Below are 288,358 nucleotides of genomic sequence, written 5' to 3'. Positions count from 1 at the left end.
TTTTTTCATTGCCAGTACTATGTAGACATATGAGCCAGGTTTATCCTGCCTATCCTGCACAAATTCCCAGGACGTACAGAACAACTCAACATTTCCCTACTACTACAGGATGAAAACCCAGATGTTACATACTCAGTTGCAAGATTTTGCACTGCCATGATGGATATTCGCAGAAGGATGGTTTGTGCTACAAACCGGTCCTAAACAGAAGGCCCATATTGCAAGACCGTCATTCCCCTAAGCTCCACCCCTTATAGTTGTTTTAACTGTGTGTTTTCTAGTTCTTATCTGTTTTCATTATCAGTTCTTATTCATCAGTTATCTGTCTTTAATCTCATACTCTAATCTCATTTTATCCTGTGCTTGTTTCTTTGTTCTTATTTGCCTTAACAATTACCTGTTTAAATCCTAACTGCTATTTTATTCATTTGTTTCTCTTATGCTGGTCTATTACTGTAATTCTTATTCTTCTAAAAAAAGATTGGTAAAAAGTGCTAAAGGCATTAGGAATTCAAGCCAATGTCCACCTGACAATACTCTTTTATTAATACAGTGGTACCTCAGGTTACATACTGTCAGGGGCTCAGGAGCAGAGGCACAGGGAAGAGGGGAAATGGAGAGCGAAGGGGAAGAATCCGAGGGGAGCGTAGGAGAAGAGGACAGTGGTCCGAGGGATTCCATGAGCCTCTCCAGCGAATCGGAAGGTTCACAGAGGGGGGCGCCAGTGGCCAGGGGCAGGGGGTTCCCAGGGGGAACGCCCCAGGAGCAAGGGGGCAGCAGGGATTCTCAGAGCAGTAGTTGGAAATCAGGACCAGCTTCCCCACCAGAGCAGAGTGGGGGGGAAGGGTCCCAAGTATCGGGGTCAGTGCATTCCCCAACAGGAAGAGAAGACGAGGCAGGGCTGACCACGCCTCCATCGGAGAGTCGGGCAACGGAGGGGAGGTCAGATCCGGCCAGTGTCCCGGAAGAGGGAAGCAGTGACAGAAGTAGTGTAACGGTTAGGAGAAAGGTCACTGGGTTGGCACGAGAGGCAAGTTCAAATGTAAAGGAGCGCGGGACAGCAGAGAATGAGGATTAGGAACCGGGTCCTAAAGCCCGCTGGAGGCAGGGGGAGGAGCTAAGCGACTCAGCGTCGGAAGAGTCCAGAAAGGGCAATGCCCCAGCGGGCAGGAGGACCCAGAGGAGGAGAGAGCAGCGGAAAAGGTGGAGCAGGGCTAGGATCTTAAACTGGTGTCAGAGGGTAGGAGACTCAGACGGGACTACGCCGATCTAGGGGTTAAGACGTAGGGCTGCACGCTGTGGCTTTGAAATGGAAACTGAACTTCAATAAAGACTTTTATACATTACCACAGCCTAGCGTTGGTCCTCTGTGAGCTGGGACCTAGAGGCAGCACTGACACATACGCTTCAGGTTACATATGCTTCAGGTTACCGCTAACCCAGAAATAGTACCTCGGGTTAAGAACTTGCTTCAGGATAAGAACAGAAATCGTGCTCCGGCGGCACGGTGGAAGCAGGAGGCCCCATTAGCTAAAGTGGTGCTTCAGGTTAAGAACAGTTTCAGGTTAAGAACGGACCTCTGGAACAAATTAAGTACTTAACCCGAGGTACCACTGTAATAGTACAGTGACAGGACCTAAATAACATAAGAGTTTTAATAAACACAATTGGGGATGCAAATACGATGGATTCTTTATCCTTCAAAAAGCACAGGCATAAACTCACTATGATTGCAGTCCATTTAAATCAGCTATGTCTGACCACCGGTATGAAGTTTACGGCATGTAATGCCTTAAGAGAGAATATTATGAAAATGATTTACAGGTGGTACATGACCCCAGTCAAGCTTGCTAAAATTTATCACCTGCCGGATAATAAATGTTGGAAATGTAAAGAAACTGAGGGTACATTCTTTCACCTTTGGTGGACGTGCCCGAAGATTAAGGCTTTCTGGGAGACGATATATAATGAACTTAAAAAGGTATTTAAATATACCTTCCCTAAGAAACCAGAGGCCTTTCTCTTGGGCATAGTCGGCCAATTAGTGTTAAAGAAAGATAGAATGTTTTTTATGTATGCGACAACAGCAGCAAGAATACTCATCGCAAAATATTGGAAGACACAAGATTTGCCCACCCTGGAAGAATGGCAGATGCAAGTGATAGACTACATGGAGATGGCAGAAATGACTGGCAGGATCCGAGACCTGGGAGAAGAGTCGGTGGAAGAGGACTGGAAGAAGTTTAAAGATTATCTACAGAAGCACTGTAAATTGTTTGAATGTTAAAATGATGCTGGATACAAAAATAATATGGCATTAGGGATACAGTGTTAAGAAGTATGCTAAAACGTAATAGAAAAAGGGTGAAAAATTAAAGTTATATTATGTCAAAGTAAATAATATGTTAAAGGTGTTTAAACATAAGGAGGAAAGATTGGAGACATAATAGAAGCGATTTTAACAATTGAAAACTAGTTTTGAAAGAGGGCAAGGATTTGCTGTATTTGATTGGACAAAGAGGAACACAAAAAAGGGAGGTGTGAGGAGGCCAAGAAAGAAAGTTATGTAAATATGAATTTAAAAAATGGAGTTTTTATGTTTAACTTTTTTTTCTTTTTTGATCTATGTCTGTGATGGTTTTTGCTGTTTTGTACTTTTCTGATGTTTTTCTTTTCTTTTCTGTTAAAAAATAAATAAATATCTTTTAAAAAAAATCAGCTATGTCTGTTGTTGATTGTAGTCATTGTCTTTCATAAAAGGCATCTATTTAAATGGACTTTTTCATTGAACCAAGGAGTTGCCAGGTTCATTTCAGTATAAGCAATCGGTAGATTAGATGTGTAACTAAGGCCATTCAGATTGTGCATTCAACAGTCTACTGTGCACATTTTCTGTTTTTATTGTACTGATTTTTATGGAGATTGTCACAAATCACTCTGGAATTTCCAATGAAGGGCAATATGCAGATGAATACATGAATAAGCCAATTTGTTTTATATACAGTACTTAATTTAGGCAAAGAGAGCGAGAGAACCATGAAGATGGAATGTATGGATACTTTCTTGGGCTGTAGAAGAAAGATACATGCTTAAAAGGTTGAAAAACGGGACAATCAAATATTGCAGCCAGCCAGTACCACCAGTTTGTGAGTGTACGCTAGTAGTTGCCATTACTGGTGCAATGGGATGGAGTAAGAACACTGAATTCTTAAGCCTAAGAAAGTACTTGGACAGAAATTCATAGATGGGAGATAGGACAGTGTATGTGAGTGGGTAGGTCCGGAGAATCTTGAATCTGCAATCAAAGTCAAGCTTTGAAGTCCATGCATGACCCACTCTTCAAGCTGCCACAAACATATTCCTAAAAATTGATGGTTTCTGCCAGCAGGCATGCTTGGGCTTGAGAATGTAAAGGAGCCCTTCCCATCAGAAGAGTGCACCCAGAAACCTAGGTATGACCAAGTGTCTAGGCATTAGGTGGATCTAAACTAGACATGACTAAGTCTGCCTCCCACGTATCTTCTGTGGGCCATGGAAAAGGTTGAACAGCAAAAGATCGTCAGTAATTCTCTGCTGAGCAGAGAGGTTGTCGCTGCTGATCCATGAATTGCTTTGCACAAATAGTCCATCAGATCTTTAAATATTAAACAAGCAAACAAATATTAAAGAAGGAGAAACCAACTAACCAACTTTACTTCTTTTCTTTTTCTTTTTTTACAAGGTGTAAGCACATATTCCCTTCAAAGATTTGTCTCCTAGAAGCAGCAATTTGCAGGCTGCTTCCTGTCCACCTATGCACATCAGGATTCAAGTCAGAGGGGTAACCTTTTGTGCCTCTTTGCCCAGGTGTGGATGACAGTAAGCATGTGGGAGGCGTTTTCTTTACTGTTCGAATTCAGGTATACCAGTGAAGTACTTTGCTTCTAGGAACACAGGTTTTTGCTTTTTCTTTTTTTGCTTTGTTCTGTTGGTTTTTTTGTCCATGGAGAAATGGAGCTGTCAGAAGCTAATATGCTTTCTGTTTGTGAAAATCTACGCAATGGGGGCAATTCTTGCTGGGCATCTTTTATTTACTTCTTACCTGGGAAAGACCAATTACTGAGAAACACCATGACTGATTCTGCTGGGCATCCCAGGTGACAGCTGGCTTGGTGGAAGAAAATCAGAGGCTTTGCCGGCCTTCATGGAAGGATCCATTATATCCTCTAGCACTCGGCAGAGAGAAAAAGGAAAACCCTCTGTCTTGAGAGGAAGGGCATTTGGGAAAGCTTGTTTGCATACATTTCATTAACCGTATTGCTTCAAGCAACATTTCATTAAGCTAATCATTCCACTCTGAATGCATTGTGTTTAGATCCAACACTTCTCTAGTTTAGAGTTATGCTCCCATTTTTCCCCAGCAGAAGCAATTTTTCTTTCTGTGTTCTGGGCATTCAAGGTGGAATATTTTTTCCTTATCTGTAATGAATGTATATTTGGTGCTCCACTAACATTTCCAGGGGATTCAGTTGTCTTTCCTCAAAGCATATTCTAGAGTTTCTGATGTGGGAATATTACTTTTTTCCCAGATCCCAGAGCAATATTTTGTTTTGGGGGAAATGCACTCTTCCTTCCTACATATTTGTTGCTCTACCACCGAGACTCTGGAGATTGATGTGGAATGTGGTTTTGCAAGAGTTTAAGGCTGCTACTGGACAACATCCATGACATCATCACTGTAGTAGTACATACCCTCCAACATGTTGAGTCCCAAAACCAGGACTTCGCATCCGTGCTCCCACGTGATTTATGTGACCTGCACAAGATCGCAACCCTGAAATCATGCGTGATCACAATGCCCCAAATAGCTGCTGTGCTCTTGCAGCAGAAAACAAGATGTTCTGTTTTTTCTGGGACACTTGCAGGACATGGTAGTATGTCATAAATCTCCTCCTCCTTGGACCTATACTATTTTGTGAAAATTAAGTTTTATACTAGGAGACATATTTGGGATTCCTCACATAGCTCTTTGGAAGACAGGTTTGGGATTCCTCACATAGCTCTTTAAAAAGAATGAAGGTTTTCCCTTTCTCCTTTATATTAATTTCTCATCATCTTACTTATTTTTTAAAATATCACTTTTTCTTAGCTCTTTGAATACATGGAATTCTTCACCCACCCATTCCTCCTGTACTAGCTGCATAATTCTCAGTTTCTAAAATGGGCTAATTAGAGTATAGGTATATCTCTGCAGCAGAAGTCCCCTGCCTTTTGTTAAGATTATGCTGCTCTCCTTTAAACAGGGATGGGTTTTGTGTGGTCTTTGATCATGATCCAAAGAGGTCACACAACTACATGTTTGCACTTGGGGATTTGTCTATAGTCTCCCTCAACAAATGCTTACAATCCCACCATCCCAACTGTAAAAAGGCTTTTTGATATACCAAGAAAGTATGCATGATAAAACAGAGAAGGAAGCCTGTTTGGACAGTTAGATCAAAATAATTTACATACGCTATTGTTTATATATTCAGTGGTACCTCAAGTTAAGTACTTAATTCATTCCGGAGGTCCGTACTTAACCTGAAACTGTTCTTAACCTGAAGCACCACTTTAGCTAATGGGGCCTCCTGCTGCCGCTGCGCCACCGAAGCACGATTTCTGTTCTCATCCTGAAGCAAAGTTCTTAACCCAAGGTACTATTTCTGGCTTAGCGGAGTCTGTAACCTGAAGCGTATGTAACCTGAGGTACCACTGTAGTTGACATAGCCCATTTGGTTGGGTTTTCTCAAGTCTTTTGTGTCTGTTTTGCTGCTTGGGCTGTATCAATACAAATCCAGAACATGAAGTACTGCTCACACGTACCTGAACAGTGAGCCTTAAAGAGCTGTTTTTTAAAGGCTTACAGGAGCTGTAACTTAATCCATAAGGAAAACCTCACAGAATCTCTCCAACCCAACTGAACAAATGCTTAGGTACCCTACCCGACTAAGTCCTCATCAGGCTTTTGACCAGGACAGAGGATAGGGCTAACAGTAGTCATGTGGGATTGGAGGATTCACTTTAAACATACAGTATTTACTGTGTGTCACACAATCCAACCCCATGCTACAACTTTTCTCTCCCCACAGTAATGGCAAAGGAAAGAAATGCTGCTTGAATTTTTCTGCACATCCACTTCCCTGATGGCCACCTTGCCACCTCACTGAATGACTGACTGGCTGATTTGGAAGAATAAACGCAAGCAACATCTGCTCTGTTTTCTAAGTGCCCTCACTTCAGGATATGGAGACAGCTGTTTATGAGAAGACAATGCGCGCTTCATTCCCAGATGCAGGTTTTTCATCCCCATTTTACTGTTTTAAACAGCATCAAAGAAGCTACACGCTAACAAAACTTGACATAACAGATAGACAAGGAAAGGGAAACATTCGTGAAAGAACAGGCATATTGAACTCTGAGATGAATTGAAATAAACTATGGTTGAACTTGTCCTTAGTTTCCAGGAGCAAGAAACCTGTATGTACTAATCTCTTTTATTTGTCCATTAGCTTCTTATCACATCTAGAACTATTATTTTTTTGGTTCACTGTTCTTCTTCATATGTTTTCTCATAATAGCTATGCCATCCATTTGTGTGCTCTCTAGACGATATGAACATATCTAGTTTCTTCCTTCTTCCATTTTCATTTCCATCTCTTCTGCCATGGTGTTCTCCATGCCTGGAAAAACTTTCCCTTTGTTATTTAAGGCACTTACTTCTCCTCTATTTAGTGATAATGTATCGTGCACATTCAGATAGAAACACTTGTTATAGTTCATTTAGGAATCTACCACCAGAACAAATGTGGAGGATCACATGAGTTAATCCTTACAAACTTCAAAAAATCCCTACCCCTGCCTAGTATGCTGGAATAATTCTAGTCTAGCCATTCTGAATTGGTACAGTCCAAAGATGTTTATTTCACATACTTTTTTTCTGAGGGTGCAGATCAGGTCCAGAGTTCACTTAAGGAAATACTCTCTTGAAAACTTGTGCACCTTAAATACAAGGCAAAATATTACGAAAAAATAGAATAGTGTTTTTCACTTGAATGTATGTTGGTCAAGGCTATGTCTTTTTAAAAAAAGAAAAAGAAAAAAAAAGAAAAAGTAACCGTTTAATGATAGGCACCATTTCAGACTCAAGATAACATTTTCACACTCTCTTTCTCTCTCACACACACAGAGCCAAAGCTAACAGATCTGTTAGAATAGGTGTAATTAGTTAGCACCCAAAACAAATAAATGGCATCAATCAAAGTCAGTAGCCAAAATTAGAAAGAAAGCTGGCTCAGATAGGAACCATTCTCTAAAATAGAGAAGTCCAAAATGAATGTGTTTCCACCAAATAGAAGAGCCGAATATCTGATCTGCTTGACTGAGAGGATAACAGACACTGTCATGTCCCTGAGCTAAAGAAGAAAAAAATAGCCTAATTATTGTCTTAACACAACAGTTTCGTTTTAAATCAATATCTTGAGGAAAGAGCAACAACTTCAATCAAAAATAAGGAAAAGTCTGTAATGGAACAGATTCCTAAAACTTTTCCTTGTTAAAAAGCAAGGTAAAGAAAAGATTGTCTTCGAAACTAAGTTTATATCAGTGAGGGTTACTTCTGAAACCTTTGATTAAAGCACATTGTTAAGAACCTCAAGATTGCAGTGAATTTATTTGGTATCATTTAAGAGCAAGCTTAATGTGGTCTGTCTGTTTCTCAGCATTACATACATCACCAGTCAAAATAAGATTCTGCTTTCATTAGAATCTTGAATGTGAATCTGACAGAATTTTTGTAATTGCATATTAGTATTCAAATACGATACTCATTTGCCAGAATTTATTTTAGGTATTTTTTTACCATCCATCATTTTCTGAAGGTGCAACCTGGTTGTTACCCTAAAAAACTAAAAGCATTGTAGAAAGAGGTCAGACTTCATTGAATTTCCTCTGTCTAACTCCTGTGTCAAGCTAGCCATATGTAGAGATCATTTACATAAGAAGAGCCCTCTTGGATCAGACCAAAAGCCTCTCTAGTCCAGCATTTTGGGGCCTATGAAGAGAGACTGAATATGAATAGCATGGAGGTGCTGTTGGGTAAGCACTTCCCATTTCTGAGAATGGGAATTTCGGAGAACTGCACTCCCTCTGATGGAAAAGAGTCATATAGGAAGAAGAAAGAACCATTGAATTCAAAGAAGTGCTGCATTACTTCTTTATGCTGCATAGGAGAAAATAGAAGAGGCAACAGGCACTGAGCTCAACCTTGTCTTCTGGGAAAATGAAATCTAGTGTGGAATTTACCCTTTTCTTTATCCAGATATGCATCCTAGCAGACAATCACCAGTATCATAGTGCTGCTATTTGGGGGCAGGGGAGGTAACACCTGAAGTGAACTTAAGCACCTCTGTATGATACCTGTATATTTTGCCCCACAGAGCAAATAGCAGTTTTGGGGAAGGTTTTCAGCCAGGAAAACAAGGATAGGAAAGGGTTGTTGTTGTTGTTGTTGTTGTTGTTGTTGTTGTTAAAAAGATATACCACAGAGTCATGGTTCTGATCTGAATCACACACATCCGTGCAATTATATCTGCCATTTTTAATATTATAATAGACCCAATCATAATTTTCTGCTATCTCTTCTTAGTTCACTATATCCTCATATTATATCAGGGGAACCCCAGCCAATCAATGTTTTATTATTTCCTCCTGCGTTTCTGTTCTGTGCTACTGTTTTGCAATTTTGCTGTTTTATTTTATTATGTTAATGTAAATTGTACTTGTTTTAATTCAAACATTTAGTAAAAGACAGGTTATAAATACAAATAATAAATGAATCAAATCAAGGTTTTTGAACACCAGCCTCCTAAGCCTAATATTCTATCCTCAAGCTCAGAGGGGCTCCTGAGTAAACAGTTCTATGAAAGTTTCAGCAAAAAGTTGGCTGTTAAACATAGTATAATGTGGCCTATTCTTTCATTAATTGCTTAATCCCTAAATGATTAACCTCTAATTATGCTTTTATTACATTAGCAACATATCCTCTGTTCTTTCCATTCAGAAAAATGGCACTGGTGGGTGGGAATTTACCTCAGAGACAAGGAAGGAAGACATTTGGTTTTTAGAGTTAGTATTCTCCAGAGGATTCTTTACTCAAAAAATGGACCCGGATATGTGGTAGTAAATGAAAGCACAATGTGCAATTAAGATTTAAAATGCAACTTCATATTGTTTGTGGGGGTGAGCAACAAGTTCAGCATTTATTCTCCAGTTTGTTTGGATGGAAGGGGTAAAACCTGTAATTTAAACAGACCTTTCTGCATGTCAGTTAGATTGATTACGGTTTCCTGGGAACAATACTCTTTAAACAGATCTTTATAAGGTTTATATTACTCTCAACATCTTTTCCCCAATATATGAAAAACCCCTTGCTAACAAATGCAATCACATTTCTATTCAGTGCCTTTCAAAAATCTCCATCCTTCATTGTCTGTGGCCACCTGTTAGCACTTCCTTTTCTGTTTTTAGCTCCATTTGCTTTGCACTGTAACCTTTCCCTTCTGGTCTCCTGCCGTTGTTAGCCTAATTTTGTTCTCACTACAATAAAACTATGGACTGGTTTATCCTTCATCCAGTCAGAGAAACATTGTTTAAAAGTGTCCCTTCCTTTTATCAAATTGGTTTCCCTCAAGCCTTAAATGGCAGCCTGCCCTCTGCAAAGAACTCACAGGCTAACTAGAGACACACTTTTATCCTTCTTTATTTTGAGCTCTTGTCCAGCCTATGCTTATAGGCTACATTTCTAAGATCTTGAAACAACCGCTGTATCTTTTAAGATCACATCTTCTCTGTCCATAGTGCTTTATAACACTCGTTGCTGTGGTGCCCCTATCACTCACAAGTGTCTCTTCTTTTCTTTAAAACTCTCCTGTAAGGCCTGAAAGGTGAGAAAATAAGAGTACCACCATTGTTTGCTTGTTACATTTTATCCTGCTATGTTACATTTTATTTCTTCAAGAAGCTCAAAGCGCTTTATGTTGATTGGGAAAGAAAAATAGGTATATAAAAAGAGAATTCCTGGGTGCCTAGATCCAAGTTTGGGGCAAGTACTCTTTGGGGAGAGAGCCCAAGCAGAGATTTAAAATCACAAAATATGCAGCAAAGTAAAACATAAAAAATATAAACCGTTAGACCTTTACAATATCCCCTTCTAAGTAGCTTCCAAAGTCCTCCTCTTCCCTCAGCATAGAAAGAGACCACACATTTCTTAAGTTAAAAATGGTTTCCTTACAAACTCTTCAAAGCTCATGTTCATGTGCTTTTTCCACACAACAGTCAGAGAAACACAGGCAATAAAACTTAGGTTCCAAAGTGGTGAGTGTTTCTAAATTATTTGTATAGAATTATTTGGTCTGAGCTTGGAGCAACCAGTTCAGACCTATTTACTGGTAGAGTTCACAAGGTGGAATGGAAGAAGAAAAGCATGGTAACCCTTCTTCCCAAGGTGAGGGGGAGTGACCTAGCTAAGTTTGGCAGGATAGCTTCCTCTATGGGCTCAATGCCTTCATGCATTACTTAGGCTTAAGCATGTTAGTTATATGAGGCTGATTATCCCACACTGTACCCATTTTATACTCACAACTACTCTGTGAGGTAGGTGAACCTAGAGTTGGTAACTGGTCCAAGTGAACTTCAAGGCTGAGTGGGGATTTGAACCTTGGTCTCCCCAGGCTGACACTCTACATCACAGCTTTCTCCTGTGAAATCATTCCTACTGGGGAGAAAACAAGGCACTGAAAGATTTCACATTCCCAGTGCCCTTGCTATTTGTATTTCTTACTTCAGTGAGGACAGGCAGGCCTGCATATCATTGTGTGTAACATAACAGACTGGGGAGGGAATGCATGTGTGACAAACACTATATTCTGAGCAGAGCAACAGTACCTCCTAAAGCATCTGTGATCAGACCACTTCTCTGGAAACCCTCCACAGACAAATCTCTTGCTTTTTGTTTCTGAAGGCACACTTTTAGCTTAATCCCTTTTCCGCACTGCCTCAGCTAGCTGAAAACTGTCCAGTTATTTATATGAGTGCAGAATTGTTACAGTGGTGGACCTAGCCTCTAAATAAATTCTCATGACAGTGAGAGACAGTCACGCCAGATGGTTGAGAACTGCAAAAATCCAGCAAATTTAATTAGTAAGTTCAGTGCTTGAGAACCAGTAATGGCAGCACTTGATGGGACAACATTATCAGTCTAAAAGAGTGATGAGAATTGACTCCTGATTTCTGGCTCTTCTGGAAAGTTGCATGTCTGGAATTACTTTCATTGCCTGTTTTCACCCAGAATAATGTCATGGTAAGTTGGATAGTCACTTAAAATAAGGCACTTTTTAGTCCAAGAGATGACTAAACAGAAAGGTGAAAGGTTCATCCATTTTTACATCATTTTTAAAATGAAATATGAGCTGTTACCAAATCTAATTGAATGGAGGTGACATAAAATTCAACTGCTGTTATTGAGCTAAGACTAGATTATTAATTTTTTTATCTCTTTGGAATGAAATCTGAACAATTTATTTATCAGTCTTACATACCTCCTGTAAGATAAGGTGATGTATATCAATAAAAATATTAATATGATATAAACAATTCTGTAACTCAAATATACAATAGGAAAAGGCAGCATTACACTAATCTATCACTTCCGTATGAATCTAACTGTTGGCAACCAAGAAACAATCCATCTTATCCTTCCTTCAAAAGCCTGCCAAAAATGATTCACCCCAAGCTGCTTCTTGAAAGAATGTAATGAAGGTGGCAGATACATGTCAGAGGGGATGGACTTCTACAGACACAGGGCCAACACCAAAAAGGCATTGCCTAGCCCTCCCTCGCAGTATGCTATATGCTTCATCTCTAAACACACCATAACATGTCCACAGGAGCTTAGGAAGCACATCAATTGATGAGAAGGTAAGATTCTCAGGCTAAAATCATTTTTCAACATGTTCCTTGGAGCATAACATGGTTATTATTTGTTTGTTTGTTTTGCCATTCTGTTGAAGCTGAAAGAGCACTAGAGCCCCAGCTCAGTTCTTGGCCATAGTGATTTATTGGAGCATTTATAGTTATCAAGATCAGTGGTTGGATGGATGCTCTACTAGTTGCCTGCATCTCTCTAGGGTTGGATGGCCAGTTAGCAGATCTAAACAGCTGATCAGATATTCAATGTATTGTTCAGGGGGAAAGAAAGAAAAGTGTATGCAGAATGAATAAGGCCCTGAGCAGTTCTGACTTTAGGACAGAGCCATTCTAATAGGAGAATTTTGTCAGCTGCCATTTCTCATCAAGGATAATAAATGGTGGAGCGTATTTATGCCACTGAATGATGAATATGTTGCTCTAAATCATTTTACTTTGTTTGTCAACGTCTCCATTCCTTGTGGCATCTTCATCTAAGTTAACGGTATGAAATGGAACTTTTGTCTTCAAGGCTTAGAAAACCCAATTTCAAAGATGGTGAGGTTATTTATTTATTATTAGTCATTTCATTTCTATATCACTTTATATTTTTAAGGGGGGGAAATATCTTAAAGTGGTTTACATTACAACAAATAGAAGATGTACCGAAAATGTATCACGTGTCCTTGTGTCTTCATTTCACATTGCGGGGGTCGGGTCCTCGAACCACAACTAGGTTTTTAAGAGACATTCAAAGCATCCAACCAATGGGACATTTCTGGATGGCACTGGGAATTTTTTTCCCCAAACCCTTAATATTAATTGCTATGTTAGACAAAAGTTGGATTTCAAAAGGATCAGAAGTGACCTTTATGTAGTTATGAGATTTCTGAGAAATTGAGAATGAGAGGCAATATGATAGGTGCGATACTGAAGTCCTAGATTAATGTCTTTTTGTAAATAGTTGGGGTGGGTTACCATGTATGAGTATTATGGGTGATATCCAATGGTAATTGTGCACAAGCAGAACAGAATTCCACTCACACAGCAGAACATCACCTCTCTCTCCTCCCATTGCAAGCCCCTCACATTATACAAAATTTGCTCCATAGGGTTGGAGGATCCTCCAGAGCAGATTTGCGAATGGGGGAAGGAGGGGAAGTGGATGTACTGTTGAGCAAGCAGGAGTTCACTCTCACAACACTGATTTCACCCCAATTATAATGTGACTATAAAAAAGGAGGGAATATCTAGTTTCTAAAAGTGGACACTCATTTACTGTGTAGAATGTTCCCCTATAGTTATTGGTTCTGCTGTTGTGATAAGGGAGCATTCATGGAAAATACTTTTAAGGCATGGGAAGAGAAGTGCCACAAAAGCGTTGAAACTGTCCAGGATTGCTAACCCACTGGCCAAATTAGCCAGTATCAATTATATACCACTGCCATGACATTGTCAATTTTCATTCTTCCCCCCACCCTGCAGCTGTCAAAGTGGGGACACAGAACCTTACCGTATAATGGTGTCAACTATCTGTATTGGAGGTCATTCCAAATGCTAAGAGACAGGGTACGAATAGCTCACCACTTCCCAAACAATGAGAGTAAAAACAAAATAAAAAAATTCCTTCCAGTAGCACCTTAAAGACCAACTGAGTTAGTTCTAGGTATGAGCTTTCGTGTGCACGCACACTTCTTCAGATACGTGCGTGCACACGAAAGCTCATACCTAGAACTAACTCAGTTGGTCTTTAAGGTGCTACTGGAAGGAATTTTTTTATTTTGTTTTGACCATGGCAGACCAACACGGCTACCTATCTGTAAATGAGAGTAAAGTGAGCAGCGACTCTTTGCAGGTTGGACTGAAGCAGGTCATGGCACTGTGTGTATGTGTCTAACACGAAGAGCCATGCTCTTTGGGTTCTATGCCTGCCTTTAACAACAACAAAAACAAAAACCCTTCTGATTCCTTTATCGTTCACAGTCCGATTGATATTTTCCATGAGAAATGAATACAGATTATTCAGATCATCCAAACAGCCTATGCGCTATGCTGACTTCTATTCTGTGGAGTGAGTGACAGAAAATGTGTTTCCCCCCTCTTCTCCCTCCACCCCTTCTATTAAACAGTTTCTAAGGTGAGTCCTTTGTAAAGGTCTTTGCCTTGGCAAAATGCTGTTTGTTAATTCCAAGTGCATTCAGGCACATTCTGTAGTTTGACGTGACCCTATGTCACCAAGCGTGACACGGAGCAGCAACTTGGGCAACAGGGAAGGATAATCAAGATCCAGCCCTACATGGAAGGAATTTTATTAGTAGCAATCTGGATCATTTCAAGACTAGTTAATGTGTACACTTGAGATAACATCACTGTGCTCACACAAGGAAAGATAACATCACTGTGCTCACACAACTGCCAAATTCTTTTTGCATGTCATTTTTGCTGTCTTACTAATCTAAAACACATTTGGCCAACTTTTAACTGTTATACAACAATTATAAACCTTCCTGGAAAGTACAGAGCTTTGTTGAAAATCTAAGTATGGGTCAAATTCCAATCCCTGACAAGTGGTAGCAAGATTCCAGGAGATGCCCATACTGTTTCTTCGTTCCCCAACACAAAAGTATTTCCCATGTAAAACCTGAATATTGTCATCCTATGTAGAGCTGATGATACTGATGATAAATGGTAGCGTTTTCTGTAAATCTGATGTGTTGCCAGGCTATGCCCAAGGTCTTGATACTGGAATGGAATGCCCTGAACAAGTTAGGACAAGGTTACCTGTAATTCATGGTTGGCATCCATCTGTCTCGAGAGGCAATGGAAGCGCACCTTCGGGGGTGAAGTCAAACCATTAGAGGGTTACAGAGCCTGCTGTGGCTGTAAAGACCAATATGGAAAAGACATGCTTTGTTGCAGGTGTGGCAGCTGAAGGTGTCCATTGTACTGATGCAGGTGTACCATGAATTTATTCTTTCTGCAGTCCTGTCTACAGATTTTTAAAATATTAAGTGGTTTAGAAATGCTTTTAAATAAATAATAATAATAATCCCTGTATTAACTGTTTTATACAGGCAGAAATAATTAAGACCTGGAAACTACAGTGCATGGCATGAAAGGCCACTTCTTTATCACACTTGTCTATTATTATTATTATTATTATTATTATTATTATTATTATTATTATTAAAGTGTGCAAATCAGCCCTGCCAGTTGCACCTTCAGTTTTCTGCTCTAACTTCAGAGGGAGGAAGAATACTTCTATTCAAAGAAGTCCCTCCAATTCACTCACTTCTGCAGCAGGTACAAGTAGAGAAGGCATTTTTATTGCACCCAGACTACCTGGCATGACAGCACACGTTGGTTTAATTTCCTTCTTGTTTCTGCTCGAAGCCAAAATGAGTCATCTTCCCCATGAAATACAAATTTGTACACAATGCTGGCTGTTAATTACATTCCCTGTCTCCATTAAAGAGTGAAGTGACAATTTCAACCTGTCCCTGGGTGGCCATTGTGTGTATGCTTGCTCACTTTCTCTCTCCTACCATGAAAGCTGCTGTTGTAACTCAAGTGCCACTTGGAATAATCAAACTAGCATTTCAGAAGGCACATCACAGCCAGCAAGCTGACAACGCGAAGGCATTGCTGGGTAAGCACAAACCATTTATCCTTCCAGCATGAAACAAATGTCGAGGCAATCTAGATAGATCTTTCTGCCCCTCCCTGCTTTCCCCTAGGAGCTAACCACTTCCCCTGGTCTACATGGAGCTCATCAGCCATGCACCATAGCATTTTAGGAGAAGGTAGCTGCTGTGAGCACTTGAAAACGCAGAGATAATGAACTGCAAGCTCTTGAAGAGACCTGAGGGAGGGAGGTAGTATAGTCCTTCCACCATAAGCTACATAAAAAACCCACATGTCCTAAAAGTTGTGATGGTGTTTGATGGATGTTTGGAGATTGCAAGTTGGCTCTAATGGGAACAGGAGAAGTTGTAGCATATAGTGTTTATAGCCTATATTTTTCTCCAAGGAGCTCAGTATGATGTACCCCTCCTCATTTAATCCCCTGTGAGGTAGGTTGGATTGAGAGGCAGTGACTGGCCTAAGGTCATCCACTGTGAGCTTTGTGCCTTAGTCGAGATTTGAACCCTGGTCTCCCAGGTCATGGTCCACCATTTGCTCTGTTTGCTCAAGTGGCATTGCAAAAAGAAATGTTTTAAGACTCGAGCGGGGAGAAAGAGTGGCAGCTCTCATGCAAAGGTTCTTTTGTGCAGAAAATACATTGCTCTCCTACAATCAACTGGACTATTACAATCAGCTAAGTCTATTACTGCAGTTCCATGTGGCACATAATACAGCACTGTAGTGTTTACAGACCCACAAAAGCAAAGAAGGAGCTAGATCAGTTTCCCAAACTTTTCATGTTGGCACTTCTTAGACTTGCATCATTTCGCGACACAGTATTTCCGCTTTACTAGCAAACCAGAGGTTAAACTAACCCCTTTCCAGCCCCAGGAGGAGTGCAGGGAGTGTTCTCACGATACACCTACACACTGTAGCCGACACCCTAATGTGTCATGACACACAGTTTGGAAAGCTATGAGCTAGATTATTGCACCAATCATAGCAATCCCAAGCAGATCAGCTCCATATATTTTAACTTTTACATCCACACATTTCCATTCTGAATGTATATGAAAAAAATCAATAAAGGGGAAATGCCAGTTTTTGGGGAGGAAGGCAGTGTGCCTATAGTTTGCCTATAGGGCATGCTATTCGAGTGGCTTTGCAGCATAAGACATTCAAAGAAGAAACTAAAAGGCAAAATATGTATTAAAAACACTACCATGAGTAAACAAAAAGGGCAGCTACAGTACAACCATCAGCTAACTATAGTACAACCATCAGCAGCCTTCAAAAGCCAGTCAAAAAAGAAACATTTTCAGCTTGAAGCAATGACAACAAGCAAGGATGGGGGAGACTGAAGAGGAATCCTGGTGGATCTCAACAGGAAAGAGAGGGAAGGAATGTGCCCTCCAGGTATTTTTTAGACTCCAGTTCCCATCAACCCCAGCCAACGTAGCCAATGGTCAGGGATGGTGGTAGTTTTGGTCAAACAACATCTCAGAGCCACAGGTTCCTCACACCTGAGATGGAGTAAGAGGACTGGTGCTACAGGGTGTGTAGTGACAGAAGTGCAAGCTTATTGTTTTGCTCGAGGAGTTGTGTCTTCAAATGTTTGCAGCAAAAATAAAAAGAGCACCACCACCCCCTGGACAGTAAAATAATTGATTAATAAAATAAAATGCACAAATGATAGCAGATGATGGTGGTGGAGTGGGGGCTATATACATGCATACATACAGACATATACTGTACATATACATATATATTCGATGGTATATATATATGCTTGGTAATACCCCATAGACAATAACAGAAGTAAACATATACATCAGCTGTGGTACACAAAGATTTGAGCTGCAGCTATATTAACATTGCCTACTGCATTGGAGGCATTTGGAGAAGTCATGTTAGGGTAGAAGAGAGCAGGTGGGCTATGAGCTGGCTTTCCCCACAGTGAAGGGAAAGGTATAAGCCTGGAAGGAGGAAGATGTCTGGTGAGAAGGGTCGAGGTCCAGAAATGGGCTGGAGAGGTTTTGGTAATATTTTGCAACATTATGGATGGTTGCAGGGTTTGATTGCAGCATTTATATGGGGCCAGAAATGGGAGCTAAAATACATGAGTACGTGTTCCGTTGGTATGCTGCCTCACCATATGACCGAAGGAGTTCACAACATCTAAAATCATTTTAAAACCACACCTGAAACATTAAAATAGTCTTGGATTCCCTATCTTCCAGCTTGGCAGGGGAGCTGTCCAGCACAGCGAGGAGCTGGTGTCAGAACCAGGCTGCAGAAAACAGCTGAGGAGCTGTCCAGGAAGGTAACTTAAGAGCTGGAGTCTCATGACAAGAAGCTGGTTAGAAAAGATGTTGCCTTGTTTTCTGCATGAGCTAACTATGATTAGCCGTATATCTGTGCCAGGTTGAATGCTTACAAGAATGAACTTTAAAGCACCATTTGAGAGCCATTTGAAACTATGGTCTGAAGCTATGGTTTGAAATGGTTTTTTAAAGCTAACTCTCATTGTGGGTGTGATGCTAAGCAATAAAACACACATTGCATGAAATTGGAAGGTTTTGTGCCTACTCCTGCTCACACACCTACCTATGCATACACAATGTTGTACAGAAATGCGCATTGATGCATATGCATAGATGTTGGGGCCCAGCAAATTCAGAGGCAAATGGTGTGATCAAGTTCTGAAACAGGCAAACAATGATCCAGAGGACCAGAGGCAGATGTTGTTGCCAAAGAAGGATTGTGGGTCTAGTTCCATGGCAGGCCAGGCAAGGTATGGCATGGCAAATCTGTTTAGCACATTATCTCATCAACATATTTATCAGACTGAGGAATCAGGTCAGGTGCAATAGTTATACAGGGACAACAAAATATTTATTTAGAATATGTCTGGGCTGACAAAACCATGGTACTGTCTCTGGCCATTAGAGGAGAGACACTGAAGTGAGGTCCTCTAGAGCTACCTAGGTGACACAAAGTGTAAGGCAAGGAGTAAGGAATTCAGGGTCCTCCACTTGAGACCTAGTGCCTTACAACAGACTCTTTCACAGATCATGCTGAATGTGTATATGTGAGGGAACCCCTGTGTGTGTTCAGCATAATGTGTAAAGAGTCCTAAGGTTAGTGCTGAAAAGGGAAGCAAGATAAAGCTCAACATTGAGAGGAAAAGAGAGGGATAGCAATATGTATCACTTCCTTTCATGCTGATAGTCCCTTCTTTCTTCACAAAATACAGTTACAAACCCAGCATAAGGTTCTACTACTGTATGGAACAAGGCTGAGGTGTCCTAATGGCTGTGCATTTAGAGTAAAAGGAGCAGCTGTCTTTGGTGTCTCCAGATGACTTAAAACCTGGTCCAAGCGAGATGCTCCAAATTCACAACCCTCCATCTTATTAGCTGGCCAAGTTGAGCTTTCCAACTTCTCTAAAACAGCATCAATAATGCATCAGGACTGTTGGCTGGATGTGCTCATGAGCCAAGGCTTCCAAACCAAACAGATGCTTTGTCATAAGCTGCATTAGGAATTGCTTAATCACCATGTGCAATAACTCTGCTGTGAGCTTTGAGCAATGCATTTGTCACTGGATGTTCTCCATTGCGTCCGTGCGAGTTGCAGAGGCAGTATGTTATGCACCAACTGTGACCTATTTAAAATGGCTATTGTTAAACTGACCACTCAGCCTGAGTGAAGGGAAATTCAAGCATATCTCTCTGCACACCCAGATGTAGGTTGCATTAAGTCAGGCTGTCCATGAGGCAAAATGTGTAAGCCAAATGGATCCTGCAAAACTTGAATGCTGTGAGTCAGGAGAGAGAACACCCCCAAACTGTCTCAGAAAGCTCAAATAAGCAAAAGTCAAAGAGGTGAAAGTCATATCTGTTCGAGCCAGTATCAAGATATTCAGAAAATTGGATGGGTTTTTAAAACTCTGTGCTGTGGGCAAAGGAAGTGATTGGCTCAAAACAGGCTGGGTGATAGCAGCCTCAGGTGCTCTGTATTGTAACTCTGCTAGAATAATTACTTTTAAGGTCTCTGACCTTCAATAGTTTGCACCACAAAAGCAGTAGCAGAGGATATACAAGTGGTTAGTGCATTTTTGTCCTACACTTCTGGTGTCTCCTGTGAAAAAGAAACTTTCCACTCGCAAGGTAAGCCATGCAGTTTCTCCATGTGGCCTAAGGGAGTCAAGATATCTTGATTTCCCACCAGGTTTCAGTCAGAAATATTATAGCAGTTCTTTGTTCACTGCCAATGTGCAATAAAATTATTATTATGTACAGAACACCTAAGAATTAGCTAGGGGGTCGACATGATTTAAAAAGTTAAGACAGTTCCCTGCATTGTAAAGGAAGAAAAGGAGAGGAAGGAAGGAAGGAAGGAAAGAAAGAAGGGAAAGCAATGAGGATTATTATTTCAAAAAAGTTGGAGAGAGAGAAAAGGGATTCTTAAGAAGAGGCAAAGCAGAGATCTGGTGACAGAGAATTATAATGACAGTGAGAAGCTAGAGAAAAGGGACAGAGATGAGAGATGGCAAAAATAATTCTGGATTTCACAATGAAATTGGTACCAGTGGATTGAAAGGTACTTAAAGAACAAGGGGAAAAGAAGCAGAGTGAATGGAGACATTCGTGTGTCTTGAAGAAGAGAAAAGAAGAAGTCAGGGGAGAAAGAGCATAAAAGAGAAATAATGCAATTAGTCTGACAAATGGTAAAAATTAAGCAGAGTTAAGAAGTAAAGAAAGCGTGGGGAAACAGGGGCCAAATAGCAGGCAGCCACAAAAGTCAAGACCATGCACAATGGCAAAGTAAATTACACTCTGGTGATATAAAAAGGAATGGAATTCTGGGAATACTGAGAAGTGTTGGGATTTAGTTAGCAACAGACTGAGTGTTAATGGGAAAGTAGAAATATGGGAGCAGGGCTACAGCTTTTTCTTTAACACATGGTAGGAAGGGAGAGGAACAGACAAGTTCTCCTTCTCAGAAGCCACTCACAAAGGATTGCTGCACTGGAAAATGGGAGGATTTAATCCTGCAAAATGCTGTCGTTCTGCAGGTTGAAGCAGCAACCAGCACTATAGAGGATCAAATATTCCCACTTACGAGAGGATTAGATCCTGTACAATCCTGCTTCAGTGAACAGTAAGGAGAGGTCAAGTAAGGAAAGATACTAATCCTTACTGTCAGAGCCGCCCCTAGGTCCCAGCTCACAAAGGACCAACGCCCGGCTGTAGTTATGTACAAAAGTCTTTATTGAAGTTCAGTTTCCATTTCAAAGCCGCAGCGTGCCGCTCTACGTCTTAAAGTCTAGACCGGCGAAGTTCCATCTGACTCTCCTCCCCTTCCACACCAGTTTAATACTCTAGCCTTGCTCCACCTCTTCCTTAGCTCCTTCCTCCTCTGGGCCCTCCTGCCCGCTGGGGTTTCATCCTTTCTGGACTCTTCTGACACTGACCCCCCTGATTCTTGCCCCTCCTTCCGGCGGGCTTTAGGACCTGGTTCCCTATCCGGACTACCTGCTGTGCCGCTCGCCTGTACATTTGAACTTGGCGCGCGCGCCCAGCCGGCAACCTTCCTCTTGACCGTTCCCTCGCTCTCCGATGGAGGCGTGGCCAACCCTGACTCATCTTCTCTCGCTGGTGGTGAATACACTGGCCCTGATACCTGGGACTCCTCCCCCCCACTACGCTCTGGTGGGGAAGTTGGTCCTGATTTCCAACTGCTGCTCTGGGAGTCCCCGCTGGCCCCTTGCTTCTGGGGTGTCCCCCTTGGGACCCCCCTTGCCCTGGCCATCGGCGCCCCCTTCTGTGAATCTTCCGATTCACTGGAGAGGCTCATGGAATCTCTCGGGCTACTGTCATCTTCTCCTACGCTACCCTCGGATTGCTCCCCCTCGCTCTCCATCTCCTCCCCTCCCTGCGCTCTCGCTGCGTCCCTGACACTTACCTTCTCCCATGAGGCTGCAGCTGCCCAGTAGGTCCATCTTTTTTGCAGTTTCTCCTTCTTCCTGCTTATGCCCACATCTCCTTCCTGTCTGACATCCTGCCCACTTGCAGCCCCAGTGCACTCTGGGCCACCCAACCTGACCTGTAGAAAACTGGTGTCTCAACCTGACTTGACTGATGCTCAGATCCCTCCAGAGAGGCCTCATTTGGTTTACTACTCAGCAGAATCTGGTACACAGCCCTGCTAGAAAGCATATTACGAAGCCACTGCCTGTGAATGTAGTGATAGCCATATTAAGGAGAAATAGATTGCTCAAATAGAATCCTGCCAAGATGCATTCTGCCTAATAACTAATGACTACTGCCCTTGTGTGTATTCTGTGATGCAGAGCAAGTCAGGAGACAACTGAGCTTGGTAAAGCAGGCTTGTAGTGATCTCTACAGCAGAAACCCACTTATTAGTCAATGATTCATAGCTTACTTTGCACTTGAGATGTTCTCAGGAGCTCTAATGCTTGAGGGCAGGACTGAGAGAATGCCTTGTAACTGTCACGTTTGGCTCTAGTGGCACCATCCGGTTGATGTGCCCTCTTGTAAGTGTCACATTCACTTTGAGAACCTGCCATTTTCACCATCATTTAATTCTGGATGAAGCGAGCAAGGCTTTTGCTTCCAGCTTGGTGTGACAGAAACAGTGATCTTATTCCTATATAGTAGAAGTAAGCAGCAGAGGCCGTTCTGCAAAAGAGATTCAGGAAGGAGGAAGGGGAAAGTGTATCCATGTAACACTAATTAGCAATGTTTTTTATTTAATATTGTTGCTCCCGATTTCTAGTTTTCTGGAAAGAAAAAGATACAGAGGCACAGCTGCTCCATGTTCTCATGTAGATGAACATTGATTTCCACAGCAAGGAAGAACACACATACTGCATGAGCATTTCGTGAAACTGAAGTCTACTGAAAAATACTGTTGCCCTGCTCTCACCGCAGTGGGAAGGAGGAAGCGGAATTGTGAAGCTCTACAAAGTCAGTAAAAGGTCTGAACAGAGCCCGTGTGTGTGCATATTGTACACGTTCTCTCTCAAAGGGGAGAGTCTCTGATTAGTGTGCAGGACTTATGCTCATGCATAGGCTCTGTTCAGACCTTTGGCTGCATGCCTGGGGGTTGGGAGTGGTGACAGTGATCCCTCACCCTCCATGCGTTCAGTGGTAGAACTGACAACAGGTGGGGAGCATTGGTTTGGTTTCTTTATGTTACGTATTTTTGTGTTTTTATACTGTAAACTGCCCTGATATCCTTGGATACAGAGTGGCATATGAATTTAGTAATAAATAAATAGCTAGAATGGCTGGCAGTGGAGTCAGCTCTTAGGCTATTGTATCCACTGCTACAATCCATTTCTCTCTTGCCTATTGAATCCAGTCCATGGGCCAACACATACCTGTGCGCATATGCTACATTTTCTCTCACACACAACAATGGAAATAGCTGCATTTGAGGGTACCTGGGTCAGTGGCGTAGCGTGGGTTGTCAGCACCCGGGGCAAGGCAAGTAGTTTGTGCCCCCTAACCCGTGGATTTGCGCCCCCTAACCCTAACCCCCAGATGTTACGCCCGGTGCAGCTGGCTCCCCCTGCACCCCCCACGCTACACCACTGACCTGGGTTATACCCTTTATCTTTACCCTGTCTTTTGACACCTGAGATATTTATTTTTAGGAAAGTAGTGAATGGCATGGTGGACCTATGCCAGTCACTTCTGACTGGCACCTGCTACACACTGGAATGGAGAGCCAGAGGAGTGAGGTGTTGAGGCCAGTGCAGTGAAAATGCATGGGCGAGAGGGCTGAATTGGCTCTTCCAATGCATTTGCAGCATGCTTACCTCACCACCACCTTGCACCTCTGCCTTCCAGGATGTATCAGTAACTCAACTGGAAGGTTATATGAGAGGCACAGCCCCACTACACTACCCACCCCTATTTTAAGACCCACCTCATTCTCCTGACTGCAATTTGTTTTGATATTGCATTTTTAAATTGTTGTAATCCATCCAGGTACCTCACCCTGGGAATGGGTAGATAAAGGCCTGTGTTTCTTTCTCGGCCTACATGCCTTCCTTGCAGATAAATGCATGCATTGATCTTCCAACATAATGTTTAAATAAGATTATAGATACAGGAGTAACGGTCAAACAACACAATATGCGAAACGGCTCTTAGGACAAGAGGCTTCATATTGAAACAAAAAAATGGCATCCCACCCCCCACCCCCCACCTTTGCCCCTGATAATCACCTACTGGCATGTCATCAAGTGACAACAATGTGGCACTAACAGCCCACATAAGACTTGTTCAGCTGACACTTCTGCCAATAAATGAGAGTGACACCGCAACCTGGCAAGTCACTTAGAGAATTAAATCATGGCCGGGACAAGCAGGACCGCTGCCGAAGCCATCGTGTGTCCGTATTACCTTGTTTGACAAGAAGCAGGTTTCCGTGGCTGTTGCATCTTTAATGTAGCAAGAATGCTGTTAACACTTTCTCCTGAAACATTTGCTCTCCAAGAAACACACAACACCGGAGATCCCATTACCAGGGGTAATGGAGTAAAGACATGTGGGAGGGGAGTTTTGTTGTTTTTGTTTTAACTATTCACTTGGTTTTTACTTTGTATTTTTACCCTGTGAACTGCCTTGAGATCATGAGATGAAGGGTGGTATATTAATCTAATAGATGATGATGATGATGATGATGATGATGATGATGATGGAGTTTTCCCTGTGAATTGCTGCTTCTGCCCTGTTGTCCATCTATACATATTATGAAGAGGAGCTTCTCCTAGAACAACTTTCAGTCAAAGTTGTTGTTAATATTATCACCACTCTATCATCATCTATCATCTTCGTTACCCGTGGCTTGGGTGCCCTTCTGCAAGGAGAAAGACTCTTATGCTCATTGAAAATGTTGTTTGTGGCAGAGAGAGTGACATGGGAAAAAATGCATTTTTATACAACACGTAGTCCTTATTAAAATATTATGCAATTCAGAAATGCCTTTGATTAAAATTAGAATCAGGATAAAGATTCTAATGCGCTCAGGCCACCTGCACTCATTTTACACCACGAAGCATGGTGGCCACATTTTCCTCTCTGGTGGCCAAGGCTCCGCTGTGAATGGTTGCCTCCTCATTTCCAGCATCTTCCTCCTGCAAATCACACCCCAGAGCAATGCTTAAGAGGAGACACCTAAATCACAAAATAAAACAGGTCAAAGTTGCAATTATGATCAGCGAAGCAGGCACCAGTATGTTGTGCATAATTAAAATGACTGTAGGTCTTCTCCATAAATTTCAGCCAGAAAAAAGTGCCTCTTCATACATTGGAATAATAACAAGATGTGGAGGGAAGTGTCTTACTCCACTTCATGACTTTGGAAGAACTTTGTTGCCTCTGTGGCAGACTAAGCTCCCATTTGTTAACATCTTAGAGGACATTCCTCTTCTGACCAGGTTGAAAGGAGGCTCAGAACAGTAACTATTGCATAACTCTGAACCTGGGAAGAAGGATCTGGAAGGTGTTCCCATTTTTGAAGAGCTATTCATCTAAAGTGACATGCTTAGGAGCTAAGATGCCGTACTGGCCCTTCATAACTCCCAAGCTAGATCTGATAGGGAAACCTGTCAGAATGAGAAATTAGACTCCAAGTAAACTCTCATCTTACTGCTAAATATGTTTGAAACTAGTTTACTGAGTACTGGTGCACAACTTAGGCTCATAGTATTTACTCATTGTCAGAATACCTGAATATTAGCCTTTTGCTCCCGCACAAATATCTCAGCCCTTAATTGTATTAAATATAAATATATTGCAGCTTTAAGTTCCAGGTTAAAGTGAGGAATAACCCCAGAATTCAAGAAAAAGTCTCAAGTTATAAAAAGGAAGGAAATTACCAAGCATGCACAAAACCATTATGTCACAGAAGAGTCCAAAGTGAAGGAAAGAATTTCCAGAGGAGGGTTAATTGAATTTGCATTCTGCCCTTCAGTCCTAAGGCTCCCAGAATGGTACATAACAATATATTAAGATATACAAACAAATAAATAAAAGCAACACTGTAAACAAATATAAGAACACAAAATATGCACACACAAAAATAACACCAGAGTTTGGGCTTTGGGCATTTCACAAGCAGCACTTAAGGTTGAAAAATTATGATCCCTATGATAAAGTTATCTGACTTTTAACTGAAAAGCAGCTTTGAAATTGCATTTCAAAATTTTAAAGAGGGAGGGAGAGAAAACTCTCTGACATTTGCATTGTTGGGGTGCAGGATTTTTTAAATACACGCTTATCTTACATTTGAGGCAGATGGTGGGTATTTCATGCCTCCCACGCTAAGAAAGAAAGCTCTCCAGACTCTGGAAGACAGGTTTTGGCATAGCACTAGTTCAAAGGATCTGAATACTAGGTCCTGGGGACAAATAACAGAGGGTAGCTGTTACTTCAATGACCTCCTCATCACCTCCCCAGAGGCACCCAGCTCTTCACTATTGGAAACAGAATACTGTATTTGACTGGCTGGCTATTGGTATCACCCAGCAAAGCAATTCTTATATTCTCATGATTTATTAGGTTACTTAACATATATTTGATGAGATGCTAAACTGCATAAAGAAAAAATGTGTTAAAGACCTTTCAAAAGTGGTTGGGTTCATTTTACACAACTCAACAGTAAGATTACAAGGTTTATATCTTTACAGGACATAAAGAATAGTGGTGCACCTAACACAACTATCCACTGAAAGCAGATGTAGTGGGCATTAAATTCTACAAGCATATATAACACATGATTTATTAGTGCTGCATGTGTAGGTCAACATCTCTTTTTTAGGTGTTACATTGCTAAAGCTTCTGCTGGGAATCCTTCCCAATAAATTCAGTTTTATGTTCCTTTTTCAATCCTAGCACAAAGCGAATTTATGATAACAGAGTTTGGAAAATTCATGTAATGGAGCTGTAATCTCTATCAGAAGATACAGTTGGCGGGTCAAGGCTGTGAGAGACCACCTCCTACCTTGAAGAGTTGCACAAGAAAGGAAATTTCCACCAAGTACAGGTTCTTCCAACAGTATAGTAATACGATGAGAAAAATCACAACTGCCAAAAAATTCCCTTCCATTTCTTGTTAAGAAATGAACCTTGAAACTCAAAAGGAAAAAGAAGTCAACAGGATTATCCAAGTGTAGCAGGGATGCCATTGTGTAATTGGCCTCCGTTTAGACTTCAGCCCTTGATTCCTGATCTGAAAAAGCCCCATAAGTGGAGAGCTCCATGTGGGATTCTGTATGGTCCCCCAATCAGTGATCTGATGTGAGGTCATGGTGCTATCAGGATTCTGATTCAGGTGTTGTAGAAGGTGTCTTGGAGTCGGTATGGACTGACTGTAGGCTAAAAATCTGAAACTCGGTGCAGGGAAAATGGAGGTGGTGATGGTGTTCAAGCATTACTTTAATAGGTCTGTACTTGACCTTAAGTTTCAGGTTTTACTGTCGAGAGATGCTGTTAGACCCAGCTGTTCCCAAGTGATGCCATATCCAAAAGTGCCTGGTCTGGCTGGTAGCAATGGTGGCATCTGGGCAAAAAAAGAGTAATTTGGCTACAATAATTCATGCCCAGATAACTGTAGAAGGTAAAAGACTTTAATGTGTTTTGTATTGGGCTGCCTCCGAAAAGCAATTTCAGCTGCTTCGGAATGTGGTGACTAGAAGTCCACAGGTCTTCTCATGACAATTCCTTTCCCTTGGGATGCATATGAAAGAGGTGTCCATCTTATGGAAGCTGATGCTTAGGGTGGGTATGTGTCCTGCTCTTCCAGACTAGGGTTTGGGTTGCATTCCATTCCTGAGTCTATAGATTCACATTATGTTCTAAGTGTAACCAGGCCAGCATGTCTCTTAGCTCCAGATTACGGATATAAATCAGTCCTACCTACAAATGGTTTCTTGTGTCCTACATTATCAACTTCTCTGCTGCACCCTATATCTCTTGTGTTCCCTGACTTGTGGAAAACTTAATTCAAGTCAAGTAATAGACACACACACACACAAAAGAACTTTCAAACCCTAATTTCCTTTTAAACTTATTTACAAGTTTTACCATTAAACATTATGCAAGCACTTTGCAATCTTCCCTTAATTCCCCAACTTTAATTATATAATTGAACAACTCCCCCCCTCAAAAAACTAATTTTTTCCAGGAAACATTAAACATTACCATCTTAATGAAATTCTTAATGAAATGGTCCACTTTGAATGCAAATGAGTGGTTGTGGATCCGCCATTTGCTCATCATGCTGTGACGCAGAAGGACAAATGCCCTTTCTTTTGTCAGTCACCAGGAGTGACAGCCATTTTGTAAATTTATTTTTTTTGTCAGCAGTTCCTTGGGCGGGAAGAGCAGAGAGAACAGTGGGGTTGGACAAAAAAAAAGGTGCAAATGAAAGTTTACCAAAAGCTAAGAAAATAAGAACTGACCAACTTAAACCAAACCACTCCTTTCCCTAAAATTTATATGCTTACTGTTTTTCAGCTCTAAAGTTTTACCCTAAGTTGCCTTGCAACTACTGCTCAGGCCAATAACTAGGCAGAGATATATTGTGGCACTGTAGGTTAAACCACAGAGCCTAGGACTCGCTGATGAGAAGGTCGGTGGTTCGAATCCCCACGACAGGGTGAGCTCCTGTTGCTCGGTCCCCGCTCCAGCCAACCTAGCAGTTCGAATGCACATCAAAGTGCAAGTAGATAAATAGGTACCGCTCCGTCGGGAAGGTAAATGGTGTTTCCGTGCGCTGCTCTGGTTCGTCAGAAGCAGCTTAATCATGCTGGCTACATGTACGCCGGCTCCCTTGGGCAATAAAGCGAGATGAGCGCCGCAACCCCAGAGTCGGTCACAACTGGACCTAATGGTCAGGGGTCCCTTTACCTTTACCTAATGCAACTCCACCTGCTTCCATGATTACAAAAAACTAGTGTGGACTTCCTGAAAAATTCTTACCCCATTCTATCTTTCAGGGAAATGATGACAAGGAAATAGCTTCCAGTCACGTTCCATTGGCCTAAGATCTCAGTTAGAAGTGGAAGAGCACATCCTTTGTATACATAAAGTCCTAGGTTCAACCCTGGGCAGCCACTGTCTTGGTATAAGGCATCTTCCTATGTTCTGACTCTGAATAAGCTGAGCAATTCCAGATTCTGCATCTTTCTTTCTTTCTTTCTTTCTTTCTTTCTTTCTTTCTTTCTTTCTTTCTTTCTTCAAGCTCTAATCCACTAAGACTGCACAGAAAGCACATTGTGCATTAATACCAATTAAAGAGGTAATTAAAATGCCTCTAACCTGCAGTATCTGCAAAATGCACATTAACACCTGTTGTGGATTGAGGAGGATGTAAATGCTATGGTGAAACCAAATGTGCTATTCACCTTTGTGAGATGATATGGCATGTCTCAGTGCTTCCTCCCTGCAATGCTCCTGTCACCATTTCCTTAGTACAAAGAGTGATATTCACACCTTTGTGAGCCCACTTTGCATTTGATTAATGGAGCTTTCCACTCTTGCTATAGTTTGTTTCATGATAGTATGCCCATGCAAATTTACCATATGACTTACTAAAGACGTTTGAAGGTTGTTGTGATAGTGCTGTCCCTCTATATGCACCACTGAACTGTTTTCAACACACATTGGAGAGGAAACAAAAGGAACCAATTGCATTCTAGGTGATATCCACCATAAGCCAATAATATTCAAACAAAGGATTTTTTAAAATGGAATGCACACCAAACACGGCAAGCAGCAGACTATGAAAGGCAAATAGGCCATGACTGATGTACGTTCAAACTGCATAAAATTGACTCTAGAAATGTTGCAGTACAGAAAAAGCTGGTGGCGGCTCACAATTGCTGTAGATGTTTCCCGCAGAAAGGAAGTAACATATAAATGATACGTGTGTGTCTTTAAACACCTGTTTGCATATACAAGACAGCCCTGGTAGGGTTAGGGTTGCTCAGCACAGAAGCACGGCTGTTGAAAAAGATGCAGATATATCATCCACTCTGTATGTGTTTGCTGCAGAATACCCACACCAATCATGTATGCCACATCAAGTGGGGAACTGCCCTGGAGCATCCCCCATTGATTTCTTGTCTTGAATTAAATTGCCGGCATTGAAATACTTGGCTTCCCATATTCCAGGGCTTTCCAGCGCTATACCCTTGTAGGCATGTCTTCCATGAGTCTATTTGCTGTTAATCTCCTTCTTGCATTGTATTGAGCACTCCCAAGGTGAAGAAATTCTGCCATGAACCCTGCAAGGCAAAACAATGTCTTACATTTAGTTCATGCCTTCTAGTCCTTGTGTTTGATAGAAACTTAAAGGGCCTGGGAAATGCCTTTAATTTCAAATCCAGTCACAAATGTGCCTTTCTGAAGGAGGTCACCTTGGCGTATCTGTAGTTTCCAAAGTTTCAAACATAGCGTACCCTTTTGCACTGCTTTCAGGTTCAGAGCCTGGAAACCGAAGGTGTGAAGGTTATTCCTCTTCTCAGTGAAGCTGCCCTTTATTGTAAGATGTTTGAGAAACCTGGATGTACACTCTGTTGTTTACTCGTATCAAAAAGGCTGCATAGCTGTCTTACAGGCCCTTCCAGCTCACTAATTGCTACCAGCTACACCATATGGTACCCCTGCCTATAATAGTGAACACCAAGACTTCAGCTTGCCAAATACAGACACTCACAAACTAAAGTTTGGTCTACATCTGATATGAAATATCTATGTCCAGGTGCACTTTGGAAAGTACTGCCTTTAGTTCCAGATATGTACTAAAGGAGCCTTTGTAGAATGAAATGTCATACGGACATGGAAGATAATCTCTCTGCTAGATGCCACAACTGATAAATGCAATGGAATGCCTCCCAAGTCAGAATACATAAACGACAGTTTTCAGATGCTGACATGGATCTGTTACGTGTTAATCTCTCATTGTTGAATATGCCTGCATGCACTCCTTAGAGTAGGGACCAAAATAGTTCACCCTGTAAATCCCACTTACCCATGCTCTGTAATCCATAAAGGTTCTAGCAGCCTTCCTTAATTAAATATAGTTGTAAGTTCTGGAGTTTGTCTTCTGGATTTTTAAATTTTACTTCGTATTTGGTACTCTATCCACTGAAGGACACATACCCTTCTCATGTTTGCAAGATTCTTTTGTTGGCATAGTGAAAACAATATCCCACATATAAATGTGAGATTTGACCAGATCCGGCCCATCTGGAGCTGATACAGGCTCGTCTTATCTTGAGCCCAAGCAGAGCATAGTCCCGCAACAAAAGGATAAGCTGGTAATGTGCTACATGCTGGAGTTTATTTACAAGCTATGCTGAGAGCATACAAACATACATCTTGCCTCTGTGAGAGCAGAGAAGCAACTACCCTCTCCAACAAAGAAACGACAGAACACTGAAAAACAGGAAAGCAGTGTACGTCACATCCAGTCTCCCATTCCCGTGGGAATCCAACAGTAACTTGAACTGTGGAATGTAAACATTGTCTTGTGACAAGCATTTTGCTGCTCAGTGAGGAAACAGAAACCAAAAATAAATACAGCTGCCTCCATTTTTCTTTTTTTAAAGAAACCTCATTGTAAACATGGACAACAATGGTTAGGTTTAATATCAAACTAATGCTCCTATTTTTAATCTTTTGTGCTTTATCCACAGTTGCTCTTTGGGGCAAAATGATTAATTCTTTATGTTTTCAAGATGTACTCACTTCTGTTCTGTAATTTTGTGGTTTTGGTTTGTTGTAATACCTATTATTAAGATAAAATTCAACAAAAATATTTTATAAAAACACTATGCCACTCTCCCCTTCCCCTGGATTTATTTTCTTTATCAGTTGGCTTGCCCCATGACATTGAAAAGGAGAATAAGCAATAAAAACTATGGAACCGCAAACCATAGGGTTGATGCTGCAGTGCAATTCCATGTTCATGGCATGGGTAAGCCTAGCATTTGCCAAGGAGAGTGAACTGTGGGCCACCAGTGTCTGCGGACACTGACCATATAAAAGCCTAAACAAAATAAAAAAATTCCTTCCAGTAGCACCTTAAAGACCAACTAAGTTAGTTCTAGGTATGAGCTTTCGTGTGCATGCACACTTCTTCAGATACGAAAAGCCTGCAATAGTTATTGTTATCTCTGCAGGACTACTTCCAGATGACCTGTCTATTGAGCATTCATCCCGATTTGTTTACGGCAACGTTAGATGGCATTAGTTATTAAACACGTTGTAAACTTTGTGTGAGAAATCGGGTTGGCAAAAATGTAACTCCACAGCGCCATCTGGAGTCACAGTGTTATAATGCACACACAACGCATATAAAACGCTTTCTCTTTACCAATCTAGCTGAGTCCCTGGTTTGTCTGTGGAGAGGTTATATGACATTGCATCAAAGCAAGTGTTGTCCCACACTTTCCTCTTCTTCCTCTCCCTCCTATCATTTGAAAGGTTTTGCTGCCATTAATATGGCAGCACCTTGTCAGTCTGACTCTGACTCTTCCTTCTTTCTGCCTCACGCAGAGTGAGGCATTCTAGGTGAGGTGACCTAAAAGATTCCCTGTGCCACCAACACTTTTCTGCAGCAGCTAGAAAATCTCTTTTAGATTTTCTTAAAATTGATTCTGGAAATGGCCTGGCTTTCAATGGTTTTTGCCTAAAGTGACCCACAATGGGAGTTAGTGATGTGACACAAAAAGGACCTTTATGCTCTTTAATGATTGGAAATGTTATTGTTTTTTAATGGACAATGTATGTGAAACATAGCAGCAGGTTGGCTGGGGGACTGATACAAGGGCTCAGCAGAAAGGGGGAGAGATGTGTTAAGGCTGAAGCTAAAACAACTCAGGGTACAGAATATGTCTTCCCATGAAGGCGTCTGGGAGATCTGCTTCCAATATAAGAGAGTTCCACTTGAATATTTGTAAATGATGCAAATATCATTATGGAGAGCTCCATCAATTCTAGGAGTGCTCTCAACTGAAGGAAATTAAACCCTGCACAGCTGCCCCTGGAAGGCTTAGGGAAGTGATAAGTGTGCGAACAGAATATTTAACACATCTTGCTCATGCTGGGATCCATTTCAGTTCCCAACACTAGGCACAACTATCAGTTCTGCTACGCTAGTGCTATAGCTCACCTTCTGTCTAGCTCAACTGAGCCACAAAAAACGTGGGTTGTGGTCGTGTTGTCCCCCCCCCCCCTTATTTCAGGGAGAGAAAGGAAGCATTTCATTCTTGATGAGGCTGCAGTTTGGCTGTGGTCCAGATCCTTTTCCATTACATACTCCTTAACTCTGTTGCCACTGAGCAACGCTAGTGAAATAAAGTTAGGAGTTGAAAGATTGTTCAGCAGTGTTGATCAAGGAATCATTCAGACTGGGGTAGGGTTGAGGGAATGCCTCATAACTAACATTTGTGCAGTAATTGGATCGGATCCAACGCAGACAAGAGTCTTAAAATATATCTCACAGTAGTCAGGGAGGAGACCGTTATTGACTACAATGGAATTTAGATTAGCACTATCCAGAAGGGCTTTTTTATGCAGAACGTAAAAAATATGAATGAAACTAAAAAGGTGTATAGTGTCCTCTATAACCCAAGAGCCTTATGTGGCTCAGAGTTACATTTTACACAACATGATACATGCCGTACTTCCTTGCAGTATCACCTTCATCATTCTTGTCCTTGGCACTATTCCGTTTCAACGAATGACAAGAGTTTCCCCACCCTCTGCACACACTGCTCTTTATGAGTCATTCTGCGGTGGAATGCTCTGAGCTATTTATTAAAGTGTCTATTATAGTAGTATTTGTCCTCAGGATTTCAGTTCTCTGCATCTTTCTTGCCCAGAGGACTCAGGCCAAACTAGACCAAGTGGCTTAGCAAACAGTCCAGCTAATTTTAAGAACTTCTAATAGAAACTTTTCTGACCAGGCTAGGGGGTGTGCCTCAGAGCGTTGTTGGGTTTTTGATTTTGTTTTGTTTTGTTTTTGCCTGTCAAAGGCAAAGTGGAGTCTTTACAAAGCAGCACAAGTCAAAGTGAAAATCCCTGAAGTGTTTCATCATGCCTCAGCAATGCATAATTTTTGAGATGTGGTGAGGTAAAGTGGGGGGGGGGGTGTCTAAGTTTGCCATAGCACCCAGATGGGCTGATGAGGGAATACAGAGCAAACACTAGAGAGGAGAGAACAATGGCTCTGTGTGTGACTGACAGGCCTAGTTTATAATCACATTTTACAGAGAAAGCAAATCCATTTAATTCTTCCCACCCCAAAAGCAAACTGGAATCCATTTATATAAAAAGTTTATTTTTGCATTTATATATTTCATTTTTATCCAAGAAGCTCAAGGTGCTATGTATAGCTCTCTACCTCTTCATTTTATCCTCACAAGAACACTGTGAGGCAAGTTAGGCTGAGAGATGGTAACCAAGGTCACCCAATGAGTTTCTTGACTTTCGTGGGGATTTGAACTAGGAGTAGCTCCAAGATTTGGAGCAAATCCAAGATTTGCTTGGATTCAGTGCTTTGGGGAATAGCTCACCTCAGCCCAAAGCACTTTGTAGACTGACAAATTTGGCTCAGGATTCATTTGAATCTGCCCTAGGCCCAAGGGTTTTGGTGCTAGGCCCTAAAGTTGCACTAAAGTTTAAAGTTGTCTATGGTCCTAAACATGCTTTCTTAGGGGCTATTCTGGATGAGGAAAAACATGTATTTCTCCTAATGTAATGTATATTTCTCCTAATAGACACTTTTGCATGCACTTTTGCCTAAAATACACATTTTTAAAAGCAATTTTCCCTACTATAATGTATTTCTGCATGCTATTTTCACCAATACTTGAATTTTTAGTATACACATATTTCTGCACCTAACTTGGCTGGAGAACTGCACTGCAAAATTTGGAGAAGTGAAAATTTCAAAAGATAACTCGCACAAATTTGGTAGGTTCACCTTTAAATACAAGCCAAATTGCATTTCTCCCCCATCTCTAGCCGTGAGTCAGGAGGGAACTGTACAGCCTCAAGCAGCAGTCAGGTTATAAATGATAACACAGCAAACAATTTTATTAAAAAAAGAAATATGCAGGGGGGAAATTCCTCCATCCCATATAAGTTTCTCAAAATGCACCAATCAGCTGCCTGGCCACGGCTTTTACTTTTCTTTTGGGTAAATGTTTTCCAGTTAAATAATCTAAATTACAGTGACAGCTGCTGCAAATGTTCTGTAGCATCCCCTTCCTTCCTCATACAGCATGTCAAATTTATATTCACATTGGCTGACTCTGCTGCCAACTGTACCTTTTGTTGTCCGTTACCAACATTAAAAAAAATAAAATTGGCTTACATCTTTACTTTCCAAACTGGGGCCCAGATCCTCACAGCTGGTGCAAGCACTGAAAATTACACCGAATGGATATGTGGACATTTTGTTCTTGGGCTACAATCAAATGATCATGGCCAGGTCATTACAAGTTTGGGAGTTTGCCAGAAATTACCTAAGTGATGCTTTTGCTGGTGCTCTTCCCTCTGAATTGGCGATGAGACAGATGAATTCTCAGCTTAGCACTAAGACAAAATGGTGTGCATGACTTTGTGTCCAGAATAATTCATATGGAACTGGTCCAGTTAAAAAAAACCTCCCTCTTAACTCTTATTTGCAAAACCCTTTGCATACAGGGACCCACTTTCCTGTCAAAGCAGGATTCTGTGGTGCCCTTGCAAAGAGATTGTACAAGCACTGTGACACAACAAAAACTGTGTTACAGTGCACCACTACAATCAATTATAAAGTTGGTTGAGCAAGGGCATGTGTAATTATCATTTGCACTTGCGGGACAGTGGGTTGGGTCCAAATTCCCCATGGATGAAGTTCCATTCACATAAAGAGTGCCCTTGGTTGGCACATTCTAACAGGAGGATGAAAATCATTTATGTTGTTGATGATTTCTCCTCCTTCGAGGTTCTGTGCCACCTCCCATGGAGTTGTGACGGTCTGGACAGGATTGGGAGGGGGAGGGAAGCACAGGAGGCTGCAGAGTGTCAGGTGGCTGTCAGGGAGAGCAGGTTCCTCAACAGGTCAGAAGGGAGACTTGAAGTAAAGTTAGTGGTTTTATTTAGGAAATTAGTACAGTGGTACCTCTGGTTAAGAACTTAATTCGTTCTGGAGGTCCGTTCTTAACCTGAAACTGTTCTTAACCTGAGGTACCACTTTAGCTGATGGGGCCTCCCACTGCCGCACAATTTCTGTTCTCATCTTGAAGTAAAGTTCTTACCCGAGGTACTACTTCTGGGTTAGCGGAGTCTGTAACCTGAAGCGTTTGTAACCTGAAGTGTTTGTAACCCGAGGTACCACTGTATACAACAGAGATCACACAGACATGGCTGCCTCCATGAAGATGTTGCCATGACTGGCTCTTGGCACCTCCTCTTCCTGCTACCCCTCCTCTTCTGGACATCTTCCAAGCAGACACCAACTCCAGCAAATAGGAGGGCTCCCTCCCTTGGGCTTTTCTAGCTTTCTGTTCACCTACATGTAACACTCTGCGAGACCTCAGAGTCAAAGGGAACTCAAGGCAAAAGGATCAGGCAGCTGCTGTGAAGCTGCTGCAGTGTCTTCCCCCTCTCTGTCCTCTCCTTCATATTCTGAGCTCGAAGTGTTTCTCTCCTGCATCCTGTCCTTGCAGAGCATCCTGCCTCTGGCCCTTCTTGTTCACACAAGCCTCTTGTGTCTTCCACCCCCCAGCTTCCTTGTCTGATCTGTCTTCTGTGTCCCACCACCACTGCCCTGGGTCTGAGTCTTCTTCCTCTGTGACTTCCCTAGGGGGTTCCTCAGCTGGCACCTCCCACCATTCTTGGTCATCTAGCCAGCCCCCGACACAGAGGGGAATCTACAAAAACCTTTTATTTGTTTCAATTTATGTCCATCTAATAAAACTATTCTCTAGGCAACATGCATAGCAAAACAGACAAAATTAAAACAGGCCACACAACCTCATTATAACCATAAATCAATAAAAATCACCACACTACCCCCACTTTCTATGAGCAGAAGCCTACCTCAGCTGGAGCAAAGGTATTTGCGACTGCAGCATGAGTCCTTCCATGGAAACTTGGGATCCAGCTTCTAACAACTCCTTCGCACACTTGAATCTGAGCTTTCAGCCCTTATATAAAATAAACAGACCACCAGACACATACGAATTATTATTAACTGGTCCTTAGTTCACAGGGATGGCTTTAAACTATGCTAATAGCCTATTTTGTGCAGTGCCATTTAAGTTTCAAGTCACTCCCATGCCTAAAATTGTAAGCAACAAGAAATAAAAGGGACTAGCCCAAATGTGATATTAAAATGTCATTAATGAATTCATCCACAAGTAGGGATGTCAGAGAATTTTGACAAAAATGGAAATGGGAGTGGAAATTGCCTTTGTTCACTTATTTGTCCTGTGTCTGGAATGGAAATCAATCCAGCGATTGCAAATGGTATTCACTCTTGTTTTTCGTCTGCAAATGATACATAGGTAATTTGCACTGTTTTTTGCTGGCACTCAAATTAATGGCGTGGAATAATGTAATGACAATGAAATTAATTATGTCAGATTTCACCTATAGCAGACAGTGAGTTGAATGGCATAGGGATTTTTGGAAGCTGAATTGCAGTGGAACAGAAACAGGCTGCATGTGACCAATACCGGGCAGAATGGAAATTGAAGCCAAGAAAGAAGATATCACTCACACCAAGTAAATGTTACCAGGTATAGAGTAGAAAGATAATGAGCAGCAACAGCTCTGTGCCTCTTGGGACATCTTATTCTGCCCTCAGTTGCCTAGTTCATTGTGAGTCACTTTACCAAACTGTTCTACAAGTTGTGCCTGGTTCTGTTCCATAAAACTGGCATTTCCCAACCTTTTGAAAGCTTGGGTACAGTGTTTTTGAGGAATCAGACCAGATGCACACTTCACTCTTATCATATTTTCTTAATCATATCCCAGAACAAAGGAAATATATCCTCCTTACAACTATGGGATAGCCCCATTAATATTGCCTCCCAGCACCCTAGCCGCCTCTTTGTGCATTAGGTCAGGGCTCAGGGGCTGGGTTCATACTTCCTGGGGCAAAAATGATGCCTCTGAGATTTCACCACAGCTTTCAAGTGTAGACTGCAAGCCATGCCTAGGAATCTTTGTGCATTCTTACTTACTTCCCCTGATGTGGTGTGATGTGTGGGCAAGGCTGGAATCACTGCTGTTCAGGGACTTGGCACTCTGAAGGGCACAGAAGAGGGCCTGGTCCAGAAGGCACACAATGCACTGGATTTGGTCAGTCCTTGGATAAAAGACAGCTGGGGAACTTTTTGTGTCCTACCTTGAATCCTATCATGGATAAAAGGGGGGATATAATGGTAATAAACAATCAAACAGTGTCACTGAATTTCCTGAGGCATTGCATCTTCTCTTGTGGCATACAATTAGAGAATTATAGGCATAGATGGAAATGGACTTTTATACATTTGCTTGCTTCCTTGCTTTAAAAACAACACCCATAAGGAGATTTTAAAAAGAGTTGGAGCCGTTATGTAGTAGTCTTTAGAACAATGGGATGAGGCATGTTTAAGGCATCACAACTGGTTCCACTTCAATGGGTGCCAAGCCTAATGGGTACCATAGGATGTTGCAACTGTGATGTAGTGAATGGAAAGTGAGAGGTGGGGGGGTCCCAAATTTGGGGCTCACAAAGGGTGTCACTGAAATTTGAAATACCAAAGTCTGCCCCTGCCATAGGGGCAGGGTATTCTTGGAACAGCCATTCTGTAAATATTGTTTAGTTTGCATGGGATACTGTTAATTACAGTAATTTATCATACTGGCACAAGGTAGGATTCACAGGCATAGAACGTTTGTTCCTCCCTGCTGTTGGAATCCTATGGTTGTCATTTTTTTAATATGAGACGGGATAGTGCTAATTGAATTTTCATTTGGATAGATAAAATCTTTAACAACTCTGGAATAACTAGATGCTCTTTGTTTAGTGAAGTGGATCAGAATGATTTACAACACCTTTCACGTAATCATGCTAATTTTGCTTTCATATGATTAATTAAAACAATATGTTATTCCTTTGTAAAATGGAATTAGCACACCCAAGGAGACAGGTTTTATTGCAAACTTCTCTTTCTTGTAATAAAGCAATTTTCATGCATCGTATTGTGTTGTTGTTTTTTAACAAAAGTAAGTAAACATGCTTAACTGGGCAAGAAAATAACTCTGGGGGCCAAATTAATCCATCATGAAATAATGCTAAATTTAGTAGTTATCGTGCCAAAAATAATTTAGACCACAATGTGTATGATAGCAAAACACAAAGGCCATGATCCATAAGCTGGGAAATAACTGCCTCTGGAAGCCTACCGACTCTCTTCCCAAAATGTTCATGCATTGGTAATAAGTTGAGAGAGATATAGAGAAGTACCAATTTGTTTCCTCCAGCAGAGCAAACAGCAGCTTTGGAGTAGACATTGGAGTAGACATATGAAAAATGAGGTAAGGGGAAGTGTTAATTCGCCACTCCTGTTCAGTGGTCATAATCCAGTTACCCCCACTCTACAACTGCTCTGGTTTTATTTATTTTTTAAAGTAAATATAGAGAGATTCAATCATGAATCTCATAGCTTTCATATAGCGTGGCCCTCAAACCATCTTGAGCCTGTGATCAAACAACTTCAGAAACCTCTCTACTACAATGAGGTACTTTCAATGAAACTGAATAGCATGCAAAGTAAAATAGAACACTTGTGTGCATCCTCATTGTCCATGCACTTTTACTGCTAAGCATGGATAAATCTCTCAGATTTAGCAAAGACTAAACTGAATTTTGTGCCTGGTCCTATTTCCTTCCTACCTTGTGAGACCCCACTCTCAGAACAATTATGCAGAGGTCGTATTTCAGTAGGGTGGCTTGGCTGGAAAACCTCCTTCCTTGCTTTTGCTTCAGGGATTTTCTGTAACTCAGGCAGTGTAGCAACATTTATGTATTTCTCAAGTTCACTTAGAATGCAATAACCATTCCAATTTGCCCATCTGGTTATAGTGACGAGGGGAATGACGTGACAATTCACTCACTTTGAAACTAAATCTAGACATTCACTGGATGCTGCATGATAATGACAACTTGATACGAAAGAGCAGCAAAGCATATTCTGTGGTGAGGCAAATGATCGCCACAATGTCAGAAGAGCCAAGAGGGAGTCTCAGAAGCACCCCTCACTGCCCCAAGAGGATCTTTTTACAGCTTGGTGCACAAGGAGACAACGAACCCACTGTCATTAGTAATAAAAGCGTTCAGGTTGGGCAGCTAATGACACCTCACACCATACAGAATATTTGTCTTCTAAGCACTCCTTTGTGTCTCATTTGGCTTCAAGCATGGGTGGAGGTGGCAGTCATAAAAAGTTACCTGTTCAAGGTGTACTTGAAGCAAATACGGTGACCTAATCATGTGTATGTCAGTAAAGCTTGCCCTATTCCATTAACTAACTAATGCGGGGAATATCGATAATGTTTGTTCATTGCTTGGGTTTTACAATAGAAAAAGTGCCTATAAACTTTGTTTGTCCAGTGGATTACAGTCAGGTTTCTGCTGTTCCTCCATTTTTAGGTGTAGGTCACAGTAGGTCTCCAGAAGATGTCAATAACACAGTAGAATCCCTGAATAAAGTGGACTCCCATCCATCAGGTACGGTAGGTTGACAAGCTTAAGCCTCTGTAATGCCTTGAGGACAAGGATTTTAACTATGGTGATAGCAAGCAAAATAGAGAAAAGAGCAACCAAAAATCACCAAGGGGGCGAAGCAACTCTCCTAGGAAGAAAGGATGCAGCATTTGGGGGGTTTTCGTTCAGAGAAAAGGTGACTAAGACACGATAGAAGAAAAAATGGCATAGAGAAAGTGGATGCAGAAAAGTTTTTCTCCATCTCCAATAATGTTAGAACTCGTGGACATCCACAAGCTGAATGTTGGGAGATGCAGGACAGATAAAAGAAAGTACTTATTCATGCAATGCTGTATTTTAATATTTTGTTGGAAGCTGCCCAGAGTGGCTGGGGAAGCCCTGTCAGATGGGCAGGGTATAAAAAATAAATTATTATTATTATTATTATTATTATTATTATTATTATTATTATTATTATGCATAGGTAAACTATGGAACTTGCTCCCACTGGAGGCAGTGATGGCCACCAACATGGATGGCTTTAAAAGAGGATTAGATAAATTCATGGAGGACAAGACTATCAATGGCTGCTAGCCATGATGGCTATGCCCTGCCTCTACGGTTGGAGGCAGGAATGCTTCTGAATACCATTTGCTGGAAACCACAAGAGGGGAGAGTGCTTGGAGGTTCCCCACAGGGACCTGGTTGGCCACTGTAAGGTGGTGAGACTAGATCATCATCATCATCATCAAACCTTTATTGGCATCACTTACAAACATACAGAATAAATAAGCCAGTGCGATCTCGTCACCATTTCAACAGTACAGTCATTTGCCAAAGGGAAGAAGAGGCAAGCAATCTATTTCATCTCTGTGGGTCTCCAGCAAGGGCAGGATCCTGTAATGTACTTTGGCAACAAAAAATCAAATAGAGGAACTTAGCTACTGTCTTGGTGAACTCCTGGTCTCTCCCCTATAATAAGAAGTGTATAACCTCTGTCTCTGGTTTCCATGTTGGAATACATAGATGGTCTAAAAATTGTTGGTGGAGATCATCATACATTTTACATTTAAGGGCCTGTGAGCTAGAGTTTCCACCAGGTGGGCATCACATGGGCAGATCCTATATCCTTCTGCCATACCCGCAAACCTACCCCAAAGGAGGTTAGAAGGATTAGAATTGAACCTGGCCAGCGAAAAAGCCCTTCTTTCTTGCAGGTTAAACAAAAATTGTAAATAGTTAAGGTTAATTTCCTGCGCCCAAGAGAGTCGAAAATAAAGAGGGGAACATGTTTTTTCCACAGCTGAGATTAGTTCCTGACGATCTATGGGTGGGTCTAGATAGCCCATTGGACTTATCCAGCAGGCTCTTCCTGTGTTCTGATATACTAACCTAAAAAACAAAACAATTCTCCATCTTGTAGCAGATTTGGTTAGGATATTCATTAGAAAAAACCGATCTGTAGTTAGTTGTGAAAAGCTGAACAATTGTTTAGGCTAGCACGGAAAGAGTAATAATAATAGTCTTCATATCTTCTGTCCATCATGAGATCTGATAGGTAGAGTCAGTTCCCAGAGTGTTGCCTTCAGAAGAACATAAGGCACCTGACCATCCCTGCTCTGGAAGATTGTCAGCATATGCTTCTGTTATTGTGGTATAACCTCATGCTGGGCACTACTGAGCATTCCGTTGATCTAGCCTGAAGCAGATTTTTATCACTGACTATCCTGAAGGGTGATAAAACATGGGAAATGAAAGCTCAAAATATATCTGTTAGTAGCTTTGGTCTAAGAACTGCTTCATATGACTCTTTTTTATATAATTAGTTAGGGAAAGGGTGTACCATTCATACCATAAGATATGAATGAATATATGATATGGACTATTTTTTGTTTGCTTGCTTTAAAAAAAGAGGGGATAGACCTTCTGCTTGGAACCTAAAGGCAAACAAAGTATGCCGTGGTCTGTCTTGGCAATCTCCACTGAGCTCCAGTCCAATTAATTTAAAGCATTTCACAGGCCATACACCATGTCAGTGCTGTCTTCCTCTAATGCTTGGCATTTTTCTGCTTCTGCAAAATTAATTTGATGACTATGTTAAACTAATAATTGCCTAATTTCCACAAATGGTCTCCTGGTACACTCCACTCAGAACTTGTTTCTCCTGGGAGATGCACTGGGATCCAAGTGTATTATTTATGGAATTGCAGCTAATTTAATTAATTTTAGATGGAAAGTATTCAGTTTCACATACTATTGCTGCCTGCTGGACTTCCTAACAGGGGCCACATGCAGACATTATTGACTTCTCTTTGTCTTTTACTGTGAGTAGGCGGTAAAACCCAGATTAACAAAGTCACCTTGAGAAGGAACCTGCCTTTGGTTTTTAAGAGATTCTAGTGATTTACAGTTCACTAGAATTCTGAATTCCTTACATTTGATACAGCAAATTGCATTTCTAATACAGTGAAACACTCAAATGATGTTCATTTCAATGCTGTCTCTTTAATGTGGAGAAATGGTGCCAAAGAAGTAGGAAAAACACCACATCTCTCCACTGAAGATTTATTGCCCCTCAATCACAGCATGCATCCAGTTTCCTCCATTTAAAAGTACCATCAACATCTTCTCATTCAAGAGACAAAACCAATTCACTGGGTACAGCATCACTTTGGGAAATAAATTGCTATTGTAGAGGCAGATCTATATGAACGTGCAAAGCTGCCTCTGCCTCTAGTTACCTACCTTCGCTGAGGTTTTTGATTTTGTGGACCTGATCCAATCTCAGTTTAGTACTACTAAGCCTTGTTGGTTTCAATGGGAGAATAAGCCTGTGCTTAAATCTTTTCAGTAGAAATCAATGGGGCTTAGAATCACTTAACTTTGGCCAGATGATGCTTAGCATTACTATTAACAGCGTAGAGAAGAGCAGCTTTGCAAGTGCTGCACTACTAGAGAAAGAGAGAGCTCCTTTCAAGAATCAGTTGCATGGAAGGATAACAAGAAGAGTAACTGAAGCATTGCAGATGTCTTTATTTTATCTAGCATACTATTACATTTATACGATCCTTATTTCCATGGAAAATAGGAGACTGCCTTATGCCAGGTTCGACTGTTTGCCCATCTAACATAATCAACATGACACTCTTCTGGTCATTCCAGCACAAACATTTCAGCTTGCTCCACAGAATGATCTCCCCTCTCCTCACTATATGTACTGTTCTGGGAATTCTCCAGACTCCCCAGAGCCAATTTTGAGGTTGAGGGCATGTCAGTAACATGATGTAACTAGGTCTAATGACAGCAGGTTATCTATGGTAAATGGGTTCTCAAAATGCTAAGCCATGGACCATTGCTATTAAGATATAATGAAACCAAAGAAAACAAGGTTTCGATATGTTGCAAAAGGCAAAATAACTCTTTGGGAAATGCATCTCCCCATACTTCCTATGGAGTGGGTGTGTATGGCAAAACAGAGATGAACAATTCTGCTAGGATGATTACGCAGTGTGCCCAAACCAATATTAATTAAGAGCTTAGGACCACACTCTGCCATAATTTTATATGTACAACTGCACTTAATAAAGAAACCTTTCAAAAGAGGCAGACTACCATAGCAAATAATTAATTTTGTGTAGGTGTCATGGATCATACTCTAACAAGAGCTGCCACAGTGCTGTGAAAGTATGGGAAATTAGCCGTTGGAGAGCAAGAAATACAAGAAAAGACAGGGGAAATATTGACCTGCCAGTGAATTGTTGTGGGGCACTTCTACCACACCCCGCCATGTCACTTAAAGATTGCTCAGTGGCTTGAGCCCTCCATCATGTTCAAATGCAATACAATACGTAAGTTGAGGAAAAAGTTTCATCTGGCAGAGAAGTGGAAATAAATCCAACGGTAGATAACACTGTGGCAGCCTGCCTCCAAACTTTCCAAAAGGCGTTAAGGTAAAGGACCCCTGGACGGTTAAGTCCAGTCATACTTGACTATGGAGTGCAGCGCTCATCTCGCTTCAGGCCAAGGGAGCCGGTGTTTGTCCACAGACAGCTTTCCGGGTCATGTGGCCAGCATGATTAAACCGCTTCTGGCACAACAGGAAACCGTGATGAGTGCCAGTGTGGTTTAACAAACAATTTCTCTTCCCAGGGAACTCTGAGAACTGTAGCTCTGTGAAGAGAATCTCCTAGCAACCCTCAACACTCTTAACAAACTAACCTTCCAGGATTTTTGAGGGGTAGCCAGGGCTGTTTCAAGGGGAGGGTTCCTCTCAATGCAAATTGCTTCTGAAGAGCAATTTTCCAGATAATAACACTATAGTAGGGAAGGAAAGGGTTAAATTCCCCTGCCTCACCTGCAGAGATCCTCATCCTTATCAGCTTCCCACTTTCACCCCACAGAAGCTATTTGCATTTTTTAAAAATCCATGTTGAAGGCAAATAAGCACTTAACATCACAACTAGTTTTGCCCTCAAGCAAATCAATATGTGCCTCCTTAAAATATGGAGTGTTCTACTTCTGTTTCAAAAAATACACCTTTCACTAAACTGGCTGAAGTTGAGTTTAACAGAGGAGATATGAAATTAGGGATTTTGTCAGTCAGCAAAAAGGGGGTAATCAATCTCACTCTTCTTGTATTACAGACAGAGAGGAATCGCCATGCAGGACAGCTTAGCACTGTAGTTTCCTGCCAGTATGTACATGTCTCAAAAACATCACTTAAGTCAAAAACACTTGGGTATGAAATTCATCCATGCAAAGAGGGTCAGTGCACTGCTCATATATTAATGTTGCCATTTGTCTGTCTTGAAAGACAATGGAAGAGTGTGGCATCTGGGATAAAGTCAAAACATTGGAGTGTTATAGTGCCTGCTGTGTCTGTATTTTGAATTATGGTGCTGGAGGAGACTCTTGAGAGTCCCATGGACTGCAAGAAGATCGAACCTATCCATTCTTAAGGAAATCAGCCCTGAGTGCTCACTGGAAGGACAGAACGTGAAGCTGAGGCTCCAATACTTTGGCCACCTCATGAGAAGAGAAGACTCCCTGGAAAAGACCCTGATGTTGAGAAAGATTGAGGGCACAAGGAGAAGGGGACGACAGAGGACAAGATGGCTGGACAGTGTTCTCGAAGCTACGAACATGAGACTGACCAAACTGCGGGAGGTAGTGGAAGACAGGAGTGCCTGCCGTGCTCTGGTCCATGGGATCACAAAGAGTCCGACACGACTAAACGACTAAACAACAACACGTGTCTGTATAGACCGATACAGGAGAGGCATGTTTTATTGCAGCTGGGGCAGATGAAGGTATCTATTTTGCTGTTACAGGTGCACCATGAATTTTCTTCTCTTTGTGCTCCTCTCAGATGTCATTTCTGGTCACAGCTGTGGATGTGCAGCCTGTCTTCAGGCACTGTGGTCATCTACAAGGGATTCCCACATGGCAGGGGTAATGTTGCCAGCCTTCATATCACGTTTGCAGCCATCTTTGTGACACAGAGTTGGTAAACCAACAGGCCTGGTACCTGAAGCCAGCTCCCTATAAAGAACATCCTTGGGGATCCTACCATCTTCCATTCTGTGGACTTGACCAAGTTAGCGTAGACATCCCTGAGACAGGAATGCGAAACTGCTGGGAATGTGGGCTTGGGAGAGTCCATGTTTGTTTGAGACCCTGTCCTACCATGGGTTGCCCCAAATTTTCCTGACAGAGCGCATAAGGAAGGCATTGAGGTGTCGCTCCTGACAGGTGTAACTTGCCCACACCTCACTTCCATAAACTGGCATGCTCAACACACAAGCCTTGTAGACCATTTTGGTATTGGATGTGAGCATCACATTCTCCCATACCCTTTCAGAGATATGAGCTATTGGCATAGCTGCCTTGCCAGTACGCTTGTCCAGCTCAGTCTCAATGGAAAGCTTGCTGGTTATGGTGCAGCCCATGTAAATAAAATTGTTTATTGTCTCAAGCGTGCAGTCACCAAAGCTGATGCATGGAGTGCTGGTGATGTTCTGACCCAAGATGTTGGTCTTTGTAAGATGATGGTGAGGCCAAACTCCATGCAGTCTTGGGCAAAACAATTGTTGAGTCATTGTAGAGTTTCTTCAGAATGCACTGTCAATGCTGCATCATCTTATTGCAGACAAGAACCTGCCACACTTTTGTCTTGGCTTGGAGATGTGCCAGGTAAAACAAATCCCTGTCACTCCTTGAATGAAACTGCACCCTGTATTCAGTTAAGCTGAATGCATATGAGAGCAACAGGGAGAAGAATATGTCAGAGAGAGTTGAGGTAAAAACACAGCTCTGTTTCACACTGCTCTTTTTGGAGAAGGTAAAAGTAAAGCGACCCCTGACCATTAGGTCCAGTCGGTGACGACTCTAGGGTTGCGGCGCTCATCTCACTTTATTGGCCGAGGGAGCCGGTGTACAGCTTCCAGGTCATGTGGCCAGCATGACTAAGCCGCTTCTGGCGAACCAGAGCAGCGCACGGAAACACCGTTTATCTTCCCGCTGCAGTGGTACCTATTTATCTACTTGCACTTACGCTTTCAAACTGCTAGATTGGCAGGAGCTGGGTCCGAGCAACAGGAGCTCATCCTGTCGCGGAGATTTGAACCGCCGACCTTCTGATCAGCAAGCCCTAGGCACTGTGGTTTAACCCACAGCACCACCCACGTCCCTTTAGAGAAGGTACCTGAGGGTAAACCATCATACTGGATGGTACCATGTATGTTCTCATGAAAGGACAGGATCATCTTGTGAAGCTTAGGTGGGCATCCTCTCTTGCTGAGCAGAGTGAATAGTCCTTTTCAGCGGACGAGGTTAAAATGTCTTCACCAAGTGTATGAAGGTAATGTGCAAGGAGCATCTCTGTTCTCAACATTTCTCTTGCTGCTAACTAGGTTTTGGGAAGGAGCCTTCATGCCTCCTTCTCAATGCTGTCTTCTGGCCAGAATAAATCAGGGCACCACGGCAGCAAGGCAGAAACCATGATGACTTAAGGAGAATCGTGGCCATCCAGACTGTTGAGGGGTATGGGTAGGTCTAGCAGAGACCCCCATGTGTAATTCTGGGGAGCGGCTGACAGTCAGTGTAGACAGTACTGAACTAGATGGACCAATGGCCAGACTTGGTCTAAGGTAGCTTCCTAAATAATTCTATGGAGAGCTCTCCATTATGTGTGGGCTTCCTGTGCTCCCTAACAGGCCTAGCAATAGAAATAAAGCCTAGCACTGATATCTGTATTTCATACTGTCTCCCAACCTGAACTCAGTTGCAACCTGTCACCTGAAGACCAGGTAGCTTCTCCACTTCCATTGACACATCTCAAAGTAGCTTTTCAATCCGGAAATGTTCCATCCAGACACTGTTACATACTCTTGCCTGTATATAATCCACACATTTAAACCCTTACACTGTGTGTCCACTTGGAAGTAAGCCTCGTTGACACTCAGTGGGACTTGCTGCCAGGTCAGTGAGTGTAGGGTTGAAGCCTAAATTCTATACCTAGGACACAGCTGGAGTAAACCACTGGTTTTTCCTAGGCTGAAGATGGTACACTAGCTTCAGGGGATCTTCTAATAATCCTCTGTTCTTTCTCCGTGTTAAATAGTATATTTGGACTGGTGTGATTTTGAAGGATCCCCACACCGCCCCCACCTTTTAGGTTTTTGGAAAAGATCAAGAGGCTGGAAAGGGAATGAAGCCAGAGGCAGAATCTGCTCCAAACATCAGCACTGCAAAATAGCTGTTAATTTATAGAGAAGAAGTCTGGAGCTTCTTCTTCCAGAGCAATACATCACAGCGTCTGCTCACTGATACCTATTGTTATTTGGCCTTCGCGGTATAGGCCAAATGGGATTTCTTCCGTTCCTGAGCTCCTGGGTAAGCACGAGACAGTATATGATTTATTGCTTTGAGCATTCAAAATGCTACACACACCAAAAATTTATTGTGACCTTATTACTTATTTTTTAAAACAACAGCAGCAGCAGCAGCAGCAAAGTAAATAAGTGCATCGGCTAAAGGTTAATGTACCAAATAAAGCAGATACAAAACAGAAAGGATGAAACTTCCTTGCTTCTTAACTTAGATAGGAACAAGGTTGTTCAGCGCTGCTTATTGCAAGGGAGAAAAGAACCTGAGTTGCAGGGGGAATCTGACGAGGGAAAGAGATGAGATGGAGAGGGGCAGATTCTTCAGTGATGAAGAAAAAGCCCTTGTATACAATAACTATCTCTCCAGGAATACAAATAGGTTATAGTTACAGATAGGTAGCCGTGTTGGTCTGCCATAGTCAAAACAAAACAAATTCCTTCCAGTAGCACCTTAAAGACCAACTAAGTCAGTTCTTGGTATGAGCTTTCGTGTGCATGCACACTTCTTCAGATACACAGCACCTTAAAGACCAACTAAGTCAGTTCTTGGTATGAGCTTTCGTGTGCATGCACACTTCTTCAGATACACTGAATACTACATAGATACTACATAGGTTATAGTTCATCTTTTCTTTTCCCTTCTCCTTTTCACAAGCTGAATGCTGGAGGGAAAACAGAACTCCTTTGTCAGTTGATTTCTGACCAATTCATCTTTTATGAGCAAACCAATATAATAGACAATCTGCATCAACATAGAACCGAAGAATTGTAGAATTGGAAGAGACCCTGAGAGTCATCCAGTCCAACCCCTTACAATGCAGGAATCTCAACTAAAGCATCCTACTCAATCTCTACTGAAAAACCTCCAAGGAAGGAGAATTTTCAAGGTCCTTCCACAGCTCTTCCCATCAGAAAGTTCTTCCTGACAGTTAGTCATCCAAGTAATTTATAAGGACGTTGAACAACAATAGGCCCAGGACAGAACCGTGTGGCTCCCCACATGTCACATTAGTGAGAGTACTATTTATGTCCATGTGCTCAGAATGAGACAATATGGACAAAATTGGGCCACAGCTTTATTAACATTGCAAATTGTTAGCTGTGCAAGAGCTGGCTTAGAAAGTGTCATGGGCACCACACACACACATAGAAAGTGTCATGGGCACCACACACACACACACACATGTATTTGTTACACACATAGCAAACTTAATTGGAGGGAGGGTGTGATCTTCCTTGAGAATGCAGCTGGGGAGGCAAGTATTAACCTCCCTTCCCCAGCTGCAGTCCCTGGGATTACAATACATACATACATACATACATACATACATACATACATAAACATGCACCCCTTCATGTTGGGTTTTAGCTGGGGAGATCTGGGTTCACGGCCCTACTCCACCATGAAGTTCACTGTGGGAGCTTGAGCCAATCCCTGTCTGAACCTGACCTAACAAAGGGATCACATGCCAGGCCCAGCTGCAGAGCAAGCCGATCGGCATGTGCCCTGTGCCCAGGGGCGGGGCCAGCCAGGGCAGGATGCTCTGCAGGGCCTCCGAGGAGTCTGCCTGCCTCCCCCCACTCAGCCGCCCTACAGCTGAGGGGGAGACGGCGGGCGGACCATTTGGGACAGGAGAGGCGTGTGGCTCGGGCATGTTGCAGGCCCCGCGGTGAGTGCCAACCAGCATTTTGTCACACACACCCCTCCAGTGGTGACACCCGGGGTGGTCCACCTCCACCGCACCCCTCTTTCTCTGCTCCTGCCCAGGCCCAGTGGCAGAACTTTCAATGGTGCCCTGTGCAATGCCAAAATCCAGCGCCGCTGCCCCCTTCTTGCCTTGCATTTGATGTCATAGTTGCAACGTCTGCTGTGGTGCCCCAGAAGCTCTGTGCATGCTCTCTTAGATCCACCTTTGCCAAGCTATTCCTGGTGCAGGCTTTATGCACAAACTAAGTAAACTCCAGTTTAGGGCCTCAGTTTATGAGGGGCCTCTAAAATACAGGAAAAAATTACTAACTTTCAAGTTTTATAAAACTGGTTAAAAAAATTAAGGAAACTGGGAAAACAGACTCCAAAACAGATGACATCATTCTGATAATGACAAAAATAGGCTTAATGACTACAGAACTCTTTGTCATATTGTGTTCACAAAGCTGTGCAAGAGTAACTATACATTCATACACATTACTATATCATAAGGTATCTTGGTTTAAAGGTATTTCATATGCAGTTAGGCTTGTTGCAAGATATACATTTTAGTTAGCTGGTTAGCTTTTAGCTGCATCCTCGCATATGCACATATAAAAGTTTATATTATCTATATTAGGGCTGATAATCTTTTTTTCAGATGTAACAAGAAATAACATTTGTTTGTATGGAGTGGTCTCATGGCTGCTCCGCCCCTCAAAAAATTGGATCACCTTCCCAAAGGGTGTCTTTTTAGAAGAAGATACCTAGGATCCTGTAAAGCAGAAACTTGTCAATAAATATTTCAAAAGAGACTAGATGCTGCGAAACACTGAACAATATCCTCTGTTGTTTCAAGGCAGGCAACTGTGTATTTGGAGTGGGTGTCAATCAAAAGTAACCTTGTCTCAATTTTTTCCAAGAAGTGTCTGGCAGGTTATTCTGCCTCTCAGTATAATGGCCTTTTGTTTGTCCACTAAGCTAAAAAAAGAAAAAAAGGCTTTATGCCATCACAAGATCTGTATGGCATCACCTAAGAAGGAATAATTAATGAAATCCCATTTTCTCCTTTGCTTTTGAAAAGACAAATTGTCATTTCCTTCTGAAGCGCTCTAAATTATAAATGTTAAGAATCTGGTACTTGGAAAGGAAATCAGTCATAATAATGGACTGACATTTCTATGCCAAAATGTGTTTTTCCACCAAGAGGTCGCCATTAGGAAATCACATGTGCCAAATGACAAAGTCTTGCTAAATCTCCTGTATTTTTATTCACTTTATAATAGTGGTGTGTCAGACTTGATCTAACATTTTGGACAGTAAACAAATCGTCGTCATATGCCAGTATCAGTCAGTACAAGTCCATAGCCTAGCATTTTATTTTCGACCTCACAAAATAACAGCATTTTAAGATATGGCGTGTAGACTGAAATATTGGTGGCATTGTTTAGGGAGGTTTGTTGCTATTGATTATATTATTTTTTGTATCTTTATTTTTAGATCTTCTTATTTATGTGGAAAATGTTTTCTTCGCTCCCCCTACCCTGATTAAATAAGATTGTCATTACCTATTGTATCTTTAATCTTCTTTTTAAAAAAAGTCTCCTGAATAAATCAGTGTTGAAGAACAAGTCGAAAACATCTGTAGCACAAATCACTATGGAAGTTGTAAATATGTTTTAAGTGAGTTGCCATCATTCAAATGGAAGTGAAACTGGATTTCATGTTAAACTATGCAATTTGCTTCCACAAGATGTAGCTTGGGTATATTTTAAAGAGGTTACATTAATTCATGGCGGATAAGGCTATCAATGGCCACTAGTCACAGTGGCTATGTCTTACGTTCTGTAGCATATGTCTCTGAATATTAGCTGCCGAGGAAATTAGTTGGCCGGTGTGGGAAAACAGTTTGTTGGAAATTATTGAGGGAAAGGTTCATGGAAAGAGATTCATGAAAATGGGGGCGGGGATGGGGGTGACAATGACAACAGACTACACAAAGAATAGTACACAGTTCTCCCTCTTGATTACAGCCAATATGTAGAGTTGTTTCTGCAAAGATGGATGCTTGAACTGAGGGGAAGTGAATTCCAAAGTGTATGTGTGGAAAGGTCAGGAGAGGGACATCACACCAGTTGGGCTGATAAAGGTTGTGAGCTGTTTGAATTACGAGGCTTGTATCTGAAGCCTGGAGTGATGCAGCAGAAAAGGAGAGGAAGAGAGAATGAAGGAAGGCTAGGTTACAGAACAGGTGGCAGAACATAGCGATACTGACAGGGGAATAACAACCTCTCTGCACAGATGGGAAACCCAAATTAGGGAGAATATGTTAGCAGAAGAGTAGTAGATATTGAGAAGGGTGGAAAGAAGTATAAGGAGAGTCCTGTTGCATCAGGCTTTTAAAAGCCCATCTAACCCACCAACATTTCTGACAGTGGCTAACCAGATCCCAATGGGAAGTTTTCAGGCAGAGTGCCACAGCACTCTCCCCATTTGTGAACCCCAGCAGCCTGCATGCTCCTCAAAAATCCTGCTCTAATAATCAAAATGTATAAAACGTATGAGCAGTATAGATAGATCATAAGAAGAGCCTGGCTGGATCAGATCTCATCCAGAATCCTGCTTTTAAAAACTGGGCAGTGGGCTGAAATTTCACAGCAGTTTGGGTGTTCAGAGGAGAAGGATTCTCAGAAGGAACCTCTCCTTAAAAAATGGTGGTGGTGATAATAATAATAATAATAATAATAATAATAATAATATGTGGAAGACATGTAGATGGTGCACTGTATACATGCCTCTTCTGTATTTTGGCCTGACTTTTTTTCAATTAGCTCTTGCTACTCTATGGTTGGGACGCAGGTGGCGCTGTGGGTTAAACCACAGAGCCTAGGACTTGCCGATCAGAAGGTTGGCGGTTCGAATCCCCGCAACAGGGTGAGCTCCCGTTGCTCAGTCCCTGCTCCTGCCAACCTAGCAGTTCGAAAGCACGTCAAAGTGCAAGTAGATAAATAGGTACCGCTCAGGTGGGAAGGTAAATGGCGTTTCCGTGCACTGCTCTGGTTCACCAGAAGCGGCCACATGACCCGGAAGCTGTACGACGGCTCCCTTGGCCAATATAGCGAGATGAGCGCCTCAACCCCAGAGTCAGCCACGACTGTACCTAATGGTCAGGGGTCCCTTTACCTTTTTTACTCTATGGTTAATTTCAGAGGGTCACACTACTCGCCCAGTAGCCTGTCTCAGTTTTGGGCCTGGACATGTTGGAGGGTATGCCTTCCTAGTCTTGTTACTGCCAAGCTTTTAAGTGGAGAAGCCAGGCATTGAACCTGGGACCTCTGGTCTCATACATGCCAAGTATCTGACCTATTGCCCCTGTTTTACCACTGACCTATGGCCCTTAACCCTCAGCATGACTGCCTTCCTGCTTTCAGTGCAAGGACACCCTACGATGAGAGAGTGTGCCTCTATTTTTAGAGATACCGTATTTAGCCTGCAGGAGCTGCGCAGCCTTTAAAGAGTGCTCCACTCTTGGGGGCTTTTCCCCAAGGAGGGGGAAGGGACTGACTGGCCGAGTCAGTCCCTTCTCCCTCCTGTGGGCTTTTGCGGGAGATGGGGGGGGTGATCATATATTTTTCCTTGATTTCCTCCTCTGAAAACTAGGTGCGCCCTATGGCTAGCCTCCAAACCAGTTGCACAAAGGCGTCACGCGCCTTCCCACTGCCCCCCGAGCCTGTGGGGCTGGCGGTGGGGGGAAGCATTGCTTTCCTCCCCCACCAGCCTCAAAGATCAGACTCTCTTGGCTTCAGCGAAAGCAATGCGAAGCCTCCGGAGTGCAGGCTTCAGAGGCTTCGCGTTGCTATCGCTGAAGCCAGCATTCGCTCCATAGGACGCACACACATTTCCCCTTAATTTTTGGAGGGGGAAAAGTGTGTCCTATAGGGCGAAAAATACGGTAAGCCGCACCTTTAAAATTGGGGGGGGGGGGAGAGAAAAAGAAAAAATACCCGAATATAAGCCTCACTGCTCCTAGCTGCATACTGGGGGGGGGGGCTGTGCTGCGTTGCTTGTGGCCGTTCCCCTTCCTTGCTCTCTCTCTTCCCTGGCTTGGGGGAGAGGAAAGGCCACTATGCATGGGGCAAGCGCCGCTTTGCCATGCTCCTGGCACTGTTTGCCCCAAGCTCCTGGCTGCATACCGTAAGGTCGTGAATACAAGCTGCACTTTAACTTTCCATGGTCGGAATTTGGGGGGAATGTGCGGCTTATATTTAGGCCAATACGGCACTCTCCATTTTACTGGTTACCAGTGACTGGATTGGTAGACAAAATTTATTCTGTCATACCATCTTTCAAATTCTGCGGCTACCTCCTGTGCTTCTCTTTGTCTCAAAGCCATGCACTGCAGCCTTCCTCATGGTGTCACCTTTCATTTATATTGGCCTCAAACTGAACACAACACACAGCTCCTCTTGCAAATTAAAACAAAAAACAAAAACCCACACACTCCAAACCAGTAACTGTATGTTTAATCAACAATATCTTTATACACAATAATTTCCTCTAAGCGCTGAGGGGTTCTTTGCTGTGAAATTGCTGTAATTACCATCAAAAGTATGCATGAATAATATTAGACACTCCCTTTGCTTTTTAATTTGGCCGATTTGCATGAAAATATTTCCTGCTTTCCCACTGTACTTGCTTTATCTGAATGTGTGCAGTTTGGCTAATGCCTTACGTGCCATGTTTTCCTAAAGAACAAAAGGGTACGAGCTGCCTTGTAATCTATGGCAAAACATTCCAATCTGGCATCTATTTAAAATTTCTAAAGAGGAGCAGATTGTCCCAAAAGCTATATTCCACTTACTGGGAAATAGATTTATTGCTTCTCTAGGCAGGTTCTCACCGAGGTGATCAAGGGCCTGCTGTAGACGTCTGTGACAACATCCAAACCAGCTGCACATACCTATCATTCATAAAGTAGACCCATGTGAGTTCCCAAGTTAATTTCATCCCTGAATGAAGAGTCGTTCTGCACCAGTAGACTGCAACAGGCTACATGAAATAGATTTTATTTACAATACAGCAAGGCCACAATAACTGCCACTTCAATAGCTCCAGTTGGGCAAACCTTCCAGGGGACGCTCTGCAAAATTCACCTGAAGTTCACTTTAGTAATAAACAGAGAGTCAAGAATGCAATTGTTCTTACAAAAGAAAAACAGTTCAATATAAACGCCAAACTTATTCAACACATTGGGGAAATGGGAGAAGCAGAAGAGATGGGGGAGTCTCAGAGGCAAAGAACCAGCACAGCCTTTACTTCTGGTCCTTGGCATTTTCTTGCGTACTTCAGTACAAAATACACACTATGGCATGTCCATTATGAATGGCACATTGAATGGCACATTCAGTGAATGTCATGACCCACAACCCAGAGACCATGCACTCAGTGGAAGATGAAGCTACAACTTTGTCTCTGGGGAAAGAGCAGCCAGGATGGTCCTCAAGACCCTCCCAAGCAGAGGATAGAGCTTTGTTGTCCTTCTCTGATTCTGTTTCCCTTCATACCCCTGCAGAATCAAAGACTGAGAGCCCTGAAATAGCCAGCCAGCCCGCAACCCTTGGGAGGCAGGTCTTACTGCACTACAAGTCCAGACAATGTCAACAAGGCTTTAGTTCTAGCTAGATGTTTACACAAATAACACTTGCACCCTGGGAGCTCTTCAAGGTCCTGCAGGTTGCCTTGAACTCCTGACAGGACAGCACTTAGGACAGGACATGGTTTAGGACAGGATACCATGACTAGGAATAAAACCCCAGACACCAACCCTTTGGTGCCCTATATCAGCTGAATCCAAATGAGCTTCCTCCAGAGGAAGTCTTCATTTTTTGAGGAAGAAACACCTGCCTCCAAACAAATGATGTCCCTCTAGATCAGGCTTCCTCAACCTCAGCCCTCCAGATGTTTTGAGACTACAATTCCCAGCATCCCTGACCACTGGTCCTGCTAGCTAGGGATCATGGGAGTTGTAGGCCAAAAACATCTGGAGGGCCGAGGTTGAGGAAGCCTGCTGTAGATCCAGCCCTGTGACCAGCAACTTAGACCAGCAATGGCCAGAAGACCAGAAGTTGCAACCAGGCCGCACCATGATTCTTGCAGGGGCTGACTTGAACAGTGCAACCTTCTTCAACAACTTTGTTCCCCAAAAAAAGTGCTGACCAAGTCAAGCTAGTGGCAGCCTTCCTAGCACAAAATGAGTGGGAGAGCTATAGCCCAGCTTTGCATGCAAAAGATACCTGGCATCTCAGGTAGAGCTAGGAAAGCTTTGCATGCAAAAGATACCTGGCATCTCAGGTAGAGCTAGGAAAGACCCCAGTGTGAAACCCAGGAGAGCCATTACTAGTTGGTGCAGACAATAGTGAGTGAGATGGTCTAATGTTTGTCTGACTCAGCGTGACAAGTTCACTTGTTGTCAGAATAGATCCTGGAAAGGCATTGTCAGATAATGACCGCTCCCTGCTTAAAACGGGGGGCGCCCTTTGTGTGGACGCGCGCAGCCCCTAGATCTGGAGTGGCTCCATCAGCATAGGCTTGGCTTTGCCTTCCCTCAGGTGGGATACCTGGAGGTCTCCGCCTACCTCAGTCAGTTGTCCAATCCCAACTGGGGGAAGCGTTGCCAAGGAGACCAGGCCAGGTAGGGGAGGGATTACCTACCCACACAATAGAGGGAGGATCTTACCTGGGAATCCTCACTTGGCTCCAGAGCTTCTCCCACCCTACCCACCCTCAGTTAATGTCTTATTTTGCAGGTTAACTTTTCTTCACAGGTTTTGCAGGTTAACTTTTCTTCACAGGTATGCGGGCGCTGCTACGTCAAGGTCGCTGTTAAAGGGCCGGAAAGGAATTTCCCTCCATTGGCAGTTTCACCTTTCCCGTAGCAAAACGTCACAACTTTGGCGGTATCAGGCCTTGGGCGGAATCCTTTAGTCCATCTTCCTCTTTGCGGTGGCAATACCAGGGTTCCCGGTTAAAGGGGTTTCTGAAGGGAGGCTTTGACCGTACGCCGAAAGGTCGTCATTGCTCTCCTGTGGCGGCGGCGTAACGGGGGCGGCTATCTCTGCTTGAACATATGTTCTCCAGAGCCGGCCCATCCCCCACACAAACACTGGATAACCCTGATGCTCCCTAGGTCCCCGGCTGGGGGCTGGGGAGGGAGAACGCCCAATGCCTGAGCCAAGGTCTACCCACATTTGAAATTTAATAAAGTTGTGGCCAATTTAATCCCATAGCACGTTGTCTTGAGTCGTTATTCCACAAGACGGGGGGGACCGCTTGGGATCTGGGGACTCCGCCTGTCCACGCAATGTAGATTATACTGAGCTAAATAAACCAGAGGTCAGACACATTATAAGGTGGGTTCCTGCATATTGCTGGAAATGGACACCAAAAGGCCTTCTATACGCTCACAGAGGTCTCTGGGACATCCTCTCTTTAGTACACGAAAGGTTTGTCATCCTGAGGCATCATCGGGGTATATATGTGACATGTGAGATTTTGGTCAGGAAGGAATCTGGTCCCCAGACAGGTTGGCTGGGGGGTATCAGTTGTAAAAAACCCAGCATCACCTTAGATAGTGCTAGTTCATTCATCTGGAATAAATACATTTCAAAAAGGAACTTTCATGCCACACTCCTGAATCCAATTGCCTGGAAGTCTAATTCCATTTTGAAAGGGTCTATTTTTTACTTGAAGCATAACATTTTTCAGGGGGGAAAATTATTATTATTAAACACCTTTTTATTCTAAAAAAGACAAATTTGTATCCATTGTCTCTGATGTGCAGAGTGCACTTGAAATTGGGTCTTAGAAAATTAATCTCGAGGTACTAGACCTTAGTCTTTTTAAAAGAACAGATTGATTGTGCCATTGGATCATAAAGTCTCATTCACGCTATATTGACAGATGTCCTATTTATCTTCTTGCAGCACAGCTTCCCATGAACTATGCTCTACGGAGGCGGCAAAGAGCAAATTCATTTCTGCGATCAACGCACCACTTTGTTTTTGTTTTCTACGCACAACACCAGACTAAATGTAGCATTACAGATGGACTGGCTGGTTGCCAGCTTCCCACCTTACCATTGTGTGGGCCATGCTAGAGGAAGAAATGAGTGCTATTTACAACTATGTCATCATTTTGGATAGTGAGGGCTTTTTTTTAAAAAAAAAAGTGATTTGTTACCGACTAGGGCTGACCTAAATATACCAAGTGCTTTAGCCAGCAAAATTGAGCTGGAAATCTCCCCAGAATCGACTTCTGATTTTCTGTCTCACCAGCATCAGCCAGAAGCACCGTGAAATCAACTTTAGAGATGTATCCTTAATAATGAATAGGTGGATGATGTGGTGATGATATGAAGAGGAGGAGGAGGAAGAAGAAGATTGTGCAAACATTTCAGCTTTCTGGAATATATTCAATAAGAGAGGAGATTGGTTCTAAATCTGGAGAGTTCTATACCTTATTGTGCCCAGTCTGCACTGCCAAATTAAGGAGGATGGGGTCAAACCAATTGGCTTGAGTTTGACAAAGGAGACAACTTTCTCTACTTCTGTAGGGGTCCATTATTCATCTAAATAAACCCCTTGGAGAAGTAGCATTTTGATTAGTACATCCCATCTTGTATCCCTCACATACATTGAAAGAAAACCCTAATGCAGAAAGTGAAACTGCTTTGTGGTAACTGCAGACCATGTCTTGAGGGTCCTTTACTGAAATAGAGTTGCTCTGGTCTGATTTGTGTTTCATTTTTTAATTTAGAGGCCAGAGGGGCAATGCCGTTGCTTTTGCTATTTCCCAGGGGAGAGTGGCTTGAGGTACGCAGTATGAAATAAATCAAAATAGGGAAGGTGGAAGATATTTTCTGCTGTCTTAGCAAAGTAAACACACACACACACATTTTAAAGTCATTAGGTAGCACAGGGAATGACTGAATTATTAAGGACTCGGGGACAAACCCAATCCACACCTGTTATCAAAAATGTCCTTGTTTCCAAACCACCCTTCCTTGCATAGGAAGATGCCTTATACAGTCCATCTAGCTCAGGTTTGTCTGATGGGCAGCTGCTCTCCAGGGATTCAAGCAAGTGTCTTTTCCAGCTGCCCCTGGAGTTGCCAGGGATTGAACCAGGGACCAGCAAAGCTAATGTTCCACCAAACAAGCTATGCCCTCTCCTCATCCTTGATATCACATAGGTGTGGTATCACAATGTTTTGCATTTCCCTCTACCCCATTTCAGCAGTTCTCAGTGCTTTGTATCGCTGAGTATCAAAGGGTTTTGATCAGTACCAATAAAGGGTTTTGAACAAGATACACCTGTTTGGGCAAGAATTCCCCTCAGCTGAAATTGTGATTGGATTATTTCAACTGTTCCAATTGTTATCATAGAATTCTAGAACTGAGCGGGATCCCAAGGGTCATCTTGAAATGTAGGAATCCCAACTAAAGCATCCATGGCAGATGGCTACCCAACGTCTGCTTTATAAACTAAAATGAAGGAGAATCCACCACCTTTCGAGGGAGTCCGTTCCACTGTTTTTAAACTGCTTGTTTTAATGTATAGTTTAATTAAATGGTGTTTTAATATTATTCTGTATTTCAACTGTAGATTGACATAAGTGGTAAATAATAATAATAATAATAATATGCTCAAAACCTTTTTTTATTATTCAAAATTATAACAAGACATATTATCCAAAAACATATCACCCTTGTTCCCCCCCCCCCACATTTTTTCTCCCTCCGAACGTCTGACATGACTTCCGCAGGTTCCGATTGGCTGCAGGAGCTTGGTTTCCGAACATTTCAGAAGTTGAATGGACTTCCAGAATGGATTCCATTCGACTTTCAAGGTACCACTGTACTAGTAAACCCAAATGGGGGTGTAGTTAACTATGCATTTGGCAGCATTTCATATTTTAGTGGGAGGAAGGAAGGCAAGGTGAAATATCCTTTTTCTTATAAAGAACGCCTTTGGAGCATGCATCTAGCCCAGTTTATAAAATATTCCATGTCCACAACCATGGAGTTGGCTATTAAAATAACAGGTCCAGGATGGAGCTATTATGAGTCCTCTGCTTCATGGACTGGAGTGTAAATATGCAGTGTACCAAGTCACCATGGTTCATGCATATATCTGGATGTTCATTCAGTCCCCCACCCTCCATCTGTTTGCAGGGTTGGGGGAACCGGCAGCAGAACTAATGTGGGATTGTCCACATAATCCAAGATACAGTGCCCGCTTTGGTTTCTGGAAGCAGGAGAAGCTCCCATTCAGGTACCCTGTAGCTTTCATCCTAACTTAAAAGCAACAGATTCTAAAGACTTGCCGCCCAGAATGATGGTGTGAGAATGTGGAAGAGGCAAAGACTTCCATAATAATAATAATAATAATAATAATAATAATAATAAATTTTATTTATATCCCGCCCTCCCCAGCTGAAGCTGGGCTCAGGGCGGCTAACAACAATCAAAATAATCCAACGATTCTAAAAACATTTCATTATAAAAATTACTTAAAATCAAATTGATGGCAACCAATAAGCAAAATTCTGTGCAGATTGCCAGAAGAGGGGGGTCAGGCTGCGCCCTGACCAAAGGCCTGGTGGAACAGCTGGGTGAGGGGGCGCATGAAGATGTTAAAAAGCATCGGGGAGAGAATTGCACCCTGAGGCACTCCACACACCAAGGAGTGGCGCGACAATTCCCCCCCAAGCGCCACCCTCTGTCCCCGACCAGAGAGAAACGAGCACAGCCATTGAAGGACTGTGCCCTGAATCCCCACGTCGGCAAGGCGGTGGTCCAGGAGTTCGTGATCGACCATGTCGAAGGCTGCTGACAGGTCTAGAAGAATCAGCAGCCCCGACCCGCCTCGATCCAGCTGCCTGCGGAGATCATCTGTTAGGGCGACCAGAGCCGTCTCGGTCCCATGACCAGCGCGGAAGCCGGACTGGAATGGATCCAGAGCCGATGTTTCATCCAGAAACCTACCAAGCTGTTCAGCAACCGCTCTCTCAATCACCTTACCCAGGAATGGAAGATTCGAAACTGGGCGGTAATTGGATAGATCTAATGGATCTAATGGATCTAAAGGATCTAATGATGTTTTCATGGCCAAGCATAAAAGGTAGCTGTATGCTGATTTAAAGAAAAAGGTTACCAAATGCTCTAGGATTTTTGACTTCTTCATGTAATTCTGCCTGGTTTGGTTCCAAGGAATGTTGAGACCTAAACATAAGAGTGAAAAGGGGCCTGAATGGTTTCTATTGCATTTAATAACCACTTCATCTCTGTCACAGGAAGGAAGTAGTACATCAGGCTGTTTTGCTGCTGACAGCACTGGGGAGCTGGAGGACAGTCTTCAATTAGGAAGATAATGCCATTTCCTTTCCCGGCTGAGGAAGGATGGATTATGCGAGTCAAACGGGAACAGAGCTAGGCAGTTCTCAAGGACCTCTCAGTTATGTGCTTGTCAGTTCCAAGAGGGGCAGGGATGGGGAACCTCTCCCTGCGGTCCTCCAGATATATAGATATATATATTCATCCATTCATTTATTCATTCATATCTTGCTTTTTAGCCCCCAAGCGGTTAACAAATTAATATGAAAGAAAATGCAATGAAAACACAGCTACTACAAGTAGAAAAGTCCAGTAAATAAATACAACAGATCAATAAAAATATGGCATAGCAAAAAACAAACAAACCCAGATTTACCATTAATCACATACATTTGTGAACTAAATTTGTGCTGTCCCGCAAACACACCTCTAGCACTGACTTGGAAAACAGATTGAATCAAATTTGCCTTCACCCACCCCGACTTCTCCCATTTCTTGTCTAGGAGCAAGCCGACCCACAAACAATTGTCTAAGGGGGGTGCCCTCACTCTCGTTACACACAGCCTCCAAGTAAATAGGCTTCTCCCTGGAAACAGCTGCAACCATGGCGAAGTTCTTCCATTTGCTTTCCATGGGCGAGATTGTTTCCATTTGCTTTCCATGGGCTGCTGTCATTTACGTCTACTCAGAGAAAGGTCTTTAATGATGAATTAATCTTGCTGGCCCTCAACACACTGAAGCCTCTTACTTTTGCAATAAGGAAAGTGATGGGGGAAAGTGCTGGATAAGACTTGCTCTTGAAGCAGTGTTGTCTAGTCTCCCTGCAAACAAATCAGAAGGAATCCTCCTCAAATAGCCACCATCATCTAATCTGGGTGAATGCTCAATAAACAGGCTGCCTGAAAGAGTCCCAAGAATGTTTTCACAGAAAACATTAAATAGGAATGATTTTCCATCTATTTCCCGTTACTCGAGCCATGCAATTATATAGAACACCGGTTCCCAGTCTTTTTGGTATGGTGATCCAGAAGTCTAAATTCACTTGGTATGATGGCTTAACATTTTATTGTCCCATGAATTTGGATTTAAGTCTTCAGCAGCTATTGGTTTTGTGCATTTTAACTTCAAGATTGCCTATTTTATAGCCGCTACATGAGGCGGAAAAACTGTCTGCAGACAAATGTCGGCTCCCTCAGCCAGTAAAGCGAGATGAGCGTCGCAACCCCAGAGTCATTCGTGACTGGACTTAACTGTCAGGGGTCCTTTACCTTTAACATGAGGCATCCAAGCAAATAATGTCCTTAACACCCCTATTAAAAATGAAATTTGTTGAAATAGTTATAGTACTTACAAAGTTATTCATTGTTCTGTTAATTATAATATGCCAGTTTGTAAAAGGGATTCGTCACACCAGTTAAAGATTGCAAGCCATTATTTTGGGTTACCCACTTGCAGAGGCTCTGAGATTCTCTTGTAGGTTGCAGCCCACAGATTGGGAAATGCTGGCATAGAAGGTAGGAAAGAGAAAGGGGATGTATGTTGTTGCCAGCGCTTTGTGTTTGTACAGTATTACACAGGTGGATTTAAGTCCTACTTGTGAAAACGCCCCAACCATAGCAAAGAGAAGCAACAGATAGCATCACAATCTGTTAAGACACTTCCTCCAAGAATGATGAAGTGACAATCCTACAAATGCTATGCGCCTAATTTGAAATCATTTGCACAGTGACCCACCATGGGCACTCAGAGCCACATCACACTGATCTCTGCTAACAATCTGATTAAAACCCTCCACCGAAAGAAGGATGAAAATCCCTGTGCTCTCCATCAAGACAAGATGCAAAAGCTGGCTAAGTTGCGGGGAGATTACAGCTATCAAATGAATAAGTCTAGCATGTGATAGATAAAACAAATACTCATTAAAATATAAATCTCTCCACACTGAAAAGAGGGGGGAAATATCCCCAGTCTATGCGCAGAAGGCCCCTAAGACGCAAATATCTGGCAGAAGAACAGATGGGGAGAGACAAGCAAAGTAATCTGTTCAAATCCAACTACCCCCACAGAATAAAGAAATATGGGACCTGATGTGACACTGATATGCTCCAAAAAACGGTACAGAGAAAAAATAGCTCATCTCGTTGCTGCTGGAAACAGGCAGCAATTTCCAATTTTCAGTGTAATTCATTGAAAAGTAAACCAGACTGGTGAAGTCAAGCTCCCTTTCTCCCCTTTTTATTCATTTCTTCTTTTCCTTTTCTTTTTTCTCTCTGCATGCTTAGACCATAATTTAGATCCACATGACCAGCCAAGTTTAAAACTATGGACGAGAGGCTACAAATCCATTCAAGGTGCAGACTGGAGGGAGGCAGAGGGTTGCAATAGCCAGAGAAAACCCAGGATAAAACCCAGGTCATCCTTTAGGCATAAGTAAATGGGATCACCAGATTTTGGTCTGTTGGCCGTTTTCTTTCTCAGAGAGGAAAGGAACATGACAGAAATGTGATTGGACATGATGTATATACTCCAGGCCCCTCTCCTCTCACTATTGTCTCTGGAACTACATGGTGGAAATAAGCATGGGCAAATCATAGACGTTATTGATGTCTCCCATCACAGTAGTTTTCAAACTGTGTTCCCAGGAACCTCTGGAGCTTGTCAGAGGTCTTATATAAAGGGGTTGGTGATGGTAAACAAGCAGCCTTAAACATCTTCCTCTGCAATGCACAGCTGCCAGACCCCAAAGCCTCCTCATGATTTGGCTCCCAAATCCTCTCTAACATACTTCCATGTCAGATCTTCAGGAGTTTCTTCTTTGAAAGACGTTCCTTCTTTGATGTGAAAAGGTTTCCATTAGGATAGAAAGTTAGAAAGCCAGGTGCCTTAAATGTATGGTGATGATTTTCCTGTTACAAGGCAAGGTAGGAAGGATGTTTGAATAAGTACGCTACCCCTAGGGCCCTTCCCCTTTTTATGAAGATTACCCGCTCTGGGATCCCACAGCTAATTCTCCCCTGGTCTCCTCGCTGGCCCAAATAGGACTAATTTAGCCAGCTATCCCTGGTGATCATCTAATGTTTCTTGGATGGATTTTCCCCCTAAACTGATTTTTGAATTCTGAATTTATTGTTATTCACATTTTATGCTGTATTTTAAGCTGTTTTTTGTTGCATCAATGAAGTGTTTTAAATTTGTTGTTAGCCGCCCTGAGCCCAGTTTTCTGAACAGGGAAGGGCGGGGTATAAATAACAAATTATTTATTTATTATTTAGAGCAGGGGTCAGCAACCTTTTTCAGCCATGGGCTGGTCCACCGTCCCTCAGACTATGTGGTTGGCCGGACTATATTGGGGGGGGGATGAACGAATTCCTATGCCCCACAACTAACCCAGAGATGCATTTTAAATAAAAGTGCACATTCTACTCATGTAAAAACACGCTGATTCCTGGACCGTCCTCAGGCCGGATTGAGAAGGCGACTGGGCAGCATCCGGCCCCCGGGCCTTAGGTTGCCTACCCCTGGCCAAGAGGCAAGGAGGGAACATGATCGGCATAATACAAAAGTTACTAATTTCTGTTCAGAGAATCAAGGCATGCTAATATAAAAACAGCACTGATTTTCTGCCCCCAGTTGTCCATTGGTAAACCAAGATGAAAGGTTCTAGACCTCACACGATGTTAAGCTGCAAACGCTGCATTTCACAATACATTACAATTAGAAAAATCAGAGCATTGGAGCTGGGCTTGTTAATGCCTCCTCTGTTTTGAGAAATCTAGCTCAGCATGAAGCGCTATGGCTCATGCTCTCAAGCTGTTCTATTATGCTTGATTTATGGCATGACAGCCCTTGTCCTAACCCATAACCTTGAGCTTGTAAAATGCACAGGGGGGAATTTACTAACTACAGCATTCATCTTAATGCCCTATTGGGAATTACTGTAGAGAAGAAGAAAAAGCAGAGAGAGGCACAAGGTGTGTGGACACCTTAACCAGTAAATTATGAAGAGCAGTCCTCTAACAGCCAGTGTCATAGATCATGCAGTCCATTCTATTTTTCATTTAATTCAATCTTTATTTATGCAGGCAGTTTACTGAAAGAAGGGATTGCATTTGCCATCTTCTGAAGCAAATAATTAATGAGAAAATGTTACACTCGGGGACTAATCACGCAGGTACAGAAATACTTTCAATGCTTTTTATCTCGTTTTTAGCAGTGTCGTTGAAATATGTGTGTGCATGCATATTTATACGCATAGCCACTTATGAGTTGGCTTTCTAAAAATAATAATATTCAAAATGGATAAAATATGAACTAATTTAAGTTAAAGCATTCAAAAATATATAGAATGAAACAAGATATGTGCTGCAAGATGCGCAGTGTATACTTAAACGTAAGTCCCGCTCTGTTCAGTCTCAGGCAACCATGTATCGAAATCACTGAAATAGCCAAATAGCTAAAATGAAAGCACAAAATAAACAGATGTAAAAGCATGCTTAGCAACATGCCATCAGATATTTAACAGATAACCAGCTGAAACGCAACCCGAAATAAAAATGCTTTAAACTGGTTAGCAATAAAGATCAAGGGAAGAGAATGAGTGGACTTCTCTAGGGCTCCTGAGTCTAGAAATCGGATAAATGGTTGGTTCTGGGTGAAGGTTCCCATGAAGAAACAGGTATGAAGTTTGGGAGTCCACCTCAATTCAAAGCGGTCAGAAAGTAGCGGGGGGGGGGGGGAATGGAGGCGCTTACCTAACCTCCCAGCAAGTGAATAACTACTGCTTACTGGGAAGGGCAAGGTGAGAATGAGGTTGGTGTGGTGTGAACACACAAGTGGAGACAATGCAGCATTCCTGCTTGCACTGACCTCTGTACCACCTCATTCCTTTCCCTTGTGGTTAGCAGCAAAGGCTCCTCTGCTAGGAGGTCTCTCCCCCCCCCCCCCCCGGCATCTGCTACCAGCTGCCACTGAAGGTGCAGGTGTGCACTGCCCATTTCCTCGCGAGACAAGACCAGGGCTTCAGCAAGACCATCAGCTTTCTGGAAAATCTCCCAGAGCGTTCAGCAATCCACCAGTCTCTGGGGGCAGCCCATCTGAACAGGTCTACTGCCCTTGCAGAGCGGAATTGCCGCCGCCAATCCAAACTTCAACAGAAGTTGGTCAGAGCACGACAACAGGATGCACTACACGCACACGCCAACCTTCAGGCCACCCCTCATCTCACTTGGGGCAAAGACTACATGAATTGTATGCCCTACTTGGGCTGGTGACCATTTGAGATAGACCCATGGTTATCATACAGGCCATTAAGTCCCAACCCAGCTACAGTCCAAGTTACGGAACTCTCTCTCTTTAGAAATTCATATTTCTCCCACACTACATGCCTTTCAATGGTTTGTAAAGACCGTTTTAGTTCATGGTGCTTTTGGTTTGGAATCATTTATCCCCTAGTTCTTTATCGTCTTCTTCTTTTTTAACATTCTATCTTGTGCTGTATGCTTCAATTTTACTTCCTCGGCCCCCCCCCCCCGCCACTGCCCCCCCCACCATGTATTCTATTTTGTTTCAAGTTGATTTTAAATTGTTTACTTTGTAAGCCACTTGGCAGGCCCTCAGGTTGAAAAGCAGCCTAGAAATATTAATATAAACCAACACAGACTTTTTGTGTAGTGTACAAATGTGGCGACAAACAGAAACTCAAGCTGGTGGCACCATTTCCAGTCCCACTGACTGATGCATCAGGTCTGGGGTAAATCAGCAAAGATGCTTAGACAGAGATTATTTTCCTCAGTGAGAGTCTCTGAGGTGGATGGCAGACCATCGAGGAGAAAGCACAGCTGTCCAGTGCCTGCTCCAGTCAATGGCAGCCTGCCCTTTGTATCTGGGCTTGAATTCTTGAAACAAGAAGAGATTGTTGATGTTGTCCACAGAATATAAAATCAGTCCTGTTGATGCAGCTCATGCCCTTGAGATATTCCGGTTCTTATTTGAGTGTTAATGTTCAACAAATCAGTCTCTGGCACCAGCTCCAAAGATTTACATTTTGTTGTTGTTGTTGTTCCCTTTCTTTTAAATTATTTTCCCCAGGAAAGTCTCCAAGCAGTGACTTGGGTAATGACCAAAAGCTGCACTGATTATTATTGTTGTTATTATAGGCTCACTTTTATTTCTGTTTAATTACTAATTATTTTAAATTACATGTAGTTGAAGTGCAGCTGGATTAATGTGGCTCAGCCATCAGGATTTTGTTCTTGCGCGAGCCAACATTACAGGAGGATATATTTCTGAGGCTCAGAGAGTGTGTGGTTACAGTTGCCATGCTTGATTTCTGTTGTTCATTGTGGATATTTGAATTGTATTAACCTTAGTTCTCTAATATGAGGAGAGAAGCAAATGTTGCCGGCCCATGAGGGGCTGAAAGAGTAGAAGTATTATAGTAATTATAATAAATATATGTAGTATTTATAAATAAATAAACCAGCTATGCTGGTTGCCAATTGCTTTGCAGGACCAATTCAAGGTGCTTATTTTGATGTTTAAAGCCCTAAATGGTTTGGGACCCAAATATATCATAGCCTAAATAACTGACTTTGCGTACATGTGTAAATAAACACACTACCGCATGATTTGCGTAAGGCCTCTTTTCTGTAGATGTACTAGCTCCCATTACTAGGAACACAGGGAGCTGCTTTTTATCATGTCAAACCATTGATCGCTGTAGCTTGGTAGAATCTGGCAGTGCCTCCCCAGATTTTTGAATCAAGATCTTTCCCAACCCTACCTGGAGGTGCCAGATGGAACAAGTGACCTTCTGCATGCAAAGCATGTGATCTACCACAATTTGGCCCTTCACAAAATTGTGCTCAACAAGCCAGTGATTATTACATTCTATGTACGTGAACGGCTGTGTATTAATACCTAGTGGGGGAAAGAATTTACACTTGATCTACAATAATCAGTGCTGAAACTGTTGAACATCTGGTAACCACCCACTAGAGTAGTTGTGGAGATATGACCTCTTTCTCTCTCTATGGCTGAACTTTTGCTTTTCCTTTCCAGACACTAATGCTTTATATCCTTGGATCTTACTACTGTCAGTCACAGATACGAGCTGTAATCAAGGAAGCCAAAGACAACTCTTAAGGCCAGTGCATTTAATAAAAAAACCAGCCCTGGCTGCTGAGAGAATTCACTGTGCATTACAGCTTGCTGCACAGCCAAGTAGTTATCTGATTGCTCTTTTGTGGGGCCAAATTGATTTTCAGCCCATGACGAAGTGTGTGGGAAATACAATCAGTATCATTAGCAACTGAAAATAAATCTGGCCATGTGTTGTACTATAATGTGCATTAGGCTCTCTCTGTAGCCAAGCCCAGTTTTCAGCTACTCTGCACGTTGGCCCTTAATTAGACAGGCTCACTAAACTTGAACAAGAGTCAATCCCAGCGTGCCACTCATATCTAGCTAATTTGAGTTGCGATGATGAGAAGCAATGGAACCACCAGGAAAGCAAACTAAAATGCCAGTATGTTGTGGCCCATCAGTACCTTCTAGGGCACCCATGGAAGGTCACAGAAGCTCACCAATGGAAGGCCAGTGTAAGAACAGGAAGCTGGACTTGATGGGCCATTGGCCTGGTTCAGCAGGCTCTTGTTATATGTTCTTAATATGCCCTCAAAAATCCACAGTACATGAGAGACTGTTTTTTCTTCCTCCTTGGTTCCTGTTTGCATGGAGTCATACACCCCATAAACACAGCTGTCAACTTGTCAACTTACAGATTTGAAAATAAGGGACCAGCAGCCTCGGAAATAAGGGATCAGCAGCCAAAATAAGGGATTTTCCAAGCACAGGTATGTTTGACTTCTGAGCCCCTCCAAGCCAAAGGCAGAAAGCCCAGCCAGCAGCCAAACGAAGCCTCAAGTGGTGGTTCCCACAGCGCAGCAACCCGGCAAAGGGGCTGCAGCAAGGAAAACCACCATCACCTCTCCGCTGGGAAGTGCTGAGCAAAGGCGAGTCCCCAGGCAACGCAGCCGATTTGATCGGCACAAGGCATGCAAGCTCCACCCCCCCAGTCGTTCTTAGACTCCTTATTGGGTGAGCAACGCAGCCAAGCAACACAGTTGGAGCCTCCCTCCTCCCTGGCTGGCAGGGAGTGAGGGAGAGGAGCTGCTTCCTTTGAAACCCGGGAAATTTAAGGGACATCAATAAGGGACAGCAGCGGGACACGGCGCTGGGATAAGGGACTTTCCCGCCAAATAAGGGACGGTTGACAGCTATGCCCATAAACATGACCACATTTCACTGGATGCATGGCTGAATGCCCACCTTCCCATCTAGTCTGAACAGAGGAAAGGTGCAAAGAGCACTTTGGGTGTGAGCATGGTGGTGGCTTATGCAAGTGCCTTTTTCCTACTGATGGGCTACATGCTCACTCCATTTTATTCTCCTCTTTTTCTGCTATTTTAGACGTGCCACCTGTTGGAGAAAAGTAAATACATTTCCTTCTCCTGAGTCTATGCATATGTTACTTTAACCCACAAGAGGGCACTGTTGGTCTAGTGATCTAGTCACCCCGTTTGTAGCTTTTCTGTCTGTTAACTTCATCCCTAAATGTTGAGCCACTTTGTTATTCTCTCCAGACAAGATGTCTGCTGTTCCTCTCTCTTGTCTCTACCCATCCTATAAACAGCTTCTGCATGAGTAAAGCCTTTGAACCCCAGAAACTCTAAGAGATCTTTTCAATCCAATTTACCCAAGCTGCAAAGTCTGCTAAAACCACCTCTTTGTGGCAGCCAATTTGTTTTATACCATGCCTCACAGCAGCCATTTTGTAATATGCTATGCCCCTGTGGCAACCAAGTTATGACTGGCAACCACAGCACTTTTTCAAATTTTCAGATGTGTCCACTGACCCAAAAGGTTTTGTGCCCAAGCTACCTCACTGGGCTGTTCTGAGGATAAAATGTATATTAAGGTGATAAGTCTACACTGAGTTGTTTCAACGTCTTAGTCATCTTCGACTCTCCGTGACCCCATGAACCAGAGCATGCCTTGGAAACTCTCACTTTCTTCGCAAAGCTTCTCCTTTTTTATGTCCATGAAGTTATTTTGGCATAATACTGGAGTGGTTTGCCAGTTCCTTCTCCAGGTGGATCACGTTTAGTCTAAACTCTCGGCTATGACCTGTCTGTCTTGGGAGGCCCTGCATGGCATAGATCATAGCTTCTAGGGGCCTACACTGAGTAGACCCGCTGAAATGAATGGATTTATGTTTTTTGTTGGTAAGTGGTTAACAGTGTAATCTTGTTATAGCTATGCAGAAGTAACCACTATTTAGTTCGTTGGAAGAAGAAGAAGAAGAAGAAGAAGAAATTATTTATACCCCGCCCATCTGGCTGGGTTTCCCCAGCCACTCTGGGCGGCTTCCAAGAAAATATTAAAATACAATACTCTATTAAACATTAAAAGCTTCCCTAAACATGGCTGCCTTCAGATGTCTTCTAAAAATCTAAAAGTTGTTTTTCTCTTTGGCATCTGGTGGGAGGACATCTCACAGGGTGGGTACCACTACCGAGAAGGCCCTCTGCCTGGTTCCCTGTAACTTGGCTTCTCACAGCGAGGGAACTTCCATATAGTTGTGCACACTACAATTCTGTATCAGTTTACTTGGGATTATCCTTCTGAAATCAGTGGGACTTCTAAACAGACTTGCATAACATTGCATTGTAAAGGACTCTGATTTGTTTTACTGGAGCATTTAAGAATGTCAGAGTTGGAATCAGACTCGAAAGGAAGTTTCATTGAAGTTTCGCTTTTCCTTCCATTAAACTTCATTATACCAAGCACAGTTTACAGCTTTAATCTGTCTCTTCTCAAAGCCTAGTCTGCCTTCATGCATGCTTGCTCTTCAATTTTTGTATGATCAGCAGATATACATAATGCTGAATCTACGTTGTTCTCTGCATCTGATTAATACAATTAGTAGGCAGTAGAGACCCAAAACACTGACCCCAGTAGGATCCTTCTTAAAATAACTCCTTTATTGGAGGTCACACTATTAATGATCACCCTCTGTTAAAGGTCTGCTACCATTCTTAGCAGAGGATTTTCTTCCATAATTAGGACTCAGATACTCAACTCAAATACAGGCATGTTAATGACGGAGAAATTAGAACATCAGGAAACCTATCTCTGTGTTATCAGCTAAAGTATATCACAAGGGAATAAAATATCTACAACAAGATTCAAGATAGCTTGTTCCCTTGTCAGTTTAAAGTCTTCCCCACCGACCCTCCTGCTTAACAAGCTATGCTTTGCCATTGTAGGTTAAGAGCCATATGTTCTGTAGTTCAGGTTTGAACATGATACACAGGAGCGTATTCATTCATCGGTCATGTATACAAGACGTTGATTATGACTATACAAGACGTTGATTATGATTTCCCTAAATGCAGCTGCAAGGCTTTGGACCAAGACCAATAGGTGGGAATACATCTCACAGATGCACTTGGGGTGTGATCTTAAAACCTCATAATCACGTTTATGTTTGCACCACTGAGAATCCAAGCTTTGCATTTTTCAACATTTCAACTCAAGGCAAGATGGCAAACTTGCTTTTATACCACTTGGTTATTTTAAGCTTTTTATCCCATCCATGATCTATTTGCATTGGCTTTGAGATTGGAATACATTTCACAGGTTCTTAAACTTTAGCCACTGGTGCACTTTTGTGCACAATTTATCATCCTCATCATTTCATTTTGTATGCTGCCTTTCCATAGTTAAAACCATGCTCCATAGTTCCGTTGCTTAGAGTGTGAGGCTAAGAACGCCAAGCTGTATAGGAACAGCTGTATATTCTTTTGTTGAACTAGATGGTCCTCAGGGTCCCTTCCAACTCTACAATTCTCTGATTCCATGATTCTATAACAATGGATTGGGAACAGGGTATCTGAAGGAATGCCTGCCTCCACATCAGCCTGCTCATATGCTGAGATAATAAACTGAGGCTTCCGCTGTTAGAAGTGAGTTAGGGTGGCAGTCATAGAGAGGACTTTCTCCATGATGAAATAATAATAATAATAATAATAATAATAATAATAATAATAATAATTTATTTATACCCCACCCATCTGGCTGAGTCTCCCCAGCCACTCTGGGTGGCTCCCAATCAAACGTTAAAACAGTACAGCAGTACAGAATAATCTACCCAGGAAGGCTTACCTACTAGCAACTTTGGTATTCCATTTATCTGAACCTCATCCTCATTCGCAGGTTGCTTTTTGTATTACCATTATGAATACCCTTTTCACATAATGTATATGCAGGCAAACACATATTCTGGAAAGGCATGGGCATAGCCACAGGGAGGAGGGGGCAGCTGCTCCCTATCAATAAATGAAAATAACTAACTGAACAATTGTGTCACAGATAACTCAGTTCTGTCCCCCTCTCCCCCAACATAAAGCCTGCCCTCCCTCACAAAAAATAAATCCTGGCTACACCCATGTGGCAAGCTCATATAATTTAGAAAACAATCACATTGTGTGATATAAACAGCTTTTCAATGTTGAATTGAACTACGAGCAATAAACTACAGTACTGGTTAATCAAAGCTTATCTGCCTGACCAGTGACTAAAACTGTGCTTTTTAGTTGCATAAGAAGCACTTTAGACAACTTTCTTCCCTTGACTAGAGGATGCTAATAAACGCCTTAGGCTAAATGGGCTGGGTAATTTGATGGAATGTGATCCTCTTCCTCTGAAGTCTCATCATGCCGAAATCTCTCTGAGGTATGGCAATGCAAAATGACACAAGGAAGGTTGGCACTTCACATTTTTCCATTTTTAAAAATGTAAGTAGGAATAGAATTTGGGGCAGAGATGTGCTTGTTAAATATAAACTAATCACATTCGGAGGAAAGATATTGCATGCTTAAGCATCTCTCAGATGGAATCAGCAGCCCTGACGATGAAAAAGTGAAATATACATGCCTCATCCAGATAGAACCTCCCCATGTGGCAAGAACATTATAAAAAATATTGACCACTATTGAAGATAAGCTCAATGTATGTCAATATCAAAGAAAAATAGCTGAACCTTCTGAAAATGACTTTGAAAAACTGGATGATCAAAGAAAATTATGGATATTGATTGACAAGCAATTCCTTGCCGGAGCTGTACTCATTAGGGAGTTTTTGCCACACGTGCACAGAAAATACGAACAAATTGCCTTTGCTTTCTGGCAAAATTGCTTTAAATAAAACATAGCCTAGTTTATGGGTGATTATTAGAATAAGAATGCAGGAAGGAAGGGATCTGTGAGAATCCATGGGTGGTACTTTCCACCACGATTAGCCTTGGGCAGGAAAGGAGAAATTGCTTCTTCGGGAGAGGAAGGATTTGGGCTCTAAGGATGCAGCCAATCATTCCCATCTTCGCTTTACTGCTCAGAAGGCTCTTTGACACCAAAGTGATATTTTGGTGGAGGCGATGGGAGGCTTTGGATTCTTAAGGATATGCATCAGAGGGCACAAATCCTCAAACACCAAACTCCTCAATCCTGCCCAATCCTTTTTGTATGAAAAAGGGCAGGTCCCCAAAGCAGCAGTGGTTAATCTGCGGCCCTCCAGAGGTTGTTGGCCTCCAACTCCCATCAGCCCTAGCCAGCATGGCCAATGGTTGGGGATGATGGGAACTGGGAGTTCAACATCTAGAAGGCAGCAGGCTAGCCTCCCTCCCGCACCCCACTGCATAGAATCCTTTTGCAGGAAAACAGGTGAGAGAATGCAGAGTCCTAGTGGCTGGTTGTATTGGCAGAGTGCAAAATCAGCACCAGACAGCACACTTCTCCTCTCACTGTAGTCTTGAAGGTTTTTGAAAAGTATTTGTTTTCCCAGTAACAACGCAAGCAAGCAACATGATGCCTTATGTGCACTTACTGCCTTCTGCTGCTGGGGATATTTTGAAGAGGTGGAGAGCTTGTTTTTACCTATTTTTCTGCAAGGATAACAGGTCTCAGCTGAACCAGGTGAGTCACTGGAATGTAGATCAGGTCCCGGCAGCCTGTAACTGACTAGATGATAGCTAATAAGCTCAGCCCAGTCAAGATGAATGTACCGTTGATGATGGCCTTTGGAGATTGTCTTCAATCTGCTCTTGAGCAACGAACTCTCCCTAGAATCAAGTATGCCGTTTGCAGATGCTGTGAGATCCAGTGCTTCACTTATATTACCAAATAATATCCATGGCACAAATTGCCTCATGGACAGAAGTCTTGCTACGGGTATCCATGATCTAGTAAAGATTTTAACTAGGTTGCTTCAGTATATTGGAACAGAGGGGAGGAGTGGACCTTAAAAGCTATTTAGAAACTTAGGTTGGTTCAAAACACAACAGCCAGGTTGCTAACCACCACTGGCTATTTTGAACTGAGCTTGCCAGTACTAAAAAATCTTGACAAATTCTAAATTTCTTTCCACATTCAAAATGTTGGTATTAACTTTTAAAGCCCTACGCATCCATATAATCACCTAGCCCATATAAGCCCACCAGTTTGTCAAGATCTACATCAGAAGCCCTATTTCAGAGATGGGACCTTTTCAGTAATGGTACCTCAGTTGTAGATTGTTCTCCAGAGACACTTGGCTGGCAATGATTTTGCTTTCTGGCACTGTGTAAAGAGATACCTACCTTTCCATGGATAAATTTTACTTCCACCATTTGTGTTTTATTGCTTGTGTTTTGCCATTTTAAAATTATTACACTGTCTTGTCAGCTTCCTTGGAAGCCATCAGCTGAAATCAGCCTACCAACGATTAGCAAATCAAAAAACTAACAAAGATTCTATTTTTTCTGCCTCATGTTTAGGCAGCAGCAAAACTCCTACAGACACCCCACTTTAATAATAAAGGAGAGCTATTTACAAAAGGGAGGAATTTTTTCAGTAGTCTAGCAGGCACTTGGAGAGGAGCGAAGGAATAACTTCTTTCCCCTCAGACTTTGAGAAGCTGGGTTGTTAACGAAAAATGAAGGCAACATAGAGCAATCTACAACTTTGTTGGAAACCAGTATTTAGCTTATGGTAGCTGGAAGGAAGGAGGTGGGGAGAAGAGTGTGGTTCTAGCACTGGATATAAAGGCTTTCTGTGGAGGATTCTAGCTAAAGGTCCGGAAGGTTCCATGGGAACACAGTGAAACTATCTTTGCTTACTCTCCCTGAAGCCCCTTCCACATGTTGCCTTTGGTGGACCTTGACATCTCAAATTTCAGGGGCGCCTGGTGAAATGCCAAAATCCGGAGGCCGCCCCCCTCTGAGCCATCAATTGGAGTAATAGTGGTGGCGCCTGCTCCAGTGCCCCAGAAGCTCTGTACCTGGTGTGACTCCCCTAGAACTGTCTCTGTTTGAAGGAGGAAGTTTTAAATCCTCAAAAATCAAGTTACCTGAGCCAACTTTTGAGGATTTCAAGCTTGCTCTAGACTAATAAAGGTCACTCAATAATATATAGGTCACACAAATTTCAGCTCATACAGCTATACATTTTCTTTAAGCCAGCTGGTTACAATTAAACAAAAAGCTAAAAGTAGATCAGATTACCTCACCATCTAAAACAGGAGTGGGAAAACTTTTTCAGACTGAAACCCACATTCTCGTCAGCGTGGTTGGAGCCCATGGCAGTGGTGGGTGAAGCCAGAGGCAAAAGTAGGAAGAGCAACAATTATAACTTTTGTGTATTAGGTTAGTTTTACACCTGCCCTGCTCTATCTTCCATCCAGATAAGCAAGAGGAGTTGTCAGAGTTCCAGGATAGATTCCAGCCAGGCAAACACTCAAAAATAGGGCTGGTAGGAAGTGGGACCTAGACAGACAGGTGCGGCTGAGGAAGTGTAGCCTAGGGAGAGTCACAGGGGCCCGATAGGCAGGCTTGGTGGGTTGCATTCGGTCCCTAAGCCTCCTCACCCCTGACCTGAAACAAAATGCATCGTTATCCTACTTTGGAGCTGGAAGAGAAGGCTGCTCTGTAATACACAGCTAAGAGCACAAAATGCATACAGAGTAAGTTGCTTCCCATCAAAAATAAAGAACTGTATAATCACTGACAATTTCCTTTTGTAATCTAGGTGCACATGCTCTATTACTGCTAAGCATGTCATTTCCTCAGAGATTAACTGGCTTCTGCACATATCAGGGACTTCTTAGTGCAACTGAGTGCCAAGAGGCAACTAAGAAGGGCTGCAAGTTTTCCATATTTCTTTATGTACCCCCAGAAAATGAACAGTAGCATTATCTGCAGTTACATTGTACTAAACTGAAATTTCTCCTCATTACTTGTTTACTGTGCAGCTGCTCAGAAACATTCCCCCCCCCTTCTGCGATGCATGAGAAGATATCAAAAGCAATCATCAAACCAAATGCATATTCTCTGCCAATTCTTGTCAGTGAACAAAACTGACTGCCCATTCCATATTCTTTAATGAATTATTATGCAAAAGAAAAGAATGAAGAAAAGGCAGTTGCACTCACAGAGCTTTGCCTGCTAGTTGAACATGAATAGTTGGTGTTTTTGTTTTTTCCCCTGCATTTCCTGATGGAATTCAAATCGTGTGTACATACAGTTCCTAGGCAAGTCTCTCATCCAGGTGCTGACAATAACCAAAGCTCCTTGACTACAGCATGGTAGCTGAATCATGTGCCTTCAGAATATATTGTAATTTGAGACATTCACCCCTCACAAATTTGTAACTAGCGTTAAGCATATGCCCCATGTTCAGGTTGGGACACTTTAATGAAGTAGATCTATAATGCTTTAACAGTGTTTCAACTACAGGGCGGAAATCTAAAATAGCTACAAACCCAAAACACCATTAATTGAACTAGGGCAGAATCCATTTACTATCATTCCAGTAGCTAAAAGCACTTCTGTCAATGCAAGCCCCCTTTAGATTGGATATCCCATTAAATCTTTTTTGCATTCTCAGCATGTGCTAAAGCATACTTGCAGACTAAAAGATCAAGAAAGGCAATACTCCCAGTGAAAGTGCTACTGGGAAAGATCCAAACTGAAAAATCAGATTGTAGCTTCCTCATTTGGGACCACTCCCTACCACTTTTCTCAAGTATCATCCAGATCTAAGGCACTGTACTTGCCTAGTGCTTGGTATTCTTTCCTAGTCACCGTACACATTTTTGTGTCTATAGGAGACACCTGAGCCTAATTAGAAACTGATTTTTTAAATGTACTTTATTTACATGGTTATCACAAAAAAGGGAACAACGCAGTGGGGAATATTACAATGTGTTAGTAATAGTTCTGTTACGAAGCTGCTGCACATACTCCTTTGCGTGATCTAAAGCAGTCTTTGGTTTCTCTGGAGGTGGAGGTGGGCCTTCGACTAATTTCACAAAGTAATGGCACTTGACTTTGTCCATAATGCCAAAAAAGCCTTTGCCATGGTAACGGATCCTTTTCAGGTAGTGCCCTTTTCCAGAGAAGGATTCAGCTAGAAGACATAAAATAGACGTTAAAAGAAAGGGAGAATGCAGGCCATAACATAAATTCTATTAAAAAAAAAAATCTGGCTCACTCAACGCCTTGACAGACCTGGATTTCTCTTTTTAATGTGCCACGTCAAAAATTACAAAACAAACCATAGAAAAATGTACCGGTCCTGTTTATTTATCTGGGCCTACAATAAAGCTATATGCAAATCCTTTACCTTCAGAATGCCCCAACCTCCATTTAGGCAGGCCACTAACTTTATTAAAGAAGTGTGGTAACAACATGGCATAGAAGAAATTAGTACACAAGAAAATATATATTTTTAAAAAATGGGTGAAAAAACAGGAGCTGTGTCAACCAGCAGCAAAAACATTAAACAAATTAATGAAAACTACTACTGTTACTCATTTTTCACTAAGTATTTCACTAAGTATTTCATCTATAACTGTGAGTTTCATCTATCAAAGGTTTTTGTGCAGCCAAAACCCACCCCACCCATTTTAAGCCTTCCCCTAGGAAAGCATAATTCACTAAGCTGGTCAGTCACTTTGCCCTAGAACGTCCACTCGAGGCGTTATGAATCATGACGAAGTGACATTTTATTTCCCCCTTTGCTAGAAGCCATTTCTATACTGCTTTTTGTCATCATATGTTTAAAAGAGAAATGAGCTTCCTATGGCAGCAGCATTATAAAGGTAAGTTAAAAGGGTCCATTTGATATGGAGAACTCAGAGGGCTATACCTAAATGCCAGATCTAAATGCACTTAATTTAGAACCTTTTTACCTCAATTAAAGGTTGAAAGATGACCAGTTGCTGGGAAGTGAAGTGTGAACTGCTGGCTAACCTGCCACAGCAAAATGAATTACAAACCAACAGAAATGGGCTGATGATGAAAAATGGATTATTGTGTTTAAGACCTATATGGAATAATGCACTTTTCATGTATACAAATGCTAGGGCAAGTAATGTCAAACAACCACAGCTGCAAGAACTGAAGTTATACTTAATCCACATGCAGGTTGAATAACTTTTCAAAGGTCTACACTACTTTTTATGCAGCTGATTGTAAAAGTATGCTGATTGTAAAATTGCTGCTATCCCCAACAGTGCTAGGAAATTAGAAGCCTATCTTTAATCTATTGGAAGATGTCATCAGGCAAGTCTACTCCTTGCCAGAATTTGAGAAATGAAATATATTTGCTCCAAGGAATCTGTACTCTACAAAAAATGGCTAGTAGGCCAAGAACTCCCATTGAAGTTGAAAGTACTCAGTATAGCTTGTGAAGTCTTGTGTATACAGGTAATCAGTAGGCTTTACATGTTATGTTGATTAAACCTTCCCCCTATCTAAGCACACAGATACTCAAAATCAACACAATGAATCTGACATCCTCCTCTTAGACATATCCCACTGATTTTTATGTAATAGCTCTCATGACATTTCAGTACTTAATAAACCAAGAAACTGCAGGACAATGAGAGACATACAAAACCCTCCATTTTGAAGCTTTCATCGAATTTTTGTGGGATTTTTCTTTGTGAGGGGGGCAGGAATAAAAGATCACAACATTTTCTGATGCCCTTAATCACCTGCGATCAGTTAGGTTGTGTTTGGTAAGCAAAATTGGGGGTGGGTATGCCATGTGTATTTTACTTGCTGTATAAATGGAAGTTTTTCCAATTAAACAATAATATTTGAACCAAAATATTTGATTGGAGTGGGAATCAATCAATCATCCTTAGCATGGATTACATTTTTTAAAACCCAACATTTAATTCAACATTTTTTAATGTGACCTTCCAGTAGAAAATTTTTCTCATGCCAAGGCTATTATTTATTATTATTATTACTACTCAGAGATGCCAAACTATGGAACACACTGGATACACAAAGCTCTGGTTGGGCCCTGTTGAGCAAAGTTAGATGGACACAGGAAGTGCCGGAGGGGACGGACTTTCCTTACCTTATCAAGTTCACTTTCAGGACTCTGAGCTTTCACCAACCTCCAAACCTTATGTAACCCATCCCTAATTGTTCAGAATGGCCTGCCAACCTTCCAGAGAGGCTTTTCTAGGGGCAAAGGTGGTTGAAGGGCAGAGAAAGGGATGGCCCTTTAGAATATGTCTTCTATAAAAATAAACTATTTACCAATGTGTAAGTTGGATCTAAATTCTACATTATGCTTCCTCACCGCCATTTCTTGGGCTTCTAGAAGGACCTATTGTAAAAAAGGAAAAATTACAAGTTAAGATTATGTAAATTTTTAATCCTGGAGTTTTCATATGCACAGTGAGTAATACCTACTCACCTTTAAATTTAAAAAAGGAAACAATGCATTTCTTCAACTTCCTTGCCTTAGGGTACTTTGCTTCTTAGCTTCCCTACCTCATGACAACATGTCCTGGGGCAGATTTAAACCCCAGCCAAACTGAAAACTTTCTTTTCCCACACAGAAGTAGGACTGCAAACAGTCTAGTTCCCCAAATCTCTCTACATTCTGTACCACTGCATCCGGAGTCAGAGGCTTCCCTGCCACAGGTGCCAAACAATATAATTACACTTTTGCCAGCACAAAAGTGGAAATGCCGTTTCAGGCATAAAAATCCTGCCAGAAAAATTAGATATACCCACATCAACTAGCACAACACTGAGTGAGGATGAGAGACTTCTGCAAGATACTATGCAAGCTCTCAGTCACACACATCCGTGTGTGTGTGTGTGTGTGTGTGTGTTGCATTTAACAAAGTTCTCTAAGCAGTTCACCAACTTGTTCAAAAATACAGCATACAATCCAAGGCTTATAAAAGAATAAACCAGTTATAAACAATATGAACTAGCCCAGAAATATCATCTAAAAGATAGAAATATATGGATTTAATAGAGAATGGTAAATTAAATTCTGAAGAAACTTGTAACATACCTCTTTTATCACTTTTGCTCCCTTTTTGTCATTGAATTCCAACTGAGCTATTGCCTGATCTATGGACATGCCTCGTATCTGAAATGAAAAGCAACACAGAGATGGGGGGAAATCTCAATACAGTATATAATTCATATATAGTGAAACAAACCGCATTATAAGCATCAGTTTCAGTGTAGAAGAACTATGCAACACTGAGTTGCTTTACAGTTTTATATAAGTGCTATGGTACAAAAAACTAAAACACACAAAAACTCTGACAAAGACTCTGACAAAGAGCATTAAGGAATACCAAATCGATACCAAGAAGAAAAAATCCTAATCTCAAATGCACTGCAAAATAAATAAATAGAAAGCTTCTGATGAATAAGGCTTTCAAATCTATCGTGCACATATGGCTAAACTGTGGCGTGCCAAGTGCTGAAGGACTGCAACTCCTATTATCCCTGACCGTTGGCCATGCTGGCTGGGGTTTTGCAGAAAGGAAAAGGCTATTTAAAACTATTTTCATGTGCAGCTGCTTGACACAGCAACCTATGCAATTGCTGTATGATCAGCCCCCACTATGTGGCTTGCCTTCACCTGGCATAAGCTGTCACTAAGAATGTTTTCCACACATAAATCATGGAGAGAGTTTCAAAAGGTTTCCACATGGAAACTGTAACATGGGAAAGCCATAGTCAACAGATACAGGTGACCTGACTTGACCTCTGCAAATGATCCTGCAATGCTTTTTGCTTTTCCAGAGGAAATTTAAGCAATTCTTCATTTTTCAGTATTTGCTACACTCCATGCATCCCACCAAAAGTTTATATTATCTAAATCTCCTCCTGGTATATTCCCCGCCCACCCCCAACAAAATGGCAGAGCAGGATCTTCTTGCACAGTAGTGCAAAGCATCCTCTGCTTCTTTAAGTAAACTTACGTAACATTTTATCCAGGGATTTTACAAGGAAAGAGGGTTTTTAAAAAAATCAAATGCAACCATGTGTAAAGAGGGCACGAAAATACAGCCATCACCAAGAAAAGAAATCTCATAATCCTAACAAGATTAAGCCTACAAAAATCAATCCTCTTACCAGTTTTGCCAGGTACCACATCTTGTCCTTACTGTATTTAATGTGTCTTCGACAGTGGTATATTTCCTATATAAAAGAGATGTTTATGTTCTGGGGACAACAATGTCTTTTGTTTTCTCCCCACCACTCCCAGTTCCTCTACTACTTTGAAAACAGAAAACATTTCCTCCTCCACCTGCCAAAAATTATGTCAGACAGACTTTACATGGCAACAGGCAAGAATGGAAGCAGCAAAAACTAATTCCAACTATGTTGTGTCATTTGTCTCTTGCTACATAATAAATAATGCTTAGTATTTCACGTGGGCAGCTTTATGGTCACCAACTATAGTCTGGCTGACTTGTTCCTACCTTTAAACAGTGCTATGCAATGACATGGTGCAGATTAAAAAGGTATCAGAAATGGTGCATCATATTGCTGTCTCACCTACCCTACTTGGCAACATCTCTCCAGGTTCTCAGGAAGATATATTTTCTAAGCTTGCTAGAAAATATCTTTTATTTTTAACTGGAGGTTGCCAGGAATTGAATTTGGGACCTTTTGCATGCAAAATATGCACTCTACCTCTAAGCTATAGTCCCTTCTCAGGTGGGCACACATTAGTACAGTGGTACCTTGATTTGCGAACAGCCTAGTTTACGACCATTTTGGATTATGACAAATTCAAACCCGGAAGTGAACGTCCCAGTTCACTTTTTTTTTTTATTACGGCCCGCTTTTTTTTTGGATTACAAACAATGTTTTTGGTTTACAAACAAAAAAAATTGGATTGCAACCTGGTTGGGTTTTTTTGGAGTCCTCATTGGCGAAAGCGCGCCTTGGGTTACAACCTGTTTTGGTTTACGAATGGACCTCCGGAACGGATTATGGTTGTAAACCAAGGTACCACTGTATACTGAAGCAGGTGTATGGCAACCCATGCTCAAGAAGCTCAATAATTCCCCCCCAAAAAAAGCTCAACAATTTATTGTTGTATGGCAACCCTAACAAAATAGGTCAGTGCAGGTTAAGTTTTCAATATACAACTGATTAAAAAGCTGCTTATAATAATCCCTTCACAACTATTATTTTGCTAACACACGTAAGGTCCAGTACCAGCTACAGAATGGGAATGCATTTATATATATATATTTTAAAAAGATTTGTAAAAGAGAAGCAAAATTCACCCAGATACATTAATCATTTGAGAAGTGAAATTTCATGTGTGCTTTGTTGCTCAAAAATATAGTGTGTATACTTCAAATCATATTGCTCGCAGAGCCGATAAATGCGCACAGAAGACAAAAATGAGGAACTTAAAAATAAATACTGCATTTGTCTGCAGTGAAACCATTTTTCATTTTAGCTGTGCTCAGCAGCAAGCCAAACCATCTGACAGTAAATTCATTATTTAAAGGTAAAGAAAAGCTGTAAAAAATGCAAGACCAAGATTACTATACCTGATGGGAAAACTTGAAAGAGTTTTCATACAAGTCTCCCAAGTGCCCCATATATCATGCTACCAGCTAGTGATTTCAAGCTTTTTTAAAAATAGCATCTCTTTCCTGCAGTGACCAGCCTTTTAATATTTAGTTTATCTAGTTCCGCACACAATGGAAGCTGACAAGGGTACCACTATGGCTACAGTTTCCTAAGTACAACCCAAGGCAGGAGAAATAAGGATGCGATCACAGTGAAATTCAGGCCAGAATAAACCCATTAGCTGTACACAGCAGACAGAATGAGACTCAATTTCTACAGAATTAGGGATACATATGCCTTATCCTATGATGTCTATTCAGGATCTAGCATCTATTTTGTTTACCAGAGGGGAGAATAAAATAAATGATACTTTAAAAACTTAGCATGATGTGCTTGGCCATCTAGCCAAGCACACATATCCTAGATACTAACAGCAAACTCAATTTCCTGAGACTGGATCCTTATGTAGCCAACATGGAAGGAGGTTTCACCATGTTCAGGAAAACCACAAGGTCTGCAGAAGTGCCGTACATCTTTAGTGAAACAAAACAACAACAACAACAACAACAACAACAACAACACACACACACACAAAATAACAGCCACTGAGCTTTTTGTTAATATAAATTCTAAAGTACAAACAAACCAGAAAAACATAACCACAGTTACTAGGCAAAGTTACATCGTTTGTACTTTTGACCTTACATTTTTTTAAAAAAAAAACTTGAAAAAAATCTTTTTTAAAAACCAGCCAGTGAGGACTGACATGCTAAATAGCAAGAAAATGCTGACTGGCTATTACGGAGGACAAAATCAAAATCGGAAGGCTGGAATTAATAATAATAATAATAATAATAATAATAATAATAATAATACCCTGTCTTTTTCCCTGACAGAACTCAAAGAGGCTTGTGGATGAAAACTGAGTAAGGATCCTGAACAAATCATGTTTTATTTCAGTCATTAATTGTGCCAAAGAGCTGCTGGGATATGGTAAGTCTGGGAGTCACTGCTTCCTTTTTTTGTGATTTTTTTTTTCCAAAAAAAAAACAACATTTTTTTTTTTTAATGGGGGTCATTGCTTCCAACATTTAAGCCTGTGTGTTTGATAGAAATGCGGTGCTAGCCTTGTTCTCGGAAATTACAGCCTTGCAAAAATAGACAAAATGAACTCCTGTTCATTGCTCTACAATTCTGTAATATATAGATGTAAGTCTTACTGCAGGTCTTCGAGGTTCTCCTGGTTGCTGTGGTGGATAAACCATCCTATTCTTCTTTTCCCATCTTCCAATATCCCCAAGAGATGCACTTGTATGGATATTTGACAGAAGAGGAACACTGCAAGGTGCTAGTAACCTGTGAGACAAGAATTTGTCATTCCACCAAGATTATAATAATCACTTAAGAGGTTGATTGCTAGATGCTTTTCATCCCAACTTATCAGAATGTGCTCTTTCATTGTCTCTCCTAACCAACGAGCAACATACTCCAAGATGGCTCAATTGCCCTGCTGGTTTGAGGGGCAGTAGGCCTAATGCAAGGAAAGGGGGCAAAGATAGCCCAATAGGCAGCATCCATAATGCTATCCTATTTATACATTATGGGCATATGCTCCTAATAATATATTCAATATCAATTACTAAATGAAGTGGTATTGATTCAGTTAGATACACTATATGGGAAAAGCTGAGCTTGAAGTAACTAACAGAAACCACACACTAAACGTTTTAATTTGGGCATATGTCTCCCAGTACTTCTCTTATAATTCCAACTAAATGATTTAACTTCTGGACTGGGATTGGAGACAGGAAAATAAGAAAGCTGGGTCTTTCTGGGGGGAAAGGAAAGAATTTCAGTGATTAGCAGTTTTTATAATTCAGCTTTGCTTACTTCCTTGAAAAAGATTATACACTGGTTAGTTGTGGGAGGGACACTAAAGCTGCCAGGCATGCATAGCATGAAAGGTATTATGAGAAGGCAAATTTCCAATGCATATGGAGTTTACCTTATTTGGCACGTACAGGTGCCATGTAGAATATGTGCAAGTTATTTATAATTTTGTTCAGATAATGACACAGACCTAGAATTTGTTAATGATACAAAGCGTGCATGGCATCTTCTTAAGACTAAGGCCCTTTAAGTTTCCCTCTGGAACACTGTAAGAACTTATTGATGCCCAGAAATGACTATGCAAGAATTCAGGCCCAGTTGTTCTTTGCAGGGCTACATCAGTTCTTGCCACTTGCAGAAAGAGGGAAAGGTCCCTAGGCTGAATAAAATGCTCACATGGGGCCATATCCAACACTGCTGCTCCACTAGTGTGGTAGAATTCCACTTGCACAATTGAACATTTCCCTCCTTTCCCCCCCCCCACACACCCTTAAAATCTGCTCCAGAGGGTTGGAAGACCCCCCAAAGCCAATTTTAAGGGTGCCCGGGGAGAGCAGCAGAAAGGGAAGTCCTGTTGTGTGAGCAGAACTCCCCACATGCAGTGTAGGATGCAATTCACAGGCTGTGAGATGCCACCAGTAGTTCCATGTGATCCATTCGCACAGCTGTGACCCATAGAAATAACTATGGCTTCTGCAGTATCAATGGTATTTAAAACAAGCAAAACAAATCCACTCGTTTCTGAAGCACAGAAGCTTCTGGAATATTGCAAAATTCTTTTTATAGCCTCCTCAATTTCAGAAGCAAGGTGCCATATAGCATAGGAGAATTTCTGTCTGAGAAACACAACTTGGGCACTGGAATATTTCTTTTTTCTTTAGTTTCTGTCCACTGTCTCCATATCCAGTCACATTTCAGCAGAAACAAATTCCCCATGTGCAAGAAACTGTTAGGTGATGGCACCCTCTAGTGCTCAAGACACCCCTATAGAGAGAACACAGGAAATACCTATTGCTATTCGTATTTAAGCATTTATCCACCTTGGGTCTCAGCTAGTACTATCAAATCATGTTAATGTCCGTAAATATATATATATATATATATATATATATATATATATATATATGCAGGTTTTGGTGTCCTCGGGTGTCTTCCCGTGTAAAAGTTGGACACCCGAGGACACCAAAACCTGCATTCCTGTACCCGTGAAAATCTACGAAAGCATATATATATATATATATATATATATATATATATATATATATAAAATATACATATCAAGTTTCCTGAAATGTTCAGTTTTTCCATCTGTAAAAATATGCACATGCACATTTGTATTTTGTGTCTTCACAATGGTATTCAAATACCAAGAGTCAGGCTGTAAAATTAAAAGCAGGCACAAGCTGTCTCCCAGCACAGCCCAAGTTTGTTAGATCCTATTGGTTGGACCAGTAGCAGAATTATTCCAGAAGAATTTCAACTCTATAATTAACTTCTCCAAAGAAAACAAATGGAAACTATTGCTTATTTTTGCCATTAGGATGCAAAATACTGGCTTTGGATTATACTCATTAAAGCCATCTTATATAAAGGTGTGATTCATTAACCATGCAGATAAGTGTAATCCCACTGAAATAAAATAAAATAAAAACTGTGCATGTGTTTTTATTCTTCCCAAATCTTTCCCCTGTGATTCTTCATTAACGAAGATCAGAGCCCTACTGTTCCTCTGTAATACCCTACTGAATGAGAATGGCTTCTCATTGTGCGGTAGAAGTGTGCTCCCTCCTGGTCACCTAATAAAATGCTGGCCTTCACTTTTCTTTCCTAGTAACTCTGCAGCTGAGGGACAAGGAGTGAAGTTTCATAAACATTTTTGTACCCTATCAAAGGCTCCTGTGTTCAGTGATAATGGGGGGGGGAGCTTTCCAGAGTAATCACCTGCTGCACGTCAACTTGAAGAAAAACCTCTAATGCATATCTTAACCACACATGGGGAGACACAATCCTTTAGATATTCTGGTCCAAAATTGTGAAGGGATTTAAACTGAGCCCAGAAAGTGATCAGGAAGCAGAGCAGTTGACTTATAGTGCCTGGTCCTTTCTGGCAATTTGGCAGCTGTACTGTGAACTAAATGAAATTGTTGGACCCTCTTCAAAGCAGTCCATTCTAGAGGTTACCAAGACATGACGCCCAAGGCATGATAACCTGAGAGCGAAGACGTTCTACGCATACCTTCATTCACTTAAATATTATCTGTACTCAAGCACAATCTGAGGGTGTTTCATTTCACCATCAGGTGGATACTCTCTATTGATTTATTGCATTTATATACTGTCACTTCAAGGCTGCAAATTCCTCAGCCAGGCAGCATAGTAGCTGCTGATGGAAGATGTTTTCTGTTCCTGCACTGATTTAAGAAAGCAGACACACAGAGGTTGGATGGTCACCTGCCATGGATGATTTAGTTGATATACAGTGGTACCTCTGGTTATGTACTTAATTCGTTCCGGAGGTCCATTTTTAACCTGAAACTGTTCTTAACCTGAGACACTACTTTAGCTAATGGGGCCTTGCACTGCCGGCGCCACACGATTTCTGTTCTCATCCTGAAGCAAAGTTCTTAACCTGAGGTGCTATTTCTGAGTTAGCAGAGTCTGTAACCTGAAGCGTATGTAACCCGAGGTACCACTGTTTCTGCATTGCTGAGGATTGGACTAGTTGACCCTCGGGGTTCCTTCCATCTCTACAATTCTGATTCCATGATTCTAGAGGCAGGTTGGGCCTTGGAGGCACAAACAGCCTAACCCTTTCTTCTCCAGCTGACGGCAACAGCAGGGCCTAACCCACAATCCCTATACAAGGCTGTTAAGCATCGGAGTACAGAAACCTTTGGAAGATTTGTTTGTTAAGTCTCAGTGGTTACTGCTGCTGGTCATGCCCTCGAACTCCTGGATACTGACTACGACCAAAGTGCTGCAGTGGGCGCCATAATTCCACAACACCAAATGCACAAAAAGTGCCTTTAAAAGAAGACGACGACAGCTTTGCATTAGCCGTTTTCGTGCGTCAGAGGCCTCTTCATCACCCTGAGAGAGAGAGAGATACAGCTGTCTCCTCCGCAGCCACAATACCGACCGGCTCCCAGATCCTTTCGCAGGGCAGACTCACCTCCCGGTCCGGGCGGAGTTGAAGTAGCTCCACAATCGGGCGGCCCCTGAAAACGAGAAACGAACCATTAAGGGCAGGAAGCTGGAGGTTTTGTTTTGTGGGGTGGTGGAGAAATGCTCGGCCCCCCTGGGCACATTCCACCGTCTTTTTCCTCTTCCTCCCTCCCCACCGCCAAACTCACCCCCGAGCATTGCGGGCGCCGCCATCTTCGCAGCCACAACCCGTCTGCCTATTTTACGACAGCAGAGAAGGGCGCTTCCCCCCTCCCTCCCCTCCGGAATGTCCTCAAACAGCCGCCGTAGCTCGGCGCGAAATGCTTTGCTGCACACGCGGGGAAGGAGCCGCAGCTGGGCGGCGCTTTGCGGCGGCGCGGGGCGACGGCCGCTGCGAGCAGCGAAAAAGAAAACGTGAGGGGGAAGCCGCCTGGGAAGGAGGAGACAGGATGGCGGCGGCGTGGCGCCCTGGGGCAGCCGAGCGGGTGCTGACGGCCTCGCCCAACTGGTACTGCAGCCGCTGCAGCGACACCTCGGAGGACGGGCGCCTCTTCGGCTTCGCGGCTCGCAACAGCGTGTGCCTCCTGGAGATCCGCCCCTCCGCGCCCTCCTTCCACGGTACGGAGCCGGCACCTCCGCTGCCTGCATCCTGCGCGGGGCTCCCTTCAAACTTCGGGCGTTTCCTTCCGCGCCCGAGTTCTCAGGGCGGGCTTTCAATTCTGGGGGAGCGGCTGAAGTAGAGCCTCCTTGTCCAGAGGCAGTATACCAGATACTTGGGATCCCTCGCCAGCGGGTGTCTCTCTACAGTGCAGCAGCCCTAAGCACACTTAGGACCGCATGCGCCTTCCTTTGCAAGTGTGGAAGGTCTCTGGTTCAGCCTCTGGGGGAAAGATCCTGCCTGAAACTCCAAAGCCGTGGTTCCCAACTGGGGGGGGGGGCGGCAATTTGATTTTTAAGGGGGGGGCAATTCAAGAATAAGATTAACAGTGAATGGAATATAGAATTAGTCAAACCGATGTGAGGAAGGGTAAGACGCACTGTATGAGAAGACTCGTTGAATAGCAAGGGTTTTTAAGTTGCGGTCCATGAACTCTCTAGGAATCCAAAACCAAAAGGTTAAGAATAATCGTACTAGAGCAATTGCATAATTGTGCCTCCCTTAGCAGGAGATAGGTTGTAACTTTTCACAAATAATTTTTAAATAAAAATTAAGGGAGAAGAAAGAGTGCAGAAGCTTTAAACATAATTTGGAAGTTATGCTAAAAGTGTGTAGACAATAGGCCTGTGTTAATAATAAGCTTTGTTCCCCCCCCCCAAAAAAAATGCTTGAAACCAAACATTGCTTTATTTTACAGCCATAATGTTTTCTCGTCACAGGGGAGCTAGTCGGCCACACCGAAAGAGTTTCGGGTTTCTCGTTTTGTTCCTATCCTGGTCAGAACAGCTTCTGCGCCAGCAGCTCTGATGATGGAACCGTGAAAATCTGGGATACACAAACATTGACTGTCATGACTGAACATACGTTGCATCAGGTAAAGCAGTTGACTGCGGTGCCACTGTCATTTGACAAATGGAGAATCAGGCGGCATTCTCCAGGGAAACTGCTGCTGATGTCTACTCTACAGAACAGTGTATACAATATAGCTTTCCAAAAAGCATCCATGTTAATCTTCTTTCTCAATTCTCTCCCCCGTCCCCAAGAATACAATTTCTGCAGTGCATTGGTCACCGAAAATGAAAGACTTGGTTGTGTCTGGTGATGAGAAGGGAATAGTAATTTGCTACTGGCATAATCGAAATGACAGCCAGCAGTTCTTCCCAGAGCCCAGAACTATATTCTGTCTCACCTGTTCTCTGCACCATGAGAATTTAGTAGCCATTGGGTAAGTATACTAAGGCTGCATACATGATTTACTGTGCAGCTCTATATTAAAAAATCTCATTTTATCCGGGAGCAACTCATTGGCACTTACTTCTTAGTAGACATACAGAATTGTGCTGTTGGATTATTTACTTGGCCCTGCAGAAAGAGGAATACAGAATAAATGAAATTCTCACTGACTTGAGTGATTACATGTTTCACTCAGTTTTCACCAGGGGAACGTAGATGAAACTACTGTAGTTTGATCATCAGTGCCTGAACTTAAGGACTCAACTCTGTTCTTGGCATTCCCTAATTCATGAATCTGTGGTTGCCTTTTTTTGCAATGACTTTTGCTTTTAGAAGATGCCTATAACACATGTGGGGGGGCATTGGTAGAGAAAGAAAAAATGATTTGAGAGAAAATAATTTTCACATGTCACGTTCTAGATATCCTTATATATTTTGCACCTGTTTTTGTATTCTGTAAACTACAATGAAACTTTTCAGAGTTAATACATCCTGCCAGTTTACTAAGTGGTAACTATAGGGTGGTACAGTTCTCACCTCATTTTCCTCAATATAGATGAAAAGCAAAAACATGGCAGAAAACTATACCACTTTGCAAGTTGGTCATCTGTATTATGGCAGGGTTTGTTCAGATTTTGTGTCACATAACACTTCTAGAGATTTTTATTCACTCCATCATAAGGCAAGCATCCTCTTCTGGGCCAGGATAGTAAGCATTGCTCCAAATAACTCAAAGTAATTTTCTTGTAAACCACTTGGAGTTTTTACTGCAGGCAAGCAGTGCTGTATATAAATTTTGTTAAATTAATGGTTGATTTTAGCATTCTGACAGACCAGGGAAACTTAAGGTAGCAACCCCATTCACACTTCACTTTGTAGCAAATCCAGTTAATCACAATGGGACTTAAGTTACAAGTACTGCAAACATTCATGAATTGGGTAGCAATGTGTGTTTGTAGTTCTTCATGAACTGTTCCCGAGCTGTTCTTCATGTTCTATAATTTTTTATATTTGCATCCTCCCTTATTGGGAACCAATGGTTCCAAAGTCTTTGCACCAGTCTCTGGGAGGAGGTTTGGATTGGGTGGTGATGCCCCTTTGCCAGGCTAAAGAGGTCACCACCAACAGAGTGTCTGTATCCTCTGAGTGGACTTCGAAGGGTAATGGCTGATCAGCTGATCTTTGGGTACATCAAGCCCCTTTGAAGGCAGTTGCTGGTTACAGTGATCTCCTTTGAATGTTGACAACTGTCATTTGCCTGGCATCATTATTATGTTGGGTGGTTGGCAGTATTTTGTCCATGAACAGTGGGAAAATCAAGTATTCATTCCACTGCCTGTATCCAGTTCCCCACCCCTGTTCTAGACATATGTTTCTCTTTCTTTCCTTGTATAATGGGAGAGGAGGAATGTGTGTGTGGAGGAGGGACAGTAGACTGCACAAAATATTTATGGGTTGCCTCTTGTACTGACCTAACTCGGAAAAACATTATTGATAGCTTGAGAATTCAGGCATCCCTCCCCTAACATATGCCCTTTCTTTTAAGCTATAAAGATGGAATAGTGGTTGTGATCGACATCAGCAGAAAGGGAGAGGTTGTTCATCGACTGAGAGGTCATGATGATGAAATACACTCTCTGGCTTGGTGCCCTGAGCTTGGGGAGGAAGGTATATGTGGTCGACAAGATGACTTCCAAGGTATGTTCCTGTACATGGGGCAAAGGGGTAGTGTTTGTTCTTGTGATCATCACCCTGTATGTATTGGGTGCTCTAAGGGCGCCTGAAGACTATGTAGAAGATCTTTCATTCAAAAATAAAGTAGTACTGTTTAACTTGATTTCATGGTACTCTTGGAAGAAGACACTCCTGCTGGAGGTGTGACAGAAGAGGCAGCTGTAACAAAAGGCTATTACTTGGCATCAGGAAGCAAAGATCAGACTATCCGTGTGTGGAGCTGCACCAGAAGCAGAGGTAAGCTTATAAAAATTTGATTTGTTTTTCTTTGGCAAGGCATGCTTTGTGCATGTTTCTCAGTTTGCTTGCTTTGTGCATCACCATTTTGACAGTTCACAACATAGTACTGACATGTTGTAACTGCATTTAGCATCCCTGACATGCAATATTTTGCTTCCCTAAGCAAGTATGACAAAACCTCTTCGGATGTCATGTAATTTCTGGCACTGTTGTCATGCAAGACTGAGTAAAACATGAAGACAGAGCAGTGCCTTGGTTGAAGTGAAGGAGACTCTTAAATCGAAAATGCAATCCTTTGCATGTTCAGTCAGAGATAAGCATTCTATGGATTTTCTTCCTTCTAAGTGTGCAAGAAATTGAAACCTATGAAGTCTGGCCTAGCTAGTCATAAGTTTTGGTGCCTTGTACTCCAGATAATCAAGGGCCAGGAGTTAGGTTGGATTCTAAGAACTGAGGCAAGAACATTTCATAAAGTTCCTGGTTATTCATAAGGTCACTTCAAATACATGTGAAGAGTCACCTTTTCATTTTGGAAGACAGTTGTTTCGTGCTGTTCTCTCCCTTGTCCTGATATCAGTGGAGCCTGGCAGCACTTGTGGATAAGCATGCTGTAACCATTCCTTCTGTTTCTGCAGTGGTAATGACTCTGAAATTGCCTTTTTTGAAAAGAAGAGGTGGAGGTGTTGAAACACCTGTGAAAGAACGCCTCTGGTTAACACTACATTGGCCCCCAAGTCAGCCCACACACATATTATCCAGCTGCTTTGGGTGAGTACTAAATGCAATGCAACAGTAATAGAAAACTCAATGCAGGCATGGGATTTGGGAATAATTCCTTGGCATTCTGTAGCCTCCCCATTTCTGGAGACTTCCTCCTTTCTCGGCAGCCTGAGTCATATATAGAATGTGATGTGTGAAACTTGGTATGATGCAGTCTTTCCCATTCTTAATGGAAGGATTTCATGTATATTACCATTACCATGTCTAGTTTTTTTTTTGCATGTCTTGCTATTATTTTCTTCACAGAGGTGAGCTGCTGCAGTGGGATTTGACTCAACATGGGAAGCGGAAATGGGAACTTCTGGGAGCTTCATCCGAAGGACAAAACCACTCCAGAATAGCGTTCAATTTGTGTTCCTTGCAAGTAGAGGCTAGGCAGCTACTTCTCTCCATATCAATGGACAGGGATGTAAGAACCACAAGTCTTTTAAAATACTCCAGAGTTTTATTGTTTTGGTGGGTTACCCTGCTAAGTTGCTGTCAGTAGCCATGAATCTGTTCCTAGCAGGCACCTATTCTAGCATTATGTAAAAGCACACAACATCTCTCCAAAATAATTACAGTGGTACCTCTGGTTATGTGCTTAATTCATTCCGGAGGTCCATTCTTATCCTGAAACTGTTCTTAACCTGAAGCACCACGTTAGCTAATAGGGCCTCCCGCTGTTGCTGTGCCGCCGCTGCCGCACGATTTCTGTTCTCATCCTGAAGCAAAGTTCTTAACCCAAGGTACTATTTCTGAGTTAGCAGAGTCTGTAACCTGAAGCGTATATAACCTGAGGTACCACTGTATCCACGTATTGCAAATAACTCCGGAAGGGGAGGGTGCTGAATGAATTAATATGGTGTCTGTCAAGGGCATTTGAGGGTTAACTGTTCAATAATTCACCTTGACTCACTTTCCAGCTTTATTGTCTCATTATCATCGTCTCTGGACCTTCCATGATTTGCTCTGGTCTTTGCCTTCTTCAGCCTTCAGTTGTTAACAGCTCAGCTATCAGTGCAAACAGCTATCTGACTTTTGTGTTACCTGTGGTTTTGGAGATTGTTTTCTGTCTTCTAAGAATTAGTTTCCTTGATAATGTCAATTTTATAGAAGCGAAAAGTGATTGAAAGTCCTGTAATCTTTTAAGTTTTCAGCCGGGAAATAATCAGACCCAGCCTGGCCTTTTTTTTCTTTTCTTTCTTGTATTTTGTGGAGACAGGGAAATGATTTTGGTCTGCAAGTTCTTAAAATTCCATATAGGGCCACTTAGTCATCTTTGGAGCAGATATCTGCTCATCAGCACTGCTCCCCTTTTGTAAACGGCATGCTTCTGGAGAAATGTTTTGTTAATTCATCCCCAAAACCTTTAACTCCCCCCCCCCCCCAATCTCTCTCTTTAGGTGAAGTGCTGGGACCTGGCAACTTTAAATTGCTGCTGGACGTTGCCTTCTCTTGGGGGTTTTGTGTACTGTTTGGCCGTTTCCCCCGTGGATACAGGCTGCCTTGCTGTAGGAGTTGGGGATGGCATGCTTCGGGTGTGGAACACCACGTCTATCAACAATCACTATGATGTGAAAACCTTTTGGCAGGGCATTAAATCCAAGGTCACAGCTGTAAGTGTGTGCTTTGATGCTTCTCTGTTTTTTAAAAAAGTTCTTCTGATTCCGAGATTGATATTGGTAGCAACCTAAATGGGGTACGACTAATGCTTGCTGTACCAGGAATGTATGGAAGCACCTAGAGTAGCAGAGTCCAATACCTGGCAGATTTGTAATAGTAAAAATAAATACATTTTCTAAAATGGCAAATCTGATTTAAAATGATTGGTTTTCCAATTAAAATTTTCGCCTTTTGATAACCTGACGAATGTGGAAAGCAGCACCTTGTATGGATAGAAATGAATCCCAGACATCCACAAAATGTTGAAAGCCTTGTGGCTCTTTCTGTTTGCAGTTGGCCTGGCACCCAAAGAAAGAAGGCTGTTTAGCTTTTGGAACAGATGATGGGAAAGTCGGCATCTATGACACCTACTCCAACAAGTAAGAAATGACTTGGCTTTTGTTGGTCTGTGTGAGTCGGCAGATTATAACCAAACTAAAAAAAAAATGAAGAAATGTTATAAGGGGGGGGGGAGTATTTTTTAAGGAGATTATAGAAGGTGGATAGGATAGAAGTCTACAAAATTCACATTCTAATGCAAGAAAAGGAACTGTGTGCTCCTGAAATGTCATGTCGAAAATATTTACAGATATTCCAGTAAACATAATTTTCTGAATAAAGCTTTGAATTTGTTTTGAATATAAAATGTAAACCTTTTTTGTTAAGCTGATTTACTTCATTTAAAGTCATTCATAAGGTAAAAATCTGAGCAAAACTGACATTGGAAAGCTCACAGTGATTTACTATTCTCTGAATTGAGACTCGGCATAAAAAATTGCATATGCAAAACAGAGCACCAACAGTCTCCTAAAATTTGCCGTGGAGGAATGCAAAAGTATCTTGAAAAGTTCTGCCGTTCTAACTTTTGCTTCCTAACTTGCTTAGCCATTTTCACACTTTGATTTCTGTTTGCAATCTTTTTCGATTATGCTTTGCATTTTACACTAGATAATGCATGCTCGGTGAGCTTTCTGTTAAATATGACATCCAAATTCTCCTTTAGGCCCCCACAGATCTCCAGCACCTTCCACAAGAAAACGGTGTACACGTTAGCCTGGGGACCTCCTGTCCTTCCGTTGTCCTTTGGTGAGTCTGGGGAATCCATCTAGGATCGCTGAAATAGCCTTTAAGAAGCTAACTAGCAGACAGTGGGGTGTCTATAGTCTCCAGTGTTAAGAATCAAAGCATAGTACAATACTTGTTTCCTCCTGCTCTGGAGGGTAGGACTTGAGGCAATGGATTCAAATTACAAGAAAGGAAATTACGACTAAGCATTCGGGGGGGGGGGACTTTTTGACACGAAGAACTGTTAGACAGTGGAACAGACTCCCACGAGAGGCAGCGGACTCTCCTTCCTTGGAGGTGTTTAAGCAAAGGTTGGATGGCCATGTGCCGTGGATGCTTTAGCTGAGATTCCTGCATGGTGGGGTTGGACTAGATGACCCTTGAGTCCCTTGTTTTATTACTTCTGATACATTCTATGTACTGTATGCCTGTCCCTGCATTCTCCAACATTACTGTGTACAAAGAAAAACAATTGATGTTTAAGGGTGGGGCAGTAGTGCATCTGGCTTAATTCTTCAGTGATTTTGTTGTCATGGGGAGAAGAGCCCTGTTGCATTAATGTAAATCATTGCATGGGGTTTTGCTAGCAGGATTGAGTTAGTTGAATCCCGTCCAATATGTTTTGCTAAGCTGGTTAGCATACTTCTTTCTGCCAGTTGTATTCAAGGTGTCTGCTTTTAAAAAGACTAACGGGTTTAATTTCTTTGTTTCTCTCTTGCAGGAGGGGATGGTGACAGACCTTCAGCAACTTTGTATAGTTGTGCAGGAGAGGGGATTGTCTTTCAGCACAATCCTTGGAAACTTGGTGATGAAGCCCATGACATCAACAAACTAATCAGAGAAACTAATTCAGTCAAAGTGAGTAAGAATTTACGGGCCATAGGTGAAATTCACCTGTTAAGTCTTCTCCATCTGTTCTGTGTTGTGCTCGTGGCAGTGCAGCCTTTGATACTGATGGGCTGAGTTACCGGTAGGTGTGCTGCTGCTCAGGGAACCGAACAATTTGCAGTACAGTTTCTGAAGGAAAAGAGAGTTGTCAGTTCAGCTGGAATTAAAACTGTGGGCCAGGAAGAGCCTCCAGGGGGTTGGGAAGCTGAGGGAGTCCAGAGGCAAAGAGGCTGAAGGAAGGACAAGGGAATGGCAGGGCCTCTGAAGACCCAGTACGCTCAAGTTCAGGAGGTGGAACAATGTGATCTGAAAAGCAAAGACCTAAGAAAAGGATTGGGGTTTGAAACATGGAACTGAAGAAAAGTGAAACCATGATTAAATTAGAACAGCAGGGAAATAGCGTAGGCATGAGGGGGAATGGGAATTGTGTACTATTGGAGGAAGGCAGTGGGAAGGAAAGGGAGTAAAAGGATCAAAGGACTGCTAGGAATCTGGAATGGGAGTTTGATGGAGGAGAGAGTGTGCACACAGTGTCATCGCCATGAGTGTGTATGGGGCTCTGAGGAAAGAGAACCATCTTTTCCTTCCTTGTTGAGCAATGAAGAATGAAATCAAAGAAGAGGTGCTGGGAGGGAGGCAGCCACAATTGAAGTCAAAACTGTCTAGGTTAATTGTAGGGACACCTTCTGGAAGACATCTTTTTGGTCTTCTGTACTACTTTTTTTTTTGTCAGGGTTTATTCTAAATTTTAAGCTATGGAATTTATTCCCACAAGAGCTAGTGATGACCATGAACTTGGATGACTTTAAAAGAGAATTAAACAAATTCATGGCTATTGATGGCTGCTGCCCTTGATGACTATGTATGTCTCTGAGGCAGTATGTCTCTGAATACCAGTAGCTGGGAAACTGCTGGAGACGAGAGCCCTGTTAAGCTCAGGTCCTGTTTGCAGGCTTCCCATAGGCATCTGGTTGGCCACTGTGAGAAGAAGATGCTGGACTAAATGGGCAACTGGACTGATCCAGCAGGCTCTTTTTGTGTTGTTTTTCTCTTTCCTTTCCAGCTTTCAGCTATTCAATTTATTATTAGTTTATTTGTATTTTATATAGCATTGGATGGATCAGTTGTTTTGTTGTAAGCCGCTTTGAGCATGGTTTTTGTGCGTGTGGAAAACCAGCATACAAATAAGATGTATGACTGATAAACAAAACTTTGAGGTGTTGTTTTTCACTATATATAGGGTTTTTTTTAAAAAAAATGTTTTTGCCATTTATTTGATACATTGCGGACCATTTGGGGCACAATCTGGTGGAAGAAAGCTACATACAAATAGACAGATGAGTGAATGAGAGGAGAATGCCATCAGCTGGCACTACAGTGCTATGACTTAGTAACCCTGAGAGGATTACTGCAAGAGCAAAGTAAGAGGCTGCTGGCGAAGGGGCTGAATTTCACACTTCCAGTTCTTAAGCTGCAGGCTGCTACTCTGATTTCCATCCATCCCACAATTGCAAATCTGTTGTAGATTTAGCACACTTGAAATTCCAAACCTTCAATTATGAACTTGAGCAGATGTTTTAAAGACCTCCCCAAACCTCAGCACATCTGTCCCTTGTTGGGGCTCTCTTTCTGCATGTTGGGGCATTGCATCGTCTCTTGTGGTGAGGCTGCCATTCATTGTTCTTACTCTTCTGTAACCTATTTGCACAGGAAAGCCTGGATGAACAATTGACATGCCTTTGGCTTCTGGGCCAGCCATGTGTTGGCTGGTGCTGGCCTGAAGCTTTTCATAGTCTATAAACACTCATAATTTAGTTTCAAAGCTATAGTGTGCGCCTCCTTCTTGGCGTGAGCAAATGTCCTTAACGCCATTCTGCCGAATTAAGGAAGTAAGGCAAGGAGATGAGAGGCCACAGAACAGGGGTAGAACAGAGAGGTTTTGAATTTTCTCCCCTTTTGGCTTGTCAGACAATGGCGTGTCTCCTGAATTTTCCTGTTTACTTTTGTCATAGCATTCTACATTCAGGGAGAAGTTGCAGTTGCTTTATAGTTTCCACACGTATGCAGCAAGATGTATGGCTTGGAACTCCTTAATTGCTCAGAGGGGTTGTTTGTGGTTCTAGTTCCCTTATGGGAAGAACAGTCCAGATCAGTTAAATCCAACTACAAATGGAAAAACATAATCAAATGGTTTCAGGAGATTGTAGGAAGGCAGTAGTTATATGGCCACAAATGGCTTTTCTGCTCTGGTGTATCTTGTGGCAGGCCATGTTGGCTGACTGAAATTGTTCACTTGTGAAAATTTGTGCAGGAATTTTATGGATTCCCATCTCCTCTCTGCCCCCTCTCTTAACCCAGGCAATTTTGGAAGAAACTGATTTTCTGGATCCATTTCAGTTGGGGTTTAGGCCTGATTTTGGTACAGAAACAGCTTTGGTCGCCCTGTCGAGAGAGATGAGGGAATCATGTCCCTGTTCTCCTCAACCTCTTAGCAGCTTTCGATACCATCGACCCATGGTATCCTTCTGGAGCAACTGTCCAAACTAGGAGTGGGTGGCACTGCTTTGTGGTGGTTCCATTCCTACTTGGATGGCCATTCCCAGAGGGTGTTGCTTGGGGAACGCTTTTCAGCCCCATGGAACCTCCAATGTGGGGTTCTGCAGGGCTCAATCCTATCCCCTACATTGTTTAACATCTACATGAAACCGCTGGGTGGGGTTATCTGGAGGTTTAGAGTACGTTGTCAGCAGTATGCTGATGACACTTGGCTCTATTTCTCCTTTACATCTGCAGGTGAGGCAGTGGAAGTGCTGGACCTAGTGTCTTGTCTCAGTAATGGACTGGATGAGACCCAACAAACTGACACTCAATCCAGATCAAGCTGAGGCACTGTTAGTGGGTGGTTCTCTAGACCAGATAGGTGGGAGATCACCTGCTCTTGTTGGGGTTACATTTCCTCTGAAGGAGCAGGTTCGTAGTTTGGGGGTCCTCCTGGATTCTTTGCTGTCGCTCAAGGCTCAGGTGGTCTTAGTGGCCTGGAGTGCCTTCCATCAGCTTTGGTTGGTGGCCCAGCTGTTAGGACAGGGATAGCCTAACTACTGTTGCCTATGCTCTGGTAACTTCAAGGTTAGATTACTGCAGTGTTTTATAGTAGGACTGCCTCTGAAGACAGTTTGGAAACTTCAGCTAGTGCAGAATTCAGCACCAGGTTGCTCACCAGAGCCAGATGGTTTGAGCATATTACGCCGATCCTGGTCCGATTGCACTGGCTACCAGTTAGTTTCCAGGCCCAATTAAAAGTGCTGGCTTTGACCAATTAAGCCTTAAATGGCTCAGGGCCGCAGTACCTCATGGACCGCCTCTTTAGATATGAACTTACCTGGTCCCTGAGATCATCTTCTTCTGAGGCCACTTCTTTGTGTGCCTCCTCCTCGAGAGGTCAGGAGGGTGGCAACACAAGAACACAAGGCCTTCTCTGCAGTGGCTCCCCGTCTGTGGAATGCTGTCCCCAGGGAAGTTCACCTGGCACCTTCATTATCCACCTTTAGATGCCAGGCAAAAATGTTCCCTTTTAACCAGACCTTTGATTGATTTGATTGACATCCTATGCCCTTTCAAAATGTGGGGTATGGTTTTTGTTTGGGGGGTTATTGGGTTGTTTTCATTTTGATTGTGTATTTTGTGGTTTCATACATTGCTTTTATTGTTTGAACCGCCCTGAGACTTCTGCGTTTAGGGCGGTATATTCTAATAATCATCATCATCATCAGTTCTCATGTATTTTATTTTTTGCTGGTTATATAAAAAGAATGTCGGGACTATTGATGTGGCTCTCTACTTCTTTGTCTATTTTATTTTAGCACAAACTACCAGCACACACAGAGATCAGCTGGAAACCAGATGGCAGCATCTTGGCTATTGGTAATGAAGATGGGTATGTACTGACATTTAAGTTCATGCTAACTTTATATATGCAGTAGGCATTGTGGGTTTAAGGTCAGCACAGGGTGTACTTAACAACCTTCCAAATCTAGCTTAATTTTAAACATGACAAAAATAGAAGTGGCTTACTTGGACATACTAAGCTGTTTAATTTTTATTTATTTTTTTGCTAGCCTGAGGAGTTGCATATATTTTTTTGGGAAGGCAGGTGGCAAACATTTTTTTTGCCACATTATTCAACTTGTTAATTGATCATCTCTTCCTTTCTCCGCCTCCTTTATTTTTAATATTGCAGTTCTATTGAAATACTTCGGGCTCCTGACTTGAAACTCTTGTGCACCATCCAGCAGCACCACAAGCTCATCAATGCTATTCGCTGGCATCACGATCATGGGGCACAGCCAGAACTGAGTTACATGATAGCTTCTGGCTCAAACAATGCTGTCATTTATGTACACAATATCAAGAGTGTCATAGGTAACTCTTGCTCATGCTTTTAGAACCTGCCATCAGTCACTCTGTTCAGACAGCAAACTGGCAGTGCTGCTATTTCTCCTCTTCCTGGGCAATGTTGGTTCCTTCGTGGCTTCAAATACTAAAGGATTCTTCCTTCTCCGTTTGTTTGAGCAATGCTCTGTGTGTATGTGCATCATTGCACAGATCTGCTTTTATGGAAGTGTCAAGAGATAACAGCAGCTAAGTCTGGAAACCTCGTTTTTTTGTGTGGTACAGCAAAAACCTGTGTTCCTGTGAAACTATTTTCTCAGTGAAGTTTGGCATTCATGGGAGATTTCTGAAAAAACTGTAAACTATATGATAAAATTAGCCTTAATGTTAGCATGTTGTCTTGGGTTTGGGGGGGCACTGGAACTAATGGGGTAACGGAGAACTGAAATGATGACAGTAACACAGAACTAGCATGTTCAGGAGCTGATTGTGCAGTCAGAGATTTGACAGAAATTATGGTATGCCCAACCAAAATTGTGATCCTGGACTGGTAATACCTGCTCAGATGAAACCATTAATCTTGGTAGATTCAAATTTGCTGAGCAAATAGGATGCAAGGAGTATATTGTTATTGAGTCACCATTAGCTTTGACCAGGAATAGGCAAACTTGGCCCTCCAGATGTTTTGAGACTACAACTCCCATCATCCCTGACCTCTGGTCCTGTTAGCTAGGGATGCTGGAAGTTGTAGTCCCAAAACATCTGGAGGGCCGAGTTTGCCTATGCCTGGCTTTGACAGTACGCTTTGCTTCCCTTACGTTGTGATGGTTGCATCCCCCCCCCCCTGTATTGTTGTGTTAAATCCACTGAAGTCAGACTCTTCAGAAATTCAAGCATTAATATTGTTGCTGTCTTGAGAGAACTGTGCAAGAAATCCATCCTTGGGAACACATTACTTAACAGCACATTGGTGTGTATGGCATTAGCCATTGTGACAGAAGATTTCTAGAGTGTGGACATGGGCTACTGTTCCCTTGTGCTTGCGCTGCCGAGGGTCTCTGACCAAATAACATTGGCACCTTTAGAAGCAATTTTAATTCTCTGACATGCGTTTAGGAACATTTGTCCAGCTGCTTCCAACACCATGTATTTTGTCTTTAGAAAACTCTCCAGAGAGACCTGTGACAATAACTGAACCTTTCCGTACTTTGGCGGGGCACACAGCTAAGATTACTAGCTTGTCTTGGAGCCCACATCATGACGGGCGGCTCGTATCTGCTTGCTATGATGGCACTGCCCAGGTATGATTGTGAAAGGTTGTGATTTTTGTACAGTTCTTCCCTCTGCCGCCGCTAATTAAATAGATAAGGGATTTAGGGATGCCTATTTTGCTCTTCTTTTTAATCAGGGAGAGTTGTATCTTGAATAGTGGCTTCTTTTGCTACATTTTGTACAGAGTACGCAATATGTGTGCTTTTTTAGGTGTTAAGGAGGCACTTGTGTAAATAAATGGAGGCAGCTGCCATGAAAGGGTCCTGCTTTAGGATATTTTGTAGGTGAAATCAGCACTTTTATAGACGGGTGCATTCTTGTATTTTGCCTTTCTTGCAAAACTTAAGTAATAAGAAAAAACAACATAAGTTTCTTCCTTTGGTGTGTGTGTCTATAGAATTCAGGAAGTGTACATTGGGTGTGTGTACACACACAGAGAGAGGAAACTGATCTTGTACAAATATGCCATGAGCAAAAAATGGCAAATTAAGAAAAATGGGATGTGGGTGAAGAGAATGCCTATACAGATAGTAGGCATTCTTTGCACAGACTCTGTTGGAAGTGCTGCCTGCTGTACTCCAAAGTGGAGGGGTCTGGAGACTCAGATGCTCCTCCTTTGAGATGACCCAGTTGCATTAGCCTTCTTACTGAAAACAGGAAAAGTTTTGACTGCTTTTCTTAATGAGAGGTTATGCTTACAGGTTTGGAATGTTCTGAAGGAAGAGCCTTTGCACAACTACAGGGGACATCGGGGCCGGCTGCTTTGTGTGCAGTGGTCACCTGTGGAAGCGGACTCCATTTATACTGGAGCAGATGACTTCTGTGTTCATAAATGGGTAGCTACAAAGCAAGAGCACAGCCGCCCTCCCCAAGGTCAGTAGATTGCTGATGTGTTGACACCAGGGGGACTAGGAAGGGGGTGAGGGGAAGTAGATGCATTTGCTTCATTTAGTTCAGTGTTTCTCAAACGTAGCCCTAGGGAGTGTTCCTAAGTCAGCAGGAATTGAGGCCTCATGAAGTGTGATGAAGATGAGAGCTCACCTGGCAGCATAGACAGAGCTCCAAAGAATGATGGTGAGCACAACTCATCAGTGCAATTCGTCTGGTTCACCCTCCTTGGGTGAGGGTGTGTGGCTATTCTCCCAAGCGCATTTTGAACGCACACAGCTTTTATTTTCAGGACATTTCTGTTATTTTGTAGGTAAGAAGAACATTGAATTGGAGAAAAAGAGAAACACTCAGCTCAAACCAAAAGCCAAGAAGAAGAAGAAGCCCTTGGGAAAGGTGCCTTCAATACCGGATGTAAGTGACTGGGTGAATGGTGGTGAGAACGCGAAAGAGTCTTTCTTAGAGGAGAATGGCCTGTCAGACCAAGAGGGAGAAAAGGAGCAACAGGAGCAGGATACAGTTGAGAGGATTTCCATGGAAGGTATCTACTTCGTTTGTATGTTTTCTTACACCATCTGTCCAAAGATTCCCCAGATCTTGTTTAAAGAGCAGAAGGTCCCTCTCTGGTCTGCAAATGGAACTGTGGATATAATCATTTTCATACTAGTTCAAAGAGCGGAGATTAACTTTTAAGTGGTTATGAGAATGGCTGTCATCTTTATTCATTTTATTTGAAATTTGAATACCGAAAACAAAGTAGGATGAACCCTTGACATCTGGCACAAGTAAGATCTCTGGGCTCTTAGTTTATGTAGCTCTGAAATCAGACTGTGTTATCTTTGAGGTAAACTAAACTGAACTGGAAGTTGGCCTACACTTCTCAGCTCTTACACTTTACCTGTTTTTCTTTTTTTAAAAAATGATTTTTATTAACAAACCAATCAAATCACATTAGTTCCAAATTACAAAACCAAATTTTAAATTTTTGTTGGGGGTACCCATGCTTCGAGCTCAGAAAGGGTCCAATCATCTCTTATTTTCTGCTGCTTTGATGTTCACAGTTCTGTCCATTCATCTCTTTGTTATTTTCCTTTACAAATCATCTTTCAATTTTCTTGTTGTTATCGTATTTTTTTCCTTTCTTTATAACCTCTGAAAGTCTCCACAAGCAAGTTGAAATGAACATTGTTATAGTCCTGTGTGGATTTTCACATTAATCCAAAAGTCATATTCAGACGGCAGACGCCATTTCGACATTTCCATAAAATACAGTCTCAGCATCTGCTCATTAGCTTTCTCAGACCTGTTGTTCTGACATCAATCTTTTCAGGGGGTTCTGCCAGATCAAACGCAGAGTCAAATATGATAACAAAACCGTGGCTTCCTCCCCCTCTTGACCGTCAATCCTGCAACAGAGCCTGTCTTGTCATGGCAGTTCTCTTTTAGAACTGTGTCATCCCAAAAGCCTTCCATTTCCTTTCCAGATCTTCCACAAAGCAAAGCCTTTGGTTAATAATTCATTTCCACACCGGTCATTATTCAATCTCACTTGTTATCGGTAATTGCAACGGTTCTTCTTAGGGGGGGTTGTTAGGCAATCACATAGAGAAAAAAAGAAAAGTTCCCCCCCCTTTCCGCCACGTTCCAACATACCGACATCTTTGATGTAGTCTTCTTTGATATATTTTCCTGTTCAGTCCAACCCGTCGCTCAGCTTCACAGAGGTCAGTTCAGTTAGCAATCAATACTCCCTTTCTTCACTCGAAACATGTGCATTTGCTCTTCCTAATTGTTTATCTTGAGCTCCTGCAACCAGGTCATGATCAGAAGTAGCGTCCGGGAGAGCAAAAAAAACTCACACAAGGGCTTTCCATCTAGTGCCCTTACCCCTTCCTTCTTTCGAACTCGGGGGTGATTTATAGACAACCACAGGATGAGGCAGGGTTTTCCCAATCCCCCTAGGAAAACCTGGGAGGCTACCGTATTTTTCCCTCTATAACACGCAGATTTTTTCTCCTAAAAAGTAAGGGGAAATGTCTGTGCGTGTTATTGAGCGAATGTGTTGTCCCTGGACTGGCGTGAGTGAAGGCAAAAATCAGGCAAATATCAATTCGTCTGGAGAAGGGAAGCCTTGAAAAGAGGAAGCTGCTGCTTTCCTGCATTCTGCCTCAGGGTCTTACTGCCCACCTACTTCTGTTTCGTTACTGTGTTTGCTCAAACGGAACAAAGAGCAGAGAAAACCCCTCCCCTCCAGGCAAGCAGAGGGGAAAGCAGAGCGTCCTTCCTTCTAATTCCTCTCCGTGCTCCGGTGCTGCTGCTGCTGCGTCTAGGGACTCGCAGGCAACATGCGGGGGGGGGGGAGAGAGAGAGAGAGAGAGCTGGCTGGCTGGCTGGCTGGGTGAACTTTTGCCTTCCTTTCCTTCCTCCGGTAAAACCCCTCTCCTGCATTCTTAGCCAGCTGCTTCTCCGCACACCCCTCTCGGTGCTCCTTGTCCCTTCTGTGTTTTTCCTTCCCTCCCCACTTAAAACGTGGTTACAAAGCACGGATCCACATGGATCCTCAGGATCTTTGCATTGGGTCACCCCAAATTCACCATCAGATCACATAGCATGTCCATGGCTACAGCCTGCACCAAAAAAATCACGCACCCACTGTTGCCTGGGGCTGCAACGGTGCAAAAACGTGGTTACAAAGCACAGATCCACATGGATTCTCAGGATTTTTGCATTGGGCTACCCCAAACTCACCGTCCGATCACATGTCTGTGGCCACAGCATGAAGCACAAAAATGATACATCCACTGTTTCATTCTGAATTATTTTTTCTTGTTTTCCTCCTCTAAAAACTATGTGCGTGTTATGGTCAGGTGCGTGTTATCGAGCGAAAAATACGGTAATTACTCCCATATTAGCCTCTTAATTACCTCATGTGAGCCGGAGAGATGGTATTGTCGGTCATCTTCCAATGCGCCCCTAGCGGCCCCCTACACTTTACCTGTTTTTCAACCAGGGTTGAAAGCCAGAGGCCATTAAATATTTCATAGGAAATAAGAAGCATGTGAACATCAGTTCTATTTTGCCCAGCTTTTATTTATTTTTTCAAGTTTCTGTTTCCATAGCATGTATAAAGTTGGCCATTTTTATGCTAGACATTATGCAAATGTAGCTTTGTTCACTGTAGTTCATAAGGATTCTCCAGTGTGTTCACCGCTTGCCTGTGTGACCGATATTCCAAAACCACCTGTGATCCACAAGACCCCGCTTGTGAGGAAGGATCAGTTTAAACCAGGTAGGTATGCATCCGATAGGAGAAATCTAGGGAGGCTACATAGGATGGGGACATGTTAAGCCTTCTTTGCTTTAAAAAGGAAATACATTTGCTTGTATTACTAATTGTGGTTTAGCGCACCTGACCGTCAGCCATGCTGCTTGGGGCTTATAGGAGTCCAAAATACCTGGCGAGCACTAGGTTGGGGAGGGCTACTTTAGCTCTTAAATAATGATACAAGCCTGTGGCTAGAGATTCCCACTTGTAGCCTAGAACGATATGGCAACTCTCTTCTCAGGATCAGATTCTTCTATGAAGAGGAAAAAGCCTCGCTCCATCCTACCTCTCAGCACATCTATGGACCATAGGTCAAAAGAAGACCTGCACCAGGACTGTATGAGACTAGCAGCTTTCTTGCACTCCAAAGGTATGGGCAGCAAATTCAGTAATGATGGCTACACTTGACTGTGCTCAGCTGAAATGTGTGTACTGTTAAATAACATGGGTTGAAAATATGCAAAGTAGGCCAGGGTGTCTTTAATAGATGAATACATATGAAACAGTAAATTGCGATTCCAGAGATTAAGCAGAAAATCTACTTGCGAACAAAAGGACATCAAACTGAACATAAGAAGAATGTGTGTATGGGAGAGCCTCAATCTGAGTGGTCATCTGGAATCTGTTCTTGGGCGGGGGGTGGGAGTTCTTAAAGTAATTATGGTTTTAGGCCGGGCCGCAAACTTCACTAAGTTCTTTGTATATTAATAGTGCTTTATAAGTAATCGAGAACTGTAAAACTACTCAAAATATTTTACCCTGTCATGAGGAACATAAACGTATATGTGAAACAGAAGGTGATTTTGTTTTCTTTCTTATAGCTCAGAATGAAGATATATCCTCTTGTTCAAAGGATCCTATCCATTTGGGGCTATTCACAGACAGACCTGCCCTGTACAGAATGATAGAAGCAGAAGGTTAGTCCTTGAATCCTAACTCAGGTTTTCCCACCTTCTTTTTTTTGGGGGGGGGGGTTGATATTTGTGTGGCTGTTTAGTACCTAGTGAATCCATCAAGCTTTAACCTTGAAATAAGTGGCTCCTCTACATTCTCTTGTACGCTTGTATGACAAATTGCCTAATATTCATTCCAACTACAGAAAATAAGGATGGTGTGGGTAGGGTGGGTGTTTAAGGGGCTGAGGTGGCAGCATGGTCTCAAAATTTCACCATTAAACTGAAGAGCTCATAGTAGAAAGCTGGTATAGACATTGTGTTCCAGTGGTGACTTGAATATTTTATCGTTGTTTTGCTTTACGCATTTTTCCGTTCTCCTTCTGTGGTGCTAACCAGGGAACATGTTTTGTTTCCCACAGGAAAAAGCCACTTGGAGAATGGACACCCGGAATTATTTCAGCAGCTCATGCTGTGGAAAGGAGATCTGAAAAGTGCTCTTCAGTCCGCTGCAGAAAGGGGAGAGCTGACAGACCAGCTGGTGGCCATTTCGCCAATGGGTATGTTTTGATATCCCTCACCCCGAAAGAAGCACCTGCTACTTTGCTACCAAGCAGGCTTAATCCAGACACAGCAAAACCAGGCTACTCTGAGGGCTTAGTGGCTGGACTCCGGAGAACAGAATAATTCTAAAGTGGTTTCCTCCCCCACAGTTAAGAATCCTGCGTTATCTTTACACTACAAGACAAGAATGTTTTTCCGTTCTTGTAGGAAGTCCTTTCTTGTATGTGTTCACTTCATTGTTGTATTATAATTTTGCTGTCACTGTTTCAGCTGGCTATCAGACCTGGGCATGGACTGTAGAAGCCTTCGCAAAGCAGCTCTCTTTTCAAGAGCAGTACGTTAAAGCCGCATCCCATCTCCTCTCCATTCATAAAGTGTATGAGGCTGTGGAGCTGCTGAAATCACACAACCTTTTCAGGTTACTATACTCCTGTTGTTTTGATGGGTTACAATGTAGAACCCCCCCCCCCCCCGGCACTTAAAAACTAAAATACATTAAATCCTAGTTATTAAAAGTCCTGGGAATAGTGAACACTCAGATCCATTCCTTCAGTTGCATTTCTGGATATGTAACGAAGGAAAATGTATTGCCAGATAATTCCATAGCTGGCAGCCTTTTAAGTGGCAGTGGGCAAAGATGGATATCAAGTTTAGTGCAAGGGTGTAATAAACGGTTGTGTTAGAGCTGCGTAAGGAGCTGATGTAGTTACTTTTCTCATTTTAAATACCACTGTATTCTATCCCACCTGGTAAAGAACCTGGCCCAATTCACACATGTGTTCAAGCCCCAAAAGATCAAGTGAGTACTCGCTTGTACATGAACCATTCAAGATGAATGGTCATAGATAGGTCATATATGCCTGTTACTACGCAGATAAAATCCTTCCAGTGACAGTAATTCACACATACATGAAAGACTTGCCAACTTTTGAGCAATCGTGTGATTTCTCTACTGCTGTGCATGTGTATGTGAGCCTGTAAAGTTCACAGATAATGCAACAGTACTACAAGTCATTCAAGTTAGACTGTTGCTGGTTTACTGAATGCCTTGGCATCTGAATGAAGTAGAATCAATTCATGATCATTGTTAGGATCAACTTCCTTTTGAAGTAAACGGAAGCGTGCTCGTTTTTCCTGTGCATTAGTGTGGTGTATCTAAATGGTTTTCTCATTTCCTCCAGGGAAGCCACTGCAGTTGCCAAGGCTAGGTTGCGTCCTGAAGATCCCGTTCTGAAGGATTTGTACACCAGCTGGGCAGCAGTGCTGGAGAAGGACGGCCATTATTCCATGGCAGCCAAATGGTATTGGTGCAAGCAACACTTTTCTTACTTTAAATGAGAGCTGTTTTGAACCTAAGAGCCAGGATCTCCTAAATAATTTGGTTGTTTTGGAGAGCCTTCCAACATGAGATGTTGGAGGGCACAATCATTTAATTGGTGCAGAGTACTGTAGAACTGTGATCCACAGATTTTGGAATGTGACAGCCAGCTCAATGCTGTTCACTTCAACCTGATCTTTGCCATCCTCAGTGTGATGTGCAGTAATGGCCATGGTGAATATTGAACCGCTTCCCTTCAGCTGCTTCTTAGGCAGGGGTGAGGAACCTGCAGGTTGCCTGACGTACTGGGCCCACAAGGTCATTTTTCCAAAATTCCAGCCACCTGCACCTGACATCATATGCAAGGTAGAAATGCCAGCTGCAGACAGCAGGATGGATCTGATGCATAAGGAGTTGAATCCTGCTCCGTTCCCTCTAGGAATGTGTGGATTGCCCCAAAGTTTCAGCAAAGAGCACTAAAACACATACCTCTATTCTGATTGCTTCTTTTGTGCAGGGACATCAGTCCTGTTCAGTTGGGTCATGCAAGCCAGTTCCCACCAGGAAATGCTGCATAAAACAGGAATGAATTCCCCATGTATCAGTGATGGGCTTGAGGAGTATCTCCCCCCACCCTGGGTGGGCCAACTTTTGATAGGTGTGTAGTCCTGCTCACCTGTCAATAGTTGGCCCATCAAGGTCAAGGGAGATAAAGATTTCCCCTTTATGCCATAAACGAACCTGGGTCTTAGCAGGATGTTGCACTGGTGGTGCCAGACATTGTTTGTTTGTTCAACCAGCTTGATTCACATATGTATCTTAAATCTAATTTTGACCATCAGAATTGGACAAGCGTAAGCAATCATTTTAGTGATCTCATTTTGAGTCACCCAGTACTCCCTGAACCAGCCTTGATATAAAATCAGGTACTTCAAGAAAGTGAAAATGATTTTTTTTCATTTGTGAATTGCTTCCCATATGTTTTAAAAATAAAAACAATTTCAGATTTGGTACAGATGTAGACTGGGATAAGAATCTCCAGTTATAAACCTTTCTGGAAGAGGAAGGTCTTCATCAAGTGCTGTAAAGATAATAAGAGAGGGCACCTGCTGGGTGTTGCAGAGGGTGGGTGCTGCCACATTGGGTCCAGTTCACTGCCGCGTACAGAGATTGGTTGGGTGTCTAAAGGGAGAGACATTCATTTAGGCATTCTAAAGCTGCTGTAGCACTTTGCAACCAGAACCAGCATGCTGAACTTAGCTTGGTAGCAAGTCCAATTCTTTCAGCAGTGTTTTAACATGGTATTGATATTCTACTCCAGTCAGCAGTTGAACCACAGCGCTTTTGCACTTGTTGTTTAGTCATGTCCGACTCTTCGTGACCCCATGAACCAAAGCATGCCAGGCCCTCCTGTCTTCCACTGCCTCCCGCAGTGTGGTCAAACTCATGTTTGTAGCTTTGAGAACACTGTCCAACCATCTCATCGTCTGTCGTCCCCTTCTCCTTTTGCCCTCAATCTTTCCCAACATCAGGGTCTTTTCCAAGGACTCTTCTCTTCTCATGAGGTGGCCAAAGTACTGGAGCCTCAGCTTCACGATCTGTTCTTCCAGTGAGCTCTCAGGGCTGATTTCCTTAAGAATGGAGAGGTTTGATCTTCTTGCAGTCCATGGGACTCTCAAGAGTCTCCTCCAGCACCATAATTCGAAAACATCAATTATTTGCACTAGATTAGACTTAACTTTTGACTTGGGTGGTTAAATTGTCTTGAAACAAAGTGTCTGCTGGTGAAATAAGAGTTTCTTTTGTTGATGGTTCCCTTTCAGTTACCTGGGAGCTGCCTCTCCCTATGATGCAGCCAAAGTGCTGGCTAAAAAGGCCGATACCACCTCCCTTAAAGCTGCTGCTGAGCTGGCTCTGATAGCTGGAGAGAAAGATCTGTCAACGATGTTCTCCTTCAAATGCGCCCAAGAACTTCTGTCTTCCAAGAATTGGGTTGGGGCACAGGATGTCCTCCAGCAGCATGAGAGTTTGTTGGTCAGTGTGTGTTACTCCTTTTACTGTTGCAGCATGGATGACTCTGGAGTTGTATCACCTGTTCAGTCCTGTGCATTTTTGTTCAGAGGGAGATACTGGTTAGCTTTGCAAGCCCAAATGATCATTCCTACTCAGGGTAAATGTGAAAAAGTGATTTCTTTTTCTAAAAATCTGAATTTTAAAAGTGCTCTTTTTAATGTATATTGTGTCATTTAAAATAATTGGTTTAAATAGTATATCTCTTTGTAATTCAAATAACTTATTAAAGTCTACCATCTTAATTGCTTGAAAACAGAATCCATGACTACAAATAGAGTTAAAGCCTGCTTTTTCATGGAAAAGTTATCAATAACACAACTTATGAGATGAAGTATCTCAAATGTGACAAGTTATACAATACAGTCAACCATTCAGCATGGTAATCTACTTCTTGTTTCAAGTAGAAACACTGTTTTCACAGCTATTAGCACTTGCCTCTGAAGTGTTTATTAGTTTTAGACACTTCATGCAGGTCTGCTTAGTTGTTGTACGTGTATATATACAACTAGAGCCAAACAGAAATCCTTAAGCTACAGTCCAAATACATACTTACTAAGAAGTACTCTTCATTCAATACAGTGGTCTTATTTTTTCCTTATTATTGTAAAATCAGAATTTCAGTTCCTGCCATAGGAAAATTCTGCTAATAGGAAATACCTTCATTATTTAAGCTTCCGATAAAATATTCCTAACTCTCCCAAGAGACATTTGTATTTGTGATGTGACATCTACCTTTCAGCCATATAACCCCATTGAATACATTGCATCAAGTTTTACGAGAAACTTTCTGGATTGCTTTTCCTTTTCTGTTTAAATGAATCGGTCCCTGGGTGCCTTGTTCCTCCTGACTATGGTTTTAATCTACAGGGACAAAGGCTGGTGTTCAGCGTCAACGAATTGCTACAAAAGTGCCTTGCTGAAAAGAATCTGGTGGAAAACCGAAGCCCATCCCTACCTTGCTACCACAGCTGGACAGTGAAGCAAGGCTGCTCTTTCACAGAAATGGTGGCCGATGTGTGGCAGAGCATATTTGGTGTCGATACTGCTGAGCAGTCCAAGAACCTGCTTGAACAGCTGAGAACTATTGAGTATCCTCCCGCTACTAGCCATAGTCATCCCAGGCAGGTAATTTGCATGTGGGCTCTGCCTGTATGATCTCTCTGAATTGGAGAGAAGGGTGAGGAAAGGTAATCTCACTGCCATGAGTACAGTGCAGGATTAATCATAGTTCTTAGCCGTGCTTTTCCAAAATGGGTCAAGAAGTTAGTGCTGTAAATCCCCATTTCAATCAATCCATTTTGTTCCTTCTGTATTTAGGAAAAGTACTGGTAGGGCGACTTTATGCTTCATGATATATGCATTGTGTGCTTTGAGAGAGAGCTTGCATCAGTTTTCTTGACTTGCGTGTTTTCCATCATTTGGCGTTGTTTGCTAGACTTGAAGGAGTGAGCCAAGTGAAGAGACTCTCATCTCCCAAGGACTAGATGTCCCACTGGACATTCAGTATCCTGTTGAATTAAGTGGGACTTGCTTCTGAGTAGGCAGGCATGGATGTTGCTGAATATCAGGCTGGTTCTTTGGTTGCCAGCCCCTTAAGTTAATGGTGTAAGCCTTCACATACTGTCTCCTGTGGACAGGCTTGCGTGATAGTTCATGGGGTGGAGAGACAGCTAGACAGAGAGAGCTTCATTTCCTGCTTCAAAACCGTATTTTTTTGGTAAAAACGGCGCTTTTTAAAAAAGCCCCTGTGATCACCACAGCTAAAAGCATCAAGCCACTTTCTACAGCAGGGGTGGTTACCCTTTTTTGGTCCACATTGACTGACCCACGGTCAACCACAGTGTCAAAGTCCACACTCTGGAGCTCCCAGGTTGCCACCAAATGCAAACTTCACTGCTAAGGAGCAACTGGGAGCATATTTTAAGGCTCCTTGTTGTCCCTTTGGAGCCTGTTCCACGCCTGACATCACATGACACTGGGTCTGGGGCAGATGCGTATCACTCAGGGGGAGGAACCAACTTGCGGAAACCAGATTAAGACCTCTGATGGGCCTGATTTGGCCCATAGGCCAGAGGTTCCCCATGTCAGATCTTCAGAAACCTTTTGTGTTTTCACGGTCCCTCCCACCCCACCCCCCTCTCTCTCTAGGTTTTGTTCCATATTTCCCACGATCTCACACTGGCAATTCTGAGCCATCAGACTGCTTCCTGGGAGGAGACAGTGAAAGCCACTCTTGCAGCTGTGACCCGTAGCTACGATGCTGGAAACTTCAGACTTATGCAAGAAATCTGCAACCTCCTCCTCCCTACAGGTATAAAAACTCATCCCACATTTAGGTCAGTTTTTATATAAATCCATTGGAACAGATCAAGACTTCGAGCCCCCCAACTTACAAAGTTCCTATCCAAGGATGGTATTCTGGTAACTTTCCTATAAGAATTTTGCTTTCTTGGATCCCATCATTGGCACCTCTGGCTTCCCTTTTATTCATTAAAAGGGCATAGTTCAATTTGTCACTTAAGCAATACTGAGCAGAGGCTGCATTTGCATGTAATGGGATGCCAAGGTTCTTGGGTTAAGAAACCGTACTCTGCATGCAACCATGTTCCTCCAGCTTGGATGCACGTTGATAAGCAAACCAGGAAAGGGATAGCTGTGTTGCACCAAAAGCTAGGACCATGAGTTTGTATCCATCTACTGTTGGGGCATCGGAACTTCCCCTGTGAGGGCACATGAAGGAGGAGAGGGAAGGAAATTTTCATCATGCTCACGTAATGATTTAGTTGGATACAACCCATGACTTTTTGCCCTGGTACACCACAATCTGTAAGTTTAGCAGAGAATTAAATATAATTAATAGATTAACAAAGCAGTTGTACTGAACTGTTGAAAGGGAGAGGACTACTTATGTCCTCCTTGTTCTATACAGTATGCAGATTATGGATAATCAGCGCAGTATTCTAGAGAAGTTCTGTTGTGTAAACCAAGGCATTGTTTTAAAAAATAACTAACATTCCACTCTGTATCTGACCCTGATTAGGCTGGCATAGTGAGGCATCTGCAAGGCCACTTCCAATGACACTTCTTGTATTTCATTTCCACCAGTCAAAAGGAAACTGGCCTCTGCTTAGTGACGGGGATGTCTTCTGTGTTTTACTTCTTTTGGATACTACTAAGTTGTAGCTTTGTCACAGATGAAAAACTGGAGGGTATCTAGGGGGAGGAAGTTCTACATTAAATCACCTGTCATGTAGTCCCTCCTGAGTGAATCAGGGCAAGCAGCCCATCACATGAATGCCTTCCTCACTGTGCCAGCCTAGAAGGTATGGTAAATGAACCCATGTTCCTTTCCAACTGTGCATATATTATGTTTTGACAGGCTGCGCTCATCTAAGAGAGAAGCTGGACAGCACAGATTTGCAAAGTATGGCAGCCTGCAAAAGCCTGGAGGCATTTGTAGCTTATGGGCAACTATACGATCTCTGGTGGAACCCGGAACGTGTGGATTTGCGTGTCGTGGAACAACCAGGGCTGACCTCTGAGGCTTGCACTTTTGAGCTGTCCACTCCTGGCCAGAGTAACATCGAAAGAGTCTCTTTGCCTGAAGAAACTGAAGTTGAAGATCCGCTTTCAAGAGGACATAACAATTGCACACACTCAGAGACTGATTCAGTAGCCAGCTCAAGCCTTTTAGTGGAAAGACAAGCAAAACTGAGGGGCTGTAGAGTGCTCCTTTCAGAAGAATATGCTGCAATCCAAAGTACAAAGAGAGACATCTCTAGAATTCAGCAGACTTTGGCAGACATGATCAACCAACATCAGAAAAACAACCTCCACCAAAGTGCCACCAACAGCCAGGATTTAGCTGAATCCCCAGCAAGCCAGAGTCAGAAGTAAGTGGTGCATTTTAGTGATGATGGTAGTGCTCAAAGCTGGCTGTGGAATCCCATTGAACTAGGCCCCAATTCATAAATTTCTGTTGTGTGATAGTTGTAAAAAAAACACACCAAGCAAACCCTCAGACCTTCTGACGGTGTGGTTGGGATTACCAGATGAGAGAAGTTCTGTTGTACTTGCAGAAGTTGTTCCTTATTTGCATTGATTTAGTTGGATATGACACATGGAAAAGGTGTTAATAGTCTCTCCACTCAGTGTGAGCTTTTCAGGGAGACCTTGGCTGTGAATATTTGATACACTAACCCTGAGAGAAACCTTTGACACACTTCTCAAAAAACTGATCTGATTTTTTTGCTTCAGACAAGTTGCTGCATTCCTTCTATAGTGGTATTTATTATACGGAAGTCAGTTTCATAATGTTTAATGACACAAAGTTATCAAGCCTTATAATCACACTTTAATTTCTAAGTTAAAGTGAGTGGCAGGTTGGGAATATTTAACTTTTTTGTATTTTTGAAATTGTGATCTCTTAAAACTTCTTTACAGTAAGGAACAAGTGAATGAACCAGTTTCTCTGCTAGATTTGACAAAACAACTAACAGAAGCAAATCAGAAACTGGCAGAGTTCCCAGATAGTATAAAGGTAAGTCTGACTTTAACATGGAGCAAAATCTTTGTTTCCCTACTTTACTTAACAGCACAAGCTTGTGGGAAACTCAGCCAGATGGGCGGGGTATAAATAATAAATTATTATTGTTATAACTTCACAGAAGGAAATCAAGAGATTTGGGTCTCCTCGAAGATATGTTTGAAGATGCTTGTTTTGTTGTAGCAGTAGGTGGCTAACCTGTGGCCCTACAGATGTTAAGATGGGAGTTGTAGTCCAGCAACAGCTGGAGGGCAAAATCCTGTTTTTTACAAGATCAGTTGGTTTAAAAATCTGCATAGGACTCATTTCAAGCTACCCTTTCAATGATGTCAATGACTGGTTGGCAAAACAGCTGACTTGTACAGTTTCAAGTTGGAAAAGTGAATGAATTCTAAAATATGCGACCCCAGAATATACATGTGTGATAACCTATGAGCAAGCGAGTTATGTTCACCTGAAATATGCAGCAGTCATCACTGAAGATACCCATGCAGCTGAAAAGCTGCTTACTGCAGCAGCATAGTGTAGCTTTAAAATATTGTGCTCTTTGGAATAGCACTAAATCTGGCAATGTCGTTATATTGATCGTATAATGCAGCTGGGAAATGTGGTAAGATATATCACCTCAGCTTGGAGTTATACATAGGAGTTTCCAGTGTGTAAAAATACAATTTTTTTTCTTTTTTCCAGGTTTCTCCCTTCCCCGACGTACTTGAGTGCTGTCTTGTTGTGCTTCACATGAGTGTCCAGCACCATGAAGTAGTTCCAGAATTACAGGAGAAGTCATTAGAACTACTTAGAAAATACAAAGGAACTCACATTTGTAAGGACGAAATATGTTTCATTCTAGAATGGATGAACAAGATACTTCTACATAGTCATGCCGGTCCGTGAGAGCTTTCTGAAATAATGTGCAGAAAGAAAACCCAACCTACCAGAAGTATCCATTTTCTTTTCTAGTGCTGTCAACTTATTTTCTATTTTGAGGCAATACTCTGTGGACGGATTCTCTAATGTACATTCTCTAACGTACATAGTTTCTATGAACTTTCTGTGCACGACAATTGACCAATAAATAGTATATGTTCTAAAAATGAAATTTATTTTTTCATCACTGCTTTCATAAGCAAATTTTGCAAAGATTTGAGGATGGATGCTGCCTACTGCACGAAGGGACCTGCAAGGGCACCTTTAAAAAATGCTAGTATGGATGATACAAAGCAGTTGACCGCTCATCATTGCAACCTTGTGAAGATATCTTACACCAAAAGTAGGATGGGGAATAAAGACAAAAAACATGCATGGATGGTGCTAATTGTAGTATGCATATCAATTAATCTTGCTGTCAGGGGTTCAGGAGCAGAGACACAGGAGGAGGAGGAATCCGAGGGGGGTGTAGGCAGTGACAGTGGTCAGAGAGATTCCACGAGTCTCTCCAGCGAATCAGAAGATTCACAGAGAGGAGCGCCAATGGCCAGGGCAAGGGGGGTGCCAAGGGGGAAACCCCAGAAGGAAGGGGCCAGCGGGGACTCCCTGAGCAGCAGTTGGAAATCAGGACCAGCGTCCCCACCAGAGCGTAGTGGGGGGGAGGAGTCCCAGGCATCAGGACCAGTCTTCTCACCACCAGAGGGAGGAGATGAGTCAGGACTGGCCACGCCTCCATCGGAGAGCGGGGAAACGGTCAGGAGGAAAGTTACCGGCTGGGCGCGCGCGCCAAGTTCAAATGTACAGGCGAGTGGCACAGCAGGTAGCCCGGATAGGGAGCCAGGTCCTAAAGCCTGCCGGAAGGAAGGGCAAGACTCAGGGGGGTCAGCGTCAGAAGAGTCCAGGAGGGAGGAAACCCCAGGGGGCAGAAGGACCCAGAGGAGGAAGGAACAGCGCAGGAGGTGGAGCCGGGCTAGGATCTTAAACTGGTGCGGAAGGGGTAGTGACTCAGAGGGAACTTCGCCGGTCTAGGGCCAAGACGTAGGGCTGCACGCTCTGGGGTTTGAAATGGAAACTAAACTTCAATAAAGACTCTTGTACATTACATCAACCGGGCGTTGGTCCTCTGTGAGCTGGGACCTAGAGGCAGCTCTGACACTTGCGTATAAGGTAAGGCAAGATATTCTTGACCTCCCCTCAGTATACCATTTTCTGTAAGTACAGTGGTACCTTGGTTCTCAAACTCAATCCGTTATGGAAGTCTCTTCGACTTCCAAAACATTCACAAACCAAGGCGCGGCTGATTGGCCCCAGAAACAATGCCGACAGCTGAAATGGAGGTTTGGCTTCCAAAAAAATGTTTGCAAACTGGAACACTTCTGGGTTTGTGGCATTCAGGTACCACTGTACATTATATTTGCCACAAGTCTTAGGAGATCTAAGGAGACAGAAGCCACTAGCTGAGGGTGGGGTGGAAAACAGCAGCCTTTTAAGACCCCCAAAGATCCCAAAAACTCGCTTGATATCACTCATTGGCTAAAACTACTGAAAGGGGGGGGTAACTTATCTCACAGAAATCAGTTGGCAGATTAAGGCATGCTGCCAGCTTTGCTTTGAAGCGTTTGATCTTGGAGACCTTTTTAAAACACAATTTCAAAAGAAGTGTGGAAAAAGTCAAAAAGTCTCATGCCTTAAGAAAATTCTTTATTTTACAAAATTAAGAACCAATCATATATACATGAGCATTTAACTGCAACCAGTGAATACTTTTACATAATGGGGAGTTATTAAGCTTGTTAAAAATACCACACTATCAGGATTTTGTCTCTCCCTCAAACAGATTTTGGTTTTCAAGATTGTATGGAAATTGCTATTAAATGCACTTTTAGTCTGTAACCATTTAACAATTTTGGGTTGCTCTTTAAAGTACTATAAAAGGGACATCTAAAAGCTGAACTAGCCTTCATTGGTAGGTACGTGTGATTTTATCCATTTATTCAACAACTTGGTAGAAGGGTAACTTGGAATTAATTTTCGGTCCACATTGTTATTGTAGTCTCAATCATGCAGGCAGTTTTGATTCTATGGTAGTTAAGATGAAGCATACTGCTATATGACACATGGCCCGGCAATCTAAAAGGAGAAGCTAGCTATAATACAAGCCAGCACAACCCTTACGGCTGCTACTAAGATGTAAGCATCTCATGCATTATGTCTCCACCACCAGGGCTGAATGGATCACTTTCACAGAATTACTTACACAAAAGATAAAAGCTAGCAGAGGGCTTAGGAACACATCACCCTCACAGAGAGCAAAAAAAGGTTTAAAATAAGCTTTCAAAAGCTAAATCTGCAAGTGCATGAGAGAACTGCAGCACTGCTGAAAGTTCTGAAATGACCTGCGCCTTGCAAATTCAGCAAGTTTTAAAAGAAAACAGAGGTATATACACTGTAGTTTGTATCTGTTTTTACTTATGAGCATGACACTCTACCAGCCATTATGAAACTGCTGATTAGAATCAGCCAAGATTCATAGCAAAGATGCCTTTTGCCCTCTGTAAAAACGCTAGTTCTTCTGCCATGTGTTTGAGATGTAACACTTTAAAGGAGGAAGCTTGCCCCCATGGACCCATGTTCTGTTGAACAGCATTCTGTTGTCACTGCTGCAAATTGTTGATAATAGCCAGAATACTCATTTTCTCTTGAGCTGCTTCTACATCTTCACTCTGTTTCTGAGCCACTCCCGTACCAAGGCCATAGAGTCTCCCACAGTACTTTGCATCATCAATTGTGTCCTCAAAGAACAACTGCAAAACAGAAAAAAATACACGTCACAAGTTGTTTCGTATGACTAACCAACTGCAGAAACCATGGAAAGGGAAACTCTGTCTAGTCAAAGGAAAGCTGGAGATACCAAGGTGGTTAGAATTTGCTGGCAAGCTACTGCACACTCTCACTATTTGGTAGGAGACAAGACACGCCTACCTCTTTCATTCTGAAGAATGCCATCCCAGTGAGTAGCGAGTCTGATCCAGCTTGGTGCTGCCGTCCAATCCGCTGTAAATCCAGCTGGTCAGCAACTTCCTGAAGGCCTCCCTGCAAGAGAGAAGAAATAAGACCTAATCCACCTCACTTCTTGTCTTCTCTGCCTATGACAATCATAGAATCATAGAGTTGGAAGAGACCACAAGGGCCATCGAGTCCAACCCCCTGCCAAGCAGGAAACACCATCAGAGCACTCCTGACATATGGTTGTCAAGCCTCTGCTTAAAGACCTCACAGCATTTTACAAGAATTTCAAATCGAAGGCCAAGGGTTAGGCTTGTATTTATTAATAAGGTTAACCTTGGACAAGAATTTATAGTTACTATACCAGCAAGCTTTAGAAACTACAATACAAACACAGAGCTATCAAACAAGTTCAATTTTGCTATCGGCATATCTTAGTCAGGATTGGCATTTGGACATTTGCCTCCAAACTCAATTTGATCAACCCATGAGCCATAAATTTAAGTGAACAGTAATAAAAGTGCAGTTCACAAAATGTAAAACAAAACAAAAAAATTCTAGGTCGCCAGAGACCAGTCGCAAACTTCTTTCAGAGTACCACATCAGATCACAGGAAGACTCCCTATAACACTGGTGTGAAAACAGCTTGGTGAATGAGGCATATGTGCACGATTACTCACACAGAGCAAGGATCGAGTGCACACTTCTGCCATTTGTATTGAATGACACCATGGTACAGTAGGTTGCCACTCACACAATGGTTGTTTATTGCAAGGAGCATGTGACACTGATCATCAAATAGTAGGCCAGTAGCAGGGAACCATTTTTCTGTGGGCCATATTAACAGTGGCTGAGGTTGGGTCAGTGTCAGCTCTTTTTCTCCATCATTGTTTTCCACACCCTATACCCATCTCTAAGAAAGCATAAAGGCAGCTTGGTTTTATCTGCTTTCAGCTGTCCTCAACCCCCGTCTCTCTTTCTGTCCCTTCTTCAGCTCTATTCAACCCTCCATTGCAGTTACCAGCCCACACTCCCTCTCAATGCAAGGAAGATTCCCACACACATCCCTCATCTTGGCAAAGCTCATCTGCTCTGCTATCAGGGAGATTTGGTAGTCTGGTTAATAGGAAGGAAGTGATGGAACACTGTGAAGATGCTGGTCATGTACCCAGCCCAGCAGTAAGAGAGAGTTGCAATTCAAACCAATTCTACTATTGTTATACTATTTATTATTTTAAAAGCCATAAACCTACCAAATAATCCATATTTCAGTTCACTTTGTTTACATCTATACAAAGCAGCAACCAATGTATCTCAAATTTTGCAATTACAGTAAAATCAAGTACTGTACCTTTAGGTTTTTGCAGCTCTTCATGAGGTACTTAACGTCATATATAGATGGAAAGAAAAGGTTCAAGATATGAAAGAATTCATGTTCTTCTTCTGGAAGCCTTGAATCTGTCAGAAGTTTTACCATATAACCGAAGTCATAGCCACTGAGGAAGGAATTATGCAAAGACAGATCAACCAGTGGTTTAAATGCATTATTTTCAAACCTGGCTGGTACTACTAAAATGCTGTTACTAGGAGATATCCTAGAAGCAGTTACTAGAAGGTACCTTGAAGCCAAGGTTATCATTATTATCAACATTAATTAACAGTACATGCTCAACGCTCAACTACTGCAGATTTCTGGCAGGGAAAGAACATTTCCCAAATAGGGTCTTTTTGGAATTCATAGTGAATCATGTACTTAATTTAATCAACCTGCAAGCACTTGAGTGCTGGTAGTTCTGAAAACTAAAAACAAGACAATGCTTCACAGAATTGTAGGATTGGAAGGACTCCGAGGGTCATCTAGTCAACCCCCTACAATGCAGGCTTTGTTCTGCAGGGGGCCGACTAATAAGCTTATATTTATTTGCAAAGGGCACAGAACAGTGATGCAGAATCCTACACTGTGGAGTCTTACTTTAGCACAAAGAATTTCATCACCTTTCCCATCTCTCATAATTACCTCACTCAATAACCCGTTCAAGTTAAGGGGACTTAAGCAGAAGGGGAGGGCGGAAAGCACTTGCTCCCAGCTTCTCTGTGAAAGGCCCCCAACGTAAGTTTTATGGGATATGCAAAACTCTACAATCAAGCATAAATTTTTCACAACATAACATAAAAGTGGCTAAATGTTAGAAGTGAAATGCTATTTGACAAACCTGTGAAATGAAAGCCACTTGACATTGTCACAGAGCACCACACCAGAGGTCATAAGTAGTTCAGCAAAATGCAAGGTATCAATCCCTTCCTCTTCATGCTTCTGAAACTGCAATCCAGAGCTTGCAAGAAGGTCTATTGAATCTTGAGAATACATATCTTCCCTAGTGAGAAGGGCAAATAAATGTTATATATCAGGTCTTCACTGTGCCTAAATGAATCAATGGAACTTTTATAATATTTATTTATAACCCTCCTTTTCTCCCAATGAGGCTCAAGACAGATTACAGATAAAAACATGAACCACTAAAAACACAGGAGGAAAACAATCATCTAAAAGCAATTAAATATTGATAGAATTAAAACTATATACATATATAAAATCAGTGTGAAACATGGAAATAATTACAACAGAAACAGCACGACAGTAGCCCTTTCATTAAAAGAAGTCAATTCCCAAAAGCGTCTTGGAGCAAGAAAGTCTTAAACCCACCCCCACCCTGCTTCAGAAAGACAGCAAGAAGGGAGTCAGTCTTGCTTCTCTAGGGAAGGTGTTCCCAAGTCTGGGAGGAGCCACCAAGAAGGCCCTCTCCCATGGCTCCACACAGCATGCCTGTGAAGGTGATGGGCCTCCCCCTAAGATATCAAAACCCAGGCAGGCTTGTATGAGGAACAGCTGCTATCCCTGTGCAAAGTGAGAGCACACTTCCAGACTCTCTAGCATAAACTCCTCACTGGGGAATGAGAGAGGAAAGTCCACAAAGAAATAGGAGATTGGGAGTGTGTAAGTACAAAGGCCCCAGAACATTTGAGTAAATGCAGGGCCACTATGTCTACATTTACCATAAAGAATGCCAGCTTCTTGCCATATACTTGGGGTAAAAAAAAATGGAAGACATTTATGTTTTGACAATATTTTCCAGCTGGATAAAAAAGTATCTCCTTTGGCGGACTTCCGGGTCGGCGCCATCGCCGAATGGCGGACTCCCTCCGAGCTCCGGAGGGAGCCTGCACGGCAGGGGCTGGGTCCTACCGCACCGGCGATGCGGGGACCCTTAAAAACCACGGCCACGGGGGCCGTGGACATGGAGACTCGGCTGACACCGTTAGCGCCCTCCCGACTCGTGAAGGAGCCTTTTTAAAGGCTACGGATCGGGTGCCGGGGAGAAGCGTGGTGTTTTGAGTCCTCTGCTATCCCTGCCGTGCGAAGCCGCATGCCATTCGGCGGAGAGCGCTGGCTTCTTCCTTTGAAAATTCGGACCTAAAAGAACAACCTGTAAGTAATTGGAACTTGGATTAAAAAGAGGGACAAAAATTTTAAAAATTTCGGAGCGAGCGGGGGAGGCGCAAAAAAGGAAGTCAGCCACCCCCTCCATTGTAGAAGGGTCAAAGCAAAGGATCTGATAACTAAGATCGGAGTAACATCATTTTGGCAAGTTTTTAACCTCACGAGTGAAGAACATGAGATTGAGCTGGAGGAGGAAAGTAGAATTCGGACTTAAAAACAACCCCCCCTGGAACCCCGGGAGCGATCGACGACGGAGTTTGGAGAGGAGAAAGGCAAGTTTTGACAGCTGTCAAAGAGCTGTCAAAGCGGAAAATAAGATAGAGACTATGTTACAAGGACTTTGCTGGTTATATTTGTTATAAATTGGATACAAATTGTTTTAAATAAGGATTACAAAGTTACTAGGGCTAATGGATGTGATCTGGAAGAGAACTCAGCTTTTGCAATCCACCTAGAGGAGCCGAGGGACATTACAAGTTTTAGCTGGAAATTGGAACTGAACTGTTTATCTCCTGGGAAACTGCAGAAATGGAACATTATTATGACTACAGAGGCCACTACACCGAAGAAGACAATGGAATCATCTGTTGTGGAATGAAAGGAACTTGACGTAATGTTTTGTTTCTGAATAACAAGCCTCTGTAAAGGAACTAACTTTTGGAATTAGGACATTTGTGCAGGAAAACAGGGACAGAAAGAAATAGAAAGAGGAGTGTGATCAATAAGAACAACAAAATAACAAGAATTGGACCAAGTTAAAAGTGGGGACATTTGGGACATCCAGATTTGACAAGCTTAAGGATTATAATTTGGAGTTTTTCACTCCTGGATATAAAAATCTGGATGGAAAAAATGGGCCTCTCTTTGAGACAGAATCCTTCCATGATTGGACATTCGAAACTAAAGAGGACTGGCAAAGGACTATGATTTAGAGAGACGTGGAAATATCGGACATTGAGGAACATTGGGAACGCAACCGGGAAAAGGGGGGGTGGGAAATGTGGAATCCTTAAAGGCGTAAACTACGTTTTATTTAGGCTATATACATCTACATGGTATTCTAAAGGGGGGAACTCGTGGTGGGAATAAGCCGATTTTAGGGGAATGGAAAATAATGTTTTTTTAAAAAAAAAAAAAATTGGGTTAAGGATAACAAGTTTGAATTGAGGAGAAGAACTTGTTGAGATCATTTGAGAGATTGGGAATACAAGGGGGGGAGGGAAGGGGAAGTCCTGAAGGGATGTAATTGGAAAAAGATTTGAAATTGGATGTTTTATTAATTTGTAATTAATTGGAAAACTTTAATAAATATTATTAAAAAAAAAAAAAAAAAAAAGTATCTCCTTTAGGTTTAAAAATAATAAACATTTGCCTTGAATTGTTTTTTGTGCTGCTTGTATGGCATATTTGCAAACTACCATGAGAAGCATGTAAAAGGCAATTCGTAAATTAAAAAGTTATAATGATACTTACAAGAAATACTTTTTCCTGATTAGGGTGAAGGGCCTGCTAAAGACTTAAAGCCCGAACAATTTGGCAATAATCCTAGGTTTAAAAGTGATTTTTAATAACATTTTGACAAAAAACCCGTCATTCTGTGCTGGCACATTGATTTAAAACATAATCCCTTCATATTGAGATGGGATTTTTTCCTAGCTGGCAAGCAGCTCTTCCTCCTATGTGGGAACAACCTTTCAGAGAAAAACTGATTCACACATCCCCCAACTTGGAAGACTTACGTAAGATTGAACTTGAAGTTAAACTGCCATGTGTTGATACCAGCAGGGTATTCGCCTTTCTCATTTGTGAAGGTCAGACCTAGCTGGATGATTTTCAGCAGATCAACATTGCATCGGAGCAACTGATACTGATAGTCTATAGAGCTGCGAAATTCACCTATTGGTCGAACAACCACCCCAGGAAACTCTGTGTCCTAGAAAAACAAAGAGAAGTCCAACCCAAACCTTGTAAGTTCTATTCACAGATATAACACACACCAATGCAATAAACACCACAGACTATCTCCTGAATTCTGCAGTTGCCGGCTTCCTGGCATCAGCGTCACAAAAAGTTAATTAAGCATGCATAAAATAATGCTTATAGCCAACTGCAGTTTCTCTTTTTGTGGCCCTTTTCCATCTTTGGTGAAACATCTGGGCCCCCCCCAGCCATTCTAAAATGGGAGATAAAGTGAGAGAATGCCTGCAGCACTACAACTGCATAGCCACTCCTCCCCCTGGATACAGAGGCACATGGTGATTCAGATGCCCTTGGCAGCTCTTTTTCCAGCCTGTTGCAGGCACTATCTGTGCACTATCTGCAAAGTGAATCCTTCATGTGCCATTGCCCCTGAATTCAACGGAAGGAGTAGAGATACAAGGTGACTGGGAGGGACAAGGGAATGAAGGACAACAGGAATGCAACAACAACAAAAAAAGGTTTTCTTCGCCTACAATTTAAACTGTAGTAGTCTAATTAGCTTAATAAAAGTAAAAAAGCAAACCTCAGACTGATTAGAGTCCTGCTCCCCCAACTCTAAGCCATGTTCCGGAACATGTGAACTGTTCCTGACTGAAATAAAATTTTTCAGTTTCACATAGGATTTGCATAAGCTAAAGAGGAAGGGACATGGCTCTTTCGCACATAAACACTACATATTTTCAGATTCTGGAACAGAAGAACCCGTTATCTTAGGTTGTGGTCACTCAGTGAACTAGAGACTATTTAATCTACATAAGCTCTACAATCTTTTAATAACTAGGCTATGGCGCAGGCTAAAGGCATCTTCACATACCATGTCTTTTATCAATCTAGGCTGCCATATGAGTTGGCTGGGAAGGAGCTTCTCTTAGGTTTAACCTCATTGCAAAAGGAACTTTGTACTTGCTTATAACTTCATCCCCTACAGCCCAAACCAATGAAGCTAGGCATTTGCTCATCTGATATCTCAATCTGCATTAAGGACACTGAAAATCCTCCTAAATTTCATCAGGTGTTATATCACATCTACCAATTAGCTGAACACACTAATTTAAGCTATAATAACTCATTTGTCTACATATAAATCCTATATTTAGAAAGCTGAATACTGGAAGACATATTTACCATTGCGATGTAGCTGTAACTAAGAACTATTTCCCGAATTTTTCTCATTTCCTCTTCTAGATTATTTGCCCATACTTCGCAGATCACCTGACTGTTTTCTGCAAGTGCCGCTGGCATCCTGAGGGATTTGCACCACAATCACAAGAGCAGGGTGGGAGCGCCAAGATGTCAAGATAAACCACCCTAAATATGTAGGAAAAATGACAAGTGCTTATTCCAGCAAGATATTCATTTCAGAGAAAAACAGGGAGAAAAACATCAGGGACAGGGAGTCCAATCATTGTTACTTAGAAATAAGTCACAGATGGCAGAGTTCCACTCAAGAATTCCCCTTTCTCTCCCTGCATACCCTCAAAATCAGCTCTAGGGGCTCCCCCAACCCCCAGATCAGATTCTGAGGGGAAACAATAGCAAAGCTGTAGCCACTGTCTGGTGAGCAAGGTTATCAGTGGTTTATTACAGTATTTTGTATCTTCTTTAAGGGTATAAACACTAAAACTATTGCATTTTCTACATTTGTGTTTTGCTGTTTCGAAACAGGCATTTATGTAATTCTTATACTGACTGGAAGACAGATCCGCTTTCTCCAGCAACACCCCAGAGACTATGCATAAGGCTTGTGCCCTGGATCCTTGTAGACTGCAGCAACTAGAGACAGAAACAGGACATATTCCTTCAAGGCTCCATATATTGGCCACAGGATGTTCTTTTTGAGCAGGCATTGTACACAATTCTGCCACAGCATACACATTTTCCAATGCATCTTGGATATTACAATTTAAATAGATCCATTCCACACAATGCAGGAATTGGGCCTTAAGTGTTGTGGCACTTACCCTTTGGAATTTCCTCCTCTTGAATATTAAACAAGTCTTCAGTAGCCTTTTCAGTGACTACTAAAGACCTTCTTTCAACAGCCTTTTTAAGTTGAGATCTTTTCCAGTCTGATTTTGTGCATATCAGAACTGTTGTAAATATATTTTTGAAGATATTTTTGCTGCTTTGCCTCTTGTTGTTTGCTGCCCAGGTTCCTCTGGAATGAAGGATAGGATATAAAATTAGTAAATAAATATGCATCTTGACCAGAGAATGTACAAAAAGACTGTTAAGACATGCACATTCCTAAAAGACTGGTGTTTTAAAAAAAGAAATTCAAAATGCACAAGGCATGCATTGCTGCTTCTGCCTCCTGAAAAAGTCCATTGAAAATCACTCTTATTTCTTCCCATGCAAAGGCAAAAGGCAAAGAACTTGGGAGAAGAATATTTATGCTGGATTCACAGAACAGGGTTATTCAATGTGGCCAAGTTTGTGGGTGGCACCAATTTCTTTTACAGTAGTGAACACCAAAACAGATCACAAAGCATTTCAAAAGGATCTTTCTGAATGGAGTGAAACAACAACATAAGAATTGGCCTCCACAGTCACTTATGGACTCACTATTAAGACCATATTCATGGAAGACAATCTTCCTCAGCTACAAGTGATCGCCAAAGAAGAAGGAGGCAAATGAAGTTGTTAAGAGTAGTATGATGAACTTTGGTGCAAAAAATATCCATTTCATATATATACCAATGGAGGCTGAACTGGCAATAACTAACCAGGAAAAAAAATATTTCCATTTAGAAAAAGAAAGATGAAACATAATACAGGTTTATAAAAACTAAACACGGTATAGAGAAATCAGAAATAAAAAGACATTTTCCCCCTCTTGTAATACAGTAACAGAATGTTAAACTATGGAATTCACTACCACAAGATTGGTGACAATATTTACCGTATTTTTCGCCCTATAGGACGCACTTTTTCCCCTCCTAAAACGAAGGGGAACTCTGTGTGCGTCCTATGAGGCGAATATAGGCTTTCACTGAAGCTTGGAGAGCAAGAGGGGTCGGTGCGCACCGACCCCTCTCACTCTCCAGGCTTCAGGAAGCTATCTGCAAGCCTGGGGAGCCCTCGGGAGTTCCCGCAGGGCTCCCCACACTGCGGATAGCAGCCTGATGCCCAGCGCACAAAGCACCCTGAAGCAGAGCGCCCCTCGCGCCGGGCAGACATCCGCAGCGTAGGGAGCACTGTGGGAGTTCCCGCAGGGCTCCCCACGCTGCGAATAGCAGCCTGCTGCACAGAGCGCGGGGCGCGCTGAAGCAGAGCACCCCACGCTTCAGGCAGACATCGGCCAGCCCCACAAGCTCGGGGGACAGTGGGGAGGCGCAGCGCCGCCATCCCGCTGTTCCCCGACCTGGTTTTGGGGGGGAAATAAACGAGAAAAAAAATTCCTTTATTTCCCCCCCAAAAAACTAGGTGTGTCCTAAGGGACGGAGCGTCCTATAGGACGAAAAATACGGTACTTCCAGTCTCAAGGTCTAGTAGTAACTTGGCTTCCTCTCTTATGGTGCTATATTTCACACTACTTTGTCTAACCTTTTGACTATGAAAACTTTAGGCTTCTCAGAATTGGTTGTTGTGAAACAAGGATTTTGTTTTAAGCCTGCTGCTCTGAGTGCCCCTAAACACAACCAAGTGAACATTCTTTTCACTATTTTATATGAATCTGCCAGCATCTTTTTCTAAACCCAAGTAACCTTCAGTAAAATTATCTGCCCTAAAAACCATGCCATTATTCTGAACATTCTTCTTGCATTTCCTTATTTATATTTGCTTTTCAGAGTAGCAGTAACAGTACTAAAAATGCATAAAAATCAACAGGATCATTTTTGCCTCACAAGTTTGAGAAGAACTATCTTTGCCTTCCTACAGATGCTTCAAACTGTGCTGTTTCCAAAATATTCTATGAAACCAAGTTATATCTTAGATATTAAGAACTTTCATTATGTATAATCATTTTTAACCCAACAGTCTTTAAAGAAAACCTCATGTAACAATTTCAAAATTCTTAAACTATGTCCACTAGTTCCAAGTATATTAGTATATTTGTTAATTACTCTTCACCACAACACTCCAGTGCTGCATCTAAAATAGGCAATACAATACTGTACAGTACATCATTTTAATCAGACTGTTCCGCCTCACCCAAACAGCAGAAAATACTGTTTACTGATCATTCTACTTCACATTCTGCTTTCAGTGAGTTATACAAATCCAAAAAAGCAGGATTTCCAAATTATGCTCTGAATCATCCCTCAAACCCCTTTAACAAGGCAATCCACCCAGACATTTCTTTGCCAGAATTAGCTTCCTATGCTCCACCCCAGAAGTTAAGAAATATCTGTATTTTCTTGCAGCCTCTGCTCTCCCTCTTTGGTTCTCTCCTTGCCCTGGAAGCTTCCACCCCTCCAAGCATCACCCGCATCCAACACCCTCCTCCATTCGTTCACCAGTACTTTTCGGCTACTGCCTCAACTCCCCCGAGCGGGAATACAGACTGGAGTAAAAAAAATACCAATTTTCTGCTTAAATGCGAGGCCTCCTTCGATCTCCGTAACAGGGAAGGAGGCCGGGGTTAGAAATGTAAGGAAACAAGGACGAAGAAACAAATCGGCTTAATAAAGAGCACAATATTCTTACACGCTAGAAAATCTTTTGTCGCGACGAAATCTAGACCGACGTGGACTATGTGACTTCGCAGCAGAAGCCTCTCTCGTCCCTGATCCCTTCCAACAGAGAGGGAATCTTCTCTCTCACGAAAGAAGCATTTGCAGGACAACTTGCGTGCGCGCGTGTTTCTTCGCCCGCCCCCTGCGACGCAAGAAAAACCTCTCCGCGCGGAACTTTAGGCCCTCGCTTCGACGTGCCTTGCGCGGAAGGAGGAGGAGGAGGAGGAGGAGGAGGAAACGACGGCGCCACAAACCTCTGAGGTGCTGGAGCCCCTGCTCTGCCTTCCCCACCTTGGGAGCTACGCAAGCGAGAACCGAGGGTTTAAAAAAAAAACACCACCACCCACAACCAGGAAATCCGGTCAGCAAACAAAGGAGCTTTCCCGCCCGAGACCCTCCAGAGGCTCCTCCCCCTCCCCGCCCTCTCGGCCCCCAACCTCCCCCCGCCTGGCCTAAGGCCTAAATGCGAGCCCAACGCCTCACCAGGAGCGCGGGGAAACCGAGCGCCGGGCCGTTGCTCCTTTCCGCCGCCTTGGTCTTCCTCTGGTGGGGTCCCTTCTAGGCTACCGATTTTCCATCGCTCGATGGTTTGCTGAGCTGGGCGTCTTTTTCTCTCTATCGCTCTGTTTTTCTCCCTACACGCATGCGCTCTAAGCGAGCCTTTCTGGGGCAGGAAGCATCCGGCTTTCCGTAAGAGACGCCGGAAAGAGGAAAGAGAGCGCCCTTTTGCACGTGAACACTGCCTGCAGCGGCTCCTCCTCCCCGCTGTGTTCCAACTGCGCCTGCGCCTGGGAGGCGTTGGGTAAACCCAATGAGCAACGCGTGTCCTGTCGAAAGGGGTGGCTGAGTTTTTTGTTTTATGCGTTATGGAGCAGGATTCAACGGCGGCAGAGGCCGCCCAGAAAGGAGGAGAGGCAGCTATGAAAGCGATCGAGCTGTTTTGTTTTGATTCTGGCAAGCTCTGCTTCAGCAATTGAGGCAGCAATCCGAAAAGCAGCCTGGTTTGGGAATAATAATAAGCCTCCTTGAACCCCGTGGGATTCATTCCCATAAGATTTATTCCCGAGTGAGAATGCATGCTAATACGCCATGACAGTAATGTTAAGCACACTTGAGACCTGGTTCTGGACTTTGAAGTAAATCCATTTCAGGTCACTGGGAGTCATTCCCAAGTAATTGCATTACAGTCTTTAACCACAAGGCATTTTGAAACCGTAAGGACTTTGCTTCCAAGTGTTGTAAATAAAAATATGCCCTTTTCCCTTAGGGGGAACCAAGAGCCCATATAGAGTCCTTACATAGGTTCCCTATTGGTAGGAGAAAATAACAGAGGCCAACCAGAGAATATTGAGAAGCAAAGCAGCTAGTAAGCTTGATCTTTATTGATCTGTTGCAACAGGGTGCTCCCCTCACTCGCAGGAAAGGAGGAGGACCCACAAAAATGCTGTGCAATGGCTTATAAAGACTTTTGAAATTCCCATCCTGTAGACCAAGACCACCCCCAGAAACATGATACATACATCACAGAAGGGGTGTAACCTAAGACCACCCCTCAGATACATCACAGAAAAGGTGGTCTTAAAACAGAAATTTCAATATTGTTTTTCTCTTATCTTTGTTTGTTTTCCTGTCTGACAGGTTACTTGATTGGATTGCCTGAGGAGCCTGGATATTCTTTTGTAGTGATAAATAGTGATAAATACTTAGTTCCTGGGCCGTGTCACAGGCTCACACCTTATTCAAACACATCAACATACCCCTAAGACAGGATTTGTGAAGGAAAAGACAATGGGGAGATTTTTCCACTTTGACCATGCAGAGAAACATTTGCTCAGTTTAGGAATCAAAAATGGCTTCAGGTCAGTCTTCCTGTGCTTGATCTATGTACGTGCAGTTATGAACATTACCATATATCTAGAGCTCAAAATTCCTGTCACACAAGGTAAAGTGGGATCATTCTTCGAAATAGAGCCTGCAAGTTGAAAGTTTCCCTCACTACGATTTGTTGTTGTGACCCCATGGACCAGAGCACGCCAGGTTTTCTGCTGTAGATCGCCTCTTCTATGATGTATATATGATGTATTGGGGGGTGGTCTTGAGCTACAGGGTGGGCAATTTCAAAAGTCTATATAATGGCTTGCACACCATTGTTCTGGGTTCCTCCTCCCTCCTGCATGGGGGTTGAGCACCCTGTTGCAACAGTTTATTAAAGATCATGCTTTGCTGCTTTACTTCTCAATATTCTCTGGTTGGCCTCTGTTATTTTATCCTACCTATAGAGAACCTACATAAGGGCTCTGTATGGGCTCTTGGGTACCCCATAACGAAAAAGGAGCAGCTTTTTCTTAGAATCTCTTTATTTAGCACTCTACGTGGGGCTACCTTTGAAGGTGACCTGGAAACTACAACTAATCCAGAACACGGCAGCTAGACTGGTGACTGGGAGCGGCCTCCGAGACCACATAACACCGGTCTTAAAAGACCTACATTGGCTCCCAGTACGTTTCCGAGCACAATTCAAAGTATTGGTGCTGACCTTTAAAGCCCTAAACGGCCTCGGCCCAGTATACCTGAAGGAGCGTCTCCACCCCCATCGTTCTGCCCGTACACTGAGGTCCAGCGCTGAGGGCCTTCTGGTGGTTCCCTCATTGCAAGAAGCAAAGCTACAGGGAACCAGGCAGAGGGCCTTCTCGGTAGTAGCGCCCACCCTGTGGAACGCCCTCCCATCAGATGTCAAAGCGCTCAACAATTACCTGACATTCAGAAGACATCTTAAGGCAGCCCTGTTCAGGGAAGTTTTTAATGTGTGATTTTAGTGTATTTTTGGTTTCTGTGGAAGCCGCCCAGAGTGGCTGGGGAAACCCAGCCAGATGGGCGGGGTACAAATAATAAATTATTATTATTATTATTATTAGTTTGATCAACTATCTAGTCCACTCTAGGCAAACAAGGAATGTTGTATTTGACTGCTCCAATGGATTACATCCCACACATATCTCCACCTTTGATACTGCCCTGAGCACTTACTTGATCTGATCTCCTGTCTCTTCCTCTGGTATGGAATTTCTCTGTGTGGTCATTACCTCCTCTTCAACAATGCTCATTTGCCTACCCTTCCCACATTTTGCCTCTTGCTCCTGTTACCTCAGTCCATTGACCCAGGAGCTTTCTCTGAAGCACCATCCTCTCCCTTCTTGCCTGTAGTTTATGACCCATTATTCCCAGTTTTCCTTCACCCTTTATCTCCAAGAAATGGAGTATTTTGCTTACTCCAGTTTTCTGGAGTTTTTCTTCTCCAACTAACTTCTGCCCTCAGCATTCTATTCCAAAACCAAAATAATTGATAATTTCCTTGTTCTGTAGGTGAGTTCAGCACACCCCATGGCTTTCAGTGCCACCTTTATGCTGATACCTCACTTCACTCCTTTCTTCCTTTATCTGTTCTCAAATCTCTAAATGCCCCTCTCATGTAAGTATTTTTCTAAATGATGTTTCATTGCTCCCTTGTGCTCAAAGAAAAAGGTCTTAACCATTCTTTCCACTCAATTTACTATAGCCACACACAGATAGATGACACTGGTGTATGTTTCAATGGAATTAAACTGGCTTAAATCCAAGGATTATTGACCTATGTACCAGATGATGGTGTAGATTATCATTTCATATCAACAAACAATCACACACTGACATCCCCTCCATCAGCAAAATTTCAATGTCTTCTTTACATAGAATAGGAGATGTGCTATTCATGTTCATGTGCTATTCTTGGTCAGTGAAAGAGTGAAGCATATGGGAAAGTGTCCATGATCTTAGTTCTAGTGACATCCATATCACATCATCTAATCACTGCAGATAAACTTATTGATGTTAGTTAAGTCAAAGTCTTAGCAAGAGATCATCCAGTTGGACTTAGCATGAGGTGTCCCCCGCCCTTGAGAGCGATCAAAACAGAACTTTTTCTGTTGGGTGTGCCTCTGCCCTGATTGGCATCTGCACTATGATCTGCAATAATTGCAGCATACCTCCACTTACAACAAAGGGACACGGGTGGCACTGTAGTCTAAACCACTGAGCCTCTTGGGCTTGCTGATCAGAAGGTTGGCAGTTCGAATCCATGCAACAAGCTGAGCTCCCATTGCTCTGTTCCACCTTCTGCCAACCTAGCAGTTCAAAAGCATGCCAGTACAAGTAGATAAATAGGTAGTGCTGTGGTGGGAAGATAAACGGCATTTCCTGAGCCTGAGAGAACTCCACACCATAATGGTGAGTGTTGGACATCATCTGGAGGGGCTATTCCATAGAGTTCAAGAGCACCCTGAGGGACAAATGGTGGGCTGCTCTGCCATCATGGGACCCATAAAAGCTCCAGAGAACCTGAAAGCTAATTTACACCTCCTTGAGAGAGGCACCATAGAAGCAGTTCCACAGCATCAGTGTTCCTCCAGAGTCTTCTAATGGTTCTCAAGAAAAAGAATGATTTCTGCACCATTCTGATCTGCTTTCTTGAACTGTTCCATATAGGTCTGATCCATTTCAGAGGCTCTTCAGCATGGAGATTACCTCGTCTTAATAGGCTTCATGGAAGTATATCGCCATATGCCCGTTTTACAACAGCCTAATCACTTCCTGCACTTTGCCCATGGCCAGGAGAAACTCTCCCATTTGACCTCTCCGCAGTACCCCAGGTTTTCACCAAATTCATGATAGCCCACCTATGCACCTGGTTGCCCACCAATGCACCTGATATGTTCACATCTGGACAACCTTATGGTTACCAAACCTTCTCAGTCATGGGAGCACAGAAGGATTGGGGAACAACCATCCACAGCCTAAAGGAACATGGCTCCATCATCAACAGAGGCAAGACCCTACTGATCCCCAACCAATGTCTCCAACATATAGGAGTGGTGATAGACATTCCAGGATGAGACCAATCTATTCAAATGTGCTGAGTGACATTTGACATCCACCTCAGCCATTCATGCGAAGAAGGGGATACTCAGCAACATGGCCAACTGGCTGAGGCTCCAACAGATTTAGCAGGATAAGTGGACTCTGCACAGGGAGGAGTCCCTCCAGATCTCCCAGAAGTGGGGCCTCCTGTGCATAGCCCTGTTCATTTCAGCAACAAATATGCAAGTGGACAGGTACGTATTCCAAGTCCATTATCAGAGGGCAGAGGACATGGATGCCTTCACTGCCCTAATGGCCACAGGGGTTGTTGTGACCCCTCCACTTCTGCCCAGGTTCCTAAGCAGAGTCCAGGTTCTTCACACACAAGTGGTTCCAAGTTTCTTGGACTTGGGATGGACCTCAGCTCCATCCTACCCTGGCATCTCCCTTTGAGGTTACATCTCCTCTCTCAGAGGTCCATTCTTCATCTGGATCTGGAGTGTCCACAGCTTCATGCATGGAAACTAAACACCAGAGCCTGAAAGAGGGACTGTCTGACAGAGTCATCACCACTATCCTTGCCTCCCTCTGGGACTCCACCTAGTAGATCTATGAGGCTGTATGCCTCCTCTGCTTTTCCAATAATGCTTCCTAGGGAGTTGATGTCCTGCATTCCTATCTCTTTCCTCATTCCATCTCCTTTCACCCAGTGTCCTAGATTAGCACAGTGAATCTGAACGTATTGTTTGTCAAGCCCTCTGTAAGATAGCAACCCAAAGCCAATAGTGAAACCCACAATGAAAGTTCTACCTCACCAGCCCCAAAGAGCAGTGCCCTGCCTGAACAATGCCTTGATGATATGATGAATAATACAAAACAGCACCCACATAGAAACACCAACCCATTCCATTTTACCACACCCACATTCAGCTGCATCAAGCTTCAGAAGGAGGAATTGTATTTGAATGCTGAAGCTTTTCAAGCTGCGTCCCACATACTTTCCAGAATGTCAGGAAACCACACCAACAACACAGAAACCAATAAATTGCACTGCAAACTTCTAACAATCACTGCATTGTTACTATCATCAATATAATTATTTTTATTTCATTTATGTGGTGCTCTTCATTTACAACATCACAAAGTAGTAAACAGAATAAAACCATAAAATGATGTATAAACAGGCACATAGACATCTAAATAAGTCAACCCATAATCGCAAACAGCAAGTAAAATACATACTAGACTTCTTTCGTAGCCGAGTAAGATTATGGAAGACATTATGGAAGATTAAGTAAGATTATGGAAGAACACAGTTTTAACAATGAGCTTGTAAGTGACCGTGGAGGCCAGTTCTGGATCCACACGTCCTTCCACAGTGGGGAAATTGGTTTCCAGGCGGGAGTTGTTCACAGTGTGGATTTGCCAAGCATGCCTTCCTCTTAGCATGTTTCTCCCTTGCGTCCTGAGTTTGAGTGTCTTCAAAGCCCATGACACCTTTGGTAAATTGGAGGGGTCGCAAGCAAGTGTTTCCCAATTGTTAGTGTTTATGCTACATTTTTTTTAAAGATTTGCCTTAAGACAGTCTTTAAACCTCTTTTGTTGACCACCAGCATTACGCTTTTCATTTTTAAGAATAGAGTAGATGCTTTGGAAGATGATCATCAGGCATCCACACAACATGACCAGTCCAACAAAGTTGATGTTGAAGAATCATTGCTTCAACACTGGCGTTCTTTGCTTCTTCCAGTACACTGGTATTTGTTCGCCTGTCTTCCCAAGTGATGTGTAAAAAATTTTGGGGACACTGTTGATGGAATCTTTCAAGGAGTTGGAGATGGTGTTTATAAGTGGTCCATGTTTCACAAGCATACAGGAAGGTTGGTAGTACAATAGCTTTGTAACAAGAATTTTGGTTTCCCTGTGAATGTCCCGGTCCTCAAACACTCTGGACTTCAATATCGGGAGAAAGCTGCAGACATACTAGATTAATCCTACACCAACAGTGTAGGATTAATACTACATTAATCCTACATTTCCCATCAGCTGCAGCAAGTGTGGCTGGTGATGATGGGAGTGTAGTTTAACAGCTTCTGTAGGACTAAAGCAGGAGCAGGCAACCTAAGGCCCGTGGGCCAGATGTGGCCCAGTCACCTTCTAAATCCGTTCCGCGGACAGTCTAGGAATAAGCGTGTTTTTACATGAGTAGAATGTGTCCTTTTATTTAAAATGCATCTCTGGGTTATTTTGGGGACCTGCCTGGTGTTTTTACATGAGTAGAACATGTGCTTTTATTTAAAATGCATCCCTGGGTTATTTGTGGGGCATAGGAATTCATTTATTTCCCCACCCCCACCCCCCAAAAACATAGTCCGGCCCACCACATGGTCTGAGGGACAGTGGACAGCCCATGGCTGAAAAAGGTTGCTGACCCCTGGACTAAGGTTCCCCATACCTGTGAAACAGCCTACTCTGTTCTGAATGCATCAAGAGGTCCCAAACGCCCTATTGAATAGGTGTGTCTTAATGGTGAAAGTACTGGCAAACGTCTCAAGACAGGGAGTTCCATAAATAAGGCAGCACCACTCAGATCACTGTTCATTACGTAATTATCCTATGGCAGTAAAAAGTACCACAAGAAGACTCCCCACAGCACATCTTAGTGGCCAATGGGTAAATATGGGGAACAGAGGGACAAAACTCCATCAGATATTTGGGTCCCAATCCCTTTTTAGGCTTTATAAATAAACTTGGATTTCAAAACAAATAGCCACCCAATGCAGATGAGGATCTATAGAAGGCATGCAGGAGAGATAGGAAAAGGAGGATTGAATGCAGGAGCCTTAGTGAAATTCATGAGGCTCCCTAAGTAAAGCTGGAGCAATGTTGGTTGTTTGTTTGATGCCATTGTCCCCCCCCCCCCCAATATAAACAGTTCTAAGGTATGTAGATATATGTTTGCACATAGCTGAAGAGGAGGGACAATTTGGCTGATTTGAATGTGCTAATTTTATCAGGAAAAGAGTCAGTTTTCATCAAACAAAATTCTAAAAAGCATTCTAATTTAGCATGCTTTTTAAAGTTTTGTTTATTAAATACGAATAAAACAGAGTACCCCTTGTTAATTCCCCCCCCCCCAATATGCGATTGGTATTTGACCTGAAATATTTGAGGGGGATTTAAAACACACACTAAGATTTAAAGTGTGTGTGTGTGTGTGTGTGTGTGTGTGTGAATATATATATATATATATATGAATACTTGTAAAAAGGCAAAAGCATGCACTTCCGTTACATTTTTTACTAAACTTAAGGGGGGGGGGAGGTACTGAAAACTGCGGACACGCTAATACATGGATGACATGTTGCTATAACCTCTTACATAAGCAGCCATTCATGTTTGCCAGCACTAATAATGGACGTATCTGTTACTTTATGTGTAATTACTCCATGCATGATGTTTAAGGAAAGAGGCCAATTATCTGCTTGCTTGCAGGCTCGCTCCTCCTCCTTTTCCTTCAGCTCGCTGAATGCAGCTACCGGCAACAACAACAGACGAGACAGAAGGCAGAAATACTTGCCGGAGCAGTTGGCGAGCGCAGGTTGGTCAGGTAAATAGCTAGGGAAGCAAGAAATTGGAACGGAGAAAGCACAATTAAAACAGTTGTTTTCACTCTGGAGTACCTAAATTTATTTTAAGAATAGTAGCTGCGTTGCTCTGAGAGAGAGAAAAACTGGGATAATTCAACTTTTGCAGATTTGTAACTAGTGATAGGTGTTACGACTGCAGTCCTATAATTATTTCCTTGGAAGTAAGTAACACTGAACTCAGTGGGGGTTGGTTTTGAGTAAACCCGCAGTTTTCCAGTACAAACTGCCTACTTAGATCTCTCATTCATTTCACTGAGGCTTGTATTAGGGAATGACTATTATCCCCGTGGCAGTTTCCTGTAAAGCAGTAAGTTCTCAGAGTTTCTGTCAACTGAGCTGGGACAGTGGGGGGGGGGGAGGAGACAGAGTATATTTTTAATGACAGTTTGGAAAATTTCTTTGCAGCTTGAAAGTCAGAATACTTACTCCACCTTAAACTAACAGTATTATAACAAAACAAATTCCTTCCAGTAGCACCTTAAAGACCAACTAAGTCAGTTCTTGGTATGAGCTTTCGTGTGCATGCACACTTCTTCAGATACACTGAAACAGAAGTTTCCAGACCCTTCTATATAGTAAGAAGGTGGGGAGGGGTATTACTCAGAAGGGTGGTGGGAATGGGTGATTGGCAGATAGCTGTGATGAGCCTGTTGACGACTCTTAACGACTGCAATAGGTCTTACAGGAAAAAGCAAGGGGTGAAAAGGTGAAAAATGGCTTTGTCATGTATAATGAGATAAGAATCCAAGGTCTTTGTTCAGACCAGGTTTCTCCATGGTTTTAAGTTTGGTGATAAGTTGTAATTCAGCAGCTTCTCTTTCCAGTCTATTTCTGAAATTCCTTTGTAGTAAAACAGCTACTTTGAGATCTTGTATAGAATGTCCTGGGAGATTGAAGTGTTCTCCTACTGGTTTCTCTGTCTTGTGATTCCTGTCTTGTGATTCATTGCCTACAGACAGCCACCCAGTCTTAAACAACTCCTAACCCACAATAATACTACAACCAGACCTAACACGGACACTGGCACCAGAGCCTGCAATAAACCCAGATGCCAACTTTGCTGCCACATACACCCGGACAACACCATTACTGGCCCCAACAACATCACACATACCATCTCGGGACTATTTAATTGCTCATCGTCTAACACTGTGTATGCCATAAAATGCCAACAGTGTCCTTCAGCTCTCTATATTGGACAAACAGGCCAGACCTTACGCCAAAGAATAAACGGACATAAATCGGACATCAGGAATCACAAGACAGAGAAACCAGTAGGAGAATAATAATAATAATAATAATAATAATTTATTATTTATACCCCGCCCATCTGGCTGGGCCTCCCCAGCCACTCTGGGCGGCTTCCAAAAGAATATTAAAATACTATGATACATCAAACATTAAAAGCATCCCTAAACAGGGCTGCCTTCAGATGTCTTCTAAAAGTCTGGTAGTTGTTGTTCTCTTTGACATCTGGTGGGAGGGCATTCCACAGGGAGGGCGCCACTACCGAGAAGGCCCTCTGCCTGGTTCCCTGTAACTTAACTTCTCGCAGTGAGGGAACCGCCAGAAGGCCCTCGGTGCTGGACCTCAGTGTCCGGGTAGAACGATGGGGGTGGAGACGCTCCTTCAGGTATACTGGACCGAGGCCGTTTAGGGCTTTAAAGGTCAGCACCAACACTTTGAATTGTGCTCGGAAACGTACTGGGAGCCAATGTAGGTCTTTCAAGACCGGTGTTATATGGTCTCGGCGGCCGCTCCCTGTCACCAGTCTGGCTGCTGCGTTCTGGATTAGTTGTAGTTTCCGGGTCACCTTCAAAGGTAGCCCCACGTAGAGTGCATTGCAGTAGTCCAAGCGGGAGATAACCAGAGCATGCACCACTCTGGCGAGGCAGTCCACAGGCAGATAGGGTCTCAGCCTGCGTACCAGATGGAGCTGGTACACAGCTGCCCTGGACACGGATTTAACTTGTGCCTCCATGGACAGCTGTGAGTCCAAAATGACTCCCAGGCTGCACACCTGGTCCTTCAGGGGCACAGGTACCGCATTCAGGACCAGGGAGTCCTCCACACCTGCCCGCCTCCTGTCCCCCAGAAACAGTACTTCTGTCTTGTCAGGATTCAATCTCAATCTGTTAGCCGCCATCCATCCTCCAACCGCCTCCAGACACTCACACAGGACTGTCACCGCCTTCACTGGTTCTGATTTGAAAGAGAGGTAGAGCTGGGTATCATCCGCATACTGATGAACACCCAGCCCAAACCCCCTGATGATCTCTCCCAGCGGCTGCATGTAGATGTTGAAAAGCATGGGGGAGAGGACAGAACCCTGAGGCACCCCACAAGTGAGAGCCCAGGGGTCTGAACACTCATCCCCCACCACCACTTTCTGAACACGGCCCAGGAGGAAGGAGCGGAACCACTGTATGACAGTGCCCCCAGCTCCCAGCCCCTCAAGACGGTCCAGAAGGATGTTATGGTCGATGGTATCAAACGCCGCTGAGAGATCCAGCAGAACCAGGAAACAGCTCTCACCTTTGTCCCTGGCCCGCCGGAGATCATCAACCAGTGCGACCAAGGCAGTTTCAGTCCCATGATGAGGCCTGAATCCCGACTGGAAGGGATCCAAATGGTCCGCTTCTTCCAGGCGTGCCTGGAGTTGTTCAGCAACCACTCGCTCAATCACCTTGCCCAAGAATGGAAGATTTGAGACTGGGCGATAGTTGGCCACTTCAATCTCCCAGGACATTCTATACAAGATCTCAAAGTAGCTGTTTTACTACAAAGGAATTTCAGAAATAGACTGGAAAGAGAAGCTGCTGAATTACAACTTATCACCAAACTTAAAACCATGGAGAAACCTGGTCTGAACAAAGACCTTGGATTCTTATCTCATTATACATGACAAAGCCATTTTTCACCTTTTCACCCCTTGCTTTTTCCTGTAAGACCTATTGCAGTCGTTAAGAGTCGTCAACAGGCTCATCACAGCTATCTGCCAATCACCCATTCCCACCACCCTTCTGAGTAATACCCCTCCCCACCTTCTCACTATATAGAAGGGTCTGGAAACTTCTGTTTCAGTGTATCTGAAGAAGTGTGCATGCACACGAAAGCTCATACCAAGAACTGACTTAGTTGGTCTTTAAGGTGCTACTGGAAGGAATTTGTTTCGTTTTGACTATGGCAGACCAACACGGCTACCTATCTGTAACTGGAATAACAGTATTATAGTGACTCTAGTTCTTTCTCGAACGATGGAGCTAGCTAGGAGGAGATTTTATCTTGTCCCTTATGCTTTCCAACACCTACCTGACATCCTTGGGGGAGGTCATTAGGAGGCTTAGGCTGCAGTGACACCAGTATGCAAATGATACATTTGCTAGTCCCAGGGAGGCTGTTGGAAATCACCACATCGTCCGGAGGCACTTTTGAGATGGATAAGGGGAGCAAGCTGAATCTTAATCCAGATAAAAAGGGTGTGCTGTTGGTTAGGAAAGCTGACAGACTGGGTGGTTAAACTGTGACTTAAAAGATTTGAAAGGTGATTACTGTAGATTAAATTGTGCAGAACATTGCAGTTACTAGTTGTGATGGTTTTCAATAGCCTCCAGCTACAGAGGCAGCATGCCAAAGATGCTCGTGGGGACCAAGCATTTTGATCTTGTTGTTGTTGTTTAGTTGTTTAGTCGTGTCCGACTCTTCGTGACCTCATGGACCAGAGCACACCAGGCACTCCTGTCTTCCACTGCCTCCTGCAGTTTGGTCAGGCTCATGTTCATAGCTTCAAGAATGCTGTCCAACCGTCTCGTCCTCTGTTGTCCCCTTCTCCTTGTGCGCTCAATCTTTCCCAACATCAGGGTCTTTTCCAGGGAGTCTTCTCTTCTCATGAGGTGGCCAAAGTAGTGGAGCCTCAGCTTCAGGATCTGTCCTTCCAGTGAGCATTTTGATCTTACCATACCTAATAACATGCCAGCTTCTTTGGCTGCCTATGTGTTTCTGGGATCAATTTCAAGTCCTCATTTGGACCTCTAAAGTCTCAAATGGTTTTGACCAAGGTTACATGAAAGACCACCTGTCTTCTTATGAACCTGCCTAGCCCCTGGGAAATGGCATCAGAAGCCCTGCTCTCTAGCCCACCAACCAGGGTTCATCAGACTGAAGTGTATGAGAAACTGTCTCTTCATTGGTGCTCCCAAATTTCTAGAATCCTATCCCTATATGGCTTTGTCTGTATTTGCTTGTCTTTTTTTTTTCTTTTAACCCTGTTCATTCAGTGTTTTTGTGATGGTTTCACTGGTCATTAGCTATTGTTTTTAATCTGAGTTTTGGACTGTTTTAACATTGTATTTTATTGAGTTCTTTATGTCTCTGTAAGCCACCTCAGGGCGGTTCCCTCCAGCCTACCTGAAATGCAGTGTATAATTTAAAAATTACTGTGATCATGGGGACAATAAATCATGGCAAAATTAAGATAATAGTTCTCATATGTTTTGTGATAATTAAGCATGCTTACATTTCCTTGTGACAGCAGGGTAGTGTTAAGTGTCTTATTTTTTCATTTTATTAATTGTGCCTCATAAAAATCCCAAAGCAATTATTAGGAAAGTATCCTGCATTTTAGAGACTGTCCCTGAAGACGTCTTCTTCTAGCACATGATATTTCGCTTGAAAGGGACATACAGTGATCATGTGAGACCCTTAATTTTATCTATTAAAGCATAGGAGCAGTTTTAAAAAATGAACTGACTCTATGCCTGGTGTGGAGCAACAGGATTGGTTGTAATCCTGACAACTGATGTCTCAGTGTGTTAAACAATAGGAGGACTAAATTGGCATTGCAGGGGGTTGGACTAGATGACATTTGGGAACCCTTCCAGCTCTATAATTCTATGGCTTCTGGATTACTCAGAACTCTTTGACTGATGTACTGATTAAGGCTTTTGTAGAATGAACATTGTTGCACAGTCAACAAAAGTTGACAAGCAAAACAGCTGGTTCGGTATGTATGTGCCTTATTTCCTTATAATACTAATGGCCTAAAATAATTCAGCTGCTTTGTCCTCTCTCTGTAATCTTTTGATTGTGTTAGCATTTTTATTTAGAAATTGCCTTGTGTAGCTTTGCAGAAACCAAACAGACTCCACATCAGCAACTGATGCTTATACTAGCAACACCTGGGGGAGAGAAGCAGGCTGGTGGGTATGTGGAATAGAGAGTGGGGCTCATACAGAAATGTTAAAACATATTCCCGATTTCCCACATGGGGAGAGGAGAGGACATATTCTCCCTTTCCCTTGTAAAAGAAATGCCTTGGCCCCTCCAGATGTCCTGTTTATTGCCCATTCCTGGTGCTTTGTGCTGCTGCTAGCTCAGTCGTATGCAATCCCACTTCCAGTACTGTTCACACCTGCAAAGGTTTGGGGGCTGTTACACTGACTGGTTTCCAGTCATTGCATATCTTGCAACTTCTGGCTGAAATCCCATAACTTTTTACTACCACAAAATGTTCTAGTTTATTTGTGCCTCGCTTTTGTTTTCCTATAGCCCCTCTGGGCAACAGCCTTGGCGAAACATCACAAAACTAATAAAGCAGATTAAATCCACCACTAATGCTCTCGTATAGTGACAAAAAGAGCAGAATAAACACCAGTCTGGAGGGGGCGCATGGCTGAATGGACCAGTGGGAAAATAAACCTTTAAATAGTTCATAAAACAGCACTGGAAAGGCAGGAGAGGCATTGCCACAAGTCGCAAATGATGTGAAAGGCATTATTCCATGAGTGTTTTTGACTCTGCAGCATGGAATGGAGGTGTTGGGTGGAGGTGTCAAGCTGTGGTTGAAACTGTATTAAGATACAATGTTATCATAACATATATCAGCGCTGTTTGAATACTTGAGGAAATGTGATAGCCCAGAAATACTGCCTTAATGAAAGTTGCATGGATTTTCTGTAAGAAATGGGTGTTGTTGTTTAGTCGTTTAGTCGTGTCTGACTCTTCGTGACCCCATGGACCAGAGCACGCCAGGCACTTCTGTCTTCCACTGCCTCCCGCAGTTTGGTCAGACTCATGTTTGTAGCTTCGAAGACACTATCCAAGCATCTCGTCGTCTGTCATCCCCTTCTCCTTGTGCCCTCCATCTTTCCCAACATCAGGGTCTTTTCCAGGGAGTCTTCTCTTCTCATGAGGCGGCCAAAGTATTGGAGCCTCAGCTTCACGATCTGTCCTTCCAGTGAGCACTCAGGGCTGATTTGCTTAAGAATGGATACGTTTGATATTCTTGCAGTCCATGGGACTCTCAAGAGTCTCCTCCAGCACCATAATTCAAAAGCATCAATTCTTCATCGATCTGCCTTCTTTATGGTCCAGCTCTCACTTCCATACATCACTACTGGGAAAACCATAGCTTTTACTGTACGGATCTTTGTTGGCAAGGTGATGTCTCTACTTTTTAAGATGCTGTCTAGGTTTGTCATTGCTTTCCTCCCAAGAAGCAGGCGTCTCTTAATTTCGTGGCTGCTGTCACCATCTGCAGTGATCATGGAGCCCAAGAAAGTAAAATCTCTCACTGCCTCCATTTCTTCTCCTTCTATTTGCCAGGAGGTGATAGGACCAGTGGCCATGATCTTCGGTTTTTTGATGTTGAGCTTCAGACCATATTTTGCGCTCTCCTCTTTCACCCTCAATAAAAGGTTCTTTAATTCCTCCTCATTTTCTGCCATCAAGGTTGTGTCATCTGCATATCTGAGGTTGTTGATATTTCTTCCAGCAATCTTAATTCCGGCTAGGGATTCATCCAGCCCAGCCTTTCGCATGATGAATTCTGCATATAAGTTAAATAAGCAGGGAGACAAAATACAGCCTTGTCGTACTCCTTTCCCAATTTTGAACCAATCAGTTGTTCCATATCCAGTTCTAACTGTAGCTTCTTGTCCCACATAGAGATTTTTCAGGAGACAGATGAGGTGATCAGGCACTCCCATTTCTTTAAGAACTTGCCATAGTTTGCTGTGGTTGACACAGTCAAAGGCTTTTGCATAGTCAATGAAGCAGAAGTAGATGTCTTTCTGGAACTCTCTAGCTTTCTCCATAATCCAGCGCATGTTTGCAATTTGGTCTCTGGTTCCTCTGCCTCTTCTAAATCCAGCTTGCACTTCTGGGAGTTCTCAGTCCACATACTGCTTGAGCCTTCCTTGTAGAATTTTAAGCATAACCTTTGCTAGCGTGTGAAATGAGTGCAATTGTGCGGTAGTTGGAGCATTCTTTAGCACTGCCCTTCTTTGGGATTGGGATGTAGACTGATCTTCTCCAATCCTCTGGCCACTGCCGAGTTTTCCAAACTTGCTGGCATATTGAGTGTAGCACCTTAACAGCATCATCTTTTAAAATTTTAAATAGTTCAGCTGGAATACCATCACTTCCACTGGCCTTGTTATTTGCAGTGCTTTCTAAGGCCCATTTGACTTCACTCTCCAGGATGTCTGGCTCAAGGTCAGCAACCACACTACCTGGGGTGTACGAGACATCCATATCTTTCTGGTATAATTCCTCTGTGTATTCTTGCCACCTCTTCTTGATGTCTTCTGCTTCTGTTAGGTCCTTACCACTTTTGTCCTTTATTATGGTAATCTTTAAATGAAATGTTCCTTTCATATCTCCAGTTTTCTTGAACAGATCTTTGGTTTTTCGCATTCTGTTGTTTTCCTCTATTTCTGTACATTGCTCGTTTAAGAAGGCCTTCTTATCTCTCCTTGCTATTTTTTGGAAATCTGCATTCAATTTCCTGTATCTTTCTCTATCTCTCTCACATTTTGCTTGCCTTCTCTCCCCCGCTATTTGTAAGGCCTCATTGGACAGCCACTTTGCTTTCTTGCATTTCCTTTTCATTGGGATGGTTTTCGTTGCTGCCTCCTGTATAATGTTGCGAGCCTCCATCCATAGTTCTTCAGGCACTCTGTCCAGCAAATCTAAATCCTTAAACCTGTTCCTCACTTCCACTGTGTATTCATAAGGGATTTGATTTAGATTGTATCTTACCGGCCCAGTGGTTTTTCCTACTTTCTTCAGTTTAAGCTTGAATTTTGCTATAAGAAGCTGATGATCTGAGCCACAGTCAGCTCCAGGTCTTGTTTTTGCTGACTGTATTGAGCTTCTCCATCTTTGGCTGCAGAGAATATAATCAATCTGATTTCGATGCTGCCCATCTGGTGATGTCCACGTGTAGAGTCATCTCTTGTCTTGTTGGAAAAGCGTGTTTGTGATGACCAGCTTGTTCTCTTGACAGAACTCTATTAGCCTTTGCCCTGCTTCATTTTGCTCTCCAAGGCCAAACTTGCCAGTTGTTCCTTTTATCTCTTGATTCCCTACTTTAGCATTCCAATCCCCTCTAATGAGAAGAACATCCTTCTTTGGTCTCACTTCTATAAGGTGTTGTAAGTCTTCATAGAATTGGTCAATTTCAGTTTCTTCCGCACCAGTAGTTGGTGCATAAACTTGGATTACTGTGATGTTAAAAGGTCTGCCTTGGATTCGTATCGAGATCATTCTATCATTTTTGAGATTGCATCCCAGTACTGCTTTCGCCACTCTTTTGTTGACTATGAGGGCCACTCCATTTCTTTTGCGGGTTTCTTGCCCACAGTAGTAGATATGATGGTCATCCGAACTGAATTCGCCCATTCCCGTCCATTTTAGTTCACTGATGCCCAGGATGTCAATATTTATTCTTGCCATCTCATTTTTGACCACATCCAACTTACCCAGGTTCATAGTTCTTACATTCACTGGTTCCTATGCAATATTTTTCTTTACAGCATTGGACTTTCCTTTCGCTTCCAGGCATATCCGCAACTGAACGTCTTTTCAGCTTTATCCCAGCTGCTTCATCAGCTCTGGATCTACTTGTACTTGTCCTCCGCTCTTCCCCAGTAGCATGTTGGACGCCTTCCGACCTGAGGGGCTCATCTTCCAGCGTCATAACTTTTATATGCCTGTTGTCTTTGTCCATGGAGTTTTCTGGGCAGGGATACTGGAGTAGCTTGCCGGTTCCTCCTCCAGGTGGATCACGTTTGGTCAAAACTCTCCACTATGACCTGTTCATCTTGGGTGCCCTGCTCGGCATAGTTCATAGCTTCTCTGAGTTCTTCAAGCCCCTTCGCCACGGCAAGGCAGTGATCCATGAAGGGGAAGAAATGGGTAACAACAAGAATTGTTCAAGTACAGGGACAAACGGAAATATATTTAAAATGTTGGCTAGCAGTTTGGGAAAGGACGCAGCTAATGATGCTAGGCACAATACTACCTGCATATAGAGATAATTACCAGCCAAAATTAGACAGACCCCTGGTATCATGATGCCTGGGTACCAAAAACAGATGCCTATTTTTGCTTTAGGAAGCCTTTCCCTGAGGTGTCTCCAGAAATGGGTTTATTATTTAGAATATAATGATGGAATTATTGTTTTTAGAGCATGTGTTTGGTCTCCTTCTGTTTCTATCTTGTCCACCACTTTGAAGGCTTCATGTCATGAAATGGTCTATAAATTTGTTAAATGACAAATGTATCAGACAGAGGAATAAGCAAAGACATATTTGCACTTATTTCCATTCTGTTACTGTCTGCTAGCATGGAATAGAGTTTTTTTTTATCCCTCTTATAAACGGAAAGTAGCTCCTGACTTGAATGAGGCCCAAACAGGAATTTATCCTTGACTCTTAGATAAATTAATGAAGGGATCAGGTAGAAAACACAAACTCCCAGGTTTATTTTATTTTTTGCTAAGTATGCACATTCTTAAAGCAAACATCTTAGCTTATCTTATTTCAGAGATAACATATCTATATTTACAGAGAGCACATTAATACAATCTGCATTGATAAAGGCAGTATAATGGGCAAAGGAACTTATGGAAAATGAGGTAAAAGGTCTTTTTTAATCAAGAAAAAAAGCCTTACTTCAGCAGGAAGATTAGGCCTATTCTATGTAACTGAGTATGTTTTAGCAGATGTGTCCATACCAGAGCAGTTTCTCCTTTCCCTTTTTAAAGTTTTCTTTCTAGTGAAAAGCCTTTTGGCTCAGAAGATATGAGTCAGCAAACAGAGCACAAAGTTCAGAAGAAAACAAGTCAATTGTCACTTTATGGGCCTTCGGGGTTCTCTCGGACAGTTTTTGGTCCAGCACAGAAACCAGGCAGGTTGCACTTTTCCCTGACCTTGTATTTCTGTCAGGATTGCCAACACCTGGCTGTCACCTGATCCAGGGGCATGTCAGATGAGGTCCTTTGAAAATCTGTGTTCTGTATTCTGAAAGTGTACTAAAGATCAGACCAGACATCTATGCCTTCTAGGCCAACCACTTATTCTCCAGGGTGATCTTATAATGGTATAAATTTTAATGGGTCTACTCTGAGGAAAACTTAGTTGAACAACATCCAGATCGTTTGTGTTATGAAATAATATATTCTGGAAATAATATATTCTCTTTGGTCCTTTGAAAATGCACCTGATTTTGCTCTTTGCTTTGTCCTTGAAATTCCATTGACACAGAGGGGACTGCAGAAGGTTCAGGATTCAGAGAGAATATAAAGCACGTTCACAAAATAAACTACCCCCATATCTTCAAAATGACATCACTGGCGTCCACCATTCATGCTCAAATGTTCATGTTGTCTAACCCACGTTCTTAAGTACAGGTGTACCTTGGACCTTGGATTCCTGCAGCCAATCAGAAGCCACAATTTAGTTTTCGAACGTTTTGGAAGATAAATGGACTTCCGGAACGGATTTCGTTCGACTTCCAAGGTACGGCTGTATATAGGAAGAGTCATAGGAGAACCTTGGGTGTGCATGTGTTTATGAATCAATAATGGGCATCTGAGACAATAGCAGAAGTGGGGAAATATGCATATGAATTTGTTCTTTGTGAAAACTGCTATAGTTTTGCCTAGAAGGCTGTTGTGTAATGCTAAGGGATGGTCGAGAGCCAGTGTGGTGTAGTGGTTAAGAGCGGTAGATTCGTAATCTTGGGAAGCGGGTTCACGTCTCTGCTCCTCCAGATGCAGCTGCTGGGTGACCTTGGGCTAGTCACACTTCTCTGAAGTCTCTCAGCCCCACTCACCTCACAGAGTGTTTGTTGTAGGGGAGGAAGGGAAAGGAGAATGTTAGCCACTTTGAGACTCCTTCAGGTAGTGATAAAGTGGGATATCAAATCCAAACTCCTCCTCCTCCTCCTCCTCCTCCTCCTCTTCTTCTTCTTCCTCTTCCTCCTCCTCCTCCTCTTCTTCTTCTTCTTCTTCTTCTTCTTCTTCTTCTTCTATGTTGAGAGATTTCCAATGTTTTTTCTCTCCCCAATGGCACTGACACAGAATAGGTGAGAACAGTGTTAGAAACTCAGATATATAAGCTAATCACCAAATGGCAACCTACACCTAGGTTACAGTCGCCACAACAGAATATCTAGGCACCTGTTTAGCAGTAGTGGTGGTGGTGGTGGTGGTGATCATCATCATCATCTATACCACTTTGTTTATTTATTGATCTAAAAAAAAAATCTCAAAGTGGTTTACAACACAATAAAACATCAATGCAGAATAAAAACTAATTCAAGCTTCAAGGGGAATAGTTCAGATCCTTCTCTAAGGGACATTTTCCTTTCCCCATATTTATTTACCTACTTAATTTATATAGCTGCCCTATAATAAAATAATAATAATTTTTATTTGTATCTGAGGCCAGGCTCAGAGCGGCTAACATCATAAAAACAACACAATATGCATAAAAACAGACATCAATTAATTAAAATACATCTTAAAATTAATTCAGACAAGTTAAAATCTGGGCAGGTGGCAATTGTCAGGTTGGAGTTGAGAGTGGTTAATACTTTGCCAGGACCAACTGTTTTCACTGATCATACAAGGACCTGTGAGCTGGTTAGGGGCCTCCTTCGGGCTTGTTTTATACAAAGAAAAGCACGCCAAACTGCATCCTGCCCAAAGGCCTGGCGGAACAGTAGAAGTACTCTGGGAAGCCCATATGGTGCAGTGATTAGAATGTTGGACTAGGACTTGGGCGGGGAATCAGGTTTCAAATCCCCACTCAGTCATAAAGTTCACCGGGTGTCCTTGGCCAGCCACAGCCTCTTAACCTACCTCACAGGGGTTGTTGTAGGTATTAACTGAGGAGGGGGGTGAACCATGTACACCTTAGAGAAAAAAGTGGGCTATATATGCAATAAATAAATGCTTCTGCTTACCTGCTGACTGGAGGGGCCAGCCAGATAGAGATGTCAGTCACCAACCTGGTATCCAGAGATCTCCATGTGGTCACAATTCATAGAATCACAGAATCATAGAGTTGGAAGAGACCACAAGGGCCATCGAGTCCAACCCCCTGCCAAGCAGGAAACACCATCAGAGCACTCCTGACATACGGCTGTCAAGCCTCTGCTTAAAGACCTCCAAAGAAGGAGACTCCACCACACTCCTTGGCAGCAAATTCCACTGTCGAACAGCTCTTACTGTCAGGAAGTTCTTCCTAATGTTTAGGTGGAATCTTCTTTCTTGTAGTTTGGAACCATTGCTCCGTGTCCGCTTCTCTGGAGCAGCACTTGCCAGTCGCAAAACACTTGCCAGTCGCAAAACACGCCTGGCTAATTTCTAACACTGGTTGCTGGGGATCGTGAGCAGCAGAGGGCTATAGTACTCGTATCCTGCTTACTGGCTTCCCACAGGCACCTAGTAGGCAAAACTGGCGTGAATGCCAGTAACAGAACAGGAATGGCTTTCCTTCAAAACTCTTGTGGAGCGTTGTGTAAGAAATTGCTTTAAGCAATTAGGCAACTCCCATAATCTGGCAATGGATTTTGAAAGAGAATTTTCTCAAGACATGTGACATGTTCTGTTTATGAGGACAAGAATGGGGTTGTGTACTCATTGAAGATTGGCATCGTTTCAATAATTACAGAGACGTAGTGTGGGAGAGGCATTGGGGCCATGGCCCCGAGCCAACATTTTTGAAGGGGTGCAATCAGGTGTCCCCATGACAGGCAAGGAACCCTGGCAGTTCGCACCCCAACCCCAGCTGCCCAGTCTACCGGGGGGCGGGGGGTGAGACCGCCCCAGGTGTCAGCAATCCACGAGGCCGCTAGATGAGTACAGTGGTATCTCTGATTATGAACTTAATTCGTTCCGGAGGTCCATTCTTAACCTGAAACTGTTCTTAACCTGAAGCACCACTTTAGCTAATGGGGCCTCCTGCTGCTGCCACGCCGCCGGAGCACGATTTCTGTTCTCATCCTGAAGCAAAGTTCTTAACCCGAGGTACTATTTCTGGGTTAGCGGAGTCTATAACCCGCAGTGTTTGTAACCCGAGGTACCACTGTATAGGCTTTTCCCATGGCCTTGACTGGCACAATCAGATTATAAATCATGAACCTTCATCTTCAATCCCAGTTTCAGTTTAATTTTGTGTATTGATTTGCATTTCAGATGATGAAGGAAGGTGCTACATGCTGGGAACCTAGCTCTCGAGGACATCAGAGACAGGTAAAAGGTACCACTCCCACAGCTTTCAGTGGTACAGTTTTAAAGTTGATAGGGAAAGGTGCCGAATTCCAAAAGCAGAGAATTCATTTTTTTAAAAATAAATATTTATTAAAGTTTTTGAATACAAATACACAAATAATAAACAATCTTACTTCCAACACAACGTGGTTTCATCAATTCTTTGGACTCCCTCACATCTCCCGCTCCCATTTTCATCGTAAAACGTTTTTCCAAGCAAATTATCAACTTGTTTACGGTCTTGTATCCACTCATTTAAATATAATCTAGCAATTCTCCAAAAAATTTATGTTTTCTTTAATCTCACTTATCATCGAATTCAAATCTAGTTTAGTGGTGGCCAATTTTTTATAATCTAGCATCCTTCTTAACTTTCAACCAAGTTACAATGTTTTTGTAAATACATCTTAAATTTCTTCCAATCTTCTTCAATCCTCTCTTCTCCCAGGTCTCGGATTCTGCCAGTCATCTCGGCCAGTTGCATATAGTCCATCAGCTGCATCTGCCACTCTTCCAGTGTGGGTAGACCTTGAGTTTTCCAGTTTTTAGCAATGAGTATCCTTGCTGCCGTTGTTGCATACATAAAAAATGTTCGATCCTTCTTTAACACCTTCTGGCCGACAATACCCAGGAGGAAGGCCTCTGGTTTCTTAGTGAAGGTATACTTAAATACCTTTTTCAGTTCATTATATATCATTTCCCAGAAGGCCTTCACCTTAGGGCATGTCCACCAGAGGTGAAAGAATGTTCCTTCATTTTCTTTACATTTCCAACATTTATTATCAGACGAATGGTATATTTTGGCAAGTTTAACTGGGGTCATGTACCATCTATATATCATTTTCATTACATTTTCCTTCAGAGCATTACAAGCGGTGAAGTTCAACCCAGTGGTCCATAACCTTTCCCAGTCCTCAAACATGATGTTATGCCCAATGTCCTGTGCCCACTTTATCATAGCCGATTTAACCATTTCGTCTTGTGTATTCCATTTTAACAGCAAGTTATACATTCTAGATAGTACCTTAGTCTTTGGTTCTAACAATTCTGTTTCTAACTTCGATTTCTCCACCTGGAACCCTAACTTTTTGTCATTTTTAAAGACTTCTTTAATCTGAGCGTAATGTAACCAGTCTCGCACTTTATCCTTCATTTTCTCCAAACTCTGCAATTTCCAATTGTCTCCATCTTTTTCTAATATTTCCCAATATTTTGGCCATTTGGCCTCCATATTGGGTCTTTTTCGGGCCTTAGCTTCCAGAGGCGAAAGCCACCTCGGAGTCTTGTTTTCCAATAAGTCTTTGTATTTTGTCCAGACATTAAATACTGCTTTCCTAACAATATGGTTCTTAAAGGCCTTATTGATCTTAACTTTGTCGTACCATAAGTATGCATGCCAACCAAAAGCATTGTTGAAACCTTCCAAATCCAGTACGTCAGTGTCCTCGAGAAGTAGCCAATCTTTTAGCCAGCAGAAAGCTGCGGCTTCATAGTACAGCTTTAAGTCTGGCAGGGCAAAGCCCCCTCTTTCTTTCGCATCAGTTAATATCTTAAACTTAATTCTGGGCTTTTTGCCCTGCCAGACAAATTTAGAAATATCTTTCTGCCACTTCCGGAAGCACTCCGTCTTGTCCACAATCTGTAGTGTTTGAAACAAAAACAACATTTTTGGCAATACATTCATCTTAATAGCAGCAATTCGGCCTAACAAAGAAAGCTTCAGTTTTGTCCAACTGTCCAAGTCTCTCTTAATTTCAGACCAACATTTTTCATAGTTATCCTTAAATAGACTCAGATTTTTTGCTGTTATATTTACCCCTAGGTACTTTACTTTTTTAACCACAGTTAGTTCTGTTTCTCTCTGAAACCGTTCTGACTCTGTATCTGTCAATTTTTTTCCCAACACCTTAGTTTTCTGTTTATTTAATTTAAATCCCGCCACCCGACCAAAGTCCTGAATCAGTTGTAATACTCTTTTCGTACTAGATTCTGGCTCCTGCAGGGTCAAAACTAGGTCATCTGCAAAAGCTTTAAGTTTGTATTGTTTCGCTCCGACCTGAATCCCTTCCACCAACCGGTCCCCTCTGATCATGTTCAAGAGCACCTCCAGAACCGAAATAAATAACAGAGGGGAAATCGGGCAGCCTTGTCGTGTTCCTTTTTCAATTTTGAACTCTTCTGTAACCACATTGTTAACTATCAATTTGGCCTTTTGTTCTGAATATATTGCGTCAATCCCGTTCTCAAACCCCCGTCCCACTCCCATTTCTTTTAAATTTCCCTTCATAAATTTCCAAGAAATATTATCAAAGGCCTTCTCCGCATCTATAAAAATTAGCACTGCTTTTGTGTTTATGTCTGTTTGCAAAAGTTCCAAAATGTCAATAATGTTCCTTGTATTAGCAAACATGTGTCTACCTGGAAGAAAGCCTGCTTGGTCTTTATGGATTACCTCATTTAAAACTCTTTTAAATCTGCTTGCCAAAACATCTGCAAATATTTTGTAATCCACATTTAAAAGGGAGATGGGACGGTAGTTCTTAAGTTGTGTCTTTTCAGTTTCCAGTTTTGGTATCAATGTGATAAAAGCTTCCTTCCACGATTCCGGCGCCCTCTTCCCCTCCATAATTTCGTTGCAGACCTCCATCATTGGTTGGATCAAGTAGTCTTTTAATGTCTTGTAATACTTGGAGGTCAAACCGTCTGGCCCTGGAGATTTGCCCAATTGCATGTTCTGAATGGCTTGTTCAATCTCTTGTCGTGTTATTTTATTATTCAGGATTGTTCTGTTTTTTTGTGACAACTTTGTTAATCCATTTCTTTCCAAAAATTGTTTAATTTCAACCTCGTCTTGCGGCCCTTGAGTATATAATTTTTTGAAATATCTCTGGAAGCACTTTCTAATCTCCGCGGGGTTCTGAATGTTTCTTCCTTCAATTTCTAGATTTGTGACTGTGTTTAGTTTTTGTCTCTTCTTCAACTGCCAAGCTAGCAGTTTCCCACATTTATTTGCCGATTCAAAAGTTTTTTGTTTCATTAGTTTGATCTTCCACTCTATCTCCTGGTTTATCAATTTAGAATATTGTGCTTGGTGAAGTTTAATTTCTCTCAGAATCGGCTGTGACTTCGGGTTAGATCTTAACTTCTTCTCCAGTTCTTTGATTTTCTGTAGGATCTTGTCTTTCCTTCCATTTTGTGTTCTTTTCTTTACAGCGTTCTGTTGTATCAAGAACCCCCTCATCACAGCTTTGCTTGCGTCCCAGATAGTTCTTTTTTCCACCGTAGTGTTCATATTTATCTCAAAGTAATCCTTCAAAGCTTTTTGGGCCTTCTTAATAATCTCCTGATCTCTGAACAAATTGTCATTCATCTTCCATCTAAAGGAACCGGTTGGCAGTAGTGTCATGTCCATCTTCAATGCATTATGGTTGGAGCAGGTCTTTGGGCAGATTTCCACTTTTCTAACCTTGGGTGCCAGACCTCTAGTTATCCATATTTGGTCGATTCTTGTCCAAGTCAGTTGGGCTTCAGAGAAGAATGTTCCCTCTCTTCCCAGGGGGTTCTTGGTCCTCCAAATGTCAATCCAGTCCATATTGTCTGTCATTTCAAAAAAGGTCTTTGGTAGTCTGCCGTCTTTTGTAACATTTTGGTTTTGTGACTTATCCATGTTAGTCGATACGACCCCATTCATATCTCCCATCATAATGATGTTGTTATAGTCCAGATAATCCAGCATAATCTCATGCAACTTCTTGTAAAATTCCGATTTTCCGTCATTTGGTGCATAGATTCCTAATATTAAAATCTTTTCTCCTTGATGTTGTATCTCAATTGCTAGAATTCTTCCATGTTCATCTTTAAATAAAAATTTAGGTGACAGGCTCTCTTTTGCATATATCACCACCAAAAGCAGAGAATTCAATCCATAGCTACAAAGGAATTTTGGAATGCACTCAGAGTGCACTCCTGATGCTTCCTTTTGAATTCGCTGCATTATTTTTCTTTATTCATTTTTATATACCACTTATATCCCAAAATATAACTGGTGTAGAACTACAAAATCAATACAGAATTAAAATACACAGTAACAGTTCCTTTGGGGCGTGCAGGCCTGGATTTGGGCAGGGAGAGCAAGATAGCTTTCCATTATTTTCATTTACAGGTATTTCATAAAATGTATCTAATGCTTGATTGTATATATATTTAAAAACCTCAAAGAGATTTACAAACAGAATAAAACAATAACATGCACTAAATGGAGATGCCAGGGAATCCCCACATACAACACATTACAGTAATCCAGTCTTGAACTATCCAGTTCATAAACTACTGTGGCCAAGTTCCCCAGTTCAGGAATGGTCATGGCTGTTGTACCATTTTCAGTTGGTAAAAGGCACTTCTAGCCACTGAGGCTACCTCCAATGATCCAACTACCTTCTGGAGTTGGATCCAGAAGCTCCCCCCCCCCCCAACTGTGAATCTGCTCTTTCAGGGGCAACGATTACCCACAGTGGAAACGATTACCCACAGTGCCTTTGTCTTTCCAGGATTCAAGCTCAGCTTGTTTTTCTCAGGCTGTATATTCTGTTCAGATTAAGATGCTGTGGAGAGATAGAGCAGCTTGTCATTTGCATTCTGAGGGCACCTCCCTGCAAGATTCCTAATAACCATTCCCAGTGTCTTCTTATAGATAATGAATAACAGTGGAGATTAGTTCAAGCCCTGTAGTTACCCATTTAATTATGGTGTGTGGGGTGTGTGTGTGATTGACGAAATGGAAGCTAAACTAAACTAGGGTGTCACTTTCAGCGGTCAATAGAATTGGTGTTAAAGTCCACTGCTTATTCCAGCAGATCAATGCTAATAATTTCTCATCAACATTTCAGAACAATCCTGTGACACACCACCCCAATCTCTACAGCAGTGTGAGATTCCAGGGGTCCAGGCACATAACCCAGGGCCTGAGTTTCCTTAGGAACTGTGGCACCATGGGGATTGTGGTGTCTTTATAATATATGGTATATTTGCACATATATACATACCTGAGCCTACATTGGGAGGTAAAAAACATTACCCTCCAAGCGGGTTCCGTTTCTTCCATGGCTGCTGCTTGGATTCAAACTGTCATCCCACATTACTCTGATTCCCCTTTCTACAGCTTGGAAACTCCCTGCAAAGCACAACCATTTTTCCTTTAGCTTACCGTATTTTTTGCTCCACAAGACACACTTTTTTCCTCCTAAAAAGTAAGGGGAAATGTCTGTGCGTCTTATGGAGCGAGTGTGTGGTCCCTGTAGCTGAATTGCCCGGGGGTGAAAAGCAGATCGTGCCTTTTTTTTTTTTTTAGAAAGAGGGAAGGGGGTGTTGAAACGAAGCCGCTGAGCAGCTGATCGGCAGGGAGATAAGGGACTCTAGCGAGAAAGGAGGCTGCCTGGGAGTGGGGAGGTAAAGACAGCAAACTTGCAAGGAGAGGAGACAGGAATACAGTGGTACCTCTGATTACGTATTTAATTCATTCCGGAGGTCTGTTCTTAACCTGAAACTGTTCTTAACCTGCAGCACCACTTTAGCTAATGGGGCCTCCTGCTGCTGCCGTGCCGCCAGAGCATGATTTCTGTTCTCATTCTGTAGCAAAGTTCTTAACCTAAGGTACTATTTCTGGGTTAGCGGAGTCTGTAACCTGAAGCGTATGTAACCTGAAGCGTATGTAACCTGAGGTACCACTGTACTAAAACAAGCAATGAGGAAAGAAATTAGAAGAAAAGGAGAAGGATAAAACTGTTCCAGCTAAGGAAAAGATGCTAGGGCAAACAAGAGGGAAGGGGGTGTTGAAACGAAGCCAGTGAGCAGCTGATCAGCAAGCGATCAGGAGAGAGATAAGGAACGCTAGCGATAAAGGAGGCTGCCTGGAAGTGGGGAGGTAAAAGCACATGGATCCTCAGGATTTTTGCATTCGGTCACCTCAAATTAACCATCAAATCACATGGCATGTCCATGGCTACAGCCTGTGTGAGGAGAACATGAGCTTACAGGGTTAAACAGCTCAGAGTGTACGCACTGCCCACTGTTGGGAGGAGGGAGACCCTGCGTCATTTCCGAGTGTCTCCAGTCTTTGTTCTTTTTCTCTACTTTCGCTTTTGAGGAGAGAGGACGTGTTTTTCACGATGCTGTTCGCTGTGATAGATAATGGATAGTCTGCTGTAAATAAACTGCTTCTAGCTGCTAATATCCTGAGTGGACTTTATTTTAGCACACTGAAGAAAGCTCTGAAGAAGCTTTGCAGCTTTCTCTTGCTGCTGCGTAAACTCTGCGTTTTTTGCTCAGAGCCTTTGGAATGTGGCCTTTGAAGTCCAGCAGAGCTGCGTAGCCGAAGTGGGCTGGACGCCAGGACTTATCTGAGCAATAAATCTACTATCTGACAGCCTGCACCCAAAAAAACATGCATCCACTGTTTCGTGGGGTCGCAATGGCGCAAAAACGTGGTTACAAAGCATGGATCCACATGGATTCTCAGGATTTTTGCATTGGGCTACCCCAAACTCAGCGTCAAATCACATATCATGTCTGTGGCCACAGCATGAACCACAAAAATCGTACATCCACTGTTTCGTTCAGATTTTTTTTTCTTGTTTTGCTCCTCTAAAAACTAGGTGCGTCTTATGGTCAGGTGTGTCTTATGGAGTGAAAAATACGGTACATTGTTGCCCACAGCAATCGTGAACCTACCCCCTCCCCACTCTGGCACTGTCTTTCTGGCTAACCCAGGGCTCAGGAAGGGGCTCTAGCCATTGCCTTGCACTTTATGGGCCTGGATTAATGATTCAACTTCCAGGTTATCACCAGGCTTTGCTTAATCAACATGAGCAGCATCCAATCCACAGACTGACTCTCCAACCCTTCATTAATTCTAATTAGGGTGCCTCACATCCTACAAACTCACAACAGTACTCTGCCTACTGATATAAAACTTGTTGTTCATGGAAGGAGGTTGAGAGCAAGCACCTACAGAGCTTCCAGTCTGTCTTTCCCCAAGGCAAGGAGCAGTAGCTTTTTGGAGAGTGGATGAGCGGGGTGTAAGTTCTGTCAACTTTTCCAAGGTTTTATAACTCCTTTGAAGTACATTCATACTTGCTAGATTCCCATATTCTGTGCCTCTCATTGCCTCCATTTTTTGGCTAATTGACATTGAATATGTCCTTGTGTTTTCTTGTATTCTCAGGTGTGGAAGTTCTGGGATTCAATGAAGATCGCTGCCTTTATACTGGGTCCTGCCCTGCTCATGTTTGTTGCTTTCAGGAACTCAGTCACATGGTAAGTCCACCAGGTCCCTGGAGCTCAATAATGGTTTGGCCAAAAGGAAAGCAGCAACTACTACTGTCACAGGATCTCTTTTGTGTTTCAGGCACCTGGAGAAATTCTGGGGAGCCTCTGGCTTGTTCTGGCAGACTCAGTGGGAGAACTTGTACCACCTCCTAGGGAGAAATGAATGGGCGATTTTCATAGTTTGTGAGTCACTTTGAACTGAAGTCAGTTATTGTCTGTGTTTTTAATGGCTCTTTCAATTCTGTTAGTATTTAATTCCATTTTAATAATGGTCTTTTCTATGTTTTTAACTTGTTCTATTTTATCTGTGTAAGCTGCCTGAGTCTCAAATTGGGGGAAAAGGCAGAAATAGTAATACTTATAATAGTAATAATAAGCTCATTTCTTATCTATGTAAAAGGGTGGTTTTGAATATAAAAGCATTCCTGTAATATAATACCTTGTCATATCTGTTCACCATTGGGCGTGTGCCCCATTGAACCCAAGCTTGCTGATACATGTTAGGCAAAACGTCCTGATTGACCAATAATACATACTGTCTCTATTCCTCCTTTCCTTCACAACATGCAGAGTTATGTGAAGTGACTTAATTTAAAAGTTTGGGGTTGTGGCCAGGGCACAGATTGACTCTCCAACCCTTCATTAATTCGAATTTTATTGGAACATTATGGTGCCTCACACCCTACAAACTCACAACAGTACTCTGCCTACTTATATAACACTCGTTGTTCATGGAAGGAAGTTGGGAGTCATTTTGGACTCACAGCTGTCCATGGAGGCACAGATCAATTCTGTGTCCAGGACAGCTGTCTACCAGCTCCACCTGGTATGCAGGCTGAGATCCTGCCTCCCCACAGACTGTCTCATCAGAGTGGTATGTGCTCTAGTTATCTCCCGCTTGGACTACTGCAACATGCTCTATGTGGGGCTACCTTTGAAGATGACATGGAAACTACAACTAATCCAGAATGCGGCAGCTAGACTGTTGACTGGGAGTGGCCGCCGAGACCATGTAACACCAATTCTGAAAGACTTACATTGGCTCCCAGTACGTTTCTGAACACAATTCAAAGAGTTGGTGCTCACCTTTAAAGCCCTAAACAGCCTCGGCCCAGCATACCTGAAGGAGCATCTCCACCCCCATCGTTCAGCCCAGACACTGAGGTCCAGCACCGAGGGCCTTCTGGTGGTTCCCTCACTGCGAGAAGTAAGGTTACCGGGAACCAGGCAGAGGGCCTTCTTGGTAGTGGTGCCCACCCTGTGGAATGCCCTCCCATCAGATGTCAAGGAAATAAACAACTATGACTTTTAGAAAACATCTAAAGGCAGCCCTTTTTAAGGAAGTTTTTAATTTTTGATGTTTTGTTGCTGTATTATTATTATGGGTGGGGTATAAATAATAAGGTTGTTGTTTTTGTTGTTGTTATTGTTATGGTGCTGCATCTCACCAAGGAACCTTTTGCATCTCTTCCTATGTAGCCCACTGGTATAATGCAAATAGCAGGGGAACTTGTGGCCTTCCAGAGCAGGGGTCAGCTAGGTTTACCTTGCCTGAGCTGGTTCACTTCAGTAGATCCCTCCATGGGCTGGATCACGCACAATTTCCAACATCTGCGTTATGTGCAGATGCAATTTTCGGCGCTGCGCCGGTTTAGCGCAGCATGCGGGGACTCACCAAGCGGGTGGCTCGTGGGCCAGTTTAAACGACCCCTGTGGGCCGCTTGTGGGCCTTAGGTTGCTGACCCCTGCTCCAGAGGATGTTGGACCAGAACTCCTATCAGCCCCAGCCAGCATGGCCAATGCTCAGGGAGTTGTACTCCAAGAATATCTGTAGGGCCACAAGTTCCCTACTCCTACTATGAAGCATCAGGCGTGAACGTAAGAGTCTCTAGCAACGTAAGCTCTAGCAATTGCTCAAGTGAAAGCCACAATGAAATTCAGTCGACAAAAATAGAATTAGTCTCTCCCTTCCGCTTGTCCATTTGAACAACATCTATGACTGTGGTCTCTTCCCATGCCGCTCATTTCCTGCTCTTATCCTTTTCTTATTGAGCTGCTGCCCTCTGGTTAGGAAGTTTAGGTTCCATCTCTTGTCTCTGAGCCCAAAATAAGCCCTCCTGTCCCCATTCACTATTTCCCTCTTGTACTACAGGCACTGGAATAATTCCTGCCCTGGTTTTCTGGAGCGTCAATGGAATCTTGATGGTAGCAGATGTGACTGGGAAGCCAAGTTTCATCACCCAATACCGCATTCAGTCGGGAAAGAATGATCCTGTGGGTATTTTTTTGCACAAATATGGCAGCCCTGTGTTTGTTTGTTCTGAATGGGAGCTGTTGATTCCTCCCCATCACAGATAGCCTTTCTAGCCTTTGTCAGGGGGTACATCCAGCAGTTAAAAATATGTTGATTTGGGTAGATATCATTTTGTTATTTTTATCTGTTTCTCCAGGAAGTGTCTTCTTCCCTTCGTTAGCTCTGTGCAATAGCGTAGACTGAGGATAGAAAGTGATTGGCCCAAGGTCACATTCAGAGTGAGCTTCAATTCCCTGCATAGGCCCTACGGAATAAAAATGTTTTCAGCAGGCATTTAAAAATTGGAACGGAAGGCGGCGGCATTTTTAGTGACTGCTAGTTATTCTAACATTTTCTTTATAGTGGTGGGTAAATTTATCGTCCCAATTGTCCTAACAGAAGATGCACCTTCAATAAAATAAGAGAACTGTTTCCCAGTCCCACAAAAAAAGCATCAGTGTTGTTCCTGTGCCTTTATCCTAATTGCTCCACAAGGACCATGAAGCCTGAATATGCAGTGACTGAAGATTTAGAACTTACTGTATTTTTTGCTCTATAACACGCAGCCGACTATAACACGCACATAGTTTTTAGAGGAGAAAAATAAGAAAAAAAATATTCTAAACGAAACAGTGGATGTATGATTTTTGTGCTTCATGCTGTGGCCACAGACATGTGATCTGACAGTGAGTTTGGGGTAGCCCAATGCAAAAATCCTGAGGATCCATGTGGATCTGTGCTTTGTAACCACGTTTTTGCACCACTGCGGCCCCAGGCAACAGTGGGTGCATGATTTTTTTGGTGCAAGCTGTAGCCATGGACATTCTATGTGATCTGATGGTGAATTTGGGGTGACCCAGTGCAAAAATCCTGAGGATCCATGTGGATCTGTGCTTTGTAACCACGTTTTAAGTGGGGAGGGAAGGAAAAGCACTCAAGGGACAAGGAACACGCGTGGGGTGGGTGGAGAAGGATGCTGTTAATAATGCGGAAGAGGGGTATAAGAGGAGAAGGCTCTTATAGGAGGAGTGGGGAGGAGAGAGGGACAGAGAGCCTGCTTGCGAAAAACTTTGCTGCTATTTAGCGAGTGGGGAGGAGAGAGGGACAGAGAGCCTGCTTGCGAAAAACTTTGCTGCTATTTAGCGAGTGGGGAGGAGAGAGGGACAGAGAGCCTGCTTGCTTTAAAGGAGCCAACCGGACAGGAGCCGCTTACACTCGTGTAAGCGGCTCCTCTCCTCTCCTCTCCCGCTTTGCTCCTTTATAGCAAGCAGGCTCTCTGTCCCTCTCTCCTCCCCACTCAGTGGCTCTTCTCCTGCTTTGCTGTTTCAAAGCGAGCCACGGGGAGAAAGGAAGGGGAACCATGGATCCTCTGCTCACGACTGCAGCAGATCCCCCCGCCATCCATAGGCATTCGCTCTGTAACACGCACAGACATTTCCCCCTACTTTCTAGGAGGAAAAAAGTGAGTGTTATGGTGCGAAAAATACGGTAAAGCCTTTTTATTTGGCAAGTAGAGAGGAAAAGCCACTTCAAGCCTCTAACTGTAGCCAAGAGTCTTCCAGGCTTGCAGAATGTTCCTTCCAGCATAGGCGGTGCTGTTCCACATTTTGACCCAGGTTCATTTTGCCTCTCCCCCTAGGTGGACAGAAAAAAACTGCAGAATGCCATACGAACAGCCCTGTTCAATGATTTTTTCATCTCTCTGCCCATGATTATCCTCATGCTCCCTATCATGAAATGGAGGGGGGAGCCATGCAGTTTGCACTTGCCCACTTTCCATAGGTTTCTTCTCGAGCTGGCAATCTTTACGCTATTGGAGGAAATTCTCTTCTATTACTCTCACCGGTAAGGCGCACATTACATTGAGGTAACATGCTGGGCTCCCCTCCTGGGAGAGCCAGTGTGGTGTAGTGGCTAAGAGCGGTGGACTCGTAATCTGGTGAACCAGGTTTGATTCCCTGCTCCTCCACATGCAGCTGCTGGGTGACCTTGGGCCAGTCACACTTCTCTGAAGTCTCTCAGCCTCACTCACCTCACAGAGTGTTTGTTGTGGGGGAGGAAGGGAAAGGAGAATGTTAGCTGCTTTGAGACTCCTTCGGGTAGTGATAAAGCGGAATATCAAATCCAAACTCGTCCTCCTCTTCTTCTAATGTGCAGTATTCTACAGGCTAGATTTAGACTGGCATTTTAAGGCACTGGTTTCCACGCCTTCAAAAAAGTTATTTTCTAGTTAAACATAGCTAACAGGATGCGATAGATTAGATAGTGGTGGTGGTTGTTTTACTGAAGTGTAGTTGCCACAATTGCACATGTATTGTGAAGTAATCATGCTGTTATCCCCATCCCCTTGTATTTACTCGAATCTAATGCTCATTACATTGCGAAAATTAAGGTGTGCATTAGATTCGATGGCACATTTACATTCACCAGCAAATACCTTTTTTGGCTTTAAGGTTCTGAAAATTGAGGTGCGCATTAGATTCAATTGTGCATTAGACTCGAGTAAATACGGTAGCTGCCTTGCATGGTGCCTCAACACCAGCTGTTCTGCCCACAGATAAAATATGGCACATTGTCTCTGCTTCTTCACCTGCAGGCTTCTTCATCACCCTCTCCTATACAAACACATTCATAAAAAGCACCATGAATGGACCGCTCCTATCGGTGTAGTTTCTATCTATGCTCATCCAATTGAGCATGTGGTAAGTGGCACAACTGGCAGCTGAAGGAAATCTAATGCAGTGTTTCCAAACATTTTTTGGGCAAAGGCACACTTGTTTCATGAAAAAAATCTCGAGGCACACCACCATTAGAAAATGTTTAAAAAATTAACTCTGTGCCTATATTGACTATATATAAAGTAACTCTCTTTAATAGGAATCAAATAAACACAAAGAAAGTATTTTATAATTACTTTATTATGAAATAGTAAGTACCGTATTTTTCGTCCCATAGGACGCTCCGTCCCATAGGACGCACCTACTTTGAGGGGGGAAATAAAGGAAATTTTTTTTTCCTTTATTTCCCCCCCAAAAAACCAGGTCGGGGAACAGTGGGATGGCGGTGCTGCGCCTCCCCGCTGTCCCCCGAGCTTGTGGGGCTGGCCCATGTCTGCCTGGCGCGAGGGGCGCTCTGCTTCAGGGCGCCCCGCGCGTCCGGCGGCAGGCTACAGTCCGCAGCATGGGGAACCCTCTGTTTCAGGGCGCCCCATGTGCCCCCCGGGTGCGCAAGGCTTGCCAACACGAGCACGGAGCACGGGGCGTCCTCCGAAGGGCGCCCCGTGCTCCGCGCTGCCAGCTGCCGCCCGCAAGCCTTGCGCTCCTGGGGGGAGATCCCCCGGGTGCGCAAGGCTGGCCAACACCAGCGCGGAGCACGGGGCGTCCTCCGAAGGGTGCCCCGTGCTCCGCGCTGCAGGCTGCTGCCCGCAAGCCTTGCGCTCCCGGGGGGAGATCCCCCGGTGCGCAAGACTTGCCAACACCAGCGCGGAGCACGGGGCATCCTCCGGAGGGCGCCCCGTGCTCCGCGCTGCAGGCTGCTGCCCGCAAGCCTTGCGCTCCCGGGGGGAGATCCCCCGGGTGCGCAAGGCTTGCGGACACCAGCGCAGAGCACGGGGCGTCCTCCGGAGGGCGCCCCGTGCTCCGCGCTGCAGGCTGCTGCCCGCAAGCCTTGCGCTCCCGGGGGGAGATCCCCCGGGTGCGCAAGGCTGGCCGACACCAGCGCGGAGCACGGGGCGTCCTCCGGAGGGCGCCCCGTGCCCCGCGCTGCAGGCTGCTGCCCGCAAGCCTTGCGCTCCCGGGGGGAGATCCCCCGGGTGCGCAAGGCTTGCGGACACCAGCGCGGAGCATGGGGCGTCCTCCGGAGGGCGCCCCGTGCTCCGCGCTGCAGGCTGCTGCCCGCAAGCCTTGCGCTCCCGGGGGGAGATCCCCCGGGTGCGCAGGGCTTGCGGACACCTGCGTGGAGCACGGGGCGTCCTCCGGAGGGCGCCCCGTGCTCCGCGCTGCAGGCTGCTGCCCGCAAGCCTTGCGCTCCCGGGGGGAGATCCCCCGGGTGCGCAAGGCTTGCGGACACCAGCGCGGAGCACGGGGCGATGGGATGTGGGAGGGAGCTCGCTCCCCGCCCCGCGTGTGCTCGCCGCCGCCGCCCCGCCTCTCGCCGCCTGACTCGCCCGCCTCCCTCCCAAGGCACACCAGCCGACGTCCCGCGGCACACTAGTGTGCCGCGGAACACCGGTTGGGAAACACTGATCTAATGAACCATTGCAACACCTGAGGTGCATGGCTTAATAAAGTTTCGGATTCGGTAATATTGGCAAAACAACATCTTATTTAAGCAGCTTACTTATATTGGCAAGTGTCTATTCTGGGAAAACTGGTTGCCCTTGATAAAATATTATTGAAAAAATAATTACCTCCTGCGAAAAAAAATTCAAGTAGGTTTTGAAATATTTTTAGTAGAAATACTGCAATTCTGTGTTAACTGAAAATTTCCTTGCATAATGAAGTAAAAAAAAAAGAGTTTTGTTGATTTTTGATAGTAAAGCACCTCTTGACAGTTAAGTCCAGTCAACGGCAACTATGGGGTGCAGTGCTTATCTCCATTTTCGGGCCGAGGGAGCCGGTGTTTGTCAGCAGACAGCTTTTCTGGGTCATGTAGCCACCATGACTAAAATGCTTCTGGTGCCCAGAACACCATGATGAGTGCCAGAGTGCATGGAAACGCTGTTTACCTCCCTGCTGCAGTGGTACCTATTTATCTACTTGTGCTGGTATGCTTTTGAATTCCTGGGTTGGCAGGAGCTGGGACAAAGCAACAGGAGCTCACCCCATTGCATGGATTCAAACTGCTGACCTTACTATCAGCACCCCCCGAAAGGCTCAGTGGTTTAGACAATTGCTAAGTGCTCATATAAAAAAAATAAAATGTTCCAATATACCTCTGCATAGGCATAAAATCTGTATAGACTGCACAGAGACCACAGAAAAGAATGTTCTTAGCTGTGAATCTTCTTCTCAGAGGCAGTTCCGTCTGCTTCAGGAAGGTTCCTATGAGGTGCCAGTCAGACATTCCCATTCACTGACCACAGTGGAATGAGAGAGACGCAGGATGATGACTCTCAAAACCACCTCTGCTTTATAACCAAAATGGTATGGTCTAGGTGTAGGACTCTACTTTAAGGCAAGGTGGAACTAAAGGTAAAGGTAAAGGACCTCTGACAGTTAAGTTCAGTCATGAATGACTCTGGGGTTGCAGTGCTCATCTCGCTTTACTGGCCGAGGGAGCCGGTGTTTTCTGCAGACAGTTTTTCCAGGTCATGTGGCCAGCATGACTAAGCTGCTTCTGGTGCAACAGAACACCGAAACCAGAGGAGCGCATGGAAACACCGTTTAGCTTTCTGCTGGAGTGGTACCTATTTATCTACTTGCATTTTGACGTGCTTTCGAACTGCTAGGTTGGCAGGAGCTGGAACAGAGCAACGGGAGCTCACCCCGTCACTGGGATTCAAGCCGCCAACCTTCTGACCGGCAAGCCCAAGGCTCAGTGGTTTAGACCACAGTGCCACCCGCGTCCCTAGGGTGGAACTACTGTCCCTTAAAATATACAAACAAGTTTAAGTACTGCATTTCCCATTCTTTTCTTAGGAGACCTTAGTTGTCTGTTTGGGGATATTAAAAAGTAGTTTTATTGCAGGTGGGACTCCTTTAGCCAGCAAGGATAGCAGTACTAATTATTGAAAACCCTCTGCAGTGCACTTCTGCCAGGGAGCTAGAAGCTGCCTCGAGTATCTCAGGAAAACTGGGAGGAACTGAATGACTCAGCTGGATGACCTAATGGGTGAAAGATCAGAAGGTAGCTGACTACAGATGGCCTTTGGGGGAACAGAAGGGAGATAGTGGAAAGGGGTGGGGAGAGCTGAAGTGTGAACATTCTTAAGGACCTCTCTAAGCCACTGCTTCTGGCTGGCCATATCCACAGGGAAGGGGCTAAGTGAACTGGTCTGCCCATTTGAGTTGGAACAGCTTTCCTTATTGAGTAAGGTGACTATTTCTAAAGTGACTCATCTCACCCTAGTAGAATTACGCAGCAACTTAGGTGATCCTGTAAGAACCTGTCTCTTTTGACTGTTTTAAAAAAATCGGAGGGGTTACAGGAATCATAGAATTAAAGAGTTGGAAGGGACCCTGAGGATCATTTAATCCAAAACCCTGCATTGCAGGAATAATAATAATAATAATAATAATAATAATAATAATAATAATAATAAATTTTATTTATATCCCGCCCTCCCCAGCCAAAGCCGGGCTCAGGGCGGCTAACAACACTAAAACAGTGCAACATTATAAAAACATTATAAAAATTAATTAAAATCAAAATTGATGGCAACCATAAACTAAAGTTTTGTAAAGATTGCCGAGGAGGGAGTCAGGCTGCGCCCTGACCAAAGGCCTGGTGGAACAGCTCTGTCTTGCAGGCCCTGCGGAAAGATGTCAAGTCCTGCAGGGCCCTTGTCTCTTAATGTGAAGTAATAAGCAGCTGTCCCATCTGGCGATCGAACCTGCAACCTTGGTACTATCAACACCACGCTCTAACCAACTGAGCTATCCAGAATGATTTCCTTTTCCTCTGCTGCCTCAAAAGGGATCTCTCACAACAGGCTGAGAAGAGAATAGATGACATATGTCAGACAAAAATAATACGAGCCAATCATGGTTCTGGGAATAAGATGGTGTAAAATGAGGCATACAAAAGATAGCCCTACGAGTCTCCTGTTCCCGCTTATGGACTTCAATTGCTACTCGCCCACCCTGGCATATCAACGAAGAATGAGGGAGACCAGGCCTACGGTTCTTCCTTCCATTAATTTGACATGGCTTCCTCTTTCACGTTAGCAAGTGCCCAGGGCAGAACCAGGTTAGCACTAAAGCACTTTTGCAGCGGGGGAGTAACGTCAAAGGAGATTTGCAACCAATATGCAGCGTCAGATGTTAAAACGCCCAGCAGATCTCTTTGAATAAACCCTTTTATCTGCACATAGAATATATATGACACTCAAAGCACCAGCTTTTCAACAGTGGAGCATCAATCTTTGAAGCTCACCACCCTGTTTAGGAATATTTTCTGTGTACATGTTCACCATTATGAATCTGCACTTATATTCCAGGTTTCCAACATGCTGCCTGTGATGACTGGCCCAATCCTCATGGGATCTCATGTTACATTCATCATGGTTTGGCACTGCCTTGCCTTTCTGGCCACCACCATTTCTCACTGTGGCTACCATTTACCTTTCCTGCCCTCACCAGAGTTCCATGACTATCATCACCTCAAGTAATTAGATTTTGTTCTTACAGGCCACATTTCCCTCACTCAGAATGGGGACCGGGGGGGGGGGGTTGATGCATACAGCTGCTGGAACGGACTTCACTTAATTTTGTCAGCATTCTTAGGACCATTGTCTAAGCCTTGGCTGAAGTTCAACACACAAGAAGATTTTAACTTTTCGCCACAGCATCTCTGTAATATCTATTCTAATGCTTTCCATACCCCCCTCCCCCCCAAACCCACTATTATCCTAGCATATGAAAGTACTCAAAATCTTCAGGCATATCTTGTTTTCTGGGGTGGGGGTGGGGGTGGGGGAAATACTCTTCTGCGCTCTGTACTCAGCTACTTATTGTGGCTTTATGTGACCGGTCTCACGCTGCCAGAAATGAATTTGGTCTAGGCAAACTATATTGCTATCCATGGGATGAAATATTCCCCAACAGGCACTCATATAAATATTACCTCTAAGGCAATCTGTGGCCCTCCAGATCACTGCCAGTTCCCATCAGCACCAGCCAGCATGGCCAATGATCAGGGGTGGTAGAAATTGAGCTTCAACAATATCTAGAGGTCCACTGATTTCCTACTCTGGCTCTGTGAGTCACATTACAGTTAAGTGTAGTGTTTCTACTTTCAATAACAGCAGTGTTTTACTCTTCCAGTATGCTCTTTGCAACTAAAGCCATTGCCAGAGTTATTTGTGTTGGGGGTGGGGGAAGCAGCAATAGAAAGTTTCCCTCCCAATGCAAATAGCAGTTTTATGGGGTTGGGTTTTGTTTTTTGCAGGGTGGGGTGGGGTGTTTAAAAAAACTTGGCGCTTTTTAAATTAAAAAACCTTCCGTATACAACATTCACAAACCTGATAAGTCACTATTGTGCAAACATATCTATTTAAAACTAGAAAATTTAAACATGCAAGGACCCCCACCTCATCCTGCTTTCAGATGACAGAGAGCTTCAAAGCAACAATATGGTACAGAAGAATATGGAGGATCAAAATTAAAATGATTAGGTCAGGGTTGAATGGAAGGGAAACACCTACATTATTACAGTATGTTCACCATTAAAAGTATGTAATTATTTCCCTTTATTTTTCACCAGATTCAATCAGTGCTATGGTGTCTTGGGTGTGCTGGACCACCTGCATGGAACAGATCTGTTGTTCAAGCAATCAAAGGCCTACGAGAGACACACAATTTTGTTGAGCTTCACCCCCCTCACTGAAAGCATTCCTGATTGTCCTAAGAAATCAGAGTGACCCTTAAGTGCAGATTATTTCCTTCGCCATCATCTAGATAATCACAAGAATCAGGAGATATCAGATTTTCTCGCAAGGTACTCTAAAATTAGAGTATTGTGGCAGGTTTCATGTTTTCATTGGCAAGAGACAGCTTGACCTATAACACAGCCTCTGAAAAGGATCAGGGTAACACTCATGTTTGTAGAGCACCATGACAGAAGATGAATGAATGGTAGCATCTACAGAAATGGTTGTGGTTGACCAAGGAAAGCAAACAGTTAAAAGTACTGTATAACAAAGGGTGCTGGAGGTGAGAGAATATACTTTCTGGCTTACAGAAAACAACTAACTCTCATAGAATTCCAAGTTAGAATTTCAGCCCGACCCAACAAAGGACCAAGAGCAGGGACATTCGAGAGCATTTACCGTATTTTCCTGTGTATAAGAGGCTGTTTTTTGCTTTTAAAAAAAATTAGGCAAAAATTGGGTGTCATCTTATACATGGATAGTGAATGCAGATGGGGACGTGTGATTACTGGAAGCAGCAAGCAGAAGACTGGCAGTGGCGATTGGGCGGGTGATTGGTGGCTGCAAGGCCTGCTGGCGATTGGCTGTGGCAAGTGGGCAGGCAATTGGCGGCTGTGGCAAGTGGGTGGGTGGGCTGTTTGTGGCGGCAAGTGGGCAGACAATTGGCTGCAGCAAGGTGCGTGATCAGCAGTGGCTGTGGCAAGTGATCGGCAGTGGTGGGCAGGCGGGTGAGCAATTGACCCCCTCCCCACACCCCAAAAAAGCTAAACAACTTAATTTCGGTTTTAAAAAATGGAGCTCGTCTTATACATGGGGGTGTCCTATACACGGAAAAATACGGTATTCCTAATCTCAGAAGAAAGCGGGGCCAAAATCTGCCTTCTCCCAGAGTACCAAGCTGAATGAGTTGTCCTACTGAACAGTACAATGTAAGGCATCATGCTGTTGTATAGCAAGAAACTCTTGTGCTGCATAACTGTAAAAAAGGTGGTGGGGGGTAAAGTTTTATCACTCTATATGATCTATTAAAGATTTCTATCTATGTTTAATTGATTTTTTTATTTCTATTTTTCCTTATGTTTGCAGCTGTTTCTATTTTAGCTGTAGGGCACATTGAATCCATCAGAGAAAAATGTGGATATAAATAAATATCATTGTAAGCCATACCTCTCCAAGTAACAATTGAAGATTTTTAAAGAGATAGTAGAGTTAATTAACATAGCCAAAGAGAGCATTATGATGATCTTCTTTTATACTCACTAAAACTCATTAGAAAAATTAGCTGTTTGATGACCCTGGAATAGAAAGCAAACACAACCATTCTCGTTTTACTTCCACATGGGCCCAGCGGCGTAGCGTGGGTTATCAGCACCCGGGGCAAGGCAAGTAATTTGCGCCCCCCAACCCGGGGCAAGGCAAATAATTTGCGCCCCCTAACCCGGGGCAAGGCAAGTACAGTAATTTACTCTCCCAAGCAGCAGCAGCAGCGAGGCTTCTCTCCTTAATTGATTCCCCCTCCACACCGCGTCGTTTCCTGGCTGCTCCCCCCCCCCTTCCCCTCTCTCTCCTCCTCGCTCTGCTTGCCTTGCCCTGCCCTGCCTGAGGGCACCCTGAGGAGACTCCGCTCTCCTTTTTGACCAGGCAAGGTGGGAAAAAGGGGGGAAAGTCTCTTCCCGCCCCCTCGCCAGACTCCCTGCTCCGCTCGGCTCACTACCCAGGCGGCCAGTGGAAAGAGAGACGCAATTACCTCTCCCTCCGCTTCGCCAAGCTGTCAAAGCCCGGCAGCAGCGGCAACGGCAGCAGCAGGCGCAGCCAGACCCCCGCGAGCCAGCCAGCCCGCCCGCCTGCCCGGCTTCCTCTCCTTTTTTTGCCAGCGGCAGAAGGCTTTGCTCCCCCCCTTCTGCGACCTCCTCGCCAAGCCGAGCGAGCGCGGGCTCCCTAACCAGTGGATTTTAGTAGGGGCAGAGAGCTGCTAGTGCGAGTGCGCCCCTGCCCAAGTTGCGCCCGGTGCGGCCGGCACCCCTGGCACCCCCCACGCTACGCCACTGCATGGGCCTAGTCCTCAAGGAACAGCAGATGAGGCAATAAATATCACTGTGCCACTCTAGGCAGAAGACATATAAGAGGCTTGAGTCCTACAATAAAACATCCCTAAAGTTAAGAGCTTAATTATTCATTCCTGGAGAATGCTACAGTACAATGATCTATTCCAAATATTTAGCTGTCGGTGTGCAGTAATACTTATTTTTGTATGGAGGCCCATTTAGTCATTTGAGTCTATAATCAAAAGTGGCAACACACAGGTTGCTTCTTTGCCTCATTTTTCATTCTTTGAAGAACAGTTTAAATAACATAGGCAACCAGGAATCTTGCTAGAGTACATAATACTGAAAGTGCAAAAGGACATTCATCTTGAAAAGTAACATTTTTAGCACACTTATCCTGCCATTACATCATCATATCATGCATCTCCCAGTTCTCTGGTCCACATGTGGTTGCCATTAGTAGAAATAGCCTCAAGGTAGAAACAAGAGTGTGCAAATTGCATGGTCTTTTGAGGTTTTTATTTTTATACATTTTTGTATTAAAAAGGAAAAAGCATAATTACCACAAATTACAAAGGACTAAAGCACTACTAGAATAATGAGTCACATCAGCCTAGAAAGCAGATACTCTGAATAATATTACTGTTTATAATACAGGCTCTCATTCAAGTATTTTACAATTTGTTTCCTCTTCCTTCCCCTGTCCCCCCTCCCCCTCCCCCAATGTGATGATGATCCTAGCACATGGGTTAAGATTTACATACTATTAACAGATGGGATTGTGTATGGTGGGCCATATTAACAAGATCTTTTCCTCCCAGGTGATATACGGTAACAGTTGGTTTAAAAGTTCTCTCAATAATAAATACAGCTGAAAGTGATTACAAACACTTCTGGGGTTTTGTTTTAGCAGAAGGGGCAAGGTTGGAGCATGAATACATACAAGCCTGCTCAGGCAGAGCAAGCAAACCAAACAAACTGATGGTTCTTTTCCTACTGTGATGGCGTTATCAGACATCTATACAAAACAATCATTGCATCTTTTTGCAGGTTCCTCATCTGAAGGGTTGTTTTTTGTTTTTTTTTAGCAGCTTAACACAACTTCACACTAAGGAAGCTCCAACCACCACCATTTAAAGCTCAGTGTTGACTTCTGAGTCACAGTTTCATAGGCTGGAAATCCCAACCACCACGGTAGTGCACCACTGCAGGGACAAAGCCAACGATGATAGGAGAATTCAGCCATTCCTGTTTTATAGCACATGGCAATGCTACAGCAGGAAGGCTCTGGTGGGCAAAAGCTTCTGCCAAGGACATCAAAATCCATTTTCCAAAGGATATCAGTGACCCAGACCACCCTGTTGTACCAAGATCTATATTCTGGGAAGGAGGACAAATAGATACAGGAACAATACCATTGAGGAAATAAACAAAAAAGAAGGGCAACAGAAGGCCAGACTTGGAAGAACAAAGTCTGTAAAACCAAAAAAGGATGGTTAAACCCATGCCCTTTTGATGCTTCCAACCATAGGGTGTCCTCATCACAGATACATCGGTCCTATGTTCAAGTGTCTTCAGAAAGTTAAAATGTAAACTAACAGAAATGTTATCCTTAGAATTTTTTAATTTAAAAAACCACTTTCTCCAAACCCATGTTGCTGAGATGAAATTTCCCGCCACCCCCCCATAAAACCACTCATATATGAAATTTGATTAAAAAAAATAACTGAGGCATTTAACAATGTAGCTACCCATCCCTTCTAAAAACCTAGCTGATTTTTAAAAAGTTATTGACAAATCCAAGTTTCAGAAGAGGATCCATATGGAGAGATAATAGAGCACGGCAGAGTTTGCTGCGTTAACAGATTTGATTGTTTTTGCTTAAAAGAAAAGTGAGCAAGGCATGAAAGATGGCTCCCATCCCATTACTCTATTAAAAACAACAACACAAATGTTATGGCAGAGTACCGAGGTTACTGTGTCATGTGTTAACGGTACATTCAACTAACCAACTAGAAGCAAGATGGACAAGCACAGAACTGGAGCAACCCAACAGCTGCAAAAGTGGGAGAAGGAGCAGAAAGGGGCTAAGGACAGACTGAGCACCAACACCTAATAAAGGTCACTTACTTTCCCTGTATGTCCTAAACCGGATTTCAGACCCCCACCCTATTACCCTGCCCAGAGGTCAGCTACCCAGGATGACACTTCTTTAAAGATACTGCTTACCTATAAGACTGCTTGAGTTCCCACTGGGAAACACTTTCTGTTTTAACCTAAGTCTCATACATTGGGCAATAGCTGGTGGCTTCCTAAAAACAACACGACTAGAACTACCACTGCATATGTTTTGAGGGACAGGATACCAGTGTCCATTGACTTGGTCTGCTTTAAAAACCAAGACATAACATTGAAACAAAATCGTTACTATACTCTCTTCCCAAAGTGTAGGGAAACTTTGAACCAGGCTGGTGAAAACTGAGTGTACCAATACCCACACAGAAAGCTGGATACCATCTTTATAGGAATAATGCTATGACTTTCTGGCACTGAACAGCCAAGGCACTGGATGTGCATACTAACAGTAACGTGTCTACAAACACATGCGGCCATTGTCATGTCAAGATGATGCAGGAGACTGACCCATCAAGGTTCCAAAAGGCTACGCTCCCTTCAAGTAAGCAAGTACCTTCAGCTTGTCGCTTGAACGGTAGGTAAGAACTTTGTGGTCCAATTTCATGGTATATCCTGGGACATCCACAGAGGAATCAATATGAGATTCTTATTTCCTCTTTCCACAAACTAACCCTGCATCCTTAACTGATCTCCTATACCACACCAGAATGCTTTTCTACACCACCAACAGTTGTTTGCCTTCAGTTCTTCATCAGCAAAGACAAGCAGCTTATCACTGAAATGAAACAGACAAACCATTTTTTAGAGCAAGACTTCAGCACTCATCGCCACTTGGATGAAAGTTCAAAGACCATTTCCTTTCAAAGATGAAACCTTTAAACAAAAATGCTCTGGTTAATCTCACTATGTCATCAAGCCTGAACACATACTCCTGTCTCACAAGCAGCAGTTCCCCAATACATGCTTTGCCGTATTCAAAACTGAATTGTGATCAAGTTACAAAAGTTAGGATTTCAGCCCATTACCAATTGAAATCCTGCCAAACAAGAAAAGCAGCTTCATTGCACCATGTTGTACTAGCGAAATTAGAAGACAGCAGTAGTTCAGACTGCCAATTTCATGTTAACATGGTTCTGCTACTGCAATGCACTCAGCAAAGCTCACAGTGGGTATTCTGCCACACCTGGTGAAATGCTCATGTCTTTTAAAGATACCACAATAAGAGGCTGAGGGTTTGATATAATACAGGATCACAACTTATGCAGCAAAAAACTAGAACCACAGGGCACAAGTTAACTGCATGGTCACCCAAGACTGCTCCATAACAAACTCCCATTAATAGCATGCTTGACACAGCTAAAATGAAATAACATTAGCTAGACACAACAGGCTCTCCTAAGGCAGTAAGGCCCATGTCCTCAATTATCTACATCTGCAGTACCAACATCCTAGAAGAGGAGTGACAGAAATCAACCAACCGCCCTAGCATCATATCCCCTGCATTCCTAAAGTAAAAAAGTGTTGCTCCAACTGGCTGGGAATAAAAACATCCTTACCTGACACAGGCCTCATTGTCACACTCTTTGCAGCATGTTAAAAATCTGAGAAACAGGCCTAGAATGTAACCTCTAAAATGTGTGTTGATGACACACCTCTCTTCCTCTCCCCACCCCTAACAATGGTCTAGGATCCAAAGTAGCGTAAGGGTGCTCCTTCGCACCCTTTATGGCAATAAGTCTCCACACCCAGAAAAGGCTGTGGGATCCTCCAGAGCAGAGCATGTGAGTGGCTGCAGATAGGAAGGTATCAGCCTCCAGCATCATGGAAGTGCCTCCAGCATCATGCATTACTGGGAAAGAAGGGTGGAGACTGTTTGGAGCCAGGCCATTGTGTGTAGGACCACATAGAAATATTGCCACCACCCTCTTTAGAGTCACAGGGCAAGCTTGGGTGGCATAATGACCAAGCAATTGCAGCTCTTCCATCTCCTACTAAAAACTCTGGCTTGCAGAACAGGGACAGTACATTAGGCAATATAACAAAATGTAGGAAACAATAAAGCATGTTGTCAGAAACAAGTTGTCTGTACACATATGCTTCCATCTTCTCTGAAGTTCACTTCTATAGCTCCAGTACCAGCTGCTTTTAAGATGTCAAGAGCCATGCAGTCACACACTGCCAATAGTCTCAGACTTAGTTCCAAGCAGTAACCCAAGAGCAGTTAAGTCAATCATGGTGCTTTGTATAAAGTTCTATGACACAGGATGAGTGGACATGGTTCCAATACATGAAGTGATTTCATGATGCAAGACAGTCAAGGTGTTGGTAGCTAGAGAAGAGTCTAAACACAGCTGGGTCCTCCGTGGCTACATGGTCAACCCAGGGAAGGCAGGCAGGCAGGCTAGCATGCCAGTAATTCAAGAGTCTACAGAAAGGGAGGGCCTGCATAGGGAAGTTAACACTTAGCAAGCCACCTCTTTTTTGGAAACCACCACACACAAAAATCCCACCTTGTTTGCTTTAAAGCTCATTTCTCTGTACACACATTCTTCAACCATATATATTAAAGAGCAAGGATGTGTGCCAATGGATCTTCTCTGTGCAATTACCTATTCCTGGCACATCTGCCTGCCTACCATGGGATAGGAAGAGTTCATGAGATCAACAGGTTAGTTCCTGGCCTGGCCTGCCCTGGTGGGAGAGGGAGGAAAATGGCAGTGCACCTGGAGGTCTGAGTGAGGCAATAGCATGTGTAGTTGCTGTAGCAGGAAGGGCACTAGAAAAGTTGACACATTTACATCAGCACCAACTACACAATAGCAGAAGTCTTAGATTTTAGTGCTCCAGTACCCCCTTCTCCAGAGATAAACTGTCTAGGTGGCTTGAGACAACATTCACCTAGAAATCAACAGTACTGTTCCAGTCGATGCAAATCACAGCTGGGTCAGAGGGGAGATCACCAGCCATTGCAGACAAGAGTCACTACTGGACAGGGAAACAGTAGGTATTATCACAGCCCGGATGAGTCCCAAGCAGATGCCATGTTCCAAATTTGCTCAGAGAAGTCAGGGATGCCTCCAATTTCCCAACTCCACAATAAGGCAACTTATTATTTTCAAGGAAGGAAGCAAAGACAGACTTTTTTTTTAAAACAAGTTTTTTGTGGGGGTTTTTGTTTTTGTTTTGTTTTGTAAGAGAAAGCTGTTTTAGCGAAGTCTCATCATGAGAGTAGCATTCCTATGTGAGGGGAGACACTGTGCGAGTTTATGTTCTACCCATCACACAAAGGAACTGGGCGAGCCCAATGCGAGGTGGGCCCATGTTCAGTTAGGGTCCTTTGGTTGACTTCCAGTAGTCAAGTCTGTGATGGAAAAGGTGTGCAGCATGGAAGGGAAGCCGTAACAGAAGTGATACTTGTGATGGTGGTAAAGGGACTCCTTGTGCATTGTCATAACCAGAATGACAGGCGCCTGGTGGACTTAGAAAGCCGAAGGCAAATTCCAAATGGAACCACACTGTCCGGCCCACCGCCTCCAGCTTCTTTCAAGTGGGCTGCATAGTTGATCGGTGGGATGAGGAGGAGCTGGATCATGTCGCCGCATGATGCAGAATTGTTTTGGTTTATCCAAACAAACTTCTATCAATAATTTAAAACTTGATATAGATATATATATATTTATATTTATAAAAATCTCCCCCTTCCCAACCCTACCCCAGAAAGGCGCTAAGATGTGTAAATGTGTGGATGTGGCTCCAATCAGTAACTTAATCACAGCGAAGAAAAGGATGCTTTCAGCTTGCTTCGTCTTGTTTTCCCAGCCAACAAGAGAAATTGTGTGCGTTGTAGACCCCACCTCTGGTAAGCAGCCTGGTTTTGGATGCCCACATTCCAACTCCCTCAAGTGTCCCTGCCCCCTTTCCATTGGAAGTTCTGGTGTGTCTTATTTCCCTATTGTTTGCGTTTCTACAGTCGCTGTAGAAACTGCATGTGGCTGGCTCAGGTTTTTGGCATCCTCCTGCACAGGCTGGCTAGATGAGGTGGGGACTTGGTTGGATGAGACAGAGACTTGATGGGATGGGGTCTGGGTGACAGGTTTGCTGGAAGACTGAGATGGGTATCGCTTCCTTCCATCGACTCCCAATGCTGCTGGGTATCTCTTGTGGCCACCTTCTTCCCCTATAGGGGGCTGAAACAGAAAATAAATAATTATGTAGCATTTGGGCATCCCTCTCAAGCATGCTTCATTTAAAGTAAAGGTTCCCCAAATCCTGGTTGTTCACCAAAAACAAAACAGAAGATAGCTAACAAGCAGGAATTGAACTAAAGGAAACACACAATGCGGATAGCAGCTAAAGTAATGATGCAAAAGTACCATACAATTTGGGTTGGGGATAAGTACAGGAGATGAAAGATTCTCCCTTACAGAGATAGAAAAGGGAGAGAAGGTAAGCAAGTGAGAATACCAGATACAATTAGCTCTAGTTGTGTCAGCTGAATACAAGGCTTTGAAGAACACCTCTCTGAGTAACAAGACTGCCCTGTGTGTTCTTTTAGGAAGGCTTTTTTGAGATTCTAAAGCAACGTTTATATAAGGCAATGGACAATATGAAGATATTAGAGGTAAAATTTAAGGAGTGACTGTGTGTGTGTGTGTGTGTGTGTGTGTGTGTGAGTGAGAGAGAGAGAGAGAGAGAGAGAGGGGATGAATGTGAGAGGTGACTGAAATGAATTGGACTGTGCCTCTCAACAGAACTGTAATCAGTCCCCGTGCCAGTGGATGCTGCTGCTACTGTACTTCCAATTAATCTGACCAACTACTTCTACCCACAGGCTACAGAATTAAGTCGGGTTCAGGTTTGCCCTTGGGAACTGCACTTTGAACTTATGCATTCTTTGCACTATGATTTTCTACCTCACTTACCAGTTTGCAGCAAAGAGATTTTGCTGTGGCGTCTGAATTGGACAAACTACAGTTATCATAAACCACAGTTTGCCTTCAAGTCAGAATCATTAACCCATTTTTATTTCTGGTGTTCACATGGACTATGACCAAATCATAAGATGGTCACAATACTAAAACTGGGGAAATGGAGGGGGGTGGGAGAGCACATGGCTCCAGAGATGATTTCTTAATCAGTAAGACAGCAAAGAGATGGTTCAAGCAGTAATTTCTCCCCCTTCAGTGCAATACCACAGGGAGACTTAGGGTGCTGTTCAATGATGCACAATCACCTGAAGATCACAACAATGAATGCCAACTTTCATATAGGAATGAGCCATCAGAGATATCAAGTTATATGGAAGTCTGTTACCTCAAACACAATGTTTTAGTAGTGTCCGCGCATTAAGGTTGGATGAGAATTTTGTTCATTTTAAAGAGAACCAATCTCATTCACACCTCATAGATCAATATACTGATTAAAACACAAATATCCTTCAAATTTCACACTTATTTTATAATGAGTTGTAAAATGTGTGCATTTAAATATGCATTCTGTGCTAAAGGATAGGCACAATAACTATTTGATACTTAAATAGTTATAAATATAAAAATTGAGGGTTCAGAAAATGTTTATTAACTGACAAACTAACTTTTAAGCAGATTTAAATAGGTGGCTTTACTGAGATATTGCATTGTTTATAATATGTGATTATAAAAGTTGAGATTATATTTTTTTGTACACCTGAATTTAAGGTAAACTTTTGTTTAAAAGATACATTCACCATGGACCCCTGCAGGTCTACAAGATGCATCCATTACAAGTGTCTAGTAGAAAACTACAAGAAACAGTTACTTCTACTTACATCCACTCGGAAGTCTTCAAGGCGTCGGAATTTGCTGAGGTATTCTTGCAATTTGCAATCAATGTCCAAGTTTTTGGCTTTGGAATATTTTAAGAAGGCCCAAAACTTTTCAAGCCCATAAAGCTGCCCTATTAAGACAAGGAGCAAAACAGACACAAGTCAGACCCTGTCATCAAAGAAGTTTCCAAAATCTCTCATTTAGCAACAGTGGAAGGGAAAAGGAGGAAAGCTGTAACTATCAAGTTTTGGTAAAAAGCTGGAATGAATAAACAACGGCAATCTAGCCAAATGTCAGAATAGAACCCTTCTGCAACTACAAATTGCTGCACATTAACAGTATCTAAACAGTGCTAGAAGCAGTGGTGCTGAAGGGAAAGAAGAGGGTCAAGAAATGTGCCAGTCCTTTACTGGAAGGGAGACTTCTCTAAAAGCAAGAAGGGTGATCATGTCCCCACAAGACAGGCTGCTGTAACATGTTCAAGATCCTTTAATAAAGATTTGGATACCACGCAATGTCCTCAGAACCCCATTATATTAGGGGTCTGGAATCACAGAAGAATGTTTTTAGTCGAAAGACAGGCTGAACAATTCAAGGCATCATTCCTCACAGATCACTGCCACTGCAATGGCACAGAAGGAAGCCCCTGGAATACCAGCCAGTCAGACCCCCCACTTACCAGCTTCATAATCTTTTATAGTTTCTTCTTGGAAATCCTTAAATATGTCAAGTCGGAATTTCTTCTCCAGTCCATAGCTATAATATCTGAAAAGGCACTCCAGTCCATACCTGCAAGACCATGACATCCACCTCATCAACATTTGCCTCCAACCGTACCCTTTTCCTCCCCAAGAGCGTTCCACGCTGCATTTCTCTTCCTGATTAAGTCCCGATAAATTACACATCTCATGTTTCCTGCAGAAGACAAGGGCTCCCCCATATTCACCAATTTAAGCTAGCCCACATTTCTCCTTTCCATCCTTTAATATGCAAGCCACCTTATGGTGGTGCTCTGAAGACACAAGGACCTACCTGTACCCTTCCTTTGCATCTTCCAAGGCCAACTGCTTGAACTCTTCGTACATTTTCTTGTTGAAATGATCACGAAGGAAAAACGACCAGAATCTGAAGAGCGTATTCATCTCCTGGGACTGACCAATGCCCAGTCGCTTCCGCTCTGTTCAAGGGGAAAGAGGCAAACCTCATAAGAACCAGCTTATGGTACACCCAAATTAAAACACTGCATCCTGCCCTGAAAGTGGGGATCATAAAATCCCCTGGTTCTCCATGATTCCATCGTAGTATCTCCCCTTTCAAACAAAAAAACCACTGGTATTCTATTTATTCCTTAGCACAGGGAATGCCCGATCCTTTTCCATATTGGAGTCAAGTATATGTAGACATTCCTTTAGTCTACGTCATCATTCTGCAAGGAGCAAAGACTAGCTACCTTTGAAACTATCCTATGACTACTGGAAATAGAATGGCTTTAAAATTAAGGAGAAACTAGATTTGCAAGGCTTCAAACATCATATAATATAACCAACTCAGTCACATTCTTGTCACAGAACTGTGTAGAACACAGATGTCCTTCCTCCAGATTACTAGAGTCCATGCCTGCTGTAGATCATGCAGATGTGCTGCTCACAGATCACTAAACTTCTTCAGAAATGCTGAAAAGCAGCTAAATTCAGCACTGGACAGTGTGCTGCAAAACAGACCCAAGAATGCAAGTTTTGGATGCCATCTGATTATCTGCTCACATTCTGCTAGAGGAGCACCAGCTATTCCTGCTCTGGTGAGTCTATCATTCCTATTCAGGAAGTATACTATATCATAAACATACAGTTCTAGCATTTGCCTTACAGTCAACTCTCATCTTACGCATGGGTTACATTCTGGGGGTAGTGGGCATAGTCAGAATAACCCCTTGAAATCGCTCCTGCGTAAGCAATCTTACCTTCTGGAGCCAGCATGCCAAACAGGTCATCCTCCATGCCCCCGGCCCTTCCAGGCCGCAGGAGGCTCTCACAAGATCTTGGACAGCCACACAAGATCTCACGAGAGCCTCCCGGAGCAAGGCAGAGCGCTTAAAAGTTACTTTCACATTGGGAAACCCTGCACAAAAAGCTTTCAAGCTCCCTGCCTTCTGTGCATTTAATTTGTGTGATTTCAACTGGCAGGCTTCCAGCTGCATAAAGCTGAAATTGCATGAGTTAAGTTACGAGTTGACTGTACTAAGAAAAATGATTGCTGTCTTCAGCACCAGCTTGACTGCTATCAAGGCCTGCATAAAAGCCAAGTATCTAGACAACTTCAAGTGTATCTATACAACTCACCATTAAGGCAGCGCCGGCGATACTTGTGGTAGACATGTTGTGTGAAGCCATTCTCCTTGAGGAGTTCATGGGAGGGGTGCTGGAACTTGGGCAACGATTGTGGAGTGCAGCCATAGCTGCCAATGGCTGGTGTGCCTTCTGAGGGGCTGGAACTGAGCAAGGATAAAACACTTGAGTCAGAGAAGCACTCAGAAGCATTACTGAAGGATTCAGAACGCTACAGAAATGACATAAGGTTCAACTAAATTTCAGAAGGGGATTTTCTCTGACTGCAAGCATGTTTCTGAGAAAATGCTGAAAACTAAAGGTAATATGGAGAAGAGGGGGTAAAAAAAACAGAGAACTTTTGCAAAAAACCAAATAAATCTGTTTTCATCTGTATCTAATGCCCCCTGCCACCTGTTTTAAAACTTCACTGAGAATTATCAACTGCCTGTCTTTGTAGTACCTTATGGATGCAGTTCGAGGTCTATGCTCCCGGGAATCCATCACCCAACCAACATGACATTCCATTGGAGGATTTGAACTGTGCCGTGTCTTCCTCTTCCGGGGCGTCTGCAAGAAGCAGGGGCTCAGTTGACATAATGGAGACTGGTATTTCTTACAGTCTCCAAGTCAAGAAGAACCACAAATACATTGAGCATAAGCACATGCATTTGGCATAGGCAAAGCTTTTGGTATGCAAGACTTACCTTGGCATCTATCAACCTGCCTTCCTTAACCACTGGGTAAAAACGGGGCGTCTGTGTTGGGTCTTTCAGTTGAGGTGTGCGAGGAGTCCTGGGAGTCCTGGCATTGCGATAGTTTGGGGATTCTGGCACAGTTGTTGGCAAAGATCGGGCAATGGTTGAAGGCTCTGGCACACCAAAGAGCTTATTTGCCAGAGCATCTGTAGGAACTAAAACAACAACACCAAAATCTCTATAGCTTCTCCTGCATATATGTCCAACAGCCACATAAACACACTTCTTTCTGACTCTTAATAACCTGCCACAAGGGAAATTATAGTCAGGGCATTTTTTCCAGCCGGAATTCACTGGAACTCAGTTCCGGCACCTCTCAGGTGGGCGCCATTGCCATTGTAAGAGAACAAGGGAGGAAGTTCATGGTGAGTTCTGGAACCTCTTTTTCTAGAAAAATAGCACTGATTATAGTGAATAAGTTTCCGGGGGGTGGCCAGGGAGTGCTTTAAAAATAAAAAATAAAAGCACCACGAAAACAATGGATAAGGACTGTAAAGATAATAAACATAATAGAGTAATTTCCTATTTGTTGTTATTTTAACCAGCATGATCATATGAACCACTGAAATACACACACACACACACACACCCTGTACAATACATAGATACAACATTAAAACACAGTATATTCAACGCACGCGCGCACACACACACACACACACACACACGAACGAATACAAACAGGTTTTTATATTTCATTCCGAATTAAATCTTTACAGTCCCAATTAAATCTTTACATTTATCCTCAGTAAATGTTCCCCTCAATTTTGGGGCAGCAACTGCAAATCTCACAACTCTGAAGTAATTATAGTTGCTAGACTTAGCACGTCCAAACTCTGGAATAACAGAGCAGATAAGAGAAGATGGAAATGTAACTTAAATGGTTGGAAGTGTTATTGGGCGAGACCCTCCTGTAAGCGAAAGGATAACGCTGAGCATTCTGCAAAGGGTTTGGTCTCCTACCTTGTTGGAACCTTGGTGGTCCTGGAGGAACTTCCTGATTTGGATCAATGGGAGGCTCAGGAGTCAAAGTGTCAAACTGTTCTCGGCTGATCATATTGACCTTCTTGAAGTTCTCTACTTCTTGCTGCATTTGGGGGAAGGAGGAATCACAGAGAAATGAAACACTTATATCTGGAGGTGGTAGGATACATAATAATAATAAATAAAATAAAATATAGCTTATTATTCCGTTTCATGTTTTTTCCCTCCCCACCCACCACCCCAGGAAACGGCAAATCACAGGCTACATGTGTTAAAGAACAATGCACCAGTTTCAAGTGTGACAAAATCTATAAGTCAGTCCACTAGATGGTTGCAACATTTTAAAAAAATCTGGTGAAACAGCCACCCACATCACACAAAACTTCTTCTGAGGCAAAGCTTTCTTTATTGGAAGGCAAAACTTTCATTAACAATCCCAGTCATGGAGACAACCAGTCGGTCAGCTCAGACCCAACAATAAAAACGGGGTGCAGATTACAAATAATTATATGTGGAACTCAGACATACTAGAGGCCACTGTATATTGAGTTGACTGAAGAATATATAGAGAATATACAGACAACAACCGTTTTGTGCAGAGGTTGTATGTCGGCCCCGTGCACATCTGTGGAGCGCGTGCAAGTCTGCTCTGTTATGCGCCACCACTTTTTAAGACCACTTCCGAGTTGCAGCAACCTGTGTGGGCTTTGAATGAGCACAAGTCATTGCCTGTAGGAGGATTCATTACAACTCAGAAATACAGACCCCCATGTGCAGAGTTTGGTAAGCATAACCAAGCCAAAATAGGTATGGAGATGGTAGACACCTTTTTATTTTCGTAAAAGGAGCGCACAGCCTAGCCCTCCCTCCAGCTGTTATTTCTACTACTCCTCTTTATTTCCAGCTCACTTCCAGTACCATACCCTACATTTAAAGTACATGGCTTAGCCTAAAGAATTCCGGGAACTATAGTTTACCCCTCCCCCACAGCTCCAATTCCCAGCACCCACAACAAACTGGTTCTCAGGATTCTGCGTGGGAGAAACCATGTGTTTTAAAAGTCTGGTGTGTATACACAGCCAGAGCCAGAACAGGGAAGTGGGGCAAGAGCAACCAATTATGGGAAGTTGAGCCAGAGGAGGAGAGATGGTTCTGCATATTTCTCTCCCATGTTTTTCATTTACAAGAAGGCCTTGCACCCACAGGCCAGTGAGGCCTGTAGTTACGGTAATTTGCAATTTGTAAATTGCACATTAGGAAACAACTTCTAGTAATCTGTAAATGCTCAACAAAGCCTCCTTAGGCAGCCACACCTAACATAACTCCTCTCTGTGAAGCAAGAAGCAAAATGTATAGTACGCTTGGTCCTGATCATCTTTTTGTAAAGTAAGCCCTCAAGTAGGAAATACAGGATTCTCTGATTTGCTGCAGCCAGCACTGAACAGCTGCAGTCCCTTCAGCAGCAACTCTATGTTCCCATCTCAAACATCTGCCACCAGATCATCCAAGGCCAGCCTTAATAAGGACTGCATATTTAAGTTGTAGGTCTGTGTTTAGTAGCTGATCTTTGCATGCTCTCAAATGTTGCAAGAGTTCCCTCTGGGAAGCAGCTGAGCAATTACCTCTGGCAGCTATTCATTTCTGAAAATAAGAGGCACCACAATCCGCTGGCTGGTAAGCCTGAAAGCCCTTCTTCCTTACCCGGATTACTCAGTGGAAAAGTGAATGGCATTTGGCATGTGCTCAGAGGCACTGTTTCACTGAGTGAATACAGATTCCAGAGCTAGAACGAGCAGGGTTCAAATAAAGTCTTAACAAACAAGTGGCATAAAACTGCAAGGGGTTAAGGAGACAAAGTCCTCATCCAGTATGTGCCTATGGACTACACTCATAGAATTTTGCACCTAAAAAGTCAGCTTTGCCAAAATTCACCACCCCAAGCAAGGGAAGATGAGACAACAGCACAACAGAAAGTCTTAAAAGCAATTGCTCCAGAGAGGAAGACAAGACAGCACGTGAAAGCATTTGAGGCATAATAGGTTGCAAGCACAATGGCAGAATAAAGGCTGAAAATTAAGGGCCAGTTTAAACAATACATCAGAAATGTTTGGGAGGGGAGAATATTACCTGTTTGATACTACACATACTCAGACGTATATAAATAGAGTATGCCAAAACATGTTAGTTTGTCAGGGACTAGAAAGCCTGCAATGCCAGCATGATAACATGGCATGCACAAGTACTGTCAATTCAGATTCTAAACAACACATTGTCAAAACTGGACATGTATTATTTTTCAGCAAGTCCAGAATCATGTTTAAAACTAGGCCTAAGTAACAAAAAAGCAAGGTATGGGTGTGATGCAAGGTGGAAGGAAACAATTACGTAGTGTGAAGACTTCTTACAAACAGGTGGTGGTACTTATTGTTTGGAATCCATAACCAGGGTTATCATATATTATACATATATTGAAAAAGATACAATAAAAGAAACTGAACAATACTTTCATACTCAAGATAAAAGCATATAGGAACATAGTTAATGACTGCTGGTTCCAATTCTATCTTCTTTCATCAGACACTTCCACACAAAGGAAGCAGAAAAAGGTAGAAGAGACAACTTGCATGTTAGTTATGTTCCCAGGGCAAACAGATGCTTGTCAGATCCACTGCTTGCAATGTTCCCAACTCAGTTACATATAGGTGGGTTGGCAAGTGATTTAATACTTTTTGCGTAAGGCACAAGTAATATTATCTCATAAATTGTGAAAATTAAACCACCGTTGAACTGAAAATATGATCAAGACAAAGTACATACAACTCCTTTTCCCGCTCTCAGAACACAACCATTTTTGTTTGTGCTAAGGTGGTGCACCCCTGGTTCTCACCTTTATCTGAGAGTACTCTGGCTCAAACTGCTCTGTCCACAGATCCTGTTCATAGTAGTACAGCCCGTCATTGATCACCTTAGCCAACTCTGAGCTCATCTTCGCCCTGGATGTGTGGTTGCCCGTTCTATCTCCCCCCGGATGCCGGCGCAGATAAGGGGGTGTCTGTGTTACAATCAAAATCTTATTCACGTCTCTGTCATCAATTTCGTAGTCTGAATCCTCATCTGACCAATCTGTAAAGGTGTTTTTTCGGCCATCCATCTGTTCCATCTCCTCATCAAACATGAAGTCCAGCTCCTCAGGCTCATCCTGATCTTTCTGCTTCACTGGCGTTTTGGATTCTTCTGGTTTCTGGTTTCAAAATAGATAATGCTGTTAAGACAGAAGCTGCTGGGACACTGATCACAGAAGACTTAGCTAGGGAATCCTATGCAGCAAAACAAGACAGGCACAGTTTCAACCTCAAAACAAAGGTCAACGCCTAACAAACCAAACACACCCTGGTCACATAAAGCCCAGCCCACCATATGACCATCTTCCACCCATAATGATCCTCCAGGCACAGCAACACTTCTATAGATGCTCATCCTTCAAGCATAGCAAACCAGCCTTGGGGCCTTAAAGTAGAACCCTGCACAGCTATAACTCCAAGAGACGTGAACCAGCATCTAAAGCTCACAAAATTCAATAGTACAAATTACAGGAAAAGGATAGATGGAATTATGATGTAGTCTGTGTGCAGGAATAACTCTTTTGGGAAAGAGCAGAAACACCATCTCCCTACCCAGCATGCTTGACACAACTAAGGAGAGAAAGTGCCACATAAACGTTCTAGAACAAGGGTTGGCAACTATGGCCCAGGGGCCGGATGCGGCCCACCAGGCTCGTAAATCCAGCTTGCAGACCCTGCCACCCGCTCAGTCAGTCCCCGCACTGAGCTAAACCGGTGCGGCATTTCCTTGAAAAGAAGCCGCGGATGCCTCTGGGCGGGCAGCGACGCTGGCGCGGCTTCAGATTGGCTACAGGAAGTTCCCGCAGCCAATCCAAAGCCTCACCACCCGCACACTGAGGTAAATCCGGCACGGCCATGGATGGAGAGGCCAGTGGGCAGGCAGCAGGTCTGGGCTGCACCATGGGCATTGTGACGGGCGAGTCGTGGGGCGTCAGCTGGAGCTTGGCATGCATGCTGGCCCCGTGCCTGGTTCAGCGTTGCCGCTGGTGGCATTATCGGCGGCCGAGCTGGAGCAGCTGGAGGATGAGCTGCACACTGCCCGCCCGGCGCTCTGCATGCGTGGCCTGCCCACAGACCTGGCCTCGGACGATGGGCCACAGTATGTGGTGCATACCACCTGGGAGCTCCGCAGGGACAGGCTGATGGAACAGCTGCTGCTTGTCAACAATGCCGGCGAGCGGGCGGTACTGAGACATGCTCCTGAGCACATGCAGGGTGTGTTCCTCCTCCAGGTCCAGAGGCAGCTGCAGGACCGGCTTGCAGGGTATTTCTATTTTTCAAAATATAGTCTGGCCCCCCACAAGGTCTGAGGTACAGTGGACTGGCCCCCTGGTGAAGAAGTTTGCTGACCCCTGTTCTAGAACCTCCTATGTCTAGGAGCATTAAATGTGTCCAATTGCAGGTCTGACATACATGAGGATGTCAGCTAATGCAATTCACCAACTACCTTGGGTCTGATTGGAGAAGGCCTAGGCCTCTTCTTCACTTCAATCCATGCTTCAGAGTCCAAGTCTGGCAGGCTGGCAGAAAGGCCTTTGGGCATTGTCTTCAGATTACTAACTTCCTCTGTCTTCGTTGGCACGGGACTAGCAGAGCGGGGAGACCCAGGAGCAGATTCTGTAACATGGTATTTTAGTAAAAGATAAATATCTGTACATGCAGGCAACAGCCCTTTACAAAACACCCACAAGGATAAGCCCGGTGCTGTGAATAGCATGTGCTTTGCAACCGAGTACGGGTGGCAACTTTCACCTCCCTTTACAGAGCTATCATGAACATCTGAGATGAGTGCAGAGCTTTGGCTATTTGAATATTTTATACTTAATTTGTATTAAGCACTCATGAAAAATTGTTGGTTCTATTATATGATCCTTAGAATTTTTGCCTAAGCCTTACATAGCCCTGGCTAATTATGATATTCAGTGGCTTTCCTTTCACCAGCTGAGACTCCCATTTCTCTACAGGGAAGAATGCTAGAAATATATAACATGTTTTCACCACCTGCCTGAAGAACAACAAAGAAGGGGCCAGTCTAACCATCCTTGGGAGGGAGTTCCAAAATGAGAGCACTACAACAACAAATGCTTGTATCTCCACCTAGTGCACCTGCCTTGGTGGTGCAATACATGGAAGAGCTATGCTAAAGATTACTGTAACTGATGGGCAGGTTCATACAGAAGCTTTTGAAATATCTTGGCCCCAAGTCACTTAAGGTGTTACAGTTATTAGCCAGCACCTTTTTCTGGACCTAGAAATCAACTGAAAGGAAGTGCAATTTTAATGGTCAGAAAAAAGGAGCACCAGAAATTAAGTTAGACTAACCAATAACTACCAAGAGTGGTGGTATCCAAGGGGGGCTTTGTCAATAAAAACCTTACAACTGTTTCCTTTAATGGAGTTAGAAAGCAGCTCTCATGCAAAGAAGCATTAACAGTCTCTGCAATCCAAACAGCCAGCCATCCTCTAGCACTTTTACTCAGCGAAGATGTATATGGATTTAAAACGCAAGTGGTTGGTCTCAATCTTCAAAGCGATTTGTCCACATCCTCAAGCTCAATATTTAAGTCACTAAAATAGGTGGTCGATGGAGGGCTTCAGGGGGTGAACCAGGAACACACCAAAATTCCAATGCAATAAAATAAATTGTTTTGTGTGTATGTGTATTTTTCTGGGGAGGTGTTCCATAGTTTTCATCAGATTCCCACAGGGGTACATAACCCCAGAAAGGTTGGGAACTGCTGAGCTATAGATTCAGCTCAGATATAAGCAATTTTATTGGCAAATTATTTTGTCAACTGGCCACAGCGAGCTGCCTAAGGTTCCTCCTCATTACCTTGGGGACTAGTATTTAATATTCCCTTCACCATTTAAAACAGCTTTGCTGGCCAATACTGTGCTCATCAGGCATACACCAAGAACAAAACAGAACACAATGCCTGCTCAGCAACACACAACACACTCAACTTGAGTGTGAGGCATAGGGCTGTACCTTTCAAGGTCTTGATCAATTATATTTCCAAGAAGCTCTCAAAGCCAGCACAAAGGGAATCAGACATTATTTTTCTTAGAAGAATCTGTCTCCTAATGGATTGAGATCACCCATTATTTACATGACTGGATAGCAATACAGTCGTACCTTGGAAGTCAAACGGAATCAGTTCCGGAAGTCCGGAAGTCCGTTCAGCTTCCAATCGGAAGCCCCATCGGATGTTCGGCTTCCAAAAGAACTTTCGAAAACCGGAACAGTCACTTCCGGGTTTCAGTCGTTCAGGAGCCAAAACATTTGAGAACTAAAAAACAGGATGTACACATTACATGTTCAAGAAAGTCTTGATAGAACAGTGCAGTCAACTTTGTGTGCACGTGTTAGTTAAGTAAAGCTGAAGTTTTGCTAACCATTATGCAAGATACATAATGGTGTCCTGGTCTCAAATTCATCACCACCAACACAAATAAAACTGCTTGGATAGAGTTTCTAAAACACTATCAACAAACCTGTTTCCTTTTGGAAGCTTTGCCTGGGCACAAACTCTGGGCAGTTGATGAGCTGAGAGAAGTCAGTCTGTGCATAGTCTGTCATGGGAGGGCCAGGTAAAGGCCATTTTTCTGGTTCTTCCTTTCTCCTGATTTTCTGGTCCACAATCTCTACCACTTTGCTGTCTTTCAATGCCTGAAAAACAATCACTGTCAGCATTAATACTAAAGTAAGATACCCTTCTCCCTCTCTTCCTCCCACATGCCCTCTCCCTACTCCCCACAGAAACAGAGACGTATATTTAATACTGCGTATAAAGGTTCACCTTCCTTTTTCTTCAGACCATTGTTTGTTTACAAAAAAAATTCTCTAACACCCTTGATTGTGCAGACAGAGAAATCCCAGCAGAAGTATGCAAATAATATCAATGCAGAACAGAGCTGCAAGCCCTGTCTTACAGCTATTTAAAGCCTCAGTCTTCAAAATGCAACCGCATCCTGAAAACTGCAAGCATGCAGTTGGCAGAATGCATGAACTACCTTTTGCATAACTGCAAAGAACACAAGTCTGCATAGACATTTGCCACTCTGCTTTGATCATCTTGCTCTGAGGTATATCAGGACATGCCCAAGGGTCTGAAAAGCGCATTTCAGTCTTGACTGCCTAGCACTCCACTACAAGTGGCCCAAATAAGAAACACAGGGTAATTTTTTACCTTAATTATGAGGCCAACATCTGTAGTCAAGGCCTGCACCCGATGGAAACTGGCAATCAGAGTGATGGGAAGAAAGCCTTCTGTATCCATTTTCCGTCTCAGGAAAAAATCTCGTTCCAAGTTGTCAACACTGAAGTAGTACTCTCTGAACACAGCAAATAGCAGACGATGAAAATAACACACACATGCACCAGGTAACACTTAACAGAATAAATACCTCTGACCTCCTGAAAATTCCACCTCTCCTTCTGTTTACTAATACTTTACAAAAATAGGTAATACCCAAGCTCTCTTTCAGCACTGGATATTATGGGGGAAATTCCAGGACCATAGCTCAAGACATGTCCACATGAATAAGTATAGATTTTTATACTGTATTTTCAATATTCTTAGGCCCCCTTTCAGGATTATTTTCCCCACTATGAAATACAATAATTAAAACCATTTGAACAACAAACTGCAACATTTAACAACACACATTATTACATCTGTCATTTTAAAAGATTCTAACAGAATCCTTTAATATCAACAATAAAATATAAAACAAGCAGCAGAAAATTCCCTGAATACTAATAATGCAAGCTTTCCTTTTCTAGGAAGCAGGCACTACTACCACTGATTCAACAGAGGCATTAGCTGGCATCAAGTACAATGATATGTTTCTAGAGAGGCAATTTATGTCAGAGGCTGCTCACTTTTCCTGCTAGAGTCTTAACTGGAAGTGCAAGGCATGGCTATGGAGACTGCCACCGTTGATTCAGGGGCCAGCAAAAATCTTGCATATTTCCAACTGGCCACCCTGTTATAAAAAGTTGTGCCAGTGTACCCACTGGCACATATTCACAGGCTGTGATGGTGGTACAAGAATCCCCATTCTATCTACTTTTACTTTGTAGAACAGCAAGAATGAGGATGAAGACCATTGTCTTTGCAAGCACAACTCCCAACTTTTAATCTACTACAAAAAGGTATAAAACTAGCTACAACTCTTCAAAAGGCAAATACTGTTTGGTTAGCTACTGCTAGAATCAAAACCAACACTTACATCTGCCGTTTGATATAGTCCTTGAGCAACTCTTGGTCAACACTGTACAGCTCAGTGCTACTGATGTTGTCAAAATAGTAAGTGATATTACTGGTGTATTTCTGAGTGCGTGAGCCATCAGAGCCATCAAATTTCCGGTAACCGTACTGATAATCAAAGTGAGCTGCAGGGGGAAAGAAGCAAAAGGAAATTTCTTAAGACCTCAACTTTTCTAAGACCACTCAACGCTGTCAATATCCACAAATTAGGAGAACCAGGCTTGCAGCAGCCTAATTTAGGAACTGGAAAAGGCATTGACATTTTCTTTTGGAAAGACCATTTTAAACAGAATTGCAATGCGAGATCCACAGAAAATATGCATCTAGCACTGGCCAAGCAAAACAAAGTTGCACTATATAATAACAGAGGTTCACAACTAGCCACTTCTTAAATGACTATTATATTTGTAATATATATTTGAGAATCTACAAAAAGTCTGTTTTCTTAGTGTAGTAGCTTTTTAGTTCAAAATGCTCAGTTAACTAGTATGGTTGCATTTCCAGTGGCAATAAATTTACACAAAAATTACATGAACAATGCTCTTTAATGGTACACTTATTTTAGTGCATCTACTCAAACTGTGCTGAGTCATAGTCCAGCCAAAATAATGCAATTGATCCCTAGCCATTGATATTCCAAGTGGGGGAAGAAATTTGTTGTCTGCCAGCTCTTTATCTATAGCATCAACCACATCCTGTACACAAAGCCACAATTATAAAAAATATTACGGTCTTATACGTACAGCGAGTACCTCCTCTTCCTCGCCCTCTCCCTCGTCCCCGACCACGGCCTCTGCCCCGGAAGGAACCACGCACAGTTGCTCCCTCACTCTTGACACTAGAGGTTTCATCATGGTCAGGCCAGCTTCGTTCATGTTTGTTATCCAGATGCCAACCTGCAAGAGAATGTTAGAGATGAGTATACCCCTAAGAGCCGTGAAATGCTTGGGAGATGCTGGTTGAATCATGGAGGGCTAGTGGATTCTATCTCCCTCATACACATTATGCAGACAATGACAGAGGCTTAGCCAGAGAACAAACCAGTTCCTTGAATGAAGTACATAAGAATTCAGTTGGGATATTATTTTGATTTTTTAAAAAGAGTCAACACCACCACCACTCAGAAGTATCAGTAGCATGCACTCATTTACTTGTAAGGGAACTCCCAGTCAAACTGCTAAGCCTTTGAGGCTATGCTACAGCCCACATGGAAATTAGAAGCCTACCCTATGAAAGAGCTGAAGGAACATGACAGCCTGAACATTACGAAAAATATAATTAAAAAATACATTACCAAAAATACCTTTTGAGTCACTTCGGTTGTTGGAAGGGTGCCGGTGCTGCTCATTCTGTCTGTTGTTGCGAGAAGCTGTTTTGTCTCTTGGTACCTCAGACTTCATGTCTATTTGCAGAGGGACCCATTTGTGTCTGCTACCTGCAAGGCATCAAGAACCGGGTGTTACAAATTTTTATGAGGAAGTACAAAACATCTCACCCAGGAAGGCACAAGGAGAGAAGGCACATCATTCAGGTCTTCGTAACTGACCTTAGCCAGCAAAAAGTGTAAAGAACATAATAAAAGTTCTGCCGGATCGTACCTTGGACATACCATACGTCAGCCTTTACCAACGTGGTGCCATTCAGAAGTTTGGGACCACAACTCCCATCAGTCCCAGTTAGCACAGCTGGGCCTGATAAGAGTTGTAATCCAAAGAATCTGGAGGGCATCAGCTTGATGAAGTCCCCGAGATCCCAGACCACTGTGCTTCAGCACTTTAAATAGTTTCTTTTTACCCTTCTTCTTCTGAGCTGATTTCTGGTTGTCATCATCTCCATTCTTCTCCTCCCCTGATTCATCTGACCGGGCTTTCATGTTCTCTTTACCATCGCTCCCTTCCCCTTTCTCCTGCTCCTTCATGTTTTTCTTAATAGGAACCTTCCGGAGAGATTGAGGCTTGTGTGGCAGCTGCTGAAAATGACAATCAGACATGCAAGCTGGGAATCAAAATGGCGGCTGAGCAAAGGTGGATCACAACTGACACAGCAAGTTCATTTAGCTGCCTGATGTGCTCACAATCACACTTGCGTTCACAATCACTCTTATGAGCCCACCCGAAGAGTCTAGAAACCAAGAACAATTGGTTACCCTCGAGAGAGAGCTCCAATTCATGAGCAATAACTTCTTGATAAAAGCACGACTTCAAGCCGAAGTAGTTATTGCATAGTTATATAGGAGCAGCATGTTCCGAAGTTAAGGTTACAAGAGCAAGACTTTAGTCAAATTAGAAGGCAAGTGAGTACTTCAGGCACATGCACTGCAGAATGAATCCCAATGATTTACGGTATATGATACGATATACGATATCTTTATTGTCATTGTCCCTTGCGGAACAATGAAATTGAAAACTACATAAAACTACATAAAAACTACATAAAACTACCACAAAACTACATAAAACTACTACAAAACTACATAAAACATTCAAAAACCCCTATCATTTCTGAATGATACAGAAACCAGACATGGTAAGTTTGGTGAATGACACCAGGACACCAGACCCAGAGAAGGGGCTGGCTGACAAGAGATAATGATGCTGGAAAGCTACTGCCAAAGGGGAGGGAATCCCAAAAATAGAAGTATGCTTTAAGCACTTCTGCATCTGTGCTGTGTCCCTCTTTGAGTGCTTATCCCACCCACCATAAAGCCTACAGCAGACAAGGCACTGGCTCCAGAAGCCTGGCTTGGTGCTAACCAGCCCACCTGCTTCATCCCCTCGTAAGAACAATCCCAGGTTTGCCTGAAGACTTGGTAAATTTACCTTCTCCGTTGTGGCCAGATTTTAGAATGGGCTCCAAGCTGATGTCCCAGAATAGCACCGCTGAGCTAGGGAGCATAGTGGGCAGGGAAACCCTAAAAGGAAATCATCTGCCTGGGATCTGTAATGAGCTATTCCTGGCTTTCTCCTAAGCAGAGATTTAGCACCCCCAAAAAGTGTTGCTCAAACTGAACTCTCAGCAATATGGGGGGGAAACAACAGACTCTGTGCCGCAGCATGAATTATCATGTTTCCACACTTCTTCACCCCTTCAAACATTCATCCATGCATACATCTTTAGGCATATTTGACCAAATACGCTCATGGTAGGGGAATATCACTTTAAGTTTATGACATGTTGGTACATCACATGAAAGTAACAGGAAGAATGTACAGGTAAAATCGAACATATGCACACTTTTGCATATGTGTGCACGTATGGGGTTTTTTTTTGGGGGGGAGTAAGTATATTCTTGCCTTCCTTCAATTTAATCTTTAAAAATATAGCACTTTTTTCTTTTAAAGGAGATGAACTTCAATACTTTTAGTAAGTATACTGGGGGTTGCTCAAATAGCTCAATGCTGTAGGGTTTGCAACAACAAGGAAGCACTCAGCAGGAAGAGCGCAACCAAGAAGGGAATGGAATGTGACTCCCAGAAAATCGTAGCTTACCTGATAGGTAAACTAATTGTTCTCTCTTTCTGAACTGTATCAGGGGCGGGTCAGTTTGTGCTCATGCATAAAATAGGAATAATTGGAATTTATACCACAATTTACACCCTATTTGCTTCCTGGTGATTCCACTGTGTTTTTAAACAAATTGTCAGGAATATTTATATGCCATCCAATAACCAAGTTATCTGGACAGCTTGTGCAGCATCAAACTAAAGTTCAAGGAGAAAATGCAGAAAATTGGTCCACCTGCAAAACCAAACTGAAAATCACTTTCAAGGACTAAGAAGAACTAGATAAATAAATGCTGTGGAGAGAATGGGAATTCCCTGGAAAAAGAAAATACACCCTTTAATCTTTGTCCTTTTATACAAAGCACCATGTTGCAATTCTGCTATCACAACACTAGCCAAAGGGCAGTTGGCTTTCTCCACTTAACAGAAGCAGAGACAGTGGTAAATTCCCAGCGATTGAGAATCTGGTATTGAAAAGTGACACTTTGCCCACTGAACAAAGGGTTATTCTTTAACCTGCTTTGTAACTGATTTGCTGTATCTTTTTTATTAAAAAAAAAAACAACCTTCAGTGAGCAGGCATAAATACCTCTACAACCTACAGAGCAATTTGAATGAATTCAAAATGTTCTATTTTCCTTCTTTTAAGTTAAGAATTGATCAAAGTTATATCCTAAAGCCTAGATTTTTTATATGAACAAACACAGGTCATTTCTCTAACCATTAGAAAAACAAGTTTAAGACATTCAACCTCAACCTCAGTCACTAAAGGATTTGAAAGAAGACAAAAACTAGGATGTGTACACAGGCCAAGTTTCACCTTGTATCACCTGTGCACTTCAGAAAAAAAATTCAGAAGTTTCCTTGATATTTTTCTTGAATCCACGTCTCAGGTTCCAAGTCACTCCATATAAAATGAAGCTCTGTAGGCCAATTAACTATAATGAAAAATCTAAATACGGCAATATTTCCCTCCTTTTGACCAAGTTGTTGAAATTTACAGATGCAAGAGTTCCTCCAGTGCAGATTAGGCCTGCCAAGTTGCAGATAATCAGGTCCACAGTCTTTTGGGCGTGGGGCGTGTACAAGGTAGTCATAATCCTTTAAGAGGGACTGGGGAGGTTTGTTTCTTGCTCGTTCTTATCTTAAAATAATTAAGAAGTGCTTGAGTAGTATATATTCTTCCTAGTACATTTTTTTTAAAAAAGTTTGTAGCTTCACATTTTCCTTAGGCTTTACTACCCTGGCCTGGGTAACAAATATCGCACCCCATGTTTGATGGTGTGCCTCACAGTTCTATCCTGTCCTTCATGCTATCTAATGTCTGTATAAAGCAATGGGGGAAAGCTATTCAGAGGTTTGGGCTGAGTTGTCATTTGTTTGTGGATTAATATGATGCGCCACTTATTTTCAATCTATCCAACCTAGGGAGGCTGTGGAACTTCTGAGCCAATGCTTGAAGACCTTTTGAGGATGGATCAGGAAGAAGACTGAGCAGCAGTTTAATCCAAACAGGATGGAGGTCTTGTGGATAGGAGAGCTGGTAATCTTGAATAGAGGTGTTCAACCTGTCCATGATGAGATTGCACTCCTCCTAAAGAATCAAGTTCCCAGTTTGGGGGTGCTGCTAGATTCCTTGCTGTTGAGGTCCTAATAGTACTCAGGAATACCTTTTACCAGCTTAGTCCGGTACACCAACTGTGGCCCTATATGGAGAGATCAGACTTCACCTCATTTATCCACCTATATGATATATGGATTGGACTACAGTAATGTGCCCTACATACAGAGCTGCCTTTGAAGACAGCACAAGTGCTTCAACTAGTATGGGATGTGGTTGTCCAGGGGGTCACAAGACCAGAATTATACCATTATACCAATTTTGTATTAGATGAACTGGTTACCAGTGCATTTCCAGCCCCAATAAAAAGTGTTAGCCACTACTTTAAAGCCCTGAATGGCTTAGGTTCAGGTTACATAAATGACTGCCTTTACCTAACAGGGATTGTTGGTTACTGAAATAATTTTGTATGAGTATAAAGCCCGCTTCCACAATGCCAATTCATTTTAAGTACAACAATGTAATCTGTTTTACATACTTCTACCTCTTTCCATCAACTATGGATATTGTATGTTTATCTATCTGTGTGTACATTAAATCACCATTTTAACTGAACTTTCATAATTATGTGATTTATTGCATCCAATAAACACTTTCAAACAGTAAATTGAGGGAACACCGATCTTTGGAGGCAATTAAGGCACCATTCCGCCACCCAACCCTCCATTTTCCTCAATTTTCGTTACTGGGTGTAAGGGGACATAGATCTTACCACCCTGTTACTTCCCTTTCAACACACACACACACACACACACACACACACACACAATAATCTGAAGGGATTTCTTACTCTATATATACTTTTAACTGGCAGGATTTAAGGAAGACTAAATAGACACTGCATTTATAGAAGGGTGCAAATGTTAATCCTGATGCACTGTAGAAATTTAAGCCTAAAGTATTCTGGGTTGTATCCCACTTAGTCACTGCAACACAACTTCCCCTTCTCTCCTCCCCCTGCATCATCCCCAAATCTGCTCTAGAGGGATGAGGGAACCGCCAAGAGTAGTTTTCGGGCTGTGGGAACACACAGAGAATAGGAGGTTCCACTGTGCAAGAAGTTGTTCTGCTCACACAATCACTTAGTTGGATTTAACTCTGACTCTAAAAACCTTTTAAAAAAAACCTTACTTCTAAACTAGACAAACTTTCATAGTGGTGCCTAGGCATAAGAAAGATATACAGTGGTGCCCCGCAAGACGGAAAACCCGCTAGACGAAAGGGTTTTCCGTTTTGGAGGTGCTTCGCAAAACGAATTTCCCTATGGGCTTGCTTCGCAAGACGAAAATGTCTTGCGAGTTCCTGCGGGGTTTTTCCCCTCCCCCCCCCTTTTCCTAAGCCCTAAGCCGCTTATCAGCTGATCCGCTAAAAGCCGCTAAACCGCTAATAGTGCTAATCTGCTAAGCTGTCAATGGGCTTGCTTCGCAAGACGAAAAAACCGCTATACGAAGAGCCTCATGGAACGGATTAATTTCATTTTGCAAGGCACCATTGTATATCAAGGCTGCAATTCAACACAGTTACCTAGAGTAGGTCTCATTTAACTTAATGGGACTTCCTACTCGGTAAACATGAATAGGATTGTAATGCTACCATCATAGCAAGCCACTTCACTACAAGGAAATTCCCAAAGGCCCATGGAATCGTTTGCTTTTGTACAGAACACTATTCGTTCAGGAACCCTAGTCATCCACAATCATGCCAAAGAACAGAAGCACCTTCCTTTTCAAGTCAGAATGGGTGTTTTACCTGGACACTCTTGTGAGCTATTTCTCCTGGCGTTGGCCAGTTTGTGGCATCCCCAAAGTCACCAACCTAGTAAAAAAAGCAGAGTTATTAAATCAACAGAGTATCATATAACAAGGAATTCCCCTTTGTAAAACTGCAATATTTCTCCAGCAGGAGAACTTTTCACCTCCTTTAAAAATCCATATTAAGCACCTACTATTTCTGTCCTTTTTCATGGTGAACAACATTTCAGATTTCAAAGGCCATGACAGAGTACAGTAAATGGGCAGCGCCTACTCTTACATTCTCTAGAGAAGGGGTAGCTAGCATGATGCTCTTGAGGCGTTGTTGGACTAGAACTCCCCCCCATCCCTGACCATTGGCTATGTTGCCTGGGCTGATGGAAGCTGCAATCCAACTTTGGAAGGCAACCCATTCTCTAGAGGCCCATTCATCTTTGACTTGGTTACCCTGTGACACCAATTGCCAGAGAGAGTAATTCTTAAGACTATTTATATCAAGCATTTAGAAATTAAAACTGCACAAAACACTTTTTAAAAAGAGCAGGTGTGTCTGCTGCAGCATTGCTGGGTACATTTAATCTGCCTTCTTTAAATTCTTGTTCTCTTGTCATCTGAACTGTTCCTGACACATTTCAATGCTGCAGTTTCCACAGTCTTGTGTTCCTCCTTAAAATGCAATGGAAGGAAGGGCTTCAATTCAGTTTCAGCAATAAAGGCATGACTAAATGTTGTCATTGCAAACACAGTGCCACCTAGTGAACACTGTTTACACTAGCAACACAGGTGCTACGAAAGGTTGGGACGATAATTAATTCTGGGGGTGTGGCTAGCCATTCACATAAAACACCTACTTTGAAACAACTGCAATGGTTGCTGATTATCTTCTGGGCCTTTATTGCTCTGTGATTGTAGTCTAGATTATATGGTTGTTGCTGTCTTTTATGTTAATTTTGGTTTTCAAATGCATTTTTCACACCTTTAAAACTCAGTAGAGGGCATATTTTAAAATGTTGCAAATAAACAAAAAAACAAAATTAAATGAATAAACAAACAGAAATAGTGATGTTTGGGGTTTAAATGACAAGAATCTCATGCATACAATAAGGAGAAATCTCAAAGGCCAATCCTAATCGATTTGGCCCACATTTCTTGCCTTATAAGGATACTTCAACTGTGGCCTAAATGCAGTTTCACATATTTTAGAAAGTGCCAAAAGCAGATATGCAAGTGCCTCACACATATTCCTGTGTGTGCATTTCAGCAAATACACACAAGCTCAACAGATGCACATGCACATGCAAGGAGCATTTGTATCTTCTCCTGGAATAATTCCAGCTGCTATGGAATAATTAAGTGGATCTTCAAGTCATTTGTGCATCTGTTTCTCCACACTGTCTGCAACATGAAACATTACCTTAAAATAAAACTGACTTACACAATAGGTTTGCTTTAAGAAAAATGGTTGACTTTATTCTTCCTATGCGGATGGGGGTATGGGATGTGGAAAGAGAAGCAGGTTTCAGCAAGGACAAATGCTGCTTCCCAAGTAAGTATGGGAAGAAGGAATTCAGTCACCAGAAAAAGGAGGAAATAGCAAGCAATGATATCCTTAGAAGATAGGGGACGTTGCATGACATTGTACAATGGATTAGTCTTACATGGGGAAGATTTTGCTATCCTTACACATGACACGGCAATTTTTGTTTTGCAAAACTGGCTGCATAAAGTTAACCATCACCAGCTCTCTCCCTTACTGAGCCAAGGTTGCTTGCTGCATTACTGCCATTATGTTTTCAAACAGTAATATTTTTATTCATTAAACATCACAGTCTATGCCTAGGAATACCGGATGGCACATAAATGTTATAATTCAATGAACTTTGCCATGACTGACTGAGCTTAAATTAGCAGAGCCTCTTGATTTGCAAGCACATCTTGAGCTTTGCCCTCTAGCAGAGCCTGTGACTGCAGATCAAATCAATGGCATATCCTGCTTCCAGCTGTTTTCATTTTCTAACCCTTGATATTCCATTGAGATTTCTTCTGATCTAGCCTGAATTATGCCACCTTAAAGACCTCTCTAAAGTTTGGAACAGAACCTGCATGTAAGGTGCCGTCGTTTAGTCGTTTAGTTGTGTCCAACTCTTCATGACCCCATGGAAGGTGTCAAGTCCCCTTAAAAACTACGTATAAAGTAAGCAAAAAAGTTGCAGAGAGGCCAAATGAAGCTGGGCAAGAACAACACGAGAGCACACTTTTAGGAAGGAAGGCATTTCATTAATAATGAAACTTTATTGCCTACCACCCATAGCAAACATACAAGGGAAACTACTTTTGTTATACAAGGGAAACTATTTTTGTTATTAATTTGTTAGCACAAAGAGGGGCCCCTGCAACAAAATTGCAGTGGATCTCTGGTGTGTGTGCCTGAGGGGTCAATTTAAGTAGTCACACCCCATCTTTTGCTTTAATGGGGAATTGGATAAATTAATGGTGGGATGAAGTTAAACACAGCTACTAGTATTGTTGGCCTCCAGGACCAAAGATTGCATTCAACACCAGGAATGTGCTATTGCCCTCACATCCTGCTTGTGGACATACCATAAACATCTAGTTTGCCACTGTGCAGAACAGGATGGGTCTCTGGTCTGATTCAACAGGTGTGTTCTTATAATGCAGTCTCTAGTGCCCAGAAAAAAATAGCAGCATAAACCCAAGCCTACTTGGTACAGGTATAGTAGCTAAAACCAGACATGCAACTTCAACAAGCAAACATCAGTTTTTCTGATGTGCAGCATTGCAGACTGAAGCATTTTTACCACAGACTAAAACTGCTCCGTGGGCACCAAGTGTAGCAGAAGGCAACCTATTGTACTGATGGTCAAGGAATAAACAGCAGAGAAGCCCAGAGGGTTAAAGAAACCAGCCAATGATGGAGGGTGGGAAGGATGTTGGCACATCTTCCCAAAAACAGTTAACAGGAGTTGTTTGTTACCAAACCAGTAACAGGCAAATTGAGTCAAAGCTGAAAATGTATTTGCAAAAGGCTTTCCAGATAAATCTCCTGTCGTAAGACAGAATCATCCATTCACCAGCAGCTGCACACAGATTAAGACATGTACTTGCAGACCACTAAGTGCCACAAGCACAGAACAGGTGCACAAGCAAGGAAAGCCTAAGAACAGATACACTAAAAAGGTGCTGATCATGAAAGTTAGAGCTGGAAACAAAAAATAAAGACCCCTAAAGCTGCCTTCAAGTTTTGTCAAGAAACCACAAGCAAGATAGCTCTGAGAACCACCGTTAACCCACATAATAAAACTGAAACAGTCCCATAAATTCATTCTGATACACAACTGAGTGTCACATTCCACCTCTTCCCACACTTTGTGGAGTATTCACAAATATGAACATTAGTACTTGCCTTGCTTCCTTTACGTTGCCTTGGATTTGCAGCTTTCACCACCTTGGCTGGGGTTGAATGCTCTAGTGAGAGGGAAGAAAAGCCAAAAAATTAATATGCTAAGTTGGTCACTGAAGCGGTTTTTAGTCCCTATTGTATCACTCCATGCAATCACACTTAACATTCATCTACCTTCCAAGGAACGACCAGGTCAGTCTCTAAGAAAATCAAGTCTCTCTTCCATAACTACTGGGAAGATCAGTAGATTGAAACATGATATTCAAGTTCAATATGTAGAGCCATGACTCTACTGAGATTCCCCCCCCCCTTCTTAATAGATTGCTCTAAGCAGTCTGTACCCAGAAAACACTCAGTGTTCCATCTGAGAGTCAATGGACAGCATTTATCTTCAAATGGTTCTCACCCACCCATAGGCAATACCTATGTTTTCAAGCCTGGTATGAAGAGGAGTTATTACCAGCTAGAACTGGCTGCCAAGGCCAGGCTGTGAACCTGCTGTGTCCATTCACTGCAAAGGAAGGAAAATGCCAACTCTTGGGAGGAAGTAGGAGGTACTGCCTACTACCCAGGAGTGGGGAGGAGTAGGCAGTGCTTCCTACTGTCTCTCAATTCTTTCTTCAGTGGAGCCTGCCCCCTAGTGGAGGGTGTGACAGAGCATCCCAGTAACTGGACAATGCCAAATTGAGAGAATACCTTTCTTTCACTAGTAAAATAATACACAAGACCAAGAATTTAAATCCCCTAAAGTTGCTGAATAGAACAGCAGCAGCAACAAAACGTATCAGAAGCAACTACCTATAAATCAAAATCTCAAAATAAGCAGGCTTCCCCACCAAAACAGGGCCTAAAGCTAGCTGTGTAGAAGCCAGAAAACAGCAAGTTGCAGAGTACTCTCCCAAACTCTCCTGCCAGCTTCTATTACATTCCCTTACTATGGTTTTCCCAGTATTTGGGTTGTGTATGGGTCTTCAGAAATACATCCTTATACAGGGAGCATACAGTTTTGCTTGTTCATCCAACAGGGGGGGAAATGGTTGGTAAGAAGCTTACTGTGGCCCACCACTTTTTTGTGGATCAGCAACCAATGCTGAGAAAGATTTTAGGCAGAATGATACTAGAGTCTCTCCTGAACTTTGCTAGTAGCACAAAATCACCATTGCTGTAAGAATCCTAATATGCAACATGTGCTAATGAAGGGATAGCGTATAGACTGCCAACATTATCCACAATATGTACCTCATGGACAGAAGGCAATTTTTTAAAGTGAAAAAAGGAACTCACTTCCAGGCTTTCCGAAAGCAGGGTGTCAGCTAAAAGATCTGAATTAGCATAGATACTTAACGCTACTAAAAATTACATTGTTGAGCAGAAATGATTCTATTATTGTATGCATGAAATGAGACCATAGCTGAGGAATATCTTTTTTTTTTTTTTTAGAATAATATTTATTAAGGTTTTAAAGGTTACAAAAAGAGAAAACACACCAAATTAAACACAAACTTATAAAAAAACAGAAAAATAGAAACAATTAAAAAAAACAACAACAAAAGCACAACAAACCTTCCCATAGCTTATCTTTCATTTGCTTGTTTCCTTGACCTCCTCATACCTCCCTTTTTTGTATTCTAGTTCGGTTAGCTATTTCAACAAATCCTTTCCATCCTTCCCAATTTTTATCCTATAATTTATCTTAATATAATGTAACTTTACCTTTCCTCCTTTCCTCCATTAACAGTCTATTTTTACTTAGTCCTTTATAATATTTCTGCTAAAGCCACATAACTTCATTCCAGCCTCCTTCTAACATTCCTTAATTTTACGTTTCTGTAAATAAACTTTAAATTTCTTCCAATCTTCTTCCACCGACTCTTCTCCCTGGTCTTGGATTCTGCCAGTCATTTCCGCCAGTTCCATGTAGTCCATCACCTTCATCTGCCATTCTTCCCGGGTGGGTAGATCTTGTGTCGTCCAGTACTTTGCAATAAGTATTCTTGCTGCTGTTGTTGCATACATAAAGAAAGTTCTGTCCTTCTTTGGCGCCAATTGGCCGACCATGCCCAGGAGAAAGGCCTCTGGTTTCTTCAAAAAGGTATATTTAAATACCTTTTTCATTTCATTATAAATCATCTCCCAGAATGTCTTAATCCTTGGGCATGTCCACCAAAGGTGAAAGAATGTACCTTCGGTCTCATTACATTTCCAACATTTATTATCGGGCAAATGGTAAATTTTTGCAAGCTTGACTGGTGTCAGAAAAGGAGTTCATGATTGAAGGAAAATCTGCTTTCTGATCCCAAAGAACTCAGAACCCCGAGGGCTAACAAAGGAGCAAACCCCCAATTAACATGCCACAAAGTGACCTAGAGGAACAGCTAATTTCCCTTAACAATGAAAAGGCTAACAGTCCCTGTTCAAAACGAGAAAAAGCAGAAGGCACTCAGAACCAGCCAGTCATTCTGCCAAACTATTTCACAAAAATGGAACGGGACACTGCCACACGAGACTCTGGATGATCCTAGATGATATAGTAACTTGCAGGGAGTTATTCACAACAAGCTGAGGCAGCAAAAATTCAGACTTTGCTTGGTGGATGGAAAAACGTTCCAATGGTTGGTTTCCAAGGGTGGCCACTTCCAACAACCACTGCTGAGGATCACTTTCTAGGAAGCGTTAAAAAAATATGGGCAAGTTTTCCTAGTCTGTCAAGAACAATGTAGCACTTCTTCCCAAAAGCAGACTGAGCTTATGGGGCAATGACAGGAGCAATCGGCCATTCACCCTCAAAAATCATATGAATTAAACAGTCTTCTGCTAAAGTGCATACAATCTTTAATATCACCTCGCTTAATGAGATAAAAGCTGTGATAGTCACAAGAACCTATTGCTCCCTAGAGCTTTCTTTCCCCTTCCATCCATTCTGAACTTCCCCCAAGGGAGGGCAGAGGAAAGCCATAGTTTGAAAACCATTGGGCTAAATGTAAAACTACAACAACCTACAACGGTAGAAAAAGACTGTCATTCACCCCTCTGAACAGGTTTGAATTTGAAAAGAACCCAAGTAAATAAGAAAGTCAAGGAACTTCTATCAAAAGCCTAGCAACTTTTAATTAAGACTTACAGTGGTGCCCTGCAAGATGAACGCCTCACAAGACGGAAAACCCGCTAGACGAAAGGGTTTTCTGTTTTGGAGGCGCTTCGCAAAACGAATTTCCCTATGGGCTTGCTTCGCAAGATGAAAATGTCTTGCGAGTTCCTGCGGGGTTTTTTCCCCTCCCCCCCCCTTTTCCTAAGGCGCTAAGCCGCTTATCAGCTGATCTGCTGATAAGCCGCTTAACAGCTGATCGCTAAAAGCCACTAAACCGCTAATAGCGCTAATCCGCTAAGCTGTCAATGGGCTTGCTTCGTAAGACGAAAAAAACGCTATACGAAGAGCCTCACGGAACGGATTAATTTCGTCTTGCGAGGCACCACTGTACTTTTTAATTTAGGGAATGATATTGCATTCACCAATTTTGTATGGTTATGTAAATGTTGCATGATAACATTAGCAATAAGCAAAATCCAGTGATTAGTACTGTATATGAACAATAGTATACCAACTCCTGTTTGGCATGCAACTCTCTGCTGAGATTCCAGGAACCAAATCCACTTAGTGTGGTAAAAGCCTCCCAGCAACTACTGTCAGGCACCACACTAGGAATTCATGCTGTAGCCCATGGGTAGGCAAACTAAGGCCCAACTGCTTTCTAAATCCAGCCCGCAGACAGTCCGGGAAACAGCATGTTTTTACATGAGTAGAATGTGTGCTTTTATTTAAAATGCATCTCTTGGTTATTTGTGGGGCATAGCAATTCGTTCATTTTTTTCTTCAAAATATAGTCCAGCCCCCCACAAGGTCTGAGGGACAGTGGACCGGCCCCCTGCTGAAAACGTTGTTGACCCCTGCTCTAGCCAGTGTTTCCCAACCTTGGATCTCAAGCTGCTTTTTGACTATAATTCCCATCATCCCTGACCACTGGTCTCACTAGCTAGGGATGATGGGAGTTGTAATCCAAAAACAGCTGGAGACTCAAGGTTGGGAAACACTCTGCTCTAGAGAAAAGAGCACATTATTGCTGGAGAACTCATAACTTTCATAACCAGTTCATGCACTTGATTTCATCACTTGATTTCTGAAGCAGAGAACAATTTGCATGTGTGAATGAGCAATTGCATATACAAGCGTACAGACAGAACTTTTAATATTGTTTTAAATCAGTGTAGATAATCAAAGTGTTAAGCGATCAAGTGATGCAAATGTCTGTGTGAACCATTATGTGGGATTCTATTAGCTAAAAAGAGTACACAGAGCTGTAACAATTTGTCTCCAGTTACATTGCCTCAGGGGGAGCATGTTTAGGGCCACATGCCAGCAATGAGTAGAGCCAGAATAAATTTGCAATGCTGCAGGTTAAGATCCTTTATTTGTGTTCCCATTTCCTCCATTTTTATATCTGGTTCACGCTTCGCACTTTACCTTTTCCAACAGCACAGGGTTGAAATATGCGCACCTACATCAATCCATTCATTTTGACTCCACCCATTTCCATCCCTGCCCCCCCCATCATCTCTCTCTCTCTCTTCATGCTCCCCGAATCCTACAGCTCACTGCAAGCCACAATGCATAAAAGTAAGCGATTCCCAGAGGGGCTGATTGAAGACCAACATTGGTCTGCAACAGCTGTATCGTCAAATGAAAGTAGGCCAGGGGCTGGGAAAAACTGGTTCCCCATCACTACCTATATATTATAGTTTATGTTCATTTATATTGGGCTTGTTTATAACAAAGCACCTAAAAACTTAAGGACTTCTTTACTACTGGTACAATGATTTATCTTTATTACTCTTTACTACTTTTCTACTGGTCCAATACTTTCATGTTTTCATATCCCCACCAAGGAAGAGATGGTTCAGGTCCATCTTTTCCGCCGATGCTCTCCTATAGTAGAAGCTTTGTGCAATGGTGGACTCCATTTCGTTTCATTATATTTATACACCACTTGATTGTAAACAAACACACATGCACCCAAAATCCAAAGTGGATTTTTTTTTTACTATGCTTCTAGTTTCACTTTTAATTTAATTCTCAAAGCATGATGTGCTGTTGATGAAATGAGAGATTAGAGCATAAGGCAAAGGAGTAAAATTAGGCAGATGAGTGGAAGCTGTAGCTCCACCCTTAAGCCTCAAGGAAAAACAACTATCATCTGGCAGAAACCATTCCATCAGGCTGCAGCAGAGGAAGAAAAGGGAAGCAGCCGAACTCCCACCAATTCTGCTGGAAGACCAATTCTATTTGGTTTCTCCTCTTCCTTCAACTGTTTCGCCCCCAGTTTCTCATTGTAAGAACTACGTAACATTACAAAGTACTGATACCTGAGTTTGCTTGCTTTCCTGTTCCCTCTCCATCACTTCTTCCATTTGTATTGCATATTTTGGACTGTAAGCGAGAGGGGGCAGGAGCTGTCTCACTTTTGACTGATTGTTAAGGCTGCATTACTATAGCTCAGTCGATAGAGCATGAGACTCAATCTTAAGGTCATGAGTTCGAGTCCCACGTTTGGACAAAAAGATTACTGCATTGCAGGTGGTTAGACTAGATGACCCTTGTGGTCTCTTTAAACTCTACAATTCTATGATTCTACTATCCCAACCCCACTCCAACCCACTCCTGCTAACAGCAGTGGGGCTTGATGGAGTAGCACAGCCACTTCTATAGCTCTGCTGCTTGCTCACACCAGCTAGGGCAGAAAGGGAGGGGTTAAGAAATGCTTCTTTGTCGCACCTGCTCCCAAGCTGATGTAGCAAAGAGGCCTGGATTGGGCCCGTTTCGGTGACAGGGCAACAGCAGAGTCTATTCAAGATCCAGAAGATCCTGTGCCAGCTTCTAATCACCCCCTTTGGGGGGTTTCCACTGGCTAGTACTGCAGAATAGCTTGTGACTACTGTCCAGTTGCACTGTAGCCAGGCAAAGCAAAGGTGGATAGATATTTCCACACCATACAAACCCCTCCAGTATAGCAGATCGGTGGTTTGAACTGTTCTGTAAATCACAGTTCTTTAAACAAACATAACCTTAAAAAAAAACTTTTAAAAAGCCGACATAATGGCATTCAGTAAAACACCTTACAGGGTATTAGTATCCTGCAACTGCTGTGTAGTGTAATTTTTTTTTGCCATAGCTGTTTGCTTTAGATGTTGTGAAAGCCATATTGATAGCATTCCCAGTGCTAGAATTCTCATGAATGTAATGTAATGGATTTCCGATTTGCAATGGTTAACAACTGAAGAAAAGAAAAAAGCTTTTCTGCCACCCCATACCAGGATTTGTAGTAACTCCCCATGTAGATTTTTAGTGGTAAATGCAAATCATTCCAATGCAGTAGGCAGCAGGCTCTCCCTTGAGCCATCTTTTTGCCTCTGGCTCCACCTCAGCCAGTATGCTGCACCTGGCTCCAGGTGGTGGATTCTCAGGAATCCAGTTAACAGAATAGATTCTGAAAGTCTGAAGCCTGCCCACCTCTATTGTGAATTATTCTAAAGTTCTAACTTGCCATCAAAATAGCTCACAAAAAGCATCTATAGACCTTTTATCACCAGATGGCAGCATACTGTAAATGCACTACCAGCCCTTTCAGTCCTGCACTAACAAGGCAGATCTACTAAAAAAACACCAGTTCCCGAAAGATACAGAGGGGCGCTTATAAAAACCAGTCTGATGTTAGCAGCAAATGCATATTTAGCACACATGCATGGACATGGACACACACACACACACACACACACACACAGCCTCTGAGCTAAAAGCAAGGGAAGGCAAATAATTTACATGCTCAAGGTCATATGCTCAAAGGTTTTCACTCCCATTCTAATTCAAAGGGCACCCCCCCACAAACACCTTTTTAAATTCAGCTAGGCTAGGTCACTGTGTCTTTTCAAATCAGGCTAGAGACAGAAAGACAGAGAAAGAAATAACAGCTTTTTGACAAATGTACCTCCTCACTTGCAGCATATTAAACTGGAAAACAACAATTCAGTGGGAAATCCAAAGGTTGATTGCCTTTCCAAAAACAGGTAAGTTAATCAATTAGCAGCTCTCTATATCTATAGGCTATATGCCATATCAGAACCCTACATTTGCCACTGTAGTCTAATCTGGAAACACACTCAAGGTAAGAGAAGCTGTTAACATAGGAAAGAGGGAGGAGGGAATGCAAGAGTGGGCTGGTTTCAGTCACTTCCGGAAGAGACCTGCAACCCAGCTGAATGCCACGTTAGTCCTTCCACCTGTGCCTGTCTATCATGACCATGGGCAGGGACTGTATGACATTTCTTGGGAAAAGGTACATGTTTTTCAGCTGTCACAATGCACCTCCATGTACACAAGATGCCGGCTTCTAACAACTATCCTCACCTGGGCAACTTCACAGAGCTATGCTCAAGTTCACCCAATAGCTACAGCAGCTTAACAAGTCAGCAGCAAAAAAGTAATTGAAAGGTATGTGGGTCAGGCTTTCTTTATACTCAAAATGAATAGCACCTCTTACAAGCAACGTCTCTCTTAAGCCAAGAAGCTTCACTGTCGAGAAGTTGTACCTCCAAACAGTGTTTAAGTATGGGAGTAACTGTCACACAAGTTATTCAGGGAATGAACGCTAGCGAGCATTCAAAGAGGGGGCATCAGCCTAAAGCATTGCAACCTTGTTCTGAGAGAGAAAGCAGGTTTTTCCACAGAGCCTTAGCTCTGCCTCCCTGTGCATATACAGTCAGGCCTCTAATGAAAAGCTCGTTAACAGTTAATTATTACCTATTCAGATACATGATCTCAGCACAGAGGAGCAGCCAAGGAAGGAGGAAAATGGTCACATGGCCCAAATCTTGTTCTATGAAAGCAGAGTCAACTATATTTAGTGCTATAAATAATGCCTACATTCCCACCCTCAACCCTCCATGACAACCCAAAGAGGCCACCTATCTCTGTCCCACGCCAAAGGAAAGCCAATCTCCTCCCTCTTGTCAGATATCTTTCATCCCCTTCTGCCAAGGTAACTGGCCTGTGCCCAACTCTGCAGAGAATGGTGCACTCTGCATATGAGTGACAGGCTGCAATCCAGCAATGCAAGGCGATCTGTTCTACTTCTTGGCCCATGCAAATGAGAGCAACAAGTTCTGCAGCAGCCACTGTGACAAGGAGAGCAAAAAGCGCAGAGGGGTTGGCAGCCGAATTCCAGAATCTAATTTAAAATGCTTGCAGTTCCCTTCGGAGCCCTAGTGACCACTCTCCCTTTTGCAATGTAGTAGCAGTGCCTTAGCTGCTTGTCCAAGCACAGATCCTGTAGCAGAGGGATTCAGTTTTGATGCAGGTTCATTTTCTTCAGATAGATAGCATTCCATACCAGACACAATCCTACTTACTGCTGGAAACTGAAAACTTAATATGCAAAGACAAGCAGTTCCCATTCAGGAAGGGTACCATAAAACTGTACAAAAATAAAGAACTCAAGCAGAAAAGCGTAACTTACATTAGTCACAGACAGATTTTTTAAATCCCATAACAGGGCCGTCCAAAGGTCAGCCATGCCTGGAAAGAAACAGAGATGAAACCCCCGGATGCATTATTACAACGTTCTTTTTGAACAGTTGCTATTAGGGCATTTAAACGAGCAAAACATAGCTCTGAAGCATCCTAAAATGGCTTAGGTGTAAGCAATTAATGACACAAGACACAACTCACAACTCACTCAAATGTCTGAATGATATAAGCAGTGTAGAAACCTATACTGTTCAATAATATATGTTTCTAATTTTAAACACTGGTTAACTGGATTAACAACAAAAAAGTAAAGCAGAAGAAAGCAGCAAAGCCTGAGAAAGTTGCATTCTTTCGGCATGCGAAAGAGATCCTCTGTGCCTGTAGCTCAAGTACTACCTAGTATGTGTCCTAGAACTAAAAAGGAAAATTCTAAATCAATAGCAACAAAACTTAGTTAGTGCAGCAACCAATCAAGTTTTTGGTACAAATATATAATATAAATATACCATGAAATATAAATCTATTATAATCCAACATGAATAGTTGACAAAACACAACCATCACTGCAAAGTTAACCTCTCAAGTGCCAGTATTTTTATATATCCATCTTCCAGCTTTATAGTCCTGCCAAAAAGAAATCTGATGTAAGGACGTGTTTCAGAGCTTTAGTGGCACCACTTAGAAAGCCCTGTCTCGTATACTTGCCACCTGTCTTCTCACAATAATAGGACAGAAAGCAGGGTCCCTAGCTGAACTTAAAGACTGAGGTGGTTCATTATGCCTGGTTGTTTGGAATCAAAATATGCTTTGAACTTGCTAATTCTGGTTGGCTAACTCCATGATCTGGGATTTGAGGTCTGTGAGCCTTAGGCTGCAATCTTAAACATCTGAGTAGAGCTGCAATAGATTCTACTGTTAAATGTTCCATTGAAGTGTCAGAAACCCAGGATAAATGGGTAAGGTGTTTTCTGTTTTTAGATTAGTTTTATCATTTTTTTAAGTTTCACAAAACTTTTAATGTTTTATGGTCTGCAGCTTTCAGATGTCCAATTGCTGTTGCTGCAATTTTTAGTGCCTTGCTTATGTTTCTTATTGTTATATTTTGTGATTTTATTACACAAACTCCTCTCAATCGATTTACACAAAGTAGCCCAATAATATATAAAATAATTTCAGAGCTACTTCTGTGCTTGCATTTTCTATCTACTCTGCATTAAGCTTTATGTTCACTCCACCCTCGTCTCTACTTTACACTCACAATTCTGTGATGGTACCACAACCAGCTCAAGATCAGAAAGCATGGTTCATGGCCAACAGGAGAATCTGAACCTGGCTACCCCAGAGCTGGTTCTCTGCAAGCCACATCATGATTTGCAAACCCACCTCAACCCATGGCTTCTAATTCTACTTTGGTAGCCCACACATAATCTTCAGAAACCATGCTAGACTGTAGTTAAGCATTCTCAACTATGGCTGACCATGATGTCCAAACTGACTATAACTATGCATTAGGATGGTTTCTGTGTGCTGATTTTCACAAACATTGCTTTCTTTTTTCAACTTCTAAGAAAATCCAGTTTGGAGATGAGATGCCTTTGAAATGATGAAACTGTGTGGAAGTCCCGAGTTACGATGTTGTTTTATTTATTATGGTAGAGTAGACCTCCCTTCAATCACATTCCCTAGGCAGTATACAAAAAATAAAATTAGAATGTAGCAAGTATTTCTCAAAATGATTAGGTAGTCTTGAGGTCAATCAGTTTAGGAGTATGTAAAGCAAAGCAAAAAGAAGAATACATACTACAATTAAGAATTGAAAATAGATTTGAAATTTTAGCAATTTGTTTTTACCAGTTATCATCCCCCCTCCCTGAAATTATAAACAACACTGTTCAGATGCATTCATCCACAGTAAACCTTTATTTTCTGACAAGCTAGCACAGCCTGCAAATTTAAATGAACAGGAATCCTATTTACTGTATGGACCCCACAGAAAATCTGGAGAATCTGGAGATTAATAGTGGAATCTAAAAATACAAAACTGATAGATTTTGGATTGACTCTGAAGCACCTGGTTTAATTCTCTGCTCATGTACAGGTTCACTTAATTGTTCTGGACAATTTTCACTCTTGCCTTCAACACCCAAATAGTAAAACACAGTTCATCAACCACTTTTGTCATCAAACCCAATGACAAAGCCTTCAATGCAATTCCAACCTCCATGCCTCATTGCAATTCTGCCTCAAGCGTACTGAGCAAGAGATCTGACTGCAAAACGTGGCAGGCATACTGGATGGACTCTTATGCCAGAGGCACCCTCTTCTACTCCTGTGTGCAATAAAGAACTGCTGGCTGTCCCACAGGCTGGCCACCCAGGCTGCAAAAGATGACCTACCAGTTAAATACCAGGTAAATTATAACTAAACTACTATTCATTATTTATTCTTGAAGGAAGGGAACTCTCTCTGCTACACCCACTTGCCGTATTGATGCAGCACCAAAATTGGTCTGGGGCAGGGCAACTTACTATGGTGTACCACGCTACAGACCTAGAGTTCTCAACTGCACTGTGGTGCGGAGGGTTTTTCAGTACCTCCCCAGTCACATTCAGACCACTTCCTGCTGGGTTTAAGCCAGCAACAACTACTACCCTCTGTAGGGGCAGCAAATCCAGTAGGGCAGTCCAGAAATGAACTTAATTCAGGGGTTTCCAAAAAGTCCTCAAGGAGTTTCCTGTTGGCATGTCCAGCACACTAAGCCTTCGTCTCAATTGCTCAGGAAGTTAGCACAATTGTTCCTAAGGGTTCTCTCTCACAGGGCAGAGCCTGGTCCCTGGTTTACCTAGTAACTTAGCTAAGGAAGCAGGCAGCAAGACTACTAGAATGCAGGTGGTAGAAGGCTCACATCGAATATGACTAAACACAGGTAAAAGTTCACTACTGAGCTTACTCTGTGGCCATAACAGCAAGGAAACACTTCTCTGCTAACCATCACATACTTGGGAGTGGTGTCCAGCAGAGATATTCCAAGCAGCTCATGGCTTAGTACCACATGAAAGGATTCAAAAAACCTTCAGCGCCTGCTGCAACATGTTTGCTAAACATGTTGTCAAGACAAAATCGTTTACCTTCACCTTCATCAGAGTCTAGATGCCACAATTATGGCAGTTCAGTCCGAGGATGTGTCAAAAGCACTGTCTGATGTAGCATTGTGGGATGAATTTCAGTTGATGCAGCTTGAAAATGCAAGACAAGGTGCTTGGGGCTATGTAACCTACTTTTTGTTCACTTGATCTTTACCACTCATGGCTAATTACTAGAGATGGGGAAGATCTCCCAAGCTTTCCTCAGATTAGCATGGAAATTACCAGGGTTTTTAAAGAGAGAAATGGAAGAACTCTGATGAACCTGGACACAAACAGTCTAGCCAGTTATCCATACTTTGCCGCAATGTGTTACGAGGGACCCGAACAGATTTTGCAAGCTGCAGTTAGAATTCTAGCAGCTACATTTTAGAAAAACTAGGATCTCTAATTAGAAATATGATTTTTGAAAAATAATAATAAAAAAGACCTTTACTGGCTGTTCATCAACTTCCAATATCAAGTCAAGGTGCTCACTTTTAAACCCTTCACAGCTTGGGATCCAGGTATCTGAAACAACACCTAGTCCCTACTACCCATATATCAATATTTAGTGACATTTTCCACCAATTGGAGAGGGAGATGGAAACTAGAGAAATAACATTTATGGCTGTGTTATCGTGTCTTTGGAATTCCCTCCAATGAAACCCACTTGATTCCTTCTTTATCTTTTAAGTGCCTTGCAAAAACTTTATTTGCCCAGGATTTATAAAAATATATCTGGTATTTTAAGCTCCCTATTCCTATAATTGACAGTACTTGACACTATTTGATAGTTTTAATATTGCTTTATATTTATTGTATCTTAATGCACAGAAATACCATTAGCCACCCTGGGAATCATTGATGGTAATATGAAAATCTTTTTTAAAAAATATATCGAACCTGTGCTGTACATCACCTATCAAGGACAGTATACAAATAGCTAATATTTAATGATATGGTTTGAGGCCAGCTCCAAGCCTGTTTAGCATCTGGACTGGTGACCAGAGAGCAGCAAAACAGCTACAATCTCCTCTCTAGGAGCCCATACAATCATGTTAACTGGGTCGTTCATTATACAAATTATTATAATTACATGTCAATTTATGATAGCACCTCATGCATCAGATGAAGCAGACTTTACTCTATGAAAGCTTATCCCACAACAAATTTGTTAATTTTTAAGTCTGTTTTATTTGATGCCACAGACTAAAACAGCAATCTTTCTGGCCATTATTTTTGTAAGGCTTGCAACGTTTTATCTGCAACAAACAATGAACTATGAAAAGGAGCTTAATGGAAGTTTTCAAAACAGCCCATTATACTGATAGAGGGAGAACCTTGCACGTTTTTGCTGAGTCAGCCTACATCGCTAATCGTGGTTTAAAACCATGTGGCACTTTATAGCGTTTGGCTTGTCTCTCTCCATACACCAGCCGCAGCTTTAGGAGCTATCTATGAGCCCAAACCATAATAAAAGCTCAGTTTTGTTTGTTTACAAGAGAGTAAAGATTTCTAACAGCATTTATGTCCAAGCAAAAGTAACTGAATTTAGTTATAGCTCAAATAAACATTTCTTTATCTCCACTTTGAAAAAGCTAACATCTTTTGAAATGTATTTTAAAGCAGGGTTGGAGAACCTGCAGCCCTCCAAATGTTGCTGGATTGCAACTTGAATCAGCCCCAACCAGCATGGCCAATGATCGGGGATTGTGGGAGATGTAGTCCAACAACATCTGGAAGACCATTGGTTTCTCCACCTGTTTTAAGAAACCATCCACACCCCTTCTCCTTTTAAGAAACTTTAATAACCATACTGTGTCATCAGCATCAGCAACCTATTCCTCAAATTCACTAACATTTGAGATGGATACTATTCAACCAGGCTAAACACAAAAAACTGCATCAGAGCAGTTTGTCAGTGAGGCAGCTTTAATGTTACCAAGATAACAAACATGAAATAAACTCTTAAATTTTGCAAAGACAGACAAAAGAAATTCTCGGAACAAACTGCTGCTTGCTTTCTGGCTCATGCAAGCAGCTGCAAACTCAAAAGGGACAATTAAGCAAGGACGACCAGCAGGGTCTAGAGTTGTTGCCCAGCCAGAAATAATCCCAATCCTTACTCCTTCAAAGCCAAAGGATATCCAGAATACTCTCTAAGTACAGTGAGCAACATCCCTATAATGCATTCCCATGCCACTGGGAAAAAATATCCATACGATCAGACCAATCATGTGGATCTTTTCCACCTGACCAGCTTTCTGCCACGAGAAAGATTAGCAAGCAGGCGAGCAAAATCCATGTGGTCAGCTTGCAATAGCACACTATGGCTGAACGATAACTGGCTTTCAATATCGTGATATACCACCAGCTAAACGTCACAATATTATCAATATATCAATATATCTGAAATAAAGAAGGAACCATGCAGAGCTGAACAGGACAATGTCCTAGCAACTGTTACTACTTAAGGGTCTAAAACTGATATTATCAATCACCTCATGGTCACTTTCATCAACAGGCAAGCCAAAAGGCATCCAAATGAGACTTTTGGTTTTAGACTTGCCTACCAAATTGTAGTATTCAGGACAATCCAGAGTATGGTGATGAGTCATAGTGTATAAAAATAATCTGGCACTGCCAGATTGCCAGCAGCCCGGCAGCAGCAAAATCCACAATATCACTACCACAAGTCCTCGCAGGTCACCTCCATTACTGCTACTTTTTGCCGCTGCCACTGCATGGCCTTACTGGCCGCCACCTCCCATTGCTGTAAAGTCTTGCAGGGTGCAGTTAATGCCATCACTCCTTCGCAGGCTGCCACCAGTACTGCTGTCATTTCCCATCGCTGCTGTGAGGCCTTGTAGGTTGCTGCCGTTACTGTCACCACTTTTTGTTGCCACCACGAGGCCTCGCAGGCCGCTGCTACTGCCCCCACCTCCTGCCACCCCTGCAAGGCCTTGCAGGCCGCTGCTGCTACTGCTGTCACTGTTTGTGCCACCATCGCAAAGCCTCACAGGCTGTCACCACTTGTGTCACCAGCTCCTGTCGCCACCACAAGTACTCGCTGGCCACCATTGATTGTGCCACCAGCACAAGGCCTTGCAGGTTGTTGCCATTTCTGCCGATACGTATCACGGTCAGGGTGAGCTGTTTCTGCCACTGCTGCTTCTGCCTCCTAGCAGGCCTGGTGGCAGTCCCAGATTATTTGTATTCACTATGACATTGTGATGTTTAGCTGGTGAGCTATCGCAGTGTTGAAAACCAGATATCACCTAGTCTTTACAAATGTTGTGATTTGCAATATATTGCCAGCTCAAATAATATAAAATTATCATGATGTGAACAATTATATTGATATACTGCTCAGCCCTAATGCACACTTTTATTCCAGAGATAATGTCTCCGACACGGGGGGGGGGGTGTGTGTTAGACTTTGCATTAAGGTTACACAAGTATTCCAAGTTGACCTTCAAGGATGTGTACAAATAAAGCGACAAAAAAACAGAGGTTAAGGCAAAGGCTTTCACAACTCTGCAATCCAAGATCCTTTTAACTACAGGTGCCTGGAATTTAACCCACGGCTTTCTGTACATGGTGCACATGTGCTACACAACCAAGTTCTACACTCCTGAAGGCCACAGCTTTTATTCTGCAGAAAGCATGCAGGTATTTTAATATAAAAGTGAACATGTATGTGTATGCACACCGTACCTAGGATTTATTGAACAGACAGGAACCACTTTTGGAAAAGGATTAAGCAACATGTTCAGGGTGACAAAAACACAGTCTAACTACATTTAAACTTCTGCTCTTGGTAATATGTAGCTACACAAGTAGCATTTGTGAAGGGTAATACAGTGGTGCCCCGCAAGACGAATGCCTCGCAAGACGGAAAACCCGCTAGACGAAAGGGTTTTCAGTTTTGGAGGTGCTTCGCAAAACGAATTTCCTATGGGCTTGCTTTGCAAGACGAAAATGTCTTGCGACTTCCTGCGGGGGTTTTTTCCTCCCCCCCCCCCTTTTTCTAAGCCGCTAAGCCGTCAATGGGCTTGCTTCGCAAGACGAAAAAACCGCTAGACGAAGAGACTCGCGGAACGGATTAATTTCGTCTTGTGAGGCACCACTGTAAAACCTTTGAAAGCCTGCCTTAGGAAGTTCAAAAGAATATGGGCGAGGTTGACATACAGCCAGAGGTCCTTTGGCAACAGAGCACAGAGAGCCCAAGCTTATCAGCACCTTTAAGCAAACATCAACTTCAAATGTCAGCCCACAGAATATACCTGTTGTGGTGTTTTTTTTTCCTTTCTTGAAAAGAATATTCCAACCAGGACCTAGCACTTTTTAAATGACAGCCACCTATTTTAAAACATTATCTGCAAAGTAGTTCTGTTAGGGGAGTTCTTACACTTGAACACTGAAAAGTGTGACCTCAATCATCCAGTTAAGCCAGTCAGCACCAGAGGTCAATCTCCAGGAACTTTGATGACATCCCTTTTATAGTTACACTGATTTTGGAATCTGCTGCCAAAGCACCTGCTTCATTTTACTTGAAGGGATGGCTGGTCCTGCCTAGGAAAAACGTGTAAGGTGATGGGAAAATACAGATGCTGGCAAACATAGCCAATATATTTTGTTTGTCTGTTTTTTAAAAAGTCAACAAAAGACACACAATAGTAACATTCAACAGGCCTCAAGTGACTGCTTGAAGGACACACCTTCACTAGCTGAGCCCCTGCGAGTATAAGATTACAAATTTACTATGCTGGTTACCAGCAACTAACACACTCCATCTAAACAAGATAGCACTTTCTTTGGGCTGCATCCACTATAACTGGAACAGAAGCAGATGGGAGATTGTTAAGAACTGCTCCTGCAAAAGCATATGTAAAAATATCAAAATGAGCCCATTTCAGAAAAGCAAAGAACCTCCATCACTTTTGTTTTAGTTGCCTCAAATGCAGCAACCTGATTGCCTCAAGTTTCTTAAGAGGCTCGCAAAGCAAGACACTGTCAGGACAATGGAAAATGTGGGGGCTTTGGCTTTGCATCTCTCTTTACACCAAACTTTTCAACAGTGAGTCACATCACTGATCTCCATATTATTCAACCTCTGACACTAGGGAAATATGACTGCTATTGAAAGTCATTTTGTTAATTCAGGAACATAAAATGCATTATGCATACTTTGATTTACTATTGAATGGTCATGTCTGGTGTATTAAAAATAGTTTACTCAGACAATAATTATAAACTGATTTCATTATTTCAAGTTTTTCTTACAGATGGAGATAAAAGCAAGGAACCTAGCAACTCTTTGATTTTGCCATTTTATGAGAAGTAGGAAAAAACAATAAAAGCAGAAATCATGCACATTATAGTACAAGTTATTATTTATTCTGAAAATTATTATGTCCACCAGTGTTAAGCAGACATCAAGCACTCATTTCCACAAAAAGAGCAGAGAAAAGATGAGGGGAGAAAAAAATTCAAAGAAAATCACATCCTTCAAGGGCAGCCCCATAAAGCATTATGTAGTGGTAGTCTAGACATAAGGTGCTATTTAGCTCCTAGCTTTCATATCTCAGTTTCTAACACTGCTCTCTGCCTTTTTTGATTCATTTGCAATAGCCTGGTACACAGTATTAGAAACTGGGATAGGAATGTTAGGAGCCATGTGGCTCCTGGGACCTGGGTTGTGGGCTCCAAAACAAAATTTCTAGGTGCCTTTTGAGGGGGAGGGGGGAACCAAGCAGCCTTGCAGGAAAAAAATTAATCTACCGTGCGAATCAGATGGTCTGCAGGGTAGTGCGGCAGCAAAAGACACATCTCGCGCTACCCTGCCAAACATCTGATTCACCCAGCAGCAAGAAAAAAAATACTTGTTTATTGCTGCCAAGTGAATCAGGCGGTATGCAGGATGGCATGGCTGCAAAAGATGCATCTTTTGCTGCTGCGCTGCCGGGCAAATCAGGCGTTTGGCGGCATAGCGTGGTAGCAAAAGACGTGTCTCTTTTGCTGCCACGGTGCCTGGCAGACCAGCTGACTGCAGCCAGGCAGGGGGAGATGCTAGGCACCAAGGATGGCATCCGGACATCTCCATCCAGTTGCAAAATGCCGGTTGGCAGTCACAAATTGTGACTGGTGCCCAGCGAATTTCCAACACCGCTGGTGCAATATCAATTTTAAACATATACAGATCAAAAGATGCCTCACAGTCCCTTCTTATTTTGTGTTAGGCAATACAGTGCATTAAGATTCAGTTTATAATCAAGTGATATGACATTCACGCATGCTGCAATTCAAGTATAGGCTTGTGCAATTTGTTTTAAAACAGCAGTGCTTTTAGCTCATTTTAACACACACACACACACACAGAGAGAGAGAAGGTTGAGAGGTTAAGCTATGGTAGCTATTATGTCCAAACTTTGATTTGAGTAAATTTACCTGCAAGCAAACATTTAAAAACACAATGAAACAGTAAACCATAAAGATGCTACGGTTTTAACCTGACCCAACCTGCAACAAAAGCCAAACTGCTGAACTTGGCTCTAAGATTTGAAAATAAATATGAAAAGATTTATTCCAACAATTACTACTGCGATAAAACATATACACCAGTCTTGCATTTAACCACTCATCTGGATACCACTGGCGACCAGAGAGAGAACGTGGAATCTTGTCTCCACACCCCAGTGTGTAGTCTGGAAAAGGAAGAGCAGAGCAATCTGTCCATCTTTCACAAGTCCACTTGGCTTCCGCCGAGGCCACAAAGGAAGAGAAGCAGAAGCACAACACTCAAGATACGGAGGAATGGAGCAATCCACCAGCCAACTGTGCTTCTAAGCTGGACATACAGGAAGCAAAGCCCCTTCTTGCACGTCCAATTTGAAATCAAGCGGACAGGTAGCAATCCATGCCTCCTCCACCAACCTGCTGCATTTCCAGACCAGCCTGGGGAGAGGGGAAATTTTAGGGAAATTCCCCATTTGAGGTAAAACAGACAAATAAAAAGAAAATGCAGGCTAGTAACTTTTAGGAACTTACTAAGAAGGCTAACATATATACAGGTATATATTACAAAAATAAAGGTCACAGCTGCTTTCTCTCTCAGCGACTTATCTGTACCTGGAGAGAACGGGCGACATTCCCTATCGTAGCCCCTACCCTCCTGATAACTGTGCAAATTGGATAAGTAGCAAAATCCTTGCCTGATCCACAAGTGCCCCACTGTCAGTGTGGAGAAAGTACTAGGTGGATTAAGAATGAACAAGAGAAAAGTAATGCCCATTTATCAGTCCAGTGAAGCAGCTGGTGACCCAGCTCCTGTGCTCTGCCTTTTAATCACCAGTAAGCCTTAAGTGATACTGTTAGACACACAGAGCCATGGGGAGGGAGATACAATGAGCCAGATATACTGCTTCACTGCCCTTCTGCCAGCAAATGAAGGAAACCTGTCACCTGTAGGCAATACAGGATATACAGAGGGCCAACAGACTTGACATTCAGTTTAAGCTAAACCTTTCAATGGCCATTCCAGTTAGAAAGAAGGCACTGCAATCAAACAAGGAAATATATTTTTCATTTGCACAACACCTGTAACTAACTACAGGGAGAACTTTCAATATTGTACAAATCAGTTATCTGTAAAGAAGAAAGAGGCAGCATTTTTGTACTGCAGCAGTCCTATTGAATTTTCTCATTATGTAGCCATGCGTCACATAAAAGTACCACTGGGAGGACAAACTGGGACAAGATAGATTATGCTAAGGATAGCCTACAGCACCTGAGCACCCTCCAGTTTTGATGCTGGTCACACATGGAGTGTTTGCAGTACTTTATTGTCCCAATAATGGTTCTGCCAGATGTTTCCCCCTCATATAACAAATATGGAAAGAGAATTCCATGTCATCAATGACCGGGCCAGATGTTTTCCCCTCTCAACCTAACTTACTACTTCACAACAACTGTTTGGCTAAAGACAGCATTAAAACTTCTTCCAGTCAGTATCATTTTTAATCATGTGCTTTTTTAATGCTTCTTCCAAAAGGATTGAAAAATGTAGCAGTATTTAATGTCTGGACAAAATACAAAGACTTATTGGAAAATAAAACTCCAAGGTGGCTTTCACCTCTGGAAGCTAAGGCTCGAAAAAGACCCAATATGGAGGCCAAATGGCCAAAATATTGGGAAATACTAGAAAAAGATGGAGACAATTGGAAATTGCAGAGTTTGGATAAATTAAAGGATAAAGTGCGAGACTGGTTACACTACGCTCAGATTAAAGAAGTCTTTAAAAATGATAAAAAGTTAGGGTTCCAGGTGGAGAAATCGAAATTGGAAACAGAACTGTTAGAACCAAAGATTAAGGTACTTTCAAGAATGTATAACTTGCTGTTAAAATGGAATACACAAGACGAAATGGTTAAATCAGCTATGATAAAGTGGGCACAGGACATTGGGTATAATATCATGTTTGAGGACTGGGAAAGGTTGTGGACCACTGGGATGAACTTCACTGCATGTAATGCTTTGAAGGAAAATGTAATGAAAATGATATATAGATGGTACATGACCCCAGTTAAACTTGCTAAGATATACCATTTGTCTGATAATAAATGTTGGAAATGTAAAGAAAATGAGGGAACATTCTTTCACCTCTGGTGGACTTGCCCTAGGGTGAAGGCCTTCTGGGAAATGATATATAATGAGCTGAAAAAGGTATTTAAGTTTACCTTCACCAAGAAACCAGAGGCCTTCCTTCTGGGCATTGTCGGCCAGAAGGTGCTAAAGAAGGACCGAACATTTTTCATGTATGCAACAACGGCAGCAAGGATACTCATCTCTAAAAATTGGAAGACTCAAGAACTACCCACACTGGAAGAGTGGCAGATGCAACTGATGGACTATATGGAACTAGCCGAGATGACTGGCAGAATCCGAGACCTGGGAGAGGAGAGAGTTGAAGAAGACTGGAAGAAATTCAAGATTTACTTAAAAAAATACTGTAATTTGGTTGAATGCTAAGAAAGAATGCTAGATCATAAATAATTGTGCACCACTAAATTAGTGAGAATTAAGATGATAAGTAAATTTGAGGAAAAATTATAAACCTTTTGTTTTTTTTTTTTAATAATAATTTTTATTGATTTTACAACATAAACAAAAAACAAACAAACATAATGCGACTTCCCCAAACCTCCCCTTCACTGCATCCAAATTTCAAAATTTTTAGCAATTCTTCATCCCATTTTTATATTTAATTCTCTTTAAAAAGAGTTTCTGCTTTATAAATTTCGATTTATAGCTGTAATTCTTAGTGTCCAATCCCCTGACATCTTAACATTCCGAAATTTTACAACAATTTTTAAGATAGATTTTAAATTTTTTCCAGTCCTCCTCCACTGTCTCTTTCCTCTGGTCACGGATTCTGCCGGTCATCTCTGCCAGTCCCATAAATTCAGTCACCTTGGTCTGCCATTCTTCCAGAGTAGGTAATTCTTTAGTCTTCCAATACTTCGCCAAAAGGATTCTTGCTGCTGTTGTTGCGTACATAAAAAAGGTCCTATCTTTCTTTGGTACCAATTGGCCGACCATGCCCAGGAGAAAAGCCTCCGGTTTCTTTACAAATGTCCACTTAAGGATTTTCTTAATTTCATTATAGATCATTTCCCAGTAGGCCTTAATCTTTGGGCAGGTCCACCAAAGGTGATAAAAGGTTCCTTCACATTCATTACACTTCCAGCAATTGTTATTGGGCAAATGATATATCTTTGCAAGCTTGACTGGGGTCATGTACCACCTATAGATCATTTTCATTATGTTCTCTTTCAGGGCACTACATGCCGTAAATTTAATACCTGTGGTCCATAACTGCTCCCAGTCAGCAAACATAATATCATGACCAATATCTTGTGCCCACTTAATCATGGCTGATTTAACCGTTTCATCTTGTGTGTTCCATTTTAGCAGCAGATTATACATTCTAGACAAATTCTTAGTATTGGGTTCTAGCAATTCTGTTTCTAACTTTGACCTCTCCTTCTGAAATCCTAGTTTTCTGTCCTGCTTAAAAGTTTCATTAATCTGGTAGTAATGTAACCAATCTCGGACTTTAGGTTTCAATTTCTCAAAACTCTGTAGTTTCAGCTTTTCACCATCATATTCTATAATTTCACAATATTTTGGCCAGTCTGTATCCATGTTCAATCTTTTTACCGCCTTAGCTTCCATTGGTGACAGCCACCTGGGGGTTTTACTTTCAAACAAATCTTTATATCGATTCCATACATTATACAATGCTTTCCTAATAATATGATTTTTAAAATTTCTATGTACCTTTACCTTGTCATACCATAAATATGCATGCCAACCAAAACTATTATCATAACCTTCCAGGTCCAGAATGTCTGTATTCTCAAGAAGTAGCCATGGTTTCAGCCAGCAAAAAGCTGCTGCTTCATAATAAAGTTTTAAGTCCGGCAGGGCAAAGCCCCCTCTATCCTTTGCATCAGTCAAAATCTTAAATTTAATTCTGGGTTTTTTGCCCTGCCAGACAAATTTAGATATATCTTTCTGCCACTTCTTGAAACAGTCCATCTTATCTAAAATTTGCAATGTCTGGAACAAAAACAACAATCTCGGCAATACATTCATCTTAATTACAGCAATTCGGCCTGACAAGGAAAGTCTCAATCTTGACCATATATCGAAATCTTTCTTCACTTCAGCCCAGCATTTCTCATAATTATCTTTAAATAGGTTCACATTCTTAGATGTTAAATTCACCCCCAGATATTTTACCTTTTTAGTAATTTCCAAACCAGTTTCTCTTTGAAAACTATCTTTTTCCCCCACCAAAATTATAAACCTTTTGGAGAATTTATAGATTATATTTAAATGAATTTCACATAAGAGTGTAAACAAGATGATAAATTGCTGGCAAGAATTGGCAATGATGCAAATGGGAGCGGGAGGCGCGAGGAAGTCCAAAGATGTTATGAAAAGATGTTATGATATATGTTATACTATTTTTTATTTTTGCATTTAAGTTTGAAAAATCCAAATAAAATATTATAAAAAAAAAGAAAAACGTAGCACTTCTCTCCAAAACATACAAAGATACTTCTCAGGAGTTCTACCTACTACTAGAATGGCTGAATTATTAATATTCTCCAAGAGTGTGCCATTACTGTGACCACAAAAGATAACTTCTGAATGGTAATTTAGAGCAACCTTTTAATTTGGTCATGTGCAGCAAGTAAAAGTGACCTCCAGCCCCCATACTCCTTTCACTCCCCACCAAAAAAATATGGGAGGGAGGAGTACATACACACAAACCACAGATCTTGAGATAAAACAGAGGAACATTCCAACTGCCTCTGTATCTAACTGCACTCATACTCTCTCTCCTGGCAGGCACAAAGGGAAACAGTACCCACTGTGCTCATGGGTATGACTTTTTTATCCCATCCCAGCTGGCCTTGACTATTGCAGGTGCCAGCTTCCAACAGGCTAAGTGGGAACAGGGTAAGCAATCACACCTGCAATACTTATTTTCAATGCTCTTTTTGAATAGCATTCTAGAATAGCAGCTCCTCAAATTAAGGGCAAGAGTATTTTAATTGCTTCCTTAAGTTTTTGTGCTGTTTTCCTACTGGTATCACAGTCACTGGGTAAATTAGGTGGCAAGATTATTGCTTCCTCAAGAAATTAAAAAAATAAGGGAATCTTATAGCTGAGCTGCTCTAATATTCAAACTTTTAAAAAGATGCTTAAGTGTATTTTAGAGCACAGTATACAGAACTCTTTTATACAGGAAACAGTTTGATAACAATACAGTGGTACCTTGGGTTACAGACGCTTCGGGTTACAGACGCTTCAGGTTACAGACTCCGCTAACCCAGAAATAGTACCTCGGGTTAAGACCTTTGCTTCAGGATGAGAACAGAAATTGTGCGGTAGCAGTGAAGCGGCAGCGGGAGGTCCCATTAGTTAAAGTGGTACCTCAGGTTAAGAACAGTTTCAGGTTAAAAACGGACCTCCAGAACAAATTAAGTTCTTAACCCGAGGTACCACTGTAGTCATGATATTTGCAAACAAAACCCTGCTTAATATAATTATCTTCTATAGAAGTGTAAGATGCACAGATTTGACAGAAATCTCTTTGTAATTGCAGAATCACTATAAAGAGTATAATACAAACCTGGCAGCACGTACATTCTGACGAATGTGCTGGTACCACAAAAAGAGGCAAAAGTTAAACTATGATACACAAAAGCTTGGATTTCAAATAACTTTTCATTGGGCAGATTCTTCATTTCTGCTGAGTTCATTGTGAGTGAACAATCAATCAAAAGAAGCAGTTTTCCATGGCCAATTACAGCTCAGTGGCAGAACATCTGCTATCCATGCAGAAGGTCCCAGGATTAGTCCCTATTAACTTTGGCTAGGGGGCTGGGGAAAACTCCCTCTCTAAAACCCTGGAGAGCCACTGCCAAATTAAGGTAGATGGACCAGTGATCTGACTCTGTAAGGCAGCTTCCTGTTTCCAATTTTTGTCAGACCACCATAAATTCTAGACAAATAGTATTCAATAAGCAGTAAGACACCACTGCTGCATTTTTCCAAGTGAAAAAATTGGTTATGGTGCCACCATTAAACTACAGTAGTAGCACCACAGCAACATTTGACAGTTTAGGGCAGTGTATTATCAGTTACAATAACCGGGTCAGAGGAGTTATAAAAGTTCCACATCTTGTCCCAACATGGAACTAATGGGAGAAGCTGTCTAGAAACTGAGTAAGCTGCCACCAGTATGCAGACATCCAACTCTATTTTCCCCTATTTCAGCCAGATATGGTGGTTTTAATGATTGCTAGAAATCACTAATGCACTTGATAAGGGTGCATGGACTCAATCTTTACAAGATGGATAGTTATCATGAGTGAGCCTTGGGGGAGGGGAATGTGACTTTGCTATGCTAGAAGGACTCTGAGTTTTCAAAGTGATAGTGGGGGGTTTGATTATGGTCCAACACTAACCAACCTGACTTAACATCTCTACAGCCCAGGACCTCCTTCACACTTCGGTCTACCCTACAAAGCTAGTACAGCCTACACAGTCTAAAAGGTTTTAAATCCACCCAATCAATGACATTTTCTTCCTTCACAGATTTAGGACTGCAAGAACTGACAGCTTTACTCTCTGAATAATGAGAATGTCCATGCTACCATACCAGCTCAGCAATGTCCAGACACTTTATCACAAGCATAACATACTGTAGATGCTTGGAAAGCCCCACAGATACATTTGTTGAACACATACAAAGTATCAGTCCTATAATGCTACAAGAACTCACTCTAGCATAAAGCGCCCTCTCCTCACATCCTGCAGAGAGCAGACTAAGTTGTCATATGCCATATGTCAGGCATAGGCAAACTCAGCCCTCCAGATGTTTTGGGACTACAACTCCCATCATCCCTAGCTAACAGGACCAGTGGTCAGAGATGATGGGAATTGTAGTCTCAAAAACATCTGGAAGGCCGAGTTTGCCTATGCCTGCCATATGTACTGGGTACTCCAATGGATTTCCACAGGAAGCAGCCATTCTGCTAAACACCTTCTCACACAGACTGCACCACAAATATTAGTAAGACTGGGGCTATTTTGCAGCAAGATGTCGGCCCTTGTTCCTCTTCAGAAGTTGTGACATTCATAGACAAGGAAGTCCCACACCTAGCAAAAGATTATCTTGCTCTTTCACCAGCAAATATTTCCAAAGAGACAAACCTTTACCTGTGACAGAAACTGCAAGTGAAGCTCTGTTATGCCATTTAATGTGGACCTTGTTCTTAAAAGGAGAATGACAGGTTTTAGCCTTACTAGACTGCCTTATGACACTGAATGAACAAAATGCGGGCCCATTCTTTACCTAGACTATCTCATTAACCCTTCCTTACAGCTCTGCAAGTCCATCCAGTAAATTCATAACTGAGGAAATTTTGGGGGACATTCTTGGCTCTTACTACACACTAACAAGGGATTCTGTGCACAAATTCAAGGAAAGAGAGAGAGCAGCCTCTATGAAGAGTAAAAGTCAAAGGTGGGGGTTTTTTTGCACACAACTCTTTCTATCCTCCTAAGCAAGCAAGAGGCATTATCATAGATAAGAACGGCTAAAGCACTCAAGGTGAAAGGTGGGGCCTTAAGAGAACCCTGCATTTCAAATACCAAAAGTTCTTCCACCCCTGCCATATACACCATGTGCCCATGGGGCCCTTACGGAGCTAATGAGGAACTTGAAATGCTCAGGATCGGTGTCAGAAATTAGCCAGGTGCATTTTGCAACTGGCACAGGTCCAACTGTGATCATGTGGAGATCTCTGGGTGCCAGGTTGCAGACTGACATCTCCATCTGTCTGGCCCCTCCAGTTTTTTCAAGCAAGTAAGCAGAAGAGCTTATTTATTGCATTTACCGTATAAGCCACCTCTTCCTCCAAGGAGTACATGGTTCACCCCCATGAGGTAGGTTAAGAGGCTGTGACTGGCCCAAGGTCACCAGTGCACTTCATGATTTGAGTGGGGATTAGAACTCCGCTCTCCCATGTCTTTGACACTCTAACCACTACATTACACTGGCTTCCTAGGGTACTTTTGCTATGGGGCTGTTATATAAATTAAGTAGGTAAAGAAATATAGGATGAGCAAAATGTCACTTAGAAAAGGATCTGAAATATTTTCCTTCAAGGTTGAATCCGCTTTAGGCTGGATTGTTTTATTTGATGTTTTAATGTGTTGTAACCCACTTTGATATTTGTTCTTTAAAATACAAAGCGGTACAAAAATGAATTAATAATAATAAACTTCAATGCAAAAAAGGCACCTAGACATTCTATTGTGGCAACCATAACGCAAGTTTAAGGTGCCATTTGAGAATTAGCTTATATATTTGAGTCTCTAAAACTGAGTATGAGAGCCATTTGTTTTAGGTACAAGCCACATATAAAGTAAGCAACGTTTATTCAGAGAACTTTATATGCAAGTGAACTAACAAAACTAAAGTCTGAAGTAACTTGATTAAATATGAGTGCTTCACTGACACTCCTGAATACACAGAAAATAAGTAAGACAAAAATGCCTGCTATGGCTACAAGATGAATGAAATCTTGCCCATTTAGAGTGCCAACAGTATTTCAAAAAGCAAAGTGTAAGAAAGGTCAACTGCAGCTCAACTTCCAGGATGTTGCTCAAAACAATTAGTATAAACTGTTAACAGATTAACACTGAATATCTATGCAACTGCACCCTCTTTACCATTATTGTCCTCCAATCACTCTTCCATACTATCAAATTCTCACCAAAGATACTGCCCATATAGCTTAAAAACACCAGCTAGCCCTATGGATGCAAGAACAAGCCTCTTGGATTTTAAGACATGCAGTTCTAACAACCACCCACACAAAATCACCCTATTAAAACAGACTGCACACACTAGATTGGACAACTGGCAGCTGCTTTGGGAAACCATCCTTCTTTGTTGAAAATATTTTAAATGTAGCCAATTGCCATGTAAACTCACTAGCATATGTGGAGTCCCACACAAAGGGAACTATGACTGACACAACTAAATCCCCCAAATGATTCAAAGTTGAGTCCCCTCTTCCTGGTGAAAAATCCCATGCCTCCCTCCATGCACTTCAAAATATATTCCTATGCAAATAAACCAGTAATTCCACAATGCTAAGCTAATCAATTCATTCAACAGTGAAATTCACAGCTCCCAGGTCCTATCAGCTATTGTCTCTGCTCAGACCAGAGAAACTGCTGGTTAAACAACTGCACTGCAGGGCCACAATATGAAGCCGTTTTTCACTATTAATCCCTTCACTACTCAATAAAATGTGGGTCTCTATCATTTGCATGAAGCCAATCACCAGGATTTCAGTTATTTCTCTGTTTTTAAAAGGTACATTATACCAGGATTCCTAAGCCAGTGATTTAATTATTGAATTATTTATGTACCTTCAAATACAAAACTGAGGAAGCCACAGCAAACCAGAAAAATCAAAATTATGACCAAATTAACAAGCAAGCTTCCCTTAACTATAATGTATAATATGTATCACAGTACACAACACAACTGGCTTATCTATAAAACAAAGAAAACCATACAAGTAGCCCAAGAGACCAGAAGGAGCAATCTTGTGCCAAGACAAAATACAGTGGTACCTTCGGTTATGAATGGGATCCGTTCCAGAGGCCCGGCTGTATCCCCAAAATTCCGTAACCGGAGGACCGCTTCTGTGCACGTGCATGGCGCCACAGAGCACTTCTGGGTTTGCAACGGCCGTAACCCAAAGATTCCGTAACCTGGAGGTTACGCAACACGAGGTACAACTGTATTGACTAGGAGCATTCAGAGTAGGGAGATGTCTTGAAGTCAATTCTGCAAGGTCTCAGTCAGGTCTTCTACAAACTCACTATAAAATTTCTATGATTCTTATGTCACTTTTAGTCGGGAAGACATATAAAATTATCTTCACCTCACATGCTTCCTCAAAATGTCACACCTTAATATTGTTGTCCTGCTGACTAGAACCGAGGCAGAGATATTTATTAGCATGTACACAAATGCAACTTGCATAGTACATGCTACGGCTTCATGAGTCACCAACTCCACTAATCCTGCCAAAGGCCAATCAGAAAACACAGGGGTGAGTGGGAATGTAAAATCCAATTTACTGGCCCATCCTGCTCCTTCAAAGATATGGTGAAGTGAAAAGCTGATCCACAGCAATTGAAATTTCAACTTAAGTGTTTTAAAGTAAACAACTATGGGAGATATCCAACTAATGTATCCCATCAGTGCAAGGATTCCATCAGTGCTATGGAACTTCTCTCCTCCCCCTGCATGATCCCTAAATCTGTTCTAGGGTTCTCCTAACCCTTAAAGGAAATTTGAGGAGGTTGTGGGAAGAGGAGGGGGAATTTCCATTGTGCAAATGTAAATGCATGTGCTGACAGGATGTGTTAGTTGGATACACCCTATTTCAGCGAACACCCTACATCAGCAAAATGGGAGACCTTGGCCTATCTTACAGGTGTTACAAGAATTACTAAAAAGGGGCATATGATACACTTTTATTTAGCAACAAGTGCCATATAACTATTAATAAAATTCTCAACTTAAAATGCGAGAGACTGAATCTTGAGTCTCATACAGGTGCAGGTAATGAAGAATTCCTATTCTTACAGAAAACAATTACTGTCTTTATGTCACTTTCACCTAGTGGAGAAACTGCTTTAAAGAAAAATGCATCTTACACCATCTAATGTCAAAAATCTGTCAATTCTTACCATGTAAAAATCACCAACAGAACATGTGATTATCAGTTTGTTTACATTCAAAGTAATTTACGTTTGAGACTTGAAGAGGGCTTGCAGAAGTCACAATCCACCCTGGTTATCATTAAGATTCAATGTAAAAATGTTTTCTAAACTGGGAACATCCTTCATTTCCCTCCTTTTAAAATAACATTAAGCACCCTTGCATACTGTTCTTGGGAAATATATTCATAAAGGTAAAGGGACCCCTGACCATTAGGTCCAGTTGTGACCGACTCTGGGGTTGCGGTGCTCATCTCGCTTTATTGGCTGAGGGAGCCGGCATCCAGCTTCTGGGTCATGTGGCCAGCATGACTAAGCCGCTTCTGGCTAGAGCAGCACACAGAAACGCCGTTTACCTTCATGCCGGAGCGGTACCTATTTATCTACTTGCACTTTGACATGCTTTCGAACTGCTAGGTTGGCAGGAGCAGGGACCGAGTAACGGGAGCTCACCCTGTCGCGGGGATCCGAACCACCAACCTTCTGATCAGCAAGTCCTAGGCTCTGTGGTTTAACCCACAGCGCCACCTGCGTCCCAAATATATTCATACATTAATCTTAAAATGACCATAAGACTAAAACCTTAAACATAGCTACTTTGGGAGGAAATCACACAGAAATAAATGTACTCACTTCCAAACAAACATATTTAGGCTTGGGATGCAAGTGCCCAGACAGCTCCAGTTAAAACAAACCAAAGAACAGGGTAGAAAACTTGAATGAGAGGCAACTAGAGCCTTTACAGTTGGAAATCCTAGAGATTTAGGATTATTCTAGGGAGGACCAGACAATGTGATGTGAATCAGTTTTCACTCAAACACTACATTCCACAGCTTCTCTTGAACAAACAGTGCACAGAGCAAAGGTCTAGAATAAAACTGAAGGGCATAGTGAAGGGAATAAATGACCTTTGATGCACTTCAAAAGGAGAAATTCCACCCAAATGACTTCTGTCAAACATTAAGAAGAAAAACCATTCCTGAGTAGATCATAATTAAACCAACTTTTTAAATAACATATCCTTTAATTTTGGAGTAAGCTGCATGTACATTTGGTGATGAATTCCAACACTGCAATTCTGCCCTTACTCTAAAACCATCTTTCCCTACCTGGTGCCCTCTAGTTCAGGCTCCCTCAACCTCGGCCCTCCATATATTTTTTTGGCCTACAACTCCCATGATCCCTAGCTAGCAGGACCAGTGGTCAGGGATGATGGGAATTGTAGTCTCAAAACATCTGGAGGGCCGAGGTTGAGGAAGCCTACTCTAGATGTTTTAAGATCACAATTTCCCTCAGCCCCAGCCAGCATGGCCAATAGTCGGGGATGATGGATGTTGCAACCCTACGATTTCTGGAGAGTTAATCAAAGCCAACAATACTGCAGTATGTCACAGAAAGGGGCAAAACATGCTGCTGATATGTTATCTAGTCCCACCCACAATGCTGTGACATGTTGCAGAAAAAAGGTTGGAACCATGCTGCTGTCAGCTCTCTCACAACTAGCAAAATTAGTTTCATGGTTGAACTGAAGTAAGTGCGCTTCAGCTCTCACTTTTCTGCAGCAGTCAGCTGAGTCACATGTTATTTTAATAACCTTTTCAAACAGAAAACAATTAGGATGGAAACTTTTAAGATTAGGGTGAATTAAGGTGTGTCCCTGTGGAGGAACACCTTATCCTACAAAATCATGCAAAAAGGGGTGGAGAATAGGACACTTGGCTACCTTCTCAAGAAGTATAGTTCATATATTAATTTATAAGACCACAAGACACAAAAATGTGTTTGTTCAACTCATGGAAAACCATAAGGTGATTTTAAAATTTTTGGCTAATTGACTGAGCAACTGTGACATATCAGATTCATACACCAGGCAACCTCAGAGGCAACACAATGGCTCTTCTCAGAAATACAGAATCCAAAATTGTGCGGTTTCTTTTATATATCAGTTGCAATAGTAGTAAAGTGCACATAAACCTCCTCTGCACGGTCTACTGTTTTCCAGACTAGAAGATCCAAATATTCTGTTTATTATTTATTTAGTCCTCCAGTTTATAGGCCAGCTTTCATCACATCAACATGATCCAAGGGTGATTTCCAACAAAGCAAAAAAATCTAACCATGACTTAAAAACAGCCCAATAATAAAATAATTAATTGAGAAACAGGATGAGAATTAAACCAGAGAGTACTTACTGATTTACTGCAAATGCCTGGGAAAAGCAGGTTATTTCTACAAGTCAGCGGAAACTACCAGAGTTTCTGCTGTCTGAGCTTCAGTGAGAAAGACATTCCAGATTTGGGGAACAACAACACAGAAGAACATCTTGCACATCACCATATTGGGATGGAACAGCAATTAAATCATTACTTATCTGTGTTAAGTGAACCTGCAACTACCTCACAAGTCAAACAATGATTTATCACACTATCCTATTCCAGTGATCACTCTCTACATTCTGATCATTAGCATGTTTGTGAACAAGCTCTGTTCACTGACTACTGAATAACCATGCATTGGCCTGCCACTTTAATCTGCTGTAACTTAATCTGTAGCGACCATCCAAATGTAGAACTATGAAAGTCCCAGAGATTATAGACACACACATTTCCAGGACTTGTTGGGGGAAACCACAATACTCAATCACTTTCTGAATTTATGTTACTTTTGTATTACCATAAAACAAAGCATGGATGTACAAAAAGCAATGGCTGCTTTCTCAACTTTTTCTCAAAAACCAGCAAGCTCCCAGACAGGCCTATATCCCATTATTGCAAAGCTCAGATATAAGACAACTTCCTCCTAGCTAATCAAGTTCTGACATGCAGCACCTTCGCTTGTCCTAACTGCATGCAGAGAATTGCTTTTTAAAATCAAAATACGTTAAATGTTTGAGAGTCACCAGTCTACTTGCCTCCAGCCTTAATAGCAAGTCCATTACTATGCTCTTTGGATGTTGATCCCATCGAAAACAGTGGGATTCTACACAAACATGCACTGACCATACCAGGTTGTCAAAATAAATAATCTACAAATGTACCTTCCACAAACTTTTGTAATCCACCTACAAATGCTTTTCAGAATTCTCAATATGCACCCTTGGACTGAACTTAGCTCCTCAGATAAAATCTTGTTTGTGCCATTCCGTGTAGCATCATTATTTAAAGACATTCCTGTAAGCAGCACAATTTAAAATATCATTATATTTGGCATCACATTTGATGTTGCACTTCTATCTTACAACCCTTCAGTCTGTTGCCCAATACTACCGGCAAAATTCAAACAGCAAGCTGAAAAGCTCAATTATACTTTTAGGGTGTCATATCCATTGTTCTGGGTAATCAAGAACAAGGCTGGTTCACACATAATGCCAAACAATGATTTGGTATTCCATGCATGAGCCTTGTGCTAGCACACTTCCCCTCCCCCTATACGTGCTAAGTCAATGTGACTTTCTTTTTATCACAAACCATTATTTTTAATTATGTGGGAGCTGGAAAATTAGGCTTTGCACTTGTCTTGAAACCAGGATTACAAGTCTGCTTTGAGGTTTGCAACCTGGATTCAATTCAAGCAAAATTCTTGTGGAACCAAACCAGGAGTTGGTGTTATGGCTACACTGAAACATAGCCTCCAGCATGGTCCAGAGGGGCATGATGCAGCAACTTTGCGACTAAGTCAGTGCCAAAACCAGAAGCTGCTGAAAATTATACATATATATTTATACACTAGCAGTTTGATACAAGTTATAGACTTATTTGCAAGTACAGTAGCATTTTTCCCCAAATCAGTTGTGGGCAAATTTCCCAAATATAGAAAAACAGCTGCCACATCACCTTTGCCAATATTAAGCTTTAGAAATCATTACTACAACGCACAAAGCTTTTTCTTAGCACAGAAACTTCAGGATACTTACACATATATTTTCAAGCAGAAAGTACTAAACAGAGAAAACTCCCATATTAAGTTTTTAAATTTGTGCAACATGTTAAAAAAGAAAGCCACCTTAAACCAAAGCCTATCACATAGTTCTCAATCACTGCATGGTTCAATCTGGTATTCTCCAACTACATCATGTTTATGTTGCAAATTATATATAAAATAACAAGCAGCAGAAAAAACAGTGCTACGAGAGCGGAATAATTTGCCAAAGCTAGTATTGTACAAATTATGGCCACTGCTGCCAAGAAGCAGAAATCTTTGCAGCATTTGCTTTACCAGGGGGCTTTTTAGACAGCCCTACAAAAGGTCGATTACTGAAACACTATGGGTATGATCCATTTGCACCATGAGATGGCACTTGTGAACAAGTCAATTGGGTGGGGGGAGATTTGCAAGTACTTCCAATATCCCTGTCCAGTCCTCCCTCTCCATGCATTGCAAGTTAGCTGTGCTTGCATCAGGTGATGATAGAATATCAGTATGGGGATATGTGAGGTGGCTGTCCTGTCATACCACCTACCTGTGTGCACACACAGGTAAGAGGAGAAGGGCATAGGAGAACAAAACTGTTAATCACTACTGGAATCTTTCGTTTGTAGGTAAAGTGCCCACCACACAAGTGCATTGTGCCCTATACATGTTTCTTTCACAAAAGTGACATTTCTTATTTAGGGACAAAGTCTATTTGTACTATTGTTCTGTTATGGGCTTCCTCATAAAGTTTTACATATGTTCACCTACATAAAAGGTTCATTAAAAACAAAAACATTTAAATAATGAATTTCAGTTATGGTATCTTACCAGCAAAAGTAAAGCAAAAAAGTAATTTACCCAACTAGTTTAACACATGAAGTATCCCAAGTGTTCCTAGTATACTCAATATTATACAAAGCATGCTAGAAACTCTCTACGTAGCCTCTGGAAGACTCGTTCATAAATATGTCCCAACAAGCCAGTATTATCATACTTCTAAGCTGACACAGTTGAACAGACTGGACAGTATTATTAAATATATTCTAATGATCTTGCATTTGTGAAAATAAGCACTACCACTCCCTGATTTTGAAGGGAGAAAAACAGCATTTGAGCCAGGTGCTGCACAGCAGTGCGTCTTACAGGAGTCAGTAAAACTTGATGATTCATCATATAATATAGTACAAGCATTCATGAGCAATCTAGTATTACGTTTGGCAATAATATAAACAATTTTGAAGACTTGGACTCAATAAAGCTAGTAGTTTAAAACTGCTCCTTTTGTTGTTGTTTCCTCAAAAAGCAGTTCAGATTTCACCTCCATAAGCTAAACATGAGCTTAGCTATCTCTCCTGTAATAAGTTATGCCTGCCCTCCCTGCATATCATCCAGGAACATATGGAAGGGGCATATAAGAAACAGCTTTCTGGTAGTGGTCTGATTATGCAATACTCTCTTGAATTTCTCCAAGGCCATCTATATATGTCAAAAGGTGGAGAAAGTTGCTGTAACATTCCAAGCGACCGCCTCAGTGTAACAGGCAAGTCTCCAGCCTCTCTATTCCACTCTTCCCCCAGTTTCAAAGCTAGAAATAGAGGGCTAGAGCATGTCATCTGAATTCCAACTATGAACTCACTGAGAACCCAGGCCGAAGGTTTAAATGTCACAGTACTGGCCCAGTTCAAACCCCGAAGGGTGAAAAGGCCCAGCAGCTTTAACCTACAAAGGATATAAGCCCACGTGGACTTTTAGAAGACCTTTGTCCCACATCCACTACCATATGGATCCTCCAGTAGCATTGTAACACGTGTCCGCGAGTGTTTCGGGGTTACTGAAAGGGGGGAGGCGGTACTGCAGAGGACGCGGCCGCACATGGGAAGCCCAGCTTCCATGTGCGAGGCCTAGCTCATCTTTTCCTGCTCTCACCCGCTTGAAGGGGTGGGGGGGGGGAGAGCGGGTTTCACTGTCACCCTCGGAAAAATACGCGCTGAGGCCCTGAAAGGGGGTGGGGGTGTTTCTTCGGAGCCGCCTGTCAAAAGAAAGGCGAGCGGCGGCCCGGGGGGGGGGTCGTTGGACTGGCGGGGAGTGAAAGGAAGAGCGGTCCAAACGGGAAGGCCCCACGGCGAGCTCCGGAGAAATCACATGCTCTCCGCGACAGAAAAACCACGTTGCCTTTGCTGCAGCGGAATGCTGGGAAAGGGAGGAAGCGCCGAGCACGGCGGCGCCCAGAGTCACACACACCCACGCCCGGCCATTGGGCGGCGGGGCGCTGAGCGACGGGCGCTTTCAAACCGTCGCCAGAGGCACGTTTGCACCGGGGCCTAGAGCGGCGCGGCGAGGAACCTTCGGAAACGCACCGCCTCCCGCTCCCCGCCTCACAGCGCGGCCGCCGCCGGGCCGCGTCCAGCCTTTGGGGCCTTCCCTTTCCTATGCCTATTTGCATACAACATGCTCTCCTCAGGGGTCTTTCTCCAAAGGGGCCCCCAGCTGTCCGCCCCCCCCCCCGTGTATAAGACAAATAAACGTTCGACAGTTTTAAACAACAACAACAGCCAACCTGCATTTTTAAATCCTCTCCGGCTACTTTGAAAGGTCACAGTCACACTCAACACACCCCCAATATGCCGGGCTTCCCTGCCGACTTTCGGTCGGGGTTCCGTCTAAGCCTCACGAGCTCCTCTCCCCCTCAGCCAACCAACCACCACGCCATTTAAAAAGCGAGGCTATTCGGGGAAAGGAAGCGGCGTGGGGGGGGGGGAGGGAGATCGCTCCTGAAACATTCACGATCCGATCAGTGCTGCAACGGCGGGGGTGCCTTCCGTGCCCGCTCGCCGCGGGGTTTAAGTCTTAAAAGATTTATGTATTCACTTCAGTTCCCACAGGAAAAGCCCGATTCCCTGAGCACGCACGCGGGAAATGGGGAGGCACGCGGGGGTGGCACCCTTCCTCCCGCTCCCCCCTTCTTTTCTCTCCCTGCAATAAAGGTAGTTCCACCCATGCCCAGCGCGGGCGTGTTTCCCAGCGAGCAAGGCCTTGGACGTCTCACGCTCGATTTCGAAAGCCCCGTCCCACCATGCTTGCATCCACCCTCCATTTGCCTGCCATCGATCCCGCGCTCGCTCTCTCTCCCCCCCCCCCCATTAATTTTTCTTATAACGAAGCGGATCAAGGAGCGGAGGGCGAGGTGAGGTACAAGCAGGGTGGATGCAGATGGACAAAGACGGGGTGGAGTTCCACCGTCGGGAGGCGGGTGTGTGTGTGGAGAAGAGAAAATGTCACCATATTGCGGAGGGAAGATCGCCCTCCGCCAGTGGCCGCGACGCTCTTCCTTCGCCGATTGCCCCAAACGAGACCACCATCCCCGAAAGCACCGCCCCTCCCTCCCTCGCCCGGGTCCCCCGCTGCTACCCACCTGGGGGCGACTGTCCGTTGAGGGTGACCAGCGCCACCGGGGCGTTCTTAGTCCAAGGGTTCACCTTGGGCGGGGGGGCCTCGATGAATTCCTTGCGCCCAACGCCTCCCGGCTCGCCGCCCTCCTCGCCGCCGCTGCTGCTGCTACCGGCCTCGCTGGGCAGCCGCGTCGAGTCGGTGCCGCCGCCGCCGCCGCTCCTCTGGTGCAGCAGGTTCTCCTTCTCCTGGTTGTTACTGTCCTCCTTCTGCTGCTTGATGCTGGGGGGCTTGAGCAGTGCCCCGTTTCGGCGCAGATGCTGCTCCCCCACGTTGCTGCCGCCGCCGCCGCCGCCGCCGCCTTCCTTGCTGCAGCTGTCGGGGCCGCCCCCCTTGCCCTCGTCGGCGTTGGCCTTCTCTCCTTGGTGCAGGAGGTGCTGCTCGCCTTTCTCCTGAGGCTTCTTCATCACCAGCCCGTGCTCCTCGGAAGGCAGCAGGGGGTTCGCGGGCAGGAGAGCCTCCACCTGGGTAGCCATCTGCGCCCCCGCGGAGCCGCCTAGTGCCCCTGGCTCCAGGCTCTCCCCGGACAACACGCGCCCGCCCCAAACTTTGCCGACTTCCCCCTCCCACCCCCGAAAACCGCCTCGCCTCGCCCGGAGCTCTCCTGCTGCCGCCCCTCTTTCTCTCTCTCTTTCTGCGCCCCCCCCAAGCCCTTCCTCAGTCAGATGCGCACCCCGGAGCCACGGGGTGGGGGCTCGAGCCGCCGGCTTCCTCCCCCCACCCTTGAAACCCAACCCCGGCGTGCCCCCTCCCCGTCTCCTCGAGTGCCGCCGCAGCAATATGGAGAAGCAAGGAGACCACGCGACTGGCCGGGCGGGAGCGCGCGCCCTTCAGCCAGCTCCGCCTTAGAGAGGCCCCCAGGAGCGCGCACGCCGGTCTCGGTCGCGAGCGCGCCTAGGAAGTTGGGGAAGGCGAGCGAGCGGGCAGGTAGCCCGAGCTCAGGGCGGTGGGTGCGCCGGGGACGGGACGGGACGCGCGCGTGCCTGATGCAACTGGGCGAGAAAGAGGAGACGCTCCTTAAAGGGACCGAAGCAGGCGCGGTTGCCGACTTGGGGCCTCTCCGCGCAGGCGCCGCCACCCTGCTTCCCGGCTCTGGCTAGCCCTCGGGAGGCACAACACGGCCTGCTCGACTCCAGCGAAGCTATAGCTAGCTAGTCCCAGCTGTTTGCTTTTGGGAGTAACCAAATAACGTAAATAACGTAGCCTGCCGAATGGCCGGATCCTATGGATCCTTTTGGGAGTAGATCCCTCGTGTGCATAGGATTGCATTTCTTTCTCTTCTCGGTAGCAGCCTTCAGAGCCATTTAAGGCTCTGAGCAGGTAACCGTCAGCCACAGAGAGGAATCTACTGGCTCCCACTTTTCTCTATTATCCTAATTAGCACCTTCCCCTCTTCTGTACATTCTAACTTCGTCTAGCTTTGCCTCTTCCAATTGCAAAACTAGCTGGATCTATCAACTTCTGCTGGGAACTGTAGTTCTGTGACAGGCAAACTGCAATGTGCAGGATTCTTCAGGGGAAGTCATGTGTTTTAATTGTTTGGTTTGTACACAGCCTGACATTCTTCATGGATGAATGGGGATTTGAGCCTGAGTCTCCCCAGTCCTAGTCTAACACTAAATCCTAATTCTAACTGGCCCTACTGGATCTTTGTCCATCAATGGAACTTAGGCAGATAACCTACTAGAGGTGGTGGAGGGGGAGAGAGATCCTCAGAATCTGATTTCCAGGATTACACCTATCCCATGAATGACATGAACAATCTTTTAGTGAAAATCTGGAAGGAAAGTGATAAAGAGAAGGTGCAATACTAAAAATTTACAATGCAATTTTGCCTCAGTGAATTTCTGGCCTCCATTTCACAACTGTTTTAATTCTGACAAACTATTATTAGGTACTTAGTAGCATATAACAATGCCGGAACCACATTACTAGTTTGCTAAATGTATCTGCGCTATATTTGACAGAAATATTTTTGTTCTTTTTTTTTATAAAGGAGTAACATAATGTGAAATTTCTGCATCACTCTGCAGTGGTACCACAAAGACATGGATTTACCGCATCAGTAAGAACTAGGTGTAAATTAAACAGTTTAGTTAAGCCAGTTGACCACAGCCATTTCAAACTGGAGACCTTTAATCCCAGTCTACAACATAGCTCCTACTTTTCACTTTTTATCCGTGTTTGTTTTTCTTTCTGCTTTAACGGCCAACTTGATAGATTATGACTTTCCCATTGAATATCAATATGCTAGTCTAACCAGTCAGTTCCCTAAATAAGGGAGGCAATCTGGATTCAACACACAATATTGCATTATGTCTCAGTGTAAAGGTGAATGCAGATTTCAGTAACTGCTTGGACCAAACCACCTTATAACCTTAATGAAAACTCTGGGATGTGTAATGAAGGAGGAGCATCAAACAGCAATTTTTGACAAGCAACACCTACATTCTGATACCTATAGAAACAGCTCGTATTTCAAAATCTGATTCGGATAAAAATTAGACTGTTGAAGACATCCATCAGAAGAGAACTACAAAACTATGAAAAATGCCTGCAGCATTTACAAATTATTCTAGCTTCTTTCTGGCACTTCATTTATAGTTACCTGTCATGTACACACCATCTCTAGTCTGGTAACAAGAATAATCTGTCAGTTGCAGTAATTAGGCCCCATAGAAACCCACCTTTGGGGAAGAAAAGGATGTCATCAAATGACTATTTCCTGATGTGGAGTAACTGAGAAGCATCACACAAACTTGCTTTACATGTGCTACCAGCAACAATAGTAAATGAAACATTTGTATACTGTGGGTCAGTATTTACACAACTCTGAAAACAAGGTTGCTGACGAATAGCTACATATTAAAACTTTTAACATTCAGAGAGGTGTAAAACAAGAGATGCATATGTTACAGATTGCCTTTCCACAAGCTCAAAGTGGTTTTCAATGAATGAATTGACACTTAAAATAGCATTTAAAACTGCGAAATAAAATAAAGCATGCAAGATTTATGTAAGACAACAAAAGATAACAAACTCCACTGGCTTCCAACTGCATTGCCTGAAATCACACCCTTATCAGACAGTTAAAAAGTCATTGGGAATCAGCACGTCTTCCTAAAACCAGCTACATACAACTTTGTAATCTGGGATTGAAATAATTCCACAGCATCAAAACCACCATTGTGGAGGCCCTGCTCCCAGCAGCCAAAGGTCTCACTTATTAATGGAATACAAAGCAGACCCTCATTTGATCTACTCATTTGGGGTGGAATTGACACAGGAGAGGTGGTCTCTTAAGGTGTATGAGTCCCAGACCCTGAAGGTCTTTAAAGGTTTAAACCAGAAGCAAACTGGCAGCAAGTGTAGATGATATAGGAGAAATATGTTCAAAGCTCCCCAAATTTGTACTGATTTGGCTGAAAACACACAAGCAGCCAATGCAGATAATATAATGCTAGCTAAACATATTCACACCTCCCAGTATTCAAATGAGCCAGGCAGTTGCATTTTCTATCCACTGAAGCCTTCAAGAGCACAAAGTGCATTCAAGCCTTGAAGGTGATCACATAGTCAGATCACCTCTGTCCAAGAAAGGGCAGAACCTACATGATAAAATGCATCTGGTGAGATGCGTCTCTGGCCACCATAATTATCTGCTTATCAGAGATCTGGGAGTTGAGAAAAGTTTATACCTGCTCTAAGAGGAAGAGCAGTTTTTCAGGGTCTGAGGATGACTCGCCCACAGTATTTGTATTCTGTTTCAACCTGATTGCCTCATCCATCTGACAAAGCACTGGTTCGAGGCAGAAATGGCAGATCCCAGGTGCCTGATCACAGAAATCTAGAACTGGTTGTCATCAGCATACTGTTGACACCTCACTCCAAACCCCCAGATTAGCTTTATGACTTGATATATAGATGGAAGTGGGAAGACGTTTTTCAGTCAAGCACCATGTTCCCTGATGGACAATCTTCTGGTGGGTGGAGCAAAGTATGGCGCTACTGTTGTACAGTAAACTACATTTCAGTCACACATAAGTGAGATGTTTATACACACACCTATCACCATTCAGGCAAGCAAAAGGCATTTAAGGACACACTTCAACCAGGGAAAAGCAACAATTGGAAAAGTGTGCCAGTGGTGAGGGGTGTGGTCTGGGGATAGAGGGTGTGGCCTGATGAGAGTTCCCAGGGCCAGATGAAGAAGGCTAAAGGGCCATATTCAGCCCTCCATCCAAGCCTGAGGGTTCTCACTCATATTATAGATATCATATAGCCTCTGTGACAATAAGGGAATTAAACCATCTGAGAGACAGCACTAATATTACAAACAGATGACATTCTTATGTCTTTCCATTGTAGAACAGTCAGAAGTAGCCTTGAATGCTCTTATTTAGACCTATGAATTTATTTTGTTTTGTTTTTTGAAAGCTAATTTGGATTAGGGGAAACAGAAGTAATAGGTAACAAAAAAATTTAATCCAGAGATTTATTTATTTATTTATTTATTTATTTATTTATTTATTTAGGTAAGTTCAGCCAGACAGAACGACCTGTGTTCAATTTTTAGCTGTATATTTAACAAAAGAAGATAAGGATCTGTACCAGAACAACCTGATCACTGTACAGTAGTTTGAAAAGGAGGGGGGATGGACCAAAAAGTGAGATTTTGATATGGTCAGCTCTGAATCTATATTTTATAGGATGAATTCAAATATCCATTTCATCTAACGTGAACTTTATGCTGTCAGATGCTGATGCCAATGCTGGTTATTTATAGGGGGGGTGGGAGGGTTGTGAGTATCTGCATGTCTTTCGCTCCCTCCCCTTCCCTGCACACACACATGCACTGCAAGTTTTGAATTGTGGTTTTCAGCAGAAAACTTGACAGAGGGGATGTGTTAAAGGACCATTTTTAATTTTTTTTTAGATTTTATTCTCTCTCCTTCCTCTTCCCTTCTGTGAATGCTCTATTTCAGATGCCTGAGTCTGGTCAATTTTTGTCTCGAGATTTGCCAGTGCTCTGTTACCTGAACTGCATTGACTCTAGTTCCACTGTGTACATACTGCAGTTGCCTTTCCCCAAGAAAATAGAAGCCCTGGGCCCATATTTTAATGCTTGTGTGCTACTGAGACATATCTGTAATTATAAAGAAGCAAGTTTGAACTAAATCTATAGAACCTTTTCCAGCCCAATAGTCATATTCCCTTAGGGGCAACCTTCCAGGGCCTATATTGCGGGGTCTCAGCTACTCCATCCTATTCCTCTGCCTTTGGTTTTCCATTCCCTCCTCCCAAAGTTAGTCAGCATTCTATGGCCATTGAACCCACTCAGTCCAGTCTTGGTTTTGGATAATACCCCCCTTCTTTTCGTTACTTAAATATTGTTAAAACAAAACAAATTCCTTCCAGTAGCACCTTAAAGACCAACTAAGTCAGTTCAACTAAGTTAGTTGGTCTTTAAGGTGCTACTGGAAGGAATTTGTTTTGTTTTGACTATGGCAGACCAACACGGCTACCTATCTGTAACTTAAATATTGTTGTACTTCTTCAAACCTTGTGATTCCCCCAAGCTTCACTCCTGAGGAGACGTTTACTTCTGATAAGTCCTTGCCTGTGGCCAGGCTCCTATTTGGATTGGCCAGGCTTCCCTTTGGCACTTAAGGCCCTTCCCTTCCCTTGGTACCCATTCAGCCTTAAGGTCAGAAGCTGAACTCATCCTGGGTTCAAATGGCCCCTCCTCAGCATCATCACAGGATCCTGGCCCTCAGACAGAGAGCCTGACCCAGGGCTTGGTGTAAGGGCAGGTCTTCTGATGAGAAGTCCCCTGGCTAAGGCATGACAATCTCCCATCACCCCTGACCATTGGCCATCAGACAGGGGCTGATGGGAGCTGGAGTGCAACAACACCTGGAGGTCAAAAATCACACACACCACACACACACCAGGTATATAGTGTACAGTATAATATGCACAAACATTTTAACATTTCAACCGACTCATGCATGCCATATAACAACAATAGGAATAAATCAATAATTACAAATGCACAGTGCCTTGTAATTTAGTTGATTGTATGTTAGCACAATGGTTCCGTCACCAATTTGCATCTCCACACTTAATAGGCCAATAATAAAAGGGAAAGTCAAATGAGTTGAGTCCAAGTTGAAAGAAATCAGTGGTCCTCATGAACTAGTTTGACAGGCTGATCTGGACATGTCTGCATTTCTCCTAACCTCTTAAGACCATATTTCCCTTCAAGTTCCTCATACAATTATTACTGTCGATTCAGCTGACTTCATCCTTGCAGAAACCTCATGGAATGCAGCTAAACGTACAGATCAAGGTTATTAAACTTCTCTGTTGCTGTGGCTTCTTACTTGTTTTTGTATGCTTTAGCTCTTTTGAATGGCTAGTTAAAAAACTTTTTTTATACCAAGCCCTTTTGAGAATTCTCAGGGAGGGGGGATAGCATATAATATTAATGGCTATACAAACAACAACAGGAATGCAGAAAAAGAAAGAGTAAATTATTAGAGCAACCTGCAGATCTTTTAGCTCCATAGACGAAAAGAAGAGAATGAACAAAATGCATTTCAAAGAGGACTTCCGGGTTAGCGCCATCGGCTAATGGCGGATTCCCTCCGAGCTCTGGAGGGAATCGGCTCCGCAGGATCGGGTCTGTCCGCGGCGGCGACGCGGGGACCCTTAAAAATCACAGGCGCGGGTGCCTGTGAACGTGGTGACTCGGCGGGCACCATTTACGCACCCCAAGCTGCGAAGGAGCCTTTTTAAAGGCTCCGGAATGGGGATGGGGTGCGGCGCGGTGCTGTGAGTAAACTGCTCCTTCTGCGGAGTGAAGCCGCAAGCCATTGTTGGAGAGCGCTGACTTTTTCCTTGGAACAATTGGATTCTAAAGTAACAACCCGTGAGTAATATGGAATTTGGAATTTAAAGAAAAATCTTGTTGAATCAGGACGAGTGGGGAAGGGTTAAAAAGGAAGTCCGCCCCCCCTCTTTGTAAACAATCTAAAGCAAAGAACCTGCGATCTAAGGTCGAGAGAAACCTTTCTTTCTTTTTTTAAAAGACTTTAACCTTCATGGTTTGACACTATAAGAAATTTTACTGGAGGATAAAAGATTAACGTTGGGGAAGTTTCACCCCCCCCCGGACCCGGGAGCATCCTGCGGGAGAGCCTGTTGATGAAGTTTTGAAGAGTTTGACAGCTGTCAAATTGGCTGTTAGAAGGAAAAAGAGAACTTTGTTTCTGTTGCTTCTGCTGGTTATATTTGTTACAATTTGTTGAAAATAAGGAAGGGCTGATACAAACTAACTTGATTATTGGATTTGAGCTGAAAGACATTAAGGAACTAAAATCCCCCTAGAGGGGTTTTAGGGACATTACAAGAATGGCTGGAGGAGGGAAAATTCAGACTGAATTGGAAAGAACATTTGTTCTCTTGGGAAAGTTACAAAGTGAAATCAATGTTTTGGCTACAAGCGTCACAACTCTGGTTTTATTTTTATTTTTTAAAATAATATTTTATTAATTTTACAAAAAGAAGAATTACAATAAAACAATAAACATCAAAACATCAACCAACACCAACATTCAACAACAAAAACAATCAATCAAAAGACAACCCAAAAAAAACAACAACAGAAAAAAGAAAAGTATTACAAACCTAAAAGAACTTAAGGAAAATTTAACATAAAAAGGAAAAAAGAGCTCTTTTCAAATTCATATCCTTCCTAACCTTATGGACTTCTGGAGGCGGCGCCATCGGTAATGGCGGATTCCCTCTGAATCGGAGGGAGAAGCCCCGCAGAAATCGGGTCCACCGCCACAACTCTGGTTTTAACAGCAAATAATATTGTTGAAGTTGATAAGGACTTGAAGCAGGAAGCTAATACAATTGGACAGATAAACTTGAGAGCCATGAGAATATGGAGAAGGAGACATATGTTGCCCTTGAAGAAAAGGAAGGAGGAGCTGTAACTTCGCAGATGTTAAAGGAGTGCTGCAACTTGTGGCCTGACATGAAGGTAACAAAGGTAACAAAGGAGAATAAAAATTTGAGGTGGAAAGTCTGGCCTGAATTGGAGAGTGCAAAATTGAGAGACCCTTTTATGTGGGGATCTGAAGACCGAAGGATTATAAATTTGACCAAGGTGGAAGCTGGAGCCATGGGGACATTTGGACTGGAAAGGAGCATGAAACAAGATTTGGAGTACCCCATAGGCTTTACCTTTAAGCATGGAGGAATGTTTGGAAAAAATATGGATCCTGATGGGCCGGAGCCTCTCCAAGATTTGGGGTCTAACATTAAGGACTATCAAAAAGGCCGGCAGAGAGGAACTGAAAGAGATTTAAGAGCCTCGGACGTGAGATCTCCAGGCTAAACAGTACATTAGACTGATGAACATTTGTTGGGGACTGAAACCGGGAAAGGGGCGGGTGGAGTCTGGGAATCCAAAGGGTACACAACTATAACTTGCTTTGTTTTTACTTTGTTTTGCTATCTATATGGTATTTGGGAAAGCCGTGGAAGGGAAATTTTGGTCGACTTTAAGAAAAATGTTTAAGAATGAGCAATGATGTATAAGTATTGAGGTTTAAGTTTGGATATAAGGATTTGTTGAATTAATAATTTAAGAAGAGTTTGGATTTGATATCCCGCCTTTCACTCCCCTTCAGGAGTCTCAAAGTGGCTAACATTCTCCTTTCCCTTCCTCCCCCACAACAAACACTCTGTGAGGTGAGTGGGGCTGAGAGACTTCAGAGAAGTGTGACTGGCCCAAGGTCACCCAGCAGCTGCATGTGGAGGAGCGGGGAATCGAACCCGGTTCCCCAGATAACGAGTCTACCGCTCTTAGGGGAGGTGTGAGGAGGTCTGAGAAACAAGTTAAATGAAAATAAGCAATTGAAATTTCATGTGTTTTTTTTTAATTGTCTTTTTTAAGTTTTGGATTTTTGTATTTCTGTTATTTTTTGTTTAATTTTTGTTTTTGTGTGGTTTTTGAAAATGCTAATAAACATTTATTTTTTAAAAAAAATGCATTTCAAAGAGTTCTAGCAGAGCTTTCTTCCTAATGAGTGGAAACTTGTTTCAAGTGCCACTGGCATGAAACCATAAAGGTAAGGCAAGGTATAGAGATGTACACCACAAAAATAAAGGTGAGACAGTGGCAGAACCCAGTGCTTCACAACTACATACATGCACTCTTGAGAGTAAGATTTCTTCAAGGTTGTGGAACTTACTTCACAGGATCTAACTACCCATCTTTATACAATTTTTGAGTGTCCAGACAAGTGGGGTTGGTTCTAGACTACTTAGTTGCATTTGGGTTCTCAAAGGTAAGTCTTGCTGAATTCAAAGGAGCTTACTCTCAGAGATGGAAAAGATTGTTGATTTCGGTTCCCTCATTTCCTTATTTTTCCCCATCTTAAATTCAGCTCTTCATATTTCTGGACCAGCATTTTAATGTGAATTTTTCCTAACAAACACATTTTTGTATGCTCTTTTGACTAATGTACATATTTTTGCAAAAAACAACAACAACAACAACAACAACAACCACCCTACTATGATATTATAATATAATGCACATTTGTATGTTCACTAATATGTGCATTTTTATGTGCACTTTCCTCTTAATACATGCATTTTGTAAACACTGGTTGATTGGAGAACTGCACTGCAAAATTTGAATAAATGTGCATTTTGAAGGACAGCTGTGTTTCAGTTCTCAAATTGTTTTGGCAAGTTTAAATTTTAATGATAATGGAATCACATTTCTCTATCATTCCTACTTCCAGGTAAGAATGTATACAACTGCAGACTTAGGGTTGTATCCATTTTAGGTAGAGCAGACCCACTGAAATTAATGGGCCTAAATTTGTCGTGTTCATTATTTTCAGTGGATTTATTATGAGTTGGACTAATATTAGATACAACTCATAGAATTTAAGTGGGTTTGACTCCCAGGTAAGTTTGCAGAGGATTCCATCCTTACTGCAAGTGCTATTGTCTAAAGCATCACTGTTTGTTTGTTTTTAAGGGGGGGATGTTTATTAATCGCAAACACTGTCCAGGTTGTACTTATTTGCAAGAAGGCCGGCACTGACAAAAGATAAAGGCAGACTGTAGTATAAACACTCTTGGTGCTTAGCAACCTACATACTAACTCAACCTCTTTTCTGCTAGGTTTACTTCCCACATTCTCCTCTCCATGCTGGTTTCTTGGCTGAAAATTGATAAAATTACACAACTGGAATCAGTAACACAGAGTTACTGTGCTATGTTCATGAGGCAAAATGGAGTGTTTTAAAAGTTTTACAGACTTTGCCTCCCTTTCAGATTTCCTTGAGATGCCTGGGACCAAGACAGTATGATGCATTTGTGTACTGAATTCTCTAATCATGATGATTCGTTGTCAGATTGCTTTGTGAATAACTAACAACATGTTGAACACATTGTAGTCAATCTGAATTTTCACACAGAAGGGAAAAAGTTTCAGGGTGGGTTTCAATTGTTACTTTCTAAACAAGTGTCTTGTACATAATCCTCATATAGAAGATAAGTGATACGGAAGCTGCTAGAATGGAGGTTAAATATGCAAATCGGATCAGTTAACCAAACATTGCCCTGAGATAATGTGACTAGCTACTCGAGAGGTGGCCTTCTCAGTGGCAGTGTCCTATCTGTGGAAGGTTTTCCTCAGAGGTTTGCCTGGTTGTGGGCCAGGGATGTATTTTATCACAGCACAAAAATCCAGGCGTCCGTCAGGGTTCTGCCCTGGAACCTGAATTCTCCTTGGGGGAGCTGGAGTCCATAAGCAAACCTCCAAACTGATGGTGACCTTGAAGGACCATTGGACCTGGACATCCCTGTCCTGGGACTAGAGGTTAGATCAGGACTTGTAGCCCATCCAGTTGAACCTCTCGCTTAACGCAAGAAATCAAGAGCTACAGTCTACAACAGCTGATGGCTGCCAGCTCTTGAAAATCCTCAGATACAACTAAACAACAATTTTCCAACAGACAGAAATGAGTGGTGAACAGTAGTGGCAGATTCACAATAATCCTACCCACCTTTGTGCCTTTTAATAACAGTCTTGCAAAAATTGTCTAAAAGGATGGCCTTCTGATTCTTTAACAAATCCCATGAAGGATTCTAAATATTAAAAATGGTGCATCTCACTATTGGATTTTTAAAAATCTAATATTGCAACACAAGACAGTAAACTGGACTCTCACTTGGAGAAACCCTATATTCCCCAGATCCTTGACATCTGCTCCATTATTAAAATAATCTTCATTAATGTTACACTTCTAGCAAAATAGATAAACTCCGAAAGTGACCTCCTTGTTGAACAATGATGCTCCTAGACACTTGATCTAATCTTTCTGGTAAACTGACGCCCTCTTACTGAGAATATTCTCTTTTGTTCCAGAAGTTTTGATGTACTAATAATTAACCCACACAACCTGGCACAGTCCATGTTCTTTGTATTTTGTTCTGATCATTTCGCCTAATGAAGAAGTGTGTGAAGTTGACTTTGTGTCCATGGATCGTTTGGTCCCATGCCAGATATCGTCTCAACCTAGTTATATTGACTATACAAGTCTGTCAAGCTCATCTGCCCTATGAATTCAGACCACATTGTTCCAGTCAACAGAACACATTAACAACGGCTGAAGCATCCTTGCTTCTATTGTGCTTTATGTGAGCCTGATATTGACTATCATTCAGAAAATATAGCGGGTTTGAAATGTGCTGCCTCACTTCTAAGAGAGGGGATTGCTGGGGAAATGCTGCACTATTATTGTGTAATCTCCTTTGACGTCTAATACATTCCAGCACACAATTTAAGGTCCTGATATGTGATGTTTCTGGGAACTTAAACCAGGGATTGGCAATTCTTCTTCTTCTTCTTCTTCTTCTTCTTCTTCTTCTTCTTCTTCTTCTTCTTCTTGTTATTGACAAAGAGCTCCTAGATTTTGTTCAATCCATCATGTGGTGCAATGGGTCAGTGCATCTGGCTGTTAACCAGAAGGTTGGTGGTTTGAGCTGTGGGCAGGATTCCTGCACTGCATGGGGTTGGACCAGATGACCTTCAAGGTCCCTTCCAAGTCTACAGATCTATAAACTGTTGCAGACAGCAGTTGAATATTGCCCATCACATTACTGGAGGTAAACACCATCTCCATTGCTTTCCTCATGCCATCTTCTTCTTTTATTTTGTATGAGAAATACTCCCAAAACTTTTTTTAAAGTCCCCACCCCCCAAAGAGTGTTATCATTCCCTTGCCACAGCCATGCCCCACCCATTTTTGAAAACTTCTCATTTTTCCTTCCTTCATTTCGTTTTTCAGAGGCTGTGTGCTCCTCTGTGTCTCCCTTCTCACAACGACTTACGTAAGGCAGAATATTGCACTACTAATGTTGGATTGGCACACAGCACTCAGAGTAAAGCTCTTCTGTTCCTGGAAAAGTTCTAAGATACAGTTTTGATCTGTTATTCGTTACAACAGGGTCAGGGGTGAGTGGGTGTGTGATGTCAATAGTCTTTTCAGTACTGTTTTTAATGCATTTATTCATTGCTTTTTACACTTACGAGTATCCCAGAACAACTTGCGAAAGCCCAGAACAACTTACGAAAGCAAACAACTTAGAAATAACATAAGAAACTTTTAAAATCAAATATAAAAACACAGATAGGACAGTGAGCAAAGTTTTAGTGTTCTAACACACAAACCCTGTTTCTGGTAGTGTCCCCCCCTTCCAAGTGTCCTTTATCTCAGTAGCCTAATTATTTTCGGGTGGGGGGAAGGAGCAGAAAACTTTCTGTTGCTGCTGTTGCTAATCAGTTGTTTGTCAGAATCTTTGCATATTTGCTTCAAAACACTCAGAGATTTACCAGTAGATCTGGATCAATCTTCTGCCCACCCCTGCATTAGAAAGTTTCCTGGCTGCACCAGAATTCAGATTCCAGCAACTTGCCTAACAACAAACACCTAATTCAGGAACTGCTGAGGCTGCTCCACAGAGATCTCTGGGGGCTACAATTCTGAGAACACTAACTAGGAAGGAAACCCTGTTAAGGAATAGGTTGTATTTATTGATCATTCCTCTTGATTTGCTTGCAGTGACATCAGAAGATGCTGGCTATTTAATGAGCATTCATTCTGATTTATTTGCAGGATGCAAATGTTATCCTATGCTTTCCAGTGTATTTTCACATCACTTTGCTTATTGCGAAAAGCCTGATCTTTTGGGGAAGTAGGTGTGTTGCAGAAGACCTCCTAATGAACTATAAATGTGCAGCCTAAATTTGCCAGAATGTGAAAATAGTGGAAGCCCGGAAGTGCCCTAATCCGCCAGTGTCCTTCTGCATAGGAATGCCTGTAAATTCTCTTAATCTAGAAGTTCTATTGATAGGACAGTGAGCTGTTTGTGGTTATTCTGAAACTGTGAAAACCCTCTTTGGATATAACCAGAAAAGGCTGAATTGGAAGAAAACATAAATTTGGCGGTTCTCCTTGTTTCCTTTGTGGTCCTGAGCCTCTGCACAAGGGATATGGTTGAGTTAGGAAACAAACAAACAGAACTTTCTCCATTTCTGTACCAAAGCATTAATTTCAATTACAAGCAACTCCCCATTTACGTGGGGGTTATGTTCTGAGGCCCTGCACATTTAAGTGAAATCACGTCTATCAGGAACATCATTGAAAAAGCCTGCAAACACCCACCAAACCTCCTTGCTCAAACTCATATTCTCCACAGGCCTCAAAGGTTGGTGCAAGGGCTCCTGGGACTGTACTGGCAAAGGCTCATTGGATTGCTAGGTGCTGTTTTCACACAATTTTTGCTCTTTTCATGCTCTTTTACAGCTGTTGTTGCCCCTTTTTGTGCCACTTCCAAGTTCGTAGTGATGCGAGCATGTGCAGTCGCATGTGCCTTGAATGCGTGTAAATAGGGAGTTGCATGTATAGCCCTTGGCTTGGTTCACTTTTTGGTGCAAATCACTTAACATGTGGTATATATGCTAAGGAACTCCTATACACTATTTATACCTATTTATCTACTTGCACTGGCACGCTTTTGAACTGCCAGGTTGGCAGAAGCTGGGACAGAGAAAAGGGAGCTCACCCTATCATGCAGATTCGAACCGCCGACCTTCCAATCAGCAAGTCCAGGAGGCTCAGTGGTTTAGACCACAGCACCACCCACGTCCCTATACACTCTACCATGGGGAGACACTCCAGGGCCGGCCCACTCATGAGGCCAAGTGCAGCAACTGCCTTAGGCAGCGGGATCCATGAGGGCAACAGATTCCTCCCTTGCTCCTGGCATAGATCTTCACCCACATCTTCTTCCCTGGCAGGGGACAGGCCCTGTTTGGTGTGTCACTTCAGGTGCCAAAATGTCTGAGGCAGGTCCTGAGTCACTCCTACCTCCTTTAGCGTTACTTTAACCAGATATTCAAGGTGTCCTCCTGCTCAGCCCTGTCTTCTTCTTCTTCTTCTTCTTCTTCTTCTTCTTCTTCTTCTTCTTCTTCTTCTTCCACACCCTCCCTCCTCCTCTGCAGCCTGCACACAGCACCTTTGTGCAACATACTTCACCGGTAGTGATATTTCCTTGAGGAATTCAGGCAAAAGGGCAGGCAGATGCCAAATCTGTGAAGACACCAAGCTGCTTCAGCTTCAGTTTCCCAAAGGAAGCCTTTCAGGTGCAATTAGAAATTGGGGAGAAATTCAATTCCATTTCCATCTAAAGGTGAATTTACCAAATTTGCACATTCCAAAACAATGCACCAACGGAAACACAGCCATCCTTCATAATTCACACTTACTTAAATATTGCAGTGTGCTTCTCCAGATAAGAAAAACACAAATGAGAAATTGAGAGAACTATAAAAATGACAGTTTTCTCCATGCTTAGGTAACAGGCTGGAGTAGTCATCAAACGCTGACGGGAAAGAGAAGGAACTCATTAGATTCCCCAGTCATTTGGCAATACAGAAAGTACATGCAGCCACAAAGGCACCCTTTGTTGTCCATCCTGTGCCCTGGACCTTCTCTCTTCCTTTTTGCTGTTTAAGTATTATTTTTTATTTCATTTGTGGAACTGCCAGTTTCTACAATGTACGGCGGGGATAGCCAACATGATTCACTGCACATATTGTTCACCTCCCAACTCCCAAATCCCATTAGCCTCAGAAATCATGGCCATTTATTTATTTATTTGGGGGTATTTATACCCCACCTATTAATCAAAGTTCTTGAGGAGACATACAACATATTAAAAACACAATAAAATAGAAATATATATATACAATGGACACTACACCAGGGCACCTCCCTGCCATTCTGCAGAAGAGTTTCCTGGCCTGCAAATAACTGTTGAAGCAGTTATATATTAGTCCCACACAGACCAGGATATTATTACTGGGTGGCTGCTGCTAATGTCCCTCACAGCCCCAGACTGGTTGTTGTTTTCATTAAATTACATTATAGTATTTCATATTTTATTACTGTTCACTGTCCTGGTATCCGTAAGATTGGGGGCTGGTTTAGAAACGTTTTAAACTAGCACATAACAAATACAGCATTTCAAATTAAGAACATCCATCTTTCTTCCTGAATGGATATGAAATATTCACAAACACTCCATGTGAAAAAAGATAAATCCAACAGAAATCAATAACAATTCAGATGTCCAGCCGGATTTCTCAAGAACATTCCTGGATTTCTGAATCCTGTTTTAGAGTCTACACTCTCCCTGTCCATATTTTGAAGTCTATGTTCTGCCTGTCCTATTCCTCTCATTCTTAAACAGCTCTGCACAGCTCACATTCCCAGCAAAACAACTCTCTGCTTCCCCTGCCAATAACACCCTGTCAGCAACTGGTCAGCGAGTCTGAGGTAAAAGGGGTTTCAGCAGAGAAGTAAAGTGCAATGCCAGCAATAGGCCGAGGGCTGCTATTGTACAAGCATGGTCCATGGGACACAGAGAAGGGATTAAGAGATCTGTGTCAACAGCATGCTTGCATATATAAACAGTGCAGTGGAAAAGAATTCAGGTTCACACATTCATTATCACTGATGAAGTCATCTGCAGTAAAAGCCAAGCTCTGCTCAGGCTGGGGCACAGCATTATTTTAATTAGCTGTGGCTATTGTGCTGTTGCTGGGTCTGGGTCTCAAGTTGGAGCTGATCTTTTTTGGTGGGGGTGGGATGAAGCCACCCAAGAGGTAGACTCCATCACATTCAAGAGCTTGTCATCTCATAGAAAAAGAGTCAGGGAGCAATGGGAGAGATACCACTAGTCTGACGCCTCATCTCCCAACCCAGGAAAGTGCTGACTCCCCAAGTGTCCCTATTTCCCAGGGACATTCCCAAATTTGAAATGTTGGAGGGTATGAAAGTGATGTAGAGCTGGCCCGATGCTTGTGCCTAGGCTCAAAAGCTCTCCGCAAGTGATCAGTTCATGCCTCTGGCAAATGTGATCTTTTCCTCCCCCAGCAGCCAACTACGTAGGGGGAGGAAGAGGGGGAGTAACAGAAAGAGGGAGAAAAAATGGAGTGGCTCCACCCAGTTTTGGCCCCAACACCACCTACAATTGTAGTTAGCCACACTCTGTCAGCATGCAGCCCAAGACACATTACTCCTGAGAGAGTGTGGCTTAGAAAGTAAAAAGATTGGCCATGAAGGAAATCAAGTTGTTAGTGTGGCACACAAGGCATTTTGATACTCTGGTAAGAGCACTGTTAGGAAGCCGTTTGTTCCTTCACCAGGGCTCTTCTCAGTTAAAAACATGGAGTTAGCATGGACCTGAAGGTCACCTGCTCAAACCAGAAGCATAAGGAGTCAAAGGCCATTCTCCCTACTCTAGTGCAGCCCTGCACAAATTGTGACCTTCTGAGTCAAACACAAACTTCCAGCCATGTAAAGCTGCTTGACAGTCCCATTTTATTTTATTTTTTAGAGTTTCAGGCAAGCGGCATAAACAGCAAGTTCATCTGGCTCCGAATGGGCTGTCATATATAACTGGTGAGCTGTGTTCTGCACAGTGGACCATGCCGTGTGTAGGAAGGAGTCAAACTATCTGTCTACAAGCCCCTCACGGGTAGAGAATTCCACAGCACTTTAAATCTTCCTGTACACACTTTGCCAGTCCAAATTGGTTTGATGAATTTGAACCATATATCAGAGCTGGCCCTAGATATCACTCTCTTCTCCCCAGCCCCCTCAATTCAATTTACAGAATCTGTAAAGACTTGCAGCTGAATCTTACTTCAGTCCTGGAACTGGGACTGCACCTTCCACTTAAGAACAACAGGCTTAGTGGTGCATGGCACACACAGTTCTGTTCTCTAAGGAAACTCAAGTGGAACAGTGGAAGGTGCAGGCTGCCCACTGCCCACTGCCCTGAGGCAGCAACCTCATTCAGCCTAATGATAGGACCAGTCCTGCTTCTACTGAGCAATGAACATGAGAAACCACAGAGAACTCTCACAACTTTGATCCCAAACAGGTATAAATCATTCATCTCGGGCAGAGGAGATGTATGGGCTTTCATCATATGCCGAGATTGAAGCAACTTGTAACATCTCTCAGAAAAAGCAACATAAATGCATTTTCTAATGAATAGCTCCCCAAAAAGGACAGCAGTGGCAATTCCCTCTCCCATCGATTATTTTATTAATGAAGGCATCTCCAGTACCAGGAACTACAAGGCCAAGGTTGGATCATATATCTTGTTACAGATCTAGAGTTAGTGAATGTTAGAAATTAGTAAAAGGGCAGAATTTAGATAATTTTTGGAGTATTGAAGGGAAGATTCCAGGCCAGTGGAAAAATACAGGCCAGGGCTTCACGTGGGATAGAGATCACTAACATGATGAAAGGTCTTGGTGGCTCATCACAGAGAAATCCTTGGGCCAGCAGAGGTTGCCAAAGTTATGGTGAATGATGTAATCGGTTTAAAATTCTCACCTTTTAAAACTAGGCTTGGAATAGGGGAGTGAGCGGATGGGGAGGAGTTTCTTGGAGCAAAGTGTTCTGGGAACAAGAAGGGGGAAATAAGTAGAACTCCATGCAGGTGCTGAAGGTCAGAACCATCTAGGCAGGCTGGGACAGAGACACAGAGATGTACTGGAATTTGATACTATGGGGAACAAGCCCTTTGAAATGTGAATGCTGTAAACTCTGCAGCTCTCTATTGAAGACCTTAGGTGTAAATATGTGTAAAGTAAACCATATTTCTTAAAGACACAAGCCTCCACCATGCCTTGAATTCCCAACTGAAACACAACCCTGGGTAAGTGCCTGTAACTACCTGGGATTTTGCTATGCTTGGTGGAGCTTGGAGGTAACACTATTTGTATAAATTGATAGAAGCTCTTGGAGGAAACAGGACACATCTTCCTGAATTTTTACTCTAAAAAGAGCAGAGGACTAAGGGGTGTTCAAATGACCCCTCCCCATACATGCAACAAGGACAACATGATCATGACTACTGGCAACACCCCAAAAGGGGTCCCTCTTCTCCTGTGGCTGTACCTACTGCATTGGTATGAAGGGACACTGCACACAACAATATGCATATGCAATTCCTCAATGCAAGCAGCAACTCTGGCCCACCCTGGTTCCCATTCACATACAGCAGCCACTACACATATTGATATGCATGTAGGACCCTTTCACATTAATGCTGAATGTGTAGCTACTGGCCAGCAGATAGCAGATAGATGCAAAGCTGCTCCCTCTCACACATTAAGCAGAAGCAGGGGAATGATGTTGTCTTATGAATTCCTGCCAATGACACCAGAATATGCCTGCTGGTTCCACCTGCACACACCTTGCTACACATCCCACAAGCTCTGAAATCCAACTCAGATATAAGGCAAAGGACGAACACGCTGCTAAGAATGAACTGCTGCAGTGGCTATTTGCAGACTGAGAGATATGTTACTGTCACTGAAAATAAACATCCCTGCAGTACAGTATTCCCTGGACGCTGTATGTGTAATGGAACCAGACTGAGAAGTTTGTCTTCAGAGCTGCACAAACATTAATCTGATGACACTGGTCTAGGTGTGTGTGTGTGTGTGTGTGTGCATTTTGTAGCACACAATGATCTGGTTTACACCTAATACTAAGCCAAATTATGGCTAAGCACGAATGAGCAAATGTGCAGGTTCAGTGTTTGTCCCTTGGTTTTGCTGTTGCTGAGCTACCCATGGTTTGGATTAGTTTTACATCTGAACCCAGGCTTGTGGTTTATCTCACTCCAAATGTTGAGCTGTAACCAAGGTTTGTTTTTTGGATACCACTTGTGGTTTGTCTAGGGGAGACAAACCACAAGCTTGGGCTCAGACATAATGCTAAGCCAAACCATTATTTAGCCCTGGTTAGTCTATTTACAACAATCAACATAGGAACATAGCCTTATCTTGAATTGAACCATTGGTCCATCTAGAATAGAATAGAATTTATTATTTATACCCCACCCATCTGGCTGGGTTTCCCCAGCCACTCTGGGCGGCTTCCAACAGAGTATTAAAATACTCTATTAAACATTAAAAGCTTCCCTAATGAGGGCTGCCTTCAGATGTCTTCTAAAAGTCTGGTAGTTGTTCTTCTCTTTGACATCTGGTAGGAGGGTGTTCCACAGGACGGGTGCCACTACCAAGAAGGCCCTCTGCCTGGCTCCCTGTAACTTGGCTTCTCGCAGTGAGGGAACCGCCAGAAGGCCCTCGGAGCTGGACCTCAGTGTCCGGACAGAACGATGGGGGTGGAGACACTCCTTCAGGTATGCTGGGCCGAGGCCGTTTAGGGCTTTAAAGGTCAGCACCAGCACTTTGAATTGTGCTCGGAAACGTACTGGGAGCCATCTAGCTCAGTATTGTCTACACTGACTGGCAGAAGATCTCTAGGATTTCAGGCAGGATTCTCTTCCAACACTACCTGGAGATGCCAAGGACTGAACCTAGAATCTTCTGCTTACATAGCAGGTGCTTGACCACTGAGCTATGGCCAGCCCTATAGCATTTGGTCTGCTGGACACTGATGGGGCGTGCATATAATCTTTTCAATTCTGAGTCAGAGAATTGAAAAGAAGGAGGGAAGAACTTTTAGATGATATGCTGCTCATACAGGCAAGCATAACAAGCTTGACAAATTCATATATACTGAACTAGTTAATTACAGATTTCAGCACCATTCCTAGCTATTCCTGCCAATAGCATGTTTAAATGCTACCCAAGCACAAAGCACATGCCATTCTTTCCTATGAAAAGATTGCAAACAGGTTAAGATACAGAAATCATCATTCATGTTACCTACAGAACAAGAGAAAGAGTCCCTAACTCTGCAGCTGAAGTGATCAGATGCAAGAGAGGGCATTTGACTATGTCCAGCTTCTCTTAGCATCACTTTCAAAAACATTGTAAGCCATTCTCTGTGATAAGATTTATCTACCAATTTACCTATCAAAATGTTCACTTCTGTACAACCAGCAAAGATACAGGAAGTGTCTCCTCTTATGCATGCGGTCAGCTTCCTTCCAGTCTGCTGGCATTTTTAAAAGGATCTTTGTAGGTTGCCTGTTGTTGTTGTTGGCACTGCTCCTATGCCATTTAGAATATCTGGATCCTGTATCTAATATGCTTATTTTGTTGACCTTATTCATAGCAATCTATAATTCATTTATTGCAGAGTTACCCTGTTAATTAATAAATTGGATTGCTCTGGAATCAATATGTTGCAGATTGCCTGTCTGTAGTAACCACCTGTTGTTTCTATGTGGAAGCTTAAAAGCCGACCAATTTCAACAGAACTTGCATTGTTTGTGCCCAGAATTGTTACTTCTAGATTGGGGAAGGAGCCAATGTTTAGTTACATATTTATAAAGTGCCAGTTGACACACTGAGTCCTTTGTTGTTGCTCTTTTACTTGGGGATGCCAAACATCATCACTACAGAAAGAAATAAATGATGACAGATGCATGTCACAGTTAAAGCGAATTTTGAAACATGCAGCTCATCATGTTTATTGCTCCAGATTTGACAATCATTATGTTTCACTATCAAGCTGCTGTATGATTGTCTTGTGGAGAATTGCTCTAAGACATGCACATATAATCTACAGTGGTACCTCTGGTTACGTACTTAATTCGTTCTGGAGGTCCGTTCTTAACCTGAAACTGTTCTTAACCTGAAGCACCACTTTAGCTAATGGGGCCTCCTGCTGCTGCCACGCCACCGGAGCACGATTTCTGTTCTCATCCTGAAGCAAAGTTCTTAATCCGAGGTACTATTTCTGGGTTAGCGGAGTCTGTAACCTGAAGCGTATGTAACCCGAGGTACCACTGTACCAACTGAGAACTTATCAAACAAGCCCAGCACCTGCAATTCTCATTTCAGAAGCACGAAGAATTCTTCTAGATAGGTACCTCAGGAGACATTTAAACACTGCTTCCCTTTGTTGATAAGGACGCAGTGACTTTTCTGGCTTGGATCCTTTACCTGTCATCATATGCCCTCATTCAAAATTAAAAAAATTACAGTTTAAGACTAAATGGTGATGATCATCTTATTGTCGTTAACAAGTGCCTTGCCATTTGATAAAACTATCTCTTAACAGCTGCATCTTGTTGTTAACTACTCAGTGAACACACTGTGTGAATTTAGCTTTCACAGAATCCTGCTTTTTAAGATCCCCATCACAGGAACCCACTATTCCACTTTCCTCTTCTGATGCAGGAGAATAAGAGGGAAAGAAAACCTAACAGATTTCTCTTGGCTTCCTCTAATGCATTCAAACAGTTTTGTTACTTATTTCATTACATGTCACTGGGGAGAGTTTTCAGCATTCTGGAGATACGTGTGGATGCCGGCCTTAGTTTCATTATTATAATCTAAGCAACTAGAACGGGAAACATGTTATTGGTTCATATTATTGTTATTCTGCTGCAATTTCCCCACAAAACCTTTTGAGCTTTCTGAGGTTCATGGATAAATGATTAAACAAAACAAGGTAGTTTTGCAATTTAATTTTATTCTGTAGATTGGACTTGCACCTTTGACTTAGATGTTTTTATCTTGCTGGGAAAACTGCTGCCAACATTTGTGCAGGTTGCTGCACAGAGAGAGAGAGAGAGAGAGAGAGAGAGAGAGGAGGAGAAGAAGAAGAAGAAGAAGAAGAAGAAGAAGAAGAAGAAGAAGAAGAAGAAGAAGAAGAAGAAGAAGAAGAAGCAGCAGCAGCAGCAGCAAAGCCCAGGGCTTAACACAGGCGGTCTCACATCTCCATACCACTGTTAAAGGGTCTGTGTGGGCCAAAGATGTTCCCACAAAGAAGTGGGCATCAGCTGTAAACAATGAGTGATTGGGATTCTCTCAGTGGGCCTTAAACTGTGATTGTCCCTTCAGCCTCACTTTGTAGAGGGAGGCCTGATACAGATAGTGCCACTGCCAAATCTTTGTAACGCTGCCCCATCTCTTTCTCATGTAGACCTTGCACCGGTTCCACCATTCTTCAAAAGATCAGTTTACATGGACAGGAAAGATGGCGGTCATGTTTATATATCCCTGGGATAGAAAAGAGTCTACAGGAAACCCTCCTCAGAAGCATCAGCACATAAGACTGGATTCAGAGTCAGTCATGGCCATGGACTGAAATATTTTCCTTATACTCTTTCAGATCCCTGTAAAATGTCTATACATGGGGAATATATAACATGACTGTCGTATTTGCCATATTTCCTTTCCCAGACAAACTACGTATTTCTTGGAGAACAATGGAACAGTGGATGTACTTAAAGTACAACTAACCATCTGGACTATACCCATTACTTTTAACACAGGATCCTCATAGGTAGGTACAGATACTAATACTGTACACTAGTAGAGTTTAGCACATGTGCCCATGGGAAAAGATTGTTCTCATTACAAAGATACTAGCATAATTAACTAGTCTGTTAGGTGAACCTGTAACAACCAAACTGAACACAGCCCAGTGACTACTTACGGTGTTCTGGCAGGTGCTAAGTAAATAAGTCAATTCACTTCTTGCCCTGTTTTAATAGTCCACAGCAGTACACAACAATGTGCATTTCCACAAGCCACTGGTGAGTTTATCATGGCTGGTAGGCCATGTCTGGCCTGCTAGGTCACAAATTTGTGTGCCCCTGGTGGTCAGAGTAGCAGTGGGCAAAGTGACTCTATTGTGTTAAAGAACCACCCATGACTTACAATCCCAGCTAATAAAAACTCATACCCTCCAACATTTCTCAGACAAAAATAAGGACACCCAAACATTACTCCAATGAAAATAAGGATGTCCTACTTGGAAGTGGGGACACGGGTGGCGCTGTGGGTTAAACCACAGAGCCTAGGACTTGCCGATCAGAAGGTTGGCGATTCGAATCCCTGCGACGGGGTGAGCTCCTGTTGCTCGGTCCCTGCTCCTGCCAACCTAGCAGGTCCAAAGCAAGTCAAAGTGCAAGTAGATAAATAGGTACCGCTCTGGCGGGAAGGTAAACGGCGTTTCTGTGCGCTGCTCTGGTTCGCCAGAAGCGGCTTAGTCATGCTGGCCACATGACCCGGAAGCTGTACGCCGGCTCCCTCAGCCAATAAAGCAAGGTGAGCGCCGCAACCCCAGAGTGGGTCACGACTGGACCTAATGGTCAGGGGTCCCTTTACCTTTACCTTACTTGGAAGTGAGCTCTCCTTTATTGCAAGCCTTCAGGTCATGCTTGGGTATGTCTTTATTGTTACTGCAGCAAGTGTGATACTGAAGTGTCTGAGATTCCTTTTCTGCTACTAGGAATAAATCGCAACATCATGTGTCATGATGCTGACACAGAATAAATAACAAAATACGTAAGTGTGTCATGGTGTAGCATTCTCTGGCCATTGCCACATTTTCTTCTGTTGACAAATTAACTACATCAGTGTAAAGTATCTAACACCATCTGAGCATGAACGAAGGAAGTGAATATCTCTCAGCTTAGCCTGTGTCCACACTCCCGGGGAAGTGAAGTGCACATAACATTAGCTACAATCAATATCTATCCTGTATTTATCTTCTTGTTTCTTATGAAATACTACATTTTTATTCCCCCTCCCCCGAAAAGCCCCCTAGTTTCAATCAAAACTGAGAAAAACAATGACTTGGCTGCATGTTACGCTGGCAATGTGTACCCAGCCGTAGTTATGCAAGCTGTGCAGGTCATGCATCTCATTTTAAGGACAAGCATCACACAATTTCAGTGCATCCGACTCAGGACTCATGGCATACGTTGGCATTATGAACACACTGGATTCATTGTACAAATGGGCTAATCATGAGTTCCAGTGGCATTACTAAGTTTAGGCATAACTAATCTGCATTCAGTGATCTTGTGAATACTCCTTTCACATCCAAACAACTTATCACCACTGTCAAATAACTTGTATAAATCTAGATTTGGGGACTGCTGCAGGACATACATAAGGAGAGCCTTGTTGGATCAGACCAGAGGCCTAATAGTTCAGCAACCTGTTTTTCTCACAGTGGCCACAGTTTTGGGGAAGCCCACAAGCAAGACAGGAGGGCACTATCCCTCTCCGTCTTTTGCTCTCCAGCAACTGGCATTTAAAAGGATGCTGCTTCCACTAATGGAGATGGCATATATAGCCTTAACAACTAATAGCCACTGATAATCTTATGCTCCATGAATTTGTTGACTCCCCATTTTAAAGCCATCTAAATCAATAGCTGTTACCATGTACAACACACATACTGCTACATATATGTTTTTGCCAAGAGGCGTTTTGAACCAAAAGCAATTGCTGAAAGCCATCTTGGTATGAGATTCAGGAGCAGTTGGTGGGGTAGGGGTGGTGCTCTGTTAACTCCCCCCCCTCCCAGCAGTGTTGCTGCTGCTTGTGTACTGGAAGAAGCAAAGATCACCAGTGTCAAAGCAATGATTCTTCAACATCAACTTCGTTGGACTGGTCATGTTGTGCGGATGCCTGATGATCGTCTTCCAAAGTACTGTACTTACTCTATTACGAACTTAAAAATGGAAAGCGTAATGCTGGTGGTCAACAAAAGAGGTTTAAAAACTCTCTGAAGGCAAATCTTTAAAAATGTAGTATAAACGCCCCAAAATTGGAAACACTGGACTGCAAGTGCTGCAACTAGAGAACAGCCTTTACCAAAGGTGTCATGGGCTTTGAAGGTGCTTGAACTCAGGATGAAAGAGAGAAGCGTGCTAAGAGGAAGGCACGTTTAGCAAACCCTTGCTGTGATCAATTCCCACCCGGAAACCTACCGTATGTCCCCACTGTGGAAGGTCGTGTGGATCCAGAATTGGCCTCCACAGTGACTTACGGAGTCACCATGTTTATGGAAAACAATCTTACACGGCTACAAGTGATCACCAAAGAAGCAGCAGCAGCAGCTGCATATATCAGAGTGGGGGTGGAACGGGGCAGTGTTGTGATGGGGCCTGCATAGACAAACCACTGCACTTTGGCTGCCACTTCTGACTGGAATAGGGCTGCAAAATCCTTTCCTCTTCTGCTTTTCTTTCTGCTCTAAATCAGCTATGTTTCTACCAGCAGGGACCTGTTTCCTTTGGAACAGGAAAAATAAAAAATCTCTGGAAGGGTAAGGGTAGGCAGACTCTCCCCCCCCCCCTACATCCTGCACTCAAGACTGAAGCCTGCCATATTGTTTTGTTGTTGTTTGTTTGTTTAAAATAGCCACTGAGAGAAGCAGGCCCAGCAATGTGTGCCATGTACACTTTTCAACCTTCATGTTCTCAATCATGGGGTGTGTGCCCAAGGGCAAGTGATCTGACCTTAAAGAACATCCGGCTTGTGAAATCGATGAACACAAATAGTGCTTGAATGTAGCCAGGCACAAGGGAGCTTGTCCATGAGGTGGCGGGAAAGGGCGAGGTGGAGAGCAAATTTGGGCTACAAACACTGCACTCCTGACCTCTGTGGGGACAACAAACACACATACCAATGTGTGTTGCGCTTGGTTCCTCAGATACAAGCCAAAGCAATGTAAGTCAGCCTTGCACTTGGCAGTCAGAGAGCCTCTGTGTGTACAGTTCTGGTTGCCTCACCTCAAAAAGGATATTACTGGATAAGGTGAAGATCAGAACAGGGCAAGCAAAATGAGCAAAAGGGATGAGGAAAGGTTGCAGCATTTGGGACTTTTCGGTTCAGAGAAAAGGCAAGCGGGAGTGACATGACTGAAGTTTATAAAAATATGCATGGGATGGGATGGAGGAAGTAGTTTTTCTGCCCCTCTCATAACACTAGAACTCATAGCCCTCCAATGAAGCTGAATGTTGGAAGATTCAGAACAGATAAAAGAAAGCAACTCTGGAAGTCACTCCCATAGGAGGCAGTGATGGCTGCTAACTTAGATGGCTTTGAAAGAAGATTGGGCAATTTCATAGAGAAGGCTATCAATGGCTATTAGGTAGAGGCAATAATGCGGGAGGCCACAGGCAGGGAGAATGCTCTTGTGCTCAGACCCTTCTTGGGGGTTTCCCACAGGCATTTGCTTGGCCACTGTGGGAACAGGATGCCAGACGAGATGGGCCCATTGGTCAGATCCAGCAGGCTTGTCTTATGTTCTAATACATTAAGGCCAAACTACATGTTACACAGTGATATGCTAATGCATATCACTGAACCCAGAACCCTCCTTCTTTCCCCCCATGAAAGTCTGCTCTGAGAGCACCAGAGAAGGAGGGCAAAATAGGTGCCCATTATTTCCCTGATCCAAATTGCCCCCACCCAGCTTCTTTCTCCCTTCATGGGGTTCTATTTTCCCCAAACATGTTTTATAAGAGCTCCAAAGAGCTCAGTCTTTGAGAAAGTGTCTGTCCTGTTTATAATTCCTCCTTTTCATTGAGATTTTAAGCTCCCTGTTGATTCCTTAAGATATCTGTCTGGTTATTTTGCCATGGAAACAGCCATTGCCTTGCCTTGAAAGTCTTCCATTCCCCTCCCCTCTCCCCCGGCCATCATTCTCCATCCTTTCACCTTGCAACTGATAGCCATAATTCCAGGCAAGACAATGCTGAGCTTAGCTGAAATTATCAGCTATTGTCCTAAATAATTATCCTCTACAGTTCTCATCGCCACCAACAGATAAACTCCAGGCCCTCCATAGTTCAGAGATGGACTCTAGTTATCAGACAGCATTAAACATACTGAGTCACTGCAGGGAGGCAAAATAACTTTTCATTAAATTACCTAAGGCAATCATTTTCAGGGAAGGTGGAGAGGAGCAAGGGGCATCCTTTATCCACGCTCTTGTGCCATGTTATAGTGGGCTGCTAATATCACACACTGCCTGATTGGTTTTCTCAACTAGTCTGCTGACACATGTGTTAGCCATCAATCCTAAATATATGATATTTTTCATTACTTAGTCTAGGGGTGGCTAACCTGTGGCCCTCCCAAAGTTGTTGGACTACAATTCCCATCATCCCTGTCAATTGGCAATGCTGACTGAGGCTGATGGGAGTTGGAATTCAATATAATCAGAAAGGTCAGAGATCCCCAAACCATGGCCCAGCATCTGGCAGAGGGACTGCTAGACCTCATTGCCTAACACCCTTCAGAGGAACTAATACACCCCAATGCCCAATGTCCAAGTAGATAAATAAGTACCGCTCCGGCGGGAAGGTAAAGGGTGTTTCCGTGCGCTGCTCTGGTTCGCCAGAAGCGGCTTAGTCATGCTGGCCAGATGACCCGGAAGCTGTATGCCGGCTCCCTCGGCCAATAAAGTGTGATGAGCACCACAACCCCAGAGTCAGCCACGACTGGACCTAAAGGTCAGGGGTCCCTTTACCTTTTTACATGATATGTGTACCTAGCAAGGTACCTGAAGTTTATTTATTTATTTAAATGGGGATTGAATCTATGATGCTCAGCTAGAGATTTCATCTAATCTGCAGATGTTAGGTAATTTCACTGAACTGATAAGAACATGAAACAAGAATATGTCAATTGAGAAACAAGCTCAAGGAGCTGCTCCTTCTTCCTATGGTAAGGTTCTATCCATCTACAGACTTGAAAAAGTGTTGGAGAGCCAATTTGGTGTATGGGTTAGAGTGTTGGACTAGGGCCAGGGAGACCAAGGTTCAAATCCCCACTCAGTCAAGAAGTCTTACTGGGTGACTTTGGGCCCATCGTGGTCTCTCAGCTTAATCTTCTGATTAATGGTTGTTGTGAGGAGAAAATGGGGAAGGGGAGAACCCTTGGAGGAAAGGTGGGATATAAATGCAATAATAAATAAAATAAAGCTTGCTTTTGATCACCAAGACAGACTTCTGTCGAAGCTTTCCAAAAAAGAGCAAGAGCCACACAGAATGCTTTGAGCTGTGTTGCAGGAAGGCCAAACAGAGTTCCACTGATGATGAATGAATGAATGAGCCAGCAGTACTCTGTCCATGATAAAGAGCCATCTCTGTGAAATGATGTACCCAGGCATGTAATCAGTACGGGGCAGGCACTGCTAACTTCATCTTAGGCTGATCAGGCTGGGTGGGGTTCCTGAGACAGTCAACATCCAATGCCTTAGAGATAGCTCAGAGCAGGGCAGAGTTGGGAGGAGGACAATGACAGTGCATGCAACATGCATTGATGGAACCTGACAGTGGAGGGACATTGGGGGCCCAGCAGCTATCACACTGCAAGATCAGGGCCATTGGAGTAGCCAGTAGGGTGTACATGCTGTTTTCCCAGGTGGTTGTGATCATCAGTGCTAACACTATGAGAGGAACATAAGAAGCTGTCTTATACTGTATCAGACTGTTGGTCCACCTAGCTCAATATATTTTTGCACGGACTGACAATGTCTTTACAGTATTTCAGAGAGGGAATCTTTCCTAGCCCTACCTGGAGATGCTGAGGATTGAACCAGGAACCTTCTCATGCAAAACAGACACTCTACCACTGAGCTTGTCCCTGCTAGATTACTTTGAATGAAGGAAAGGGGTTGGTGAGAGGCAAAAAGAGGTTGAGTGGTTCTTCATTTGGTGAGCCTGGAATGCTAAGTAAGAGATGTGTTTGGAAGAGGAAGGCAAGCTGTGCACAGATGCTGTCCAGGCAGGCAATTTTCAAAATTCGGAAAGGAGGGGATGTCTAGAGAAGCACCGTTATCAGACTGTAAGCACTTTGTGCATTCATTTTGAGGCTCCAGTTATCTCTGTGATGGTGTGCACTGCAAAGCAGGATATCAGGCTTTTTTGTAACAGCACACACTTCAAATGACAGCACTGAGTTTCATGCTAAAATATTCAGACCTCTGTGAAAATTCAGGTGGTCCAGCCAGGACGCACTAAAGAGTAGCAAATCTGCAGCCTTCCCAATGTTGTCAGGCTACAACTCCTATCAGTCCTGACCATTGGGGATGCTGGCTGGAGCTGATGGGACTTGGAGCCATCAAATTCCTTGTCCCCATATTATGCAAATAAAGTAAACATACGCATATTTGTAATGCTTGGGCTTATTTATTTTGAAAGCAAAAGCTGGGATTTTTGACAGAGGGTTTTATACTGAACCTTAATGGCTGATGTAAATTTTTAATTATTTCATATTGTTGCTTTTTTTTTTTTTGCTCACTGTTTGATGTGGATTTATCCTTTTTGTACATCACTGAATTATTATTATTACATTTATATTCCATCTTTCCTGCAAGTAGCTCAAAGTGCCCTTTTCCGTTTCATCCTCACAACAACATTGGGAGGTGGGCTAGCTGAGAGACAATGACTGGCCCAAGGTTGCCTAGTGGTCTTCATGGCTGAGTGGGGATTTGAACCCTGGTTAGAAATCAGAAAAGTGACTAAGAGGAACATAATTTACTAAATAAAACCTACACAAAAATACATTTGCCTAGAATCTCAGCAGGCACAGGCTGTACAAAGGATGTTCCTAGAACTAGCCTTTATCCAGACATATGCTATCGCCAGCAGCAAGGACTAGCATGCATTGTCTTTTTTTAATGACAAGAGGCAGTACTAGGCAAACTTCCATTTGTCTGCTCCCTTAGGCTCCTGCACATAAATCCTATGAAACCTTGATTTTCAGTGGAGCTTTTCGTGAGAGCTGAACAGCCAAAGCTCACAGGACTGTGGAGAGAATCCATGACTTGGCAGAAAAGAAGAGTCTTATTCAGCATGCCAGTGAGGCTTCCCTTCCCTTTATCTGCAGCTGCTCTGCCAAAATCTTCAGTGCCGTCTGCTACTACATGGAAAAAATGGGGGGACACATGAGAAAGATCATACATTCATTTGAAGACCTCATCACTTTGGAAATCTAGTGGGCAGGTGGCATAAACACAGTTCCATGCCTCTGTTATCATATTCACCATGGAGATTATCAGCAGGTTAAACTATGGCAGAAAGGTGATTGTTATGCACAGATATACGGTAATTTACTGATAGGGTGCTGTAAAACACACCGTACTTTCATGAGGATATTTCCTTTTGCCATATGGAACTGTAGACAGTATCTGCATCTGTATAAGATCTCACGACATAGTATTTTCGCTCTTACAAACATAAGCTGGCCAATGACCTCTATAGTAAACAAGAACTACAGGAAAACAAACAGACTTCTGCATTTTGTGAACCATACCTGCTAGACATAGCCAGCACTTCCAATTTCTCTGCATTATGGTGCATCAGCCTGTGCCAAATGCACTACACAAGTGGATGAGGGAACTTATGGCCTTCCAGATATTGTTGTACCCCAATTCCCATCAGCCCCAGTCAGCACAGCCAATCATTAGGGATGATGGGATTTCTAGTCCAGGAACATCTGGAAGAGAACCACAAGTTCTCACCCTTGGTGCAAATCCTCTGAGATATCTATTGTACCGTTCAAAGTTTATTTCAGTGTGTTTCCCCTCATGTATGAGGTTAGTGGTGTGGCTTTCATTCTGGCTAGAGCAAAGCAAACTATGAAGTGGTACAAGTGATATTGTGGTGTTCCTCAGATCTTCTGAGGGTCAGTACAGTATAAGAATTCTGGCATTAACTATTCAACAATGGCAGTGGATAGGAATATAGAAAGCTGTCTGATACCAGGCTAAGACTGTCCATTAAGCTCAATGTTGCCTACTCTGGGTGGCAACATCAGTCTCCAGGATGTCATGTGGAAGTCTTCGCCATCACCTAGTTCTTTCAAATGTAGATGCATGAAATGGAACTTGGGGTTTTCTGCTTGCAAAATATATCCTACTGAGCTTTGTTCCCTCCTCATAATCAGTGTGCACAGAAACAGGCTAGATGAATCCATTGGTATGGATCAGTATAAGACAGCTCCTTCAGTGTTACCATATTAATAGCCCATCGCCAGATTATGTTAAGTTGGCAGGCTGACTTGTTCAACACAGGGTGGCTATGTCTGCTAAACAGTCTTAATAATGTAACATATGGTCAGCAGCAAATTATGGCGTTAACGTTTTGCAACAAGTTTCAGAAAACACTTGAGATTGGCTTTGCTGCCGCCTACTGACAGTAGTGGAGCAAAGCAGCTTTGCAAACTTTTTTTTGCAGGTATATGCAGCTGAACACACAAGAGCTGGTTTCGGAGATGCAATTTTTTTGTTTGTGTGCAGCAACAAGGGTAATAGAATCACAGAAGTGTAGAGTTGGAAGGGACCCCAAGCAACATCTAGTCCAGCCCCCTGCAATGTAGGAATATTTTGCGCAACCCACGACCCTGAGATTAAGAGTCTCATGCTCTACTGACTGAGCTACAAGGCTACAAGGCAACAAACACTTTGGGACCAGGAATTTAGTAGAGAGCTGTCTGAGATTTTATGCCTCTCAAAGCATTGTAGATCTCATTCAGTTTTGAGGGCTTGTTGATAAAGCTAAGGTGAGCAACTTCCAACCAGCCCAACATTTTCCAAATACAAAAAGTGGCTTAGCTTTAACCCTGAAGCAAAGGGGGTGGGGCAGGACAAAGACCAGGATACTTGCCACCTGCCTTCATCAGTGTACTCAGAGGCACACAGTACAGGTTGAAATGCCCTGATTTTGTCCAGTACTGACCTTATTCTTAACACAAAACAGATCTCAAACTGCAATTACAACTGAACAAAAGAAATGCAAATATGCACCCTCAATAGGATGCTTGGGAGCACTGAAATATGAAGCTGAGGGTGGAGGCTGTTGCTTCTGTGGTTAGATTTTTCTGCACACCTGAAAACTATCTTTATCCACATGAAAAAATAGCCAATTTACACACTACACCCAAATATATGCTGGAGTTATATATGCACTCCACACACAGAAATCTTTTGCATAAGCATAGGCAGAGCTACAATCCCCAGGGTTCCCTGTGAAGAGGAATTGACTGTTACACCGCTCTGAGAACTATGTGAAGGCAATTAGGGTTTCCTAACAACACACTTAACAAACTACAGTTCCCACAATACTTAGGGGGGAAGGGATGACTGTTTAAAGTGGCACCATATAGTGTTTTGAATGTATGTTGTGAATGTGACCTAAATCTGGTCTTTATTGAGCATTTCTTCTCATTAGTTTGCAGGGTGGTTCAATGGCAACGAGCATGCATCCTGCACTCATCCTGATTTGCTTGCAGGCAAGATGTTTACATGTCTTCCCATTAATCATCCTATCCTCCCACCTTTTTCAATGTACAGTATTTCACCATCTCTTTCCAACCTGTAAAAAGTCCACTTTTTAAAAAGTGGATCTGTTGCACTAGGGCAGCCTTTCTCAACCTTGGGGTCCCAGATATTGTTGAACTACAACTCCCACCATCCCTAACCACTGGTCCTGGTAACTAGGGATGATGGGAGTTGTAGTTCAACAACATCTGGGGCCCCAAGGTTGAGAAAGGCTGCCCTAGGGTGACAAAGCACTTGAATCACTTTAGATGTGCGAAAGAAGCTTGAATCCCTCTCACAAAATACTACTGACAGCCTGGAGGCACTCACGGAGCCAGTCCTACTCCTACCATTTGCAATTTCCCCTTAGAGATAAGACATCTCAACAGATTAGAGAACCATCTTTATCCACTGAGGCCCAACAGTGTGCAGATTTGCCTCCAATATAGTTAGGTGCCATTTGCAAAGCATGTATAAAATAACAGTGGGCTGGGACATCACAAATGGGAGGAGCTGTGGGGTAGAACCATTGGGAAGAGGGGCTTCATTTCTGCAGCACACTGTGTATGCACCGAGTAACACTGGTACATGATAGGAGGCCACAGATTTACACCCACTCTTGGGCACGATCAGAGGTGTCAACTTGAATAAAATACAGGGGGAGCAGGTAAGCCCCACCCCTCATAAATGATCACATGACTTGCTGCACATACACTATTTGAATGGCAATGTCCATCAACTTTGAGGGGGGGCCCAGCCCCCTTAAATATTTTATTGGGGGAACCAAAGGGACCTCAGCCCCTAGGAGTTGGTTCCTGTGGGCGCAATAGTAGAACCAACTGTGTCAGAACGTAGGTTGGGTCCCAAACTGGTATAAATCTGGTATAAACCTTGGGCAGGAAGGGGTGCTGAAACCACACCATCGTTTGTATGCAAAAGGGGTCCCCAATGCAACCCCTGAACATTCCAGTTTGAAGAGAAACCAGCATTAGGTAGCAGGCAATTACAAAGACTTTCCAGCCGACACTTTGAAGCAGGAGTGGGCGACTTTTTCAGCCAGAGGGCCACATTCCTTTCCAAGCAACTTTCTGGGGGCCACATGGCAGTGGTGGGTGGGACAATGAATATATATTTTACCTTTGGCTACTTGGCCCATTCGGGCCGCCTTTAGCATATGCGCCGACAGGGTGCAAAGATCTGCCCAGTGCCCCCAAATTTTATTTAGCCACCCCCATATTTTTAGGGGGGCCCTCAAAGTTGTTGAGCTTTTTTGGGGAGGGGGGAGCCAAAGTTGTTGTCGCTCTCACCTGTAACAATGACGCAGCAAAAATAACTGCTTTTCCCTGGGAACCCTGGGAATATTTGATGCTACGGAGTAACAGAGTGACGTGGGGGACGGGGACCTTCGTTCCATTGCTTTTCACTGCCGCCGATCGAGAGGGATTAGTATGCAGTAGGTATACATTTGGCGCCCCCCCCCCCAGAATACATTTGCCACACACACCCATAATTTGGTGCCCCTGGGTAAAGACAGCCCTGTGGCTCATTTCCACACACACTCGCACACCACCAACTCCAGGCAAGCAAGAGGAAGGAGGGCATCAGGCTGGGTCTGTGAGAGGTGTGGCTGGGGAGAGTCCCAAGGACCAGGAAAGGGTGCCACATTTGTCCCCCATGACTGAGGTTCCCCATCCCTGCTTTGAAGAGTCATCATCTGCCAGTCTAGACAATACTGAGCTACACAGACAGACTATTGGAGCTGCTTTAAGACTGCTTTCTTCAAATGCGGCTTGTGTCCTTAGCAAGCCTGGCTTAGCATAAGAGAGAATCCTGAAGCCCAGCATGGGAGAAAATAAAGTCAAAGAGCAGTATGGATGGGGGAAAGGATCCAGCACATCTTCTGCACATGAGACCCTCCAAGTCCATTTGCCATAAACCTAGAGCTGTCCTATCTAGTTAGTCTTGACTTTTCAAATTAAAATTCTGCTTCATGTGAGAATTGAAATCTGCTTCATGACGCCCACAAGGTGGCGTCCTGGGACTTCTCAACAGGCTTAGTTACTATGACTAGCTGCAATTCTACAAATTAAACAAATAAATCGCCTACTATCAGATCCCTCTTAAAATTGCTCAGGTTAAAACAAAAACCAAAAAAAAAAACCCAAGAGAGATTTTTATTCATATCATAGGAACAAAGAATTCTCTGCCTGAATCTTCTAACCAATGGGGGATGGCTGAGCAGAAACAGAATGCAAAAAGTAAGTCATCAAATATAAACTGCTTTGAGGGTTTTTTCTAACAACAAGTGGTGTAGAGATGTTGTGAAAAAAGAAACAAAATACACAAACAAGGCTTTTGCTTCATGGATATAGCCGCAGAATATTTTTGAAGCCAGAAAGTACATAATTTGGGGGCTCTGTGAGGGTAAAGTTCTCCACCATTACTAGCAAGAGTATCTGCCTTACTTGGGAAAAGTCCCAGCTTTAATCTCCAGCATTTCCTAGAAGGGTTGGGAATGTCCCTGCCTGAAACCTTGGAGAGACAACAGTCAGATCCAATAGGCTGGCTTAATGTTCTTGTGTCTCCCAAAGGGATGTGCCATGTACTCAGATGGGTCAAAGTGAGAGGGTCGTAGTGAATCGGAGAGGGAGTCCGCGGGGTTTGCATGGAAACTATAGTTTGTAAATTTCCTACTTCAGGTACACATACACACTTTAACTAATAGTGGCACTTGAAGATAAGAGAAACATGCACAACCAAGGAACTTCAGGATCAGGGGGTTGCTGAGCAAAATATACTTCCTGTAAAAAATAAGTACAGTGGTACCTCAGGCTAAGTAAGTACAGTGGTACCTCAGGCTAAGTACTTAATTCGTTCCGGAGGTCCATTCTTAACCTGATACTGTTCTTAACCTGAAGCACCACTTTAGCTAATGGGGCCTCCTGCTGCCTCCGTGCTGTCGGAGCACAATTTCTGTTCTCATCCTGAAGCAAAGTTCTTAACCTGAAGCACTATTTCTGGGTTAGTGGGGTCTGTAACCTTAAGCGTATGTAACCTGAAGTGTATGTAACCCAAGGTACCACTGTATCAGCTTTGTTAAAATTAAGGGCTATAATAAATACAAGGTGGAACTACATAGGAACTGCTTGATTTGTTCCCACCAGCCAAGTCTTGCCTGCTCTGCCTGATAGCTGCTCCCAAGCAGTGGTTCCCCCCCATCACTTCCTACCTAAAACATTGGACTCTAGTAGCGCCAGGGATTGAATGTGGGACATTCAGCATGTAAAACAACCTCTGAGCTGTGGCCCTTCCCCCAGCCAATGAGGTCATCAGCACCACTGGTTAATCAAGTGATTAACCAGGATCCTTCCCTATTCATCCTAGAACCCATCATAGAAAAACAGGCTTGTTGCATCCCAATTTCACTCACATCTAAGACAGGAAATGGTACTCACTTTTTAAGGCCTCTTATTGGGTAGGTCTCCCTGGGTAGCCATTGAATTAAACTCCCAAGTCCCTTTCTGATTCGACATGATCAGCAAAGAAATTTAGGCATGTGTAGACATCTCCACCGGCATCAGTCCTAGCAGGAAGTCTCTCTCTTTTTGCTTGTTTGTATTATTATCGGCACCTAGTCTCCTGAAATAGATTTCTTGGCAGCCCCTAGGGGAGCAGGGACTGCCCTAGCGTCCTCAAGAGGACCTGGCTAGCAAGTACACAGTGCAACTGTATCTTGGATACTCTCTCGCGCGCTGCTAAGTGAAACACAGATCAAGAAAGCAGCAGCCTGAAGTGATGGCAAGAGATTTCTTTCTTTTTACTGTGGAATGAGTGGAGGAAAGTATGACCGTAGAAACAACTCACTCTGCTGACTTGGACAATGAAGTCCCTAATAGGTCACGTCTATATAGCTGGTAATATACAAAATAGAGTATTCACAGAGAAGGCTGCAGTTCGGCCTTCACTGACCTGGTGCCTTCCAGAAGTTTGGACTACAACTCCCATCAGGCCCTGCCAGGGCAGCTCTAGTCCAATACATCTGAAGGGAAACAGACTAATGACGGCTGCTACAACTGATGACTGGTTCCCAGTTTCTTATCCTCTACAGACCTGTACAAGCAGCATGTATAAGCGATTGATGTCTATATGCTTCCGCACTGTCAAAATTAGCTTTGAACTACACTATATGTCACAGATCTCCTTCATAAAGAGACCACATAACACCAGTCCTGAAAGACCTACATTGGCTCCCAGTACGTTTCCGAGCACAATTCAAAGTGTTGGTGCTGACCTTTAAAGCCCTAAACAGCCTCAGCCCAGTGTACCTGAAGGTACATCTCCACCCCCATCGTTCTGCCCGGACACTGAGGTCCAGTGCTGAGGGCCTTCTGGTGGTTCCCTCACTGTGAGAAGTGAGGTTACAGGGAACCAGGCAGAGGGCCTTCTCGGTAGTGGCACCCACCCTGTGGAACGCCCACCCATCAGATGTCAAAGAGAAGAACAACTACCAGACTTTTAGAAGATATTTGAAGGCAGCCCTGTTTAGGGAAGTTTTAATGTCTGATGTTTGTATTTTTAATATTTTGTTGGAAGCCACCCAGTGGCTGGGGTATAAGTAATAAATTATTATTATTATTATTATTATTATTATTATTATTATTATTATTATTATTATTATTTCCCCTTCAAGATGCACCAGCAGTATCTCAAGGACAGGCCCTCTCAGAGAGACCCAGGCCATTTCTAGCTTTGGAGGCCCTTTTGACAACAAATGAAAACAAAATAAGGCACTCCCCCTGCCCCCAAAAGAGTGAGTGTTTTGTTTATATAATCAGCTACTTTGATTTGACACGTTCATCATGGTCTAATCTTTGTGCATCAGAACCAAATATATTTGTCTTAATATCTATTAACATAATTATATCAGGGTTTGTTTGTTTTTTAAATGCATTGACCAAATCACTTCTCTTAATAATTTGTTTAAGATTTTGCACACACAAAACAGAAGATGAAGAAGTAACACAAGAGATCAAATGCTCACTTTCATTATGGTTCAAGCACTTGATACAGTGATGTTGAATCTTTACATTAAACAATCAAAGTGTGTTTGCTTAAATGTGCCACGCTAAACTGATAAACTGTGTTACAGTTTGACCCAATAGGTACAAACATGCATGCATTCCCCCCCCCCCCAAGCGTCTAAATTTGAGCCCTGCTCAGTTGCTGAGATATATCCACTTACTCATATAGTTGTGTGTTAAAGAACTGTGTGGACCAGGAAATATGGACCAACTTCATTCTGTAAATTTCATCACCTCCTGCTGTCCTTCAATTCCTCTCCAGGATTTGTAGGGTTGCCAGCTTTCTCCCTGTTACAAGACCCTTGTGTGTTCAACAGCTGTGTGACATGCAGAAATTCAGCATGTCAACCCCCCAGCAGTGCTTTCAAACAAGTGACTCGGTATGTGAAACTGAAGTGGGAAAATAACTGGGTGAGATAATTTACCAACACAGAAATGACCTTTCTGTTCTGCCCTATCTTTGGCAGCTACTCCTTTGGAATTTGCCTCTTTTGCCAAGTGTATTGGACTTCACTTATGAAAACGATGCCCAAGTCTTTTATCAGCAGGGTAAGTGTGAGAAGGTAGGCTGTATTTTGAGGGACAGCTGCCATCTTAGAACATCTTATGGTGCAGGTTCAGGTGCAGTGGAAAGAACTCCACAATTTCAGAAGGTCTTCATTTCCCCCACCAAACCTGATCAGCCCACCTACTTGCCCTTATGACTGTAGTCCTGTGTACACTCACATAAGAGCAAATCCCATCGAATACAATGGGAATGATTTCTGAGTAAGCATGAAGGTTGCTGTGTTACATGTCTTCAAGCACATCCAACTTTGAAAGGACAACCATTTATGTAGAAGCGGGGGGGGGGGGAGTCATTACATTGTAATTTGCTTTTGGATGCCTCATGGAAAGTGATTCATCAATGAAATAAATAATAATCAAAAGTAGGGAGATGTCTGTTGAGTCATTGAAGCTGATATATCTCAGTCTTTGGGGCCTTTTGGCTCAGCGTCTGGCCACTCCCCCAATTGCTACTAAATCAATCTCCGATAGGAAGTAAGCTGACCCACAGAATTTGTGGGAAGCCTTTTGGACTTAGGCGGTGGTTCCATAAAGCCAACAGCTTCAAGTTACAGGCCAGGAGTTGTAAATATTTCCGCCATGCACTTGACACTGATTAGCCAAAACAATCTGCACATTCACATGTAGCTTTTCCTTGCTGCCATCTGTGTCTCTCCCCCCCCCCCCCGTACTGCCCCCCGCTCTTCCTGGGGCAGGCTTGATCACTAGGTACAGGGCGGGCGGGCAGCATATGCCTCAGGCATGGGCTTCAGATAGGATTACCCCCTAGTAATAGTGTGCTCAGATTGCCAGTTTTGACATTTACTAGGTGAGAGTGAAGGGGCGTGCCCCAAAACCTTTCAGGAATGTTAATTGGCTAAAGCTGTGGCCAATGCAAAGCAGCCTGCAACAGGACAGGCCACCTTGTCTGTTTGGTATTAACTGTGTTTTAGGAATGGATTTTGAATTGAGTTTTACGGAGGCTGCCTGTGACTTCGCTCTTTGGCACTTCTTTGTACACAGGAAGGATGGCACGATTCACACCAGCTTTTTAGAGGCATTAAATTTGATGTCTCCATGCTAAGGCTTGTGCTGAGGATTTGCTACACATCTAAGCCTCAACCCCCCTTGAACTGTTAACGTGACAGCTTGTCCTTTCTGTAGCGCCTCCCATCTGCAGATCTTTAAAGCACCTGACACAAAACAAGCTTCATAAGGAACCCGGTGAGAAGGGGAATGAAATGCAAGCAAAGATCTGTCCCAGCAAGATGCCTTATCAAAACAAGCCACTCTGGGACCAGTTGGTACAAATTATTGGCTTGATAATCCTACTAAATTATAACCTTATCCTCTGTTGATTGTGAGGCAAAATGGTGGGAGGTAGAATGGTGGATGTTTGTTCTGGATGAATTGCTTGAACATTGAGCCCTTGAACATTATTCTGGAATAATTACCTCTTCACAGGCCTTATCACGTGAACATAGCCTTTTGTAGCCCCTTGTCATCTCTAAAAGCCTCTGACGACTTGCAGCTCAATGTATGAACAGTTTCCATTTTAAAAAATTGTGTTTATAGTGATAGCATAGTTTTATTTGCAGTGTTGCTTTGGGATGCCTGATTCACACATGCAATCCATTGCTTGATGATGCAGGTATCACTTAATGAATATGCATGTACAAACCAGCTCTCAGCTTCTCGTATCCATATCTTAGGCCTTGACTACACATTGTTGTTAGGCTGGGTCCTTGGTATTTGGAGGCAAATGAGACACACAGATATTTGACCAATGCCACTGTGTATTAGCTGAATTCAGAGTACAGGACAGAAGTGAAATTGCAAATAGATACTGAAAAGGTGTCCGAATCTGGGAGAATACATAGGAACTGACCTCTACATTTAATCCAATCGGAAATAACTGTCATCACTATCCTCCACTATAGAAAATGGAATCTGTCAGTTTTGGTTTATCAGTTAAATTTGGCTCTCCACATGCCCACATTGGTTTGCAATATTTTATATTTAAGTCATTGTGAAAATTCATTAGCATTTTAGTGCTAATTTATCCTAATATAAATACGTCTGTATGCCAATTTGCCTAAAACAATTCATTTTTGTGGTTTTTTAAAAAAACAAATAGATACATTTTAATGGACACTTTACCTAGCTGGAGTATTGCACTCTAAAATTTAGAGGAGTATGAATTTTGAAGGATGGCTGTGTTTCAGTTCTTGAATTATTCCTCAAAGTGCAAATTTGCTAGGTTCCCATTTAAATGTGAACTGAATCAGATTTCTCTCCTATTCCTATCCTCCATGCAGGTCCCACAGAATTGTCAGTTTATAAGTGTACAGATAATTTTCTCTTGGAGATGACTGGCCTCTTTCACAGAACTTCCCTTTCTAGGGTTCCTTGGTTAAGTGTCATGAGTTAACCATGTCTGAAACTGGTTTAAAATGGTAGACTCACCCTATGAAAATCTCTGTAACAACTAAAACCTGCATTGCAGAAATAAGCCGTCTGAGTATAATCCACAGTCAGTAGATTACCTAAATTAGGAAACAAAGAAATTGATGGACAAGAATTGATGGACAAGGTGAAGCTGCAGGTGATAAATAAACACTTCCCTTTTGTAAACCACTTTGAGTGTTTTAAATACAGTATTTTTCACTCTATAAGACGCACCAGACCATAAGACGCACATAGTTTTTGGAGGATGAAAACAAGAAAAAAAATATTCTGAATCTCAGAAGCCAGAACAGCAAGAGGGATCGCTGTGCAGTGAAAGCAGCAATCCCTCTTGCTGTTCTGGCTTCTGGGATAGCTGCGCAGCCTGCATTCGCTCCATAAGACGCACACACATTTCCCCTTACTTTTTAGGAGGGAAAAAGTGAGTCTTATAGAGCAAAAAATACGGTAAATTGTTTTTTACGATCAAGTGGTATTTCATGAAATAAATAAATACAGTGGTAGGTGGTCACTTCAAAAGAGAGGAGCAACAACAAATCCCAAAGTTAGCAAGGAGTAGATTGATGAAAGGGAGGAAAATAAAAATCCACCCTGCAAAATGAATCAGTTTCACAGATCCAACTTTGTTGTAATGAAAAAGGAACAAAATGATGGGGGGAAAGTGAGATGAAAGAGAAGGGGTGTGTGGAATGCATCTGTCCATTCATAAACTTGCTTTCCCAAAATATAAATGGCTGAGGTGGTCTCTGCTGCAGGAATGGGGAAGCTTTGGCCCTTCAGATGTTACAGGACTACAACTCCCATCATCCCTGATAACTGGCCATGCTAACTGAGACTGATGGGAGTTGGAGTCTAACAATGCATGGAGGGCCATAGGTTTCCCAGACCTAAGCTAGAGCCCATGATGCTTGCACACTTGGCAAAATAAGAAGATGAACAAAGAAGTGTATTCCACATAGTGCATGAATGCTTCTGCCATAATAGAAATGTGTCAGTCTTTGAGGTACGCTGTCGATTTTACTGCAGGCTAACACTGCTCTGGAAATTGTTACAAATCAATGATTATGATGCAAGGTTGTGGTCAATGGTTCATCCACTAAAAACCACCACCCCACCTAAAGCCTCCCCTTTACAAAAACCATATTTGTAATATGTCCCCAGGGCACAGACCAATGACTTGCTACGGAACCCATAGCAAAGTCAGTAGCAGAGCTAGAACCCAGAAATGTACTCCAGGAATTCCATTTCGGGGCTTTGGCCATTTGAAGTCCGGTTTGCCGCTGCCTCTTGGTAAAATGGTGGATCAAGATGAAACAAAACAATTGGGATAATTGTTTCCTACGACCTCCTTGCGCATTATGGTTTTCATTTGGGTCATTAGCTCCTCATTGGCCGAGGGCAGCGACTTCTCCTCAACAGGACGCCGAGGGGTTAAAAGGCTCCTAAGTGCCTGCCCAGGTACTAAAGAGCTCTTGTGCTGTTGAAAAATTGAGTGTGCACACAACCAGTCAGCAGAGCACCGTATGGCATTATATTATAATGTGCCATGGCTCGAATTGTGCTGATTAGCGCTTGAAAAACAATCCCGGCAAGTAAGGAATGCCAGTAACTACAACAAAGGGGGAAGGCGGGGTGGGGGGTGGGGAAAGAAGGGAGGGTTATAAAATAAGGGAGGCAGAAGGAGAAATATAAAGCTTGCGATTTGTTTGGTGAAAAATTTACAGCCAGCGAGTTCATAAAATCATTTGACTGCTGGGTCTGTCACTGCAGGCTGCCTCTTTTTATAGGGCTCGGTTTCATTTTTATAATTGAGGAGGGCTTCAAAAGAATCGTCGGCAATTAGGGCCCGCTAGGGGGATGGAAACCAGATGCGGAGGCTTGTAGTCTGTATGGGCAGCCATGTGCAGGGCCATAAAATAAAGGCAGGAGGGAAGGGAGGGTGGGGCCTCGCAGCTACAGAGCCCAGGCCTCTCGGCTTAGGCAGCCTTTGCCTCCCTGAAGCCTCTGCTTGCCTGTCCCGTAATGTGCAGAGCAGCTTGCAGTCTTGCCAGTTCTGTCCCTGTCAGACTTAAGGGCGGGGGAACCACACGTCTCACTCTGCAGAGGAGAACTGAAGCACCCCAGTTTCTCCGATGAAAACAGGGCCATCCTATTCAACAACAACAATATTTATGCCCTGTCCATCTGACTGGGTTGCCCAGTGGCTTCCAACTGATACAAAGGCATAATAAATAAGCTTCCCTATAGAGGGCTGCCTTCAGATGTCTCCCAAAGTTTGTATAGCTACTTGTCTCCTGAAGAAAATAGGGACGCCCTAAGGAAAAGTGGGAGGTTCCAGGATCAAATCAGAAACTGGGATGGCTTCTGTAAATCCAGGACTGTCCTTGGAAAGTAGGGACACTTGAACGGTCTGGGACGATGGCGAACTCTCCTTGAGTGGAGGCTTTTAAACAGAGGCTGGATGGTCATCTGTCAAGGATTCTGATGAAAACCTTTGCCCTCTTTTCTCATGATACGTTTCCTCCCCGGTTTTGGCAATGTTATCCAAATATACCTCCTAGTTGTTTACTTTTTCACACCTCTAAATTTTCTCAGTAGGAACTTCAGGTCTCAAAAAGGACAATCCTTTTAGGATTTGTGATGTACACTGCAATGCTAATACGCTAGAGGAGAAGGAGCTGAAGGAGACCAAGGCTGGATCTGTGCTGACTTGTTCAGCATTATTAGAAAGGTATTAGATATATCGTTCTAAAACGCCACAGGGCAGACTTGTAATTTAAATCGTTTCTTACCTTGTTTTGTCCGTCAAAATGCTGTTTCCCTACTGCTAGTTCCTGGTTCCTCTGCCACGCCCTCTGGTGTCACATTTTAATAATGCACTATGAATTTTTAAAAGCAAAACGTAATGTGTCCATCTACGTTATGAAAACCATCCCGTAACCCTTCCTTAACGTTATAAATCATGAGTGTAGATCTGCCTGTACCTTTAATAATTGTGCAGGAGAGAAAATTTCAGCAGGTTCAGCTTTTCTGTCCCCTTAAAGCAAGCTCTTACTTCCTAAAACACGTCCCCAAAAATATTAAAGGTGCAGTGTTCCCTTTCCTTCATTGTCAGCTGGTATTTTAGGCATGCCACAACACCACCTTAAGCAGACAAAGTAAGGCCCACTCTGGAGTGTATCTGCTTGCAGAAGCATACCTCTTGAATTCCAACAGGATCTTCCCATGGTGAACTGCAAAAGTGACTATATGTACCACATGCATATTGTTTTACAATAAAACAAATAAATGAGAATGGAGCAAGGGCAGCAAGAGAGAATTTGAGACAATTAAGGAACCCTAATTAAAAGAAATAAATAGAAGAACTCCCAACAGAAGAACCCTAATGCAGCTATAGATGGAGTGTCAAACCTTGCAGAGTTGGGCAGTAATCACCTACATATTTACCAGGGATTAAACCCCATTGAACTCAGTGGAATTTACTGCCCCCTCAAACAAAACAACCCTACAATTCTATGATCCTAGCTACTCTCAGCACCTTGACAAACTACAGTTCCCAGAATTCACTGGGGGGAGCCACATCTGCTCAAAGTGTGCCTGTCCGAGCAATGAGTTGCAAAGAGCATGTGCCACGCACCTGTCAGAACAGACACAGCCTGCATGCATTTTATATTAGATCCTTCTAGCATTCAAGATTTAGGCGGCGCCTGAATTTCAAGCAGAGGGGAAGAGTAGGAACTGGAGAAGTGGCTGCTGCTGCTTCCATGCACCAACAGGTGGCACAATTGGCCAGCTTTGGCATCGGTTAAAAACGCTTTAAAAATAATAATAGCTATAGGATGTTTTATTGGAGCAGCTCATTTATACTTCACTGCGATATGGAGACCTTATCTCAGGGGCTTCAGAGGAAGTGTACAAAAAAGGTGCTCATTCTCCTGGTATGATTTCGTTCCCACTGCAGTTTTTAATTAATTTTTTTTATTTTAAAAACCAAAGATCTTTCTGTGCAGTAAAACGAAGCTTACCAGAACAGACTTTTATTCTTTGTACAATAATCCCACACCCTCTGATTCGGTGCCAATTCCACTTTCACGCAGAAGCAGGAAAACACAGAGCCTCCATTTTATTAAAATGATTGTTAAAACTCCCAAAGGTTTATAAATGGTAGAACTGTGGAAAACATCAAGCCCACTGCTTCCACTTAAGGGGTTGGCGGGTGAAATAGGCACTCCAGCACTATGGTTGCACAACAGGAGAGTCCACAGCTGCTGAAGAAACACATTGCGCTATCTGAATGATTCATTTACAATATGAAGCACTCCTCTGGAAGTAGGAGCACCCATACCAGCAGTCCACAAGGGGGTGGGTGGGGGGGAGTAGACCCTGACTCTCTGCTGCCCGTAGGGATTCTTCCTAAACCTAGTTGCTGAGTAGGCGATATTCTGTCTGAGGATGTATTGATGTCTCTGCTCAAGTCATGATCTGGAAAGGCCCATGAGCATAACCAGGATATTTTGGGGGGAGGCTTATGTTAGGGGAGGGCAGAACAGAGTTATCTGTGACACAATTGGTCGTTTAGTTAAGTATTTTTATTCATTTACTTGATGGGGCTACGCCCATGGAAAGGTCTTATTATTAATTATGGCAAGTGAGAAGCAGAATGACAGGAGGAAATAGATTCCGGGCAATGGAATCATTGGGAGGCATAGTGTATTTTATATATCTATTTATTTATACAATTTTAAACCCTCCCTTCATCATGGTATGATTCCTGTGGAGGGCACATGAAACCAGAAGCTACAGCCATAAAACCAAACAGATAAAACCAAACAGAGTCAATCATAGCATTAATACTCCAAGTCCAGCCAAGGCAATTCTCCTAAAGCACTGCTGGAAACTCAGTGGCAAAATGCTGTCCGGTGTCAAATACCATAGGCCGAAAATAGTAACCTTTCAAATATACTATGAAATATAAAAAACTGAAATCAATCATAGTATGTATGTTGAACACTGGTGATGAATACGAGATTTATTTGGAAAACTTGTGATATAAACATTCACAGAGGAAGATGAACTGAGAGGGGCGAATTAATTTCCGCTGTTCCGTGCTGCAACACCAGTGCCATTGATGCCGCCAGGATAAGCACTGGCAGTAACATAACTAAGCCCACCTCTGGAAATAGTGATGTGACCAAGGAATGCAAAGACTGTGTCCTTCCTTCGTAGCTTTGCCAAGAAGTTCCTTTGGCCCAGCCAAAAGTCTTTACCTCCCCTACATTGGGTGGGTGACTGTGGCTTGGCCAAAATGGCCTCACAGGTCAAACAGTGAGGCATTGCAGGCCTCCCTAAGCCCCCAGGAGGTTCCTCACTATGGGTCCAAATATTAGGCAGTGATATCTTTGAGGCAATGAAACTTCAGTCACATTTGAAGTATTTTAGAAATGGGCTGACGGAAAAAAAAGATGTACTCTAAGGAACAACACTGACCTGTCCTGTCACAAGGTCGAACTGTTCAAAGTGGGCCTTTTCCCTCTGTGTCCAGTTCTGGTTCCCCTATGATTAACCGTTGCATTATACAGTAGATTATCAGTTGGTATGTTGCTTTTGATGTATCTGGCAGGAGGCTGTAGGGGGATTTTCTTCCTTCTCCGGGGTTAATCCTGCCTTCCCTATCACAGTTCTTTGATTATAGAGTCCTGCCACTCTGGCAGATAAAACGTTTTATTCATGAGGCGCTGGCAAGCATGAATCGGAGAATGGCAGACAAGAGGGCAGTCTTGCGGGGCGGGGGGATGTGATAAATGGGGAATTTCCATGGGAAATCAAATAGATCAGGAGAGAGAGTTGGGCTATTCAAACACACATGTGAAACGGATCTCCTGGCTAACGCTCTCTAGTTATGGCCACGTTCTTGTATTTTTGAAAAACACAAATCAGGGATTTGTGTTTGTTACATCTGAAAGCACTACATGCTATTGCAGCATGGAATGAGAGCCCTGGAAAGAACCAGCCATTGAGACAGGGCATGGTAGCTATGTTCTGTCTCCTCAGCTGGAGGCAGTGATGTTACCGAATACCATAGGAGGGAGAGTGCTCTTGTGCTCAGGTCCTGCTTGCGGGTTTCCCACTGGCATCTGGTTGGCCACTGTGAGAACAGGATGCTGGACCAGAAGGGCCATTGGCCTGATCCAGCACACGCTTCTTACGTTTGTCTTACTGGCTCGTGTGGCCAATTCACTCTGCTGTGACTCCAGACACCAGCCTCTCACACTCCACGTATTGACGTTGATTCATGGCATCCCTCTTCATTCAGCTAATCAGACTCATGTGTTAATTGGTTTCCTTGGTCATCGTTGTCATAAATCCAGCCGCTATTCCCCAAGGCTCCGACTTCTGCTTTAAATGCTCCACCCAGAGTTCGGAACAAGCTACCATTTTTTCTTGGTCTTAAAATTATACTTCCAGACTTAAAGAGCACTTAGCGAATCATTAGTGAGCCTGTGAACATGAGGTTTGGCTATGGGGAGAACCACACATTCTAAGCATTCAGTGAAGTTTTATCACATATTCACAATCGCAGTCATAAAAGCAAGGCTGGAAGAAGAAATGGCGCTTTTGTAGCAGCCATTGATTTTCAGATTTTAATAAGCTTCAGCCTCCCCCTTCATTTTTTTCTCTCTTTGAAATGCCAAAAGGCCCCAGAACAAAATTAAACTTAGAAAGTTTCTATAAAAGAGCTTGTAAGTTTCTTAAATGCAACTGAGCTTCAGTCTGCTGCAGTTAAAGGGCTGGCTCCTGAGTTGTTCTGGCAAGGAGGCACCATTCAGCAAACTTGCCTAGTCTCTCTACTCCAGGGTTATCCAACGTGGTGCCCTCCAAGATGTTATGGGCTACAGCTCCCATCAGCCCCAGCCACCATGGCCAGCAGTCCCAGATGATGGGATTTGTAATCCCAAGCATTTCAAGGCATCATGTTGGCTGTTATGCTCTAGTCAGATTTGAAATAGAGTATTTGTCCTGCAGGACAGGGCTTTCTGATGCTCACAAGTTATGCATTCTGCTTGCCCAATGGAAAGGAGGTTGTATGCAAATGTATCATTTTGCTTATTCTCACACCCCATCAACTTGATGTGCAAGTATGTGATGATGGTTCAATGCTGGTGCAACTGATTCGTCCCTTATGCATGTTTGTGTGTGTTGGCACTAGGCAAATGCTGAGCTTTGTGCTGTCCATCTGTCTCAGTCCATTTCTGTGTTAACAGTGCAGCACTACAAAGTACAAATTTCTATGGAAATTTAATCTCTTGCATCTGGTCATCCTAGGTGTCATCTGCACAGATTGAAGCAGATCAGATCTGTGCAAATTGTCACTGGACCTTTTGCTGTCTCCTCCCTCTTCCCCAAAGAAATTGGAATCTGGTCAGGCAGAATCTAGTCCAGGCATCCCCAACCTTCGGCCCTCCAGATGTTTTGGACTACAATTCCCATCATCCCTGATCACTGGTCCTGTTAGCTAGGGATCATGGGAGTTGTAGGCAAAAACATCTGGAGGGCCGCAGGTTGGGGATGCCTGATCTAGTCAATCTTATGCGTGTATGCTTAGAACAGTGTTTCCCAACCAGTGTTCCGCGGCACACTAGTGTGCCGCGGGACGTTGGCTGGTGTGCCGTGGGAGGGAGGCGGGCGAGTCGGGCGGCGAGAGGCGGGGCGGCGGCGGCGAGCACACGCGGGGCGGGGAGCGAGCTCCCTCCCACATCCCATCGCCCCGTGCTCCGCGCTGGTGTCCGCAAGCCTTGCGCACCCGGGGGATCTCCCCCCGGGAGCGCAAGGCTTGCGGGCAGCAGCCTGCAGCGCGGAGCACGGGGCGCCCTCCGGAGGACGCCCCGTGCTCCGCGCTGGTGTCCGCAAGCCTTGCGCACCCGGGGGATCTCCCCCCGGGAGCGCAAGGCTTGCGGGCAGCAGCCTGCAGCGCGGAGCACGGGGCGCCCTCGGGAGGACGCCCCGTGCTCCGCGCTGGTGTCCGCAAGCCTTGCGCACCCGGGGGATCTCCCCCCGGGAGCGCAAGGCTTGCGGGCAGCAGCCTGCAGCGCGGAGCACGG

The 288,358-nt window shown here is 42.9% G+C and overlaps 5 protein-coding genes and 1 long non-coding RNA gene across 16 annotated transcripts; 3 read left to right on the top strand and 3 right to left on the bottom strand.

Moving 5' to 3' along the window:
* Window positions 1-77,591: 77,591 nt before the first annotated feature.
* Window positions 77,592-88,682, bottom strand: MRPL22 (mitochondrial ribosomal protein L22). Its single transcript, XM_081851590.1, has 7 exons — window positions 88,574-88,682; window positions 88,393-88,438; window positions 84,551-84,686; window positions 81,870-81,935; window positions 80,791-80,868; window positions 80,019-80,088; window positions 77,592-77,868 (listed from the first exon to the last, which is right to left on the bottom strand). The coding sequence occupies exons 1-7, from the start codon at window positions 88,596-88,598 to the stop codon at window positions 77,657-77,659; spliced, it is 633 nt and encodes a 210-aa protein (XP_081707716.1). The 5' UTR covers window positions 88,599-88,682; the 3' UTR covers window positions 77,592-77,656.
* Window positions 88,683-88,690: 8 nt separating this feature from the next.
* Window positions 88,691-116,994, top strand: GEMIN5 (gem nuclear organelle associated protein 5). Of its 2 annotated transcripts, none has more exons than XM_081851500.1 (28): window positions 88,691-89,003; window positions 89,763-89,917; window positions 90,087-90,268; window positions 91,823-91,974; window positions 92,137-92,247; window positions 92,886-93,018; window positions 93,277-93,439; window positions 94,416-94,628; window positions 94,969-95,054; window positions 95,678-95,760; window positions 96,461-96,597; window positions 100,488-100,561; window positions 100,865-101,046; window positions 102,178-102,317; window positions 102,990-103,161; window positions 103,490-103,717; window positions 106,358-106,465; window positions 106,743-106,871; window positions 107,323-107,418; window positions 107,817-107,954; window positions 108,229-108,376; window positions 109,140-109,259; window positions 111,100-111,310; window positions 112,217-112,474; window positions 113,498-113,660; window positions 114,729-115,242; window positions 115,793-115,889; window positions 116,586-116,994. In XM_081851500.1, exons 1-28 carry the CDS (start codon window positions 88,706-88,708, stop codon window positions 116,787-116,789), a joined length of 4,695 nt encoding a protein of 1,564 aa, XP_081707626.1. In that variant the 5' UTR covers window positions 88,691-88,705; the 3' UTR covers window positions 116,790-116,994. The 2 variants fall into 2 exon arrangements, with proteins under 2 accessions (XP_081707626.1, XP_081707625.1); XM_081851499.1 differs by having other exon boundaries at window positions 92,134-92,247.
* Window positions 116,995-118,503: 1,509 nt separating this feature from the next.
* Window positions 118,504-130,655, bottom strand: CNOT8 (CCR4-NOT transcription complex subunit 8). Of its 4 annotated transcripts, none has more exons than XM_081851578.1 (8): window positions 130,470-130,655; window positions 127,269-127,465; window positions 126,433-126,615; window positions 125,067-125,260; window positions 122,042-122,203; window positions 121,180-121,324; window positions 119,805-119,915; window positions 118,504-119,626 (listed from the first exon to the last, which is right to left on the bottom strand). In XM_081851578.1, the coding sequence occupies exons 3-8, from the start codon at window positions 126,547-126,549 to the stop codon at window positions 119,477-119,479; spliced, it is 879 nt and encodes a 292-aa protein (XP_081707704.1). In that variant the 5' UTR covers window positions 126,550-126,615; window positions 127,269-127,465; window positions 130,470-130,655; the 3' UTR covers window positions 118,504-119,476. The 4 variants fall into 4 exon arrangements, with proteins under 4 accessions (XP_081707704.1, XP_081707705.1, XP_081707706.1 ...); XM_081851579.1 differs by lacking the exon at window positions 130,470-130,655 and adding an exon at window positions 130,241-130,388; XM_081851580.1 differs by lacking the exon at window positions 127,269-127,465.
* On the top strand, window positions 119,865-121,251 carry LOC309336132. Its single transcript, XR_014153902.1, has 2 exons — window positions 119,865-119,992; window positions 120,102-121,251. It is a non-coding gene; the product is annotated as an uncharacterized lncRNA (long non-coding RNA).
* A 7,738-nt stretch (window positions 130,656-138,393) lies between the features above and the next one.
* Window positions 138,394-171,345, top strand: FAXDC2 (fatty acid hydroxylase domain containing 2). Of its 4 annotated transcripts, none has more exons than XM_081851565.1 (9): window positions 138,394-138,480; window positions 152,016-152,072; window positions 159,310-159,401; window positions 159,493-159,596; window positions 161,566-161,687; window positions 163,346-163,551; window positions 164,303-164,408; window positions 168,866-169,032; window positions 170,131-171,345. In XM_081851565.1, the coding sequence occupies exons 1-9, from the start codon at window positions 138,409-138,411 to the stop codon at window positions 170,285-170,287; spliced, it is 1,083 nt and encodes a 360-aa protein (XP_081707691.1). In that variant the 5' UTR covers window positions 138,394-138,408; the 3' UTR covers window positions 170,288-171,345. The 4 variants fall into 4 exon arrangements, with proteins under 4 accessions (XP_081707691.1, XP_081707690.1, XP_081707692.1 ...); XM_081851564.1 differs by having other exon boundaries at window positions 138,394-138,489; XM_081851566.1 differs by lacking the exon at window positions 138,394-138,480 and adding an exon at window positions 147,695-147,727.
* A 1,498-nt stretch (window positions 171,346-172,843) lies between these two features.
* On the bottom strand, window positions 172,844-240,271 carry LARP1 (La ribonucleoprotein 1, translational regulator). Of its 4 annotated transcripts, none has more exons than XM_081851506.1 (19): window positions 239,454-240,271; window positions 203,042-203,103; window positions 199,616-199,681; window positions 194,537-194,708; window positions 194,037-194,177; window positions 193,486-193,638; window positions 192,705-192,867; window positions 191,660-191,804; window positions 190,965-191,139; window positions 188,917-189,086; window positions 187,235-187,588; window positions 184,327-184,450; window positions 183,313-183,518; window positions 183,069-183,175; window positions 182,621-182,772; window positions 181,314-181,458; window positions 180,961-181,070; window positions 180,284-180,411; window positions 172,844-178,664 (listed from the first exon to the last, which is right to left on the bottom strand). In XM_081851506.1, exons 1-19 carry the CDS (start codon window positions 239,962-239,964, stop codon window positions 178,419-178,421), a joined length of 3,330 nt encoding a protein of 1,109 aa, XP_081707632.1. In that variant the 5' UTR covers window positions 239,965-240,271; the 3' UTR covers window positions 172,844-178,418. The 4 variants fall into 4 exon arrangements, with proteins under 4 accessions (XP_081707632.1, XP_081707633.1, XP_081707634.1 ...); XM_081851507.1 differs by having other exon boundaries at window positions 194,046-194,177; window positions 194,537-194,711; window positions 239,454-240,269; XM_081851508.1 differs by having other exon boundaries at window positions 194,046-194,177; window positions 239,454-240,269.
* Window positions 240,272-288,358: the final 48,087 nt, after the last annotated feature.

This window comes from Podarcis erhardii (assembly GCF_964252035.2).
Source record: "Podarcis erhardii genome assembly, chromosome: 2".
Classification (NCBI taxonomy): domain Eukaryota; kingdom Metazoa; phylum Chordata; class Lepidosauria; order Squamata; family Lacertidae; genus Podarcis; species Podarcis erhardii.
Note: the sequence above shows the minus strand (reverse complement) of the source record. Positions and strands in the feature narration are given on the sequence as shown.

Excerpts from the sequence above, each read along its gene's own strand:
- MRPL22 (XM_081851590.1), bottom strand. The coding sequence starts at position 88,598 with ATGGCGGCGCCCGCAATGCTCGGGG. Across the intron at positions 84,687-88,392 it reads AACTCCGCCCGGACCGGGAG|GTTACTAGCACCTTGCAGTG; the intron begins GTGAGTCTGCCC and ends CTTGTCTCACAG. Across the intron at positions 80,089-80,790 it reads GAGCAAAAGTGATAAAAGAG|GTCCTTCTAGAAGCCCAAGA; the intron begins GTATGTTACAAG and ends TTTTTACAATAG.
- GEMIN5 (XM_081851499.1), top strand. The coding sequence starts at position 88,706 with ATGCTTTGCTGCACACGCGGGGAAGGAGCCGCAGCTGGGCGGCGCTTT. Across the intron at positions 92,248-92,885 it reads GAGCTGCACCAGAAGCAGAG|TGGTAATGACTCTGAAATTG; the intron begins GTAAGCTTATAA and ends CTGTTTCTGCAG. Across the intron at positions 109,260-111,099 it reads TATTCCATGGCAGCCAAATG|TTACCTGGGAGCTGCCTCTC; the intron begins GTATTGGTGCAA and ends GTTCCCTTTCAG.
- LARP1 (XM_081851509.1), bottom strand. The coding sequence starts at position 239,964 with ATGGCTACCCAGGTGGAGGCTCTCCTGCCCGCGAACCCCCTGCTGCCT. Across the intron at positions 184,451-187,234 it reads CAGAGTACTCTCAGATAAAG|CAAGAAGTAGAGAACTTCAA; the intron begins GTGAGAACCAGG and ends CCCCAAATGCAG. Across the intron at positions 183,176-183,312 it reads GCAGGTTGATAGATGCCAAG|ACGCCCCGGAAGAGGAAGAC; the intron begins GTAAGTCTTGCA and ends TGCTTCTTGCAG.
- CNOT8 (XM_081851578.1), bottom strand. The coding sequence starts at position 126,549 with ATGCCAGCGGCACTTGCAGAAAACAGTCAGGTGATCTGCGAAGTATGG. Across the intron at positions 119,916-121,179 it reads AGAGCTGCAAAAACCTAAAG|GGAGGCCTTCAGGAAGTTGC; the intron begins GTACAGTACTTG and ends TCTCTCTTGCAG. Across the intron at positions 119,627-119,804 it reads CATTCTTCAGAATGAAAGAG|TTGTTCTTTGAGGACACAAT; the intron begins GTAGGCGTGTCT and ends TCTGTTTTGCAG.
- FAXDC2 (XM_081851564.1), top strand. The coding sequence starts at position 138,409 with ATGCAGCTACCGGCAACAACAACAGACGAGACAGAAGGCAGAAATACT. Across the intron at positions 161,688-163,345 it reads AGTCGGGAAAGAATGATCCT|GTGGACAGAAAAAAACTGCA; the intron begins GTGGGTATTTTT and ends CTCTCCCCCTAG. Across the intron at positions 169,033-170,130 it reads CATGACTATCATCACCTCAA|ATTCAATCAGTGCTATGGTG; the intron begins GTAATTAGATTT and ends ATTTTTCACCAG.